Source organism: Urocampus carinirostris, chromosome 3 (genome assembly GCF_059441175.1).
Source record: "Urocampus carinirostris isolate Australia breed hairy pipefish chromosome 3, RoL_Ucar_1.0, whole genome shotgun sequence".
Lineage (NCBI taxonomy): Eukaryota > Metazoa > Chordata > Actinopteri > Syngnathiformes > Syngnathidae > Urocampus > Urocampus carinirostris.
In genome coordinates, this window is record NC_142351.1 from 52,439,924 (window position 1) to 52,725,363 (window position 285,440).

The 285,440-nt window shown below is 40.4% G+C and overlaps 11 protein-coding genes, 2 long non-coding RNA genes and 1 other non-coding gene across 27 annotated transcripts; 6 read left to right on the forward strand and 8 right to left on the reverse strand.

Moving 5' to 3' along the window:
* Nucleotides 1–12,542: 12,542 nt before the first annotated feature.
* ttpal (tocopherol (alpha) transfer protein-like) lies at nt 12,543–19,415 on the reverse strand. Of its 5 annotated transcripts, XM_088332380.1 has the most exons (7): nt 19,284–19,348; nt 18,832–19,032; nt 17,446–17,689; nt 16,661–16,854; nt 16,389–16,499; nt 14,574–14,876; nt 12,543–14,474 (listed from the first exon to the last, which is right to left on the reverse strand). In XM_088332380.1, exons 1-6 carry the CDS (start codon nt 19,317–19,319, stop codon nt 14,598–14,600), a joined length of 1,065 nt encoding a protein of 354 aa, XP_088188506.1. In that variant the 5' UTR covers nt 19,320–19,348; the 3' UTR covers nt 12,543–14,474; nt 14,574–14,597. The 5 variants fall into 5 exon arrangements, with proteins under 5 accessions (XP_088188506.1, XP_088188510.1, XP_088188507.1 ...); XM_088332384.1 differs by having other exon boundaries at nt 12,543–14,876; nt 18,832–18,977; nt 19,284–19,379; XM_088332381.1 differs by having other exon boundaries at nt 12,543–14,876; nt 18,832–19,022; nt 19,284–19,370.
* Nucleotides 19,416–25,396: 5,981 nt separating this feature from the next.
* Nucleotides 25,397–31,240, forward strand: LOC148370064 (uncharacterized). Of its 2 annotated transcripts, XR_015850082.1 has the most exons (4): nt 25,397–25,714; nt 25,937–26,012; nt 29,877–29,967; nt 30,979–31,240. It is a non-coding gene; the product is annotated as an uncharacterized LOC148370064 (long non-coding RNA). The 2 variants fall into 2 exon arrangements; XR_015850081.1 differs by lacking the exon at nt 30,979–31,240 and having other exon boundaries at nt 29,877–30,383.
* On the reverse strand, nt 26,068–54,202 carry hnf4a (hepatocyte nuclear factor 4, alpha). 2 transcript variants are annotated; one of them, XM_088332386.1, is made up of 10 exons: nt 53,926–54,202; nt 34,926–35,100; nt 34,773–34,867; nt 33,251–33,357; nt 33,019–33,174; nt 31,963–32,050; nt 31,680–31,832; nt 31,001–31,237; nt 29,892–30,014; nt 26,068–26,849 (listed from the first exon to the last, which is right to left on the reverse strand). In XM_088332386.1, exons 1-10 carry the CDS (start codon nt 53,963–53,965, stop codon nt 26,707–26,709), a joined length of 1,317 nt encoding a protein of 438 aa, XP_088188512.1. In that variant the 5' UTR covers nt 53,966–54,202; the 3' UTR covers nt 26,068–26,706. The 2 variants fall into 2 exon arrangements, with proteins under 2 accessions (XP_088188512.1, XP_088188511.1); XM_088332385.1 differs by lacking the exon at nt 53,926–54,202 and adding an exon at nt 36,375–36,562.
* ormdl2 (ORMDL sphingolipid biosynthesis regulator 2) lies at nt 43,729–76,115 on the forward strand. Of its 7 annotated transcripts, XM_088332389.1 has the most exons (5): nt 43,729–44,002; nt 71,121–71,294; nt 74,327–74,478; nt 75,599–75,756; nt 75,864–76,115. In XM_088332389.1, exons 1-4 carry the CDS (start codon nt 43,883–43,885, stop codon nt 75,732–75,734), a joined length of 582 nt encoding a protein of 193 aa, XP_088188515.1. In that variant the 5' UTR covers nt 43,729–43,882; the 3' UTR covers nt 75,735–75,756; nt 75,864–76,115. The 7 variants fall into 7 exon arrangements, with proteins under 7 accessions (XP_088188515.1, XP_088188519.1, XP_088188514.1 ...); XM_088332393.1 differs by having other exon boundaries at nt 43,729–44,006; nt 75,599–76,115; XM_088332388.1 differs by having other exon boundaries at nt 75,599–76,115.
* Nucleotides 76,116–78,518: 2,403 nt separating this feature from the next.
* On the reverse strand, nt 78,519–84,959 carry nemp1 (nuclear envelope integral membrane protein 1). Its single transcript, XM_088332387.1, has 9 exons — nt 84,781–84,959; nt 83,814–83,935; nt 82,635–82,851; nt 82,473–82,545; nt 82,305–82,398; nt 82,113–82,227; nt 80,742–80,967; nt 79,090–79,266; nt 78,519–78,969 (listed from the first exon to the last, which is right to left on the reverse strand). Exons 1-9 carry the CDS (start codon nt 84,887–84,889, stop codon nt 78,765–78,767), a joined length of 1,338 nt encoding a protein of 445 aa, XP_088188513.1. The 5' UTR covers nt 84,890–84,959; the 3' UTR covers nt 78,519–78,764.
* A 3,812-nt stretch (nt 84,960–88,771) lies between these two features.
* Nucleotides 88,772–108,725, forward strand: cd63 (CD63 molecule). The gene is made up of 8 exons (XM_088332397.1): nt 88,772–88,910; nt 91,717–91,806; nt 99,073–99,261; nt 99,340–99,414; nt 102,660–102,758; nt 102,828–102,971; nt 107,015–107,098; nt 108,408–108,725. The coding sequence occupies exons 2-8, from the start codon at nt 91,741–91,743 to the stop codon at nt 108,471–108,473; spliced, it is 723 nt and encodes a 240-aa protein (XP_088188523.1). The 5' UTR covers nt 88,772–88,910; nt 91,717–91,740; the 3' UTR covers nt 108,474–108,725.
* Nucleotides 108,726–108,808: 83 nt separating this feature from the next.
* On the reverse strand, nt 108,809–116,880 carry letmd1 (LETM1 domain containing 1). Its single transcript, XM_088332396.1, has 9 exons — nt 116,629–116,880; nt 116,257–116,396; nt 115,561–115,676; nt 115,340–115,422; nt 115,064–115,250; nt 113,917–114,018; nt 112,052–112,204; nt 111,883–111,979; nt 108,809–109,346 (listed from the first exon to the last, which is right to left on the reverse strand). Exons 1-9 carry the CDS (start codon nt 116,742–116,744, stop codon nt 109,270–109,272), a joined length of 1,071 nt encoding a protein of 356 aa, XP_088188522.1. The 5' UTR covers nt 116,745–116,880; the 3' UTR covers nt 108,809–109,269.
* Nucleotides 116,881–117,027: 147 nt separating this feature from the next.
* LOC148370070 (uncharacterized) lies at nt 117,028–121,526 on the forward strand. The gene is made up of 2 exons (XM_088330044.1): nt 117,028–117,383; nt 119,794–121,526. The coding sequence occupies exons 1-2, from the start codon at nt 117,250–117,252 to the stop codon at nt 120,077–120,079; spliced, it is 420 nt and encodes a 139-aa protein (XP_088186170.1). The 5' UTR covers nt 117,028–117,249; the 3' UTR covers nt 120,080–121,526.
* Nucleotides 121,527–123,727: 2,201 nt separating this feature from the next.
* Nucleotides 123,728–172,956, reverse strand: LOC148370071 (DNA (cytosine-5)-methyltransferase 3C-like). The gene is made up of 25 exons (XM_088329836.1): nt 172,845–172,956; nt 168,733–168,860; nt 168,492–168,637; nt 168,164–168,335; nt 168,011–168,078; nt 165,672–165,777; nt 165,473–165,535; nt 165,290–165,342; nt 154,848–154,907; nt 154,620–154,769; nt 154,429–154,536; nt 148,307–148,436; nt 148,091–148,213; nt 138,424–138,468; nt 138,267–138,346; nt 136,489–136,601; nt 134,760–134,943; nt 133,234–133,318; nt 132,932–133,077; nt 132,764–132,854; nt 131,217–131,365; nt 131,049–131,134; nt 129,883–129,952; nt 128,588–128,703; nt 123,728–126,881 (listed from the first exon to the last, which is right to left on the reverse strand). Exons 2-25 carry the CDS (start codon nt 168,854–168,856, stop codon nt 126,722–126,724), a joined length of 2,628 nt encoding a protein of 875 aa, XP_088185962.1. The 5' UTR covers nt 168,857–168,860; nt 172,845–172,956; the 3' UTR covers nt 123,728–126,721.
* A 20,419-nt stretch (nt 172,957–193,375) lies between these two features.
* On the forward strand, nt 193,376–245,390 carry nol4la (nucleolar protein 4-like a). Its single transcript, XM_088332398.1, has 11 exons — nt 193,376–193,732; nt 220,433–220,588; nt 223,814–223,925; nt 226,746–226,855; nt 229,973–230,105; nt 233,499–233,788; nt 235,183–235,368; nt 237,434–237,622; nt 239,345–239,461; nt 240,778–240,970; nt 243,377–245,390. Exons 1-11 carry the CDS (start codon nt 193,376–193,378, stop codon nt 243,592–243,594), a joined length of 2,061 nt encoding a protein of 686 aa, XP_088188524.1. The 3' UTR covers nt 243,595–245,390.
* On the reverse strand, nt 231,735–249,139 carry LOC148370073 (uncharacterized). Its single transcript, XR_015850083.1, has 6 exons — nt 248,908–249,139; nt 239,366–239,451; nt 237,584–238,083; nt 235,503–235,620; nt 235,164–235,361; nt 231,735–231,875 (listed from the first exon to the last, which is right to left on the reverse strand). It is a non-coding gene; the product is annotated as an uncharacterized LOC148370073 (long non-coding RNA).
* Nucleotides 249,140–267,225: 18,086 nt separating this feature from the next.
* ppdpfa (pancreatic progenitor cell differentiation and proliferation factor a) lies at nt 267,226–271,300 on the reverse strand. Its single transcript, XM_088332400.1, has 5 exons — nt 271,133–271,300; nt 269,678–269,773; nt 268,537–268,614; nt 268,406–268,478; nt 267,226–267,592 (listed from the first exon to the last, which is right to left on the reverse strand). The coding sequence occupies exons 2-5, from the start codon at nt 269,730–269,732 to the stop codon at nt 267,448–267,450; spliced, it is 351 nt and encodes a 116-aa protein (XP_088188526.1). The 5' UTR covers nt 269,733–269,773; nt 271,133–271,300; the 3' UTR covers nt 267,226–267,447.
* Nucleotides 271,301–271,534: 234 nt separating this feature from the next.
* Nucleotides 271,535–271,606, forward strand: trnae-cuc (transfer RNA glutamic acid (anticodon CUC)). The gene has a single exon. It is a non-coding gene; the product is annotated as a tRNA-Glu (tRNA).
* A 976-nt stretch (nt 271,607–272,582) lies between these two features.
* Nucleotides 272,583–282,142, reverse strand: LOC148370076 (tumor protein D54-like). 2 transcript variants are annotated; one of them, XM_088332401.1, is made up of 9 exons: nt 282,068–282,142; nt 280,303–280,415; nt 279,995–280,143; nt 279,826–279,873; nt 279,454–279,555; nt 274,601–274,627; nt 274,446–274,472; nt 274,314–274,362; nt 272,583–273,512 (listed from the first exon to the last, which is right to left on the reverse strand). In XM_088332401.1, exons 1-9 carry the CDS (start codon nt 282,078–282,080, stop codon nt 273,501–273,503), a joined length of 540 nt encoding a protein of 179 aa, XP_088188527.1. In that variant the 5' UTR covers nt 282,081–282,142; the 3' UTR covers nt 272,583–273,500. The 2 variants fall into 2 exon arrangements, with proteins under 2 accessions (XP_088188527.1, XP_088188528.1); XM_088332402.1 differs by having other exon boundaries at nt 280,303–280,391; nt 282,068–282,132.
* Between the last annotated feature and the right edge of the window lie 3,298 nt (nt 282,143–285,440).

A 285,440-nucleotide genomic window follows, 5' to 3' on the forward strand; every position in this document is an offset into this window, starting at 1 on the left:
ACATTTTCTGATTACTGATTAATGAGATAACCAAAAACCTGTCTTTTTTCATTTTCTCATTTTATACTTTTTTTTTACCTTTTTTTGTTAACTTCTTTGTACAACAATAATGATTCGTAATATGATGCATCAAAGCAAGTGAGCCGTTTGAGAGACGGCTCTGTTTAATGAGTTGAGCCGTAAAAGCCGGTTCTCTAAAAAGAGACGGACTTCCTTTCACTACACAACTACCACGGAATGATGCATGATGGGAAATCCTCAAGGGGCAGACGCTTGCGCACAGTAGCATCAAACCGCTCGCTTCGTTTGCAACGAAAAAAACGATACTGAGATAGAGGTTACTGCAGCGAACTCATTTGACTTGCCGTTTCGTGATAATCGGTGTATACCGGACGATACCCATAATTGACAAATTTGCGTTTTTTCCGTACATATTTTCTTGTACGTCGTACACGTCTTAAAATACAAAATAAATGTACTTTGTACGGCAAAAATGTACAGGTTGAGAGGTATGTTTCCAAAATAAAGGCAGTGATTGAAATGATGTTCTGGTAATGATTAATACTCCTTGAGTTGATTTATTGTGGATTCACATGAGTAATTTGATTTACAGTTCAGCCTGTTGTAATAATGAAATATGTAACTGCATATACAGTATTACCTCGGTTGTCGCGGTTGATGGGGGGCGGAATATCTGTGAAACAAGAAAATTAGAAATAGCGGTGCCCCTTCATAACAGACCATAAGCGTCAAACTTACCCCGAGATGACTACCTTAGCGACTGAGAGAGAGCGAGAGCGAGAGAGAGAGCAAATAGAAAATGGTTAGATGTCAAAGGTAAACTTATATTTTCTTTTTAATAAAGGGCCCACATTGGAGAGAGGAAAAGGGAGACATTTATGTTATAACAAAATTTAAAAAGGACGTAACCAGCATCTAACAATGAGTTCCTCTTTCTTCTTGATATAACTAACATTAGATTAAGTAAGTCCATATTTTCTAACAACAGTCGCATAGCTGTTTCCCGCTTTCAACATGACCAATAAAGTCACCTTTTTCATTAGTTGTTCGAATTTTTCACTTTTTCTCCAGTTTGGCGGTTGCACTAAAGGATGGAGAGCGTTTAGGTGGTATGACAAAGAGGTTTACAAACTTATGAACTCGAAACCCACCGCGAGACACAAGCTCTTCTTACCGAGATTTATACACAGACTGTTTGAAGATGCTTGGGTGATATGAACTATTGCGGGGAGCATCCATTGGATATTTTAGGTCAAGTCATGTTTATTTTTATAATTCTTTACCACAATGAGTCTCAAAGGGCTGCACAGATCACAGTTAATTACAAACTACACCATCCCTTGATCTAAAACCCACATGAGGGCAAGGAAACTCAAAACCTCAACATGAGGAAAATGAAGAAAGCTTGCGAAGGGACCGCACATGAGGTAATCCCCCTTCCAGTATGACTAGGCTGCAACGGATGTTTCAATAACAAATAATACAAAGATATTGTCAACATGAAATATAAGTCATTCATAAGCTATGGAATAGAAGTGTGTTTTAAACTTGATTTAACAGTTCCACTGAGGTTGTAGATCGAATCTCAGCGGGCAGAGCATTTCACAGCACCATGGCTCGAATGGAGAACGCTCTTGCGGATCTCTTCTTGGTTCTTGGGATCACCAGTAGACCAGCATTTTCACAGCGAAGGCTCTAAACCGGAGTTAAGGGGGAAATTAATCAAAGTGAGCGGAGTAAGTCCTCTTCGCCTCACTCCTAGTCGCTGTGTGTTTCATCTTCTCCGTCATGGCATACTTCTATATGTTCATGGATCCCGGACTGCAGTGCAAACTTTTAAATATTTTTCAATACATTTTTAATTTTAATGTAACATTTTTTGAATCACGAGGCAGTGAACCAGCGATAACCGAAGCGTGAAGTTACAGTCTGTCTCTGTGTAGTCATGATTTTATAAGCTTTCTATGTTTTTATTTCCATGATTTGAACTCATCACAATTATATTTTAATCAAGTTAGTTATTTAGTGGTATTAAATGCACTTTAAGATACCCATAAACTTGAATGTACTTATTTACTTCTTATATTTTTCTTTATTCGTCACAATATATCCGTTTATCTAGTCATTATACAGTCTCCACCTTGTTTTAAATCACAGGTGTCAAGCAGGCGGCCCGCGGGCCAGATCGGGCCCGCTAAGGGATTGAGTCCGGCCCGCGAGAAATATGTCAACTTGATGTTGCCAAAGCCAGGTGCCTCTCACAAAGACACTGTACTTGTATTTATTTCTCTCTCTCTCTCTTTCTCTCTCTCTCTTTTCCACTCCTTTTCTCCCACTCTGTCTCTGTCGCTTTCACTCTCTGTGCCTTTCTTTTTCTCTTCCTTTGTTGCTCTGTGTCTCTTTCTCTCTCTCTGTGTCTTTAAACCTCTTTTGCTGTAACTTCCTTTTTTCCTTTTCTCTCTTTTCTCTTTCTCTCTTCATACCCTTCGCGTTTTCTTTTCTCTTTTCTCTCCTTCTGTCTTTCTATTTCTCATTGGATTTCTTTCTTCCTCTCCCTTTCTTTTCCCCCTCTCTCATGACTTTTTATCTTTTTTTCTCACACTCTCTCCCTCTCTCTTTTTCTTTCTTTGTCCCGCCCTCTCTCCTTTTCCCTCCCTCTTTCTTTTATTTCTTTATCTCTTTTTCTTTCTCTTTAATCTTCTAGTTCGGCCCCCGACAGAATGTTTGTTCTATCGTGTGGCCCCCGAGTTAAAATGAGTTTGACACCCCTGTTTTAAATAGTGTTCTGGTTTACTGTTGGGAGAGAGGAGTTGGGTCTTATCAATTCACCTGCAGGATTCAGTATGGATTAAAGTCTGGTGTGAAACTTGTGCCTTCAGAATTTTCCACTAATGTTTGTGTCCCAAATCCGACCCTTTTGTACGCGAATGATTGTCAGCCATTTTGAAAGCGCACAGTGAAACCATTATAGCCTACTCACAAACACATATTATTCTGTTTTTTTCTCTCCTTTTTTGTAAGAAAAAACCATAATGGAATTGCTCAACTCCAACACTTGTTTTTACTTGTCTCGTCTGCCAAACTGGATGTTCATTCAAATAATAAATGGGTCCTCCTTCAGCACCCAATCAAATCTGATACTCAAGAAGTATAACAATGGATTATCACTTTTAAAGACCCACACACAATGTGTTTTTCTAGTCAGAAAACTGAATTCGTCTCTTCTTTTGAACACTGTTAATCCCAACTGGAGCCATTGGTAAAGATGGAAATGCATGTTGAACAACCCAAAATTCACAATTTGCTTATACTTCCACATCCAAAATCTCAGATATTCCGGCAGAAACATGCTGATAAAATTCAAAGATAACATTTGCATGGACTCAATTCGGAAATATCTGTGAGTTCAGATCAATAGAAGACCTTCCTTTTGCCATTTTCTTTTATCTGTCGTGGAAAGTTGTTGGTAATAATCACACAGCGAACTATTGTAGTTGTGTGAAAGACCAAAAAGTTAAATTTCTATAAAATCCACTTTAAGTAGAGGTAAGCAAATGGCAGGAAAGATGGCACTCATCTCCTCCGCTTTTAAATGCTTTTGCCTCTTCCGAGTGCAAACAACATGCTCTTTTTCAGAAGTCAAGCTATTACTACAAGGTGACATCATCTTTTAATCTTTGTGGCCATTTTGAAAGGAGCAGAGACAACTGGTGACTGGACGCAAGCACTTGGAATCATCAAACGCCGACATCAAATGCAGCCGAAACCCTACAAGCGAAACGAGAGGCCCCGGAAAAGGAGCATGAAAGAAGCAAGTCCCGTATGAATGTTTCTGTGGCAACCAGCCAAGAGACCTGAGGGCTCACACGCTCGCCTGATTTTCATCCATACGTTGCTGACCAAAACGTTTTTCTCCATTCAAAATGCAATCGCTGTTCTTTCGTCCTTTCTTTTTTGTGAATGTTTGATATTGATTGATACAGGTTCAATAAATCAATCAGTTAGTTTATTTCCAGCGCAGAGTGCTAGCAAGCGTGACAACAATGAGAAAAGGTTGGACCTCAGGGCAATCTTCTCTGTGAAAGAAAAAACTGCCTGTCCTAGTTCATCTCCTGAAACAATTTCTTCTTCTTTCAGACTTGTAAGTGAAATAATAGTGAGGGACAGGCTAACTCAGGGGTTTAGGAACCTTTTTGACCCATAAAAGAGCCATAAAAGAAATATTTACGGCGGCGCAGTGGTTAGCGCGTGTGCGGTACAGTTCTGAGGTCGTGGAAACCTCCTGCGTGGTTTCAAATCCAGCTCCCGGCCTAACAAGTGCTTGTGTCCGGTCACCAGTTGTCTCTGCTCCTTTCAAAATGGCCACAAAGATTAAAATGGCCACAAAGATGATGTCACCTTGTAGTAATAGCTTTACTTGACTTAGCAGTTTGTATGTTCTCCCCGTGCTTGCGTGGGTTTACTCCGGGCACTCCGGTTTCCTCCCACATTCCAAAGACATGCATTTCAGGTGAATTGGCCGGTCCAAATTGTCCCTAGGTGTGAATGAGCGAGTGAGTTGTCTGTCCCCGTGTGCCCTGCGATTGGCTGGCAACCAGTTCAGGGTGTCCCCTGCCCACTGCCCGATGATTGCTGGTTTGGGCTCCAGCCCCCCCGCGACCCTACTGAGGATAAGCGGTGCAGCTAATGAGATGAGATGATATATATATATATATATATATATATCATGATTACTGATGTGTCTCGGCCGTGCCCGCTCATTTGGTGCCAACTGCCACGGGTTCTGATTGGCTCCTGGTCAGTATTTGAACTCGGTCCTGTCTGTCCCCTTTTGTCAGTCCGTCTGCGAACCTCTGTGAATACTAGGCAAGCCTTTTTCGACCCTGACTCCGACGTGTCCCGTTTTTGCTCCCATCTGTCTCCGGCTACGATCTGTTTTGCTCCTGACCACGTCTGTTCTCCCTTCCCGGCTTACGATCTCTTTTTGTCCCCCGACTACGTCTATTCTCCCATTCTGGGTTACTACTCGCTTCTGACCCCGACCACGCCTTGCTCTCCCAGTCCCGGCTACCGTTTATTTTTCAGTCCCTGAAACCGCCATCGCTCGCTACGGAAGATCCACTTCCGCGTTTGGAGCACAATCAGAGTACGAGAGCGACTTGTTGCCCACGTCCAGCGAACACCGGATCGTGGGCAAAGCCCTTTTCTCTTTCCTCCAATAAAGCTTGTGAAAAACGTAACGCAATTGGGTCCTGTTTCCGTTCTGGTCCTGACATTATATAGATATATATATATATATATATATATATATATATATATATATATATAGATATAGATATAGATATAGATATAGATAGATATATATATATATATATATATATATATATATATATATATGGGCAGCACGGCGGCGCAGTGGTTAGCGCATGTGCGGCACAGTTCATGACTTGGGAACCTCCTGCGTGGGTTCAAATCCAGCTCCGGAAATCCTGTGCGGAGCTCTGACAGAGTGACCATCGGGTTCTTGGTCACCTCCCTGACTAAGGCCCTTCTTCCCGATCGCTCAGTTTAGAAGGCCGCCCAGCTCTAGGAAGAGTCCTGTTGGTTCCAAATGTCTTCCATTTACGAATAATGGAGGCCACTGCACTCATTGGGACCTTCAAAGCAGCTTTTTTTGAGAGAGAGAGCCACAAAACTGCCATACACGCTCGCGAGACAAATGCTAATTCTTCAGTGTATTTTATGATGTTTGATAGTTTCATAAGTCTCTAAAATAATAATAATTCCAGATCTCGTGGCTATCTATATAAATATGAAATCTAACAATCGACTTCCTCCTGCAGTTACCCAAGAGTGTTGAGACTCATTTTGTCAGTCAAACATACAGGAGTGCAGGAAAAGCTCAACGGGAACTTATATGCCAGCCCAAGGACATGGTTGGCATCTGTGAGGAAGTTAAATTGTGAGTGGAGCTGCTTTTTTAAATTTCTTTTTCACTCCTTTGCTTCATTTTTCTTCTTCTTTTTCCTAGCATTTTTCCTGTTTTACTCCTTTTCCCCCTGTTTTTCCTCCCTTTTTCGCATTTTTCTTGTATTTTTTTGAGTCTTCTACCATTTTACTTATTTTTTCTTTCTTTGTAATTGTTTCTTTTTGCCTTTATTTTATTATTTCTCCTGTTGTTTTTTCATTGTTGTATTTTTTAGGTTAGGCATAATGCTATATGATAATTTTTAATATATGGATAGAAGAGGCAGCACGGCGGCACAGTGGTTACCGTGTGTGCAGCACAGTTCTGAAGTCGTGAGATGTAACCTCCTGTGTGGAGTTTGCATGTTTCAGATTCAGATTCAGATCTACTTTATTGTCATTCTAGTACACGTGTATACAGAACGAAATGTCGATACATTTGACCCGCACAGTTTCCTTGAATGTACAGATATAAATAAAATGTTGTATTGAGTTGGAGTATTGAGTACTAATAATATACTAAATAATTATGGCTATGTATAGTATTTTACAGTAGCGCAAATAGTGCAAGAGGAGCAGCTAACCAGATGTCCAAAAAGGGCAGTCAGGTAAACAAGTCAGGTAAACAGTATCAATAACACTGTAACAATAACGCTGTAAGTACAATAGTGCAGAGAAACAGATGTGCAAGGAGTGGCTAGCTATAAAGAACTGTCAGTAGTGCAAAAAGTCAAACAAAACCAACAGATGTACAGATTAGCAGCAGTTTAGATTTACTATGTGTTTGATTGACCATTTAACAGTCTAATGGCCAGGGGGACAAGACTATTGTGGAGCCTGGTGGTCCTGCACCGCACACTGCAGTACCTCTTCCCAGAGGCTAGCAGAGTGAACAGTCCATGATGGGGGTGAGAGGGGTCCCTGATAATGTTCTTAGCTTGGGATAGGCAGCGCTTCTGGCCAATGTCCTGAATGGAGGGGAGAGAAGTCCCGATGATTTTCTCTGCTGTCCTCGTCACCCTCGTCACCCTCCTCACACTACCCCAGTCGGAAGCGCTGCAGCCTCCACACCACACAGAGATACAGCTGGTCAGGATACTCTCTATGGTGCCCCTGTAGAATGTGATGAGGGAGGGTGGGGGCAGGTGGGCTCTCCTCATCCTCCGCAGGAAGTACAGGCGCTGCTGTGCCCTCTTAACCAGTGATGCAGTGTTCACGGACCAGGTGAGTTTGTTTGTGATGTGCACCCCTAGGAACTTGATGCTGCTGACAACCTCCACAGACTTGTTGTTGATGAAAAGTGGGGCATGGTTGGGCTGGTTTTTCCTGAAGTCGACAATGATCTCTTTAGTTTTGTCAACATTCAGGACCAGGCTGTTGTCCCTGCACCAGCCCACCAACTGCTGCACCTCCTCTCTGTAGGCCAGGTCGTTGTCGTCCCTGATGAGGCCCACCACTGTTGTGTCGTCCGCAAACTTCACGATGTGGTTTGTGGCGGACCTAGGGACGCAGTCGTGTGTCATCAGGGTGAACAGCAAGGGGCTCAGGACACAGCCTTGGGGGGAGCCCGTGCTGAGGGTGATGACATCAGAGATGTTCTGACCAATCCGCACTGACTGGGGTCTGTCAGTGAAGAAGTCCAGCAGCCAGTTCCGCAGGGGGGTGTTGAAACCCAGGAGTCTCATTTTGTCTACCAGGTGTTGTGGGATGATGGTGTTGAATGCTGAACTGAAGTCCAGGAACAGCATCCGCACATGGGTGTTCTTCTCCTCAAGGTGTGTCAGGCTCAGGTGAAGCGCAAAGGAGATGGCATCCCCGGTGGAGCGGTTTGTCCGGTAGGCAAACTGAAAGGGGTCGAGTGAGGAGGGGAGACTGGAGGTGATGTGCTCTTTAACCAGTCTCTCAAAGCACTTCATTATGATGGGAGTTAGTGCAACGGGCCGGTAATCGTTGAATGATAAGATCTGAGGTTTCTTAGGCACTGGGATGATGGTGGCAATCTTGAAGCATGATGGTACTGTGGCTTGGTCTAGCGAGGTGTTGAAAATGTCTGTTAGTACACAAGCCAGCTGATTGGCGCACTCCCTAAGGACCCGCCCTGGAATGTTGTCCGGGCCTGGAGCCTTCCGTGTGTTGACCCTTCTCAGGGTCTTCCTCACGTCAGTTGAGTCCAGGAGGAGTGCTCTTTCGTCCTGATTTGGAACCGCTTTCGCTGCAGGGGTGCCATTTTGGGCCTCGAACCTCCCAAAGAAGTTGTTGAGGTCATTCAGAAAGTCCATGCTAGTGTCCTGCACTGGGGCAGTGGTTGGCTTGTATCTGGTGATGGCCTGAATGCCTTTCCACATATCCCTGGTGTTGGTTGTGCTGAGGAAACGGTCTTGGATTTTTTGACTGTGCGATCGCTTTGCTAGTCTGATAGCACGGTTCAGGTTAGCCCTCGCTGATCTCAGCGCCTCCTCGTCACCAGATTTAAAGGCAAGGTTCCGTACCTTTAGCAGTTTGCGTATCTCAGCAGTCATCCAGGGTTTCTGATTGGCACGGTGCAGATGGTTTTGGTATTGCTGACGTCTTCTGCGCATTTACTGATGTAGGCTGACACAGACATGGCGTACTCATCTATATTTATTTTGTTGTTGTAAGTGGCAGCCGATTTAAACATGTCCCAATCCGTGCATTCAAAGCAGTCCTGTAGTGCCTCCATTGCCCCCTCAGTCCACACCCTCACCTGCTTCACTGTAGGTTTTTCTCTGGTCAGCAGGGGCTTGTATGCAGGAATTAGCATGACAGAAAGGTGATCTGATGAGCCAAGGTGGGGGCGGGGGGCTGCTCTGTATGCTCCTCTGATATTTGTGTAGGCCAAGTCTAATGTATTCCTACCTCTTGTAGCAAAGTTGACATGCTGGTGGAAATGCGGGAGAACTGTTTTCATGTTGGCCTGGTTAAAGTCCCCCGCCGCAATAAAAATGCACTCGGTGTAAGCATGCTGCAGTTCACTCACAGTTCGGTAGAGAACGTCCATTGCCTCCTTAGTATTAGCGCTAGGGGGCACGTACACGGCAGTAATGATGGTAGCACTAAACTCCCTTGGTAGGTAGAAGGGTCTGCAGATCACCGTCAAAAGTTCAATGTCTCGTGAGCAGTGATTCGAGATTATCTTAGCATTTCTACACCAGTTGTTGTTGGTATAAATGCATAGTCCGCCACCCCTGCTCTTACCTGTGAGCTCGCCGCTTCTATCAGCGCGGAAAGCAGTTAGCCCCACAATGCTAACAGCGTCATCCGGGATAGATGAGTTTAGCCATGTCTCCGTCAGAATTAAAGCGCAACAGTTCGTCATCTCGCGGTTCGATGTAAGTTCCACTTGTAAATGTTCTCTCAGTGCTTGCGTGGGTTTCCTCCGGGCACTCCAGTTTCCTCCCACATTCCAAAAACATGTCAGGTTAATTGGCCGGTTCAAATTGTCTCTAGGTGTGAATGAGCGAGCGAATTGTCTGTCACTGTGTGCCCTGCGATTGGCTGGCAACCAGTTCAGAGTGTCGCCTGCCCACTGCACGAAGATAGCTGGGATGGGCTCCAGCGCCCCAGCGACCATACTGAGGATAAGCGGTGCAGATAATGGATGAATGGATATGGATAGAAGCAATCATAGGATCAAATCCACCTACTAGCCTCCCTGTGCAGAGTTTGCATGTTCTCCTCGTGCTTGCGAGGCTTTCCTCCGGGCACTCCGGTTTCCTCCCACATTCTAAAAAATGTATGTATTGTAATTGACGGGTTAAAATTGTCCCTAGATGTGAATAAGCGGGTGAATTGTCTTTTCTCTATGTGCCCTACGACTGGCTGGCAACCAGTTCAGGGTGTCCCTGCCGACTGCACAAAGACAGCTGGGATGGGCTCCAGCACACCCGCGACCCTACTGAGGATAAGATGTACGGATGATGGATGGATATGAAATTTGACTGTTTTGAATTTTTGGGGGGAATTCTCACAAAATCTGTGTTTTTGTTGTATTGCTGTTAAAATTCCGGTTGCTCATTCAATTGTTAAGTCATGGGCGTCTGCGACTGTCTTTTTCGTTTGGCACTTTGTGGGCTTCAGCGCTTGCCGTAGCTTCAGCTAAATAGCATCGCGCTCAAGATGATTGCAGTCGTGAACAGATGCCCTGACTTTTGTACTGTTTTGTTTACTGAATGCAGGCAATAAACAGAGTGACTGTGAACCCTTGTGTCGCGCAAGATTGATGGTCGTTACAGATAGAAGCAACAAAAATGCTCTGATGAGGCTTTTGGTAGCCAAAAGAGCTTCTTTTTAGTGTGCCGAGCCAAAGGTGCTACTTCTAAAAAAAAAAAAAAAAAAAAAAAAAAAAAAAAAAAAAAAAAAAAAAAAGAGAGATTTCCAATCACTACGAGCTTATTTGAGCTACCTTGTAACGAACAGTGAAGTGCTAAATTCTGCAAACACGTAGCATAACACACATATGAGAGGCAAAAAGTGCAAGATGAGTAAAATGAATATTAACAGTTCTTCCTTTAACACTTTTCTTTTAATTTTCCTGACGTTTTTGTCTCCACCTAGCACCAGCACCAGACTCATATTATTCGCGAGGTTTTAATTTTACTGCGACAAAAAAGAAAGGCGGTGGTCGGCCAAATCAACTTCAAGTTTGGGAGGGGGGGATTTTTTAAGGGTTATTGTTCTATCTTCTTTATTCATTATCCATTATCGGTCGGTTCATAATATGCTACAAAGCCTAGGAGCCGGGACTCTTACACTCAGCCAAAGGGCCAAGCTAAGGTCCTAGCCCTAAAGCCTTGCTGCGATCATTGCGAATGCACCGTTCCCGGAGGTACTGCAATACCGGGCCGATGCGTGGAGTGGACAGAGCAAGCTATTATTCCATCTCCGGACCGTACGCAGTTCATACCAGAACATCCTGATGTATACAAATTCAGAACATCCTTATGTATACAAATTCAGAACCATAGGAGAGAATTTCCCCAGATGGTAAACTCACCTCATCTGTTGCACTGATTGTAGCCGACTTGAGAAGTAATGCATGAGTAAGGTAATTAAGTGCAAGTGACACATACAAGTTCAAATGATTTTTCTCCACTTTGACCTGAGCCCGCCCTTTGGGATATCTCCCTCTCTTCCCTATTAGCCACTCAGGTCATTACATACAACCATTTAATATATAGTGTATATTTCCACGGCGACAGGTGAGGCACAGCCTTACCTGCCTCACCTGATTGTATTTCAGTGAGGGGTGTGGCTTGGGGTGTATAGTCGAGCGATATCAAACAACAAATATACCAACACGTTTAGGCAATTTTAGGAGAGCAAAAACTCAATTTACTGCCTAGTTGAATCAGCTCTTCCATATCGTCCATTTTTTGTATCACACTGCCCTCGTGCGGCCAATCAAATGGGGTGAGTTTAAATGTTTACTTTCGTTGTAAACACCGTTCACTGTTTTGTTATCAATGACAAGGACTTTTTTAGTTAATGACATAACTGTAGGTGTTATTTATTCTGCTTTGCATGAAAAGTTGCTGCTTTTTTGGAGGTGCGCTGGAATGAATGGCACTTATGTTCGTTTATCTCATCTCATCTCAAACCCACGCAAGCACGGGGGAGAACATACAAACTCCACACAGGAAGTCCGGTAGCTGGATTTGAACCCACACAGGAGGTTCCCAAGACCTTAGAACTGTGCCGCACACGCGCTAACCACTGTATATAACGAAGCCATATCCGCCTAGAGACAGGCATGTTCAAAGTCCAGCTCCGGTGTTGTGCCCAAATCCGACTCCTGTGCAGATTCCTCCCCCCCTCGCGTGAACGTGCATTCTGCTGCGCTTCCAACAAAAGCGATCGTATTCTATATAAAACGCTTATTAAAACAATAAAGCGAGCTAATTATAACAATTGGGAGATCCTAGTCTATATAACGCGTTTATTTAAACAATAAAGTGCGATCGTATTCTACAAAATGCGTTTGTTAACGCGGATAAAAAATTCACCAACGTCAATGTACGCTATGATTTCCGCAATCACAACTAATTGTACACAAATAATATTTATTTGATTTACTATAATATCAGTATGTTATGTCTTTTTTATTGTGAATGAAACCCTGGTTGCATTGGATCCCGCGGTGTAAACAAATAGTTTTTTTTTCCATTTAAAATCGGACTTCCCTGCCTATACTGTTTGCAAAATAAGACACGCTTTAAACCTTATTATGCTCTTTGGTTTTGGGATCCAACTACAGAGGAATACCTCCACTTTGCGATGTGTTACTGAATAGGTGTTCGACCAATCTAGTTCGTTTTTATTACTACTATTAATAATAATATTTGTACTATTATGAGAAACGTCTGAAAGTTTTCAAATTCACTGTGCTGACATATTGATGCCACAGAAGTTTACTCTACAAGTTACAAGTCTGTATCTCCAACAGAATCTGTTTTAGCAGGGGGGGAGGATTTGGGCAGGCTGTTTGACCCAGATCCTTAGCACACACTTACACACGAATATAAAACACAAATGGATCCTTCGTCATTTGAATTTGGCTTTACTGTTAAATTCTGCAAACCAGAACCGACAGCAAGAAACATGTACCAAAGGAAAAGGCAGATCTCTTGCTCAAGTAAACAAAAAGAAGCAGATGAAACACAATGGCAACATCATATTTGGCAAACTTGAAACTCAATATTCGTTTGCTGTCCATTTGAACTGGAACATCACAGAAGGAGATAAACAAAAGTCCAATACAGTGTACATACACAATGACATATCATTCGATGTCCTTCTCGCTATGTCACCGGTGAGTAAAAGGTCAGGGTTCCTATGTATGAAACCAATCTCCAGGAGAATCGTGACACTGGTTAGTTTTACCCTACTGATGATAGAACAGTTTCATGTGCCCTCTTCATATTTCCTAATAATCGCATGCTTCATTTCCGTGGTTCTCATGTTTTGCTTCTTCCTTTAGCATCACAACAAGCCTTGGGGCCCATTGCAAGTAAACAAAGGGCAAGAAATGCAGTTTTGTATCACACTAACACACATGTTCTTTATGAAGATAGTGGTTCTGCTTAATGGCATTTTAGGAGTGCTTTGGTGAGATGTTTTGGTGAGAGCCAAATGCCCCCAAACCAACACACAATATTACAAGACCTATATTCAGGTTTTCGAAATAAAAAAATACTGCGAGAATTCCTGCACATTAAAAGATTGTGAGGTAATTAAAATGATAAAATTTAAAATCAATTTTTTTTTAAATTGCAATAATTTATGGTTCAGTTACCAGATCTACTCGGCTGGCTTTTTGGTTCAGGGTCCTTTGTTGGTTGTTTTATTCAAGTAATTTACAACTTATGAAAAAGCATCATGCTTAAAAGGAGCTGTAGGGAATTTTAAACTTTTTTTTACCCGCTGCTGCGGTTTGCTGGCTTGTGTCATCATTGCAGCCTCAGTCAGCTCTAAATGTTGGGGTGCAAGGATGTGCATTTCCCAGACACACTCGTATAACCTTTTCCTTTTTCATCTTTCTTGAGGTTTTGGTTGACGTTTGCACTGTACTTAAAACAGGCCTTTTCTTACTTTCAGATTTCCTTGCTGCATTAACATATAGAAACAAAAAAAAAAAACAGACGAGCATGAAATCACTCTCCACCCATTTCTACCTAACTTGTTCTGCCCCCGAACAGCTTTGCCAAAAGTAAGATAAAATCAGATAGAAGCAGTGGGGGAAAAAAAAGCTCGTTTCCGCTAGCTTAATAGAGAACATATTTAACTTTCAACTTTTTAAGGACACCTCAAACGACACACCCCTCCTTAGGGAAAAAAAAAGACAGTCTGTACTAGCGTATGAATTAAGATCATGAAAACGGTACGTCTATATGCAGCAAGGAATCTATCTGCCAAGGAAAAGCAGAATTAACAGCACATTTACATGTACTGTATGTTTGAAGGAAGCACAACGCTGCGTAACGTTCTCCAAGTGTTTGTTTAACGGTAAATCGTCAAGAACATAAAATGTTTCTGTCAAAACGTCAGCAGCAGGCGCAAGTCCTTTTGAACCGATCAGAACACACGCATTGGATAGATGTCCGCAATGGAAAGTCACTGATAAGTTTATTCTGTTTTTAATACTGGACACCTGCAAAAGAGATTTCTTAGAATGCCTGTAAGCTATTTTGAGTGTTGTACATTGTTTTGACTATGACAGTCATCATTGGCCAATCAAGTTGCTGAATTCTGATTTCCACAACCTTTAGAGCGGATCTACTTTCATAAACTAGGAGACTTAGTAAAAGGCTCAGGTGAGGGCCTAAAGGACAGGATGGCCTTTCTCAGTCTACTGTGCCAGTTCAAAATCCAAAGATGTTTTCACTCCTTATTTCGATTGTCCATCAATGTTTAAACTTATCAGTAAACGATGCAATTTTTGTCACACTCGCGTCACATGCTGCCGGCAGCTGTTGATGGAGCAAAAACAAAACTGTATAAGACTCAAAATTCAAAAATTGCCAAACTACAGTTTTGGCTGAAAGAAAAATGGCAAATAGGTAACTAACCCCTCGAAAAGGGTCCGCTATTTGTTAGTAGCACGAATACATTTGCGAACGCAGACCTCTGAAAGCATCGTCCTCCTGCCTGCCAGCATTGTGATTTTGAAACAGTAAGGACTCTGACTGCACGGCGCTCTCTGGTGGCTCAGGCTGGCAGAACTCTACGATGAAGTCCTCCTCTGAGTCCAGAAGCAGTCTGGCCCAGGCTTGCGTGTCCAGAGTCGCGGCCGTCCCACCGTACTCTTTGGGCAGGACAGAGCGAGGGATGTTCCGGTGAAGGGAGCGCAGGTCGGAGCTGTGTAGCAGGTACTGCACAAGAGGAACAGAGAACGTCACTCGGTCATCTCAAAACAACGGGAGCGGATATGAAGAGTGCTCTTAGTCTTAAAACATTTTGTTGATACATTTCTAAAGAGAAGACCAATTATCATTAACAACAAACAGGAGGACCACTGTTGCACATACAGGCAATTGATGTTTCCCTTTTTTAATCATACAATTGCTAATACTTGTCATCTTATAAGTTTTCCAGGTAATTTATACATCCAACCATTATCTGCAACGCATATCCTCAGTAGGGTCGCGGGGGTGCTGGAGCCCATCCCAGCTATCTTCGGGCAGTGGGCAGGGGACACCCTGGACTGGTTGCCAGACAGTCACAGAGTATACAGGGACAGACAATTCGCTCGCTCATTCACACCTAGGGACAATTTGAACTGGCCAATTAACCTAACATGCATGTTTTTGGAATGTGGAAAGAAACCGGAGCTCTCGGAGAAAACCCACGCAAGCACAGGGAGAACATGCAAACTCACACAGGAAGGTTTGATCCCATGACCTAAGAACTGTGCCACACACGCGCTAACCGCCGCCGTGCTGTAATTTATACATTCTGTTTAATAACTTCAAATTGCAGATTGTCTACGCCGTATATCGAACTCAGAGAAGGACTTGAAACTCATTATTTGGATGGATAATTATTACTCATTTGTTTTATGTTGAAATGAAACGAAACCTACTTTTCGCCTTTAACAGGCAATGCTAGGATTGAATCCCCTACTTTCCAGATGAATTATCAGGTAGCAACACTTCCTATTTGTTTTTAACTCTTCTTGAGTGAGCGTGGATGTTATTGCTTACTCATCCAAAATATTGTTTGAAATATTTGAATGCATACCCGTCAACTTACAAGGGATGAAAATATCTTAAAGTTATTGTCACAAGATTTGTCCCTTCGGTCATTGGATGGTGAATAATTTAATTGCACTGGCTTTTATTAAAGGGACAGTGTGTATCATTAAGGGCCTCCCAATGGTAAAAATAAATAACATTTATTTACTGTAAATAATAAACAAGAATACATGACCTATGACATAAACGTGCATCATTGAAAATATTCGTTGGTCGAGAAATTAGCATCAATTTTACAGAACATGAGCCTCACCAAGAACACCTGACCTAATTGGGGTAACCAAAAAACAAAAACCTCGTTTAGGGCTGGGCAAAAAAAACAAGAAACATGTTATTTTTCAATTGAGCGACATCAAGCGGTCAAATAATACACACTGTCCCTTCAAACTTTGTTAAAATCATTATCTTAACAAAAATGAAGGACAATATTCGTCATTGGCTCAACAACATCCTATTAATTTGGAGATATTTGCTAATCTTTGGTGCATACATTTACAAATTCTTAATACCATGAAAAATGAACTGTTAAAAGTCAGGTATGACTGATGTATGCAACAAGAGCTTTCCTTCAATCCAATATTTTTTTTTATTCTCAGACACCTTGTGAGAACATACAAAGAGATGAATTACCCTCTCAGCCATCTTCTCCTTCAGGAATGGTTTAATGACTGCAAAGATGCCTTTGAAAATCCGTGGTTCGTTAATGATGTTGACGGCCTTGATCCGGATTGGAAAACTGTCCTGAATATTAAAAAAAAAACAGATGTGAACAATTCTGCTGAAGCAAAATAATTCAGCAAATTTATAAATCAAGCATAAGGAGATGCTTATTATTGAGAGTCGAGCAAATGAAAAATCATTCTGAAAGAAAACATTCATTTTACATCTTTAAGATACCTCACCTGAAGAATGCTCACCACCTTTTTGGCTAGGAAGGGACCTGGATTGGAAGCCTGCGACATTCCCACCCCGGTGTAATCAGCCAAGATAACAATCCCGTTGACTTGGGTTTCCTCTGGCTGGATTAACCTCTCCAGCGTCATGTACAAGGCCCTCACATTGTCAACAAATGGGTAAGCATTTGCTTTCCATTTTCCTTAAAGAACAGACCAACAATAAATGTAGGTGATAAGTTTAAACTTTAGTAAACACTTAAAAAAGGAAAGAGGCCGTCAATGGATACTTGCAAAGAGGACAGGGAGAGAAGCCTGTTATAAGAAATTCCAACCTGTTTTAAGGCCCTCCCCAGAGTCATTTTTGTTAAATCTTAAAGGTTACAAAATCAACCCTAAGGGCGTGTAGCAATCATAGAACAGCAACATAATTGGGCGATGGTGACAATGATGTAATAGTCAAGACAACAAACAGCAGTGCGCAATAATTGTCAAAATAATAAACTGGCATCCTATGAAATCTACTTTGCAGGTGTCCTACATTTAAAAAAGAATAAACTCATCACTTTCCCCCTTTTTATTTACAGTTTTTCCCAAGAGGCTGGATCAAATGATGGATGATCTTTTTATTCAAAGGCCAAATCTACCCTGGTGTTGAGGCCGCATATTGTTCAAGATGATTACATCCCAATTCTCACTTCAACCATGGACCAAAACATGAACATATTCATGCAAATGCTCCTGTTTATTGTGTCAAACTGGATTAAGCGTATTTTCCAAACAAGGATACCAACCTGGCCGGAGGCAGAGGATGTACCTTCCATGGGGGTCTGGTTGAGGCAAGACAGTCAGAAAGCCCAAGTCCAGAACATGCTTGACGGTAGACGGCTTCAGGTTATGGAATACTTCAGGCCAAGCCTTCCGTCCTGCATGGTAATTGAGCAAGAGCTGCAGTGCTCGGTCGTAGTCGAACTTCCTGGCCCGCAGGAAGCGCAGAAGGAATGAGTCGTCAAGCCTTGTTCTCAGATCAGGCTGTTCCTGCACAACAAAGGCATGGGTCAAGTCAGATTTATTTGTATAGGCCTATATCACAAAAGGTCTCCGACTAACCGAAATTATGCTAAAACTCCAAATGACCACAACTATGATCGTCCAGCCTCAAAATACCGACTGATGCAGCAGGTTCTAGATAAGGTATCAGGAAACTTTTTGACTCAAAAGGCCATGAGAGCAAAATATTATGATTCCCCCCACCCTCCTCCCCTTATAAGCCACACTATATTGTGTACTTTAAGACCAAATGAAAGTAATTAATTCTTAAGTGAATTTATTATCAAATCTAAAAAATAACAAGAGCCCGTTTTCCTACATTGCTAAAATGTTGTCTCCCTTCCGCAGTTACTTAAGATTCTGTGGCTCATTTAGACTGCCATTTTTGTTGTAAATAACGGTATAAAAACTAGGTGCAAACAGAGTTATTTTGTAAAAATTTCACAAAATACTGCAAACGAGAAGGATAGGGCTGTATTTACCTTTAACTATGATATGTGGTTACTGTTGCAAGCTTGATAATTCAGTGGCCATCATTCATTTTCCATCCGTTAAATAGATGCAAATCTTTGACATCTTTGAAATCTACAAACATTCTTCCTCAAGTCCTCAAGAGTGTGGTTATTCATTAGTCATTTTTTTCCTTAATTGAACAAACTACGCTTGAAAAGAAATTATGGGAAATGCTCAAAGGCAGACGTCAGACTCACATATGCGTTCTGATACATTTCATTGTCTAATACACAAGGAAAAAAATACTAATTATATTTCTTGTTACCAGCCTTAAAGATAGAGAGGCGCTACAACGTTCCTGTCGCTAGTGGTAGAATCACAATGTTGCTCTCCGGCATAAATGCGTTAAAGAATTTTAACTTCACGCCATGTGTACTCATGTGACGAGCCATATCTGGCGCAGAAGGCGAGAGAGGAGTGCGCTCTGTATGCAGAGATGCACCCACTCGAATTGGCTGTTGTTTCGGGTCTTTACAGCTTGTTCTGTGGGTTTTCATCATAAAGTCTCTCAACATTGAACATTCATTATTAAATGAGATCCATATACAGGGTTCCGGCCAAAACCGTACAGTACTTCAGGCAGCAACCTCTCGGGATACACAGACACGAAAATATACCTTTAGTATCATATCTCGTAGAGCTTGAACGTCCCGCAAACGCCATTCTGGTTTCTCCTGAAGCTCCTCCCGTGCTTTAGCCACTAGCTCGGGGCCCAGGGTGCAAGTGTAAATGGGGGGTGGGGGTCCAGGGAACCAGCGATGTTCTGAATCGGACCGGACAGCGCCAGAATCATCCATTGACTGACTACCTGTTTGTTGCTTTTTAAATCAAAATTAACGTGCGATCACACAGCACTCCTAAAACTAATGATAATAATAAAAACACATACTAGAACCACGTCCCCCCTCACACTTCAAAATAAGATATCGCAAACTGACAGCATTAGATTTTGCCCACTATTCTTCAGTGCAGGTTCATAACATGATCAGAGATCTAATGGTTGATTTTAGTTGCAGTATGACAAATTATGTTGCAGTTGGAACTTATTCAAAGTATATCATATACTCGCCTTAAACATCCGTCGAGAATATCGTATCAGGGTCATAAATCACTGAGCTCCCGGCTACACTTGATCATTTCCAGGTCGAAAAACACCATTCTCCCATTGGCTCATATCCACCACGTGATACTCCACGGAAGCGACACGTTTTTACGCATTTGACGTAGACTTCTTCTAAATTGACCGCCATGGCTTGGCCTGTCGGGTAAAAGTGGGCGTGGAAAATGAAAACGTTATTTTTTTAATATCAATTTTTGCAGTGTTTTAGTTAAACATGATGTCGGTTTTGTTTTTGCTGCTGTTGGTGTCGGTGGATTTTTTCAGACCAAGGACAATCAACTTTGGCCTGGACGGATCTATTGACACTAACAATGATGTTATATAATGAAATTGTGAATATGCTTGATTGCTTTTGAGTTTTTCGAGAAAGGTTGTTCAAACCTCACATTGTGTTTGTTGTTAAAATCGTCATATTGGAATATAATATTGTGAATATGCTTGATTGCTGTTGTGTTGGTCATAATTGTTTTCTGTTGTTGGTGATCTATTGACACTAACAAAGATGTCATATAATGAAATTGTGAATATGTTTGATTGCTAATAGGATTTTCGAGAAGGGTTGTTCAAATCCTCACTATGTGTTTGCTGGTAATAACATCATATTGGAACATAATATTATGAATGTGCTTGATTGCTGTTGTGATTGTCATGATTGTTTTATTTTAATATTAGTGTCAATAAATTTGTTCAAACCAAAAAAAATATTTTAATACCCTATGAACGTTTTCCTCGTCATGATTAGCAATTTTTGTCTGCCCGCCAATTGAATTGTCCTCACTGTATTGTCATTATAATCAACGTTGTGAAACATTGTATGCAACGAGATTAGACATCGCAAACGAGGGTAAACATGTAATACACTTCAAATAGAAAAATAAGATAAAAGACTGTCGGAATAAATGGGCAGAATTTTGTACAAAGTAGAGCTTAGAGATTGCTTTAAGGTATAATAAAAGTGGGTTAGGGTTAGGGAAATGTCGAGTCATAAAATAAGATAATCCTTTATTCGGGGAAATTTACTTTATTACAGCAGTAATACAAAGAATAATGAATAACAGCTAAAATAACAGCTGTAGCCCTTTATCAAAAGAAGTCTCAAAGCGCTGCGTAGACCACAGACTATAACAGATTACAGATTATTATTGCCGCATCCCCTTATCTAAAACCTAGATGAGGGCAAGGAAAAACGCAAAACCTGTGGTAATCCTCTCTTCCGTCTAACTTGTGTTCTGCCCCTTATTTTTCAACCATTTTGAAAGCAGCCTTGTGAAATCTGATATGGCCAATATAGATACATATCCTGTAGGTCAGACCTGGGCACTCCGGTCCTGGAGGGCCGTATGTTCTGCATGATTTTTGAGGTTTCTCTGATCCAATACAGGTGATTCCAATCACCAGTATCGTTAACGAGCACTTGCTAGCTTGCTAACGAGGTAATAATTTGTATCACCTGAGTTAAAGAAGAGCAAACTTCAAAATCTGGCAGGACGTGTGGCCCCCCAGGACTGGAGTGCCCAGGTCTGCTGTAGGTGTAGGATAAATCAATTCCTACCACAACCTTGATGTGAAGTTCTATGAAGAACCAGATCTTTGTTAGGTTCCTGGTCTGGGTATCTAGCCATTCGGATCACCGAGAAGGAATTTTCTCAAGTGGGAAAAGAACCTCTTAAAACTACTAAAAGAAATGGAAACAAAACTCATCTAGATCGGGATTTTTGTCCTTTGTGAATAACACTGTCTCTGGGTGAAGATAAAATGAAGAAAAGGAGAGATTTAGTTTTCCAATATCAAGCAATATTTTTTTCAAGGATCGCTATGATAACCGCCTCTTCATCTCGGAAGTCCAAAGAATTACAGCCAGCTGCGGTAAACTCACCAAGTTAGCATCGTACGTTGACCTTGCGGGTCTTGATCTCCTTGGGGCTTAAAATCAACATACCGTCCTTGAAACGGACCACCTGACCTGACGGTGCCGAGGACGAGCTGGACGTATATATATATTTTATTTATATATATGAGCAAGACACCTTTTTTTCGATTGAAAAACATCAAAACTGTTTGAAATTTAATTCTGGTTGTCAATTTTAGATTATTGTTTTTTAAAACCTTAATTTGTCATGTTGCGTAAATTGACGGTAAAATGTATTCTCATCATTCGTGGTCATTATGGCTCAGGAGATGAATGCAGGTTATTCATTTCAATTATTTTATGATGTGCGTTTTTAAAGCTTTACGATATTTCGTCATGTTTTTCCAGATAATAGATAATGAACAAATGAATCTATCAGTGGAACAAAAAACTACCTACCTACCTACCTACTTACCTACCGACCTACCGACCGACCGACCGACCGACCTACCGACCTAGCAACCTACCGACCTACCTACTGACCGACCGACCTACCTACCTACCTACCTACCTACCTACCTACCTACCTACCTACCTACCTACCTACCTTGGTCATATCCCTTGAGAGGGGTGACCGACAGCAAGACAAACACATATGCAAAAAATAAGGAAAGGAAAAGGAAAAAAATAGCAAAAAAAAACCACCAACAAGAGCTCTAGCTTCCACTTCATTGAGACCTCTTTCCTGCAGTGCACTCATAACACCATCCATCCATGTCACTCGCTGCCTTCCTCTTGGTCTCCTTCCATTTACTTCTGCTCTGTAGATCCTCTTCAACATTTGCTCCTCATCCATCCTCTCCGTGTGTCCAAACCAACCGAGTACTCTCTTATCCACACGCTTGCCCAGTTCCACTATTACTCTAGTTCTGTCTCTCGCAATTTCATTTCTCAATCTATCTAATATTGTCACTCCTAACATACCGTACTCCTTAAACACTTCATCTCAAAAACACAAAAAAAGCAATAAAATATATTTCCCTGCAATACATCTCGAGCAGATAAAAATATAAATGATAAAAAAAAAGTTACCAGCTACCACAAACTGATATGCTGCAGTTACTCGGCTGATCACGAGAAGCAAGCAAAAATACAATGGCATGCTTTTTTTGCACAGATCAAATGATATGAAAGCTACAAGTCATGCAATGTGTATTGTAAAATGCGATACTCAAATGTTTTTCCCCAGTGATTTAAGAACTAGAATTAGTGTCACATGTCACTGCCCATCGATGCGGAGGCTCATCTCTGAAAAGTAGGATGACACTTTACACCGAAAAACAATGGCGACCAGATGATGAAGGTGCTATATCTGAGACAGATCGGTAAGTTTACCAGTACTATCTGTTAAATTTGGGGGAGCAAACCCCTATCCAAAAAAACGACCTGGAGATGCTGTACTTGCCCAGGACACACCACCGGAAGTGGTGCCCCACGACCCAGGTGGTTATGGCATCTGTGAATTGTGAAACTCTGGTGGCACACTAGACAAGGTCGTACGGCACACAAGTGTGTCCCAGCACACTAGTTGGAAAACAGTGCACCAAAGTACACGTAATCACTCCTGGGTTTTATCAGTCTAAGATCACTCGAAACGGCTCACATTGTGTTTCACACTTTTTATTTTGCCTATATAAGAACTGTGCTCTTGAGGTTATTTTTCAGCAACTAGGATATAACAGTAGAGGGCAGAATTTGCCTGACTTCCTGATGTTCGCACAATGTAATGGCCTAAAACTTTCAACTTGAAGGTGGAAGATACAACGTTGTACGTCCCAACCCCTGCAAAGACAGTACACACCATCTGAAGAATGTAATGGCTAAATGCGCCGGTTCGGTTAAAAACATTTTTAGAAAAAATTAAAAGGCTTCTTAACAGTACTATTTGTGTGGTCATTATTGAATATTTACATACAAATAAACAATAAATTTGTTGCTAGCTGCATGTCCTGAAAACATAACAGTGGATCATATTTTTGGCCATCTTTTGTATGTACAGATAGAGGAAACAATATGGCAGACCCAAACACGCATCAATATTTGAGAGACATCTGAAGAACAAGTGGAACATTAATTGTCATTCAGTGGAAATGTCAATATTTCTTTAAAATGATTATTATTTCATTAACCTAGCAGTAAATAAAGAAAAGTCCCCATGATGGATGGAAGAAAGTCATACTTTAACAGTCATCATTGCAGACAGCATTTGAAAACAAGTTTAGGTAAAAATATTGAAAGTCTTACATTTTCAATCACTGAAAAAAACAAATACATTCTTTTAATAAGTAGAAGATATTTTCAATTGAGGTCATGCACTCTTCCAGGTGTAAAAAACAAATACTTTTAATTAACCATACCATGGCATTTTGCACGGGCACAGAACCAATATAATTGAGCCAATTTATTTACAAGTATGTTATTTATTAATTGTCTAGTAGCACTTGACATGCATGCCTGACAAGCTGTGAAGTACGCATCATTATCAAAAACTTGGCTTGGTGACGATGAGTTTTTGCAAGTGCATGACCGAGTGGAAACATATGTTGGCCTGGAGAGGGATGGGCGCCACCAGGCTGTACTTGCCCAGGACACAACACTGGAAATGGTGCCCGTATGACCCTTGCGGCTGAGGGATCCAATAAATCAATCAATCAATCAATCAATCAATCAATCAATCAATCAATCAATCAATCAATCAATCATGTTCTTTTTACGTAACAGGTGACCTGAGGCGTGTTCAGGAGAGTAATCAGACATGTAGTCGCTTGTTAATCGCTTGCCGCGCACTGCTGAACGTTTTGTAATCGCTCACTGTGATTGCCTTACTGATCCAAAATGGCCGACGACAGTACAATGGATTTCGTTCTACAGCTTGCTTTGAGCGAGTTGGCTTATATGAGCGACAGTTCGCATATTGACACAGTTAAGGTTATCCTAAACGCAGTGGAAGGGTCATACCTGTCTTGCATTGTTCACAAACATTATCAGGCAATGTAAGACGATATATTACATCGCCAACAGCACTCGTCAGGGTGAGATCCTCCATCTTCTGCACTGTCGACGCCATGTTGGAAATCAAAGTAAGCGGTCTTTCTCCCGTGATTACTCGGGCACGCGAGCGCTCAATAATCATTGGCCGTTCAGAAGCTAGCGATAGCTAGCGATAGCAATCGCTCACTCTCCTGAACACGCCTCTGAGGCGTGTTCAGGAGAGTAATCAGACATGTAGTCGCTTGTTAATCGCTTGCCGCGCACTGCTGAACGTTTTGTAATCGCTCACTGTGATTGCCTTACTGATCCAAAATGGCAGACGACAGTACAATGGATTTCGTTCTACAGCTTGCTTTGAGCGAGTTGGCTTATATGAGCGACAGTTCGCATATTGACACAGTTAAGGTTATCCTAAACGCAGTGGAAGGGTCATACCTGTCTTGCATTGTTCACAAACATTACCAGGCAATGTAAGACGATATATTACATCGCCAACAGCACTCGTCAGGGTGAGATCCTCCATCTTCTGCACTGTCGACGCCATGTTGGAAATCAAAGTAAGCGGTCTTTCTCCCGTGATTACTCGGGCACGCGAGCGCTCAATAATCATTGGCCGTTCAGAAGCTAGCGATAGCTAGCGATAGCAATCGCTCACTCTCCTGAACACGCCTCTGAGGCGTGTTCAGGAGAGTAATCAGACATGTAGTCGCTTGTTAATCGCTTGCCGCGCACTGCTGAACGTTTTGTAATCGCTCACTGTGATTGCCTTACTGATCAAAAATGGCCGACGACAGTACAATGGATTTCGTTCTACAGCTTGCTTTGAGCGAGTTGGCTTATATGAGCGACAGTTCGCATATTGACACAGTTAAGGTTATCCTAAACGCAGTGGAAGGGTCATACCTGTCTTGCATTGTTCACAAACATTACCAGGCAATGTAAGACGATATATTACATCGCCAACAGCACTCGTCAGGGTGAGATCCTCCATCTTCTGCACTGTCGACGCCATGTTGGAAATCAAAGTAAGCGGTCTTTCTCCCGTGATTACTCGGGCACGCGAGCGCTCAATAATCATTGGCCGTTCAGAAGCTAGCGATAGCTAGCGATAGCAATCGCTCACTCTCCTGAACACGCCTCTGGAGTTTGTTTTTGCCAGCTGTTGCTTTGGGTGTTTTTGGGTCAAGGGCAGCATTGGGTTAAAACATTTGGCCAAGGGTGTCACAAACCAGGAACGGAGACAGGACCCAATAGCGCTCGTTTTCTCAGTTTTTATTGATAAAAGAGGGAGAGAAAGGCTTGCTTCCACGATCCGTGGGTCGACGAACACGGGTAGCAGGTGGCGGGAACGCGAAGTGGCACTTCCGTGTCTGGCGAGGAGGATCGGAGACAGGCAGGGAATAGCGAGTCGTTGGCCAGGGCTGGAGATCAAAGGCGGTGCCGAGTTCGTAAGCGAGGTCGGCAACAGGGGCAAAATTAGGTAGGTAGGTAGGTAGGTAGGTAGATTGCAATGTGTGTCATATGAGAAATCATATTCAAATCATTTACATATTTGTGTAATTTGTTCACTTTTTCAATATAATTTGTATTAGTGCTGTAGTTATGTCAAAACATATTCAATGTGCCAATTAGATCATGATACGCCCCCTCCCTAATTTATATGCTTTTATATTTTTGCAATTGGTTTATTCCTGTTTGTCAGTCCAAAGAAACCTCAGTGTTATCAGACACCACACCACTGCCACGAGGATTGCCCCCCACCCCCAGAAAAGAATATTGTGAGTACCCCTATTTTCCAATACAACTTGTAAAGCACACTTTGAGGCATACAAATGAAGTGTAAAAATAACCCTTGATTTATTAGTTACTCTTCACATTGCCCTATTCAAAGGCACATCATTTTACAAGGCACAGTTCAAACACGACATAGAAATATGAAACGCTCAAAAACACATTTAGAATAAAACCAGAGAGCCTACCAAGTATGCAATCTTTTGAAAAGTAGTTTTGAACACATGTCATCTTTCTAAAAATCAAGGAAATGTTTTGGTCCAGTCAGCAAGATAAGGAATCCATACATGCAATCTTTTGTTTTTTAAATATACAGCTTGCAGGAAATTGCTCGGCTCCAAAGTATTTTTTTTAATGGCAAGAGAACAAAACATACTGAAACTGAAACAAAAGACAAAGGATAATGCAAACCCCTGTAACATTCATAAAATACTCACATGGTCAAGTTTCAATATCAAACATCTTGCACAGACATTTTGCAAAAGAAAGGCTCGTTGGCCATCCTTGAAACTATTTACACACAAAAATAAACAGTTTACCAAATGCCATTTTATAAAAAAACTCCAGGTTTCAAACCGCTTATAGACTCAATCAGGTCATCTTTTTCAAGGCACTTATCTACTTTACGTTTAAGTCAGCTTGAAGCATTTTATTTGGAAACGCTCGGTAAAACGATGCTCATTAAATAGCCTCTTGTTTTGTGATGGTTGGCTGAGGAATGGAGGTTGGCTGCTTGGGGACAGTGGCGATGACTCCTTGAGCTATTTTGTAATGTTCTGAGCTAGAAGCTGTAGGTGGAGATGGGATCGGGGTTTCCGGAGTGGCTGGAAGAACAGAACACAAAGAACCAGCCGCCAGTTAGGAAAGGAGAAACCGAGAGAGGACTTGCAGCATTAAGTGCTCTCTATTGGTCGAACATATCTCAGGACATAAATAACTATTTTCGGATAAGGAACAAGAACAAGCAGTTTTGTGAAATTTCTCAGGGAATTAAACATGTTAAGAAAGAATAACAGAAGTTTTCTTTGACAAAGTAAGCCAGATTAGTTTGCATGAAGAATTTAAAGGATTATTCTGCCAAGCCTTTTCAGCTACAAACATGGTGACCGAGTTGCGCCAAGCGTCGGGAGGTAAAAATCTCAAACACATTTAATGCAGCTCTGAAAAGTCTGTTAATAAACTAATGTAGTTGATTTACTATTTGGGTACATGGGTGTCAAAGTCAAACGGGTGGAAGGGCCAAATAAAAAAATAAGGTACAAGCCAACGGCCGACTGATTCATTTCCTGACATTTTTTCAAACGACGCACATAGTCCAGTGCTGAGACCGGCCCGTTGGTTGATCCATTCCAGCCCTCTATACATTTCTGAGTATGTCAAAAAATGAAGCAAGTTTCTAGGTCATTTCTATCAAACGTTATGATTTTTTTGTTCATAATAATGTGCAGCCAATGTCCTCTTATATCAGTGAGGGTAGTAAATCCAGGAGAATAACATATTTACAAATACAGAATAGAAAAAAATGCTTTCTCTATGCCGTGAGCCACGTGCTATACACTTTCATCTTTTTCAGCCAATTGCAGGCTTTGTTTCGCCGTTTAAGCCAATGCCAGCCTGTAAATGCTAAAAAGGATCCGCCCCTTGACCTCCGAATAACTTTAGCCAATAGTGATCGATTCAACTGATGATTGACACATCTTTTTCGGCCAATTGCAGGCTTTGTTTTGCCGTTTAAGCCAATGCCAGCCTGTAAATGATAAAAAGGATCCGCCCCTTGACCTCCGAATAACTTTAGCCAATAGTGATCGATTCAAATGATGATTGACACATTGGTTAGCGAATGAAACGCCGGTAAATAAATCCCAGCATACACCGCGTACTACTTGGCGTTCGGGGGAAAATCTAGTCGGCGGCTGCAAGTTAGTTGGAAAACTTTGCAATTTTAAAATTGATCCATAAATAAGGCGCACTGTATTATAAGGCGCATGGTCAGCTTTTGAAAAAAATAAAGGCTTTTAGGTGCGCCTTATAGTGCGGAAAATACGGTATTTGTTATTGCAACATCCATTGCAGCCTGGTCATCCCGAAAGGGGAATTTCTTCATGTGCGCTCCCTTCTCAACGTTTCTTCATTTTCCTCATGTTGACGTTTTTTGAGTTTTTCCTTGCCGTCATGTAGGTTTTAGATCAGGGGATGGTGTAATAATGGTCTGTGTTTTGCAATAATCTGTGGTCTGTGCAGCCCTTTGAGACTCCTAGTGATTAAGGCAATAGAAATAAACAGAACTTGACTTTTATATTTTAACAAAATTCGACTGAAATAACCTCAAAGAAATGAAATAACAATTTTCAATCGTTCACTAAACTACAATGAAATAAAGGACAAGAACAGTGAAAACAAATACAAAACGTTTCCTGCTATATGATATTATAATGAATCAAGATCATCTCAGGGGCCGAAGAAAACCTTGTTGGGAGATAGGAGTGGCCCTTAGGCCTTGACTTTGACACATGTGTACTATGGTTAGCAATGTGACAGGTGACTGTCACTCTTGTGGAATTTCCCATTCCTCCAAAAAATCCATGTTGCCTAGAAGTAAAGAACATGATGACACTTTCTTTTATTGATCTGAATTATTCAGTCCTTATAATTGGTAATTTTAGTCGAGCTATGAGAGCAAGTACGGTAATAAAGTTTTAAAGGATTCGGCCAGTTGAATGGTTTGATTTCTGAAATCCCTCAAACTTTCAACCCAAAATAACTTATTGGTGGATCTAAAAGGTGTCAACAATCAGGGAAGGTGATGGGATTACCAACGATCAAACACAACTGAAGGATCAAGAGAGGAGGATGATGAATAATCAAATTGGAATGTTTTTGTAGACATTTTTCAGGTCGGATTCCCTACTTCACCTGATTACCTGATTTGCTAAATTCTTACTGCCGTGTACTGAGTTTGAAGCAAAAGTTTAAACCATAGTTACTTTTTACTTTTGACATTTTGACACTCTGTAATTTTCCAGGAAAATTGACAAGAAATACGAAATGATAGTTTAACTCATTGTACTTAAAAAGGAGCTGTACGGAATTTGGAACTTTCTTTCCTTATGCCGCCATCTGCTGGCTCAAAATCATGATCATAGCCTCAATCAGCTCATTTATGATGCGTGTCCAAGTGTGTGCTTTTTTTAGACATGCTCAAATAAACTCTTCTTTTTTGGGGTTCCTACACTACTGGTAGCAGGCCGTTTCTTACTTTCACCATTTTCATACTACACACTTAAAAATAAAATAAAAGTAAAAAACTTGCAGGGACAAGCACGACTCTCCAACACAACATTCCTGAAACGTAATGTGTTCCGCCTTGAACATTGCTGATAAAAGTAAGATAAAAGCAGATAGACGCAGTGTAAAATAAATCATAAGGGCTCTTTGACCTCAGTTGAAGATTGTTAAAAAATACCTAAGGTGCTGTCCTGAATTTGAAATTTTGCTACTCTTAGCCACCATCTCCTAGCTTAAAGTCATGATCTCAGCCTCAGTCAGCTCATTTCACAAGTACTAATAAACTCTTGTTTTTCATCATTTTGGGGTTTGGGTTAGTGTTTGGACTGTATCTGAAACATAAAGGCTCTTTGGACTCAGTTGGATGTTTACACAAAATTAATAGAGAAAATATTCTCCTTTTAACTGTTTAAGGTCACCTTAGACGAAGAGTTAAATTTAACTGGACAGTTAAGAAACTATCCAGATCCGCAGGTGCAAGTGTTACCAGAGTCCAATCAGACTCTGCATTTGGCAATGTCATATTGAGACTTATACCATGTTTTTTTTTAATTTTATTTTTGCAGGAGTTCAATACGTACATATTTGTCCATTATGGATGGGCGTCGTCATATTGCTGGCCACAATGACATTGGTGTTGAGGTGCTCCTGAACAAGGTGAGGGTGAAGAGAATGCGGTGCATGTGGCGCTTCATTGGCAGAGCCTGGGGAAACAAGACATTTTTGACACTGGTTATCTGCAACAACAACTAAGATAATCCATCAATGATTTTGAGGCGTGAACAACAAACCGTTTGTTATTGACATACACATTGTAGGTGAATTAAAGGGGGAATGTGGGAACTTTTTTACATATGCAGTAAAGAAAAAAATAGTAAGTAGTCAATAAATGTTACTGTTCACATAGGAACAAATTTGTCTTGGCCATTGACTAACATACGAGTTCTACGGTCATATGCCCACTAAACAAGCCAATCTTCATGAAACAATCAAGAATTTGTCTTCTTTCAAAGCGAAGCAGTAGTATATTGGCGGTGGCTTTTTTGATTATCACCTCGAGCAAAGTAAGAGTGGTGATAATGTTTTAGTCAGGAAGTATGTATATCTGTTTGTTTGTCTGTTTGTCACATTAAATGTGACTTGACTTGACCTGATTTGAGTCTGTTTGTGTGTCTGTCCACCCAAGAAATGGGGAAAAGAGTTAAGATATTACCACTATATTTTACAGACAGTTAGGTAGGTTACCCTAGATGTCAAAAATGCAACAACAAAAAGCTGATTCAGCAGTTTTGGTTTTGTTGATTTTGCATTTTTCTCCAGAAAGACATTTTAGGCCTGGACGATATTCACTATGAACACCATCTTTTACAGGCAGTCAGGTACGTTACCGCATATGTAAAAACTGCCCCCCCAAAATGACTTTGGTTTGATTTTTGTCTTGCTTACTCAGCAGCTTTTCCAGAAAAAACATTCTACTCTCCTAGGCCAGTAAAAGTTTGGACTCAGTTTTACTCTTTAGGTTTTTCATTCTTGTGTCATTATCCTGCCAAAATGAGAAATGCCACCCAAAAATGTCTGTGCGCCTCAATGCAGGTGATGCTCTATTGGTGCACAGCCATTGATATTTTCTGTCTAAACTGTACTTTGGTGAAAGCTATCTATTTGAAGGTCTGCAATTTAAAGGACTCACCTCCAAGAAGCATTTCCTGTAGAAGATTGTCAATCTTGGCCATGCCAAAAAGTTTGACGAACTGGATTTGTTCAATCATCTGCCAAGTGATGCTCTGCAGGGTCGGCAGCAGGAGGAGCAACTCCCCGAAACGTCCGCGGGAGTCGTATTGCCGGTCGTTGATGTAGTCCTCCAGGCTGACCTGGACTTGGTATCGCATACGTTTTATCTTTCCAGGGTCACTAAGACCTTTTGCATCTGTGGGCAAACGCAAGTCGGAAAATTCCTTACTATACTGTCTTCTTATTGGCTCAGCGGTAGACCTTTTCACTATGTGGTTTGTGGCGAGGCTCAAGTGTGTCTTTGGTTTTCTCAAGGCATGCCCTCAGAAATCAGAAATATACCTCCAAAATAGGGTATAAAAGAGCACAATTTTCAAGTGCAGCACATTTTCAACAATTCACTTCAAACATCTATCAATAAGTAATTGTCTGGATTTCTTTGAAAAGGAATGACCATTGAGAGACTGGCTGAATTGATACTGTTTTTTTTTCTCGACCTAGTACTCGTTCAATACTAGAAGGGATGTTTATTTTGGATCTTGCTGTTGGTTACACTCTGTTGGATTTCTGCTACCAAAAATGGCCAGGTCACGGCCCTTTATTTTCCATCACAAATGACTTAGAAGTGTCTGTAGTACCTGGATCAAAAAAAACAATGGCCTTCAAGCAAGCATATTCGTTGTCATCTATTTGAAGGTCCTGGAAGGGAACCACAAGCTCATCCAGTATCCTCACAGCCACTCGGCCAACCTCCAACTCTGGGCAGTTTTTGGGGATGATGTGATCGTTTCCTGCATCACAAATAAGTCTTACTAGGAACACAGGACTGCAAGACTCATGTAATACCTTTTGTTTTTTTTATCTAGATTTTATTTATAAAAAAATAATTGTGGCAGATCAAATTTGATATACTGTTTTTACCTAACAAAAGGATATCTTTGTAGAGCATGGACCTTTTTGCAGCGCCAAGCAACAGATGTTCTCCAGCATGAGCTCGTAGCAAAGCCACCTGCAATAGTGATGCTATATTTTAATTTTGGAAAACAAAGCAAACATTATAGATGTGTGTGAGAGGAATAAGAACATTGAATTCCAACTATAAAATAAAATGGACACAAAATGTTCATTTATGTCTATGAAATAGAGTTACAATTTAATCTTACTAAATGCGTATTTACTGGTTAAGCTTTGGAAAGGCACTGAACAACCTGTACAAATTGCCTGTAGCGCTGTTTAATCCTGACTAACTTGATGAAAGGATATTACATTAATATCATAAGCAACAGATGTGAATTTGAATAAATCTCCATATATGACAGGATATGTTGACCTGGCAATACTTGATAAGGAAGCATTGTCAGTGAAGCTGTCAGACCCAACTAAAACATAGAGAAATACCTGTTTTGACTTGCAGTCTGATCCAAGCATTACCCTGCATTCCAGGAACGACTAAAGCATTTTGTGTCCACATTATTTCCATGTTTTGGCCACAAAAGAAAGCACTTTTGAAATGTTATGTATTTGAGGCTTTTGCTAAAATTAAAGAAAAACAACCCCCTTGTCAACGTTGAGGCTCCGTACTTTAAGAAATATCTTTCTATCATAACATCAGCAAATGAGTTACCACAAGCTGGTGATCACACAGTTAATGATTTAGCACATTTTCTCCAAGAAGGGATCTAACTTTAAAAGCTGCTCATCATATTGTAACCAAGAATTCAAATATATTAACCATACTGCACAGAGCACGTATGCTTGTTTGTGATGACCAAAAGTTCCTTCTCCTCCGCCAACTACAAACTTTCCTTTTCCTCACTGCAGATTTAAGCGATTAAGCTGAATTTGTGTCCCGCTGTGTTGGGAAAGAACCTATTTGGATGGACTTGTGTCTTGTGGATGGATGTTGTCTCGGCACTTGGCTGGTTGATGAGTGACCAGAATGTCTATACAAGTATGTACACGGTGTCTGACTCTTACCTGGTCATCCAGGGGCAGGTCACAGAAGGCCGGGATGTACTTGGCCCACTCCACTAGCACCAGAAGCTGCTGCTTCATGGACTCACATACGTCCGTGATGGTGGCCATCTTCTTTGTTCGGATGTCGCCATTCAGAATAGGCGCTGGGGAGCTGATCTAATCAGAGTGGAATTGGAGAAGTACATGACTTTGTCCTTTACTCTTAGGGTTGTATCTATCTCAATTACTCTACCTGTCTCGACAGCACGTCTGCATGGATGAGTGCATTAATGGAGGGTAAACTGCTGTCTTCGTAGCTGGATCTTCTGGTGCTGATTCGGTCTCTTTCGTTTTGCACGGCTGCATGAATTTGCATGTGTTATAAGTAAAATTCCAACTTGTAAGGATTTATTTTCTTGCACTGTATGAGTCACAGAAACGTTCTTTTTTTAACTGTTCCCATTTCAAATTCGCCTTACATTTTCATGTCGCTTTACTGATTGGTAAGACACACAGAGAAGTTAGACAAGACAGATGTCAATTGCTGAGGATGGGATTCTGAAACTCCTGTTTTGTTCAGGATTCTAAACATGCCTTTATAGGGAATGCATTTTGAAAGAACGATCTAAGACAGCACAGCGGCGCAGTGGTTAGCGCTTGTGCGGCACAGCTCATGTCATGGGAACCTGTCGTGGGTTCAAATCCAGCTCCGGACTACCTGTGTGGAGTTTGTATGTTTCTCCCACGTTCCAAAAACATGCATTCAGGTGAATTGGCCGGTCCAAATTGTCCCTAGGTGTGAATGAGCGAATGAGTTGTCTGTCCCTGTGTGCCCTGCGATTGGCTGGCAACCAGTTCAGGGTGTCCCCTGCCCACTGCCCGGAGATGGCTGGGATGGGCTCCAGCCCCCCCGCGACCCTAATGAGGATAAGCGGTACGGCTAATGAGATAAGATCTAAAACGGCATTGGCACGGGGGCAGCGGCTAATGGCTCTCCAGCTACTGCTCTCACCCCTACGACCACCTCTTGCTACAGTAGGTGCTACAGTTCTCTTAAAACAAGGTCAGAGACAGTTTCTTACCCAGAAAAAAGACTATATAATATATATCTTGCAATGCATAGAAAAATTGGTATTCATATCCTTATATTAAACTTATTTGGGTATTATTTTTTTTGCTGCTAAATGTTATTGCACAACTTTTCACTGACCTTTTTTTTACAACTTAGGCCATTCTCCAAGCACTAGCTTGTAAAAATGATGTAGTCATTTATACAGGCATTATTTTATTGTGTTTTTCTCTTTTAAGTCTTGATTATGTGTTTATCCTAGACTGATATTTCAAATCACATCGCAAACTACGTTGTTACCAATGACAATTCTAATTCCAAATGTTTTATTCATTGACGTAAGTGTACAGTTGTTAGCTTCTTTATTATCTTAATTGTATTGATGGTTTCTATGCCAGTGAGGAGCTTGTGTCCCCACATGCCCAGTCCCCAGTTACACCACTATGGCAGTAAAAGTAAAACTTTCTGTGCCTCAAAAAGAAGCCGCTGAGTCATTACCCCCCCCCCCCCCCCCCCCCCCCCCCAAAAAAAAAAAAAAACAAGACTCCTAAGGCTGTCATTTTTATCAGTATATGGCTCTTATTGCTGTGAGGTGTTTGCTCAGCATAAGCTGCTCACTGACTGGAGTGATGATTAACAAATAACTCCTCTTTAGGCGACACACCCGGGTTGAGGGCTGTCACTTGAAAGTGGAAAGCAGTCGTACCTTCTTTCTTCATTCCGGCCCTGAAGCATTTCTTTAATCTGCAGTAACGGCACTGATTTCTCTTGTCTTTGTCCACGATGCATTGCCTGTTGAATCTGAAAAGTGTTGTGAAGTTATTAAGTTGTCAAAAACACCTCTTACCTGGGCTCTTACCTGCACGAGTACATGTGGTTTTTGCGGACGCTGCGGCGAAAGAAGCCTTTGCAGCCGTCACAGCTGGAGGCGCCGTAATGTTTTCCAGTGGCTCTGTCCCCACAGATGGCGCACAAGCTGCCCGCCGTGAGGTGGGACGCCGCATTCATATTGGTGCTCTCAGCCGGCGAGGACTCTGTAGAAACGCGCCCAATATTTTAAGTTCATACTCCAGTTATACCACCAAGTGTCAAGATGCCAACCATGGCTTAGTCCAAAATCATAGTCTGGAAGTATCCAGATTAAATTCTGCAGGGCCATTTCAGTAATATTCCAAATTGGAAATGTTCGGACTTCAAGAGAAATTCCATAACAAACCGAGGATATTCATTTGAAGCATTAGTGTAGTTGGTCTTAAAAAATCTGAGCAAAACACCAAAACTGTACGTGCCGGCTCACAAAGGAATAACATGAGAATAATCTTGCATTACTCATTTTCTCAATAATTTTTTTTCAAATGCCTTTGTCCAACTATCTTAAACTTTCTTGAAGGTGTTTGGCCTTGAATTAGGTTATTGTTCTACTTAATTGTTATGACAAATCCAGAAGCCTCTGTAAATGACGGCAGCAAAGACATACTTAAATGGAAGGATTGGCCCAAAAAAAAGATGTTTTTGAAATTGGTCTCCCAATTAAGTAGAAGTACATATACTTGTTTGGTAAAAAACCAGTAAGGACCTAACATTTTACAACTACTAACTTTGATCAAAACACTCAAACTCTGCTTAAATAGAATAAAGAAACCTGGGCAAACATATCCTATAGAAGGCCAGATGTTGATAGTTATGAAAGCTACTGTATGTGTTGCTTTGACAAACAATGCACATGAAATCAAAAACTAACAGTTGGTAATCGTCAGGCTGATTTAGAATTTACCAGACGATTCCCTTCAAAAGACCATAACTAGTATATGTTCTTCTTCTTTCTTCTATTTTTTCGCCTTCTTGGCTTATAGGGCCCCAAATAATTGTCTTTTCTGCTTCACAGTAAGTAAATGATCACTTCTTTTTCATGTCATTTAAGAAATATTGACACAAGTAATGTATTTATAATTGATTACTCTTTGCTGTCTGTCTACACCTCATGATAATGGTAGTTAAGCATCGGTATGGTGAGTGGTGACAGTTTTCCAGCTAGTTCAATCAATTCAAACACAGCGTGACTCCATTGATTTGAAATAGACCAGAAGGCTTGCATGGAATAAAAAAACAAGTCCTAGGAAACCGTTTACAGCTTCTTAAAAGTCGGGACGGGACTCAGGCATAATGGGGGAGTGCGTCTTGGAATAAGGTGCAAGTATTTAAGGAGTAAAAGCTAAAAAAGAAGGAGCATTTAGGAGGAATGGGTATGCTGCTCAAAAACGCCTGTTCAAAGCTGTTACATCGAGGCTCTTGCAAGGGTTGACCTCACCTGTGCCCATGGCCAGCACGTGCATGTTCTCAAACTCCAGCGTAGTGTACGCCGGGTCCAGGGCCTCACTGTAGTCTGCCATGTCCATGTTGGCCTGAGCGATTGGTGAAGACCTGAAGGCCTGACGAGAAGACTCTTCCCAGAAACAAATGTTCCCCCCTCCCTGCTCCTTCTTCTTCTCAGCCCAGGAACCCCCTCCCTCTACAAGTACCCTGACTCCACCCAGACGTGGTCTAGCTCCCCAACTTGGCGGGACCTGACAGCAGACTGACATGAGCTGGCCTCCTTCGCTCTTGCCGCTCACTGGCCCAGAGGCGGGCTGCTTGTTGCTGGTTGATGGTTAACTAGCCTGTTCAATGGTGAATCACAGTTTTGGACGAGAGATAGTCCAACTTTGACATCCTCTCATTGTCAACAATAGTTTTTCAATTAGGCACAGATTGGTATTCTCGAAATTGACACATCTAGCACAAGACTTGCAAAATGTCGAACAGCATAGCGCTTATTTCTGCTGGGAAAAAGTCATAATGCCTCCTTTGAATAGGCGTTTAAGGCTTTTCGTTTGTGTTTTTGTTGCATGTGTCGCGGTTGTTATAATTTTACCGAGGTTGTTAGGGTTGGGGTTAGGGTTAGGGTTTAGGTTTAGGGTTAGGGTAAGTGTTGTTCCCGGTTGGCGCTCGTTGACTGTGGTGTTTGGCCAGCCACCTGGGTGTTGGGGCCGGTTTTGCTGTATCCTTTCGTGTATTTATTGCCGGCTTTGCGTTTATGGCCGTAGCCATTGCCCCTTTTTGTGGTTAGTTCCCTGGTTAGCCTAGCTGCTCACCAGGGGGGGTTTTGGTCGGCTAGCCTTGCTTTCTTCCGTTTAGCATTTGTGGATTGGTCCCAATTAGCCCCCTCTTTCACCTTTCTATATGTTTTTTTGCCATTAAGCCCCTTTTTGGCTGGTTGGCCTTTGTTGTACCATTACTATATCCGCCGGCAACACAACACCTAGACATTCTCCACAAAAACTTCCAAAACTTTGCTTAAACACCGCTAACCTCTTCAACTAATTACCACCTAAAACAATATGGCAAATGGCTTGCTTGGGTGCTGGTGTTCCTCCCATTAAATCCCAGCTCAGCAAGACAAAGACAAGACATGCTGTCTTTAAAACCATAATCTCAAAAAACAATGGGAATATCTCATCTCATCTCATCTCATCTCATTAGCCGTACCGCTTAACCTCATTAGGGTCGCAGGGGGGCTGGAGACCATCCCAGCCATCTCCGGGCAGTGGGCAGGGGACACCCTGAACCGGTTGCCAGCCAATCGCAGGGCACACAGGGACAGACAACTCACTCGCTCATTCACACCTAGGGACAATTTGGACCGGGCAATTCACCTGAAATGCATGTTTTTGGAACGTGGGAGGAAACCGGAGTGCCCGGAGGAAACCCACGCAAGCACGGGCAGAACATACAAACTCCGCACAGGAAGTCTGGAGCTGGATTAGAACCCACGCAGGAGGTTCCCATGACATGAACTGTGCCGCACATGCGCTAACCACTGCGCCGCCGTGCTGCCCCAATGGGAATATATGGACGTAAAATACTGTATATAGATTTTATGCAAGAACCATGTACTAATTCCTCACATTTTGCATGTTAAAGAATTTGGGACAAAATTTAACCCTTCGTCACACAAACATCAATTTTATAACACGGCTTATGCGCGTCTCACATGACGGCGTGCAAGCCGACTATCTACCTCAGAGGAGCCGAGCTAGCGTCGGTCCATTAGCGTCTGCAGCAATTCCGCTGCTCCGTCGCAGCTCATGCCTTCATCATTATTGGGCCCGATAATTCATTGTACAAAAACAAAACAAATAAAACAAAGCACAGCAGCTGAGTGAGTTTGTGGATGGATGGACCCAAGTCACATTGCACCTGTCTCAGTCAATCGAGTCAAGTAAACTCTTTTTTCTTTGCAAGTTTTCCCAATTGAAATAAACTCAAATGGGGCCATTTCTGATACCAGACCTTGAGTCACCCATTGATATCACTAGTACCAAACATTCTCCCATAAAACATGATAGATCATTATAGAATAGAATTGTCATTGATAAGAATGTAGTGAAACATTATATGAAAGGGGATTAGACATGGCACTCAAGGGTAAATATGTGATAAAGACTTTCAAGAGAAAATAAGACAAAAGACTCAGAATAAATGGACAAAAATATTTTGCAAAATATTTTTTGCAATAAAAAATAGTGCATGGAAGCCATAATCAAGTCAAGTTTACTTGAATATTCCTTAATCACAAAGAGTCTCAAAGGGCTGCAAAGACCACAGATTATTGCAAACCACAGACTATTATTACACCATCCCCTGATATAAAACCTACAAGAGGCCAAGGAAAAACTCATAGTGCAATTGAAAGTAGTGACCAAATAGATATATATTTTTACAGCTTTGCAGGCTTGTTTAGGGTGGGGATTGTGATGTTTATTAGGTAAGTTCTGTATTTTCCAAGACCTGTTGCTAAACATTATTCTCAAGAGGGCCATATCCAATGCAAGTAGGTGCAAAATTATTATTACACACAGATAAAAAACAGAGATCAGACTTCCAGTCGGGGGCTCAACCCCTTAGTTGGGGACCATTGTGACGGGTGTGTATCTTCCATTTGCACAATTAATGCAAGTTCCCATGATTATGTTCTCCATTTTCTATTCTTTGACTTTTTAGTTTTTTTTGTTTTTAAATGTCCTTAGGAGGAAGTTAAGGTCTTGGCCTGATGCCAATATCTGGTATCAATTCTTGCCCAACCCCTGATTTTCTAGGGTATCCAAAGCATTATTGTATAAAATGAGACATACTGATAAAATATCTTGATAATCATATATTGGTGACATTCTTTGGTAACATGTGCGCAAACATTCAACTTGTTACTCATCTTCTCCTAACTAAAGCATTTTTTTAGCAAGAAAACCGCTCCGTGACATCATGGTATATCAAATATCAAATTTTTTTTTGCATGTGAAATTCTCGCGTCCGAATGAAAGTTCATTTTATTCCTCTTTGTATTCTCCAACTTCATGTATTGTCAGTAAATCCCCAACTGTTTGATCATCATGCCTTTTTTCCCCTTTTTCTGCGCAGCGGCCTCGTGGCGCATGTGACCCAGCAAACAGTGGCGTTATATTTGAAGAGAAAGTGCCAGTACACAGCGGAAGGTCAACGATCTTAAGTTCACCCCCAGCCAGGCTCCAACCTGTTAAGCGCGCACTCAGCTACGCTGGGGCTTCGGAAAAGTATTTTCCTTAACTCTAAACAGAGAAACGTGCTCGTTGTGAGCTGAGGTGCTCCATGATTGGATTTGAACAAACTTGTATCACCTCTGCCCCACTAATCCTATCACAAAGTGATGATGAAAATCTACACAATGTCGCAAGGCTCGTGGCTACAATGAAGGTTTGAGTGATTAACTCATGAGAAAGGCGCTGGCGATTACTGATACGAAAAATGTAAATTACTACTGACCCATTATTTTTAGATGTCTGTCTCTCTTCTCTTCTTTCTTTTTTTATTTCTTTATTTCTTGCTTTCTTTCTTGCTTTCTTTCTTTCTTGCTTTCTATTTATATAACATGAATCTCCCTTCTACATTAATTGATAAGAAGGGAAATTAAAACACACGAAAAAAAAGTATACAAACAACAGGCAATCGTATAGGAAATTTATTGCAAATTCATTTAGACTAGCATAAAAATCAATGAAATTACTGTCATTTTTCAAATTCAGTGTATCCCAAACGTTTTTCAGCCAAGGCACACTTTTAATCATCCAAAAATGTCGAGGCACACCATCGGTCTAAAATATTTAGAAATTTCCTAAGTTATGTTATGTTTTTTTAGATTAAATCAGTGTGTCTAAATTAAGAAAATACCGTTTTTGAAGTCACCGTGGTTCAGAAAGTAATGTATCTTAATCATTTTACCGTCATTTGGGATTTTTCTACTTTTTTTAACCTCTTTTTCAGGTTTTACTACATTTTCATCATGTTTTTCTTCCGGAGGGAAATAACAAGATTAATACTTAAAATACGCACAAATTATTTGCAAGTGTAACAAAAAAAAGTTCATTATTTTTTGTCCTCTTAATAATAATTATAATAATTGAGATCCCAAAATTATATGCAAAAGTTTGTCTGTATATGATTTATTTTGTTGTTTTTTTGGTCATAGAATCTTAAACAGCGTCATCAAACAAATTAAGGTACTTAGTACAATCTTACAGTTACCCAGCTGATCAATGGAAGAAAGCAAAGATACTAAACAATGGCTTGTTTTTTGAAATAATACCATTGGACAAATTCCTACGGCACACTACACAAGGTCTCACTGCACTCTGGTTCAAAAACACTGCCCTAATTAACTGAAAATTTTGTCGGATTATGATTTACCTCTGTTTTGGCGTGTTGGCCTATTGGGTACAGTGGGGTAAATTGAATGGCCTGGCCACACTAATAAAAAATTTGTTTCACCATGGGCCGGTATAGAAGAACTCTCGCTCGCCAGATTTAAAGAGCAGGAAATTGGTGTGGGCGATTGAGGGTGAGTCAGACAGTCCCACTTCGGTATTCCCTCTCGCCGATTCATTCATTTTCCAAACCGCTCATCCTCACAAGGGGGTCACAGGGGTGCTGGGGATTATCCTAGTCAACATCACGTAAAGGGCAGGGGCCACCCTGGACTGGTCGCCAGCCAATCACAGGTCACACAGAAAAAGATACCCATTCAATTTTTCCTGTACACTTATTCCCAGAGACAATTTGGAGACACCAAACAACCTGCCATGTATGTTTTTGGAATATGGGAGGAAACTGGAGTGTCTGAAGGAAACCCAAAAAGGCACGGGAGAACATGCAAACTCCGCACAGGAAAGCTGGTAGCTGGAATCAAACCCAGTCTCCCACTTTGCCACCCTCTTACAGATGCATTTTGTTAAAAAAATAAAACACCAACTTGGGTTCTAACCTACCTCTGTATACATTTATAACTTGACCGCAACATACTCAGAATATTTTCCTTTTGTTTCATTTGTGAGCCATGAGAGCCCTTCTGTGAAGGTCTAAAAGGAATAATTTTTGGAGTAAATCCATGAATAAGTTTGTACTGACTGCAATCGCAAGAATTTAATGTTTCAAAATGATTGTCATGTTGAAAACTATGTCTTGGTCTTAATTCAGCAAAATTTTGAGCTGCCTTAAATGCTTCGTCCAATTTTTTGGGGTGTGTGTCTTAAAGTGTCTTTAAGAGATTTTAAGGATTTTACACATCCTTGCCATCAAGCGGTAGCCAAAAGTTGGGAAATTTAAACCTGAGTTCAGTCAAAAAATATTGTCCAGAGGCTTGCAGAAGGTGCCGTTTGAATCTCGATTTTTAGAACCTTACACCAAAGCCTATTTTTACAGTTATCAAAAGCTGATGATGACAAATTTTGTCCTTGCAAATATACATTTCTTTCAACATTTTGTTCGAACGGTGAGTTAAGTTGGAGACAGTGCACGTCGATAAAAACGGGGCCGAACTGTTTTGCGTGCGTGTACAGAGGTCATCTCCTCTTACAACATCTTCGATCGGCTTTTCTGCAACGCTTTTTTTATTTGCTTAAGAACTGTGCTGATTATTTCAAAGGGGAGGGGTGGACGAGCGGAGGGGGCAGCGATGTGGAGGCCGAATCAGCTCTACATGAGTCAACACCTGAGTAAATCTTATCTGGCCTGCCATTAAAAACATTTTATCACTGCTCCCATCTTATTTTTCTGTGAAGTCCTCAAAAAAGGGTCATATACTGTAAAGGACTATAAAATATAATCTGTTCTGTTATAGCTTTCTTAATCATGAACTGACAACCCGTTCTCTGGTTTCAGATAGGCACAACAAGACTGATATTGTCTCATGATGTTAACGTTGATGTCTAGTCCAGACCTTGTATAGAGCCCTGAACCAGTTCCAAGTTAGTTTTGCAAATTGCCCGAGCTTCAGGGAGATAAAAAGATCACGCGTTTTGTGGGTTTGGTTCCAGGCTGACATTTTGACCATGTCGAAGTATCCTCCAGCAAAACACTGAACAACAATTTTATTTCAGAATGTGGTGTCATCAGTTGGTAAATGAGGAGTTAAATGTAAGGCAATTTGAAGGCCACCTAAAGTAAAATGTAAAAATTGTGCCATTTCACTTTTACACTCATTTACCTCTCATGGGACCAATAACGCCAAAAACATACAAATCTCATCTCATCTCATTAGCTGCACCGCTTATCCTCAGTAGGGTCGCGGGGGTGCTGGAGCCCATCCAAGCAATTATCGGGCAGTGAGCAGGGGACACCCTGAACTGGTTGCCAGCCAATCGCAGGGCACACAGGGACAGACAACTCGCTCGCTCATTCACACCTAGGGACAATTTGGACCGGCCAATCCACCTGAAATGCATGTCTTTGGAATGTGGAAGGAAACCAGAGTGCCCGGAAGAAACCCACGCAAGCACGTGGAGAACATACAAACTCCGCACAGGAAGTCCGGTAGCTGGATTTGAACCCACACAGCAGGTTCCCCAAGACCCCTCAGAACTGTGCCGCACACGCACTAACCACTGTTCCGCCGTGCTGCCCTACATACAAATGCCAGAAAACATATTTTTGAAAATAGTTTTGTGTTTCGAATTTTTTTGTTTTTTTTTGAACTTGCAAAATATTATGATATGTAAATAATGTGTTTTTTTATCTTCTAAAAGTGCCTGTGCAAACAATTGGTAGCCAAAAACCTGATTTTAGTCTAAAACTGTGGCCCGAGGCTTTTATGGTGAGTACTTACAATTTTAGTTTTAGTTTTTTCAGTCATATTTGACTCTTTCCCTGCTTTTCCTGTTTTCTGACGTTGCCTGGCATGTTTTGGTAGCATTTTAGCACGTTGTTGGCTGACTACGCCGTAGTTACTACGGTAACCGCTCAGAGTACATATGCATCCCATCCCTCGTTTTATATCACCAGCAGAATTGATATTAGCACTAATTCTGAGTTTCACTGTTGCGGGTTTTACGTGATTATAAAGAAAACAAATTTGTCGGATCATCCTGCGGCAGGGCGTCATAACAGGGTAGGACGTTTCGGCAGAGAACGGCGGCACGCGTGGCGCACTTTTCCGCTGCGAATTAGCCATCTTATAATCAGTCACCCGAACAACTGCCCCGGGGGCCAAAAGTCAAAGGACTGTCGAGGCCTGATGTAACACATGCATGTGTGAGTCTCCCCTTTCAAACTTCAAACTCCAGTTTGTGAACAAAGTCCTGTCTATTTATTCCAAATAGGAATCTCCCACCACTGAGCACAAGCCAGTAGCGAGAATGCACAGCGGCTTCTCTGAACTCATGCCTGGCCAGGCTCGGGCCCGGACACCCCAGGCCGGGTAACCCCAATTGCGGGACATGAAGCAACGGCGGAGAACCCAGGACTTCTTTTCTTATGCCGGAGCGCGGCACGATTGGGAGTGTGAATAAACGGCGGAAAAGAAGACGGAAAAATTGCTGGCCTAGCAGAAAGAAGGCCTGCTGCAGCTCAACTCTACTAGAGATGCCAGATACTGTAGGTGAGTGTATGCAGTGTTGTGCGTGTCAACAGATAACTATCTGCAAATAACAACGCTTATGCAAGCCATGCTGGCTGGTCAGGGAGGGGGGAGAACAACAACAAAAAAATCATATTTTTAAACAGCAAACTATAGTGCAAATTTCAGCAAATCTCTTACACAATTTATGTGTGGGAATAATATCATCGTCTATATGAGTCGATTGGAAAAATACAAAATTTGGGAGAAAACATATAAGGACCGATAGAAGATCTTCCGATCCTGAAAATTAATATTGCAAATAACATTCTTTGGTCTATTTACTCAGTATTAAATCTTAAATAAATCTTTAAAGGGTCAATCTGCATTTGGTTGTTTTGTCATCCCTCAGCCTAAAAGAATTGCACTACCTATGACAATATTGTGTTTTTCCTTCCAATTGCAAGGAATACAATTCTATTATTTAAATTTCAACTTTCTACTTCCTGATCGTAAATCTTCCACAAGAAGACTCTTTAGCAGTACTTTCAGGTCAAACAACAAAGCAAAACAAAAATGTTATTGGGGCTGGGGCCACCCGTATTCCTCAGATGTTTATTTTCTTGAATTAGGTTGTCATTAAAAATGATGAAGAGCAAACGAAATGCTTATCTAAGACACAAAATGGCGATGGGCTGTTTTTAAATCCCGTGAAGCACTCTAATGAATTTTCAGGCTAAATGAAAACGAATCCAAATTGAATGCATGAAAAGAAAAAAATAGGAACAAGATTTGGAATGGGACACACTTTGTGGTACCCGGATTCCAGGAGCGATTTTAGGTTTATAGCTTTGAGGGTGCTGAGCAGCCAGAGTGTCTTACTGACTCTGCCGCTATGCCGCAAGTGACACTAACCCTGCGAATGAGGAGCGGGGAAGGGGGCCAGAGGGGTGCTAGGAATTAAATGTACGGAACCATTTCATGGCAGGAGAGTATTTCCGACCCTGAGTTGTTCAAATATCTATTTTGTTTTACGTTTTACATCTTTTAATCTGGCGTTTTTCATTATATTTAGGACTATCCTAAAAATGCTATAATTTCTGAGGGTGCTCGGGTTGAATCTGGGGGTGCTTGAGGACCCCCAAAAATGGCTGGTTACTTCAACGATCCCCCCAAAAATTTATAAAAGGTAATTATTTAAAAAGATTCAAATTAAAATTCCAAATGTCACTCTGTTGCCTATCATTTTAAACTTTTCCATTATCGGATTTACTATGGGACAAAAAATTGAACAATAAACCAGAAATTGAATCTGCATTCATTCATCGTTTGCAGTAATATTTTTAAAATCAATTGATAATAAGCCGAAAAATACTTGGACTCTTTTGACAAATTCAAATAATCGTTAGTTGCATTTTTGAGTGAAAGAAAAGCTACGACTTGCTCTCCAGAAGGACTTGACTTCTCATCACAGTCATCAACCTGCTGATAAACATTTAAGGCTTGTCACGAAATCAAACTCGAGAGCAGTGCAGGGATTGTTCGTGCTCGTGACATCTATTTGGTTTCAGGCTAATCATAAACCCCGAGGGCCAATTTAGCCGTCCGGTATCGCATCATACTACAAGCCGATAAAAAGTCTGATAAAAAAATGACGGTGGCTTCAACTTAAGCAAAGGTTATGCTGCGTGTCCCTCGCCTTGCCGCATTCTCAAGGCTCCTTATTCCTGACACTGGACCCACAGGGCGATGTTTTCCGAGGGCCTCGTCCGTGTCATCTCGCGTCAAAAAGTTCCCTCCGTGCAGAAAATAAGTCAACAATTGTGTCAATAAACACAGAGAGCCAAGCAAGACGTCAATCAATCACAGCAGGCGATAAGACCTCACAATCATTAACAGGTCTGCCGACGATTCGCGTCCATTTACAGGCCGGACACCAAATGGCCTAACTAAAAACAAGAGTCGGTAAGCCAACGCGGGTTTGCTGCCATCTGTTGGCTTAAACGTAGTGGCGGCCCGTGCATTTCATACCTAGGCCTTTGGTGAGGTGCCGTTGGGAAAGGAAGTGGCTCTCCACCAATCAAGGGCCGATTCCCTCCGAGACGCTTTTGATCAATATACATGGTTTTTTTAGGAGTTCTGTATTGTTGACTTAAAATTTGATGAATATAAAAAATGTTAGAATTGTTTTGTATTTTATCTTTTTTGTACGGATTTTATACATATATCTTAATTTATGTTTCCTTTATTTTTTAGCGATTACGTGTTTAACATAACAGATATACATTTTATTCTTGTATATCATAGTTTATTTGTTGTTTCACAAAAACATAATATTTTCATTTTGTTGAGTGTTTTTCAGAGATTCGGAGTTTTGTAGTATAAAAAAGTCCAAAGTTTAAATGAGTTTAAAGTTCACTGTCAAGTGAAAAGATAAATGCTATTTTAACTTAGTAGAATAATGGATTTTACACGTTGGTACATTACAGCCCCCTAGCAGACATTTCCTTAGGCCTGCTTGAAGGCAGTGGTGTCACCATCTAAAAATCTCAACCAACAGCATTATCAACACCCATGATATGCTACAAGGGCCTTCAGAATTGTTATTGAAACCCTGCGGGTAGATATCTGAGCCAGGCAACGAGTAATGGCTGAATGTGAATGGTCAAATGCTTAAATATGAAAGCACACATCTGGAAGCAGCGCAACCAGGGGGGAAATAAATGAAAGGAAGCTGTTCGGGAATGAATTAATTAGTATTCATGGACAAAATATAATTACATCACATGATTCAGATATTTTTAGGTCAACAGAGAAGGCTTTACAGTCCCCAACGCCCCACTATTGCTCAAATGTCTTCTGCAAACATTCAAGTGCCCGACATCCTTCTGATGAATGTTTGAGGCCTCCACAGTTTGGCCCACCCTCTGCATGCCACTCCCTTAAGTACACAGAATAAACACTTGGCGGAAATTTGATGTATTGTTCCTTTTAATTTTACATTTGATTCACATCAGTGTTTTTTCAACCATTGTTCCGGAGTACACTAGCGTGCTGTGAGACCTGGTCTAGTGTGCCACTGGAAATTGCCTTATATTGCTTTTTTTCTTTTTATGTACTAATTATGTGTTCATGGGGAAGTGCTACAGGAAAAATGTGGTTAATAACTTAATTTGTTTGATCCTTTTATCATTCCACTGCAAAAAGATTAACATATAAAAAAAATGGAAAAAACCTTGCACACAATTTTGCTGATTTGGTTATTTTCTTATTTTAAATAAAAATAAAAATATATTTTTTTCATGGATAGAAAAAAAATCATTTAACATAACACACAATTGTGTTTTTGTTTTTCTCCCTGTTGCAAAGAAAAAAATAGATAATAAAAACTTAATATTCCATAAAGAAGCATCCCCCCCAAACAATAAAACCTGTGAAATACCAAAACAGAAGGCAAAAGAAAAATATTTATAATAGATCCGTAAATACCCAAATAGAAAAGGGAAAAAAATTGCGACGAAACTAAACCAAACATTAAACCATTACTGCACGCGTCCTGTTCAGCAAGTAAAACTAAATGTTTCAGTTGCCCAGCCCTGGACAGATATAAGAAGGTGAAGGGTAGTGCGAGGGGGTAAAAATAATAATATTAATACAGTAACAGGGTTACATTGTAATAAGAAATATTTCCTCTACTGGCACTTTGAGAGAACTATTTATTTATTTTTCTAGAAAAACAAGATACAAATGCAGTAAAACTTGAAAAACAGGTTAAAATACTCTAAACCCCAAAATTACAGCGAAATCCTAACAAGTTGTAATTCCTTGTGACCATCTCATTTAAAACAACTAAATTAAAATAAAATAAACGCGACCTAAAGAGCTGAATTTTACTTTGGCCTATCTAAAGGACTTACAATCTGTACTTGGATTTTTGTTTTTTAAATCATTTGTACTTCATCCTAAAGAATCGTTAGTGCAATCTAGCGGTGAACTAACTCAATGCAACTACTTTGAATCATGCATATTATGATACCCCGCCAATACGGCTGGGTGGTTACCGTGCACAGTGCGGAGGTCCAGGGTTCAATTCCAGCTGCCTGCGTGGCACTTAAGTTTCTTCCCACATTTTAAAGGCATGCATGTCAGGTTAATTGGTCGGTCCAAATTGTCCCAAGGTGTGAGTGGGCGAGTGAGTTGTCTGTCACTGTGTGCCCTGCGACTGGCTGACAACCAATTCAGGGTGTCCCCTGCCCACTGCCCGAAGAACGCTAGGATGGGCTCCGGCAGACCCGTGACCCCACTGAGTATAAGCGGCGCAGACAATGAATGAATGTTCAAAACCCTTACGGTTTATAAGATCCATGTCTCACAATTGTGGTTTGTTTGTGGCTTTTTATTTAGGCACAGAACACAAACATGCACACAAATACAAAAAAAAAATCAACCATTAATCAACAAAAGCAATACAATGATACAGTACATACTGAAACATGTATCCGAAGGGAATAGGAATAGAAACTGAATCTTCTTAGTGACTACCCCTTTTCAATATTTTCCCTTGCGGTAAAGGCATATTCATAATCAAAACAAGAAAGCATAATTTTACCCCACAAAGGAAAATTTAAAAAACAAAGAAATTAAATTTCAAACTCATAATATTATTTCCAGTGATTTGTAAAAGATATAATACCCAAAGAAACTCTAGTATATTTATCCAAATAATGTCAAGTATGTGATTTTTTTTTTCAAAATGATGTAAATAAGGGGCATTTTTTGTCATGATTACTGATGCAAGGCACCTGAGTCTGCTTCTTTGGCGCCAACTGCCTCGGACGCTGATTGGCTGATTGTCTCTTTTCAAACCCCAGTCTTCCTGTCACCCTTGGTCAGACCGTCTGCGAACCTCAGCTCACGCTAGGCAAGCCTTTCGACCCTGACTCTCTCCTGTCCTGATTCCTGTTTGATTCCCGGCTCCGACCCCTTTTCTGAACTTGACTACGTTTTTGCTCCCCCCGTCCCGGCCATCAATCTGTTTTTCCCCGCTCTCGACACTTCCATGACTGAGTAACCTGCTCCCCACGATCAATGTTCTACGGATCGTGTATACTACCCTTTCCCTTCTTCCTAATAAAACTAGGAGAAACGCACGCCAGTGGGTCCTGTCTTCGTTCTGGTCCTGACATTTTTAAGGTTGTCATCTAAAACGTTCATAAATAAATGGATTTTAGTTAGGAGCAACACTGGCAACAAGAATTTGATGGAGTGCTTCACACAGGCAGGTGGGAATGTTATGTGCTGAGACCCAAGTAGTCTTACTATATAGAGTCTATATTTAATAATGCACATTTATTTGTGTAGCTCTTAATCACAAAAAGTCTCAAAGGGCTGCACAGACCACCATTAAAATTAGTGAGTGGGGGCTGACAAAGGGGGATTTCACTGGGACGAAAAGAAAAAAACGGGGAAAAAAAAAAAAAAAGTTCAGCAACAACAACAAAAAAAACATTGTCAAATAATAATCCCTCCAGGTAATATGCTCTTGATCCACTCGTAGATAGTTTTGTTTTTGTTATGCACTGTTTTCTATAATTCACGGCTCACAGATCCCTTAACAGCCCGAGTTGTAGGGGCACCACTTCCTGTGGGGTGTTTTGGGCAATTACAGCCTGGTGGCGCCCAGCCCTCCCCGGGCCATTTTTAGGGGGGTTTGCTCCCCCATATGAAACAGATAGTGCTGGTTTCCATTTTTACCAATAGCAGGTGAAGCCTACAGGGTATCATTTTGATTTTATTTTTAATTTCATATTATACTTATTATTATACTAATTATTTTATATTTTACTTTTATTTTTATTGTTTGGTCTTCTTGGAAGGGGGATTATCTCATGTGTGGTCCCTTCTCAAGGTTTCTTCATTTTCCTAATATTGAAGTTTTTGAGTTTCCTTACCCCAATGTAGGGTTTAGATCAGGGGATGGGTGTGATAATAGTCGGTAGTTTGCAAATAGGCTGTGCAACCCTTTGAGACTCCTTATGATTAAGGGCGTCACAAATAAAAATGACTTGACTTAAAACGTCCCCAGATCTGAAACCTACAGAAGAGGGCAATGACCAATCGGGAAGAACGGCTGGCTTAATGAGAAAAATAATTTCAACATATCACTTGCACTATCTAAACTTATCATTCTTTAATCAGCTATTTGGCCACATTCAGCGCAACAGATGAGGTAAGTTTACTATCTGGGGGAATTCTATCCTCCCAAATTTCAAGTGGGTTTGGCCTATCAACACTTTTTTGTCGCAGTAATATACACACAGAACAGCGAATGATATGAGTCAGGTCGATGGAGGGCAGAAAGGTCTGATAGGTGGAGACACAAAAGCCAGTAAAAGGAAAAGAACTGCATTAAAAGAAGGACTGTTATCAATCATTCCCTTTTTCCTGTCATCTCTGTGTCCCCTGTGTGTGTTGTGCTTTGTGTTAGCAGAATTAGGCAGTTAATTGCCTTTACTGGGTGGCTCCTCACGCTCGAATAGCTTGTAGTGATGGGAATTCCATCTCTTTTTCGAGAAGCGGCTATTTCGGCTCAGCGCACTGAAAACAGCCAGCTAATTCAGCTCCCAAAAGCCTCTTCAGATTGTTTTTGTTCCTTCTATCCATATATTTTTAAAAAATGTATGTAACCTTGTGCACAAAATTACTTATGGGGGAAAAATAAAGCAAAAAAAAAAAGAAACAGGACAACAATGGAAAAAGAATCAACGGAAGAAAAAAAAGTAAAGGCAAAAAAGAGAGAAAAAAGGAAGAAACAATAATGAAGGGAAAAATAATTAAAGGCTGAAAGAATCAAAAGAATACAAGATAAATGAGAAAAAGGAATAAAAAGTAGGAAAAAGAGGAAAAAATTTAGGGTAAAAAAAGAAAAAAAAAGAAAACAAGAAATATAAAAGAATAAAAAGTAGGTTATCTCACAAAATAACCTCACAGGATGTCTGCCATGTCATTGAGCTCGCATATAAGTTTCTGTTGACCTTTTCCTGTACTCGGGTTGCACGTGAACGGAGTTTCTCTGCTTTAAAATGTGTGAAAACTAGGCCAAGAAGCTCACTGTCACCATGCTGATGTAACCTGAAAAGGAAATTCTCATGTTTAAAGACAATGACCTTGTCATCAACAAAGTTGGAGAGACAAGTGCTTTGCTTAGGAGGATTTTTTGGGATGTTTTAGTAGCCGAATTAAAATGTGTGTAGTGAAGCTACTTTATAGGAGTTTTAGGAGTTTAGTGTAAAGCCTGACAATCTGCTGGGAAGGTAAATACAATTTTCAATTCCTTAACATAAGTAAATAGGTTTTCATCTATATCAAAATCTTTGTATAACTATCCTTTGAATTGAAATGGTAAAGTGTTTTCTGTTAACTTATTACCATATACCGGTACCCATATATATTTTTTACCAACAGAAAAACATCGGAAGAGCTCGCTGCCGTTCCATTAATTCAAATTCCTCCACCATAGCTAATGTAATAATAATAATAATAATAATTTCCTTGTATTGTCATTCTGTGTAACAATGTACACAGAACGAAATGTCGATTGCACCTGACCCGTTGTAGCGAGCCGATGCAGCCGCAGCCAAGAGAGGGCGCCGCCGACCACTTTTTAAGTCTTAGGAATGACTCGGCCGGGGCGCGAACCACCGACCTCCCAGTCTCAAAGCGGGCGCCTTACCATCTAGGCTACTGAGCTGGTGTATTACAATATAATTTTGTAGTTTCCCTTTTGTAAAGTCGATGGAAAGGAATTTCCCCAAGGAAATTAAAATCTATAATCTAAAAAAAAACACGAGGACAATTATGAAACCTTGAGAATGGGTTGCACATGAGGTTATCCATGGAAAATGGAAAAGTTATTCCAGAGAGGAAACAGGTAAACTGATATTTCGTTTGTTGTTTTTTGTCTGTGTGTATCTCCTCTTTTTAGCCAGGTACAATGGAGCTTTTGTACTCAAAGTGAAAGTGTGAGCACTTATGTCGCCTCTGAGCATTCCATAGGCAACTGACAAGAGGCACCATCGGTGAAGACTGTGCTGCCATCTTGTGGTTAAAAAAATACACAACTCATAGACGAGTCACATGCCATCTTTTGAACATTATCTCATCTCATCTCATTAGCCATACCGCTTATCCTCATTAGGGTCGCGGGGGAGCTGGAGCCCATCCCAGCCATCTCCGGGCAGTGGGCAGGGGATACCCTGAACTGGTTGCCAGCCAATCGCAGGGCACACAGGGACAGACAACTCATTCGTTCATTCACACCTAGGGACAATTTGGACCGGCCAATTCACCTGAAATGCATGTTTTTGGAACGTGGGAGGAAACCGGAGTGCCCGGAGGAAACCCACGCAAGCACGGGGAGAACATACAAACTCTGGAGCTGGATTTGAACCCACGACAGGTTCCCATGACATGAACTGTGCCGCACAAGCGCTAACCACTGCGCCGCCGTGCTGCCCCTTTTGAACATTAAATCATGTTTATTTGTATAGCCCTTAATCACAAAGAGTCTCACAGTGCTACATTGGCAAAACATTACTTTATAGAAAATTAAATATTGATAAAATTGTACGTTTTTATTTTATCAACAGTTATGTATACGTTTGTATTTTTTGAAGAAATACCGTAAATTGGGATTGGGCAATAGGCAGGAAATAAGTTATGATAACAACATTATCATGTTTCCCCCGATCACGCACTCTGTGCGTGCAAAACACAACCCGTCACCAAAATATTAAAAAAAAAACATCACATGCTTGTTTAAAACCAGAGGTGGCAAACATTTACAAAAACGGAAATCTAATTTGACTGTTGGAGCGGTTTAGTCGTGCTCAATTACTTAGCCTTGTTACAAAATAAAGCAGCTGCAGAATACATTTCTAGGCTTGAGTAAAGATTTTGCTGTTGTTCTTAAAATTTGAACGAGATGTGGGCGTTTTAAAGGAGCTGTACATAATTTAAAACTTTGTTATTCTCTGTCGCCATCTCCTGGCTTAAAGTCGTTATTGCAGCCTTAGTCAGCACGTTCATGATGTGCCTGCAAGTACGTGCATTTCCTAGAAGCACTTGAGTTATTGTCATCTTTCTTGGGGATTCTGTTGGTGTTGGGACTTTACTAGAAGCAGACCTTTTCTTACTTTCACCATTTTTATGGTACACTGAAAAAAAAAATCTGCAGGGACAAGAATGAAGTCACTCTCCAGTCCCCTGCCAGCCCACTTTCCTCAACCCTAATGCGTTTTACTCTGAACAGCTCTGATAACATTAAGATTAAAAAGCAATAGAATTTAATGAATACGTTTCTTTTGAACTCACTTCAACATTTTAAACACCTACTTAACGGTGCTGTCCAGAATTTGAAATCCTGTGACTCCCTGCCGCTATCTCCTTGCTTAAAGTCATCATTGCAGCCTCAGTGACTGCAAGTACGTGCATTTCTTAGACACACTCGAGTAAACTATTCATTTAATCTTTTTAGGGGTTCGGGTCAGAGTTTGGACTTTACTTGAAACAGGCCTTTTTTGCATTTATCATTCTCATGCTTCACTAACAAAAAAAACAGCAATGACGAGCATAAAGTCACTCTCCCACTTTCACTCCTGCCCACCTTTCCTTCCATCTTATCTGTTGCGCGTTCCAGAGCAGCTTTGCTAAAAATAAGATAAAACCAGATAGGCGTGGTGGAAAAAAATTATAAAATCTCTTTGAACTCAGTTGGGCATTGTTAATACATACTTAATAGAGAAAATACTCTAACTTAGACTTTTTAAGCACTCCTCACAGGACACGACCCACTTTTAAGGGGCGAAAACTGGTAGTATAATGCGGAAAGCGATAGTGTAGGTGGGTAAGGCCCTGTTGGGCACGGAGGCCCCGACGGAAAGCCGAGCCCTCAGTGCTTTACCTGAGGTGGAGAAACGCGACGTCCTGCGCTGGCCCAACATGCCTAGCCGGCCCAAAAGGGCCAAAGCACTGAGATCGGACGCAGGTCTGGTACCGGAAGCCACGGCTTGCCTGAGCCACGAGGCGTTCTAATCCTCTCACAACCGCCGCTGTTGCATCCCATTGGAAAATGGGCTGGACGGTGTCCGGTCGAGCAGCGCAGGGCCCGTCGAAGAGCCTCGCTTGCTAGCGGGTCGGCATGAGACGCGATCTGGAGAGAAGTTGAGAACCCGGACGCCGTTTGTGCAAAATGCGAGATGAGATCCGCAAGCCTCGTAATCCGCTTTGCCGCAACCCCACAAAAGCTTGCGCAGTTTGCTTACGCGCGCATGGCTCATTGTTGCTGCTTTGCGGCTTCACTTAGGGAGGGCGCTCGTTGGCTTTCCAAAAATCTGCACTAATTAAGTTCTTGGACTTTTGTACGTCATTTGCTAGAACTGCCAGGAAAGGTCAAGCAAGGACGCCCTACAAATAGCAATAAAAAAAATGCCAAATAATAGTCAAGTGGTACCTCTTCATAAGAGCACCACTAGACAAGAATTTCAGTGTACACATTTTACTGGCAACAAAACTCTCTGTACAAGGGGTCGGCAACCTATGACACGCGTGCCAGCAGTTGCACGCAAGGGGTTAACCAGTGGCAAGCGAGCGCACGGCAAAATAATGATGATTATTTTTTTGAAATGCACATTTTTACCTGAAATGTAGACATTTTCAGTTGCGCACCCTGTTTACAGTAGCGCCCCTCTTTCTCTGCTTTGTGTGTCAGTGTGTGTTTGCACGGCGCCTCTCAGAGGAGAGATCTGTGTTTTAAAACCAGCCAACGAAACACACGCGCGCGATAAATGAACGAATCATGACGGCTCCTCTAGCAAAAACATCTCGTTCTTTCCAGCCAGCGTGGACAGACGAATGGGCCTTTGTGCAAAAAATGACCGTGCTGTTTGTGCACTATGCCTTGTACCTCGCACAGCAAGTGTTAAACGTCGTTACGAGACGAAACTTGAACATGAATTCAAGGATGAGTCTGACAAGACGGAGAGATTAAAACGCGCTGTGTCCAGGTATGGCCAACAAACACAGACCCTGAAAACCTTTATCACCGCTAAAAACACCACCACCGAAGCAAGTTATCACATTGCTCATTGCATAGCAAAGAACAGAAAACCATTTACTGATGGCAAATATTTTTCAGAAGTGTGCGTGTATGTGCGCGTGTGTGTGCGTGGGTGTGTGTGTGTGTGCCTTCTGCTTTGTTGCTGTTATTTCAGGTTTTGATATTTTCTGCAAAAAGATATTATTGATGAATGGTGTGGTAGCCGTCCATAGTCTTGTTTTTTTGATTGTAGTTCATTGTTAATGAAGAATGGTTGATTCTGCACTCCACGGCCCTCGATGGCTCCGGCCGACGGACAGACGGCCGCGGGGGAAAGGGGTAGCTGGGGGGACCTGTGGGGTTAGGGGGGGGCGGTGAAGCGAAAGCCGCACCAAAACCGCGCGCCGGGAAACGAGAACGGCGCGCCGTGCTAGGGTCGTCGGCCAAGGGGGATTCCCGCAAAAAGTGAAAATCGCAAAGTAGCGACGCCCCTTCAAAAAAAAAAAAAAAACAACTTATTATTATTTTTTTTTTTTACCATTACAGACCGCGAAGCTCTGAATCCGCGAACGTCGAACCGCGAAGTAGCGAGGTCCCACTGTACTTATACGCTGAATGCCTTAGTAATTGTTAGTAGTATATGTTTTGGAGAAATGCTAAATACTAACAATGCCGACTATAGATTGTAAGTTTGCTACTACTGTACTGGTGCTAGCTAGAAGTTCTTATCTTAATAATAATAATAATAACGATAATATTAATAATGAATCATCCTAACAATAACAATAATATATAATATATAATATATAATATATAATATATAATATTTGTCGTAGTAGTAGTGGTAATACATACTAATATATATTTAATAATAATACATTATTATATTTCTAGTCATTATTAATATTGATTACTTGTCATTATCATTATTATTATCCCACTAACACAAACAATGTATTTAAGGCGAGTGCAAGCCAATGAAAGTAAAAATGTAACTAATGTGTGAACTATCCTTCTATCCATCCATTATCTGCACCGCTTGTCCTCAGTAGGATCGCAGGGGTGCTGGAGCCCATCCAAGCTCTCTTTGGACAGTGGCAAGGGACACCCTGATCTGGTTGCCAGCCAGTCACAGGGCACACAGAGTCAGACCGTCGTGTGAACTAAGCCACTCTAGATATCAACTGCTCATCTGAACTACTTTCTTTTCCGTTTATTTAACATGCTGGGATAAAAAAAGTATTTGACTCATTCCTTGCCCGATTTGGACCCGCATTGTTAATGAGGTGAAAAAGTCACACACAAAACTCTGCAAAGTAGCTCGCTGATTCTTTTTGTTTTTGTTTACTTTGATCACTAAAATACAATCGCTGTCTTGCTGCTTGCACATACTTTGTGCTTATTTGAGATACTATCGATGATCCACAATCTTTTTCTGTCAACCGGTTGCGATAAACTGTCATGTAATCCACATTTCCGCCTTAACAATCCGCACGGAGCTAGGCTTCGTCACATTTGTTTGCAAACACAGAAAGGGGTTTATAGAGTTGTGATCTAATTAAGATGCAAATTGGGCTTCCTGTCAGCTTTCTTGTGTGTAGAGTTTTTTGCGGGCGTCAGGTAGTTGTGGCATACTTATTAAGTTTCAGCATTTTGAAATCGGGAGATTTTTCCCCGAGCTGCCACACCCCCTCCGCGGTGCCACAGCTATGAAAGAAGCAAACATCAGCTCTGCCGTCATCACTTGTGTGGAGATGTCATCCTTTGAACTTGTTATAAAAGAGGTAATTCTGCGATTTCTAGATTGTTTGTCATGGTTGCCATGGTGCCCAATTGATCCCCGCCGTGTGGCGCCAGATTCTGTCATGGTTGCCACGGCGCCCAATTGGCCCCACCCACTGACACCAGCTGAAACGCATTGACAGATTGCTGCCGGACTACTTAAACGCGGTCTTGCGAGTTGCCTTGTGTCAGAGCGTCTGCGAAACTTCTGCTAGACTCTGTGTGAGATGCCAAGTCCTGTGAATTTGCCTGTGTTTGATCCTGTTTTATTTCTGTCCCGATCTGTTTGATTTCAACCAACTTCCGCGACCATCGATCCCCGGATCGAATTTGCGCGCATTCTTCTTCTCCCCAATAAATTGTGAGTAACGTTACGCGATTGGGTTCTCAATCCTGTTTCCTGTCCTGGTTCGTGGCATTGTTAAGTATGCTGAGAAGTGTTCACATGTTTTTTTCACACCGTTTATTCCTCTGTGTGTGATCTTTTATCACTGTTACGAAAAAAAGGAAAGTCTTTTTGCCATCTAGCCTGATATTTGCGATCATATTTCCGTTTTTTAGCTTGGTTTGCTTCTGCCATTTTGCTTTCAAAATTACATGTGCAGCAATGAATGACCTCACGGCTTGAACGTCGCAGTTGAGTTTGGGCAAGCTAGCCTGTATCACCGAACCGCTAACTCGGTGTATGCATAAACAAACGGAAGATTGAGTCCTCAAAGTGCGATCATTTCTTTTTTCGGGAGGCCATCTGGAAATCGGGAGAAATTAATTTGGTGGCGGGAGACTGGAATTAAGCATTTAAATCGGGAGACTTGATAAGTATGTTGTGGCCATGTTGACATTGTGGCGGTTTGAAAATGTTGAACCACAAAGTGCACGTGGGAAGCGGCTTGGCCTGCATACCGGCCTCGCTTTCACTCGCCTCGATGACTCACAATCACACCCAAACCCTGTCAACAAAGTCAAACCAAGCCCAAGTGCGTTCAAGCACATGCATTATTTTCACATCTTTCTGTCAACATGTTTAAATACGTCATTCCCAGAAAATTCGTTTTGGGGTGTTGCTCTCATTTTCTTTCTAAGCAAGTCTGCAGGCAGCTTCTGTCTGTAATTGAAGATTTTTTTCTGGCTACCGTGCATTGAAGAGCGAAGGACAGGAACCAGACTTGAACGGAGACAAGTTTCAAAAGTCCACTCTTAGTTCCTTCTGGCAACAAAGTTGAGGTCATTCCAGTTGTCTATGAACACACCCTCAGTCTCCGTTTAAGTCTTAAAAAAACCTGTTTTGAAGCCGTTATTTATCTCTGACATCTCAAGTCAAGTATAATTGCTGGCAGTGGTGGGTTGGCAGGGCCTGCAAGGCGTTCTCTACTGGCCTAAAAGATATCCAAATAATGTGATGTTAATTACATTTTGTTTATTAATACTTTTTCGATCATTCCAAATTGTCTGTCTGATTGCTTCATTTCTTTTCTCCTGGTTTTGTTGCTTCCAGATATCTCATCTCATCTCATTAGCTGTACCGCTTATCCTTTTAGGGTCGCGGGGGGGCTGGAGCCCATCCCAGCCATCTCCGGGCAGTGGGCAGTGGACACCCTGAACTGGTTGCCAGCCAATCGCAGGGCACACGGGGACAGACAACTCACTCGCTCAGTCACACCTAGGGACAATTTGGACCGGCCAATTCATCTGAAATGCATGTCTTTGGAATGTGGGAGGAAACCGGAGTGCCCGGGGGAAACCCACGCAAGCACGGGGAGAACATACAAACTCCGCACAGTATGGCCGGTAGCTGGATTTGAACCCACGCAGGAGGTTCCCACGACCTCAGAACTGTGCCGCACACGCGCTAACCACTGCGCCGCCATGTGCTTTCATATTCAAGCATATCAAAATCCAGCCATTATTGCCAGGATCAGAAATGTATCAGGTGGTGATCCCAATCAGTTCTACAGGCCATTAAACATAAAATAATTGATGTTAAAACTGTTGGTTTAGATAACCAGATTTCGAGTTGGTGGAGCCAGTACCATCTGGAAGGCCTAAGGCAGGGGTTGGTAACCCAAAATGTTAAAAGAGCCGCATTGGACGGAAAATTAAAATAAAATTAAAGAAAAATCGTCAGGAGCCGCAAAAAATAAAGGACTCATATGAGCCTTATAATGTACGCAACACATGCTGGCTGTATGTATCTATATCAGCTATATGGGCCTACTATCAAAATTACTAAGTTAGCTGCAGCATGTCCTGTGATAAATGAGGTGACTTCTCTTTTGTGGTAGACCATCTCAAGTTTAACTTCCTAACGTAGATGAATGATTTACTCTTGTTTATTAGATTGTTTATTTTGTTCCAGGAACTTGATATTGTTTTTTTTTTTTCTATAGGGTCTCTGAACTTTTTCTAGCGGGCTTTTATATATCTTTTTATTGTTAGAGTCAGATTCTTCTGTCTGATTTTGGACACAAGTAAGCAAGAAAATAAATAGACATAAAACCTTGAAAGTGATATATATATATATATATATATATATATATATATATATATATATATATATATATATCTCATCTCATCTCATCAGCCGTACCGCTTATCCTCATTAGGGTCGCGGGGGGGCTGGAGCCCATCCCAGCAATCATCGGGCAGTGGGCGGGGGACACCCTGAACTGGTTGCCAGCCAATCGCAGGGCACACAGGCACAGACAACTCATTCGCTCATTCACACCTAGGGACAATTTGGACCGGCCAATTCACCTGATATGCATGTTTTTGGAGCGTGGGAGGAAACCGGAGTGCCCGGAGGAAACCCACGCAAGCACGGGGAGAACATACAAACTCCGCACAGGAAGTCTGGAGCTGGATTTGAACCCACGACAGGTTCCCATGACATGAACTGTGCCGCACAAGCGCTAACCACTGCGCCGGATATATATATATATAATACAGAAAAAAATCAAAAAATGCCCGAAGAATAACTAAAGCAGGGGTCACCAACCTTTTTTTAACCTATGAGCTACGTTTTTGTGACTAATTAGCCTGAATTGCATTTGTAAAATAGCAACTTGTGCTATTACTATGTTGTTACAACATTATTATGTTATAACCAGTTTGGAATTATTAGAAGGTTAAAATAAATACTGTCAACCACTAAAGCATTGTTTTTAAAAACAATGATCATGTCAATACATTTTTCATGCCAGTTAGAAATCAAATTTCCTTTAAAATCACTATGTTTTGTCACTGTTGAGCTATTTTCAGGACAGGTCTGCGTGCTGCCTGGTTCCCCTCGGGCACCATTTCGGACTAAAGCGTCTTGATAATATACTGTATTTAGAGTTTGTACAAGAACAGCGCTTTTGCACTTGTCCTGTCTGGAATAAGTATCTGTTTTGTACAAAGAAGCATATTCTGATCCAATCCAGGTCATAAAGAAGCTTACTGCTGCTAAAGAATGCAATAGGAACATAAATGTCCCAAGTTCCCACAAATGTTTTCAAAAAGCAGCCACAGACCAAACCGCGGACAACGAAAGCTTCGGATGTACATAAAAACTAAAAAAGAGAAGGTCAAATTCATGTCAGTTCAGTTACTGCAAGCAGTATTCCCTCTAAAAATGAACAAATAGTTTGGGTGTGCCTGCGTCTGTGTGTTAGAAAACATGACACTAAATTCACTCAATACCATTTGCCACTTTCCTATTAAATGTATGCATAAACTGAAGTTTAGCTCCCTAAGATCATTTAATAGAATGACGTTTGAGATTTGTGTCCTCGGTCACCTCTAACTTGTGTTATTTAGTGCCTCCTAGTGGTTAAAAAAACAGTCATTAAAAAAAGTAATAAGCAAAAATATATGAATCATATAAACATGCAATTTATAAAATACTCATGGGTTGAGAAAAGTGCATTTATTTTACATAGCATGAGTCTCATAAGAAGGGAGCTGTCAACATTGTCGTCTTGCTGGTACAGTTAGCCTCACAAAAGGCTTGGCGAATAAATGAGAAGGAAAATGGTGTGTTTCATGAACTTTTTCTTTGATCGTTTGCTTTCCAAAAATCAGCACTAATTGAACTCTTGGACTTTTGCATGTCATTTGCATGGAGCTGCCAGTAAAAGTCAGGTAAGGACAGCTTACAAATAGCAAAAAATAAACTGAAATGACAGTACTAAAATACTAGCATTCAAAAATAAATTAAAATTTAAATAAAGATTTTCAATAAGCAGGCTGATAAGTGTTGTTTTAAGGTGAAGGTTACTGAACAGTTGTGTACATTCACAAAGTTTAAGGGAACAGTGTGAATCATTTAGCGTCTCCTAGTGATTATAAGTTTGTTCATAGGAAAAAAAAAAACAATTTATATATCTATCCATCCATCCATCCATTATCTGCACCGCTTATCCTCAGCAGGGTCGCGGGGGTGCTGGAGCCCATCCCAGCCTTCTTCGGGCAGTGGGCAGGGGACACCCTGAACTGGTTGCCAGACAGCCGCAGGGCACACAGAGACAGACAACTCACTCACCTATTCACACCTAGGACCAGTTTGGACTGGCAGATTAGTCTGACATGCATGTTTCTGGGATGTGGGAGGAAACCGGACGGGGAGAACATGCAAACTCCACACAGGAAGGTTCGACCTCGCGACCTCAGAACTGTGCCGCACACGCGCTAACCACTGCGCCAGAGTGCTGCCCTCATATATTTATATTTATATTTATATTTATATTTATATTTATATTTATATTTATATTTATATGCATTAGGAGGGAGTCATCTTTTTTCCAAGGGTACTACCAAAATAACAATAAAAATCTTTGATAAAGGCTGGGACCAAAATGTTGCGCTTAAGTCACTTTGAGTTTACATAGTTTGTATTGTCCCATGTGCTTTTTAGCACTAGTTTTTGGTTGCACTACACAATTCAGTAACATCTAGTGGTCAACTATTACACAGTATCCCTTTAAAGTATTAACATCACTTTTGTTTTCAATAATAGAAACGTACTTTTAGAAATGTATAATTTTGTATTAGTCATGAAAAAAATTGTTTGGATCCAATTGTATCTTTATCTTTGGTTAAAGTGGCTCGACATGATATTGTTTTGGACTGAGCCTCCAGACTTTTTCATTGCGTTGCACCTATTTAGGCCTCTGCTCGTCATTTCTAAATAACCTTAGAATCAGATTGACAACCTACATCTTACTCATAATTTGATTGACAGAGGAAGAAAGCAATATACAGTATAAACCTCTATGAACACCTGAAAATTCTGTAGATTTTTGATAGAAGCTCACCAGTGATGGGTCATTGCGATTTTCTTGTAAATTGGATTTCTAACTGACACAATCTTTTAGTAGTCGTGGTAACTTTGAGTAATTACAACCTGGTAATAACATAGTAACAACAAAATGTTGTTATTTTAGAAATGGTGCCCCTCGGTGCCAAACAGTAACAAAAAGTAGCTCTCAGCTTCAAAAAGATTAATGACCCCTGACAAACATATTTTGGAAAAAAAAAGTTTTCTTGTTTTACATTAACTTACAAATGAGCTCCTTTTTAATACAAACATCATGGATAGGTAAACCTTCAAGGTAAATGAAAAAGAACTTGAACACTCAATAAATACAACCCATAAAATATATATTTATTTGTGTTTTTCCCGGGTGACAGGCGAGGCCCTGCCTCACCTACCTATCCTGACTGTACGTCACTAGGACATTTATCTTTGTGTTATTATACAATCACGTTTATGAAACAAACAAAATGGCTCAGCGTTGCCGGGCAGGTGGGTCAGGCTGCTGAGCATGTGGTCAGTGGCCGGGACCTGCAGTACCGAATTTTACCACTAGAGAATGTTAGAGACCCCACGAGACCAGACCACAAGAAAGCAGACGTTGATTATTTTGGGGGTATTTATTGGGGGTGCCATGATATGAAACCTAGCTGAAAATTCAAGTCATGTGTAATTGTATAGACCTCAATCACACTCGCAGAGGCCTAAAGTACAACTGTGTAATATTTCCTGAAAATTGGTTCAGCCGTTTTGGGGCCTATAAGTCACATACATACGCACACACACAAATAAGGATTTATAAAGTAGTTTAGATTATGTAGATTAGATAGATAGATTATGTTTACATTCCAGAAAGAAGAGAATTGACTGCACACGCCCGTTGATAATCACACTCATCATCTGAAAGGCCGGCCTAAGTAGGTAGGCCTCGTCAGCGAGTGGCGACTGTATTTGGGCCACGCCTCCCCGATAAGCGCCGTGTGAAAAAGCCAGGCCTACTCTGCTCGAAGGAGCAGCAAGAAACGCAAAAATAAAAAGCCGTGGAGGAAGCCGGCACTCACCAAACGACGATTCCGAGCTTGAGCTGGTTTGCACGTTGACCATGTTGTCCTCGAGGAAGACTCGTGCTCGGTCCCGATTTGGTCGCCTCTCTGCAGCAAATGTGAGGGTTTGGCGACGGGCGTGTGAGCCAGCGAACAAGCGGGGTGTTGCTGGAAGGTTAGGCCGGTGCGGCCGCTCTTATCTTATTGATTTTCCTAATCTGGGCAAATGTGGGTGGGGAGGTTAAACAGTAACCAGCCTCGTATGGACAGCCATCTATATAGCGGCTGTTACCATGGAGACCTGATGATAGAAACTCAAACAGACATCAAATTATAATGTCCTCGCCGTTTTTTCTCATCACCACGCCACATCACAAATCGCTAGCTCGTTAAGTTGCTTTCCATTTTCGCTCACAGAAATCGTTCAAAAATGCGTGAATCAGGGAAACAGGTCTATTTTGTTTTTACAGTAATTTCTTGCCGTATCGCGGCTAACTTTTCATGATTCTGCTACTACACACATTTATCGTGCATTGTGTTCTGTATTCTGATTGGATAAGCAGTTGCTTCGCCCCTTTTCAGCCTGTGTCTGCCTGTGCGTCAATAACGGTCTAGATCTGACTTTAGGAACAACCATCCCACACTAATTAGAACCCCTCAAAAAAAGTATGGAATCACCACAAAAATTAAACAATTGTAAGGTCATTCCAAAGTGCAACAATTTGGCATTCAGAAATACTAAAATGAATTAAGAAATAATGTTGCAATGGTCAGTAAATGTTACTTTTATACAACAAGTGCAGGGAAATAAATGTAGAATCACTCAATTCTGAGAAAAAAAACATGGAATCGTTGCATTTTAAGTAGAAATTAAGGACACACCCAGTCAATTTCCCTTACTTATTTGTGGACCTGGCTTAGATGGAGTTTGCTCGTTGGTCAGCAGTTAAAAACACTGTATTTATTCACACCTTGGAGGGCTCTGGAACTAAGTAGATTGGCCAGAATCATTGCTCCAACAAGAGAGGCGCCTCTTGAGACCAAAGACAGGATAGTCAAACTTCTTGAAGAAGGTAACTCTACTTGTATGGTTGCCAAAGATGTGGGCTGTTTTCAGTCGGGTGTATGCAAGATTTGGACCAAGAACAAAAAGAATGGGAATGTTGTTGATGTCAAGCGAACTGGTAGGCCAAGGAAGACATGTAGGCGTTATAGACAAACAACTAATGGCCATATGTCTTGAAAACAGAAAATGCACAACAAGACAAATGAAGAGAAAATGGGAGGACGTTGGAGTCAATGTATGTGACAGAACTGTTAAAATCGCCTAAAGGAAATGGGATTTTCATATAGGAAAGCTAAAAGGAAACCATCGTTGACGCTTAAACACAAAAAATAAGACTGCAATGGGTTAAGGAGAGGCAATCATGGACTGTGGATGACTGGATGAAGGTTAGTCAGGAATCTGCATTGAACAAGGTAATGATGCTGGAAGTTTTGTTTGGTGCCGTTCCGGTGAGATTTTCAAAGAAAACATCCAAATTCCCACAGTCCTTAGTGGTATGTGACTGCATGTCAGGCATAGTCACTGGGGAGATGGCTTTGGTCAAATTACAATAAATGCACAAGTTTACTTTGAAATTTTGGACAGCTTTTTTATCCCTTCAATCGAAAAAATGTTTCCGGATGATGAATTCATTTTCCCTAATGACAATGTATCATGCCACAGAGCAAAAACTCTGAAAGCATTTCTTGGAGAAAGATGCAACCAGTCAACGCCAGGCCTGCAAATAGCCCAGATCTGTACCCAATCGAAAACATGTAGTGGAAATTGAAAATAATTGTCCACAGCAAGGCTCCGACATGCAAATGATGACCTGACAACTGCAATCAAAGAGAGTTGGCACCAGATTGATGAAGAATACTGTTTGCCACTCATCAAGTCTATGCCTCAGAGACTGCAAGTTGTCATAAAAGCCGAAGCTGGTGCAACTAAATCATAGTGATATGTTTTGATTGTTATTTGTCTGTTTTTCACGATTCCAGAATGGAGTGATTCCATATTTTTTTACCAGCACTTGCTCCATAAAAGTAACAATTACCGACCATTGCAATGTTTCTTCTTAATTTCTTTTAGTGTTTCTGAATCCCAATATATTGCACTTTGGAATGACCTTACGACCGTTTCACGTTTGTGATCTGAGTTTTTTTTCTACAGAATATGATGTCGGAGTGAGTACTTGTCCAAGACTGATGATTCCATAGTTTTTGCTAGGGGTTGTATGAGCAGCGACCTAAATATAGAAAAAAGGCCACCTCTCATTGAGTTAAAGGAATGTGCTGTTTAAACCAGGGATTAGAGGTAAAATCGGGCCCTTAAAATCCAGCCCGACCAGGCCAGACCTGTGGGTCTGAAAGCCCGAGGCCGCCCAAGCCCAACCCTGAAGCAAACCCATAATTTTGTATTTTATCCACCCGGAATCAGCAGTCTGGGCACTCAGGTTGCATTGCGAAAAAGGGGGATGAAATACATCGCACGAGCAGATCCTCCACGGAGAAAATTAGTCTAAGAACGGGGCGGCAGTAGCTCAGGAGGTAGAGCGCTCGTCTTGGGATCAAGGGATCCCAGTTCGAATCCCGACTCGTCCGTGTTACATGTCGAAGTGTCCTTGGGTAAGACACTGAACCCCTAATACTCCCAATAAGCAGGTTAGCGCCTTACATGGCAGCAAAGCTGCTATTGGAAAAATGTGGAGCACATTGTAAAGCGCTTTGGGAAGTCATTGACTTGAAAAGCGCTATATAAATGCAGATCATTTCATTTCATTTCATTTTAACAATGACAGGATAAAGACATGGATGATATCTTGATCTTCTAGAAAAATGAAAAATAAAAAACTTAAAATAAGAAACTAATGAATAAAATCATCAAAATGATGTGCTCTTACTACCATTTGATTTATTTCATTGTTTTTTTTCAGTTCAATCTTAATTTGATTTTCCTGCAGCACACCAGGCATGGTCTCGCTGCACACTAGAAGGCCCTTGTTTTGTTACATAAATCGTACGCAATTCGCAATCTCAAATTGTCTGACACATACAAAAGTTTGCTACTCCGTTAAAACAACCTTTTTTCCAGTACTTGTAAGGGTTTGAGGGGCAACGCCAGGACCAACACTTTACTCTGCCGTCAAAACAAATGCGGGATCCCATTGTACAAAAGATTGAACTATACTTTGACATACATACTGCATGTTGTGTCAGCAGCAAAACAAAAACGGCATATTTTTGTGTGCGCACAGCATATATGAGAGACCGCCAATTGCCTCATCGAGCATTTTCGGCCATAAAAAACGCATCAGGCCCCAGTTTTATGGCGCAGATATGTGTCGGATACTTGAACAGGAAAGTGCATTGAGCTGGTACAAACAGTGATCGACCACCAAATATACAACTGAACAAGTCGCAATATCTTGCTGTGTCCTTCTCTGTATTAGAATTAGAATTGTCTCTATTGTCATTGATAAAAATGTGGTTAAAATTGTTAACGAGACTAGACAAGGCAATCCAGGATGAACAGATAAATAAGCAAAAATGTTTGCAAACAGTTTTCGGACTAAAACGTTAGAAAGAAACTCGCTCTTAAAAGGCAATTACTTTTCAAGGCAACGAGTACTGTAAAGCTTTATTCCCTAATTTTTGGAACTTAACTGTCGTTACGACATGGTGCGTTACTCCGCTACATATCAAAAGCTTATCACGGAATACAATATCTTCTATTTGCTGACTGTTCTTCCTTCACTCACGATGTCGCCCTCTGTCTACCAGCAACATTTCTGGAAGGGTGTGCATGTTTATATTTACCTACAAAGTACAACTGAATAGTTATGGTGGCAGCGTCTTCAAACGTCACTGCTTATGTCATCAACACGCACCTTGACTCGCAGTTTATGAACCACTCATATAAAATACTATTTTTGGTAAGGGATTTTCTACCCCACATGAAATATAGGAGTCAAGTCAAGTCAAGTTTATTTGTATAGCCCTTAATCACAAAGAGTCTCAAAGGGCTGCACAAATCAAAGGCTATTGCAAAATATTATTACAGACTATTATGACACCATCCCCTCATCTAAAACCTACGCGAGGGCAAATTATACACATGTTATCAACATAAAGCTTAGATTTAAACAGTTCCACTGAGGTTGCAGATCAAATCTCAGGGGGAAGAGCATTCCACAGCACCGGAGCCCGGATGGAGAACGCTCTCAAACCTGCGGATCTCTTCTTGCCTCTTGGGATCACTAGTAGACCAGCCTTTTCTGAGCGAAGGCTCCGGACTGGAACATAGGGGGAAATTAAATCTGAAAGATATGAGGGAGCAAGTCCATGCATGATTTTGTATAATACCAAGAGAACCTTAAAATCACATCTTAAGCTAACAGGTAGCCAATGCAGGTTAGCTAAAATCGGGGTAATGTGTACAAACTTTCTTGTCTTAGTTAAAAGCCTCGCTGCAGCATTTTGTATCAGCTGAAGGCTCTTGATTTTGCGCTTGGGGAGACAGGAGAGTAGTGCATTACTGTGATCGAGACGGGAAGTAACAAACGCGTGAATTATAATCCCCGCATCTGACTGAGACAGCATAGGACGAATTTTGGCAATGTTGTGAAGATGGAAGAAAGCTGTTCTAGTAATATTGTTCACATGAGTTTGAAAGGACAGATCGGGGTCAAATATGACACCTAAATTTTTAACTGAGTTACTCTGGGTGATCTTACATTTGTCAATGTTCAGAGCAGTTTTTGAGAACAAGTCACGGCATTTAGATGGACCAATAACTAACATTTTGGTCTTTTCAGAGTTAAGGCGCAAGAGGTTTCCATGGTTATGACTCAGGTACAGCGCCTTCATCATCTTGTCACCCTTGTTTTTCGGTGTAAAGAGTCATCACCCTCTTCAAAGATGAGCCGGATTTTGGCATTGGTGGGCAGCAACATGTAACAATTTTTTGGTTTGAACAAATTTATTGACACTAATAACAGCAAACAAACAATGTGTGGTTTTAACAACCCTTCTCGACAATCTTAACAGAAATCAAGCATATTCACAATTTTGTTTTGTTTTGGTTTGAACAAATTTATTGACACTAATAATACTGAGACCAGATTCTAAATCACTGGGAAAAAAATATTTTGTTCCAAAATGTTGAGTATCACGTTGTACAATTCACATTGCATCATATGGAGCTTTCAGATTATTGTTGAAAAACAACCTTTGTGACAATGACGTTGCATCCTTTGCTTTTGTGACATATCGAAGAATCAAAGGTACTTTGTCCAATAAAGGACTTCGTTTCGTATATGTCTTATATTCAAATGATTTATGTATTTAAATGAATAATTAACTAGATGGATACAAAATATAATGGTTACTTCAAAAATAAAAAATCACTGATTTAAAATAAGTTACACAAATAAGTCAATAAATTGGTTCCATTCAAAATTAAAAATGCATAAATAATCCAATAAAATGGTTCCATTTGAAATACATAAAAACCTAAATAAATAGATGTCAAATGAAGACAGACTCACCAGGCGGCTGTCCAGAGTATAAAGAAGTGTGATTAATAAAAATATGTTTTGACCTTTTGTGTGAGCAACTCATGGCTCACGTACATGTAAATACGATAAGGAAGAATTTTGTTCTCATCTCGTTGAGAAAAAAGATCGTTAGCATAAATTATGCATAATTATAATATTCATGAGAAAAACTGCCTTACACATATGGTACTGTCCTAAATTTATAAAGGGCCCCCAAAACTCGACTGATATTCAATTTGGCTCTACCTGGTGGTCAGCAGGAGGAATTGTTAACAGTGCCGTCATTCCCAAATTGAGCAAACGACAGGACTCAAATATCTCTCTTGAAACGATGATGATGATGATGATGATAGGTGTTTTTTTGGGAATTGCAGGGAAATAATTTTAAACAGTGGGGATTTAATATACACTTTAGTATTGTTTGCGTGAGAATGCGGCGTTTGACAGAGAATAAGGGACAGCCCAAGTGGGCGGGGTCGGAACGAAACGAGCTATTTCCTGGTCAGCAACTACAACACGCCAAGGTAAAGTTGGGGAAAACTCATTTACAAGAGTAAGCCAAATTGATTGCGTTCCACAGACCTTTGATACTGTTTTCCACCGTATTCATTATACTATAAACTCTAACTTACACATTGGAGTTAAACTTTAGCCTGCTAGCATGCAGTCCGCAGGTCGACTAACGGCGCGTTCAGAACCTGCTTTTTTTGTTGTGGTTGTTTTATAACGTGATTGGTCCTCCTCTTAAACGCCGTAAGAGCAGATTACAATCGACGTTTTTTTTTCTTGTGAAAGTTTTGAGAGCACACTAACTGGGGAATTCGCCGACGGAGTGCTTGTTTTGGTCAGTGCAAGAGCTCGGACGGGCGGAGTCATTTTCCTGTCGCTTGAAGTGACTCCTTTGTGGTCCCTCGGACTTTTTACGTCACTTAAATCTTTTTTTTAAGCTAACACAACCAGAAGTGAATTTTTGATAGTAAACGTATGTTATTCAATGGGCTCTGGAGCCTCATGAGGCTCTTTCTTGCCACTACAGTGGCTCTCTGCGGCGTTTTCAAACATATTTGTAAACAGTAAAAGAAGAAGCGTGGGGGCAATATGTTTTTAAATCTGGTTCCTTTAGGAGGGCAATAACTAAATAAACACGTTTAAATGAGCTGTAAAAAGTTGTAGCTTTTATACTCACTGCGCCCATCTTCTGGCTTGTGTAATCATTGCAGCCTCTGTTATGCTCCTTATGTTGCGCGTGAATTTCGTAGACGCACTCCAATAAACTCTTCTTTTGGTAAACGTAAGATGAAAACAGATGGCTGTGGTTGAAAAAGTTATAAGGGCTCTTTGAACTCAGTTGGGCATTGTTACAGATACGTAATAGTGTTCTTTTTAGTAACAACTCAAACGACGCACCCTACCTTCAATTTTTTGTCATTGCTGTAAAAATGTTTAAAATAAACACATTGCTAGCAAATACCCTGAATCTTCCGTTGTTCACTACTCCCGGTTAATAGCAAATAGCGAAATATGATTTTTTTGGGGGGGTCTTTTGGCAAACTATCAAAAATCGTAATAAATCAAGCAATGCTCATTTTTGGATTGATAATGTTGAATGTTGCTTGGGTATCTATAGTGCATTAGTGTCATCTTCTGGAGACTTGCAGTAATGGCAGGTGTGGTGTGGTTTCTATTTGTCCAAGATCCAATTTGGACTTAAACAAGGTGTTCTTAAATGTGACTATGAAGAAAAATCTGAAAAGTCTATCCATTCTGAAATATTATTTTCAATATTTGGCAGCTTTACGTATGATTCACTTTATTTCTTCAAAAATTCTTATGTAAGGCTGTTTTTTTATTTATTTATTTTTGCTGCTCTGTACAGTTTTGTTTTATAGTCTATAATGGCTATTGGAAAATTTTTGATTGCTGGCCTGTGGACTACGGCAGTGCGGAAGTGAAGTGGTTAGTGCGTGTGTGGCACAGTTCTAAGGTCATGAGATCGAACCTTCCTGTGTGGAGTTTGCATGTTCTCCAGGTCCCTTTGTGGGTTTCCGCCGGGCACTCCGGTTTCTTCCCACATTCCCAAAACATGCATGTTAGGTTAATTGGCCAGTCCAAATTGTCTCTAGGTGCGAATGAGCGAGTGAGATGTCTCTGTGTGCCCTGCGACTGGCTGGCAACTGGTTCAGGGTGTCCTCTGCCCACTGCCTGAAGATAGCTGGGATGGGCTCCAGCACCTACGCGACCCTACTGAGGATAAGCGATGAAGATAATGGATGGATAATGGGCTCGTGGACTATGTTTTAACCAAGAATATATTTTGTTTTGAAACACTTGTTTTCATAGATGAACGTGGGCGTTGCTCACAGCGAGGTGAACCCCAACACGCAGGTGATGAACAGTCGTGGCATCTGGTTGGCTTACCTGCTGCTTACCGTCGCGTTGCACGTGGTCCTGCTCAGCATTCCTTTTTTCAGCGTGCCGCTTGTCTGGACACTCACCAACATCATCCACAACATGGTCAGCTACTCGCAATGCAAATGCATGCGTTTGTGAAAAAGACTACCGTAAATTCCGGACTATAGACCGCACCTGATTATAAGCAGCACCCACCACATTTTAAGAGGATAACCGCTTTTGTACTTACACAAGCCGCACCTGTGTATAAGCCGCGTGCGCCCACATTAAAACCTGCAACACGAACACAAAATTAACCGAAACACTACTTTGAGTCCCGCGATGTTAACTGGGCATAATATATTCAGTTCAACAACCACAGCCGGCAAAATGAACAGAAAATGATACCGGTACTTAACATATGATGCGGACCTGCAGAGTCCAGGTCCCGTTAAAAGTAATCCAAGGAAGAAAAGTGTATATTTCCAAAGGTAAGGGTGGGAAAAATATATATCCACTTTTGTCTGTCGTGTCCACAAACAGTCACCTTTACCGGTCCCCACTTCCCGTCATCCGCCGCGTCTGTTACGCTCCTTTGTTTTAATTGGTCAGTGCAAGACTTATCAGAATAAGTGTCCAAAATAAATACAAATAAATACATTACAAAAATATACAGTTGCAAATACATATTATACATGGTTACACATATTTACAAAGAAAGACGGTACACAGAGAGAGTTTTCAAAGCTTTAATAATAATATAACTTTCATCCCAAACCGTTTCTGTGAAGGGTAGCAAAACCCTACTAACAACACGCTCGCAATACACTTAACGGGTCTGTTAAAAAAAACATACCGTACATGTAAAAATCCTGGTAACCGTTCTCATCTTCCTCCCTATAACTGTCGTCATCAAAGTTGTCCTCCTTTAGAATGGGAAAAAGACTGCCATATAGACGTCGTCCCACGCTCCCTTATTATTATCTTTCAAAAAACTCGCAAGGCAAAGTGCGTGCAGTAGCTCTGTTTCCTTCTTTATTGGACTGCTCGATTGCGTTAAGCTTGTAAGCTGCGTTATGTGCCCTGAACTTGAGCGCCGCTGGCGGCTGTTAGAAAAATTACATAAATTGGCCACATCACTGAATAAGCCGCAGGGTTGAACGTTTGGGAAAAAAGTAGCGGCTTATAGTCTGGAATTTACGGTACTGTAATACCTCTTTATCGCGGTCATTGGGGACCAAAATATGCAATATGCAAAAATTGAAATTATAGCCCTGCTTCCCTTTTTAAAACATGTGCTCTGCTGGCCACTGCTTGCAGTAATATTGATAGGAAAACGTATCGCGGCAAAAATGGTGCGGTCCATTTTTGGCAGGCTAGGATGGCACGATTTAGCAGCCAGAATGGCACACCGCCTGACAAAAGTGCCTTGTGCCCGTTCCCGGCAAAATGGTATTGGGGATAATGCAATGGGGCCATTGGAGTAATTAATTTAAGCCGGAAATGCACTAATGACAACAACAAAGAGACAAGGGGCCTGTCAAAAGTGTGAACAGAAATAGGCGACTGGGGATAATGGTTCGCAACCACACAAGTGCAGTTCTCTTTTAGCGGACAGAATGTCAGAAAACAGTCGTCAGGCCTGGCAAAAAAATGTGCTCAGCTGGCCCTTGCTCGCAGCAATATGTGATCCAAGGATAATTGATTGCAGAATTGTTTTAAACCTACACAGAGGCAAATATGAAGCGCAAAGTAGACCACAGTAATGTACTTCAAAATCATGATTATACACCTAAACTACTACCCTGCCTTCCTTGTAGAACAGCTTTAAAAGAATTAAGTGTTGACAGGTTTTGCAATCTTACCAAATCTTTGTGTTGGAACAGGGCCGCACTGTTCTTGAGCCACTAGGGAGTTTTTGTCGTTTCACGAGTCGACATGTAAACAATGTTTGACATTTTTTAGGCAAATGTTAGCTTTTGTAACCTTTTTCTGAAAGACTCAACTGAGGATGAAATAGTTAACTTGTCAGCTTGAAATGATTTTGTAATAATTTATATTTGTAATTGATTTTTTTTGTATTGATTATATCTGCTTTTTCATTATGACCTTTATATTCCAGATCATTGCATTTAAGCCCTGTGCAGACGAGTTGCCACTAGTGAAAACCCCATTGGCGGTCAACGCCTTTGCTATCGCCTACAGTACACACAATAAGTCATATTTATTTATATAGCCCTTAATCACAAAATGTCACAAAGGAGGGCACAGGCCACAGTTACACCACCCCCTGATCTAAAACAGGCATGCAGGTGAGGAAAAACTAAAAAAAACCTCAGAAGAGTAAAATAAGAAACCTTGAGAGGGAGCCATTCAAGAGGTAATCCCCTTTCCAGCATTACCAGGCTGCATTGAGGAATAGTCCACAAAAGGTAGTCCTCAATCAAGTGACCATTCAAATAGAAAAATCGGTGATGTACCATATATTTGTCACCCTTCTGCGTTAACCAAAGTTTTCTGTGGGAACATCAGTTTGGTACTGGTAAGGCCAATGTACATGAGAAGAACCGCATGGTAGAAAAGGACAGCATGCCGATCTAAAACTATGTGTAAAGTACATTCTCAATCACAACACCATCTGCGGTCAATGTTTTTGACGGTTGTCACGGTGACTGACTTCTTCTCATCAATTTCTGCTCGTCTTCATATTTAAGGGACCAGGTGACATCTCAAGGTAGATGCAACCTGGGCAATTATTGACAAATTTATTCTCCCGAAGGGTGTCTGAAAATTTTCAGATGTCACCACAATGTTTTGCATAAAAGTGCATGTGTCGTGAAAAAGATGAGCTCGCCGTTTTCTCCTGTACGCTGCCCTAGTAGAACTTGCCGACTGAGTGCCTTTGGCGCCTCGCCGCTTTCCTCTCAAAATTACTGTTTCGATTGTAAATGACCCCAGTTGTGTGCAAGGTTTTAGTGGGATTTAGAGCCCTCTTGTGGCCCTTGAGAAAGTGCACCCACCCCCAAAAAATTATCCCTAGACGTACACTGGATGACCACCCCGATAGACTGGAGGGCAAAAAAGGTATCAATGTCAAGCCACTGTTTTTTGTAATTTTGGTATTGATTTGGTGCATGTTTTGGGAGCGTGTGCAGGCCATGTACCTGTTCCTGCATACAGTGAAAGGCACGCCCTTCGAGACGCCCGACCAGGGTAAAGCGCGCCTGCTCACACACTGGGAACAGATGGACTATGGCATCCAGTTCACCGCCTCACGCAAGTTTCTCACCATCTCGCCCATAATTCTGTAAGTTGCGACCAAATATATCACCAGAGATCATTTGGATTGACATTGGTGGTCTAATAATGATCTTGAAGCTGTCGACCATAGGGAGGAGGTCAAATGTAAAAAGATTTTGAAACTAAAGTAAAACGTTCCATTTTATATCACGAGTATTTAATTGTGAAAAGGACGTCTCAAAAACTGCATATTTTTTGTCAGAAAAATGTAACGCCAAGAATGTTTTCTAACATTGCTACAAGTTTAAATATTTTTGAGTAGACACTGATACCAGGTATCAGTATGACTACTTATGATACATATTAAATTAGCAAACTACCAAAAACATAGCAATAACAGATTACAATATTGCATCTTTTCTGATACGTATTTTTGTAATTTATCTTTCCTCAGGTTGGCAAGAACTTGATTCGCTAACCCTGTGTTTTATAGTTATCTTTGCAAGAATGCATGCCGTTGCTCCATATTGTTGCTTACTTCCAGCAATATGCCGAGCTAATATTCATATCAGTAGGTGGCAACAGAAAATCTTTTTTCCTTTTTACATCCCAATTATCTGCTCATGACATAGTGCGGCACATTTAATAACTTTGTTTTGATGAAGCCTGTTTTTAGATCGCACTTGCCCAAAAAATTGAAATTTTCGCACATTTTGCTGATATGAACTATTTTTACAAATAAATAAGTTAGAAAATCGTAAAATAATTGTTCCACTGGCAGATAATTTCTCATTTTAAGTATAATCGTGATTTCTTTCTAAAATGTACATTTTCTTTTTAAAATTTTAAAAACAGGTTTAAAATATATGCAATTCCAAAGTTATTGCAAAATGACTAACACATATTACCTTCTGAGCCAGTGACCCCAAATAAAGGGAAAAACTTAAAATGAATAAACATTTTCTGTAGAAGGTCTGCCTTGGCTCCTCAAAGGTTGGGAAACACTACCTTGAAAGTAATCAGCCCGATATCTGCTTAGCCACTCCAAACATATTGAATACTAAGATTAAATGACTTGTGATACACGATAAACATACTGAAGTTGAACCCAGATAATGTGAAATGTTTGTGGTTGCCATTGATGCCAATGCAAGAAGCTGATCGGACGTGGTTCACTTTTCCTGCAGCTACATTCTGGCCAGCTTTTACACAAAGTACGATCCCGCGCATTTCCTGGTCAACACCTGCTCCCTCCTCAGCGTCCTTTTACCCAAGTTGCCACAATTCCACGGAGTACGAGTATTTGGAATCAACAAATATTGACGAGTGCACACTGGAATATCAAGCAAGTGCAAACACTGGACTTTAACTTTTTGTTGTTGGTGTGTTTCCTAATGTGGTGAAACTTGTTACCTTTTGTACATTGGAAATATCTCTTGCTCTTTTCTTCAGCGACAGCATTTGGCATTGCTGCTGATGACGGGGACACTTTGAACCTTCGGCATTTTGCATGCTTCAGGAAAATCCCCTTTACCTTCTTTGGGATTGTTTTGATTAATGGGACAACTTCCGTCTCATTGGTAAATAAAGACCCTAAGATGTCTGTCAACTTGTGAATTTGGTGCCAGCATTCCAACTTTTAATGAGCAGGTTTTCAGAAACGGTTGTCATTTCACACAATAAAAACCTTTTGTCTTAAATGTTGATTATTGAACCTTTGGTTTTGATTGGGAAATTATAACTTGTTATAACTTGTCTTGCAGATTAAATCAACACAACATACAAATTCTCAACATTTTATGAGAAATGTACTTTAATTTGGAGCATCAAGTCAGCAACTGAAAAAACATTGGCTGCATCATATCACAGCAGGGGTTTTTTCTGTGCCCTAGGTGTGCTCAAACACTACTTCTGTGAAACTACATTTGCAATTTTAAAACACGCTAAGTGCCTTAATAAATCCAACCCGCGCTGGCCTGCGGGTATATAACCCAAACCACAACTTGGTTTGAGGGAATTAGCCCTAAAGTAAACCTGGTGCTTTACTTAGGCACCAAAGTGTGTGCTTTGGCTGAAGTACGCAGCTTTGGGTTTACTTGGGCCGGAGTCCCTCAAATCAAGTGTGCGCATTTTAGTGGCGAAGTACAGCGAAATAAAACTCAATGAAATGGCAAAGAAAAAGAAAATACCTTTCTGCAGATTACAAGATGTAAATAGTCAAATATTTGGCCGGAAAGCAGAAAGTTTGTAAGGCTTGTAAGCTATTGGCGAGAAGCGGAAATGATATCTGACGTAAGCGACTTAGAGGTAGAAAAAGGAAGCGGTGCATCTTCTCCCGTGACACAGAGGATGACATTTTCTTTGAATTTACTGATAAGGAGTTAAACTGATAGTTGGTAAGCATGTTCTTTATGATAAATTTACCTGAATAATTAGCTTCAGTGCCTAAGTGCACATTTCGGAGCCAAAATTTAGCGCTAAAGTGTGTTACTCAAGTAAAAATACTGTTACTTCAGAAAAAATACGACTCAACTAAAAAGCAGTCATTTAAATAATTACTTGAGTAAAAGTGCATGCTGTGCAGATCCCCCACGAAGGAATAAATGTGTGAGAGAAGCCTGGCTCAACTTAATGATTGACATTTTATGCCCACACTGTCCATATTTCAAGTTGTTTTGCTTGTTATTCAAATCTACTTTTACCACCAGGAGGCCAAAATGATACCAAATGTCCGTTTAACAAACTCCAACAGGTATTTGTTTATATTCAGAGCTGTGACCAAGAGACAAATGTTGACTTATTCTCTCTATGTTTTTATTCAGAGCATGCATCACTTTGACTTGCTGTTTTTTTGACAATAAATGACATTCCAAAGAGAATCAAAATTTTGTCATTCACTGATCCCTTCACCGTCTTGGTCGTCGGAGCACCTCTGAGGACACAACTGTTCTTGGCCTGTGTCTAGGTTCTGGAAAAGTTGACAACAGTCCCTTATTTGTTATCGCCCAAGTTCTTTTTCGGTATTCCTCTCCTGCCTCCTTATACTTTGCCCTGGAGAATAATCTTGGCCAGCCCTGAAGATCCTATGACGTGACTATTCCGCTGCAGTTTTTGTCTGTGCACACTCAAGTTCTTTGTATGGTCCAATGTGCCTCAATCCCAGCAGTTGGACAATCTCAGCGGACAACTTTGATGCCGCCATCTGGAGGTGGGAATTAAAGCTTCAATAAGACGTCCCCTGTGGTCATTGTCCTTCTTTGGTGGTTCAGCTTGGTGTCATATTGACACTACAGTGACAAGGCATTGATTCTTATTGGAAGCCAACAAGTCAGGGAAAGTGTGAACATTCCTGACAGCTTCATTACTGACCAGCACTACCCATGCTCAAGCCAAAGCAGAGGCCGCAAATATGAGCACCTTATTTGCAAGTATGGAAGCATGGCTAAATGTAGAAAAAAAGGGACCGATGCAGAGCTTTAAGTGCTAATGCTACAGAGATGCAGAAGATGCAATACCTGAAGCATCAGTATCAGATAGGGTAAAAACAGAATGCAGGAATATGTAGTTTCAATTCAGACTTTCTGAACCTCAAGGCACCCCATCTCTGCCCCCTACCAATGCCAACAATGGCCACTCAGTTGAACATTAGAGATGTGAAATGGATCACAAAAGTTTCAGATAAAAGCCTCTGCCGAAAAGCAGTAAGCTGAATATTGAAGACAATCACACACATTTCATTATTTCCTAGGGAAGATGAAACTTCAAAGTTTGAAACAAATAATGTTCTAAATCCATTCTCACCTCCATTCATGTCTCACTAAGATGCACCAGCAGGCATGTTACATTCTGCTTTTATACAAACATAAAAAACTAATGTCTCACACAAAGTGCAGTGCAAAAGTCATGCACTTCGTTTTGTGCTACTTTTTTTTACAGTAGTCAATATGACTTGCAAGACATCAACTTATGACACTCAGCTTACTTGGGTGATGACAAATTCACCAATTTCATTTGTATAAGTCAGAATGTGGAAAAGGTTGTGTAACTTTTTTCAGCGCCATATTGATTAGCATCTGTCCAAGATACTCCACTGAAAACTCTCTCACCTGGGATGCTAACCAACCGAAATGCCAATTTCCATTATCACATTTATTAGGAATTCTTCGGCGCTCTTTGAATCAGCATTCTGGTTTTCCTTTTGAGAATAAAATTGTTCTGAGACCCCCCACAGTCTTGTACAGAGAATTTCAAAACCAAAATGTCCTTGGCTTCAAGTTGTGGCACTCCCTCGAAGATTGATGTCTCTAGTATGGCCAATGCTTCCGACACACTATGTGCCCAGTCTTTTACGTGTTACCGGTGGAGCAGTTGAGAGCCATCAGAATCGGCAGCAGTATGATCATTTTCCGAAGGCGTCTGCGCCAGCCCGTTGTGGCACAGGCTAAATGAATCTTCTTCTTCGTCCGTGTCAAAAAAGTCTTTCCAGCCGTATTCCTGCGCGTGCATTGACACCTCGTTGGCCATCAGGTGGGAGGAGCCTTCGATGAAATCGGCAAATCTGCGCAATGGACAAATTGCATCTGGTTTGCAAACGCTCAAAAGGGAACAACACCTTTGACAATCAATTGTAAAAGCCCTAATAGTTTTTTTTTGGTTGAGATAAAAACCAAGCTGACACCTCTTGGGGGACTGAAGCCTGCTGACTGCTTTCCACGGGCTGCAGTCGCGACTGTTGCAGTACTTGCGTAGGTCGTCTAGTGCGCGCAGAGTCTCCTCCTCCCCTTGCTTGCGATACTCTTCCTCGGTCAACAGACGCCGCTTCTCCGGCATCCAGTCAATGTACCAGCGCATTTTCCTGCATAACAGCAAAATCCGTTAACACAACTGGTTACAGTTGTGACAATTGGACTCAAGGGGGTAGAGCATGCGAAGTACACCATGGGTCCACTCCTGGACTGCTGCTATTTGACAGCTGCCACTCCAGCTCAGTTCATTTTAAGGTAGGGTGCTTTGTTTGAGGTGTCCTAAAACATGGGAAAGTTAAATACTTTCTCTATTAAGTGTGCGTTAATGCCCAACTGAGTTGAATAAGCACTTTTTCCGTCACCGCGTCTATCTGACTTTATTTTACATTTTGCAAAGCTGTTTGGTGCAGATCCCATCAGTTAGAAGAAATGGAGTTACATCATGCTCGTATGTTTTTTCTGTTGCTATTTGTTAGCGTAGGGCGGATGATTCATCATTTTCACTACATTTGCTTAAAATGTAAGGTATTTCAGAGCACTTCCTAAAAGAAAATAACTAAACGGACAACATCACAATGTTAGCTGTTAAGGTCAATTGTGAACAGTTTGCTCGGTACTATCAAGTCATTGTTTAAACAGTAGAAAATCTTTTCGATGAAATTAATACTGTTTTACGAAATTGTTAACTGCTGTCAGCACAACCCAAAAAAAAAACACGTATTCTAGCACTGAAGTGACATGTGCATGATTACTTTTGGTGCATGCACCAACAGCACCGAGCAAAAATAATGCAAAAAATACAGTTATTTGTTGAAAAGAATAGAAAGTACCTTTTTTTGTGAAGCTATCCAATAAATGCCTATGCTTAATTTCAACTGGCCTTGTAATTCAGTATCAATCCTTTTAATTGCCCGAGTATCCACAATTATCCCATATTTCGTTAGGTAGAGATGGGTGAAAAAATTGTCAATTAACAAGATCAATGTACAATTGGTTGGATAATACATTCTCCGTATTGTATTAATTTGGCATCATTTTTGTGCTCTTGCTTCCGTGTCTAACATTTTCGTTTTGTTTTGATTTTTTATTGGGCTGAATCTGTCAACATGCACGCAATTGCACGTGCATCATGAATGGCAATGCAATGATGACTAACACCAGAGATGGCGGCCATGAGTTAAAAAGTTCTAAATTTCGTACAGCTCCTTTAGTATTGCAACCTTTTTTGTTGATCAAACCCCAGCTTTTGAAAAAAAGTTCTTCTCAATTTTATTAATGAAGGCAAGGCAAGTGCCTATTTTTTTCATGTGCTGCAGTTCGCAGTGGGCATACAGAAACAAACAAAACAGAAAAACAATCGCAATTGTTTCTTCTTTTTTAAAACTTATTGGGCAATTACCACGCATCATTAAAAGTGCATAGACATCGCTAAATTAGATAAATACACGAAAACCAACTACGCTTTGAGAAAAGATGCAAACCTTTTTTTTAATGTGCAGCGCGGGCAGAAAGGGTGAGGCGCGCAAACCGCAAAGTGTACATACCACATAGGTTATTATAAAATTGCAGGCGACGCGACACTCACCTGGCGGCAATGAAGGTCAATGTGACGGGGTACTCCAGATTCTTGGCCAGCACAGCGGCTACGATGACAGCTAAGGAGACGTGCTGGATTTGAATTCCCAAATAAATGAGCAGCAGCCCGAGCAGCTGCAGCGTCCAAGAAAGGATGTTGATGCTCCTGTCGTCTACCAAGGGGCCGTAGCGGTAACACACAGCAAAACTAACAAAGCCAACCACACCCACATAACCTGCAAGCGAGAAAGTCAAGTTGCCATTATTGAAATATCAGACGTACTTGGGAAATGTATTTTTGCGAAATCATCATTAAAATCTCTTGGATATCTAATGTTTGAGTATTTGCAAAAAGAGGAACATTTCCAGCACTGTAACCTGAATTAGAAAAAACCCTCATTTTCTTTTTCCAGATACCACGTTTACTAGGGCTATACGCCAGCATTTACATCAGTAAGACTCGTGCAGATAATATTTAAATGGTCGTACACTACCAGATTTTGTCACACTTCTGTTATTGGGGTAGTAAACCATGACTATGATTTTTTTTTTATCTGCACGCACAGCAATTCAAAGCATATTTGCAATAAAATTGGTAACAAATTTTGCAATTTGCGTGTGATGGCAGCTAACATTTGCAGGGTACGTGGTGTTCAAAATAGGGCTGCAGCCAACGATTATCTTAACAATCAATTAATCTGACGATTATTTTTTTTAGATTAATCGATGAATTCGGATTCGGATTGGCAGGCTAGGATGGCACGATGAATTCGGATTTTCCTCTGTATTTAAACATTGAAATTTTGTGGACAAATAGGAAAATAGTGCGCAAAACAGAATATTCTACAATATTAAACCAAAAAAAAAAATCAATGTCAAATAAACAAAATAAGTTTTTTATAAAGTGCAAAAAAAGGCATTGTTGTTAATAAAGGGAGTTTTTGGAACAAGAAATCGTTGCAAATCTGAAAACCCAGTGACACGTATAAACATTAAAATTCCAAGTGTTCGTCAAATAACTTAACATTAAACAATAATACGTACAAATCAATGGTATGCATCAGCAAATGTATAATTCTTTTAAAAAGTGCAAAGATTTGTGTTGAATTTGAGCTTCCATAGTTTGTATTCTTCCAGTGTTTTTTTAACACTCCTTATCGGTTGCAATATACAATACAGTGACACATAGAGGTCAAATTGAGTTTGCATGCCATGGACACTGCTAGGCGATGAATTTACCCATTTACACATCTTCAAGTGATTCATGAGTGTCATCTCCAAATGCAAAAACAAACAAACCAGATTTCCAAGTTTTCGGTTGCCTGACACAATTTGGTTCCTGTAATAAAACACCTTTGTTGTGTTTTGCATTGGCACCTACCCAAAGCCACAGGCCAATGTTCTCTGAGGATCACGTTGAGGTTCCTGCAGACTAGCTGTATGGCATACAAAGAGAAGGACCAGCCGCCGACAATAAGGACATAAAACGGGCTTTTCTGTGGGGCGACAGAAAAACTGGAGCCGTTACAGAGTCCTAGATGAGCGTCCCCTTTCAGAAGGTTGCAAGCGTTACTTTTGGTAAAAGACGAGCCAGGATAAAAAACAGAATGATGAGGGACGCCATCATTCCTGTGCCCATGCCAGCTGAGTAGAAGAAAACTGGACTCCTATTGTCAAAAACAACAGGTTAGGAGTAAGATGCACCTGTTGCCAAACCTGTCAGGATGGGGGATGCAGTCACCTGCTAAGGGGGCCAGCAAAGACAAAAAGCAACGCTCCCACCAGGAAAACCAAAAACAGAGAGAAGTCGAACTCTGGGGGGAAAAAAGGATAAACATGAGTGTGGGTAAGCCCAAAGCAGACTCTATTGAAGGCAGAGAAAGCAAACGCGGTAGCAACATACTGCGCAGTGACTTGACCGTGTACTTGGTGGTATCGCTGGGCTGGATTTTGAAGCACGTCTTGTTGCTGAACAAGGGAATGTTGATGGTGGTCTCATTGTGGCCTTGACGCAGCAAACTCTGAAACCAACCCCACATGCTGAAGCCTTCCTTGTGTTGCAGCTCCTCCTCGCCTTCCACCGTCTCAGCTCTAAACACGTTAGAACTCCAAATCCGGACCTTTCTCCACAAACATTCATGAAAAACACGGGGGAGGAACCATGGATGCACAAAAAGTTTTTAAATATATTTTATAAAATGTGGGGTTTCAAGAATAAATTTTAACTGTTTATGGTTTAGTCTTTATTTTTTGGTAACTCAAAATTTCTCGTAATGAAAGGCGGGTTGGGTTGTCCTTAAAAAGTTGAAAGTAGAATCTTGTCTTTGTTACAAAGGTGTTAACAATGCGCAACCGAGTTCAAAGAGCCCTTATCATTTTTCCAAACACACTTTTCTACTTTTATCTTACTCTTAGCAAAGCTGTTCGCATGGAACATGTAGCAATAGCGGTAGGAACCAATAGGTGGAACTAAAGTGCCCGTGTTGGGAGCCGACTGGGAACACTAAAAGTAACGCTATGTTTTGAGATGTCAATGAGTTTAGATGTATGGTTAAAGCAGCATGAAAAGATACACTCGTATAGTGAGTATTAGTCATACAGATAATGTACAGTATACAAGATCCTCGTCACAGAACATATTGGGAAGGTGGAGTAGTAACCTCAAGCTTCACCCTGTTTTATATTTTGTTTCTATTTGTTAGTGTAGCTTGAAAATTGTGAAAGTAAGAAAAGGCCTACTTGAAGTACATTCCAAACACGAACCCCAGGAAAGAAGAAAAAAACAAGTTTGAGTGATTCTAAGAAATACACATACTTGCATGCACCACATAGAAAGCTTGACAAAGGCTGCAATTATGATTAAAGTCACGAGATGGTGGCAGCAAGTAAAAAAAGTTTTGTACACCTCCTCTATAAAAGACACCGAGGAACAGAGTATCACAAACACTTGCAATGTTTTTTTTCTGTTGTATTTGCATTCAGGACATTGAATCTATTTTGGTGGGTTGAAATTGGTCATAATTTGTGTCATATTTTTTAAAAATCATTTCTCCTCTACGGTGAATTGTCCGTCGCACCTTACCTGAATTCTTATCCAGGTTTGCCTCCAGTTTGGTACGATGGTGTTTGTGTAGCAGAACAGGTTGGTGCCTGATAGTTCATGCGTCGCACCATCTTTGAGATTGATAATTGAAGCCTTGTTACCTGGATTATAAAAGCACAAACACATACCAGTCAATTTATGTTTGCCCCATGTCTTATGTCTTTTTAACATTTCCATTTGTTTTCAAAATTCTTGTGCAGATTTTTTTATAGGCTGCTACATATAATAAACAAATCTGAATTTACTGCAAGTGGGGAAAGAAATAAGAAATGTGCTGAAACAGTTGTTTGTATCGTTTATTCGTTAAAAATATATATGTTTACACAGACTACCTTTGATTTTTTTATTCTAAACAGTATGTCTTGCTGTAAGGTGTAAATAGGTGCCGTGTTATTTTTGTATGGTTTATTATTGTTCCATAAAAGGATCTGAATTCATTAATAAGGGGAGCAGTTGGCTGAGGTTGATAGCTATGCAAACATCAATAGGCTATTATCGCAGCATTGGCATATCTACAACTGGGTGACTGTTTGCAGAAGCCACTTGGTGAAATTCACGCTTCATTATGCAACATGAATAAAACCAAATATAATTTGCACTAACTTTTTAATTCCACGGGTTTTCCCAGTTTAGCCACAGCTTTGAAATTTATTTTGTATCACTCGAGTAGCCCAAATTACAGTCAACCAACTTCTATCAAATACTTTGAAAAAAGACAGACATTTAATAATGTAATTTGAATTTAAATAATTCGAAAATCGGTGTTTAGTGGTGTGTGGTTTTGCTAAAGCAGCTGCAGTGCATCATGCGTTTGATCAACATGTTGCAGTGCCACTTAGGATTCGCGCAAGCTAACTTTGAACTCGTTCTGAGGCTAAACAATCACAAGCTCTTTCTCGTCACACGACTCCGTGTGCAGTATGTAAATTGTTAAAACATATATTACCTGTGGTCCGCGACAAAAGAAGCAAGAACAACAACATGAGCACCCTTAAGATTGAGAAATGATTCCCTGGCGTGATCATTCGGTTTAGTTCTTTCATGCATCCCGCCATGATTGTAGCATTTGGATTACTGTCGTTAGCTCCGCCCACTCGCCGTGTGGTTTATCGTCACAAAAATAACAGCCAATCAGAACATTGGACTGTCAGATTTTTGGGGGGTATTTCTTGAGAAACCTTTATTGATATTTATTGCCTGGTGACGGTGTTTAGAGCGTTGCTGTTCGAAAGGGATATTTAAAGGGGCCGTATGTGTTATTTGGCACCTCCCTGTGATAAAAACTCCATTCATTTAAAAAACACTGTTGATTAAAAATATCTGCATTTTTCAAAATACTCGTAGGTTGATAAATGTTCATGTACTTTACCTTACATGGGTCTCACCTAGAGGGAGCTGACATAATTGTCCGCCATTTTCCTGCTAGAGGAAGCACAGCACAAATCTCACAAAAGGGTTAGGCAAAAGAAAGTAAGAAAAAACATTTTTGTTACTTTACCATAGTTTATATTCTGCTTTGTGCTTTTTAGCACTCGTTTTTGGTTGCACTACACCACTGGTCTTCGACATTGTGCCCGCATGCACCAAGTAGCCGCCTATGAGCACTTGAGGATCCCTTGTTCTAAAAATAGCTCATCAGTGATGGGTATTAGTGAATTTCTAGGAAATTTGATTCCTAACTTGTAATGAGAAATCAATGACAAGATCATTGTCTTTAAAAACAATGCTGTTATTGTTGACTGTTCTTATTTGTAACCTACTTCTAATAATTACAACTTTCTATTAACATATTAATAACATTGTAACAACATAGTAATAACATAGTTTGCAGTTTTAGAAATGCATTCATAACTGGTAGCCCTTTGCCCTAATCAGTAACAAAAAAGTAGCTCTCGGGTTGAAAACAGTTGGCAACTCCAGCATTACATTATACAGCAACATGTGGTTAAATAATACACACTCTCCCTTTAAGACAGGAGTGAGCAAACTACAGCCCACGGGCCATGTGCGGCCCATCAGGACAGTTAATCCGTCCCACTAAACAAAATGGTCAAAATATGATGACAGTATACTGTATGTACATTTATTCATAAATGAAAAAATGAGCTACTTTTCCACAATTGGCCCCTTGGCCAAACTTTATACCCCAATGCGGCCTGCGACTCCAAATAATTATGCACTCCTGCTTTAAGACATGAGCATTTGACTGGTATATTAAGAGCTAGTGCAGCACGGCAGTGCAGTGGTTTGTGTTTGTGCGTCACAGTTCTGAGGTCATGAGATCGAACCTTACTGTGTGGAGTTTGCATGTTCTCCCTGTGCTTGCGTGGGTTTCCTCCGGGCACTCAGGTTTCCTCCCACATTTTAAAAACATGCATGTCAGGTTAATTGGCCGGTCCAAATTGTCCCTAGGCGTTAATGAGCGAATGAGTTGTCCTGGCTGGCAACCAGTTCAGGGTGCCCACTGCCCAAAGATGGCTGGGATGGGCTCCAGCACCTCCGCGACCCTACTGATGATAAGCGGTGCAAATAATGGATGGATGGATGGATTAAGAGGTAGTAATAAATTATAGTGTACTAATTTATTACATAAGAACAAAAACAATATTAAAGGTGTCTTAGAAATATTAAATGCTGTGATAGAAGGTAATAAAGTAAGTACCTGTAATGCATATCCTAACTATTTCATTGACAAGAGCAGTGAAAATTTATATTTAAATCAAATTTTGGAGAATTGTAATAATTTCCCTGAGTGCAGTAGCAATCAATTTGAGTCGCTGATAAGAATGCAAAACCATGTTTTTGTGTGGGGTAATGGAGGCAGAGATAATAGACGTGGTAAGCAATTGTAGAAATTAAATGTTTACTGATTGTTTTAAAATAGATATGGCATTGATTAGGCAAATTATACATAGCATTGTGAAACCATTAACCTACATCTGTAATTTATCTTTTCTAACAGGGAAATTTTCAAATAGGATGAAAAGAGCAAAAGTGATACCAATATAGAAAAATGGAAGCTAACACATCCTTACAAATTAGACGGTAACAGAAGTCTCGACTTTGCGCTGAAAATGGATGGTATTGCCATAGATATTGAATCAGGTATCTTTGCTTCCTCAGTTCTCCAAAATATTAGAGAAACTTTATGGTAATAGACTAGAGAAAATCACAGATAAGCACAAAATAATTATTGAAAGTCAATTTTGTTTTAGGGCTAACAAAACAACACCAATGGCAGTTATTTATGTGGTAGAAGAAATCTCCGATACCATGGAAAAGGTGAGATACTCAGCTGGGATATTTATTGATTTAAAAAGAGCATTTAATAGCATTAATCATAATTTACAATTTAAAAAAAATGTACGATGTGGCATCAGGGGAGTGGCTTTGGGGTGGATTCAAAGCTATTTGACTGGGAGGCACCACTATGTGAAAATGGGAGAGTTGACATCTGGATACTTGGACATCTGTTGTCGAGTACCGCAAGGTTCCGTCCTGGGGCCAAAGCTTTTCAGTTTATATATTAAGGATATATTTAATGTTTCCAAACTATTAAAATTAGTTATAATTGCAGATGACACTAACATTTTCTATTCCAATATTATTTTAATCTAGTGACAAATATTAATAATAAATTAATTAACCGAAAACATGGTAAGATATGAATGAATTATCCTTACATTTAAATAAAACTAAAGTGATACGCTTTGGTAATCACAAGGCAAATCTAGACTTGGTGGTGAAAACGGATGGTATTGCCATAGATATTGCAACAGAAGTCTCGACTTTGCGCTGAAAATGGATGGTATTGCCATAGATATTGAATCAGAAATAAGAAAAATCAGGAATTACAACAGAAAGTAAATTAGATTGGAACACACATCAGACTCATACAAACTAAGGTATCTAAAAATATTTCAATTATTAATAAAGCCAACTTATTTTTTAAACTATAATACACTGTAATGTATTTATATATTGTTCTTTAGTTTTGTCATACTTAACGTACCAAGCAGGAGTTTGGGGCAATAATTGCAAAAGTTCAATCCATCGCCTTTTTGTACTCCAAAACATGCAATAAGAATTTTACACAAGGCAGGAGATACTGTGATCAAACCATTATTCTATTTCTGCAGTCCAAATTATTAAAACTGTCTAATCTTGTGGAGTTTTCCACTTCCCAGCTACTATACAAAGTGAAAAAAAGATATACTGCCAGAGCATATACAAAAACTATTCACATAAAACGAAGGAGGCTATAACTTGAGGGAATGTAGTAACTTTAAGATCTAACTGGTGAGAACCACGAGGAAAAGTATGCGTGTGTCTGTATGTGGAGGTAAACTTTGAAACAAATTAAAGGATGAGCTAAAACAATGTCCAGATACTCAACTGTTCAAATCCAGATACAAAAAACAATATTGGCAAGGAAGAAAATGACGTCTGAATGATATAGCGAATGGAAGATGCAAGCAAATCAACATTGTTATTTGTATTATCATTATTTTTGTCTTAATATTATAATCGTGTTGTGCTGTACCGTCAAATAATAATAATCAGGGAGTCTGTCAAAATGGAGAACACAATGCAAAATGCAAACCCAGAAGGTAACAAAAGTGAAAAGTGAACCGCTTTACAGCGAGGGAATACTCCGTATTTGCGATATAATCAGTAAAACTAGTAGGACTTCGTGTCTACACCAGAGAACGGAAAAATGTCGTGTAAAATGGATAAATTCTTTGCCTGTTAAAAAAGAACACATCGTACACTATTGGAGTGATTTTTTTGCGACTATTCTTTTGTATTTGAACTCAGTAATTTACTTTTGAAATGACACTTGTACAATTTTGTCTCTACATAGCTTTGTCCGCGAGTTCGATGAAGCATCGATGATTGATTTAACGAGGTGGCCATGAAGGTGTCACGTGAGTGCAGGTCAAGCGAAGGGGGGGCAACCATCATCTTCGTCATCTGGGGCGGGGCTATCTGGGAAAGCAGCAAGAAGGGACGCAACTTATCCAAAACTTCGACACTTTTCTCTGCCCGTACGCGGAATATTCCCATTTCTCTAAGGTAGGTCTCCAAAAACACTTTTAAGGTGAGCCCCGGACGAGAAACTTGCCCCCACACTCACTTGTTCTTTTTACCGTCACGCGACTTGTTATGCTCCCATTGTTTCCATTCAATTGCTACGAAACTTGCTCGGCTCAGACGTCGTTGAATAATTGACACGACAAACTCTAAACAAATTGAATAAGGGGACTCTAAGTGTCTTGATTCGGTGCCATTTGGCGGAGAACAAAGCACGCTTTGTCGTGATGGCTGCTGCCGCTGCTCGTCAACTTCATAACGGTCTGAGGCGGCTGAGCTCGATCTTGTTCGCGTGACTCCACTTCAAGGTCAGGCCTGGAATTATAAATGCGTTGCTTTTATCTGATCCGTCTTGTAAAATCTTTAGGAAACACTTCATATGATGAATAAAACCAAACTACCCGTGACAATTTTTACATAAGGTCAACAAAAACATAGGGCCAGAAAACCTCCGTAAATTATTCATTCGGAAAGAGGGAAATTATAATTTAAGAGGCTGTAGCGAATTCATAATCCCAAAGGTGAGAACCACCAGGAAAAGTATGTGTGTGTCTGTGTGTGGAGTCAAGCTTTGGAACGGATTGCAAGACGAGATCAAACGGTGTCCAACTATTCACTTGTTCAGAGTAACATTTCTGGCGGAATACAGAGATGAGGAGGGTGGGGTATGAGTGGTGCGGGAGATTGGGAATAGTGTGTCGAGTTAACTTTGTTATTGTTGCTATTCTTATATCAAAACTGTTATTATTAATATCATTTCAATTGTTGTGATATCATTGGTATATTTGGTGGGGAAGATGAAGGGGTAGTTAGTATAAGCATTTTGCTTCTTACTACCGCTTTTCGAACATTTTATTTAACATTATTTTGTTGTTGAATTATTGTTTTTGTTCTATTTTTATCTTGATGTTCGAATAAAGTTTTCATTAAATAAAAAAAAAAAACGTAACTTGTTGCAGTATCATTTTTCATACCAACTTCCCTGTACTGTATTTCGTACAGTTTTTGTTTTTTTCAAAATGTGTACGTCGATAACAAGATTAGTGTGTACGTATGTATACATCGCTAGAGCAGAGAACACACTCACATTCATGCATTCTCGCCTCTTTCTGGGAGATTGATACAGAGGAGGGGATTCCTCGTCCACTCGCTCAAACCAACCGATGTGTGTCACCTGTCGTTGGGAGTCTTAAGGTGTTGATTTTTGTAAGAAAAAAACAGACCTCGTTTTTCTTTTAGACCAATTTCGTATTGCCTATTTGGACTCTAATCTGAATCCTCTCGGTCTGTCTCACCAGCGCCCTCTGCCATGAGACAAAAGAACTGTGTCCCTCGGTCACAGACAGATAGCACAGTAATATGTTACATACTAATTGTACGAATAACATTCATAATGTAAAAATTCAGTGATTTTTTTTTTTTTTAAATAAAATCCCCAAACCGTGAAATGAAATGAGAAAGAACTATAACACTAAATGAAATTAATATAATAATTTAATATATATTTGCCGTATTTTCCGCACTATAGGGCGCACCGGGTTATAGGGCGCACCCCCAAAAAACAGTTTTTGGTCCTTTATCTTCCATACATAAGGCGCACCGGATTATAAGGCACAACAATGGGAACGTCGACAAAACAGTCAGATGATTCAGTCAAACTGATTACCCCATTAACATTCCCAAAGCTTGCAAAGAAGTAAATACGTGTCGTAGACACGTGCGGATGCGGTGTCCGTACGATGTCACTTAATTGCGTCATTTCAAATATCATTCGGAAGGTTAAAGTCTTGGAATTCAAGAAATGGCAACCATTCCTTAGTTTCTATTTTCTTTTTCGCTCGCAACTTTACTGTGCATATGACAATAAACACTTGGAATTGAGTTTAATTCACTCAACTCATCACAGCAACATCAAGATCGTTCTAAAACAAGATACCGGGAAAATATAAAGCCGCATAACTCACCTAAGTTCTCACGTTCAATAATGATACGTAATCATGGTCTTCTTACAACCGTGAGTGTAGTAAATCCAGGAGAGTAATATTTAAATATATATATATATATATATATAAATATTTACAAATACAGACTAATGAAACATGTTTCTTTATGGCGTTGTTTAGCAAGCTTGCTATTCAGTCATCTTTTTCGGCCAATTGCAGGGTTTGTTTTGGCCCTCTAGCGTATCCGAGGCTCCGAATAACTTCAGCCAATAGCGATCGATTTATCGGATGATTGACACATCTTTTTTGGCCAATTGCAGGGTTTGTTTTGGCCCTCTAGCGTATCCAAGGCTCCAAATAACTTCAGCCAATAGCAATCGATTTAACGGATGATTGACACATCTTTTTCGGCCAATTGCAGGGTTTGTTTTGGCCCTCTAGCCAATCCGAGGCTCTGAATAACTTTAGCCAATAGCGATCGATTCAAATGATGATTGACACATTGGTTAGCCAATGAAACGCCGGTATATAAATCCCAGCATACACCGCGGACTACTCCACGTTCGGGGGGAAATCGAGTCGGCGGCTGTTGCGTAAGTTGCGAGACCTTGCGGATTTAATATTGAGCCATATATAAGGCGCACTGTATTATAAGGCGCATGGTCAGCTTTTGAAAAAAATTAAGACTTTTAGGTGCGCCTTATAGTGTGGAAAATACGGTACTTTTTTATTTCCATGATGATATGTTAGGCTGTGCCTCATCCTCCCCAGACTGTACGTCATTGGAAGCAGCTTCTGCTAACACTTGCTCTGAGTGAATGTTTCTCTTTTTTTTCCCCTCCCAGGAAAGTGACTGATCTTCTTCCATCATGAGTCTCGAAGGAGGAATGAAATGTGTGAAGTTTTTGCTCTTTTTCTTCAATTTCATCTTCTGGGTGAGTCCTGGTGGTTTTACAGTGACTACAACTCAGTAGTGATTCTGGTGCTCAGTCATGTGAAAAGTATGTGATTAAAAAAAAAAAAGCTGCAGTGACTGAACCTACGTACTCTGCCATAACTAGCAAGATAACGTGTCTCAACATGTTTGTAAGACGTAGGAGTTGCCATATTTAATAGTAATCAGTGAAAAATCTAAAGAATTCGCTGTAATTTAAAGTACAGTTCATACCAGGACATTATTGGTGTCATAAACGTAAAACTAATCCTTCAAACAACCAGCTTGTTAAACAGACCCTTTTTTGTTGTTGAAGATTTGTGTACTGTCCACATAACTGTGAGCCTGTAGCAATAGCATCCAAAAGCTCACCCAGAGACACGATCAATCCAAAACAGGTTCATGTTCTTTAACACAAATTGAAGAATTGAATGGCAGAAAGCTAACACATCTTTTTATTGATTTGAATGAGCTCAAAGTGATTTTACACATTTTATCTAATGCAAAAGTTGGTATATAGTATAGATGTTTTTAGCCGCTTTGCCGCACGAGGCCCCCATTGCTGATTTTTACTAATGTTTTAAAAAAATCAGGTTGTAATAAAAAAACAAATTAAGGTTCGACATTTAGATGAATGCAGCTGCGGCTGTGTTGTGCTCAAAAGTTTTAAAAAGGCAGACCATTGCTGGACCTTTTTCTTGCTAAAATAGCATCAATCTTAATCATTGTTTGTTTTAATAGTGCAGTAAAGGTTCAAGCAAGCCTGAGTCAATAGGATGTTCCGGTACCCAAAACAAATAACTTTTCTGTCTACCATTTTGGAGTACAAATCCCCTATGATGGATAAGTATTTTTTCTATTCCCTATGAATTAAATAACAATATCCCTCGAGAAACTCATTACAAATGCATTATAGGAGAAATATTCTGTGAATAAACCATTGGCATTAAATGTTAAAAAAAATACCTTTTTAGACAAGCGCGATGCCTTTTCTTATAAAAGAAAAGTATTTATGGTGGAGATGTTTCCCAACAAGAAGTATGACGTCTTGTTCACAAAAATCACGCTTCTTCCAAGAAAAGCACCCTCTGGCATTTTGAAAGACCAAACACAAAATCAGAACTTTAAGAATTAAAAGAAAGGCTGTGGGGTCTGAATGTTTTTTTCCAGTTATGTTTACGATTTTTAGCGTCTACGCTTTTCAAATGAGCTTCACTTGATAAACACAGGTTATCCCTAATAATAGAGAACAAACTCCTGGTCAGGGCTCCTGACAATTGTACATACCAAGAGGGGTGGGGGCACTAGTTGGAGCGAAAAATCAGGCTTAAACTCTAGAAACTGGGTGATTGAAGCAAAAAACTGCACTGGTTAGGTTTTTATTGAGGAATCGGCATTTTGAAATGGCCAAAATCTCCCCAATTGTGACCCTGAATCGTTGCAATCGGTATAGACCTTTATCAGATTACTGTGCACATTTAAATACAGAAAAACTGAAGTGATGTTCACTTAATTGTGAATCAAATATGATAATGCTTTTCACAATATTGAAACTCACATCGTTTAGTGACTTCATTTTGTTCTAGACTACGATTGCATGCAGGAAATAATCCGATTAGAACCGAAATATTGGATTTTTGAGCAACCTGAATGAGGGTTACATACCTGTAGACAAACAAATAACCCCATATACAGCGCTTAAAATTGTTGACATGTTTTCAGCAACTCCGCTTAACAATGATGCAGACACTACTCTCTGGTGGCTTGCCTTTGCCATTGTATTTCTTCTTCCCTTGTAATTAACGGCAGCTGACGTTTGTACGGCATTGGGCTAGGTTGTGTCAACAGCCCCTACGGGTCGCCCCAAAGAAGACAGGTGCATGCTACAGCTAAACAGGGCACTTTGAAATGTGTATTAGTGCAAAGATTACATATCAATTATGCACATTTGTTATGGGCTTTTCCAAAAATTAAGGAAGCGTTTCTCAGTGGTAAATTCTAAAGGGAAGAACTTCCTGTAACTGAAAATGTAGGCTTCATATTACTGTCCTTTTTATCCAACACCTATATACGGAGAGATTTGTCTAAAAAAAATAATATATTTGCGATTTACTCAAATTTTAAAGATATGTCTTGATAAACACATGTGCAAAATTAAAAATGGCATATGTAAATCACATATTTTTGTGGCTCTGTATCATACATGATTCACACCACATTACATTACATTTTAATGATACTAAAGAAATTGGAAAATTGGCTTAAATGTCCTTTAAAAGTGTTGGAAATTCTCCATGAAAAGGTTGTGCGAACCTTGTAAAAGTCCCACGGTATTTTGGGTGTGAAATATATCCCATATAAGGCAAACATTACTCCAATGAGTATAAAGCATGAGTAAATTGTAAAATAAAAGCACTAAACCAACAATTGCAGACATAATACTTTCATCAGGTTAGGGCTGCACGACATTTAAAAAAAGAAAGAAAAAAAAAGTGATTTTTCATACCTGTATTGGAATTTTCGATGTGATTTTCGATTTTTTTAAAGAAAAGTGCATTTTAAGTTAGTGCAAATGATATTTGGTTTCAATCGACGCCGCCTCAGTCAACTTCTGGACGCGGTAAAAACCCAGGCAACATCCGCTGGTGATCAGCTTTTCTTTGCGCTCTTCTGATTTTGCTCAGAGTCCGAATTAATTGATCAATTCATTTTCAATGTGACGAGCTGCTAAACCTTCAGGCTGTCGTGTTCGTTTTGGTGAGCTGTTGGATGCACGGCTGTTTAACTGAGAGCTTACACCAGCCTATCAAAGCCGTACACACGTCTTGCAAAGTTTGCAAACTTTGCCTTCCTTTTATTGATCGGTGTCATTCAAACCTGCTGCTGATTGGCCGACGCTGTTGAACCCCAAAATGTGATAATTCTTGTAGGCCAAACATTCCATCACTCAAATAACAAACTCGAACTATAAATCTTTAAAAAAAACGCAGTGTTTTGTGGTTACACTATCGCACTGCGTCACATCGCAATATCGATTAGATTTCGGTTAATCATGAGGCCCTACTTCAGATTTTTCTACATTTTTACATGGCTTTACATAATGGTAATTCTGGCAAACTTCCGTGTTCAATTAGAAAATCCTAAGTGTTATTGACGATATAAAATGTTAAACGATGAAGTACAGAAAGATGGCAGCATTATATCAGCTCTACAATATCAGTCTGAAAATAAATTATAAAAAAAATAATAATATTACAGCTGAAGTGTCTTATATTTGCATTGCATTTTATGCTACACTAATTTTATTATTTTTCATATTTGCCCTTTTTAAACATGTCTGCCGATAAAAGTAATGTGAAAAAATACATTTGAGTCAATTTGATATTTTTCTTTGGTGGCAGTTGCCAGAGTATTAGATTGGAAGTTCCATATCAGTATATGGGGGGTTTTTAAGGGTTATTGATCTATCTTCGTTATTCATTATCCATTATCCGTTATCGGTCAGTTCATAATACGCTACAAAGCCTAGGAGCCGGGACACTTACTCCATATCAGTATATATAAATCATCTCAATATGACTCCCAATGTTGAATGTAGAAGAAAATCAGCAATATATTTTTGAAGATAACAGCTGACAATATTACTTGGACTTACGGAATAGTGATTTAAAAAAAATATATATATACTGACTAAAGTGTATTCTACCCCATCGTCACTTGTTTTTTCAGTATGTTGTCTGTTATCTAAAGGAAACAGAAAGCTTCCCAATTGCACTTGATCATTGTGGTGACTGCAGAAGAGAGAAGGATATTGAATGCAGTCACATAAGTATTGACAAGACAAAATGTCTATGAACAGAATACATAATATAGAGGCAAGTTTCATTCGTGTTACTAAAAGAAATCAGCCCTTTCACTCTACATAATTTTTTTCGCTCTTTGCGTATCAAATCACCATAAATACAGCCTGACCTCCTCCCCCCCAAAAAAATCTTTTGAGTGGAGTTTATCTGAAAATGTGTCTGAGTGTGAGCCACTTAACATTAAGTACTGATGATGGAATGTTGTAAGTCTTATGACCAGATGGTTAAGTGTGACACACAATCATTTGACTTTAAAAAAAAAAAAAAAAAACTTCCTATGTTGTAGTTTTACAGGAAAGAAGTAAATGATGAAGCATTTTTGTTTTTTACGTCTAACACTTTGTTTCCCTTTGTGAAATTTAAAAAAAAAATTAATAAGAACAAATTGCGTAACACGACTGTGTAGTGGTAATTGTCCAAAAAAAGGCTGTTCCGGTTGTAGTAAGTCTAAAACATAACAAGAACACCACTAAGATTTAGAGTCAAGTAATGTTTTTTTGTAAAAAAAATGATAAAACATTTTGGAGATTAAGAGGTTATAGTTCCCCCTCAAACTTTTATTGTCAAGCAAGCCGTTTTGTTAATTTAAATATTTTTTTATTAAATGGGATTTAGATTTAAAGAAATAGGACTTAGAAAGTGATAATGTTATGAAGACATTAAAGAAAAAACAACCTCTGTTAATATGTGAGAAATATTTCTTTCACCTTTTTAAAAAGCAAGTAAATAAATAAAGAAACATTGATTTATCCCCGGTCCAACTCCCAGTAATCATACTTTTGTATCATTGGTCATCCTTTTGCCATTTAAAATGAAGTCACACTTTTTGAGACCATTAGCTTTATTGTCTTATGACATCCTTTCCTTTACGGACAAGTTGGACATTTTTTGAGGAGAAATTAACACTTGCAGTATATTCATACTGTCCTGAAATGTATTCAATTTGTGGATAAGTCAAAAGTTTTAATCAAGAACATTTTTTTACAAAGAAGTTTATGTTGATCAAACTTCAACCCTGCATTATGTCGGTTTGATGTTACAAAAATGTAAACACAATCTGAAAAGATGTATGAATGGAAGTATAAAGAGGAAAAAGACTATACAAATGTTTTGCAGCATAGAACCTCTTTTCCAAACAATGTGAACATTGTCATGTTCGATAAAGTGCATGTGTTTGTTGCAATGACGTCATGGGCGAGTCAGAGAGGAAATGGTTTATGTCCGTATTGTATGACGGCTACTTGCGTTTTGCAAGTGTGATGTCCGGGAGGTTGCTTGCTTTGAGGGCGTCTGTTTTCCTCTAGCGCCCGAGCATTGCCTATTCGACTGCACTCAAATATTGACATTAAGAGCGAGCGACTCGACAAAAGGAACCAAACGAAGAGGGGCCGGCCGGGCAAGGCCTCTGAAACTTCACTGCTGAGATGTCCTGCTGCCTTGTTTGTTTTCTTACTAGCCAAGCTGCATGCTTCCAATATCTCATTTAAATTAAATTCTAGTCAATTTCTGTTGCTGTGTTTGACTGTTCAAAACTTTGTTTTCTACCTGAAATAAAAAGAAAATCCCTATTATGGTAGTTTACTTGTCAAATAGATACAAAGGAAAATGCTTCACCTGTAGGTTAGCTACCAATAAACATTAAATTATTTCTATATATATATACATAATTTTTTTTTTTTTTTTTTTTTCCGACCACTCAACCTTTAAGTCTGAATAAAGAAAGAGTGTGTCTTGTACATTTCAAAACACTCTATTTTACCTTAAAGTGGTCAACGGGTTTATTGCTTACATATCATTAATTATTATAAATAATTTACATTTACAATATTAACATTTTCCACAATCTACTTTTTACTCAGTGGAACTGCTATCGAGAACCCTCATATACTTTTCCAGGGAAATCCACCCGCCTTCATTTAAAATGGCTTGAAACAGGGTTCGTACAGGTGCTTAAAATCCTTCAAATTGCTTGAATTTTAATGTTGTGTTTTCAAGGACTAAATAGTGCTTAAACTCTGGGGGAAACGCATGTTATCATGTTTGACAACATGTCTGCTTTAAAATGACGTAGACACTGCTCTCTGGTGGCTTCGCTTTGCCATTGCATTCCTTCCTCCCTCAACATTAACGACAGCTGGCATTAGCTTGTATGGCATTTACATATGAAGTGTCATCACGCTCTACAGGTCACGCTCAAGAAGACAGGTGCATGTTTCACCTAAACAGGGCACTATAAAATGTGTAATAGTTTAAGGATTATGTATCAATTGTGGGCTTTGCAAAAAATTAAGGTAGTGTTTCCCAGTTTTAAATTGTAATAGAAAGGACAGCCTGCAACTAAAAATGTAAGCTATGTCATTTTTACCCATACGAAGAGGGATTTGTTTCAAAAATATTTACTGACATATTGTTCAGCTCCAAAATTTTATTTGCAATTTACTCGAGATCTAAAAGTTATATGTCTTGAAAGATGCAAACGCATTTGTCAGAACATTAAGAATCTATGTAAATCGCAGATAAATGTTTTTGGACCCGCAGAATACATGATTGACGCTGGATTTCTTCTTTGTACTGCAGAAATTGGCTTTGAAAGTCCTTAAAAGTACTTGAATTTGGCCATGAAAGTGGTGTATATACCCTGTTGAAAAGATACAAGTATGTAGGCATGTAAAGCACATTTGTTATTTGTGTCCTCTGAGTTCAGTTTTATTGTCCGGTAAAATCGATGATCACCACTTTTGCTAAAGACGTCATCTCTTGCAAACAAATGTCCGACAGTGACGCATTCTCTTAGAAAAATCAGCAACTGCAGAATTTTGAAACTTCCTTCCTGTGCTTGGCTGTCATTTAGCCTACTCATCATGTATAATCTGGCAAAGTACTCCCGTGTGGAACTTGAATCCAAACATGTTACTTACATTTGCTTGATCATATAAATGTCATGCTGAGAGGGGCAACAACTACTTATTTAAGTCATGTTTATTTTTATAGCCCTTAATCACAAGGATTCTCAAAGGGCTGCACAGACCACAGATTATTGCAAACCACTGACTATTATTACACCATTCCCTGATCTAAAACCTACACGAGGGCAGGGAAAAACTCAAAAACCTCAAAATGAGGAAAATGAAGAAACCTTGAGAAGGGACACATGAGGTAATCCCCTTTCCAAAATGACTAGGCTGCAATTGATGTTGCAATAACAACTAATACACAGATATTGTCAACATTAATTATAGTTCTTTCATAAGCAGTAGAATAGAAGTGTGTTTTAAGCTTAGATTTAAACCTTTCCACTGAGGTTGCAGATAGAATCTCAGGATGAAGAGCATTTTGTCCAACTGTTCTCTATCTATTTGGCCCTGATGACAAGAAGGTGTTGATGCTTGTCTTGGTTTTTGTAGCTGTGTGGCCTGGCACTGATAGTGGTGGGAGTCCTGGTCCAGGTGTCCCTGCACCAAACCCTGCAGATCAACGATGCCTCGGCCTCCGGCGCACCTATCGTCATCATCGCCGTGGGTGTGCTCATCTTCTTCATCTCCTTCTTCGGCTGCTGCGGCGCTTGGAAAGAGAACTACTGCATGGTCACCATGGTAACTGGCGGCACAGTATTTGGGATGCCGTCCAACTGGAAACCTTCTACCATGGCCTCACAAGCTTTTCTTTTCTAGTTTTCCATTCTCCTCATGCTGGTGATCCTAGTTCAGATTGCGGCAGCCATCGCCGGTTACATCTACAGAAACAAAGTGAGACATCAAAATCCAAATGTGAAAAGTGTTATATTGTTCCATGAGCTGATGAGAACACCTTGGAATGGTCACCATCCTCCAAATCATTTCCAGTTGCCTTTTTTTGTTGCTGTAATTTTGGGTCAGCGACCACTCCAGGGTGTCGCCCGGCTCGAAGTCTAGGGCTGAGACTAACAAGTAACCTAACAGTCCACAAGTCACCGACTATTGGAACATTTAGTGGAATAATCGGATAATTATCTTTTTTTTCTTGAAGTTAATTGGCATATGATAATAAACGGTGGCAAGGCATCTGAGTGGTTAGCGCGTCCGCTGCACAGTTTCTAGGTAATGGGTTCGAATTCAGCTACCAGCCTTCATGTGTGGAGTTTGCATGTTCTCCCCATGCTTACATGGGTTTCCTATGGGCGCTCGGGTTTCCTCCCACATTCCAAAAAACATGTCAGGTTATTTGGCCGGTCCAAAATGTCCCTTAGTGTGAATGAGCGAGTAAGTTGTCTGTCTCTGTGTACCCTGCCACTACCTGGCAACCAGTTCATTGTGTCCCCTTCCCACTGCGCGAAGATAGCTGGGATGGGCTCCAGCATCCCCGCGACCCAACTGAGGATAAGCGGTGCAGATAATGGATGGATGGATGATAAACACAAGAAAAATGAGTACAATGAAAAACAACCCTATTATTGAAAATACTTCGGATTCATACAAAAATTAATTTAAATATGTTAAAACCAATTGGGCCCTGTGCTCGGTCAGTAGAGACATTGATCCATAAATCAACCCCTGTCCATATTTTAGAGACCGGTAAGTAAATAAGTTATTACAATCAAATAAACATTTGGAAGAGTAGCAGTACAACAGTAAATGAACCAAATAATGTCCATTTTGTGAAGTACAGTGCATCCGGAAAGTATTCACAGCGCTTCACTTTTTCCACATTTTGTTATGTTACAGCATCATTTCAAATTGTATTAATTTAATCTCTTATCTCAAAATTCTACACAAAATACTCCATTATGACAATGTGAAAAAGTTTTTTGTTTTTTACTTTTTTTGAATTTATTAAAAATAAAAAAATAAGAAATCACATTCACATAAGTATTCACAGCCTTTAATAATAATAATAATAATAATTTCCTTTGTATTGTCATTCTTTGTAACAATGTACACAGAACGAAATGTCGATACACCTGACCTGTTGTAGCGGGTCGATGCAGCCGCAGCCATTGCCATGAAGCTCAAAATTGAGCTCAGGTGCATCTTTTTTCCACTGATCATCCTTGAGATCTTTCTACAGCTTAATTGGAGTCCACCTGCAGTAAATTCAGTTGATTGGACATGATTTGGAAAGGCACACACCTGTCTATATAAGGTCCCACAGTTGAGTGTGCATGTCAGAGCACAAACACCAAGCATGAAGTCAAAAGAACTGTGTAGACCTGCAAGACAGGATTGTCTTGAGGCACAAATCTGGGGAAGGATACAGAAAAATTTCTGCTGCTTTGAAGGTCCCAATGAGCACAGTGGCCTCCATTATTCGTAAATGGAAGACATTTGAAACCACCAGGACTCTTCCTAGAGCTGGCCGGCCTTCTAAACTGAGCGATCGGGGAAGAAGGGCCTTAGTCAGGGAGTTGACCAAGAACCCGATGGTCACTCTGTCAGAGCTCCAGCGTTCCTCTTTGGAGAGAGGAGAGCCTTCCAGAAGGACAACCATCTCTGCAGCAATCCACCAATTGGGCCTGTATGGTAGAGTGGCCAGACGAAAGCCATTCCTTAGTAAAAGGAACATGGAAGCCCGTCTGGAATTTGCCAAAAAGCACCTGAATGACTCTCAGACCATGAGAAACAAAATTCTCTGGTCTGATGAGACAAAGATTGAACTCTTGGGTGTGAATGCCAGGCACCATGTTTGGAGGAAACCAGGCACCGCTCATCACCAGGCCAATACCATCCCTACAGTGACGCATGGTGGTGGCAGCATCATGCTGTGGGGATGTTTTTCAACAGCAGGAACTGGCAGACTAGTCAGGATAGAAGGAAAAATGAATGCAGCAATATATAGAAATATCCTGGATAAAAACCTGCTCCAGAGCGCTCTTGACCTCAGGCTGGGGCGAAGGTTCATTTTTCAGCAGGACAACGACCCAAAGCACACAGCCAAGTTCTCAAAAGATTGGCTTCAGAACCACTCCGTGAATGTCCTGGAGTGGCCCAGCCAGAGTCCAGACTTGAATCCGATCGAACATCTCTGGAGAGATCTGAAAATGGCTGTGCACAAACGTCTCCCGTCCAACCTGATTGAGCTTGAGACTTATTGCAAAGAAGAATGGGCAAAACTGCCTAAAGATAGGTGTGCTAAACTTGTGGGATCAGATTCAAAAAGACTTGAGGCTGTATTTGCTGCCAAAGGTGGATCAACAAAGTATTAAGCAAAGGCTGTGAATACTTATGTAAATGTGATTTCTTAGTTTTCTATTTTTAATAAATTCAAAAAAAGTTAAAAAAAAAACTTTTTCACATTGTCATAATGGACTATTTTGTGTAGAATTTTGAGATGAGAGATTAAATTAATACAATTTGGAATGAGGCTGTAACATAACAAAATGTGGAAAAAGTGAAGCGCTGTGAATACTTTCCGGATGCACTGTACATTCAGTGGTCAACCGGTTTGAACTTTTGTCGTTTGTTATTGGGACTGCATGCATTTAATTTCAAATACAGTTGTCAGCCGCAGTCTGGAATAATGCTCAAACGCTGTTTTATAGCGAACCAAAACAGTATTGGCTTGAAAGTTATTTGAGTTTATTGAGGCGAGTCGTGTCATTTTCGTTTAAAAGTTCGACATGCTTTTTAAATATTCATGTGTCACCGATCTTCCGCCATGATACGCAAGGTCTGTTTTGCTAACTTTGCTCCCAAATTTTGAAGTTTTGGTACACATACTCAATGGTGATGCTGCCATTTAAATATGATTATTTTACCGCTCTAGACATAGACACTATTGGCTATTGCGCTTGTGCATGCTCAACTCTTAGAAGATATTATATTCATGCAGCGATGCCTCTTTCTGTCAGGAAAAAATGTGTCTGGCAACAATGGTCGACAATTACATTCATTGTCAACTTCTTTTGTTATTATTTTTTTTTTACTCAACGTTGACTAGTTGTTGCGGCCCTAGTTTGGTCTAATGGCAACGGGCAGCGGTCCTGGTAAACAAACACTTTGCTTTGTCTGCCACCAAGGTTTCGGGCGTGGTCCAGGACAGCTTGGCGGACATGATCAGCAGGTACAGCAACAGCTCTGCAGAATTCCAAGCCAGCGTGGACAGTCTGCAGAAGGATGTAAGTATTTTTATTGACCTCATCTGTTTGTACCGCACCCTGTCATATGTGCTTTTTTTTCGTTTGAAGTTGAAGTGCTGCGGCATTAACGGTTCCTCGGACTGGCGAAACTTCGGACCCGACGGGAACTCTGTGCCCGACTCCTGCTGCGTCAACTTGTCTGCCAATTGCGGCATTGGGGCCATGAGCGACTCTGCCAAAGTACATCAAGAGGTAAAAGTCATTATTTTTGTATGCGAGTTATCTGTCTGTTTTTCTTGCGTAAATGCAACTTCTTTTAGGCGACAACTTCTCACAGTTTCTCTCCTGTTTCCAAAATATAGTAGGAAAATACTGTATTTCCCGTGCTATATGGCGTACTGGATTATAAGGTGCATCCCCCAAAATCTTTTTTTGTCATTAATTTTATACATAAGGCGCACAAGTCAATAAGGTTCACTAATATTAGTCACTGACCAAAATACCAAAACATTTTTCTTAATGGGAATCAAACCCGAGTAGTTGCAGTTAGAACACCGACACACTAACGCCAGACCACCAGTGGTACAGATGACAAACAAAATGGTATTAGAGCTATGTTACTTGTCACACTATTTTTAATTACAGAGCCGAAACACTGATTTGCATAGTGCATTCAGATAGGTTGAGCAGTTCCTCGACTACTTCACCTGTGCATCTTGGTTCAATGTGTATGCGTTTTTAAAAGAGCCTGTATAGTATTTTGTTTTCTCCATTTTTTTAACAATTGTTGGGCAAGCAGTGGAGGGCCTGTTTAACCTATCAGAATGAACTATGCAAATCAGTATTCCTGGCACCGTGATACAGAGATAAGCTCCACTGCCTTATTGTATGTCATTTGTACCACTGGTAGTCTAGTGTTTTAGTGTTATAGCACTGTCACTGCCTCTACTGAAGCTCGATTCCCATTACACACAATTTTTTTGCAAGATAGGTCCCTGATAGTTTTGACTTGATCATTGCTCAAATATGGTAATGTACTGGACTATAAGTCGCTCTGGAGTATAAGTGGTATCAGCCAAAAAATGCCTAGTTAAGAAGGAAAAAAATGTATAAATTGTACTGGGGTAAATGTATTTGATGACATCCAACACCAAAAACATATACGTCATCTTGAAAGGTAATTTGAAATAAAAGAGAGCAACGGGTTGAATACGTTTCTAACGATATTTGAATGTTACATGGTTAACATGCCTGTTGATATCATTAAAGAGGTAATTGTGTAATTTTGTAACTGTAATCCTGTGCAGTCCTTTGAGACATTTTTGTGATTAAGGGCTATATAAATAAATTTGACTTGACTTGACTTGACTTGACTTAAAGATGTATTAAGACATACAGTATTTAGAGTTATTTGGAGAACTCTAGCATAAATATCATGGTTACTTAACTATGATTATCACTCCAAATGACTAAATCCAATAAAAATTGTATTCTCTGTCACAGTAAACAATCCGCTGCTGCAGTCTTCTGGTTGTACGTTGCTTATGTCAGACTCAAACATCTCTGCTTTGTGCTTTTCACTATTTTCAGCATGTAATCTGCAAAATATGCTTTTCTTTGCTGTACTATTTTGTTCAGTTGTTTTTATAAATTAGAAATCCATTTTGAGCAAGATGAAAATGTTGACTTTGGTGAAATGATGCCTTATCTTTTGAACATTAGTGTCCTGATTACCACTAGTAAGAAAAGGTGAAGTCATTTTGCCAAAGTTAATAATTTCAACTTGTTCAGAAGGAATTTCTATACAAGTTGCGCTTTACTGGTCTTTTACATTTGTCGGCACAACACGGCAAGGTTGAACTTATCATCACAGGCCTAGAGCGCTGTCTGGCGGTTTGGTGTGAAAGTAACATGGGAAATGGTATACCTGGTAATAATGTGTCAATAATTTCACAGATAAGTCCCACCCCAGGCCAAAGTATTCAGGAAGGAGAATGCAACTTATAGTGAGAAAAATACTGTACCGTAAAACCTTTTATGGTGACACGTTCCTATAATTACTGTATAATTTATAATCATTGTATACATTTCCAATCTTATCAGATTATCAGGTTTAGGTTGAGCTTGCTAAGGGCAAGCATGAAGGAGATGTGGAAAACTGTTTTGTTGAAGGGCCTCTAGAACCAGAGCAGATTTAAAATGATGCACTGGCACTGTCAGCAGTTGTAGTTATTCAAAAATGGTATAGAAGTATTCCTGTTTTTTCAAACCCTTAAATGCATGACGCCATCGTTCCAGCGGCTGCTTAGCTCGTGATGAAGTCGCTGGCATGACGCATGAAGTCGGTTTGCGAGTCCACTGAGACGAAAGGCTCGCTCATGATTTCTGTTGTTGTGGTGTTGGTTGGGTTCTGAGATGCGACTGTTTTTCTCAAATGAAAAATGTCTCCACTCGAAAAAGATTGATCACCCTGCAAAAATGAGATGTTTTCCTCCACTCACATGCTTTTTTGATTCATTTATTGTGAAGTTGCTTACAAAAATAATTGTGCTTCCTGTCATACAATATACATTTCGTATGCCTCGGAATCAGTTGTGATCTGTGTCTGATATGGCCGATTGACGAGTTTTTCCTTGTCAATTCTGTGCATGCTCGAATAAATGTTGTGCAATATATGATTATAGCAAAGTAAGTGCTTGTTAAGTCAGCTGGGTTTGTCTCGTGCCTAACTGAAATACCCGCAACGCCCTCAGCTGTCTTATGTTGCTCACGTGCAAACTACAATTCAACCTTTTCTTTAGATAAGTACGCTCGTCTAAAAATAAGAGTTCTTTAGAATATATGTATATATATATATATATATATATATATATATATATCTGGAATTTTATCTACAAAAAGTACCAGAGCAGTCTGTAATGTGCATCCAGTACCTGTGACAGCAAAATTTGACTACCCTAAATTCCAGACTAGAGAGCGCACCTGGTTAAAAGCCGCATGCTCAAATTCATGAATGAAACTCAATTTGGTCTTTTTACTAACCGCAATGGATTTTACGCTGTGTCCCTGCGCACATGAAGTAGTTTACAGCAAAGTCTTTACTTCACATGTTCCGCGACCACAGTGGACGTGTACCTAAAACTTCGATTTCCTTCTCTGGATAGTAAAGTCTGCAAAAGCACATCATTATACATTGAGACTATGCGCCAACAAGTTCCCGAAAATAAATTTAATACATTTTACATCTTTTTTCAAACGATTACAAGATGTAGTTATTTATACATCATATAAACACGTTTTGAACTTACAGCAATGCCTTGTTAATCATTCAACACGGATAGGGATGGACTAGACTTGCAGCCAATGTGTAAGACTATGATAAGATCGCAAAACAGGAAGTGACATGGAAAACCAGGAAGTACTATAATATCAAACAAACATGTATGTAAAATATAATTTCACTATATATTTGAACTTAAACACTATATTAACTTAGTTTACGTAGCCGTATAGAATACTTCGTCATGAATTTACATCAATTTTTAGCCTTGTAATACATTTTACACACAGTAAATTATTTATTAAAAACGCAACACATTAAATATTTTCTTTATTTTATATGTGTTAACAATGCCTAACTAAGTTCAAAGAACCCGTATGCTTTATTTTACACTTCACCTATTTGCTTTTATCTTTTAGCAAAGCTGTTAAGGGTGGAATACATTACATCGGAGGTACTGGCTTAGGGGGAGTCCTGGAGAGTGATGTCATGCTCATCCCTGCAGGTTTTCCTTGTATTTGTTAGTGTAGCGTTGAAAATGGTGAAAGTAAGATCGGAGGTACTGGCCTAGGGGGAGTCCTGGAGTGTGACGTCATGCTCGTCCCTGCAAGTTTTCCTTGTCTTTTTGTTTGTGTAGCGTTGAAAATGGTGAAAGTAAGAAAGGGCCTGCTTTAAGTAGTCCAAATACAAAACCCTAAGAAAGATTAATTCAAAAAAGCGTTTATTTGAGCGGTCTAAAATGTCTCAAAATGCATCTACTTTCGCATCATAAACAAGCTGAGGATGCAATGCCATAAGCCAGGAGATGGCAGCAGTGAGTCAAAAAGTTCCAAATTCTGTACAGCTCCTTTAAAGCCGCAGCGTCTTGTAGTCTGGAATTCACGTACTTTTTCTGTTATCAGTCTGCACAAAATTCTTGTTACACATTGTGTGTAAATGCAACCCATTTGGCTCGTTGAGGCTTTGTGAGAAATCATTGTGCTTAATGAAATGTTCCTCTGTGCTTTCCCTCAAGGGTTGCAGCAGCGCACTTGAAGAACTGCTGAGGAAAAACATCCTGTGGGTGATAGTGGCCGCGCTTGTTCTGGCCTTCATTGAGGTACGTTGCCGCCACCACATGACACCAGGGTTTTCTTCTGACCGCAACCCCCAAGCACTCAGTGACTCAAACGAACAATTCATCGTAATAGGATCGAGCGAGCGCTTATCCTGGCCTAACAGGAATTATAACTCAGCATTAAAGTGGGTCATTGGTTAAAAAGGTGAGAATGAAAAAAAAAAAAAAAAGTTTCGGTAAACCGTATAAGCACACTAAATATTGAGCAGTCGGCTGTTTTTCAGTGATTTGCAGAAGGCACCACACAAACCTTGGGGCTATTCCACAAAACCAAAATAAGGGATTAAGGTTAAATTTGTTTATTTTGCCTAAATTCACCCTCAAGTCGGTTGCATGAGAGTTTAGATTTAACCTGGCGCAGTTACCATGCTGTCAGCCTATCTTTTTTGATTGCAATGCCAATTAAGAATGCTTGCCAATTTTGTTATAGATTTTATTATTGCTGTTTGAGATTCTGAAAAGCGCTCAAAAACTTCTATGTTGCTATCATAGAACGCTTTGACAAAGGTATATACACATTTATATATAGATTGAACTCCCAGTCATTCGGTTCCCTCGTCAGGCAGAGGTGTTCTCTCTAGGAAGGATCGATGAAAATAGATTGTGTTTTTATTTTCTAATTAAGAGAATTACAATATTCCTTATTGTCATTTATTATAACGAAGTGAACGTTGTATGAAATGGAGTCTATTTGTGGCACACCAGTATAAACAAGTGATAAAAGCCTTAAAAGAGAAAAAAAACGATATTTGGTTAAATTGGCAAAATTTTGTCTTTATTTCATTAGCTGGAGATCAAATCCTGGTCCCACGCACAGCAAGCAAAAATTATACCATTGAACAACTAAAAGTAAATACAAATCGGACATAGTTGCGTTGGGCACTTGTTAGGTCAATGAATGTTAGCAAATAACACTTTGGGAGTGTCGCTTAGCTTCAGTGACATCCAATGGGCATATTTAAAATTGTGAGTAATTGCTTTCCCCTCAAAAAACGTTCTGCTCTTATCTACATGATTGTTGTATGTCCCCAACTTTCCCTTAAAATGTGATTTTAGCCAAATGGTGGGTATGAAATAGGAGTGGCTTCTAGTTCTGATGCCACAATCAGTTAAGCAAATAAGGTCACTCCGGTTTATAATCGGCTTAAGACCACATTGTTCTCATTTTGTTTGCAAGGACAAGTGCAAGATGCTCCTGCGCCTCAAATGCAAACGTGTCTTTGTCCACGTGAACCGCATCCTGTTGCCGGGCGATGTGGGAGTGGTTTAATGCAGTCTCTCCTTTTTGCAGGTGATGGGTGTGGTGTTTGCCTGCGTACTGATGCGAGGTATTCGCAGTGGCTACGAGGTCATGTGAGTCCCTACCGCTAGACTTCACACAGAAGATGCTGCTTTCCCCCCTAACCTTCGACAACCTTGCGGCCTTTTGGCACTCACAGCCGTTTGTGCTTGGATACAGTCGTATGAGTGCAAACATTGTATTCCTTTTGCACTGTCTGCCTTTACCATAGTGGTTTAGGCTCGTGAATGTCCTCGCATTACAATTTGTCAAGTTTTTAAACTTGTCAAACTGGTTAACTGTTTTTATTAAAGAACCTTTCCACCCGAATTGGATTGTGAAGCACGTTTCTTCATAAATTATTAATATCCATATTGCACAACTACTCATAAACACAAACCATTACAAAAACATGCCTTCAAACTGAAATGTAATATGCCAGTCATTGCAAAAGGCACAATTGTCAGTTTAACAGGAATAAACCTCTCTGTAAAGTGCCAATACAAAGATGGCTTCACTGCAGGCCAAACAGTCCAAATTTGAAAATACATGCAAGTAATCAGGTTTTGTTTTCCAGTCTGTTTTTGGATTTGATAGCTTTGTTTTAAACAAGTCGCTATGGTTCCCTTAAGCATTAATGTTTGAAAATAAACAAGAGTGCACAAGTTGAGGTAAAAGATGGTAAGAAAATGCAAACGGAATGATAATACGACTTAGCCCCCTCTTAAAGCTGATATCTTTCAACCCGTGGAACTTGTAAACTTCAATCTGCACAATTCCAGTCAACGTTGAACGTTGCAGAGGTTCAGCGTGAAAGTCAGCAAAGCATTTAAGTGACAGTTGTTTTGAAGACAGGATGTAGCGAGGGATCCCCCTAAGTGCGGCTCATAACGTTGGGGTAGTTGGCGGAGAGGAACACCAGGCAGTGCAGAAGGAGCGACACGTCAGAGTCTGTAGAGCACAAGAGAAAATCAAAAAGGCCTAAAAATATTGTAAGGTTTCCCATTCTACATATTCACATGTTGATAAAATACTTGCCCTTAGTTTGTATGTGGGAAAATATCCATTATTTTCATCAGTTAAGTTTCTAAAACCCTAAAAGACACCACAAGGTGGCGTTATGTAAGGAAAGGGACCTGAGGGAGACTTTATCCACACTGATAAGAATAGCAGCAGATGGCCTCTGGATTTTCATCCATTGAACCACCTCCTACAAGTGTGGTACCCCAGAATGAGGAAACACTGAAATAAAAAGATATAATTAACAAAGGCATAAAAATGTGAAATAAAACAGTAAAGTATGATACAGTAAAAGATTCGAAGGTAAATAGATTAAGACTGAATAAAATGATCAATTTCAAGCCATGTTAGAAAAGTATGTTTGAGCCTCCTTTCAAAACTATCAAGAGTCCCCACCCCCGATGTCCTCCGTCGTACTGTTCCATAGGTGAGGACCGAAGTGGCTGAATGCTGCTTCACCATAGGTTTTGGTCCTCACCCGAGAAAGTCAACAAACCGCTGCCAGAGGACCTCAGGGACCGCGAGGGCTGATATAATTAAAGCAAATAAGACCGATTGGATGGCCCAAGACCATGAAGAACTTTAAAAACTAGTAAGAGTGCCTTGAAATTAATCCTAAAACGCAAAGGTAACCAATGCAGCGATTTTAAAACTGGTGAAATGCGAGTTTTGTAATGGCTGTGAGCTGGCAATGCTCTTTTTGGGAAGACCGGAGAAAAGGGTGTTAGAATGATCTAAACGAGAATATTTAAAAGCATGTATCAGTACCTCTGTGTTTACCTGAGACAGACATCTGGCTATATTGTTGAGACAATGGAACCCATTTTTATTAATATTTTTGATATGTGGAAAAAATTAAGCTCAGCGTCGAAAATAGCGCCCACGTTTTTAATGAAATCTAACTGTCTGAAATCTTGTGGTTTGTGTGTCTCTCCGACTTTCAGGACCAATGACTAAGACCTCGGTTTTGTCCTGGTTTAGGAAGTTCTCTGCCATCTGAAATGCATGTTAACAGGTTATCGATAGGACTTGTGTGATCAGGGTTCCAATGTAGAGCTGGATGTCATCAGCATATTTATGGAAGCTGTGCCTCCTCATGAAATTCCTAAGGCAAAGCATATACAACTTAAAAAGTACTGGGCCTAGAATTAAACCTTGGGGAACCCCACATGTAACTTCATGGGTTCTGAAGGAACATGCATCCACAGCTACTAAGAAATGTCAGTCTGTGAGATGGAAACAAAACCAGTTTAAAACAGTACAAGAGATGCCCACTAGGTTTCGAAGTGTATTTCATAAAATCTAGTGGCCCCCTGTGTCACAGGCAGCACCGAGTAGCACCAGAATTGTAGGTTTATTAAATACCATACTAACTTGATATCATTTAAAATATTTAGAAGTGCAGTCTCTATCCTGTGGTTTATTCTTAAACCAGATTGAAATTGACCTAAAATGCTGTTTTCTTCTTAAAGTTTTCAGCTGAATAAAAACCATTTTTTCGAAAACTTTGTTCAACAATGGTACGTTGGACACTAGATGTTCATAATTAAAATGCTTGAGTCTAAATTACTCTTCTTCAGATGGGGCCTCACAACCGCCGTTTTTTTTTCTCCACCTTCTCTCATATCCTCTCATTTAGACTTTTGTAATGCCCTGCTCTCCAGTCTCCCCAAAACGAATGCTGCCAGCTGGCAGCTACTTTGAAATTCAGCATGTGTGTTTACAAGGTCTGGTGAATGCATCACAATCCAACTGTTTTAAAATCGCTGCATTGGCTCCACGTGCGTTTCAGGAACAATTGAATGGTGGATTTACTCATTTGAACAGTCTTGGGCCAATTTATGAGTCCGATCTGATTTGATTATATCAGACCTTGCGGTCCTCTGGCAGCAGAATGTCAACTGTTCCTAGTGTGAGAACCAAAACCTATTGAGTGTAGCATTCAGTCATTCTGGTCCTCGCTTATGGAACGGCCTGCCAGAGGACATCTGGTCTGCAGGGACCCTTGATATATTTAAGAGAAGGCTCAAAACCAACTTCTTTAATATGACTTTTACCGTAATTGATCATTTTTATTTAGTTTGATATGTTTTGCTTCTTACATTTATCCTGTAACATATTTTACTTTTTACACTTTTGTTCTGCATTTTTAAAATTGTATTATTTCAGTGTTTCTCCATGTGGCGTAGAGTGTTGTTCAATGGCTGAAAATTCTTTCCTGAAGCTATACCTTTTAGTGTGGACGAGCCCAAGGTCGCTTTCCTCACATGGTTAGTCCGTGCCTAACCACAAATACTAATTACATAATTTAATTTTCCTTATTATGTACTTTAATCAGTGTGTGTCTGTGTATTTGGTGTTCCAGGTTGTTGGGTTGGGAAAAAAGGAGTGGAAATTCATTAGCTGAAAGGTGCTATACAAATAAATATTACATTTTGAAAAATGGAGATTATGTTCTGCACTTGACCTTTAAGGGAAGAGGAGATGTGAAGCCACTGTCCCAACCATTCTCGGCACTGGTTAACAGCAAGAGTGTCTGAGTTAAGTCCCCTCAAATAGCAGGCCTGAAAAAAAAAAAAAAGGAAAAGAACTGAATGTGAGCTGCAGCTCTCCTGCAGAGGGCTCAAGTTTCGCACCTGTCTGACTTCAGAGTCTGAGAGTTGCCGAGGGCCGAGTTTATTCAGAGCTTGGTCAAGCTGGAGAAGCTCCAAGGCATGGCTGCTCAGTCGCCGACCAATCAGGAATCCGGGGAGGCGAGGCGTCAAGAACAGCAGCGAGCTTAACTTTCTCTAATGAAGTAAAAACAGGGTACGTACACCTTCTTCAAGCCCAAACTCAAGCAATTTTAAAAGAATTACAGAGGCAATTTCTCTAGTACCATTAAAAGAAGAAATCAGGTGTGAATCATCCATTTTGCAGACCCACAAGTATATGTGCCATTTATAAATACGTTTTTTAATCTTGCATGTGTCTTTATCAAGAAATGTGATTTTCAGATCCTAAGTCGCAAATATATTTGTTTTTTGGTCCAATTCCTTGTCACATTGGTGTTGGGTAAAACACAGCTTATACTTTCAGTTGCAGGAGGTTCTTATTAGAATTCACCAGAGAAAAATTACCTTATTTTTTGCATGGCCCATAATAAATGTATTAATTGTAATTAATAAGTAATATTTTCTAGAATACACATTTAATAGTGACCTGTTTAGCTTTAGCATGCACCTGTACTCTTGGGCACCACCTGTAGGGGGCGACAGCGCTTCATAGGACAATGCCATACAAACCGAAGGCGCTGCAGTTAATCACAAAACAAGAAAAAATGCAAAGCCCCCATAGAGCAATGTTGCTGTTTTTAATAAGCAGACCTGTTGAGAAACATGGCAACAATTTCAAACATTAAAAAACAATCGACCCAAATTTCAAGCACTTTTCAATTTTTGAAAACCAACATTCAAATTCAAGGATTTCAAACACTCGCACAAACCCTGTAACAAACACACACAGGGGAATACTCACATTTGGAAACTTGTGATGGTTGCCATTTTAAAACACAAATAAAATTGTCATCCAAGTTTCCATACAGTGAAGAAAATAAGTATTTGAACACCCTGCTATTTTGCATTTCCTCCCACTTAGAAATAGTGGAGGGGTCTGAAATTTTCATCGTAGATACACGTCCACTGTGAGAGAGATAAACTAACAAGAAAAATCCAGAAATCACAATGCTTGATTTTTTAACAATTTATCTGTGTGATATAGCTGCAAATAAGTATTTGAACACCTGTGTTTTATCGATAATTCTGACCCTGAAAGACCTGTTAGTCCGCCCATTAGAAGTCCACCTGCACTCCATGTATCATCCTGAAACAGATGCATAAAGACACCTGTCCACCCCATACAATGAGTAAGACTTTAACTTATAACATGGACCAAGACCAAAAAGCTGTTCAAAGACCCCAGAGACAAAATTGTACACCTCCACAAGGTTGTAAAAGGTCTACGAGGCAATTGCCAAGCAGCTTGGTGAAAAAAGGTCCACTGTTGGAGCAATCATTAGAAAATGGAAGAAGCTAAACATGACGGTCAATCTCAATCAGAGTGGAGCCCCAAGCAAGATATCACCTCGTGGGTTCTCAGTGATTCGAAAAAAGTGAGGAATCAGCTCGGAACTACACAACAGGAGTAAATCAATGACCTGAAAAAAGCTGGGACCTCCGTTTTCAAGGTTACTGTAGGTAATACACTAAGATGTCATGATTTGAAATCATGCATGGCATGGAAGCTTCCCCTGCTTAAACCACCACATGTCAAGGCCTGTCTTAGGCTTGCATATGACCATTTGGATGATACAGAGGAGTTATGGAAGAAAATTTTGTGGTTGGATCAGACCAAAACAGAACTTTTTGGTCACAATTCCACTAAGCGTGTTTGGGTGGCCAACTACAGATTCCTCAATATCCTGACAATATTTTGGGTCATAGGTGAGACAACTTTAACCTACCATTTGCGCCGTATTCAGCCTGCCCATGGCCAGTGGCGTCCCTGAAAACACACTCCGCACTGCAAGGATTTCTGACACTTTTGGTGTTGATCCGTTTTGCACCTGAAGTTGGAAAATAAACATACAAGCACGTTTGACTTGAGATCATCCAATAGGCATATTGTCAGTTACACGTTTTAATGCGTAAATAATACCATATTAAAAACACTGCAGTGAGTTGAGTTTGTCAAATACCAAGTAGTCAAGATGTGCCTTATGGATCAAAAGGCAAAAACTAAAGAAAAAGGCCAGGTTGTACTATGTTTGTGCAGTTAGAGCACCCTCTGGAGGTCTAATGAGTTTGTAGGTAGTGTTTTAGGTACCTTCAGTTGTTTTTAGGACCCGTATTAACCTTCAGATGGACTTTGTTGATGTGTATTTGTTTAAGCAGCTTTTTCCCAATTCCGGGTTGTTATTCAGTAATTGTGAGTCATATTTATTTTTCTTTTGACATTTTTTAATGTTAAATACTTAATGGTGGGGTGCGTCATTTGAGGTGCCCTTAAAAAGTTGAAAGTAGTATATGTACACTATTAAGTAAGTGTTAACAATGTCAAACAGAGTTCAAAGAGATCTTATGCTTTCGTTTCCCTTGCTGTCTATCTGCATTTATCTTACTTTTCGCAGAGCGGTTCGGGGCGTAACTCATTAAGTTGGAAAAATGGGGGGCGGGTGAGTGCTCGAGAGTGACGTCATGCTTGTCTCTGCCGTTTTTTTAAAGTTTCGTTTCTATTTTTGGTGAAACATTAAAACAGTGAAATCAAGAAGAGGCTAGCTGGTAGTCGAAAAGCCAACTCATACCCCAAGAAAGATGAAAAATAGAGTTTATTCAAGCGCTCTGGGAAATTCATGTTCTTGCACACGCATCATGAATGAGTAGACTGAGGCTACAATGATTACACAAGCCAGGAGATGGCGGCAAAGACTAACAAAGTTGGCCATTGTTCGTTTAGCTACTAGTCGTGTCTCACGCGGACAAGCTGTGGCAGTAAAACCTCATGAAAATGTTCTCAAAGATTTGATTACTCTTTGCAAGGCCTCTCGAGCATCGTCAAGTGATGAATAGCCGTCACTATGTAAACACAAAATAGGCAAAAAAAACAAATACCTGAGAGCACAAACTGTGAAGGCGAATGCGCAGTTGTGATTCTTTTAACTGCTTGCTAGCCTCCTGGAGACCTTGCAGAACCGGCCGGTGCTGTCGTGCCCTCAGCGAATGGTACAACTGTCGAAACTCCACCTGCTGCCTCGGAGTCCAGAAATGGCGGATCAGCACTTGGCGGGGGAAAAAGTACCTGCCCGGGTGGTGAAGAAACACGGATGGAAGCATTCATTAACTCATGGTGCAAAACTCTGAAAGGCTCTGCAGGCAGGAATCACTCACATCAAGAAGAAGACCAGGTAGTTGGCAAAAGGGGGAATAGAGATCAACACCAAGGGGACGCCTTTCAGCAAGTCACGGCGAAACTGCAAGACAAGACAAAGAGCACTGCTGATGGTGCTGTTGTTTGAACAGAAATGTTGTTAGTGATGGTAGAACTTGGTGAGCAATTTTTTAAATTTGTTTTTTGGAAGGTTGAGCTCCAAAAACGGGAATCAACTCACCTGCCTGAGCTTCTCCATTTCCCGATAAGACAAATCTTGGAACCGGACTCCATCGCTCGACATCCTACTTTTAATCCTAGTCACGTCCTTGGCATCTCGGAAAAAGAGCTTGAATCCTCCATTTTTTAGGAAAGAATCGGTCAATTACAACAAATTCCTTCGAAATGCATTGGAAGTACCGAAATGTATCAGCGAGCCACGCCAGCCTTCTTAAAGAGACATTGTGTTTTATTTAGCACCTCCTAGTGGTAAAAAGAACATTCAGTAAAAACAACAAAATGTATTTAAATAATAAGCACAAATTCATGAAGTATGTACGTGCTTTTGTTCAAATACTTTTAGAGAAATTTGTAGCTTTTTCACAAGAGGCTCACGTAGAGGAAACTGACATGATTTTCCACCATATTGCTGCCAAGGTTAAAGCACCTGTGAACCATGACCACAATAAACCAACATCTAGTGGCCAAATATTACTCAGTGTCCCAAAAGAAGGTTGGTGTTGTAATTTCCGCAAACCTAGCAAATGAAAGGATTGTTTTCAAATGGTGTTTGCCAAAAACGAGGCAACCACAATCATGCCACCTGACAATTGAGTCTTCATTTAGCCCCAAATTTGGATTGAAAGTTAGTGATTGCATGATTTTCATATTTACGTGAAGTCTTGATACAAAGTTCCTTACGTGTCGTTGAGCTCACCTTCCTTAAATGTATGGTAAAGCAAGTGAAAGCGTGGGAATCGTCTTTTGAGGAAGTTTTCATATTTGTTGTTGACCCACTGCAGTTTGGACGTCACATAGCGACCGAGCCCACGTCGAATTTCGGACGAGGAGTAATTTCTACACATAGGGAATAAAATGTCATCAGTTTTGGCTAAGAAAAAAAACGTGCACATCACGATAGGGAAAATTAAAAAAAACTTGTTCATTGCGTTATCGTTATCATGTGAGAATTGAAATAAAATTCACTAATGGATTGCTGCAAGCTTTAAATCAGGGCAGGACGGAAATGTCAACTGTGAAAGTCAGTAAGATTGCACATCTCTCATCTTAAGAACAATATCCAACCAACCTGAAGTGGTGACAGACACACGGAGCGTACAGTCCGTTTGCAATGTGCCCGCTTCCAACGCGCCATAATCGAATTCGGGACACATTGTTTGCGAGTGTCGAACAGGACAGCGCCATGTCTCACAAGGCCACTTCCGCCCAATTTACCGTAATGACAGAAAAGCACTATGACAACAACAACGAATCTACGACGTAATTTTGTCTATTTTAAACTTATTTATTGCTCATCTATTTTGTTACCACAAAACGTTCATTTTATATGATGCAATTGTACCGGTATTTTGCTTTGTTGGCTATAAATACAAATCGTGTTTTCAATGTTGACATTTTTACCCCAACATGACGTCAAACTGCGCATGCGTACTTTAAGCATAAATGTCAATCGCAACTACGTTTTGTCATTTTGGTTCACAATTTATCATCCATCCACTTTTTATCACGATGATGAAATAATGATGTGAAATAAACGCATTTTTTTGTAGAGTATTGTTTTATTGTGTAAAACTCTCGCTTGTAGTTTGTCCAAATGCTTTGCCGTACAACTTCCGCTGCTGATGCTTCTGCACTGTGCAAATTTTGTTTTTTCCACTTGAGTGAAAAACAAGAATGAATTGATCTCCCGATGGATTCCGTTTACTTGAGATTCGACTCATACAACTTTAAATCCGATGCACGGTTCCAGCAAGGCCTGCAGACGTTAGACGGCAGTGGGCGAGAGGCTGACCCACTTGACGCTAAACTCTTCTTTTACAACAGGTACAAACTAGTCTAGCTAGTAAGCTTGCTCGAATGGTTGCAAATAAAAAAGTTGCTGAACGCATTCACACTTTGTACACAAACTAGAAGGTTTCATATTGCAAACGTTTTTGTCTACCTCTCCGCAAGTAAACACCCATACCAGTTACTAAGAGTTGATGACTTAATATTTGGAACCGATTTTGACAATGACTAAAATTTGAATTCTATTGTCATCAAAAATACCACAACTCGCAATGCTACCAGTTGCATTTTGACTTTCTATTTAATCAATCTATCGGAGAAGTTTGTAAAAAAAAACAAAAACAAAAAAGAACGAATCAATAATGCAACCGTTCTTTGACTACATTGTGCAGGAGTTGAGCATATGTTTCATTTGTATTCATTTTAAATCTAAACAAGAGGGACGAAACATGAATTCCATCCTGCTCAGTGCAGTGGTGTCTGGTGAGGCACAGTTGAATTTACAAATAAATGAACCAAACATCTTGTGAATCAATCTATTTGCAGAACAAAAGAGAAATATATAAACTGTGTCTTATCATAACCTATAAACAAATTCTATGCACTGGTCATTTAATTAAAAGAATTAATGGATCGTCAAGTCAAGTCATTTTTATTTGTATAGCTCTGAATCACAAAGCGTCTCAAAGGGCTTCACCGAATACTACAACAAAAGTGCAAATACTACAAATATATAACTACAGTAATAGTAAATGTAAATGGTCTGCATTTTTATAGCACTTTTCAAGTCAATAAAGACCTTGCCAAAGCGCTTTACAATGTGCTTCACACTTACCCATTCAGACTCACAAACACTACAACTTTAACAAGGGAAAAGAAAGTGCTGCAAAATACAGAGAAAAAAAAATTACAATAATTTGATACTTAAATCAAAAGAGGGCAGCACGGCGGCGCTGTGCTTAGAGCGTGTGCGGCAGTTCTGAGGTCCTGTGTGGAGTTTGCATGTTCTCCCCATGCTTGCGTGGGTTTCCTCCGGGCACATGCATTTCAGGTTAATTGGCCGGCCCAAATTGTCCCTATGTGTGGATGAGCAACTGCATTGTATGTCCCTGTGTGCCCTCTGACTGACTGGCAACCAGTTCAGGGTGTCCCCTGCCCACTGCCCGAGGATGGCTGGGATGGGATAAACAGTGCAGATAATGGATGGATAGAAGTCGAGAGAATAATAATAATGATTACATTAATATCCCACAAGGGGGAACTTCTAAAGCAGGGGTGGCGAACAAGTTTTACACAAAGAGCCGAAATTTTTAACTGTGAGAGTCAAAGAGCCACACTACACGCTGACCTGCCATGACAGACAGACACACACAAACACACACAATTAAAACATATTATTTCCCATAACACACTCCTCTCCTTACAATACAAGTATTGTTCTTGTGTTGATTTCAAGGAAAGTGTCCACCCTCAATACACACAAAAAAAAAAAAAAAATAAACATGAAAAAAGGCAAAGAGCCACAGTATATAGAAAATATGATTAGGCAAAGAGCCGCATTCTTATTGGCCAAGAGCCGCATGCGGCTCTAGAGCCACGTGTTCGCCATCCCTGCTCTAAAGCCTATTGTGTATTATTTTCACATTGGGAATGTTGATTATGTACAAAAATAAAACCCCCAAAAACAAGGGGGTTTACATTTTTCATATTTTTTAGCAAATATAAATTACCGGTACTACAAAATCAATATCAAATTTAGTGCTAAAAAGAATCTGTATTATTTTGCTTTCATTCTGAAAAGAAAAAAAATGACTATAGAAACAGTACAAATGTGATACCAAATATTAAAAAAATGCTGCTACTGAAATACTAGACATTTACAGTAAAATTAAAAAAATAATACAGATACACTACTACAGTAATACAGACATAGTACCACAGAAATACTGGCCCAGAGATCATATAAAATTTATGTTATTGTCCATAACCGAAAAAAAATGTCCATGCAACGAGAAAACAAATACTGGATCCCTTGTCTCACTATTGCCTTCTGACACGAGGCAAGATAATTGTGTGCCTAACTCTGAATTTGCAGACACCTAGCACAGAAGTACGTGACATACTATTTGTATTAATATTCACGAGATCACGTGAAAATTCAGCGACTTTGAAAAAGAATTCGAAAAATTGTGAAGTATAATGAGAAAGAACTTTTCCAGCGAATATATATATATATATATATATATATATATATATATATATATAAAACCATTTTGTTGATTTTTAATTTTATATTTCCATGATGATAGGTAAGGCTGTGCCTCACCGGCCTCTCCTGACTACACGACACTGAGTGTAATTGTGCACCACTACAAAAAGAGTCGAGATCCCAATATTAGTCTTCTTTGTTCAAAGAACTGAAACAATCTTCTGTCTTGTGTCTCAGGTTTGTGGAGCCACTGGACTGCCTTGGCTACAAAGCGTGGTCCGGGTCAGCTTCAAAGATCCTGCCTCCATCTTGGGGTGATGCCGGAAGACAAACGGACAAAACGTCTAAAGAGTCCGAGTCGGACAAGTCGCTTTCCTTTGCTGAGGTGATGCAGCTTGTCCAAGAGGGCAAAGAAGTGCCAGGAGTGACCAAAATAGACATACAGGCAAGCAACTCCAGTGCCACTCCATCACAAATGTCACGGATACGCAAACCCTGGGAGGCGGCGGCAGAGCCCAAGTGACAATTCACTCCGTAATTTCCTCGCACACCAAGCGATTCCTCAGATTTTTATCGTCAAATTGGACAAAGCTTCTTCTTGACAAGATCAGCGGGAACAAAATGTTGGGATTGACTTTTTGTCTCTCAAAGAAAAACATTTTTTGAGAGGCTTGGCAATTTGAATCGTACAGATTTTCAACCAATTTGTGGATCGTTGTTATTTAAAATGCTCAAAAACGTGGCCTCAGCGTAGAAATAGTGAACAGCTGAACAAAAATAAGCATTCCTGCTGCTCTGCGGGAAAAGAAACTTTGCACGTGAAACTTTTCACATTTACAATGTTAGAAGGTTCATGTTTAAACGTTTCCGTTTTCTTTCTGGAATTCACGTGTCTCCGACATCGAGGTTAACATGGGGTGAGAATCGAAATATTTTGGAGGGTGTTTTGAAAGGCTGAAATGTATACTGGTGGTACTACATATAACATTTCTGGTTTAAAATGACACTGTGTACTATGTAGTGCCTCCTAGTGGTACCAAAAAAATCACTCATGAAAAATAATATTGATTTGAATAATAGTCATGATACATGAACTATCATATAATCGTGCATTTTTTTTTTTCAAATACTGGTAGGTTGAGACATTTTTATTTATTTTAAATGAGAGTCACCAAGAGGGAGCTGACAAGATTGTCACTGTCTGACATTTTGCTGTTACGGGTACTCCCCAAAAAACAAAACAAAAAGAAAAACCTCAAAAGGCTGTGGAAAAGATAGACCCCCCGAAGCTCCTGGGTTTTAAAGCAATTTACTTGTCCAAAACCATGCTTAAATTAATCATTTAAGTAACATCTTTAGAAGATTTAAATAACAAAATAATTTGCCCACATACCCGATTTTTTTGTAAATAAGGCAGGGTCAGTTCAAATGCAGTTCGGACCCTGCAGCTTGTGCAACGATGCGGCCAATTTATGCAATTTTTCTAACGGCCGCCAGGGTGCGCCAGAGCAATAAAGGTAAGAGTGAGACAGTCGGATTTTTAATTTGTTTGCTAAGTGAAAAAGTAAAAGTGAAAAAGTCGGAATTCCGACTATAGTCGGAAAAATCACATCCCTGTTTTCTGTATTATTGCCTCAGTTGTATAATCAAAATGTGATTATTTTTCCTCTTGGTAGGTTCATACTTTTTGTATTTTGTCTACAGTAACTTTCTTTAGTTTGATCAGAATAAGGGCTCTGATACAATACCAAATAAGGACATAACAGTTCTCCTATAAACAGGATTTTCTAAGGAAGGGTCTATATCAGTGCTTCTCATTTTTTTGTGAGGTGAGGCACAATTTTTTTCCATACATTTTTCTCATAATTTGTCTGAAATGTGGCTCAGTGTGTAATATGATAAATGCTGCTTTAAAAAAGAAAGTGTATTTAATTCAGTCATGTAAATTAAAATTGATGGGATTGATTTTTCTTGGTCGTTCAAATTTCTGCCGCGATTTCATTATGTTTATGAGAACACCACTGAAGAAACTCTTTGACGCAATGAAAATATATCCTCAGGTATGGTGAGACAAAGATTAATTGATTTGGCTCAGACGGTGCAAAGCATGTGTGGTGGCCACCAGGTAAGGAGTACAAACATGTTTGTGTCGTGTCTAGTCAAGCATACAGGGAGTGCAGAATTATTAGGCAAGTTGTATTTTTGAGGATTAATTTTATTATTGAACAACAACCATGTTCTTAATGAACCCAAAAGTCTCATTAATATCAAAGCTGAATATTTTGGAAGTTGGAGTGGGGCTTTTTTAGTTTTAGCTATTTTAGGAGGATATCTGTGTGTGCAGGTGACTATTACTGTGCATAATTATTAGGCAACTTAACAAAAAACAAATGTATACCCATTTCAATTATTTATTTTCATCAGGGAAACCAATATAACAGCTCAACATTCACAAATATACATTTCTGACATTCAAAAACAAAACAAAAACAAATCAGTGACCAATATAGCCACCTTTCTTTGCAAGGACACTCAAAAGCCTGCCATCCATGGATTCTGTCAGTGCTTTGATCTGTTCACGATCAACATTGCGTGCAGCAGCAACCACAGCCTCTCAGACACTGTTCAGAGAGGTGTACTGTTTTCCCTCCTTGTAAATCTCACATTTGATGAGGGACCACAGGTTCTCTATGGGGTTCAGATCAGGTGAACAAGGAGGCCATGTCATTAGTTTTTCTTCTTTTAGACCCTTTCTTGCCAGCCACGCTGTGGAGTACTTGGATGCGTGTGATGGAGCGTTGTCCTGCATGAAAATCATGTTTTTCTTGAAGGATGCGGACTTCTTCCTGCACCACTGCTTGAAGAAGGTGTCTTCCAGAAACTGGCAGTAGGACTGGGAGTTGAGCTTGAGTCCATCCTCAACCCGAAAAGGCCCCACAAGCTCATCTTTGATGATACCAGCCCATACAGGTACCCCACCTCCACCTTGCTGGCGTCTGAGGCGGACTGGAGCTCTCTGCCCTTTACCGATCCAGCCACGGGCCCATCCATCTGGCCCATCAAGACTCACTCTCTTTTCATCAGTCCATAAAACCTTGGAAAAATCCGTCTTGAGATTTTTCTTGGCCCAGTCTTGACGTTTCAGCTTGTGTGTCTTGTTCAGTGGTGGTCGTTTTTCAGCCTTTCTTACCTTGGCCATGTCTCTGAGTATTGCACACCTTGTGCTTTTGGGCACTCCAGTGATGTTGCAGCTCTGAAATATGGCAAAACTGGTGGCAAGTGGCATCTTGGCAGCTGTACGCTTGACTTTTCTCAGTTCACGGGCAGTTATTTTGCACCTTGGTTTTTCTACACGCTTCTTGCGACTCTGTTGACTATTTTGAATGTAACGCTTGATTGTTCGATGATCACGCTTCAGAAGCTTGGCAATTTTAAGAGTGCTGCATCCCTCTGCAAGATATCTCACTATTTTTGACTTTTCAGAGCCTGTCAAGTCCCTCTTCTGACCCATTTTGCCAAAGGAAAGGAAATTGCCTAATAATTATGCACACCTGATATAGGGTGTTGATGTCATTAGACCACACCCCTTCTCATTACAGAGATGCACATCACCTGATATGCTTAATTGGTAGTAGGCTTTCGAGCCTATACAGCTTGGAGTAAGACAACATGCATAAAGAGGATGATGTGGTCAAAATACTCATTTGCCTAATAATTCTGCACTCCCTGTAGTGTTGGGAACGTCATGGTTTGGGGTTGCATAAGTGCAAATAGACTTGGGGAGTAGCTTTTCATTGAGGAAAACTCAAGCCCGTACAAGCACGTACTGTGAAATGATCCCCTCAACTTTAGGGTGTGCTCACTTTTGTTACAAGGGGTTTAAGTAATAATGGCTATATTTTGAATTTTTTTTGGGTGGGGGATATACATTTACACTGATATATAAGCTCTATACTGACTATCTCTTATTATGTCAAAGTGATGTTTCTTCAGTGTTTTTCAATTAAACATAAGGATGAAATCTCTGCAGAAATGGGAAAGGGTACTCACTTACGTGACATAAGGCACACTGCCATGACTAAAGGGAGACGTGAATACATTTAAAACAGATTTTTATTTCTTTTCTATATCTGGTCGCAGCAACTAATACAAATTACATCTCCGCATTCAAAACAAACACTTTCTGACATGTCAAAGGAATAACGTGGAGTTGGAAGAATTCAAATTTGCTTGTAAAAACAATATTTATTCATCACAGTGTTTACTTTTTGGATTGTAAATAGTTTGCACGCATGTCTGGAAAACTCCATGATATAAAAAAGCAAATTCATTAGCAGCAAATGTAACTCTGGTCCTTGGAAACAGATCTACATTTCAAACAGATTAACAAATTAAATTCAAAAGGTTAGCACATTTGATCAAAACGACTACAGCATAAGCTTTCATCTCAGGTTCTATAATCCTCGTATCATTTCATGGCAGGACAATCAATGTCACAGTAGTTTCATCTTTATTAAGGCGCCAAAAGTTTGTCATTCTACTCACAATGGAGTTTTTTAGAGTAACCATGGGTAAGGTCAATTCATTTCATTTCATAAGGTCACATAGACAAGAGAAAAGCTTCTTAAAACACATGAATGGTATACAAATTAAAATCAAGAAAATATCACAAACAGCAAAATTTTAAGAAAAGAGTGAAAATGTGGATTAGCACCTTTAAAAATTCTAGCACCGATAAATTGCATTTTCACCATCACACCCTAAATAAAAGAGTTACATCCATCATGGTTCAATGCACTTAGCTAAAAACACAATTAAAAAAAAAAACGACAATTCCGCTATATATAAATAGTTAGACCCTATCAAAATAAAAGAATAATGATACATTGAGGTAGAAAATAGCAGCCTTCATCAGGAGGTTAGTTGTTTTTGACCAAAACGAACACAAAACGTTTATAGGAATTGGTTTGGTTTGCTTTCAACAAAAGCGTTTACTGTCTGTCAAGCTGCGTTCAAGCAGTTTCTACAAAAAAAGTCAAAGAGAATCGTTTTTTCACTGGCTAAGTGTGGTCAATGAAGTCGCTCAGCTTGTCTGCCAAATTGAGGTGAGTGCATTTCTCTAACGGCGAAAGCGGTGGTTCTCGATTGGTGTGTCGGGACCCAGAAGGGCAAAATAATACTAAGAAAAGAAAAAAATAACTGAGGGTCAAGCAACAATTCCGTGATTTCTTGGTCGATTTTTTTGCATTACTTTTGTTGTATTCCTGTAGTTGTATTTTTGAAGTCGTATTTAGTACTACAATAGTATGTTTGTAGTAATAAATATCGTTTTTTAGTCACACAAAAGTACTTTTAAAATCCCTAGCGCAAAACTTGTGCTTTTAGTGACTTTAGAGAGTAGATTGTTGCACCACTTTCATTGCTAGCTAGCAATTTCACACACAGACACACACACTGATTAAGTCGTATCCAAATGATCATTTCTTTTTACGTGCATTTTTTCCCAAGAGGATTATTACACTCGGCTCTAAAATCCTGATCTTTTTCTAAACAGGAGGATTTTCGTATAGTGGGCCTGACACGAGGCCTTGCCATTTGAACTGAGGTGAGATTTGAGATTAGCACAAATTACTTTTCTCCCAAGGACCCCACAAAAGGCATTTTCGGTGTCCCGCATCGTTATATATAGCACTTGTAAGTAGGGGCAAGTTGTGTCTTGGTTACCGGTAATTTTTCTTTTTTTTTCTATGGAGGGCCAATCCTGCCATAAGTAGAAAAAAAAGTATGAATAAACACCGACAAATATATGCCATGTAAATAAATGCACACGAAAATCCATCCATCCATTATTTGCACTGCTTATCCTCAGTAGGGTCACGGGGGTGCTGGAGCCTATCCCAGCTATCTTGGGGCAGTGGGCAGGGGACACCCTCAACTGGTTGCCAGCCAGTCGCAGGGCACAGAGACAGACAACTCACTCGCTCATTTACACCTAGGGACAATTTGGACCGGCCAGTTAACCTGCATGTTTTTGGAATGTGGGAGGAAACCGGAGTAACCGGGGGAAACCCACGCAAGCACGGGGAGAACATGCAAACTCCACACAGGAGGTTCGATCTCATGAGCTCAGAACTGTGCCCCACACGCGCTAACCACTGCGCCGCCGTGCTGCCTGCACACGAAAATAAATCACATAATACCTAAATATATGAAATAAATTGCAATATATTCATTTGTTTGGGCAATTTGTAATTTTTTGTCATTGGAATATTTCAGTATTTATTAAAAAAACAACAGAAAGTTGTCCTGAAAGATATAAACAAACGCAAAAAGCACGACTAGGAAACCACTGAATATGACCTTGTTTTTATTTATATCTTTCAGGATGACTCTCTGTTTTCTCCATTCGTCTCTGGTACCATGAGTACAAATAGTCAGAGAATGAGATCAAATTGAATGCCTTTTCACATGTCATTCACTGGTCGGCTAGTGGTTAGGTTTTGGCAATCTCACCATCACGACTCATACAATGCATAAAATATTTTTACGATTATGGTCAGCGATGTATATTGATTGAGTAATCATTGCACAAAATACGGTACTATGCCGAAAACCTTGTGTAGATAAACGAATAAATACTGTATGCATTTCCGATTTTATTTAGCAGTATATACGGGGCACCGGGTACTTACAAATTACTCGACAGTTTGGGGTTCTTAGTTGCACCTTATAGTCCCTGAAAATACAGTATATAGAAATATATTTGTAGGCATTGATTTATTTCTATATATGGCGTGATTTGGTTTTCGCTAATTTTCCTCAGCAGCATTTTTTTACTTAACTTTTAAGAAAATACCGCCTATTTGTTGTGCAAACAGGTGCTTCAAACACAGTTTATAAAACAATATGACACTTTTCTTCTTATTTTTGAAATGACACATTCCCCTTTGGAACAATAAAAGCTTTTCCAGCGTTTAAAAAAATCATAACAGTAAAATCATCTTTTAAAATTGCTCTTGTGCACAGATTTCATATGTGCTTTAGAGTTACAACAACAACAAGAAAAAAGGAAAATCATAAAAATAGAAAAATCTCCCACTTGCTTTGGGTGTGTACAAGCACACGCCGCTTGTGCAGATGAGCAAATTTGCACCGGCCAGAGGACTTACGGGCACGTCTGCTGCGATTCGCATTCAAAATAATCTTTGAGCGGCGCCAGAAGATGGCGGATGACTGGCACGCTCCAGGAACGCCCAAGCACCCTTTGCCGTTGGGTGCGGCCCATGTTGTTCACGTCAGTGTAGTGTTTGGGGAAGCCGAAAATCCTACACACGAAAACACATGACAAGAAAATCATTTAATGTTTATTCGAAACAAGCAGGATGGCCCGGCGTTGTCAGGCATTCTTCTTGGGCGAGGTTGTTTGGGTTGTTAGTGAGCCAAACCCGGTAATTCCCATCACTAACCGCTCGTTATTATAACGTCTCCAAATTCACTCGAGGATAATTATCTGGGAAGCGATGTAATATTGAAATGTGTCACTGCCTTTACTCTATTTAGTTATGGTTGTAGGATTTTTGCATTTAGAACCTCTTCATTATTCAAGTAATTGATAACTTTGTCATTCATTTAGTCGAAATCATGTAACTTCTTCATATATCCAATTGTGATTATTCAGGTTCTCTATTATTTCAGGAGTGTTATAATTTGTAGCCAGACGTTACCTTGAGCGCCATGAAAGCCCGCTAGAACTGGTTTAGACAAAGGCTCGTTTCCTAAAGTTTCATTTTCTTTCCAACTCAAAGAGCGGCCTTTTAGTATAAAAATGATAGTAAGCCATTTTGGTTTTGGCAGTCATGTTTTGTCAACAGCCATTGTCTTCCAGTCATCTGTGCCCAAAATATTCTGTGAATAAAACTTTTGAGGGAGCTGCTCATAGCCCCAGCCTTTATTCTGATAACCTACCTTCTCGGTACTCTGAATCAAATGAAAATAGTCATTTTACAACAGAAAAATACACAATTTATTTTTAAAAATAACATGGAAGTTTTGTGTTAGTCACACATATTCATTTTTGTTTTGTTGTATTTCCTTGTTTTAAGTTTCTTGATTTCAAAAAGAACATATAGGGTGGTTTTAAAAAAACAGACTTCAGTTTGATTGTAACTGTGTTTCTATTAGGCGTTGACCATTTCTTTTAATGAAATTCTTAGAAGACAAAGCACCGTTTCTTTTTTGGGGGTGCAGTAGTAAGGCTAAAACTTTGATACATGTAGCGCCAAGCTCTTCAGACCTCAACAAAAATAATGAGCAAGACTGTATATGTAAGGGAAATTATGGTGTAAATGTGCCTTTTATACTATATTCTATCCAATACATACGTTTACGTTTATATTTCTATAGCGCTCAATAAATGTGTGGCAGACGCCTTCAGGGTCAGGAGAGTAGGTTTCCAAGCCAAAGGAACTTTGTCTCTACAGCCTGGACGCCACTGGTGGACTCCCTATCTGTTATCAAAGTCCTTTCGACTAACCCATACAACCCAAGGACAAGGGCATAAGCTTCCCAAGCCAAAGGAACTTTGTCTCTACAATTTGGAGGCCACTGGTAACGGTCTCAAGACTCCTATTTATTTTCAAACAATAAATTGCTGTGATGTATCATTTATCATACTCGCACGGCATCTATCAACCAACATTATACACTGCATTGAAATATGTGATTCCTAACTAAACCCATCAGATTCATTTCCTGTGTTTATATAAACCGATCAGAAGTGTAGTTTCCTTCTTGTGTTTTACAATAAATGAGCTTCCCTGACCTGGCTCTGGAAGCAGACACCACCAATAGAAGGGGCTATTAAAAACCAAGTTTCTGACTCACAGTGTATTCTTTTCTTCTTTCTACTACAATCTCCAGTTTTAACCTTGACAGTATATGTGCCAATAATTTTTAGCACTTAGTCATTTCCTTTTTTAAATTTCTGATTTTTTTTTGACATGCAGACAAAACAAGACATGCAAAGGCTTACTGTTCCATTTCAGTACACCACAGGTGGTCTTCTTTGCCGTTCATGACAACAGGGAGTCCCACCTTTCCCTGAACGATGGAGTTCGACTTGGTGGTGATTGTTCGCACTTTGTCCAGCTGCACAAACACATCAGGAATGTAAATGTAATTGTCCAATCCCTTCAGCTTTACTTTAGCGTTTGTTATACAGTTATCTCTTGGTAAAACACTTTTACTTTTTAAGGTTTCGGTACTTCATAGATATCCATGGTGCATTGTGTTTTGCATTCGGATAGACTAAACGGTCATTTTGCCTCGTCTTTACCTGTTTATCAATAACGTTGCAGTTCACTATATAAACATACTTCAAACAGCCTGCTGAATTTACATTACGTCCGTGCAAATTATTTTGCAATTCCGAGTTTCTCTAAATGCAGCGCAAGATGCTATCCATGGTAGATCAAGTTAAACTTCTGGACATGCTAAGGGAAGGTAAGTTAAAAGCTATGCTATGTAGAGCGGCATTAACAAATCAATGAATCTTCCTTTCGTTTCAAAACCACACCGACTTCAGAAGAAGAAAACGCTACAGGGTACAGTTGGGATGCAGTGGCTCATTCAGAAAAGCAATGAAATAAAGCGTGGTCACTATTTGTCCGACTGTTCTTTTTTTCATAATAGTTTTTAATTTTCTCCCGTGCAAGCCAATTACTCAGATCCCGATAGGTGGTGCCAATCTCAGCAATTTGAAGGTATTAGTTCATATTGATGATTAAAATAATTGTTTGACGGTGCAGATGTTATTTTTTTAAATAACACTTATAAAGTACTTTTATTTGTAAAACAAATGCTTGGACCTGTAAAATGGTTTGTTTCTTTTTATGTACAATAGTATTTAAATGTAAAATTGTAAAAACAGAAAATTGCTACTTCACAAATTGTGCTTATATCAGGTTCATTTTGACACTACCTGTGTGAAAAACAAGGGTTTACTGTACTTCCTGCTCTGTCAAACATGATGTCCTTTCACATAACCAATATACTGTTTGATTTGTTTACAATGTGAACAGTATCATTCTTATATTTCTTCCATTTCTCTTTGGCGTAACTACATTGTGACAACACCTGAAATTTAGAGATAAATGTATTGGGAAAAATCCTGCTAACAGATGCAACAATATCAAGCAGAAGTTGAAGTTTTTAAATGCCTATATTTCTGTCTTTGCGATTTAAAATTTCCTCCACTGGCCGGCCATGTGTTTTTGAGTTATATGCTTGTTCAGCCCGGGCGCCACGGCAGCGTAAAGGCGCTCTTACCTTTGCCAATCGCCCGACTTCCAAGCAATCCTGAAGACTGACTTTTTGATCCGGAGACGTCGCCAATGGCCTAAACACAAAATACATTTGTCATCACAAGCATTTAAAAAGCACTTGCAGCACAAACATGTAGTGGCACTTTAGATACAGTATGCCCTCGCATACATGCCGAATTTAGAACCATAAAATGCAATACTAAAAATCAGGGGGTCGGTTTATGTGCACATGAACCAAAACAAACACAGGGAGGCGTTAGACAGGCAGACCCAACCAAGTCCGGATAACAGTTTTGCTCCACCGAGCTCAATCCTGGTAAATAAAACTACCTTGCCAACTCGGGTGCTTTGCCTTTTGCAGCCTCCATTTGTGTCCACAATGGCTCATGGCCGTGCTCTCTTCCCATGTTCCCCCCTCTTGATCTGTTTGATTCAATTGTTGCCTTTTTTTGCCCATACTAATGGGTCCCAAGTATGTTGGTGATAAGGGAAAGGAAAAGTGGAAAACAGTGACAACAACAATCTGTCACGATTACCCATTGCCATCATCTGTGCGTGCTCGTTTGGCGCCAGCGGTTGCTCGTTGCCTGATTGGTTCCCCTCCTATTTAAACTCAACGCTTCCATTCACTCCTTGTCAGACTGTCAGCGAACCTCCGCAGACGCAAGGCAAGCACTATTTGACTCTGGCTCCCGTCTGTCTCGTCCTTAACTGTATCCTGCTCGTCTGCCCCGGGTTTCCCGATCGTCTCCCTGACTTTTTCCTCCCTCCGACCATGCCCCGATCTCCCACTCCGGCTACTCGACCCGTGTTTGCCCACCGACCACGCTCTGATCTCCTGTCCCGGCTACTCGACTTGTTTCTGCCCATCGACCACGCTCCGATCCCGTGAGCTCCCTGCTCCTCCTGCCCACCGAACGCCGGATTGCTGGCGCTTGCTTTCCCATACCTAACTTCTCAGCTTCCACAACAAAGTTTGTTGTGAAACGTTACACGTTTGGGTCTACCATCTGTTCTGGTTCTGACACAATCAAGCTGAAGGAAACTATTGCAAAATGCTAAAATGGTCAATAAACGTTCGGATTAAAGGTACAGTAAATGGTTTCAAACAGTTTTATTCCTATCTTTACCTTCATGCACAGTGCATAAAAATAAGTCAACTTAGCATACCTGTTCATGCCCGGGAGGTTTCCCCAAAAGTAGCGAGCGCGATGCGCCGGGCTAACGCTCACTGCGTCTATGATAATGGGATTGCACTGTGTAACAACAACAGGGAAATACGGTAGTTAGCATGGTCTTCGCACACTTCAGCGGCACTCACCGACGGCAGACGATTACCTCGAGGAAGCGGCAGATGTCCGCCTTATCTCTGGTGGCCATGAAGACCACGTTTTCAAAGAGCCAGAAGAAGGGTCGATCGTCGTCCTCCTTAGGCTTCAGCAGCGTCAAAATGCGATAGAATTCGAAGAACAGCCTTCCAGTGCCCTCTTCAAAATTCACAGGCAAACATTGTCAGTTTAAAGACAATCAGTTTATAAGCTCCTAAGAACCTGATCCATTCCTTGGCTGATTTCAGTTTTTAACATCTGTCAAATTTAGCCGTATTTTCATTGTGTTCAAAAGTCAGAGGTGCCAAAACGTTTTGCTCTAAAGGTCAGAGCGCATGCAAAAGAAAATTAAGGACACTAAGGCCAAATTTTTAAACTATTTTGGGAAAACTTTACTGTATTTTTGAGGGGCAGGGGTGAGCGGGTAGTGTTTTGTACATAAACCTTGATTCTTGCTTTTTTAAAGTTAGTTGAAAATTTTAATGAAAAAGAAGTTAGCGTGCTGCAGGAAATTGACAATAAAGCATGCCATTGTTTTGTATATTTGCTCCCTTCCAATAATCAGACGAGTTACTGTAACTTTAATCTATATCACTAGGTGGCAGCAGAGTACCTTTAGCTCAGGAGGTAGAGCGCTCGTCTTGGGATCAAGAGATCGCAGGTTCCTCCGTGTTATATGTCGAAGTATCCTTGGGCAAGACACTGAATCCCTAATGCCCCCAATAAGCAGGTCGGCGCCTTGCATGGCTGCATGGCCGCTATTGGTGTGAGTGTGTGTGTGAATTGGTAAGTGTGAAACATATTGTAAAGCACTTTGGGAGGTCTTCATTGACTTGAAACTGGGCTATATAAATGCAGACCATTTACCATTTCTTCTTTATATACTTATTATCTGCTCATTGGGTAGTACAGTAAAATGTATGTAATAACTTATTTGTTTGTTGGAGCTGTTTAAGATAGCACAGCAAAAAAACAACAACTTTAGAATAAATTAAAGTACTAGTATTTCACATCATTTTGCTGATTTTACTTTTAATTTATTATTTTACAAAAACTTAAAGAGTTAGTTTGTTTGAAAGTTAAAAGCTATTTTTCCCCACTGTCAGATCATTTTCTCTCATTTTAAGTATACTTTTTGTTATTTTTGTAGAAAAACAAGATGGAAATATGGTCAAACTTGAAAAACCGGTGAAAAATATAGTAAAACCCAAAATAACAGCAACATTTAAATCTAAAATGAACAACCTGACTATAGTTGATTAGAAAAACATTATACTGTATATTGAGACAAGATGAAATTCAAGCTTAGAAAATTAAAAACAGGAAACCGGTGCTGGGAATTCATTTTAAATTCTACCAACGGACGGTGTCTCAAATGTTTTAATGAAAAGCCTCCCATGTCTCAAAAATGGTTGAAAAACACTTGTTTAGTCATCCTTTTGTTAATGGGCCCTTCCTCCAGCCCAAATTTTTAAATGAACACCACGAGTTGTATCCAAAGCTGTCGTAAATAAGAAAGGATGGTGTGAAAAAAGTAAGAGTTTATGGCGTTCTTACCAAACAATCCTTTTCGTAAAGGATTCACACAGGAGAGGTCGTTGCAGGGACTCCCTCCAATCAGCAGGTCGAATGGGCCCCACTCGGCCAGCTACCACGCAAAACAGAGAATTGCTTTCGAGATTGTAAGACAGTTGGCCACACTCCAATGGATGAGTTTTCACGCACGTGTTTCCTGGTGATGGTGCGTACGTCGTTTACGTATTCGATCTTGCCGGCATGCTTGATCATCCCCACGGCGATGGAGTCCTCGCAGATCTCAGATGCGATGTAGCGTTCTATTTTGAAGCCGAGGTCCTTCAGGACCAAGTAGCCTGTGTTCGCAAAATACAAACATTTGTAGCGTCTTATATCTTACTCAGCCCATCTTCATTTTTTAAAGTCTGCCTTGGCCTACGATTGCATCATAACTCAATGAGCTGCAGAAATTTGTTAGGGATGGTTGTTGACTCAGTTTGACCTAAACTGACCTGTTGCAATGCCATCAAAGAGTGATAGAACCTTCAGTGGCTTGCGTCTCTCAGCTGCAATGGCTGGGTAAAATCTGTGAGGCTCCTAGAAAACAAGTGCAAATTGTGTAATTCAACAGGGTTCGTAAATATTTTTCACAGCCGAATTCAAGCGCTTCTTAAGGACTTTCAAAGTCAATTCTCCAAATTCTCCAGTACTGTCAAAAGATGAAATCCGGTATGAATGATGTGGTAATGTTTTTGCAGATCCAGAAATAGATTCTCGATTTACACATGTGATTTTCAAGTCCTCAAATATGTCAGGAAACTTCACATAAGATTTCAGGTACACAAATGTATCTGTGATTTATATACGCATTTATCTTCTTCTTATCTTGCTTGTGCATTTATAAAGACATAAGATTTTTAGATCTTGAGAAAAATTGCAAATATATTTATGAATCTGAACAATACGAGTGTAAATAGTTTTGGGACAAATCTCTCCCCATGTAGGTTTATGGTAAAATGTCGGTAATATGTAGCATTTTCAGTGGCAGGGGGTACTTCTCATTACAATTTACCACTGGGAAATGCTACTTTTGGGTAAACTGACAGTAATATTAGCTTACCTTTTCAGTTGCAGGGAATACCTCCCATGACAAACTCTACCGTAACTTTTTGTATGGCCCACAAAAAAAATCCCTAATTAATACGCTATCCTTACACAAATACACATTTTGTCATTTCATAGTTAATCTGTTTAGGTGTACCAAGTAGCGAACGGTTAGCAAAAAAGACTAAAAGAATCATAGTTAAGCTAGTCCTTTCTTTCAATTACCTTACACATGACTGGAGAGAGCTGACTTTCCTATTGTGAAAAGATTTGGATCCCTCTCTCTCTCTCTCTCTCTCTCTCTCTCTGAAACTTCACATGACAACGACATACAAGCTAATATCAGCTGCCGTTAATCATGAGTGAATAGGAAATGCCATGGCAAAACGAAGCCACCAGAGCAGGCGTTTTGGCCTACTTTTTGAGCAGACGTGCTTTATTTTTCTTTATTCATTGCGTGGTCGATTTAGTCAGACTGCAGAGAAACCTGGCAACAATTTTAAGCATTTACAAGAACTTTACCCAAATTCCTGCACTTTTCAAACCTCGAAAACACAATGAAATCCAAATGTTTTCAAGGACTTCAAGCACCCGTACGAACGAAAAATAAGTGTCACTGCTCCAATGAATGCTTGAAGACACATTCAAATGTATACTTCTGAAAAACACAATTTGCATGTTTAAAAAAATTGACTGCATTTGTGTTGTTGGTTATTTACATAATTTAGGCTTTTAGGGGTGGGGTGTTGAGCAGGGCGTGAGAATATCTATTTGTGAGCTGTGGTTAAAATTTAGGGCTGCAACAACGAATCGATGAAAAAGATTAATAATATGTCGGATCAGATATAAACATGTGTAAGACTTATAGTACTGATGAGTACAGACAAAAATAAAGTTTTCTTCTAATAAGATCAAGCAATTGGGGTCCACTCACAAACTCCATGGCGCTGTTGTTGGCAAAGAAGTCTTGGACCTTCATGCTCCAGTCTGGCCTCAGCTTGAGGTTGCCCTTACACTGTGTCGGCTGACAAATGTAGCAGCTCCACGGGTTCACGTCCTTCAGATCGTTGAAGGTACCTTCGCCCACCAGAATATCCAGGCAGTCCTTACAGAAACACCTGGCATGCATGCCACACCGAACGTTTAGATAACTACCGGAACTTTGACTCAATTGCTGTTTTTGAAACGAGGAGGGCCATTACTAGTTAAACAAAACTGACTCTTGCTCTCGTTGGTTTTTCACTAAATGACAAAGCATTTTAAAAATGAAGTGTTCTGAATCTGCAATACCGAAAAAAAGGAATACATATTTGTCACTCTCTGTGTGTGTGTGTGTGTGTGTGTGTGTTTGTTGGATTATTTTGCCATTTTCAAAATCAACAATTTAAAAATTATCTAAATTGTGAAATGGAGTTTAGTAAGTTGTCACTGTTGCCATGGCGCCCAATTGGCCCCGCCCGTGTGGCGCCAGCTGCAGCTTGTTGACAGATTGGCTTCCCCACTACTTAAACCATGTCACGCCAGTCCCTGGTTGTCGGTCCGTCTGCGAATCTCTGTTTTTACACTGCAAGCCCTTTTTGCCTGTCCCGTTTTTTGCTCCTGTCTGTCCCCCACTACGATCTGTTTTGCTCTCGACCACGTCTGCTCTCCCGTACCGAATTACGACCTGTTTTGATCTTGACCATGTCTACTCTCCTCTCAAGGCTTTCGTCTTGTTTCCGATCCTGACCACGTTTTTGCTCTTTGTTGATTCTTGCTTTTTTAAAGTTAAAATAATCTCTTTGTTAACGCATTCCATGCCAAACTGACCCGTTTTTTCCGTTCCCGAAACCGCCATCGCTCGCCACGGAAGTCCCACTTCCGCGTTCAGAGCGACTTGTCCCCCGCGACCAGCGATCACTGGATCGTGTGTGCTATCCTTTCCCTTCTTCCTAATAAAACTGTGAAAAACGTTACGCAAGTGGGTCCTGTCTCCGTTCTGGTCCTGACAAAGTTGTTTGATTCACTTAGAGCTGCTGCACATTATTAAACCCTTTAACAATAAAACATTTACAATGGATATTATCAAATTGAGTTTGGGAACAAGCTGTGAATAGTTGTTTTACTTCTAAGATTTTAATTTTATGTTAAAAGTGTTTTAAAATCAGTACCAAATATTTCTCCATTTTACACAGGAATCTTTAGAGATTTATTTAAATCACAGTAGGGTTAGGTTCATTGGAAGGGTCTCAAACTCGTTAACCCCAATTTGCCCACGGACCGGATAATTATGTCAGCTTTCTCTAGGGGAGCCTTAATGTTATGTAAAATAAATACACATTTTTTGACCTATAAATAGTTTTTTTTAAATGATTTCGATATGATTGTTAATTTACTTCTGCGTGTTATTTAAATCAATAATGTTTTATTCAACAAAAAAGGATTTTTACCACTAGGAGGGGCTAAATAATACACAATGTCCCTTTAAAAAAATTTACCCATAAAAACCTGTTGATATTTCAAATGTCCAGCAGCTGTACTAATGCACCATAGATAACCAAGGAACAATCATCATTGTCACTAAAAAAATAGCCTCGCTTTTTAAATTCTTATTTAAGTAATTGACTATGAACTGTTATACCACAAATTTGGTACCACTGATAAAAAAATAAGTGTATTTTCACCTGCAGCAGCTGGCGTTGTCGCAAAGAATGACCTGCAATCCCCCGCAGCACACAGTGCAGTAGGACTGGTAGCCGTCTTCATCGTAGCGGTACAGGGTCTCTGTGAAGTTTTCCTGCGGGCAGCAACGTGATTATTATAGTTTATCACAGTGCTTCGAACAAATTGTCCTAGATGGCCAAATGGACCTAGAGCAGGCATGTCAAATGTACTGCCGGTGGGATTATTCAATACGGCCCACTGTAAACTTCTGAGTATGACAATAAAAAGAAGAGATTCTCCAGCCCATTTCAATAAAAAGTTAATCTTTTTTTTTAAAATACAAAGAAATTGCTCCAACAATGCAGCGCTCAAGGTTAACGAAGAAACGCTTGACATTGTTAACTCATCCAATGCCAGACGTTTCTCTCAAATGCGAAGAGCCAGTGCCAGCCAATTTTTGCCATTTTTTTTTACTAATTTTGGAAGGCCTACAGAAGATTTAGTGCTGTAGCTATATAGGCGTAAGACATATAGTCAAGTCGAGTAATCTTTATTTGTCTAGCCCTTAATCACAAAGAGTCTCAAAGGGCTACGAAGACCACCGAGTATTGCAAACTATAGACTATTATTACATCATCCCCTGATCAAAGAAGAAAGTATGTTTCTAGCTTTTACCATTGTTTAGTAAACAACAAAATACTAATTTCCAAGGAAACCTCTGTGAAACACAGCTTAATGTAAAAGGAAGCCTTTCAAGTAAAACTTTTAATTTGATGGGGTTTTTTGCATTTGTGATACCTCCAATATCCTAACAATGCTTTCATTAAACACAAGGGCACTTAGCTTGCAAAAAACATTTTACTGCAAAAACACTAAACTTAGGAATGAACGATGCAAGAACTTTTCAGCTCCTGATGTTTCCTGGGTCGTGATCACACGATTTCAGTCACCATGGCGACTTACTCGCAATATGGGTCCGCCTACAGACTTCAATTGCTGAGTACAGGAAGCATCGATAGGAAGTGGGGGGGAGGGGGTCCCTTGACAAAGCCACTCCTGCCATCTACTGGTGATTTATCATACTGAAAACATTCCTAGATACTTACTGATGAGGTGTGTCAAACCCTTGATAAAAAACAACATACTTTTATATTTTGTCATTGAATGAGTTAAATGTGCTGCAACTCGGGGTTTGACACCTGCAAAGGTAAAAATATGCCAATTTTCTGCAGCAGCAAGTACACTACAGGTGTGCAACAAGAGAGAGGGGAATAAGGTGTGATGGCACAACATTTGTTTGCACAGATCACTTTCTCAGCTTGAAAGGCACAGCCTGGGAGTTGTATCTGATGTTATTGCCAGTTCACTGCTAAAAGAGCTTATTTTTTTTGTATTTTCTTTTTTATTTCAAAGCAGTATACAGTTGAGGCAAGTGTATTCTTATTCGTAGCTCCCATTTGAGTTTGTTCAGTGCGGTGAGTTGGTTCAGATGTAAACCCACATTTATTGAACTTTCAAAATAATCTCTTTGTTAATGCATTCAATGCCAAATGTGAAAATTATTTTTTCCATTGTTTGTGAATAAAGGTGTTATGCTTGGAAAAGATCCCCTTTCGTTCATGACTATAATTTACAGGGTAGACTACAAATGTAGGCTGAATGATAAAAAAACGAAGAAAAGTATTTGACGTTGACATATTTTTTTACTGATCTGGCCCACCTGAAAACAAAGTCTGGATCCAGCCCCCGAGCCAAATTGAGTTTGACATGCCTAGAGGAACACCCCACGTTGCTATACCTTGCATTTGAAACAAAGGCCGCCTTCAAACAAAGGATGAGCTACCACGACATCGGGCGAGCCGCAAGCCACACAACAATCTGAAAAGGAAAAAAAGATTTGTTTTGATTTAAAAAAATAGACATATACATTGAGGATGCAGTGGAGCTGAACTGACCTTGGATTTTTGTTCCTTTGTCTTTCAGCCTCTCAATTAAAATGTCTGGAGAAGAAACAGCAAAGCTAATCAAACTGCAGTCATATTATGTAAGGACATTTGGTAAAAAGGTAAGGTGGATTTCCATTTGTGAAGTCGATCTATGTATTTTTTTTAATCACTAATTTTTTGGACACCTCCATTTAAGAATGATCCAATTAAAATATGGTGTTAAGATCATAATTTCTTTGTAAACACTGTGGCTTGTGAAACTATTTGTCCCCCTTGAACTTTGTGACCTTTTGCCACATTTCAGACTTGAAACATCAAGATATAAAACTGTAATTTCTTGTGAAGCATCAACAATAAGTGGGACACAATCATGAAGTGGAACACACTTTATTGGATATTTTAAACCTTTAACAAATAAAAAAAAGTGTTTGTGCAAAATCATTCAGCCCCATTGAGTTAATACCTTGTAGCGCCACATTTTGCTGCGATTACAGCTGCAAGTCGCTTGGGGTATGTCTCTATCAGTTTTGCACATCGAGAGACATTATATATTTTTGCCCATTCCTCCTTGCAAAACAGCTCGAGCTCAGTGAGGTTGGATGGAAAGCGTTTGTGAAAAGCAGTTTTCAGTTCTTTCCATAGATTCTCAATTGGATTGAGGTCTGGACTTTGACTTGGCCATTACTGGTATAACACATTGATGTATTTTGGTGAACCATGGCATTGTAGCGTTTCCTTTATGTTTTGGATCATTGTCTTGTTGGAACACAAATCTCCGTCCCAGTCTCAGGTATTTTGCGGACTCCATCAGGTTTTCTTCCAGAGTGGTCCTGTATTTGGCTCCACTCATTATCCCATCAATTTTAACCATCTTCCCTGTCCCTGCTGAAGAAACGCAGGCCTAAACCATGATGCTGAGGGTGATGAGCTGTGCTGCTTTTAAGCCAAACATAAAGTCTTGCATTGTTGCTAAAAAGTTCGATTATGGTCTCATCTGACCAGAGCACCTTTTTCCAGATTGAGGTCTGGACTTGGACTTGATATGTTTTTGGTGAACCATTATATTGTAGCTTTTGTTTTATGTTTTGGATCATTGTCTTGTTAAAAGACAAATCTCCGTCCCCGACTCCATCAGGTTTTCTTCCAGAGTGGTCCTGTATTTGGCTCCATTCATCTTCCCATTAATTTTAATCATCTTCCCTGTCCCTGCTGAAGAAAAGCAGGCCCAAACCATGATGCTGCCACCACTATTTTTGACTGTGGGGATGGTGTGTTGAGAGTGATGAGCTGTGCTGCTTTTATGCCAAACAACGTCTTGCATTGTTGCCAAAAAGTTCGATTTTGGTCTCATCTGACCAGAGCACCTTCTTTCAGATGTTTGGTGTGTCTCCCAGGTGGCTTGTGGCAAACTTTAAACGACACTTTTTATGGATATCTTTAAGAAATGGCTTCCTTCTTGCCACTCTTCCATAAAGGCCAGATTTGTGCAGTATACGACTGATTGCTGTCCTATGGACAGATTCTCCCACCTCAGCTGTAGACCTCTGCAGTTCATCCAGAGTGATCATGGGCCTTTTGGCTCCATCTCTGATCTGTTTTCTCCTTGTATGAGCTGAAAGTTTAGGGGGACGGCCCGATCTTGGTAGATTTGCAGTTGTCGGATACTCCTTCCATTTCAATAGTATGGCTTGCACAATGCTCCTTGTGATGTTTAAAGCTTGGCGAATCTTTTTGTATCCAAAACCAGCTTTAAACCTCTCCACAAAAGTATCTCGGACCTGCCTGGTGTGTTCCTCGTTCTCCATGATGCTATCTGCGCTTTAAACAGACCTCTGAGACTATCACAGTGCAGGTGGATTTATACAGAGACATGATTACACAGGTTGTAATAATAGTCTGTAATAATAGTCTGTGGTTTGCAATAACCTGTGCAGCCCTTTGAGACTCTTTGTGGTTAAGGGCTATACAAATAAAAATGACTTGACTTGACATTCATCATCGTTAGTCATTTCGATCAACATTGAATCATTCAGAGATCCTCACTGACCTTCTGGACACAGTTTGTTGCACTGAAAGTAAAGGGGCTGAATAATTTTGAACACCCACTTTTTTGTATTTTATTTGTTAAAAAAATTTAAAATATCCAATAAAGTGTGTTCCACTTCATTGTTGTGTCCCACTTATTGTTGATGCTTCACAATAAATTACAGTTCTATATCTTGATGTTTGAAGTCTGAAATGTGGCAAAAGGTCACAAAGTTCAAGGGGGACAAATAGTTTCACAAGCCACTGTACAGTATATGTATATGTATTGCTTTACCAATAGATATACCCTCCAGAACTACCAAACATTGAACATCATTTTTTAGAATGAATAAAGAGAATGTTCAGATTATTAAAATGTTTTCATCATCGCATTTAATAGCATCCTTTTTACATTAAAAGTGTGTTTTTTTTAGACAATGTCACTTAAGCCTCTTGTTATTTTACCTTTGAGACTCTTTGTGATTAAGGGCTATACAAATAAACATGACTTGACTTGATCACAATGACCTGCTGCTGTTTTGTCAAAAACTAGGGGAAAAAAAATCCCCCTAAATAACATTTAATTTATCTTTAAAGCTCCAGTGTGTAGTATTTCACCATTAGATGGCACCGCATTGCGCAATGCAAACAAAAACCAGAGCACAGCGTAACAGCAAGTTACAAATTTCTCCTCAACCTTACATTTTTAATAAAAATAACATTGGAATGATAGTTCAGGTATTTTACAAATCAATGTTTTCTTTTTAACTGAATGAAATATTTTGTACTACTTAGAGGCACTAAATGTTACACCCTGTCCTTTTAAATGTTATGACTTTTCCTAGATTAGAAAAATGAGGGGGAAAAGTGTTTTTATTCAAATGTTTATGCAAACTGTATAAAAATGTACGATGGTCCTTAAAACGAAGACAACACAATGATTAAAAAGAAACCACACATAAAAACCTGCAGATGTCCAGCTGATGGCGCCAATGGACCATACATAAGCAAGGAACGGTCAACATACTCAAAACAAAAATGATCTCATCTCATCTCATTAGCTGCACCGCTTATCCATTGGCTTGAATTCATTTTTTTCTTCGTTTTCGTGGTATTCATAGATATGCATTTTTCGTAATTTGCTATAAACTGGCGTAGTAAAACTACAGAAAATTTGTACTATTTGGTCGCACTGCCACCATAAATAAATATTTTGACTTTTTTTCTGCGTACAAGAACTACAAAATCTGTTACATTACAATGTAAAGAACACAGTATACATGTTCTGCAATTACTAATATGCTAAGTAAGTTATTTTGATATGACCCATCAGGTCACAAAACCTGTTAACAGTCACCTTGAGATGTTTATGTTAATAATGGTTGAATATTGTTTTAGTTAAGAGTGGGAACAGTGATTCACATACCATATAAACAGGGTTTCGTATCATTGAAAAAATATGATGTTTTAAATATAATTCAGCTCAAAGATAATCAAAATAACTATAATATATCTCGTTTTTAAAAAGTGAAGGGAAAGCTATTGTGCGCTCATTGTACCCTTCCCACATGCTTTTAGTTAATTTGTTGATTGGTTAATGAGCTTGTTTATATTTCAGTCGCTGTCGCCACTCAAGTATTGCTTGACTATAAAGTTGCTTAGTATAAAAAAGTTTCATTAACTGTTGAATGAAAAGATAAAGGCTCGCATATTATAGTACATTTTTTCATTATTATTGGTAGTATATCGGTTAAAGCAACAACAAAAAATCTTAAGAGTCGTTTGGGAGCTGAGCTGAAAGAGCCAGAATTCCCATTACTGATAGGTTGAGCCTTACAATTACATACCTTTCAACATAAACATTTTCCTTATATTTTGTAATAGTTTGATCATTTTAAATTGTGTACACCGTATAACAATGTTTGCACGTGAAAATATTTGGAAAATAACTTGTTTTTTTGTTCTACATAGTCTGTCTTGCCGCGTTGTGTTGGTAAGGTTTATAATAAATTAATACGGCAATTGCAATCGTTATTAAGGGGAGAAATTGGCTGAGGTTGACAGGTATAAAAGAACCTCCTGTAAACCTTCCAAGAGGAACTGGCATCCTGTCATAGCAGCAATCGCAAAAGCAGCGGTACGATGTCTGATGTCTGATTTTTAAATCACCAATACGAATATTAAATGTAATTAAATTTAAAATTCATATTGGTCTGTTTACTCGCCGATACGACATCTTAAGATAGAACAGCATCGGACCAACACTATAGTTATTTATAATGTAATTAGAGGACGAGTAGATCATTTCTTTCTTACATTGAACTTTTGTCTTGTTACCATGCTTTGTGGGTGTGACATCTCTTTTGAGGACATTTGATAGATTCTTCGAGGAACAAATTTTAAATATTGTCAACTGCTTTCTCCAGATGGGCGGTTTCCCTGCTGCCTTTAAAACGGCAGTGGTGAGGCCCGTCTGAAGAAGAGCAATTTAGACTTAAGCATTTTAATAATTACTGTCCAGTGTCCAACCTACCATTTTTAAGCAAAGTTTTAGGCAAATTGTTTTTTATTGAGGTGAATTTTTTTGGGGAAGATAAATTTCAGTTTTGTTTTAGGAGCAACCACAGTACAGCGACTGCCCTTAAAAAAAAGATATCAAGTATAATATGGATTTTAATAAAAACACAGTTCTGGTGCTACTGGATCTCCATGCTTGGGGGTTGTCCATCGATTCGATGATGACCATCTTCTTTTAATTGTGAGTCTGCTGATGTTTGAAGAGTCCGATCCTGGATCCACAGATGCGGCCACAGACAGAGCATGTGAAGGGGGTGATGGGGGGAGCAGGGGCGGCCCGGCAAGCATGTCTCCTTGCACGCTTTGTTGCACGGTGTTGCATGCGCTGTTCCTCCATGTAATCCACTCCCTGTGAGCAGTGGGAGTGCCAGAGGTCTCGGCAGGAAGCAAGTTCCTCCAGTGAGGAAGGGTTTATCCGACATCTCTTCAGGATGTTCTTCATTTGGTCTTTGAACCGCTTCTTCTGCCCACCAGCACTACGTTGGCCTAGATGTAACTGACCATAGAGGATACGGCGTGGCAGTCTGTGGCTGGGCATTCGAACAACATGCCCCAGCCACCTAAGTTGGCGTTGGGCCATAATGGATTCCATGCTGCAGCTGCCTGCCCTCTCCAACACCTCTGTGTGCGGCACTCTATCCCTCCATGTGATGCCAGGGATCTTCTGAAGACATCTTACATGGAAGGTCTCGAGGCTCTTCAGATGGCGGCTGTAGATAGTCCATGCCTCACATCCATACAGTAATGTAGTGATGCATACAGCTCTGTAGACCAGCATTTTGGTGTGGAGTCTAAGGTTGTTGTTTTGAAAGACCCTTCTCCTTAGTCGACCGAAAGATGCTGATGCTTGCTTGAGACGGCTCTGGATCTCATCATCCAATGAGCAGGTGTCAGACACTATGCTCCCCAGATATTTGAAGGTGGGCACCATGAGCAGGTGTTGCCCTGCTGCAGTGAGGATTATTGGATTTGGTAAGAGGTCAGCACTGGACTGACAGAGTACCTCTGTCTTCTGGGTGTTGATCGTCAGTCCCATTCTGGTGTATGCAGTTACAGCTGCCGAGAGAATGTTTTGTAGAGCCTCCGGTGTATGGGCAACCAGGGCACAGTCATCAGCATACTGTAGCTCAATGATGGTCTCTGAAGTCAGTTTGGTAGTTGCCTGTAGCCTCCTGATGTTAAACAGGTTACCATCAAACCTGAAGTTGATGGTAACTCCAGCCTGCTTCTCCATCCTTCTACGTAGCAGTGTTGTAACACAGACGAGGAAGATGTTGAAGAGAACTGGAGCCAGCACACAGCCTTGCCTCACTCCAGTTTTGACGCCAAAGGGCTCTGAGCTGTGTCTTCCAACTACCACTCTGGCTGTCATCCCTGAATGGAACTGTGCAAGAATGGTGAGAAACTTGGGTGGACACCCAAATCTCTTCAGGACTTGCCACAGTAGGTCCCTGTTCACTGTGTCAAATGCCTTTGAGAGATCGACAAAGGCGATGAACAAGTCCTTGTGCTGCTCCCGGCATTTCTCTTGGAGCTGACGTGTCACAAAGATCATGTCGACTGTTCCCCTGTCCTTTCGAAAACCACACTGTGACTCTGGGATGACGCATTCCGATATTTTGGAGATGAGTCTGCGGAGCATGACCTTGGCAAGGACCTTTCCAGCAGTGGCCAACAAAGAGATACCCCTACTGTTGGAGCAGATGGATTTATCTCCTTTATTCTTGAAGATGGTCACAATGTTCGCATCTTTCCACAGTTGCGGGACACACTCTCGTCTCCAAACCTCTGAAATGTATTGAAACAGTGTCCGTGTACAGAGGTAGCCTCCTACCTTGAGAAGTTCAGCTGGGATGTTGTCAGGTCCAGGGGATTTATTGTTTTTCAGGGTTTTGACTGGATGCAGGATTTCATTGAAAGTTGGCGGGAGGTCGAGGTCTGGCAATGTAGGATGTTCAGGGAGCTCTGAAAGGACAGTTGGGTCCACTGGGGTGGGCTGGTTGAGCAGGGTGTTGAAATGCTCAGTCCACCGCTCCACTATCATAGCCTGATCCTTGATTAGAGATGTTCCATCAGCAGATCTAACAGGTGCCAGGGAGCAGTTTCTAGGGCCGTAGATGGTTTTTACTGCATCATAGAAACTGTGCATATCGCTTCTATCAGCGTGAGACTGGATTTCATTGGCTTTTGAGATCCACCACTCATCTTGCAGTTTTCTGAGAGTTCTCTGGGCCTCGGAACGAAGGGCTTGCCATAGCTTTTTATGGAATTGAGATTGTGGGTTGTTCAGGGTGGCTCTGTGCGCCTTGTGCATTCTGTCCAGGAGGGTTGAGATCTCTCCGGCATTCTGGTCAAACCAGTCCTGGTGTTTTTTAGTTTTAAAACCAACGGTTTGGGCTGCAGTGTCAAAGAGGGTGGTAGATATATAGGTCCACTTCTCATCCATCCCAGCCTCTGACATGACCAGCTGCTCAATGTTTGCCAGCCTCTCAGCTAGAGAGCAACAGAAGTTGTCAAGGGTGTCGCTACTGGAGAGTTTGGCACAGTTGAGTGTCTTAATCTTTGAACCACCCTGACGTGCTAGGGGCCGGACATGCATTCTGACCTTTGTCAGAATCATGCGGTGGTCGGTCCAACAGTCTGCCCCACGCATAGCTCTTGTAATGAGCACGTCCTTCAGGTCAGCCCTCCTCACGATCGCGTAGTCGATCAGGTGCCAGTGTTTGGACCTGGGATGCATCCAGGATGCCTTATATTTATTCTTTTGTTGGAAGATGGTGTTTGTGATGGTAAGGTTATGTTCCGCGCACAGACTAAGAAGTCTCATGCCATTGGAATTAACTTTTCCAATGCCATGGGCACCAATCACACCATTCCAGTTTTGCAAGTTCTTTCCGACTCTTGCATTGAAATCACCAAGCAGCATGATTTTGTCATTCCTCGGGATGTGACTGAGGATGTCATGGAGTGCCTGGTAGAAGCGATCCTTCTCTTCATCATTCGATGGCAGTGTTGGTGCATAGGCACTAACTAATGTAACATGTCTGCATTTTGCAAGTGGGATGCGAAGAGTCATTAGTCTTTCACTGACACCCACTGGTGACTCTGTGAGCTTCAGCAGTAGGGTGTTCTTAATTGCAAAACCAACTCCGTGAAGATGGTGTCCGCCCATGGGGTATCCCTTCCAAAAGAATGTATAACCCTCCTCCTCTTCATTGAGTGAGCCTTCCTCAAGGAGTCTGGTCTCGCTGAGCGCTGCCACATCCACATTATATCGCTTCAGCTCATTGGCAATGAGTGCTGTTGTGCGCTGTGGTCTGTCCAAACTGGTGTCCAGGAGTGTCCTTATGTTCCATGCTGCAATTCTAAATGCTATTGTTTTTCGACCGCATAGTGGAATGTCCCGACAGGCACGGTTTCCTGTCCGGGTACTGTGCTGAGTGGGCAATCTTTAGGCCACCATTTCTAGGCCTTTCCCCAATTGGGGTGAGCAGTGCGGCCACTAAATAGTGCTGCTCAGACGCACAGGGGTCTGCCGGAAACAGCTGCCACTCAATCCCAGCTGCTAACGACCCTTGCCCTGTGCCGCTGACGTGCAGAGTTCCAACTAAGAGCTTCCAGCTCATTCAAACCTGCTCCCGTCACTGGATACTCCATCGCCGCCAGACTTTTGTGGTCGGAGACTCAGGTAAAAGAGGATACCTGCGCAATGATGGTTTTTAAAGTGGCGTAAGGGGTGCGCTTTCCCCAACGCCACTATCTTGATTGTAAAGAAGATGGTTCCAGTGGCAAGGGAGACCCTAGACGACCGGCATCTTCCTACAACTGCAGGCGGCTGCCGGAATCCAGGTCTGTGGGAAACCGCCTCAAAGCGTGCCGCCACCAGCTTTTGGGATCACTCTTTGTCTGGACTCTACCCTTCGACCTGTTCGGCTTGGGTAACCCTGCCAGGAGTACGAGACTCCCGCCGACATAGCTCTAGGGGTCATGGAGACGCACAAAGTGCCCCACCACGATAAGGTGGTGATCCGTCGGGACACTGGATCTCCATACTGCCTTTGACACAGAAGGTCATCACGTTTTATTAAACAGACTTAGAAACCTGGTGAGCATCTCTGGTGCTGTCTTAATCTGGTTTTGTTTCTATCTCACAGACCAAAATTTCTTTGTAAGTATGGGTCCAAAATACATGAAATTACATGTGGGGTTCCCCAAGGTTCAATTTTAGGCCCAGTACTTTTTAATCTGTATATGCTTCCCCTTAGGGAGGTCAACACAGAGGCAACTTCCATAGTTACGCTGATGACACCCAGTTTTACATTACTGTGTCCCCTGAAGACACAAGTACAATAGATACCCTTTCAAATTGCATTTCAGATATCGAGTCATGGATGGCAGAAAACTTCCTACAGCTCAACGAGGACAAAACACAGGTTTAGTGTTGATTTAACTGTCATGTTGTATGCAAAATGTATTTGTACGGCTCTTAGAGTGGAATTTTTTTTGCCTGAAAAGTGTTTTACAAATAATTTTGATTTCATTCGCTGTGTCACCAGCTTTCATGAGTAGTATATACGCACGCTTTTGGGCATGCCTTCAGACACGCCACGTGCACGGCCAGTGGACTGTCCACACACTGGGGTCCCACATAATTCTATGGTCAACACTGGGCCATCCACTACATCATAGTGACTACACTAACGAAGATATGTAGCTTTTTCTCATTCACTCCCTGAACTGCTTTTTTTCACACCTGCGGCACACTTATTAGCACATTCTCTGACACATTCTGTTCGGCTTTGAGGTGCCTTGGCACATAAGTCTGTCAACATGGCATTTCTCTCAAACTAACTAGTTACTGTTAAAGCCTCATTTTCAACTCGGAATCTGCGCTGATCTTAAACCTGAGCTTTGCCTTGTTGAAAGTCCACGCGGTTGCCTCTACAGACGGGTTTGCATGGCTATTGAAGGATGACCAGTGGATGACCACTCCAGTCCCACCCTGATTGTGGCCCACAAGTCTTTGAAAGGGCTGCAACTTAAGAGCCGACAGTGACATAAAATGAGCCCATACCTCTTGTGAAGGTGTAGGTGGAGCTGCTGGCCCGACTTTTAAAAGCTTGCTTCTTCTTCACGGGTGGTTGATAGTCAGATTGTGCAGAGTCAGAATTGGACAAATGGGCACCGTCTTGCAAAGCTAAAGAAGTAAACAGACGCAGAGCGCTTTATTGGCCCATCCCCTGTCATACAGAGGGACAAAATACAGTGAAGTGGCAGCAAACGCGCTCACAAGTAGGCGCAAATCCTTGCGGTCCTGTTGGCAGAAATCCTTTGACGGCCCAGTCCAGCATCATGTTCAGCTCTTGTTCTTTATCTCCATCGGCGTCTTTGAAGGACTTGTCACAACGCTGGCTTGCAAGCTGTGGGTTGAATTTAAAGATTAGAATGCACTTAACAGCATTACGAAGCATTTTGTACTTGAAGAAAATAACGCTCCTGTGTGTGTGTGTGTGTGTTTATCCGTGAGCATGGTCAGCAATCTAAAAATGTTGAAGACCTGCACTTCTCATGGAAAACAAAAACAAATATGTTGTATGTGGACAAATATATATTTTTAAGGGATGCTGTGTTATATTTCACGACTACAAGTCACTGTATTGTGTAGTGCAACTGAAAATGAGTGCTCCAAGCAAAAGAGAATTTAGTCAACTTAGAGTCAAAGTGACCCATTCGGACAATTTTACTTCTCATTTCTTGCCCAGCCATTCACAAGATTTTAGTTTTTTTGAGGGGTTCCATTGGCAGTAAGTTGCCAGAAAATCATGTCAGCTCTCTTTAGGTGAGACTAATGTAAAAAAAATGATTTCTTGACCTACAAATACTTGATAAACGTATAGTTATATAAACTCCCATGTGTTTTTTTCTTATTATTCAAATAATTATTGTTTTTTTGGTACAGGCTATGTATGTTTTATTACTAGGTGATAACAATCCACAATATCCTTTTAAGCAGGGGTCGGGAACCCAAAGAGCCATGATACCAATATATATATATATATATATATATATATATATATATATATATCAATATATATATATATATATATATATATATATATATATATATATATATATATCAATATATATATATATATATATATATATATATATATATATATATATTTAAAAAATAAAAAATTCACACACTATATGTTTTAAGACAAATTTCAGCAAAACCGCCAACCCCGCTCCAGACAACATCAAATTTTTCAGCCCATTTACTTCGCTGTCTGACATTAGATGATTTGATAACATTTATGAAATAAAAATAATGCACAAGTCTGTGTCCTATAACAACTAATATACCACTTTAAACTTGTCTCTCTCACACAATTACATAAGATCGTTGAGGCTCATTTCAACCTTCATCTTTTTAACAAATAAGGATTTTAAAACAAGGTGCAAGCGAAGTTATTTTGTAAAAATGTCATCAAATACTGCAAACGGGGAAACTGACGTATTTACCTTTGGCGCAGAGAGAACTGCGCTGTGTGCCTAGCTCACACACTGAAATTGCTCTGTCTGCTTGGCTGGGGTTTAGGGTATTTACTGTTTCTTCTGTGGGTTTTCATCATGAAATGAGCCATGTCCGCTTTAAAGTTTGCTTTGAGACTTTTCTTTTCTGGCTTTAGACCAGGGTACACCAACCTTTTTGAAGCTGCGAGCTACATTTTGTTATCTATTTGTGTGAACGGCTATCAATTTGATCTCCATTTCTAAAATATGAACTTTCTGTTTTAACCGGGTTGTGATTTTTAGAAATAAAGATAAAATAGGGTTAATTAACCACTAAACATCATGCCAGTTAGAAATGAAATTCACTAGAAAATTACAATGAGGGATCACTGGTGAGCTATTTTCATAACCTTTCTGCAGGATACTTAGGTGTTCTCAGGGGGCTATCTGGTGCCCACAGTCACCAAATTAGAGACCCTTGCTTGAGACACTATGTCCCTATTATGATAAATACTCCATCGTTTAGAGAACAACAAAGAAGTGAGTATTAAAAGAGCTTGAAAGATTGAAAGATGACTTAAATGCAAAGAGGAAACGTTGATATAACCAAAGGTGTGAAGGGACACGTGAAAGATGTTAATGGCATCTCAGAGTAGGGAGAGCACACCGAAAGCTCAAAAGGTGGGCACAGGAAGACTCAACAATCATGGTCTTCCCAGCAAAGGTGCAGCTTCAGTCACCTGGTTGATGGGAGAACCGCTCGATCCGGACTTTGTCCTGATGTGCCGCTGCACGGAGTCCCGCCTGCATGGCCTGCACGGCGACTCCTCGGCTTGCTTTTCGCGCATGGATAGACTTTTGGCATAATCTTTGGGGTGTATCTTCCTCAAGTGGTTGAACAAATTTGTGGTATTGCCCCTGCACGTTTTCACATTCTCCCCGCACAGTCTGCACAGCACCAGGGCCTGCATGTCATCGTCTGGCTCGAACCCAAACCATTTCCAAATCACAGAGTATGAATTTCTTTTGGGCACCAAACTGGCATTGCAGGACATGTTCGGACTTGACAGATATTCAGAAGGGAAATCCTGCTTGTTTTTTTCCAACTACAAATTTACTGCAGAATAGTTTACCTTTGGTGTGTCTCATTTATATTCCATCGACCAACATTTTTATTTTTTAGAGATTTAACATATAGAAAAGGTTTTACAGGTACTGGAGTTTTTCAGTCAGTGTGGGGATTATCCAATATCATTTCCCCACAAAAAAATCCCATGTGTAATTTATTTATTTACTTATTCGTAAATCAATTAATGTATTGCTAACAATTGCATCACTTGTGAAGTCTATTTGTCCAACTTGCGCTGAAACTATCAGGACTTAGTGAAGTTCAGGAAACTCGGGAAATTTCATATTCGTCATGCTCAAACTCAAGCGGAGCGTCGAAAGTCAAATCAAGGCCAGATTTATACGCAATATGGTTTGTCTTCACCCAGAAGACTTGGGAAGGAGACTTGACCGCTTTTCGGCTTTCAAATAATCTCCACTTGTCAACCGATAAATAAACGAGTGCCCGAGTTCCCTTCTACAATTAGCAAGGACGTGTCTATGCAAATAAGACTTTCGATGGGTTTAAAAAAGAAAAGATCAACGAGCGGTAGCTTTGTCGATCAACGAGCGGTAGCTTTGTCCCCCTACTTTGTTGTCCTCGATCGATAGCGCAGCGCTGACGAGAAACTTCGTTCTAACGATGCGCGAGACAAGAGAACGCAATCATCCAATACAAGCTGCAGATGTTCCGATCGCAATTTTTAGACCAGGATTCAAATTTTGCCCACTAATGTTGTTTTTTCTTTCTTTGTTGTGGTCGTCGGAAGCAAAGAAAACGTGCCCCCGGCAGGCTGCCTTAAGAGTGGGGGGAGGTTGGGTTGGAAAAGGAGGGGGGAATGGGGTGTTCGGGGTTGCATGAGTTCGAACGGGGTCGCCAAAAACTGGATAGGCTGCATTCTTCCTCTTTGGCTTTGTGGCCGACGCCTGGCCACCTCCATCGTATTTGCAATCATTCATGGAGATGCACTCAAATTAACGATTTAAGAGTCAGCAAAGTCCAGCTCGAGTTCCAAAGGTCAGATCCAATCCAACGGGTAATTTGTTTGATCTACTATAGTACAGCAAGTCCGTTTAACTAAAAATATGTTTTACTAAATTTGCTATTTACACAGATTCCGCATAATACATATTCTACCGTTCAAATGTTTGGGGTTCGTAGAAATTTCATTATTTTTAAAGGAAAGCACTCTTTTCCCCCCAATTAAAATAAAATTAAACTTATCAGGAATACAATCTATACATTCTCAATGTGGTAAATAAATGAATTAGCAGCAAATGTCTTTTTTTAATGCAATATCTAAAAATGTCTATAGAGGCCCATTTCCAGCAAACAGCATTCCAGTGTTCTAAATAAAACATTGTGTTTGCTAATTGTATAAGAAGGCTAATGGGTGACTAGGAAACCCTTGTGCAATGATGTTAGCACAGCTGGAAAGAGTTTAGCTGGTTAGAGAAAGCTGTAAAAATGAAGGTACTTTTAGCTAGTCAAGTATCTGGATCATCTCTTTGTGCATGTGATATAATTTTCAAAAAGGACAGTGACAAGTTTTTTTAAAAAAGGAAGAAAACTTTCGTGAGAAACTCGACAGTCTATTCTTATTCTGAGAAATGAAGTATATTGCATGCGACAAATTGCTAAGAAACTGAAGATCTACTTCTACAATGTGTACTATTCCTTCAAAGAACAGCAAGATAGAAAGAGAAGTGGAAAACTGCTGCACAACCAAGCAAGACACGTACATTAGAGCCTTTAGTTTTGCTTCGTTAAATAGAACCCTCCAAAACACCAGTGTCAACATTTACAGAGAAGAGGCAACTCAGATGCTGGCCTTCAAGGCAGAAGTGCAAAGAAAAACCTTACCTGAGACTGGCCAATAAAAGAAAAAGACGTGGACAACATAATCCAGACATTGGACAACTCATTTAAAAAATAAAAGTGAGACTTTTTCAAGGAAAACACAAAATTGTCTAAAGGATCCCCAAATTTTGAAGCATAGTGCACATATTTTAAACTAAACGTAAAACAAACAATTACTGTATATTTGATAATTTGGTTGTCAGGTATAGGGGGTTGTTTAAAGTATAAATGCAGAATAATTTGCTAAAATTATGTATGAACAATCAAATCCAGGCCCCTTTGGTTACAGTATAATAAACGAATCATTTGAGATCCTTGCATTTGTAAACTCAGCATAAACGATATGTCGCGTTATCAAGGAGAACAAATAGAGTCAAATTAACCACATTTTAGTTGATAATAAGAAAGAATGGCACGCACACATAGATCAGCATACTTACTAACCAGGAGTTTTCGTTTGTGAATAAATAAGATATTGGAAAAAAAGGCCCGCTGATTCTTCCTGGTGCGAACAATTGTATGTAATATAATGGTTCATGCACCAGGCAACACACTTTTTGTGTGTGGTTTACATGTCATACTTCTTGCCTTAGTACCTTTGTGTCCACTGTCTTCCGTTTCCCTCGATATACTCCAAAAAATGCAAAGTCGGTTGACTGACGAGTCTACATTTTACATGGGGTAAGAATGTGAAAGTTGAAGACGGTCGGTCTCGGTGTGCTGTTATTGGTTGACCAGTTCACAATGTCACCCGCCAGCGCAGATTGCTTAAAGACTGCCGCTCTGCGTCTTCTTGCTCATTTATTTGTGCTCACAAGTATCCTCTGCTGCTGGCTTTTGCATAACATGTACATCCTTGTTTTAAGAAAACCAGTGATGAAAAAAGATTGAAATCGTTTGAAATGGAAATTGTGGTCTTTGCAGAATTCTGCTATCATTAAAAAACACACATCTTGGTGAAACATTGAATGTGACTGCCATTTTTTTCTTTCTTTGCATAACAGGGGGGATCACAAATGATGGCAGCATATGTAAACCTAAAAGCACAACTTTTGGTGCCTTTTTTTCTCTCAGTGTTTTCAGGCACATCACAAGATGCCACTCCGGCCTGGTCAAACAAGGAAAGTACTTTAACCCCTTGTTTTTCACAGTTAATGAAAACCGGAACCACCCGCGATATGCAAAAGCCACAAAATAGCAAACCCCCCACCTCCCACCGCTAGCACCAACAGTCAACCAAGGGTAATGGATCACGGCCGCTTGTGTGCTATTCATTTTAGGTGGAAAGAACAAGAAAAAAAACACCACGCATGACACAAATTTCCTCTCTGTCCCCGCTCTCAACAATAGTTGAAAGAGGATAACGGATTGCGAGCAAAACAGTGCAGTTCCTTTTAGGTGGGCCACAATGGGAAGCCTCCGCGGCCCCAACTGTGGAAAAAAAGTGCCCTGGCGACCCCTGTTCTCAGCATTTTATTTCAGGCGGGCCAAATCCGCATGTCTTACGACAAAAGATCCTTTGCTGGTCCCCACATGCAGAAAAATGGGATTAAGATAACGGATCGTGCCTGCGCAAGTGAAGTTCATTTTAGGCGGAAATAATGGGAAAAAAGGAGCCGCCAGACCAGACAAAAGTGCATGCTTACAGCAGTATGCGTTTAGGGATAAAGAAATCGCGGCCATACAAGGTATATTTGTTTTTTTTGTTGTTGGAAAGTACGAAAAAAAAAAGAGCTGCCAGGCCCGACAAAAATACGCTCTGCCTGCCAATGCACTCAATAATATGAGATTGGGGATAATAGCTTCCAGAATAATTTTGAAACAGCGATGAACTGAGGCCAGGAAGCACGAAATAGAACAATAGTGAGATGTGGGTGGAATTTCTGGAATTACATTGGTGCTTCAACTATAATTTTGCTTTGCCTTACCTCTAAGACCTGGAAAATAGCCGTCTTGTAGGTGGGCAGGCTGGCAAACGAATTTTTGCAGAAACATTCAGTGAAGTCGCGAAACGGCGTCAAGATTTGCGTGTCGATCTGCGACACAAAGTGGGACCATGTGGACCACAAACGTGCATGTGCTCAACGTCTGTCTGATTTAGTGAAGTCGGCATTCAAACCTTGGAGAAGGTTCCGTCACCGAACCATTCCACCCTGCGCAAACCTTGGGGGGAAAATTTGGTCTTCCATGGAATCACCAGGCCGGGCCACAGCATGAAGCCCTCCACCCGCCCCCACACCAGCTCGCCCGTCCTAAAGCCTTTCCCGTCCTACAAAAAGTACATGTAAACTGTTTAAGCTTGACAAGACCACTTTGAGGGATCTGCGTTTTTTGCTTTGATATTGACCTGGTAGTTGGCTTTCTTCCGTCCTTTGTGCTCTTTAAGGCCATCCAAAGTCTTTTGCACCTGAAAATTGAAAGAAAATCTAGAAATTGGTCGTGTTCTGTATGTAATGCCTCTTTTCTACAATATCGGTTCTGCTGCTCGACGACCATTACAGAAGCCAAAGGTTTCTCTTTCTTTTCCTGCTTTGTGGCCAAAGAGGTCCAATGATACCACATATTAAGATAATCTCCAACGTGGTTTTAAAGCAGCTGTTGTCTGGCAGCAAGCGGAGCTGTCTTGTGATTGGCTGATAAATGGGTTCTATGTTTAGCTATGCAGACTCTGTGCAATTTTGAGTTAGTTTTTCCTTACTAGTGTTTGATAATGAGTTTTTTTTAAAAACTTCTTAACAAGTTTGACTTACAAGTGTGGACGGGCTGCGGCCATGAGATTGATAGATGCTGCGTGCTCGCGGCGTTCCACGTAAGCTGCACTGCCAGTCAAGACCCCCCCTTGCGCTTCCCTGAGAGATAATCAAAGAATCACATTTTAAGTTGATGGACACCAATCAAATGGGCAGGCACAAATGCAGTAATGCTGCATAACCTGTTAAATAGAGAAACCATTTGAAAATTTAGTTAGCGTGGTTATCCTCACTTTACAAGCTTGACCAGATTCTGCACACACTGGTCAAAGGCAATCCCAGATGAAATTATTTCAAATGTGTTCTCTTCCCCACACTGACCCTCAGACTTAGCAAACATGCCAAACAAGACAACTAAACATGTTTGGCTCACCGGCTTGTAGTGGCAACAAGGCCAGTGCTTCAGACTGATTCAAAAAAATACAGCAACAACAACAACATAGCTTTACCTGTTTGATTTGTACCATTTAGCACTACCTCAAGCTTTTAGGATTTGTGCTGCCCTATGTGGCCATTTCGATGTTAGGTTAAGAAGCCATCACGGTTTGGATTCATTTGTGTTGATGGCAACCTGTGGTTACACAGGACTCTATCAATCCATAAAGCATGTCAATGTTTGACCTGCCAGTATATGTGACTAGCATTGACAGGACCCAAAAAAACAACCAAATAGTAAGACAGAGGCACACACGGGTAAAGTGGCTAAGGGCTCCCCAGCTGTTTTTTTTTTTGTGGACATTCAACTTTGGCCAGTCTCCAAGCATTACCTATCTTTGCCTATTTTACCCAGCATTTCTTTGAAAATCAATTTTTTGCGTTCCTTGCGTTTTTGCGTTCTTTTTTTTTTCAAATTTTAACATACAAACAAAAAACAGCATTCAAAAGAAGAAAAAGAAAACAGAGTTCTATTTTTTATTTTTTCAAATGTAGTTAATCAGATGGGAGCAATAACAAACAGTACAATAAGCATCTGGAATAAGATAATTAGGAAATACGACTTTGAAAAGGAGGCAAGATTCTTGAGTTGGTTTGTCTTTGATGACAGGTTTATTCCCAGAGAAAACGAAAAAGGTTTCCGACAAGGGCATGCAAAGGTGTTACAGCAATATGCAATATCATTGAAATGACAAGCTGCAGAGTTTTGTGGAATTGAAAAGGAAATTGGGTCGGAGGGAAGTGACTATTTTTGTTAACTTCAATTGAAAGACTACCTTCACAAAGACAAAAAATCGGGAACTGGTCATTAGGTCATCAACATTTTTGAAAGAGCCTATCAAGGTCAAACTTTTAAATCAGCTTCTAAGATGTTTATATAAATATAAATATAAATATATATATATATATATATATATATATATATACGGGGCAGCACGGCGGCGCAGTGGTTAGCGCATGTGCGGCACAGTTCTGAGGTCTGCGTGGGTTCAAATCCAGCTCCCAGCCTTACTGTGTGGAGTTTGTATGTTCTCCCCGTGCTTTCGTGAGTTTCCTCCGGGCACTCCGGTTTCCTCCCACATTCCAAAGACATGCATTTCAGGTGAATTGGCCGGTCCAAATTGTCCCTAGGTGTGACTGGGTGAGTGAGTTGTCTGTCCCCGTGTGCCCTGCGATTGGCTGGCAACCAGTTCAGGGTGTCCCCTGCCCACTGCCCGATGACTGCTGGGATGGGCTCCAGCACCCCCGCGACCCTACTGAGGATAAGCGGTGCAGCAGATGAGATGAGATGAGATGAGATATATATATACCGTAAATTCCGGACTATAGAGCCGCTACTTTTCCCCTAAACTTTCAACCCTGCGGCTTATTCAGTGATGAATTTATGTAATTCTTCTAACGGCTGCCAGCGGCGCTTGAGTACAAAAGGTAAGATTTGGACCGATGGAATATCTGCGGCGAGGAAGACTGCAACTTCTTGGCTTGACTAGCGGCGAGAAATCTTCACTAAAACAGGCCGCACGCGAAAGGCAACTTTTTCGCAAGTCTGCCAGTGGATCCTGACAGCGTGGGGCAGCATCAAAAACCCACCATCACCAACGGGTTCCGAAAAGCCGGTTTGCTGCGTTACGGAGAGGAGGGCACAGAATCAGGAGTGGATGGGAGCGTGGGACGACGTCTATATGACAAAGTTTCTTTCCGACACTGAGGAAGACGACTTTGATGGCTTCAGTTCTAAGGAGGAAGATGAGGACGGTTTACCGTAATTTTTCGAGTACGGTATGTTTTTTTAACAGACCCGTTTACTGTGTTGCGAGAGTGTTGCTAGCATGTTGCTACCATTAAATGCCCGTATGAAAGTTATATTATTATAATAATAATAATAATAATAATAATTTCCTCGTATTGTCATTCTGTGTAACAATGTACACAGAACGAAATGTCGATTGCACCTGACCCGTTGTAGTGATTAAAGCTTTGAAAACTCTCTCGGTGTACCGTCTTTCTTTGTGAATTTGTGTAACCATGTATAATATGTATTTGCAACTGAATATTTTTGTAATGTATTTATTTGTATTTATTTTGGACGTTTATTTTGATATGCTTTGGACGGGCGAATTAAAAAGAAGGGGCGTAACAAACGCGGGCTGACGGGAAGTGGGGACCGGGAAATGTGAGTGTTTGTGGACACGGAGGATAGTGGATATATATTTTTCCCACCCTTACCTTTGGAAAATATACACTTTATTTCTTTGGATTACTTTCAACGGAACCAGGACTCTGCAGGTCTGCATAAAACCTTAAGTACCGGTATTATTTTCCGTTCATTTTGCCGGCTGTGATTTTTGGACTGTGTACTTTAATGATGGAGACTCGGTTACAATCGCGGGACTTAAAGTCGGGTCTGGGTTAATTTTATGATTTTGTTATATATTTTTAATGTGGGCGCATGCGGCTTATATACAGGTGCGGCTTGTGTAAGTACAAAATCGGTTTTCCTCTTAAAATGTGGTGGGTGCGGCTTATAATCAGGTGCGCTCTACAGTCCGGAATTTACGGATCTATATATATATATATATATCATCTCATTAACTGCACCGCTTATCCTCAATAGGGTCGCGGGGGTGCTGGAGCCCATCCCAGCAATCATCGGGCAGGGGACACCCTGAACTGGCTGCCAGCCAATCGCAGGGCACACAGGGACAGACAACTCGCTCGCTCATTCACACCTAGGGACAATTTGGACCGGCCAATCCACCTGAAATGCATGTCCTTGGAATATGGGAGGAAACCGGAGTGCCCGGAGGAAACCCACACAAACACGGGTAGAACATACAAACTCCGCACAGGAAGTCCGGTAGCTGGATTTGAACCCACACAGGAGGTTCCCAAGACCTTAGAACTGTGCCGCACACGCGCTAACCACAGCGCCGCCGTTCTGTTTAATATATATATATATATATATATATATATATATATATATATATATATATGTATATATATATATATATATATATATATATGTATATATATATATATATATATATATATATATATGTATATATATATATATATATATATATATATATGTATATACAGTGCATCCGGAAAGTATTCACATGTCGTGATTACCTAACTGGAGCCACCTGAGGTAATCAGCTGGCGTGCTGGAACGCGCTTTCCTGATTGGTGGAAGCTTTCTACTTAAGCTGTCAGCGTCCAGAGATGGACGTTCGAGTGTACTCCTCGTTTCCATGAGTGAGCCTCCAACATTCAAGGTACCCATGTTCCCTTTGTGTATTCCAAGTCTGCTTCTCGTTGCCTGACCCTTTTCTGTTAAAAGTTTACGACCTACTCTCCCGCCCCGGCCACCGACTTACCTGCTACGTTAATCGTCACGCGTTTCACCACGGAGCTGCCATTTCGCCCAAAGAGACTTTCTGCCACCAAGAGACGACGCCCCAAGCCTGCTCCACCGACCCTTGTCCAAATAAATTATAAGACTGACGCGATTGGATCCGAGTGCTTGTTCTGGTCTCTGACAGAACACTCGAACCAAAAAATGGATCCAGCGACGGTTATTTCCACCTCCGAGGAATGCGGAAACGCCGAGCAGCAATGCGCGCTACAGCGCTTACTGCACACCGAAGGCGCGGTACAACAGATGGCCCATGACGTGTCCACACTGGTCCGGCAAGTACAACGTCACCAACAATTGTTCGAGCAACAGTGCGATACTTCCCTGGCAGCCCGACCACAAGACCCGGCTCCGCCTCTTTTTGATCAGGCCGGCACCGGCAGTGTTGAACCACGAGTAGGCTCGCCAGAGAAATTCAGTGGAGAGCCCGCCCAGATCCGCCCCTTCCTCATAAATTGCCGACTAATTTTTGATCTACAGCCGCGCACCTTTGTAAACGAAAAGACGAAGGTGGCTTATGTAATAAATCATTTGACTGGAAGAGCCCGCCTTTGGGGAACGGCAGAATACGAACGAGGGGCGACAGCATGCACCTCTTTTAGTTTGCTAAGCCAGGAAATGATTAAAGTATTTGATTCTGGTTCCTCATCGGTCGATGCTGCCCGTTCAATCTTGAACATCCGCCAGGGGAGACGCTCCATTGCCGACTATGCCATTGACTTCCGCACACTAGCAGCCCAGAGTCACTGGAACGAAGAGGCGCTGGTCGACGCCTACCTCCATAGCTTGTCCGGTTATCTCAAGGATGAATTGGTATCCCACGCTCCTCCGGTAACACTTGACGACGCTATCGAATTGACCGCCCGGATCGACCGTAGGGTCCAGGCAAGACGCCGAGAGAGAGAAGATCCCAGCCAATTCATCACCAGGCAAAGTCAAGACGTGAGTAAGGTACCGAACCCCCCAACCACTTCTACCACACCTCATGAGATGATGGAGGTGGACCGCACCTCCCTCTCCGTCGAAGAGCGCCAGCGAAGGCGTTCCGAACGGCTATGTTTTTACTGCGGCGGCCAGGGACATAGGGTGGTCAATTGCCCGTTAAAAGCCAACGCTCGTCGGACATAGGGGACGTCCGATTGAGCTCGGCTTTAGTTTCGTTCCCCAAGACTGATAGACCTGTTCTCCGAGCAAATCTCATTCTTTCCGGTTCATCTCAGCCCTTACATGCCCTGATCGATTCTGGCGCCGAAGCCAATATCCTGGATCTGTCACTCGCACACGAGATGGGGATACCCGTTAAAACCCTTCCTAATCCGGTATCAGCTCGGGCTTTGGATGGTCACCTGTTAGGCACCGTATCCCAAATAACTGAACCCATAGAACTACAGTTGTCTGGAAATCACAGAGAGAAGATCAGATTCCATTTACTTCACTCCCCTAGCCAACCCCTTGTTCTGGGTCATCCTTGGTTGGTGCAACACAACCCCCATTTCGACTGGCGCACTGGGTCGATACTAGAATGGGGCATGGACTGTCACCAAACCTGCCTGCGAGCCGCTCCTTACCCGGATCACCCTGCTTCCACGAGGGCCCCACCTAATCTGTCCAAGGTCCCAGCCTGTTACCACCACCTACGGGAGGTCTTCAGTAAAGCTAAGGCCTCTTCCCTGCCCCCTCATAGACCTTACGACTGCGCGATTGATCTTCTGCCAGGGTCCGTTCCTCCTCGGGGCCGTCTCTACTCCCTGTCTGAGGTCAAGAGCGCTCTGGAGCAGGTTTTCATCCAGGATATCTCTATATATTGCTGCATTCATTTTTCCTTCTATCCTGACTAGTCTGCCAGTTCCTGCTGTTGAAAAACATCCCCATAGCATGATGCTGCCACCACCATGCTTCACTGTAGGGATGGTATTGGCCTTGTGATGAGCGGTGCCTGGTTTCCTCCAAACATGGCGCCTGGCATTCACACAAAAGAGTTCAATCTTTGTCTCATCAGACCAGAGAATTTTTTTTCTCATGGTCTGAGAGTCATTCAGGTGCTTTTTGGCAAATTCCAGACGGGCTTCCATGTTCCTTTTACTAAGGAGTGGCTTTCGTCTGGCCACTCTACCATACAGGCCATATTGGTGGATTGCTGCAGAGATGGTTGTCCTTCTGGAAGACTCTCCTCTCTTCACAGAGGAACGCTGGAGCTCTGACAGAGTGACCATCGGGTTCTTGGTCACCTCCCTGACTAAGGCCCTTCTTCCCCGATCGCTCAGTTTAGAAGGCCGGCCAGCTCTAGGAAGAGTCCTGGTGGTTCCAAATGTCTTCCATTTACGAATAATGGAGGCCACTGTGCTCATTGGGTCCTTCAAAGCAGCAGAAATTTTTCTGTATCCTTCCCCAGATTTGCGCCTCAAGACAATCCTGTCTCGCAGGTCTACAGACAGTTCTTTTGACTTCATGCTTGGTGTTTGTGCTCTGACCTGCACACTCAACTGTGGGACCTTATATAGACAGGTGTGTGCCTTTCCAAATCATGTCCAATCAACTGAATTTACTGCAGGTGGACTCCAATTAAGCGGTAGAAAGATCTCAAGGATGATCAGTGGAAAAAAGATGCACCTGAGCTCAATTTTGAGCTTCATGGCAAATGCTGTGAATACTTATGTACCACCCGCGATAGGTGAAAATCCGCGAAGTAGCGACGACCCTTCAAAAAGAAAAAAATAAATATATATTTTTTTTATTATTATTTTTTAGACCCGGTTAATGGGGACCAAAACCACCAGCAAAAAGTGAAAATCTGCAAAGTAGCGACGACCCTTCAAAAAGAAAAAAATAAATATATATATATATTTTTAATTATTATTTTTTAGACCGGTTAATGGGGAACAAAACCACCCGTAAAAAGTGAAAATCTGCGAAGAAGCGACGACCCTTCAAAAAGAAAAAAAAAAGAAAAGAAAAAAAAACAATTAAAAAAAAAATGTTTAATTATTATTTTTTAGACCCGGTTAATGGCACCAAAACCACCCGCTAAAAGTGAAAATCTGAGAAGTAGCGATGCCCCTTCAAAAAAGAAAAAAAAATCTCATCTCATCTCATTATCTGCACCGCTTATCCTTATTAGGGTGACTTCACGTCCGCCGAACTCGCTCCGTCGCACGGCCCGGGAGTGACCTCCGCCGACCTCCCCCCCTCCCTCGTTCCATCCAGCCGGCTGCCTTATCCCGCGTCCGCTGAGGTTCGGCCGAAAAAATAAACAAAAATGTTTTTTAAATTTTTTTAACCATTAAAGACAGCGAAGCTCTGAAGCCGCGAACGTCGAACCGCGAAGTAGCGAGGTCCCACTGTATATATGTATATATATATATTATATGTATACCGGACCCATATCCCCCTAATGGGAGGTGGCTAGAGTCGAGCACATTCACATGTCCACATGTCTGTCTCTTTCTGGGAGATTGATACAGAGGAGGGGATTTCCAGCCCCCTTGCCCAACCCAACTGATGTGTTGGGAGTCATTAGGTGTCCAAACCCCCCAATTCCAACCCTTAATGCTGAGCGCTAAGCAGGGAGGCAATGAGTACCAATGTTGTAAATCTTAGGTATGACACGGCCGAGCTTGAACCAGCAACCTCTACCCCAAGGCCACCGAGCTGGAATAAGATAATTGTGTTGTGTTGTTGGCAAGGAAATAGATTTAAAAAATAACGACGACGAGTGGTGGAATATCTGGACAACACAGTGCACATCCACTAGATCCCGGATTTTGAGGGAATTTAACTGGACGAACCTGGTCAGATTTTTTATTAACCCCAAAATTAAGTTTTCTGGAGATTCAACAACCATGCTAGAGACCATGTGGAGAGGAATACGTCGACCACATGCATATATTTTGGCTGTGTCCAAAAAGACAAGATTACTGGCAGTATCTGAAACTCATGACAAAAAGTTACCGGACACAGGGCAGACAACTCTGAAAAGTTGCCTACCCAGCCATGAAGTTACCTGCCCCATTTTTCAAAACTCTAAACACATTAAGACAACTAATCGCAAAAAAAAAAAACATTGTTGCAAAGCATTAAGGATTGATAATCAGAATATATAACAGAACAACACTTTAAAATCAAGTTAATTATAAATTTACTTATAACATTCATTGCATGTATATGACATCGCTGTTTTCCATTTGCCATCAGTATGTACCTGTATTCACTCATCTTCTTTCATGCAATGTTTGCGTTGCATCGTCTGCTGAGCTCCAAGCCATTTGAACTCCTCTTTCCACGATGCTTGTAATTTACGTTTACATTTTGTAGCGTCATAAATTTTGTTAGCTTCTTTTGAATTTTTCTTCTGGGGCTGAGGTTTTGGCTTGATTTCTAACCACTTATCCATTTGTTCTTGTGTTCTCTATGCGTCTACTTTGGAAAATGATATGCAAATGCACGACCTTATAACGGTCGGGGTAGTCTGGAAGCACAAAGTTATTCGATGCAGGCTTCTGATTGGCTACCGAGTATGCAAATTGCCAAACAAACTGAAATTCCAAAATATCCAAACCTAACGAAGATTTTGAAATCAGAATAAAGCGGACCCTGTTACTAGGACAAATATTGTGGGATACGGGATACCCAAAACATTCAAAGTGCTCCATTTAGGGTACCGAACAAAAAAATATGTTACAGAATTATTTTTTCTAACAGCTAGCAAAAAAAGGAATAACAAGATTATGGTAGAAACAAGAGTCCCCTACCGTGGAGCAGTAGGTGCGCACTGTAGAGGAATCATTTGTAACAGAGAGGATCACATTTCAAATAAGAATAGAGGAGACCCAATTTATGGACAAATGGGGAAAATTGATCACAGAAGAAATAAAGATACCACCAATGAACAATGAAGACTGGCCTTTGAATAGTGCCTCGAGCATGGAAGACACTACCCAACACTGCAATGTTCATCTCATCTCATCAGCCGTACCGCTTATCCTCATTAGGGTCGCGGGGGGGCTGGAGCCCATCCCAGCCATCTCCGGGCAGTGGGCAGGGGACACCCTGAATTGGTTGCCAGCCAATCGCAGGGCACACAGGGACAGACAACTAATTCGCTCATTCACACCTAGGGACAATCTGGACCGGCCAATTCACCTGAAATGCATGTTTTTGGAACGTGGGAGGAAACCGGAGTGCCCGGAGGAAACCCACGCAAGCACGGGGAGAACATACAAACTCCGCACAGGAAGTCTGGAGCTGGATTTGAACCCACGACAGGTTCCCATGACATGAACTGTGCCGCACAAGCGCTAACCACTGCGCCGCCGTGCTGCCCACTGCAATGTTGTCTTGTTTTATTTATCTATTTCATCATCCTAACATTTTAAAGTCTTTTATATCTAATCCTATATTTCATGTTTATCCTCGAGTGCCACGCCTCGTTGTAAACAACGTTCACTACATTGTTATGAATGACAATAAAGACAATTCTAACTGTCATCCTTAAATTCATTATCCTGAAATGAAATTTGGTCGACTGTGATGTCCCACATCACCTTGATAGTTTGACAACGAGAGTAGCTCTAAATCAAGGAACAATTAAAAAAAAAACTCTCAAAACTGATGCATACCTTTTAGAGGTAAGATATTGGACCCAGCCCAAATTTCAGGCCAGGTTAGGGTATAAAATGTCAATCATTAAGTCGGACCGGGCCGGGCTTTACCCTCACGTTTTTTAAAATTTGATTCCTTTTTTGTTCTCCTTCATGGAGGATCTGCACAGCTACTTTTTACTTCTACTTGAGTAATAATATTCTGAAGTACCAGTAGTTTTACCTGAGTAACACACTTTGGTGCGTAGTTTTGCAGCCGGAATGCGCACTTCGGCGCTGCACTCAAGCTGCCGAACAACACACTTGATTTGGGAGACCGAGCCCAAAGTAAACCCAAAGCTGAACTTCCGTGCTGCACTTCAGCACCGGAATACGTACGGCGCCGAAGTGCAGCTTCGGGGTTGCCTCGGCCCTCGTCCGTCAAATCAAGTTAATCGGTCAGGCTCGGGCTGGTGTTATACTCGCGGGCCGGGTCGAGCTGGGACATTTAGGCCCGATCTTAAATATAATACCTTATAGTCACCAAGTGAAGTTCCAAGAACAGCCACAAGGTTGTGTAACACATAAAGCAAATGAAAAGGAAACATACCCTTCTGCCATAATCGCCATTTTCTACAAATTGGCCATCATGGATGTTGAGGTCTGAAGAAGTAAAAAAAAAAACAAATGATTTAATTTATCTAATTTTCTATTGTTTGACGTCACGAAACCAACATTTGACTTTGAAGTCCAATATGTATGGTTGTTGGAATGGACAGAGTTAATTTCTTACCTCTTAACTTTGTAAGGGCTACGTGGCATGGCTTGATGTAGCTCATATAGCGCTCAGCCAATTCTGAAAATAGAATGCAACAGATCCAATATCATTCGAAAGCGAGAACAGGCACAACTTCAAGATCACTGCTCGCCCAAATTACAGTAATCAATAAAATATTTAAAAAACAATGACACTGTACCCATAATCGTTTTACCTTGCGGCGTTTTGGGATTCTCTGGGCTGTCTGACATTGGCTCACCATCGCTCTCTGATAAGCATTCGTTGACAATTGGAGAGTCTTTATCTTCAATTTTTAAGGCCTTCAAATGCAGCAGCACATTGAGCACAGGAACGGTTCAAGATGGAGGACAAAAATGAAATTTACAAAAATGAGTCAAAACAGGAAAATTATCCTTATTTGTACTCATTTTAATTATATTAATGTCTCCAAAACCTTGTGCATTATCTATCACAGACAGGAGAACCTGAATCAGTCCCTAAAAGCTTAGCTTTGTGGTCCTAAATGCCAATATTCAGTAGAGACTAATGATATTCTGTTATTTCAGTCAACATTGGTTAGAAGTTGAATTTTAATTGACCAGTTAAAAGTTCTTGTTTTTAAAAGTTTTTTATCGCACTGAAGAGTTAAAATACATAGGGTTTATTTTTCAGGGATTCCGTGTTGCTTGACTTTTAAGTTACTTGGAAAAAAAATGTTTAAATTAGTTAAATGTTCACTGTAGAGTGAAAAAAATAAAGGCTAGTACAGGGGTGGTGAACAAGTTTGACACAAAGAGCCGAATTTTTTAAGTGTAAGAGTCAAAGAGCCACACCACGCACTGACCGGCATTAGACGTAACCCATGCAGATGATTGGCAGTTAGTTATGTGTCCGGAGCAGCATAAAAACAACAAATCTACCAAATTAATTTCAAAATATTATTTATCATTCTTTATTAACTCTGAAGGATTCAAGTGTGTTTAAAGAGGGGAAAAAACTAAACATGAAACGAGGCCAAGAGCCACAGTATATAGAAAATATGATGAGGCAAAGAGCCGCATTCTTATTGGCCAAGAGCCCAGGCGTTTCTACAGCCAAGTGTTCACCACCCCTGGGCTGGTATAATAATGCATTGTAATACATGTCTTTGTCATTGTTGCCATGGTGCCCAATTGGCCTCGCCCGTGTGTATCACAGTTGCCATGGTGCCCAATTGGCCCCGCCTGTGTGTGTCACGGTTGCCAGCTAAAAGAGTAAAAATCCAATAATGCAATAAAATAAATAGATAACATCTTAGCTAGATTGCAGGCACCAAAATGTAAAAGGCTAGCTGGATAGCTTGCTTAATAGCTAAAAATATAGGAATCTAGGTAGGCAGAGAGCTAAAAAACTAGCCAAATAACTAGCCCAAAAATGAACTGGACATTTTTTAGTTATTTGCTTTATAAAACCCATAAATTGTAATTTAGTTCGTTGTAGTTCCTGTAATATAAAAAGTTAAAACATGAACAAATCGGCTCGCTACAACGGGTCAGGTGTATCGACATTTCGTTCTGTGTACATTGTTACAAAGAATGACAATACAAAGGAAATTATTATTATTATTATTAAATACATTTGCTTTAACATGAACAGATTTTCATTCTGTTATCTTAATTTATTGGTAATAAATAATGATCACCACCTGAATAGATTTATTTTTGTCCATGAAGCCGATGAACTGTGATTCATGTATTTGAATTTCTGAAATAACAATTTATCATGTTATTACCATGTTATTACGGGGTTGATTATTAAAAATAGGGTTAAATATACTCAGACAACCCCCAAAAATAGTTTTTTACTAGAAAATCACAAAGAGGCAGCACTGGTGAGCTATTTTCAGAAGAAGTTCGCGGGCAAAACTTTTTCAGGGAAGCACCCTGGTGCCTGCACCACGTTGGAGAAGCCTGGGTTAAAGCAACACAAAAATCTGTATTTTGGGAGCTGAGCTGAAATAGCCGGTTCTTAAAAAAGAACCAGAATTCCCATAACTAATAGGTTGCAATTTACAATAACATACCTGTCAGTTTTCCCCATATTTTATACATTCTTTGGTCTACAGTGTTCTACATAGTGTGTCTTGCTGTAAATAAATAAGTGCCGCGTGGTGTTGGTAAGGTTGATTATCACTTAATAAGGCAATCATTAATAAGGGGAACAATTGGCTGAGGTTGGCAGGTATAAAATAACCATCAAAGAGAAACCAGCATCATGTCATAGCAGCAATCACAAAAAAATCGGTACTCATATTAAATATTGCAATTTACTACACCACCGATATGACTATTACATTTAATTAAATTGAAATTTCATATTAGTAATTATATCTATTAAAGTCGCCAATACGGGAATGCAGGGGGCACGCCCCTGGACACCCCCAATACTGTCCACCCACTGGGGTCTCACAACATTCTATGGGAAACACTGACTGTACATGTGTGGGTTGAAATTGTGACGATTTTGGGAAAAAATAGATTTCAGAACCTATTTTTGAATAAATTTGAGGCCTACCTTGCCATTGGGCAATGGTTTAGCACCAAGAAGTTTGCAGTCCTCCGGGAAAGAGTTGAGTTTTGTGCCTTGTATGGAATTAAAAAAAGGTAATTGTAAACATCTCCACATAATTTATTTTTCACAAAATGATATGAAAGGGTATGGAATTACTTTTTGATGCATGTTGGGGTGGCAGGTACAAGCTGATGTCGTGGTTGTTCCGAGCTTTGACTGCATCGTATTCATAATCTGTCACGTTAGCCAGGTAGAAGCCTTTTAACCATAACAGGAACTCCAAGTTGATTTGAAAGTTCCCTTTTATCAGTTCCTCTGATGGAATGGTCTGAAGTAAACATAGATAACGTGACATGAATGACCAGTGCTTAAAACCGCCGATATCAAATACCACAATCGCTCGTCTTGTCAAACAGGAGAATGCGAACAGGGTCAGGCAAACAATACACAAACTGTCAAATCTGAAAGGAAAGGAAGCGCGAACTCTGGTGATGTGGTTCTTGGTAAAGGCCTCTTGGAGGAGACGGTAGTTGTGCCTGCAGTCGAGCTCATCTTGCACATCAAACTTGACCAGGCTCATGTCGATTGAACCAGGAATGACGCAATCCATTATTTGGCAATGGCACGCACCTGCAAGAGACAGAATAACACACATAAATAAACAGGCGATGGGAGGTAAGGACAGTTTTGGAAAACAGTCTCCAGGTACTGTAAAGATGACGAACCAGAAGAAGTATGATGAACGTCCTGGAATTTGGTTTTCAGGAGGCTGTTGAGCCACGTCAGTGAATTGAGGCCGTCTGTCTCATCAGGGATGCAGTCCGGGTTTACGATTACTCGATTGTTCATTTTTCTAAATGCCAGGAAAAGACAAGGCAAAATGTAAATCAACAACACTTTTTTTCAGACTAGTTAATTAATTAAAAATGCTTTTGCTCATGTTGGAATGTTTTTTTGAGACTCAAGTGCATTACAGGACTTGATTCGGTGCCTCATTTTTGAGTGACATTTTAAAATAAGCATCTTTGCTTCCACTTTGATGTAAAAAGTTGTTTTTGGGTCCAACTCTGGGTAATCTAAAAATGGCAAAAGTACAAAACGGACCAGACTGCACAAGCCTACCATCAAACACTTTAAGATACAAGTCCTGGGCCCACCAAGCAGGAGCTAGCACAGGCGTATATAAATACCAACAAGCAGAAAGAACTAGCTGAAGAATATATCAATAGTAACCAACAAAAACTAACCAAAGTTAGTAAGAGTAACGGGCAATATTTTGCTAAAACATATTGCAAGAATTAGCTAAAAGTGACTAGCAACAATTACTGTAAGGGCTAAATGGAGTGGCTAGCAAGAATTACTAAGATTGATAACAAGAGTGGCTAACAAACACTAGTTATATGATTGCTAGCGAGTGGCAAGCTAGACCTATCAGGGAGGCTGGCAGCATAGCGAGGGGAAAAAAGGCAAAGATTTCTAAAAAGAGTGGCTAGCAAGCACTACTGTGCTTTGAGCGGATAAAAAACGACCAGCCAGAAAAACTGCAGTGGCTAACCGGAGTGGCTAGCATGAATAGCTTTTTGTATACTGTGGGTTCAGGCAACCTGTTGAGATTATTCTGTGATTTAACAGTGTACAAATAAATATAACTTCACTTAAGAAAAAGTAACTAAAGCCTATTACAACAGTGGCAAGCAAAAACTAGCTGGAGCTAAAGGCAAAAACTCAGATGCGCGAGAAAAGCGATCACAAGCAAAGCAGACTGCAAGAAGCAGTGAGAGACAAAATCAGCATTGACCCCCATAGGGCCCCCAGCCCTGAAAGACAAGTGGCAGCTGATCCAATAGAACGGACACAAGATGCAAACACAACCCCTAGTCAAATGTGAGCTTTCCGGTAAACTATGGAAGCTACAGGTAAAAATCTGATTATTAGAAAAAAAAAATCATACATTGCTTTGACCCGTTTACAGCCATACCACCCTGAAAACGCCTGATCTTGAGAAGCTAAGTAGGCTTAGCACTGGTTAGTAGTCGGATTGAAGACTGCCTCGGACCACCAGATGCAGGAAATAGGTCTTTTTGCGCACGCTCCACCACGACAGCACTGACTCGAACTCATGCATAAACTTTCTTCCTGCTTCCCGTTTGTTGTTTCCAGCTGCAAATTTCACAACTGGCATTTTGTAATCTACGTTACGTTTTCTTTCGGATTTCATTTGCTTTTGCACACTCTCAATCATATTAACAGTAAACCGATTTCAGTGTTAAAACGGGTTAGCAATTCTTTGCATAGGTCAAAATTGAAAAATATGCTAGATTCACGGCACACGGCGGCGCAGTGGTTAGCGCATGTGCGGCACAGTTCTTAGATCGTGGGAACCTCCTGCGTGGGTTCCAATCCAGCTACCGGCCTTACCGTGCGGAGTTTGTATGTTCTCCCCATGCTTGCGTGGGTTTCCTCCGGGCACTCCGGTTTCCTCCCACATTCCAAAGACATGCATATCAGGTGAATTGGCCGGTCCAAATTGTCCCTAGGTGTGACTGAGCGAGTGAGTTGTCTGTCCCCGTGTGCCCTGCGATTGGCTGGCAACCAGTTCAGGGTGTCCCCTGCCCGGAGATGGCTGGGATGGGCTCCAGCCCCTCCCGCGACCCTAATAAGGATAAGCGGTACAGCTAATGAGATGAGATGCTAGATTCAAATAGGGATGGTGGACACCACTCTTTAGTCACCGATTCCAAGTATTTTTCTCTCTGATGCAAATTAAATTGAAAGTCCCGTCCTTGTTGCTTCTTTTCTGAATAGTCCAATTTAACCAAATTACAATCCTCCAAAAAATGGTATTCATCATTCCGTCTACTCACTCCTTCATTTATTTCAGAAGTGGGCAAGAGCGTGAGATGGCTTGCCTTATAGTCCCAAATTCTCTTGTTTCCTGTATGATAATGAGACAGACAATATTTTTCTTAGTCTTGACAGCTTTTTGTGGACCTAATCACTCGCAATACATGTTGTAAAGCCCCAGAGATGAGTATTTGTGTTATCTAAAGATACATTATACAACACTCAATTTTTGCATGACCCCTTTAAAATATTGGGTACCATATCCTGTGGTGTGTCTTGGGCAATTAACTTATCTGATGCCTAACCCACAATCTCCATTTGTTTTTTGGGCTATTTTTTCTTGTCTGTTATTTCTGCAAAGAACTTTGATCTTGTATTACACATATAAATTCTACATGCTAATTTTTGACTGAACAAGCTCACGCAAACTGGTTGAGTTTTCCACAAAATTTTACATTTATTTTCTGTCACTCAGGCAAAAATGCCATCACTACATATGCAGCTGCCAAAGATAAAAATTGGATAAAGGAAATTTTCAGATTTAGAATATTTGTTAATATTACCATTTATTAGTACATTTTAAGTTGAAAGTGGCTCCTAGACACTGTTAGCGTCTATTTAAAAAGGGGGAAGAATAAAAAAAGATTTTGAAAAAAGGGAAAGACTATGGAGACCCAAGTGACCAAACGGCACCATTTTTCTCCGTAATTTCCCTCCAGTCTTTTATGAGGTTTGGGGTACCTATAGAAGCAAGATGGCAAAAAAAATCATGTAAGCTCCATCCGGGTGAATAACATAGTAACAACATAGTAATCACATGACAAGTTGTTATTTTTAAAATGAATAAAGTTAAAAAAATATATTTAAAAAATTCTTCACCACTAAGATGGGCTAAATCGTGTCTTCAACCAGGGTGCCCCCTAAAGACAACTAAGGAGACGGACCTGTTCTCAAAATAGATTAACACTGCTTGGTCATTGTGATTTTCTAGTTTAAAAAAATATTAGTTGGTCGAGTTTATTTAGCCCTACGCCTAATAATTAACATGGTAACAACATAGTAATCACATGACAAGTTGTTATTTTTAGAAATGCAAATCAAACTGGGTTCCCTCTGCGCTAATTTATAAATAAAAAGTAGCTCCCGGTTTAAAAAAGGTTAGGGACCCCTGCGCTAAAGGATACAAAATCTCCCTTAATTAAGTTGAGTCAGCTGTGAAGCATTGGCCACATCTAAGATGGCGGAGACGTCGACGTAGCAGAGACCGAACCAATTGCTGGCCTAGCAGCTAGGACAATAAACGCATATCACCGATTTGATTGGCTGCTGCAACTCGCTAAATCTATCGTCTCCAAGGCGCGAAAGACAAGTTGGATTTGCAGAACTTTCAGTAGCGACATTAACATAAATGAACTTCAAGTAAAATAAATAGACTTTAAATGGAGTCTTAACAAAAACTGAACGCAACTTGATTGTTTTGATTTAGTAGAAATGTGATGTGAGCAAAGATTGAAAAAGAGTACCTCGCGCGAACCTGCAATGAATACAAGTGGGGGGGTCTAATAACACTTACACAATACAGTGATAGTAAGAATAGAAACCTAGAGTCAAATCGATTCGAAGTCATGTCGAAGTTAAAACGTGTTTTGGGCAGCGAGCACGCGCTGTTTGTCTTGATCGAGAGACAAAAGTCGGCTCCTTGTCCCCGAACTAGCCGAGCGAGCTGCCGCTACTACACGTGTATGAGCAGCTTAAATCGGATCGTGCTTATTCTCCAAACCCATCTATACAAACCCCCACTTATAAACATGGCTTACAACAAAACCCAAAGGTGCTGTTTCTCTATGGGTTATCGAATGGGCCTTATCATCGGGACAAGCAGTTTCACGCAGAACCCCGAAACCGAAACAATGAAGCCAATTGAGGCGCCATCAGCTCTCGGTCGCATGGAGTGTTATTTCGCTCAAAAATGTGGTTTGGAATTTCATCCTACCGTGGGCTTTGCTTCTGACCCTGGAAAGTGGACAGCGTGTGGACCCGAACTGTAACCCTTTCCGATGTGGGGCGGCCTGGTTATTGTGACGTACAGGCGGAGGCGAGAGCTGGGTTGGGGGTTACTAGGGGCTTATTGTTGAATTTGGGTGTGTATGTGTATATGTGTTTGGGAGATTTGATCATTGGGAAACAAAGAAATCCAGCAAGAGAAACGTCTGATCACATGAGCGTATCCAGTCCGTTTTGGGGAGTGCTCAAGCACCCCCAAATTCAACCCAAGTACCTCCCAAATTTATAGCATTTGAAAAACTATGTTTTCCTCAAAAAGAGCTGAATAGGCTTGTATGATGAAAAACGCCCCCCCCCCCAAAAAAGAAATCAAAGAAAGTACACAAAACAACTGAATGTGACCATTCTCAGCTGACTCGAGAATGAATACACGAGAAAGTTTAGATAGTGCAGGTAACCAAAACATGTTAAAATTGTATTTCTCATCCAGCCAGCCCAAACTCCACCCTGACATTAGCTGGCTCTTCGTTAAATCCTCCGTTCTTCCTGATTAGTCAGTCTGCAACTGAGTACAGTGAATTATAAGAAAAATGAGAGATCACATTTTGGGCATATTGGTCAAATTGGTAACATAGCTATTTGTACATTGAAAATATGAGTTTTAGTTTGACTCAGTGTAAAGTTAAATAAAACGAAGTTTACCCAATCCAAATCTTAAAAAAACATGTTTCTAATCCTTCTGGTTATGAGGTTCTGTCTACACCCTAGGTCCCAGGACATCGCATCCATAGACCATTTCTAATGTGCTACATCACTTTAACCAGTAGGGATCAGCAACAAGCTACCTTTGTGTACAAAACATGAAGACGCAATAGCAGCACAATTCCCAACACAAGTAAGGAACGTTCAGATTATCTGACTTTTCGCTTCGATTCATCCAGGTCATCCAGTCAATAAAACTGGATTGCTTGTGACAACGCTGTTCTTGACTCAAATATATTCCAGTACTAATATAATTGTAAGCAATAATAAGTTTAACAGCAGAAGTAACTACTTTTTCAAATTGTGGTTAATTGGTTTTGTTTATTGATCTATTGAATTCATATATTGTGTATTTTCACAGTACTTAAGAGAAAATAAAATTAAGATAAAAGAAAGGATAATTAATTGTTCAACAATGGATTTACATTTACTTGTTTTAGTAAAAGTGCAAATATGAATAATACAGTGTATTTTAATGAAGTGCATTCATTATTTAAAAAAAAACGGAGTAAAAAAATATAAAAGTTGTTAATGCTCATAGCTTATTTTACTGTATATTTTGGGGGTTATTATGTTATATTTTTCTTTGAATACAGGCACACATTTTCAATTATTGCCATACGCATTCCATTCCATTTATGTGTTTCAGTTCCTGTCTTGGATGTTTCGAAGTGACTTACTTTCTTCTGCTCATGATTGCAACCCTCTCTGATCTTAAAAAAAACTCAGTAGGTGCTATTTTATGACTTAGACATTTTTTGCACTTTTGATTTAACTGAGTCTTAACAATTGAGATGAGAATGTTTGACTTTGTGCAATACTAGTTAGTAAGTCTGTCTCATAGTTAGAAAGGTTCCACTATCCATTCCAGCTACCACTCTTGGTGTGCGGGGTTCGCATGTTCTCTTCGTGCCTGAGTGGGTTTTTCTTTAGGCACTTCCTCACATATACCCAGAACATGCATGGCAGGTCAAATGGTTATACGAAATTATTCCCTCAGAATGAGTGTTTGGATGAATGGTTGATATCTCTGTGTGCCTCGCAATTAGCTGAGAACCAGTCGAGGGTGTCCCCTGCCCACTGCCGGATGTCAGCTGGAATGGGCTCAGAACACCAATAGTCTTAGTGAGGATACATGGTCTGGAAGACGGATTAATTAATGATTTTATCTTTTTTTTTAAAAAAGGGTTGGAATGTTCCTTATAAATACAATTATTGTTGCATGCATATGTATATACATTATATTTGTATACTAAACACAGTGGATTTCATTTAAATGTATTTCCTCCTATCTCCACTAATGTCAGTATGGCAATAGTAATGAATCATACAGTGTATTGTGTGACTTTTTACTTAGGGGGTGTCTTGTTTGACGTAGTACATCTAAGGTTTTTGATATTTTTCTTTTGAGAATTTCTTTATGTCAAGTCAAGTCAAGTCATCTTTATTTGTATAGCCCTAAATAACGAAGAGTCTCAAAGGGCTTCACAGATTATTACACTATATTACACAGACTATTTTTCAGCCGACGCGAAGAGTAGGTTATTCATATGCTATCGAGTAGACGTGAGTTTTAAGTTTAGATTTAAACATTTCCACTGAGGTTGCAGATCGGATCTCAGGGGGAAGAGCATTCCACAGCACCGGTGCCCGGATGGGGAACGCTCTCGAACCAGCAGAACACTTGTTTGCTCTCGGGATCACCAGAAGACCGTCACTCTCAGATCGTAGGCTTTGGACCGGGACATAGGGGCAAATCAGATCTGAAAGATAAGAGGGAGCAAGTCCATGTATGATTTTGTACAATACTAAGAGAACCTTGAAGTCACATCTAAGGCCAACTGGGAGCCAATGCAGGTTAGCCAAAATCGGTGTTATGTGATCGTACTTTTTTGTCCTAGTTAAAAGTTATCAAATTTTGCATTGCTTACAACCCCAAGAAATGTTTTTAAATGTCAATGGTGCATGGTGCGTCCAAGGAAAATGTATCTACGTCAAACCAATTTTTTCACTTTGTTTAATTTGACTTCTCAAAATTCTCAGTTAATAGAACTTGTGTGCATTATACAAAGTGCTACACAAACCTGTTGCCTCTTTTTCTGTAGTAGTGCCTCAGTTGTGTACTTTAAATGTCACTATAATTTAGGAATTTACTGTATATCAATCTTTGATGTATTTTAAACTTGTATTTCTAAAAAAAACAAAAAGAAGAATGCATGCTTCACTACCTTCTAACTTTTTCTTCAGTAAAATAAGAAATAATGAAAGTCAGCAAAATTATTTGCAAGGCTTACTTCATTTGATATATACTCCGGTTTATTTACATTCTAATCTAAAGCTGCTTCATCATAAAAAACAAGTTATCAAATCCATCTCCCTGTACGACGTAAAGGAGCAGATAATATGTGTGTAAAAGATCGTAATCTGCTCACATCTACCGTTATGGATAAATGTTGAAGTTACTCAGATGATCACTTTAATAAAGCAAAGATGCAAAATAACGGCAGTCTTTTTTTCCAAAGTAAACTTGGGCAGTTTTCTGCAGCGCACCAGAAAAAATCTCATTGCACAATAATGTGCACCGGGGCATAGGTTGAAAAACAATGGTCTTTACCTTCAAATATCCTGTATTTTTTCAAATTATCTGAAACTATTGGCAATATTATGCAGGTTTTTTTAATAGGTCGGGATTATAAAATGTCTTCAAGTTGATAGTAAATACCACTACTGAACTGAGTATTGATGGTAATAAAATTTAAAAAAGGGTGATGACATTCTTGAAGACAACATTTTGATCGGATGAAAATCTCATGTTTACAGAGAGTTCATGTATCAAATTAAAGTAGGAAAGTTGGGTGTACATCACTACCAACTGATTGGTCCTGCATCACAAAAACGCAGGCTGTGTTGCTAGCTCTTATGCGCTGACACAAAGACGTTGATTTAGGCACACGTGCGGAGCCACCAAATTCAACCGCTTAAATCTGGAAGCTGCCCGCCACAATGTGTTCCAATTGCTTATCTTTGGCGCTTCCACCAACCCGCCCTGCCCCCAACCTCCCCAACATCTTGATGAACCGACTTAATCATCACCCACCGTGCTCTCTTGTTTCTTGTTACTTGGTTACCAGTCTCCTGGATTTGCCGGGCCGTTTGTGTTTCCATAGCAACCGTGCCCATTCTCTCCACTCGCGACAGCCTGCAGGCATCTCGACCGGCCGGTCGACCGGCCGGCCGGTCCTCGACCTGAGCCTGCCAGTCCCACCGGGCTGTTAGTTAGCATGGCCTTGGCTGAAGTTTTATTCCGGTCCTCACAGCTTTGTTTGTCTGAGCCAGAAACATTAAACATGATTGCTTTCAAGGGTCTTTTCCCATAAACAGTCAATCAAAAAGCATATTGACTACTACGTTGGCCATCAATCGATTGTTAACTTAAGCAGTTGTCAAAGTTTTTCCAAAAGAGGTGTAACCTGGTAAAAGGGTGCTCCCTCTTTACATTCGACCCAATGGGCAAATAGAGGACAATGTCATAATTTCTGACTGTTTGTTTCAACTTGTCCGTCAGATAGGGGAGAAAACAGTTGGAGGAGGGGCTATATGTCAAGTGCCCTGCCTGCTAGTCAATAGTCTATTTTTCAACAAAAATCAAATGCAGTTGTCCAATGGTTTTATGATTAGATTTGAAAGAAGTTATTATGCTATTGTTATTATTATTATTACCGTATCAACACGACAAAAAATTGTCAAAAACCTGCACTTATGTTCCTTGGCTTCAAGACAGCAGTCAATTTTCAATCCAATACAGTAGACCAGGGGTCAGGAACCTTTTTGAAAACCATGAAAGTAAAATATTCTGATTACTCTTTTTGATAGCCGGACCACATATTATAAGACAAAATTTAACAAAACCATCAAACCTTCAACACATTTTTTTTCCTCGTGTGAGGTTTGATTGTCTGATCTCATCTCATCTCATCTCATTAGCTGCACCGCTTATCCTCAGTAGGGTCGCGGGGGTGCTGGAGCCCATCCCAGCAATCATCGGGCAGTGGGCAGGGGACACCCTGAACTGGTTGCCAGCCAATCGCAGGGCACACGGGGACAGACGACTCACTCGCTCATTCACACCTAGGGACAATTTGGACCGACCAATTCACCTGAAATGCATGTTTTTGGAATGTGGGCGGAAACCGGAGTGCCCGGAAACCCACGCAAGCACGGGGAGAACATACAAACTCTGCACAGGAAGTCTGGAGCTGGATTTGAACCCACGCAGGAGGTTCCCATGACATGAATTGTGCCGCACATGCGCTAACCACTGCGCCGCCGTGCTGCCCATTGTCTGATCTAATCTATACAAATAAGAATTATGCCAGAGCAAGTGTCCTATATCAACAAATATACCATATGAACATTTTCTTTCCCGGAGTTATTTAAGACCATTGTGGATCATTTTGACCATAATTTTTGTCATAAATGATGGTTTCAAAACAAAGTATGAGCAGAGTTCTTTTGTAAAAATGTCACAGAATCCTGCAAGACAAGAAGGATACAGGTGCATTTAGGGGAGTAGGCTACGTGCGCAAAGATCTGTCCACCTCCTACTGTTAACCCAATCAAATTGTTCTGGGTTCTCTGCTGGGGTTTTCGAGTGTTTCCATTTTGTTTCGTGGGTGTTTTTTATTAGCTGTCTCAACAATGAACATAGATTGTTTACCATGAAGACTGTTCTGACGTTTGCATCCTTCCTTACATTGTAGAAATTTACATTAGTGGTAAAATTGGGAAACGTGGTGTTGTCCGCCAGGTGCTTGTAGAAACTCAGAATGTTGTTGGACAGGTACAGATACCGTAAGCGGCTAACGTTGGGATAGAACGTAATAAACAGCAGTTTGTTATCAGACAGATCGAGTGTCTCTATTTGGAAAGTGATGTTGATTTCCTGCATGGAGATGAACCATTTGAGGAAGTTGTGGCTGACGTTCCGGACCAGTAACTTGGTCATATGAAAGTGAGTCAGGCAAGGGAGATAATTTAAGGCCAGGTTGTGCCTTTGTAGTCTGGGGGTACTGTTGAAATCGTTGTCAATCTCAAACATGAGATTTCTCTGCAGGTCTAGCTCTGTCACAAGCTGGAGATCCCGAAACGTGGTCTTATCAAGGCGGCGTAAAAGATTTCCTGAAAGATTTATGTATCTCAGGGATGATAGAGTTTGAAGAAGCGCACTAGTCATTTCTGCATCCAGCATATTTTCTGATAAATCTAAAAATCTAAGCCTGGACAGGGTCTTTAGGGCTTGACTGGTTTCTAGGTAGCCAACATAAAGATTGTTTCTGGCCAAATTAAAACTTTTCACCAATTTGGAGTGCTGGAAAGCGTTTGGATGTAACATCTCCACATGGTTGCAAGATAAACTGAGGGTCATGAGTGAAGGATACGGAAGAGAGTCATCCAATAGTGTCTTGATCCGGTTATGTTTGAGCTGAAGCTCCTCCGTGCTGCCTTATAGTGCTTCAGGTACCGATGTGAGGTTGCTGTTTTTGCAGATAGCTGTTCTTTGTGTATGCACACAAGGAAGATGACACAAAAATTGATTTGTAGGGGTTTAATTTCTACAATCTGTTTTTTTCTGGCCTTAGTTCATCAAAATGGAAAGTAACACAGGTTTTTCCCACCAAAATGTGCCCCATATTAGTAAATCGGAGTTTAGCATATATAAATCAAAGTTTTTAGTCCTAGAGAATGGATGGATTTAATTTTTTGCCTACATGTTAGTAACAACCATAAGAGCTAATGTCCTTATATTTGCAAAACTACATTTACTAAAAAATACCATCTTTGTTGCATTTTTTAACTCATTTGCCACAGTTTCAGTTATCAAGTTACAGTTACAATAATACACAACTCAATTTACGCGTCATAATTTATTCAGACTAGCTAGCTTAAATTTTCAAATTTTTCCAATGAGTAATGAAATGAAATTATTTGCATTTATATAGCGCTTTTCAAGTCAATGACTTCCCAAAGCACTTTACAATGTGCTCCATATTACCCAGCCTTGCAGCCATGTAAGGCGCTAACCTGCTTATTGGGGGCGTTAGGGGTTCAGTGTCTTACCCAAGGACACTTCGACATGTAACACGGACGAGCCGGGATTTGAACTGGGATCACTTGATCCCAAGACGAGCGTCTTTGTGTACAAGTTGATAGTCAAGTCAAGTCAAGTCATGTTTATTTGTATAGCCCTTAATCACAAAGAGTCTTAAAGGGCTGCACAGACCACAGATTAATGCAAACCACAGACTATTATGAGACCATCACCTGATCTAAAACCTACATGAGGGAAAATAATACACAGATATTGCCAACATAAACTATAGTTTATTCATATACTATAGAATAGTAGTGTGTTTTAAGCTTAGATTGAAACATTTCTACTGAGGTTGCAGATCGAATCTCAGGGGGAAAGAGCATTCCAAAGCACCGGGGCCTGAATGGAGAACGCTCTCGAACCTGCGGATCTCTTCTTGGCTCTTGGGATCACTAGTAGACCAGCATTCTCAGAGCGAAGGCTCCGGATCGAAACATAGGGGGAAATTAAATCTGAAAGATATGAGGGAGCAAGTCCTTGCATGATTTATACTACCAACAGAACCTTAAAATCACATCTTTAGCTAACAGAGAGTCAATGCAGGTTAGCTAAAATCGGTGCAATGTGATACTTTTTGGGAAAAAAAAAAATGAAAAAAAAAAATGAAAAAAAAAAAGATTAAGGCAGGTTTTCAAAACTGAACTTACACGTGTAATGTTCACATATTGAAATCAGTTTTAGGCTTGGCGACTAACAATGCACAAAAATCAGTATCAGTAAACCCATGCTTTTTAAGTTTGACTAATACCAGTCCTAGCTACCATGAATTAAATAAGTGACCAGTAATGTAATGTAATTAAAGGGTAATTATCATACTTGGTTTAAACATATTACTAAAATATTAGGCATTTTCATAGAGGTCAGTTGAACATCAGTATCAGTAACGGTCTGGAAAAAAATGTGTCATTAAACATTCAAAGGTTTTACCATATCAACTGACATTTTTTGTGGAGTATGTCAAAATACAATTCTGTAGGCTTGCAGTATAATACATTATTTGAGTGGTTTGTCAGTTATTATCTCTATCTTTAGATTATTGTGAACATATGAGGGAATATCTGGCACTCCAAATACAATTATTGTACCGATATATAATTTTGCTCCAGTGAGTATTTTGGGGGGGTTACTTTAAGAGGAAAATCAGGTTTTTTTTCTTCAGGGTCCACATGTAATATATTGTGAAAATAATATTCACTAACTTTTTAGGAATGTTTATCTCTCTTACTATATTTAAAATGAAAACAATAACACTTAAATAATTAGTACAAACTGACATGATTACTCGATGCACTCACCTGTGCCAGCTCGTTTGGCGCCAGCTGCTGCAAGTTGCCTGATTGACTCCCCTCCTATTTATACCCAGTACTCCAGTCACTCCTTGTCAGTCGGTCAGCGAACCTCTGCATACGCAAGGCAAGCACTTTTACTCTGGCTTCTGTCGGTCCTGTCTTGATCCGTATCTTACTCGTCTGTTCCTGATTTCCCGTTTGTCCCCGGCTATTGACCCGTTTTTGACCATCGACCACGTTCTGATCTCCTGCTCCGGCTATCGACCCGTTTAGCCCATTTGACCACACTCTGTTCTCACGCCCCGGCAAATCCACTTCCGCATTCCGATCACGCTCCGATCCTGCAAGCTGCTTGCCCCCCCTGTCCAACGAGCACAGGATCGCTGGCGTTTGTTACCTCGATATCCCAATAAACTTTTGTGTGAAACGTTACGCGATCGGGTCTACCATTTGTTCTGGTTCTGACACAAACAAGAAAGAAAAATCTAATATGGCCGATACAGCAAATGTTACGAACACTGTTTCACTTAATTTACTTTAAAATGATTCTTAAAATACATTTTACATACATTGACACTAAACCCCTAATGCCCATGATAACCAGGTGGGCACCTGGCATGGCTGTCGCAACTATCGAGAGTGTAGACGATCTGTCACTTTAATTAGGAATAAAAAGTTGTCCAACACACAAACGGACCAAAAACAAAACAAATCAGGTTCAAAGGCAATCAAAATTACAAACTAGGCACTACTCTGATCAAACAGGCATGAACTGGTCTTCAACAAGGTAAAGCACTGATCTGGCAGCGGGCAGTTCGAAAAGGAGCGCTTAAGTACTCCAAAAGCAATCAGTCCAATGCGTCTCAGCCGGTGTCAAGGGGCGGGGCCAGCTGGGCGCCATGACAACCGTGCAGGACATGACAGAACCCCCCCTTCAAGGGACAGCTCCTGAGGTCCCAAAAGGAAACAAATACCTCGCCCCCCAGAACAGGTCGCCCCTCCCGATGAGGGCAACCCCACTCCCTCTTCCGAAAACGCAGGAACGGGGAGAGGCAGGAGCGGAAGGCGGACGAATCAGAGCGGAGAGCTGACGAGTCGGACTGGCGGTCGGCGGCGTCGGACTGACGGTCGACGGCGTCGGACTGACGGTCGTCGGCGTCGGACTGACGGTCGTCGGCGTCGGACTGGCGATCGACGGAGTCGGACTGGCGATCGGCGGAGTCGGACTGGCGATCGGCGGAGTCGGACTGGCGATCGGCGGAGTCGGACAGGCGAGCAGGGGAGTCGGACAGGCAAGCAGGGGAGTCGGACAGGCAAGCAGGCGAGTCGGACAGGCAAGCCGGGGAGTCAGACAGGCAAGCAGGAGAGTCAGACCGACAGACGGGAATGGAAGGTCGGCCGACAGGCGCGGCGATGAGGCCGACAGGAACCTCAGACAGCTCGGCGCCAAATCTTCCCGGGAACCCCATTCGAGGCACAGCAATGGCCACGACAGGCGGGGCCGTGGTTCGAATGGGCAGGCGAGGTGACGTCTCGGCCAGAGAAGGAGCTGCGGAAGGCGGGGCCGTTGCCGATAGGAGCTCATTCAGAAGACGAGACAGGGACTCAGTCCGCTTAGCTAATTGCTCCATTTGGCGTTGCATGCGTTGAGCTTGCTCGGCCTGCAGCTAAAGGGCGGCGACCTCACTGGGCGATCGCCAAACGGCGTCCTCCAGCTTTCCCCAAATTGTGTTGGGATTGCTCGCTGAGTTTACATCGTATGGCGAGATCATTCTGTCAAGAAACGGACCGGGAAGCAGGAAGTCGGAACTCATATGCGTAGACGATCTGTCACTTTAATTGGGAAAGAAAAGTTGTCCAACACACAAACGGACCAAAAACAAAACAAAACAGGTTCAAAGGCAATCAAAATTACAAACTAGGCACTACTCTGATCAAACAGGCACGAACTGGCCTTCAACAAGGTAAAGCAATGATCTGGCAGCGGGCAGTTCCAAAAGGAGCGCTTAAGTACTCCAAAAGCAATCAGTCCAATGCGTCTCAGCCGGTGTCAAGGGGCGGGGCCAGCTGGGCGCCCTGACAACCGTGCAGGACATGAAAAAAGCACAATATAAATGCAGTCCATTTACCATTTGACAAGGCTCCGTACGTAGGATTCCTTAGAAACGTACAGTCAAAACGGGGTTAATTGGTGTGATACTGTGAGTGTAAACTGTCGTAGAAACTCTGCTCTCTATATATTTTGGACCGAAATAGCAACTCATAAGTGTTGCTTCGGCTTCGCAAACCCTAAAATTGGAACTTTTCAAGCGAAGATTACGATGGCCTTATCTCGGAGCCAAATGTACTCATGAAAAGAGCCATATCTGCCTTGTGAGCCATACGTTTGGAACTAGAGAATAATGTCAACATTTTGAATTGCCTTTTTTCAATTTCTCCATCAGAGAGGGTAAAAAGAGGAGAGCAAAAACGTGGTCGGGATAAAAAACGGGTCATAAGCCGGGACGGGTGAACAGACGTGGTTGGGATCAAAAACAGGTCGTAAGCCAGGACAGGAGAGCAGACATGGTCGGGATCAAAAACAGGTCGTAGCTGGAGACAAACGGAGAGCTCAGGAGAGGACACGTGGAAAACCGGGTGCAAAAACGGGACAGGTGGGAGTCAGGGTCAAAAAGGCTTGAATTGTAACAACAGAGGTTTGCTGTCAGACTGACAACCGGAGAGTGACAGGACTGGACTTAAAAAAGGACAGGGAGCCAATCAGGTAGCCCACAGTGGCTGGCGGGCACAGGTGATCCAAATCGGCAATCATGACAACTATTGTACTCTATATAAAGCCTACTTGTGTACAACGAAGCATGATTGTGAATATTACAGCTATATCAACATTGAGGACAGCTTCCTGCTTCAGCGGCTCCGCCCCCGTTCGCTTATCCAATCAGAAGGCGCTGGGGGGTTAGCGTCAGAGACAGAAAGCATAAGAGGGAGAGAAAGGCTCGGCTGTTCTTCGGTGATGTGCTTTATAATCGGCCTGTCGGATAAATAAACACGCCGATACCAATATCCATCAAATTCCCATATATCAGTGGCAATAATCCTCTCACCTGATAATCGGCCTACCGCTACTCTTTTCTCTATGGCATTTTAATGGTATGTTGTGTCACCATAAAATATGCTTTTATATTTCTCAGACACAGTTGGACCAATAAGCTGGGGAAAAAACACTTGCATTTTGAGAATCTTCATATATGTGTTGTTCAAGGATTTTTCTACATCTTGTTTTCATAACTACTCATACTTCCCCTTTTGCTTGCTCTTGTTACTAGAACAAAATAACAACAACAACAACAATTCTGACCGCTTTTTTAAACCAAGCCAAGCGTCTTTCATTAATGGTCTTCCATATTTCACTGATACGTCTTTAAAGCGTTTGAGTCCACTATGGTATGAAACGCTTGCTTCCCCTTGACTTTGGAGGTGAATGTAACACCACTGCATGCTTGCTTGACTTGAAAATGTAGTGAGACAATCTCTGCATGAGGCTTTATTTGTGTGCTTACACTCAAATGTTTGACTTGTTTGTGTGCAATGTTGTTCAGAGCAAAACTGTATTCATGATGTATTCTTAGCAATGGCGTTCATCAGAAAAAAAAACAAGAAAACCCAAACAAAGAAAAAAGGTCACCTCACTCCCCTGCTGCTCAACCCCACAGAGTGCAGCCATGGACCTGTATCGGGCCGTTTGTAGCTTGGTACTGGGCCGCACAGAAAGTGAAATAAGTTCCACTATTTTCAACCTATTGTTTTGTATCGTATGTTTTACTGACACAACTTGAACCGGGGCTTTTAGGTGGTACGTTCAATATTAAAATCAGTATGGTTCGGTAGTTGCCTGTTGGGTGATGCAACTGTTTCGTCGGAAACACAAATTCCCACCCACTGAAAACACAGTGAAGGATGGATCGCACCAACTTTTGTGTTCAAAGCAAATCATTGTGGAGAACGATCAACTATGTCATGCTAGAACGATTGTAAACACACTTGCCCGCGATAGAGAAACTTATGGCAGAGAGTTGGAAGATGCATGGGTTGAGAACACGACACAGTGAGCACAATAACACAAACAGGCTTTTCACAGGGCTGGTCTATTTGGTGAGTTTGTATTTTGAATTACTTGGCATGCGGATCGATGTGACATTTTGCGTTGAATGTTACAACAGTGACCAGAGTGTGTTGCTAGTAGTATGTATACCTCACAGTTCAGGGATCCCGGGTTCAATTCCAGCAATTGGCCTCCTAGTGTCTAATTTGCATGTTCTCCTTGTTCACTCTAGCACTCATTTTTCGCTCCACATTCCAAAAACATGGCTGGGATGGGCCCAGCACCCCAGTGACCCTCGTTAAGATAAGCAGTTAGAAAATAAATTAATGTGATTTTAGTGTGTTGTTGGGAGGACATGCAAATGTTCCACAATACCCAACTTGCGGAGTGACAGAATATATGCAAAGGCTAATTAGGACACCAAAAATAAATAAAAATTCCGGACTATAGAGCGCACCTGATTATAAGCCGCACCCACAACATTCTATGAGGATAACCGCTTTTGTACTTACACAAGCCGCACCTGTATATAAGCCTACATGCGCCCACATTAAAACATGTAACACAATCATAAAATTAACCCAAACCCGACTTTGAGTCCCGCGATTGCACCTGAATTTAAAGTACACAGTCCATAAACCACAGCCGGCAAAGTGAACGGAAAATGATACCGGTAGTTAAAGTTTGATGCAGACCTGCAGAGTCCGGGTCCCGTTGAAAATAATCCAAGGAAGAAAAAAAAAGTATATTTCCAAATGTAAGGGTGGGAAAAATATACATCCACTATTGTCCGCTGCGTCCACAAACACATCTCACCTTTACTCCACTTCCCGTCAGCCCCCGTTGTATTCGCCCCTTCTTTTTGATTCGCCCGTGGAAAACATATCAGAATAAGTCTCTAAAATAAATACATTACAAAAATATACAGTTGCAAATACATATTATACATGGTTATACATATTTACAAAGAAAGACGGTACACCAAGAGAGTTTTCAAAGCTTTAATAATAATATTATAACTTTCATCCCAAACCGTGCCTGTGAAGGGTAGCAAAATGTTACTAACAACACGCTCGCAACACAGTAAACGGGTCTGTTAAGGAAAACATACCGTACATGTAGAAACCACGGTAAACCGTTCTCATCTTCCTCCTTAAAACTGACGTCATTAAAGTTGTCTTCCTTCAGTATGGGAAAGAGACTTCGTCATATAAACATCGTTTGACGCTCCCTTATTCACGCTAGCAACACACTCGCAAAGTAAGGTTTACGTGCAGTAGCTCTATTTCCTTCTTTATCGGACTGCTCGATTGCGCCTAGCTTGAAAGCTGCGTCTTATTCCTTTCCTTCTGAAATTTGCATGATGAGGATATGTCAACGCTAATTTAATTTGTGCACAAGCTAAGATGTTGCAGTCTTCCTCGGCGCATATATTCCACCGGTCTAAATCTTACCTTTTGTACTCGAGCGCCGCTGGCGGCTGTTAGAAAAATTACATAACTTGGTCGCATCACTGAATAAGCCGCAGAGTTGAACGTTTGGGAAAAAAGTAGCGGCTTATAGTCCGGAATTTACGGTATTTAGTACACATAAGGATTAATTCGCAGGATTACAATTTTATTTAAAAGTAGAATTATGTTGCACACTTTAGGGGATGAATGAATGAAGTCCAGCGTATATTGGTCTTTAACTCTATTAATTCATTTCCTCATTCGCATGTCTATTTGCGCCACTAACTCTACTCTGTACTTCATACCACACACACACACACACAGACACACACACGCACTGGTGTGCTCATTTTCAGGTCCCCTTGGACATGCCCCAGGTGCCTGAGTATAAACTTGACTTTATGACCAAAACTTCGCAAACCGTCAGAATGGTGCCAAATAATTCTCGGGCGACAAATTAGACAACATCAACTCTCTCACATTTACATATACATCCAAGCTGATGGATACATTTTGTCTACCATAATTTCAATCAATGACTCTAGATAGAGATAATAAGACATTCTAGGGTTTGTTAGAAACTTAGAAAGTGAACACTTGGTGTGTTTAAAAAAATTATTGGGTTCTTAATGTCCTTATATTGTGAACTAAAACAGATCATAACTCGTCTGCCATGTGAAAGAGAAAGTTTTATTTTTGCTCAATCCACTACACAACGTGCTTAAAATTTAATCAATCAATTTGTTGGACTACAAGCAACTAACCGATCATCCTTTATTTTTTTAAGGTTGAATTGTTCATTTATCTGAAACAAAATGTTATAATTGTATTTATCCTTCCATCCATTATCTGCACTGCTCATCCTAAGTCGGGCCGCGGGGATGCTGGAGCCCATCCCAGCTGTCTTTGGGCAGTGGGCAGGGGACACCCTGAACTGGTTGTAATTTTATTTATATTTAGTTTACCTATTTAGTTCTCCTTCAAACCCACATTGGAAAGCATTCTGGCATACGGCATCACAGTGTGGAATGGTTATAGAAGGGCAGCGGACAGGAAAAACACAGAGCGTAATCAACACAGTACCAAAGATCAGCGGCTGCTCTCTGCCTAGTCTAGAGGACATTGCCGGCTTGCGATACAGTATCAGAGCCATCAACATTGTAATAGACAATCCCACCCCGGCCACCACTTCTTCCACCTGTTTCCCTCTGGTAGGCGCTACAGGTCTTTCAAAACAAGGAGACAAACAGGCTCGGAGATGGCTTCTTTCCCAAGGCCATCACCACCCTAAATGAGTGCACAAAATAGTGGGAACATATCTTGAGACATATCTTGGGTTGGAACTGTAAAAATATATACTGTTGCAAAAATATGAGAAAATATGTAACTTGTGACTAATTTTGGGTTTCATTTTTGCTGCTGCTACATGAAACTGTAAACATATAGACTATTGCACAAAAGAATTATATACCGTCTGACTAATTTGTTTTTTTTTGTTGCTGACAATGTTATTGAACTTCTTTTCATAGCACTATTTTTATGAAACACTATTCTTTTTCATTCACACATTTTGCGCTATTTTTATAACTTAGGCCAACTCCAAGCACTACGTTTGTAAATATGTGTTCTGCCTTTTATCCTGATAGTCTTTTATCTTTAAAATCGTTATTACTGTCAAGAACCAGAACAGGATCAGGACCCAAACACGTGACGTTCTCACACAAGCCTTTTATTTTACGGGAAATGGGGAGTCATGCACGTTAGGCAGCGGTCCGGCGTGTAAAGACAGGAAGCCAGAGACCGACGAGATCGATTCCAATTGCCCGAGTTGATATCGTACAGATGGGGTCGATACCGGACAGGACGGGACAGACAGGATAGAAAATGAATCAGGATATCGAAAATAAACAGGACAAACTAAACGGGAATGAAAACTGGAGAAAACAAAAACTGGGACAAAAATAGACGGAAACATAATTGGAGACCGAAATCAAACAGGACAAAATAAACGGGAACAATACCGGACAAGAAATACCAACGGGAACAGGACCGAGTCGAACCCACGTCTTGCGGGGCAGAAGTTCGTTGGCGGGCTGACAAAGAAAGCATGACAGCGCTGAGCTTAAAATAGACAGAAAGCCAATCTGTGAACGAGCCACAGCTGGCGCCACGCGGGCGGGGCCAATTGGGCGCCATTGCAACCAGGACAATTACATGTTTAACCTGGAGTGCCATGTCCAATCTCATTGCATACCATGGTTTCACAACATTGATATCAATGTCAGTAGAGACAATTCAAGTCATTTCAATTCAATTCAATTCAATTCAATTCATCCATCTATCCATCCATTATCTGCACAGCTTATCCTCAGTATGGTCGCGGCGGTGCTGGAGCCCATCCCAGACATCTTCGGGCAGCGGGCCGGGGACACCCTGAACTGGTTGCCAGCCAGTCGCAGGGCACAGAGGGACAGACAATTCGCTCGCTCATTCGCACCTAGGGACAATTTGGACCGGCCAATCAACCTGATAATGCATGTTTTTTTGGAATGTGGGAGGAAACCGGAGTGCCCGGAGGAAACCAACGCAAGCACGGGGAGAACATGCAAACTCTACACAGGAAGGCTGGTAGCTGGACTTGAACACATGAAACATTAAACATTAAACCACACCACCTTCATTGCATATTACCGAATTTTATTGCAATCTTTTTTGGAGCTTCATAGAATTCGATTTGATTTAATTTTTCTGTTCAAAGTACTGCATGGAATGATCGATGTGCCTTTTGATCAATTTTTTGAGTTCTGTCGTGTTGATGGTTTACGTGGTCACAGATATAAGTTACGGGTGCCTAGACCTACCAGCAACTTGCATGGAAACTTTATTTCTTTCAGGATACCAAAAATTTGGAATTTTTTGCCTGACCGGGTTATTAGTGCAAATACGGTGCAAACCTTTAAGCAAAGGTTGGCAGAAACAGATCTGTCAAATTTCCTTAGGGGAGGGGGCGTAAGGTGACCATATTTGGCCATGCTCACTCTCAGCATTAGTTTTTTTGTGTCATGTTTTGATTAATGTATCCAACAATACCTTCAATAAACATTTCATCATTTCATCATATGTGTTCTGTCTATCTATCTATCTATCTATCTATCTATCTATCTATCTATCTATCTATCTATCTATCTATCTATCTATCTATCTATCTATCTATCTATCTACATGACCTCAGAACTGTGCTGCACACGCGCTAACCACTGTGTCGCCGTGCTGCCAATTAAATTAAATTCAGTTCAATTCAATTCAATTCAATTCAATTTGATTCACTTGTGTCTTATTAGCATATTTGTTATTGGGGTAATCAAAAAAGCAATTGAAAATACATTACAGGCAATATTAAGGTACAGGGATTAAGTTACTGATTACATTTTTAGACAGGTAACTAGTAACTGTATTGAATGAACATTTTAAAGTAACCCTCCCAACACTGCAACTGACTACACGTTGGATTTACGCTCATTGGTACTGTTATTGTTGTTACTATAATAAATGTTCTAATTGTCATTATCATTTTAGGAAAAACGGTGTTTCGTGCCGCTCTTAGGCCGAGCTGTGAAAATATTGTAGAACAATGAACCGGCCCCCGATACAGAGAAGGTTGCCGCTCAACGACACAGCGCCGCCTGCTGGCGACGTGTATAATGATGGCCAGTTGTTGATCCAAATGAAGGCGTTGACCCACTCTTAATGAATGTTTCTTGCAAATCTGTCTGGAAGACAAACATGCAGACGCGACAAAGGCGGTCGACTCATTCAAATGACGCCAGGATTGTAAAAGACCACTCATTTTAATGTCTCGAGGAGTGTGCACCTTTGGACCAAGCGAGTTAACTCTCGTAGACCGAATGATGAAACCAACTGAAATGGGCTGGCCGCGTCTCGTATGGGCCAGCCCCCACACACGCGCGTACACCCGGCTCGGAAACACCAGGGCTGTGCTTGCTGAGCAGCTGTTTGGCCGTCCTAGGTGGGGCTTTTTTGTCCGGCTTTCGTTTTGCCTCACAGATTCAAAACGGGCCATCTTTGCAGGCGACCGGAGACGGTGCTGAGCTGCTGTCATGGCAACAGCAGCCGTCACCGCCGCCAGCCAGCTCGGGCCTGGGATGCTCAGGCCAGGGGAACAAACAAGACCCCCGCCCCCTCACAAGAAAAAAAAAAAAAAAAACAGACTACATGTGCTGCTTCCTTTTCTCATGAAGATGAATATGGGTCATCGTCATCCTAGAGAACAAAGTGACTCTTGTCATTTTTGTCTTATTTACCCTTCTGTTTAGAAATGCTGCCTTTGTTTACAAACCTTCTTTATGACGTTCCTTTTTTTTAAGTTTAGATTTTAATTTCGAGGTGGTAATATATCCTATGGCTAATTCAAGGATCAACACATTAGTGTGATGGAAGCACATGAGATAATCATCTCTATATGTCGTGGTGCTTGCTTTTATTTACAAGGCTTCAAATTTGGGCAATTGTTGGCAACCTGATTTTTTTGATGGCCACCTGCTTTTGATCATAGATTCTACAGATAATTCCCCTGTGGCATTGGCAAAACATTTTTGAATACCTTTACAGAGATTTTCTAAAGCACAGTCATTGTAAGGGCAGTTGAAGCAAGAGATTATAAAATCCCACTAAATAATTATTTGCCGAATATTTGTTTGAATACAGCAAATTTTGCCAAGTGTAAAAAATAAAACTCAACTTATGTACCATTTTGAATTTGAAGAATATCTACCAATTTACAAATACAAAATGCTAAATTTCTTTGGTAAACCTATATCAAAACCTATCAATAAGGTTTTTTGTTTATAAAGAGCCTGTACACAAGTCACATTGAAGGAGTGCAGCTGTTTGCTTTGCCAAAAATGGTTTATAACATACATTAACTTGAACTGATTAGCATATTTTATTTCTTGTTAGAAGGGCAGTGTGTAATATTGGACTACTAGATGTCACTATATTGTGTAGTGCAACCAAAACCGGGTACTAAAAAGCACAAGGAAGTACACAAACTACAGAGACTCAAAGTAACCTTCCTGCAACATTTTGCTTCTCAATTTTTCTGCCAAGCTTTATGCTAAGAAATATAAACGTAAAGAAAAAGGAAGGAAACGTAGAGAAGAAAACAAGGGAAATGTTGGGAAAAGGAAAAAGAAGGAAGAGAAAAGAAAAAACAAACGGGGAAACTGAAAAAGAAGACAAAAGGACCTAATCAATAAAATCGAAGAATAAATGAAATAGGGATGAAAAGAAAGCAAAAAAGGAAGAGAACAAATGGAGGGGGAGACTGGTTTATGTTTTTTTTTTTTTTGGGGGGGGGGGTTCTTTTGGTAAAATGGCGGACAAGTACGTCAGCTTCCTCTATGTGAGCCTCATATGATTTAAAATAAATACAAATTCCTCCAACCACGAGTATTTAAACAAATCCACTCTTATAAGATAGTTCATATGTTTTTGCTTATTAGCAATAATTATAAATCAACATTGTTTTCTTTTAATGACATAAGTTTTTTTTTACCACTGGGAGGCGCTAAATAATGTTAACGGTCCTATTGACGAACGACTTCAAATGAAATAAAAAAAAATGACTTTAGTGAAAAGAAAACAGCTATCAAAAGACATGTTTAAAGCCTGAAGTCAAAATGACTTTTCGGGAATCATTTTTTTACTTTGTTTGCATCACAGATGTTGCAATCTTGTGAACTTTGTTTTGTTGTTTTGTGAATGTCCATTTTAAGCATTTTTTTATCACAACGTAGCAAATATATATCGGCAGAGCATATGCTTATTGCATGATGATTTAAAAAAGTGGATGTCTCTCTCTCTTTCATCAGACATAGTGTTGTCCTCGCGCTGTGTTCTGAAGATGGCGGGCCGGGACGACAAGGCCCCAATAAGTGCAGACTGGAACAGGAAATCCAAGAAGCGTGAGCGGAGTTCGTGGAAGCTTTTCTTTCACTTCTTCTTCCTCTTATATCTGCAGGGAGTGCAAGCGAATAAAAAGACCCCTCCCATGCGTTATTTCATAACGGGACGGTTCATTTCATGAACCAGCATTGCATCATTGCTATAGCTTGACGAACGACCGGACGTTTTTTTTTTGCGCACTTTTCGCGCACGTTCGCGACAACGCACAGATGCCATTCAAACAGGTGTGACAAAAAGAGAAGAGTTGAGACCCCCCTCTCTCGTCTCCCCCTTCATCAACCCCAGTGGAAAGTAGGTCGATACAAAGTGAAAGCGACGTCGTTTCTTTTGTCTCGTCCGACTTCAAGAAACGTTTTGCCTTTGCACACAGGTGGGAGATGGCCGCCCTGTTGCAGGACGTCCCCCTTCCCCTCTGTCCTCCCCCAACAAGCCACATCCCTCCCCTCTCCCTCCCTCGGTGTTCCTCTGCACATGATTTGAGGAAGTGACATTTTCTTACCGCTGCACAGCGGTTGGGACAGCAAACAGGTGTGCCGTTGTTTGCGTGTAACTGTCCCGGTCCACCCAAAGGTGCCTATTCTTGCGTCCTGAAAACCCAATTGAGCCTTGTGGGACGTGGTGGGGCGGGCTGTTGGGGGGTAGGGGGCGGATGAGGAACTCGCTCAAGTGTGCTCTTTATTAGCCGGCCTGTTGGATCCAGACGTGGAAGGAGCGAGAGAGAGAGCGAGAGAGAGGGGGGAGAACAGGAGCGAGGAGACCGGGGGGTGCCGAGGGCGAGCAATGGCAACCAAGAAGGCGGCGTGCGCGGATGTACCCAAAAGGAGCCGCAGCCGCTCGCGGAGTCCGCTTGCGTCCGAGGCGGAGATGTTCAGCGAATTTCAGGACTGGTGCCTGCGCACTTACGGAGACTCTGGCAAGACAAAGACCGTCACGCGGCGGAAATACAACAAAATCATGCAGACCTTGTTGCAAAATGATGAATCGGACGGGGTGTACGTGGACAACAGCCACATCAATGCCAAATTCAAATTTTGGGTCAAGTCCAAAGGATTTCAAGTGGGGACCAACGTCTTGGGAGAGCACAATAAGAAAGGAGCTCCTGGAAAGCCCGTGCTCTACGTCCCGGTCAAGTCGACGGTAAAGTGAGGGCGCCTGCGCCCGCGCGTGCATTAATGTCCGGTCACTTTCACCCCGCATGCAACTTGTTAACCTTTTTTTCCGGCTGCACGACAGCAAAAAGCGAACGGCAACATTTTGGCACTGTCCCACCTCCACTTTGTCCGCGCATCCCAATCCGAAAGACTCCCCCCCTCCCTCCTTGCACTCTCATCCCTGCTGCCATGGCAACGCCGCTGCCTGCCGGCAGTGGCGATGCTCAAAGGCTGTGCGGCGATGCTAACAATGACATGTGCCTTAAGACCAGACTCTACACCTAAGTTCAGGGTTGGGTGGGTTACTGAAAAAAAGTATAGTTACAATTAGTAATTAATTCATTTAAAAAGTAGTTGCTTTAGCAAGTGAAACAGGAGCGCGTTAATCTGAAAGTAACTATTTACAAATTACCGTATTGTAGCCAACCCCTTAAAACTGCTTAGAAATAGCTACATAATAGAACAAGAAATAGAAGAACATGTGTACACAAACCAGTGGAAGATGTGAACTCGTAATATATCTTTGCTTGTGCAATCTTGAAAGCTTGCAAACTAAAAAAGCAGAGACACTTCATATCCATTATGCCATCTTTCATGGACTCCAATATTTCCTTTTCGACTTCTGGGTGATGTCAATGAGGTTTTTGTTATTCTTTATAGGCATAGTGTTTTGCAAAAACATATTTTAGAAAAAATAAGATCAAAATTCAGCGGTAAACTCTCTGCTTATGTTTGCCCCATTGATTTTATTGTTCCTGTATAAGCCAAGCACCCCCTCCCCAAGCTCTGCCTACTATTTGCTACTGGTGACACACGACTAAATATGTGGATATAAACGGTTAAGTCAAGTCGTCACATTATTTGTATAGCCCTTAATCACAAAAGAATCGTGACACATAATGTCTCAACGGACTGTACAGCTAACAATTACACCATCCCCTGATCTTTATCCAACATGCGGGCAAGGAATAACTCTAAAAAACCTCAGCATGAGCAAATTAAGAAACCTTGAGAATGGGCCTCACAAGTGGTAGTCCCCCTTCCAGGTTAATCAGGGTTCAATAGGTTTATCATTAGGTAACAATACACAAAAAATAGCAGCATCAACAACTGAAGCCCTAATTTCAGTATTTTACTTTATAGTTTTGAATACAGCTTAGATGTGAGTATGTACGGTAGGGAGAATGTACGGATATCAGTAGTTAGAAATTACGTGTTCTCATTGTCTTGGCTTGTGACGGCACCACCGTAACTGTATTCTGTTGTATTTTGTAGGCACATATAAACACGTTCCCCTTTTTTCAATAGTTGTAATCAGTGTTGTGTTGTTGACGGATTGAGGGTTGTATATTACGGTACTTGCCGAGCAAAGGAGGAACCGTTAAAGTACAGAAGACATTAATATTCATGACCTGCTTTTAAAAGGTAGCAGATTAACGCACCATGTTGTAACTAGAACAAAGTAATGTTACAACATTTTATTAGTACGCGGCACAGTATTTGTTACTGATGAAAGGTAATTGCGTTCCAGGACCGAGTCCCTTTGTATAACGCGTTACTTCCAATACTGCCTCAGCTCTTCTTTGGAGTTTCCATTGTACCGTACTTGGCGTATGCATGTCTATGCGTGTGTGTATGTGTGTGTGTGTGCCCTTGCTGTCCCGTGTGCACTTTGGTGTTCCCACAGCGTCATAGATTTTTTTTTTGTGGGAAACGTGTATGCTCTGGTCCTGGCCGAGTGTGACTTTTCATGGTCCGGTCTCGGCTGGCGGGCCGTCCGGAAGTGCATCAACTTGCACGCGCAATTGCAGCCCCTCGTTCTCGTTGCTTTGGCAACACTCATGCGTTCCACCGGGTCGCTTTCCCTCTTCGAACGCAGACTGCAAAAAGAAGACCAGTCGCAAAGTGGGAGGAGGCACCTAGAGGGTTCGGCTGTAGGTGGAGGTGTAATTGGTGTCCACGAGCATGCGACACTCAGACAAAAGGGCCCAAGAGCTCCTTGCTAACTACGCACGCTCATCTGCTTGTAGCTGATGATGTCACGTGAGAAATAAAGATCAGGTCATCAATATCCCTCAAGAGATAATCAGTCATTTTGGTGGAACCCCACCCTACACCTTTTCAATGGGCCTTGTGGGAAAAATCAAACACATGCGTCGATTGTGTGTGAGCGGCTGAACCCTTAACAGGTGGCCACCTGTAGCCAATGCACAATTTCCATGCAGAGTATTATAAGACCCCTAATCCCGTTGTTGGGATCAATTATGTGCAACAGGTCATGAGGGGGAACGTGTGACCGTCTTTTGTGTGCAGTCAAGTTCTCGCAGCCTCGATGCATAGGGGAAACATCACCTGCTGTCACCTAACCTTTGCTAAGCCAATATTACACCAACAAAAATCCCTGAGTAAAATGCCCCAAAAGTAGAAACACATTATAAAACAAGGTCAATGAGGTCCAACTGGTGGCTCAACGCATCATTCTTTTGTGTACTGTCAAAAGCAGGTATTGATGCTGACTTTTATTAGCATGCCAGTTGGGTTGTTAATCACACTCACAATGAAAACTATCATGCTAGCATTATTTTGTAATATTTAACCACTACACGTCACTGTATTGTGTAGTGCAACCAAAAACGAGTGCTCCAAAGCACAAGGAAAAATACAAACTACGGAGACTCAAAGTGACCAAACCCCATCCTTCTTTCACTCATTTTTTTCCCAGATTTTTACAAGTTTTTGCATGATGATTTAAAAAATTGGGTGTATCCATAGCAGCAAGATAGCAAACAGTCATGTAAAAAAAATAATTTAAATTCATAGTGTTTATTGTCATATGCACAGTAAAGAACCACGATTCCCTGCGAAATGAAATTCTTACTCTGCTTTCCATACAGTTGCCGACGTAAGAGAACTAAGAAACTATATACACATATGCATGAAAGAATATTACTAATATTGAAAAAATACAAGATTAACTGAGTTAAAGATATAGAACACAAAAAATGCATGTATATATAAAAGTTCATGTAGTTTACTTATTATTCAAATGAATATTGTTTTGTTTAATGAATGACATTTTTACCACTAGGAAGCAACAAGAACACACAATGTCGCTTTAATGTTTACTCTGAGGCTTTTCTTTCCTTGCTTTAGTGTCACCACTAGTTCTTAACGCCTCTTTAAAATAACCTATTCAAAATTAAGTTACCTACTTTAACTGTTCACAGAAGAGAAGAGAAGATAAAAAACTTTGAAAATAAATTAATTCTAATTTGGTAAAGTGCAGCTAGTAAAATTACCAAGATTTAAATGTTACTCTGGCAAATGTTCTTAATTTACATATAATCTCAAGTAATAATAAAGGTGACAATACAAAATTTAAAATTTATCAATATGAGAAACAAAAAAGAATACACCACCATAGTATTATAAAAAAAAAAATCACTTTTCACTCAATGAACAGTTGATTTTCAGAAGTCATTCCATTCAATTAAATGACTAATGTTCCTTTTTTTTAAATCAATACCTCCGTTGGCCATCTTTGACTTAAATCTAAGAATAACTCTAAAAGGAGACACCTAATATAGTCATTTTTTAAAACCAAAACATTCTTGGAGGTCCCTACGCTTTGTCCAGATACTCACACATACCAGAAAAACAGATTCAAGCCAAGTCAAGTCATGTTTATTTGTATAGCCCTTGATCACAAAGAGTCTCAAAGGGCTGCACAGACCACAAATTATTGCAAACCACAGACTACAATGACACCATCCCCTGATCTAAAACCTACATGAGGGCAAATAATTCCTGCTTAAGTCTGTTAAATTCTTGGTCCACTTGTTGGTTTAGACTTAGAGTAACAAATGGCAAGTTAAAGATTTGCATATCAAATCGACGCTTCTGCGGTCAATGATGCACATCCCAATTGCATCAATTACTGCATTTACTGCTATCAAAGTACTACCACGAGACAAGAGGTTGATTGAGTTTGTAGTGTTTGGCCTTTGTCCACCGAGAGGAAAGAAATCTAAACAGTATTACTCAAGCCAGTAAATTTTTTGAACAGTCTTTTTGAAAGTTGAGTAGCAGTCAATAAGTCAGCTTTCAGTTGAGAGAGTGACTGTCTTTCTTCACTGTTTACCAAATGTAGTCCTGGTCTTCTCTGTCTCATGTTTTTTCGTCGGCTTATTGCCCCCAGGCTTGCTTCACACAACGCCATCGGATTGGCCGCTTTGTCCGAAGGCTTTCTCATTGATTTTCTTGCATCTTTGGCCTCTGTCGTTGAAACCACACCGACCAAGAAAAACATTATCAGGGTTCCTGGAACCTTTCTTGATTCAAAGAGTCATTACAGCAAAATATTTCCTCTTTTTTAATTAAGTGCATTGAGAGTAATTTAAAGACAAAATAATAAACAAAGCTTCCAAATCTGATCTCCAGACAAAAGCCAATTCCTCAGTGCATTTTATTTCACTGTATGACGTTTGATGATTTCATAAACTATTTTAAATAGCGCCCGAGTCTGTGTCTTATATCAACCAATATCCCACTTATGATGTGTCTTCCTCCCGCAGTTACTTGACCCTTGAGGTCCATTTTTGTTGGGAATAATGGTTTAAAAACGAGGGTAAGGACTGATTTTTGTCAAAAAATGTCACTAATCACTGCAAGCAAGAAGTATGTGGACGTATTCAACTATGTGACGTGGTTACAATTCTAACCTTGGGAATCGAGTCGTCATTATATTTCTTCCATTCCGTTTCACAGCTCTTCAACGTCTTAAAAATTGTGCATTGTTTATTATTCGTCATCTTTTTATTACTTGCCCACCCTTATCTAAACTTCTTTGTAAAGCCCGGCTTGTGTGTGTGTGTGAGTGGGTGTGTCTATGTGTTTGTACCTGACTTATCGCCCCTGAAATTGCTGATCTTATTTTCATGAACATTTACATACTGTTGTTGTACTTTGGTGTCTTTAGCTGGTTTTGTGTTCTTGCACCCTCAATGAATGCCAACAAAATCGACAAACTTCGGCTCTCGTGTGGTCTGCTTTTGTGGGGTCTCTTATGCCGTCTGGCGGCCAAATAGGGTATTGCAGCTCCCAACCACCAACAACTCTAAGCAACCAAATCCAATCTTATTAGGGGTGAGCGTTTTTGGTATAGATCCGCTTCGAGTGGGAAGACGGTAGTATTGATCGATACCGATCCTATACCAATATTTATTGCTTGGAAATATCATGAAAATTGAAAAATTGAACCTTTTCCCAATCGCAGTACTTTAAAAATATGATAAAACAGCCTTTAAAGTTGTCGATTTTTTAAAATTAAATAACTAGAATGCAAACTTTAACAGTTTGAAAAAATAAATATCAATTTTCCCCTACAACCGTTTCAGAATGAAAGTCATGAAAGACAACCTGAGAAAAACAGCAATGTAATATAAATACAAATGGAAAGTTCCATGGGCAGAATTAATTTCCCCTTATGTTGCTGTCCGGAGCACTTCACTCTGAAAATACTATCGTTATAGTGATCCCAAGAGCCAAGAAGAGATCCGCAGGTTCGAGCCTTAAGCCTGGTGCTGTGAATGCTCTGCCTTCTGAGATTTCATCTGCAACCTCAGTGGAACTGTTTAAATCTAGGCTCAAAACACACTTACATTCTATAATTTATGAACGACCTATATTTCATGTTGAGAATACCTGTGTATTGTTTGTTAATGCTACATCCATTGCAACCTGGTCCTACTTTTTATTTAATTAATATTTTTTTCTATCATACTTTAATTATTTATATTTTATTTCTAATTTTATTATTTTTTAATGTAACATCTTTCTTCTTTCTCCTCATGTTAAGGTTTTTGAGTTTTTCCTTGCCGTCATGTAGGATTTAGATCAGGGGATGGTGTAACAATAGTCTGAAGTTTGCAATAATCTGTGGTCTGTGCAACCTTTTGAGACTCCTTGGAATTAAGGGCTATACAAATAAACCTGATTTGACTTGCTGGTTTAAGATCAGGAAATTGTGCAATTGTGTAATTGTAATCCTGTGCAGTCCTTTGAGACATTTTTTTGATTAAGGGCTATATAAATAAATGTGACTTGACTTGACAAATTTAACAAAGTCAACATGACAACTATAATGCCTTTCATTGCACAATATTTTGAAAATGAAGGGAGAATATCTTATAATACAAACAATGCGATGTAAAAACCTTTGACAGTATGAAAAATAAAATACTTTAACGACCACAACTGTTTCAGAACAAAAGTCAAGAGAGTCAATCCCAAAAAGCAGCAATGTAACAAAAATTCAAATATTGTATAACAATGTAAACAAGACAACTAAAATACCAAATTTTCCAGACCCCAAATTTGCAGTGCGTCTTTGTAGAGCCGGAAATGCGGTTAAAAAAATCAGAAATTCATAATTACAATGAAATGCTTCTACATAAGGTAACCATTTGTGGATGAATGGATTCATTTTACATGTGAAATCACATTTGCGAATACCGTATTTATGTTCTATGAAACACTTATTTTTAACCGTCTTTTTTAATGTTGTGCGCTTAAAATATAATGCGCCTTATGTATGAAAAAATCTTTCACAAGGGGGTTATTTTAAAAGGTGCGTCTGAAAATCAGGTGCACTTTATAGTCGGTTAAAATACATTGCCTTTTATTGCATAACATTGTAAAAAAGGGATATTGTTAGATTGTTGTAGCATCAGCAATGCACTTAATCCCAAATGCATAGACAGGCAAGCCATTCCTCCTCACCTTCACAGTAGTCCCCCCGAAATGCCCGCGTCATTTTTCTCCCAACTAAGTTCTACCATGACCACGCCCCCCTCGTTATATTTGGCTGACATCTTTCCGCTTGCCTTGCTTCAGTGTTTTGCCTCGTTTGCGCTCTACCCCTACCCGAGCGAACCTCCTTGCACTTAAGATAAGTCATTCCTAGCCGTCTGGTGGGATGTAATCAAATGCCATGATTAAGAATGTTGTCATACTATATAAGTAAGCTGGCTGATGTTAACTCGAACCATATTTTACTAAGGCTATAGCGTGTTAACGCAGATGCGTATTTGCATTCACATTTATTGCTCATCATTCTTCCAACAGTAATGCCTATTCTATCTTCTATCATAAGTTAGCTGTCTGACATTAACTGTAAAGAAAATTTACAAATGCTATTGTGCAATCACATGATTACATCTATCGTCAGATGCCTATTCACATAGATGTAATCCTATCAATCCATCAATCCATTTTCTGCACCGCTTATCCTCAGTAGGGTCGCGGGGGTGCTGGAGCCCATCTCAACTATCTTCGGGCAGTGGGCCAGGGACATCCTGAACTGGTTGCCAGCCAGTCGCAGGGCACACAGGGACAGACAATTCGCTCGCTCATTCACACCTAAGGACAATTTGTACCGGCCAATTAACCTGACATGCATGTTTTTGGAATGTGGGAGGAAACCGGAGTGCCCAGAGGAAACCCATGCAAACACGGAGAACATCCAATATCCACACAGAAAGGTTCGATCTCATGACCTCAGAACTGTGTGTCACACCAAAGACCTGTCATTGATAGTTGTCGCGGTAATGGACCATATTTCATTTGCTTGTCATCGATCCTCCAGGATTAAAGGTAACTAGCTAACTCTGAGTACCACTGACCTTCCAAGTGTAAAAGCCTGAAATTATGGCTTTTAGTTTTGGTGAACCGCCCCAAGATTTAGAGTGGTCCCATCTGGAAACCCAAAAAGAAAATTTCTGGCGCCGCCAGTGATTTTACATCAATAGTGCATATACAGTGTAACCACAATAGGATCGAATTTGAAAGTTATAGTGTATGTATACAGTAATCTTGTTACCCACTATCAACATTATTATTGTGATAGTTAAAACTGGAAGATAGTATATGATCCAGAGGCAATATTATCGATCCAATCCAAGTACTGGCTCAGTATTGATAATATCCGTACTAGGATGGATAAGCCCACCCTTGTTTATTACTAATGTTCCAGGAGCCACAACTGCCAAAATTGCACTGCTGTTTTCATGGCCCGAGAGTCTCGGGGCCTATTTGCTTTAATTGGCAAATCGTTTGCGTTTGCTATTTCAATTATCCATTCATTCATTTATTTATTCATTCCGGGCACATGTGTACACATGTAAATATAACTTCAGTGAGTGAATGCCCGAAAGGGAGTTGGACAAGGAAAATTGATTAAATCCCACCTCTTATCTTATTCATACAAAACCAAAAGCAAATATCTTGCGATCCCCGTTGGACTGATATTCATAGCATGTGCAAGGCAAGCTGTACAGTTTAAAAACAACTCATAGACAACAAATAATACTTTTGTAACAAAGTAAACATTTACAGCTGTGTTACTACAGGTAACAGAGGGATAATATAAGAGTAACTGCTATATGTTTACATAAATATTTCAGTAGCAGCGGTAACGGAATTCAATACCAGTTTGATGTGGTGCATTTCACGTGCGGTTCATGGTCATGGCCTGGCCCGGGGGCCGCGGTGGGGGAGGGGCACCGGGCCCTGGGTTTGCGTCTCCGGACGCTCAGCCGCAGCTGCTCCCGGGCTGTGCCAAGGCCACGCATGGGGGGCGGTTGCACCAAAGACAGGGTACTGGGGGTGGGGGTGGCGCCTGCAGAGAAGGCCTCTTGTGTGCGTCTGCATGGCGCACAAGGCGGCTTCAGTGCGCAGAAGGCGCCTTCAGTGCGCTGCAGGACAAAGGTTGCCGGCCCGACAATCGCCGCACCGTCAACAGGCTTCTGTCCTATCCCGGCCGACCGCACACTCAATTTCACTTCTTTTTCTTCCTGTATGTCCGTGCATGTTGCACGCGGTTCCCTTGCCAGCATTGCCACCCCCCTCCCCTGTAGGTGGAAGCAACCTCGTTTATCTCCCATTATGCACTGATTAGGGGGGGAAAGAAGATGACCGAGCTTGAAGGGAGGCGCGGACCAAATTGCTTCCTGGCAGGACGCCGTAAACGCATCTGCTTATACGTGCACCGTAAAGGAAAAAAATATCCAAATGGAAAAAAAATGGCTTTAGGTTGCCATGCCAACTGAAAACTGCTGCAATTTAGCACACTTGTCACATTGAGCTTATCGCAAACTTACAAAAGACGAAGGACCATGACAAGCCCCCCCCCCCTTTTTTTTTTCATCATTGGGCTCCAAACCACGGCCCGCAGGCCAATACGGTCCAGCCCCCTGAACAATACCTGAGAGCATTTTGACGCACATTTTTTAACCTAAAACGAACTCTATGTCTGGGTACGCTTTTTTTTTGTTTGTAACAGGATTTGACCCCAAGTCAGTGCAGAGAGAGCACCGACATATAAATAAACTCTGGGAAAACATATGAAACATATCATTACCACACATCTTTAAACAGAGTAACAGAAAAAAATGTTAATTTATTTTTCCATTGCCCATTTTGAAATAACAATAAATTGGTCACTTAGCATGCTTAGAAAAAAATAGAATAATATACCGGTAATATAATTTATTGTTGTCGTAACATTTAAAACGCACAACAAATTGTCTATAGTATCGTGACTAAAAGTAGTCTGGTAATAAGATAAAATCTACTTCAAGTCGTCTATACCACTGGTGATCCAGTTTTCTAATAACTACGCTGACCTTAGACCTGTGAAGGTAGATAGATAGATAGATAGATAGATACTTTGTTCATCCCCGAAGGGAAATTCACATTTCCAGCAGCATCCCTGAGCTGAGAACAAACAATCGAGAACAATCGAAAATAACACGGGAGCTGCTGGAGTGGCTGCCATTCGTGACGGCGCCGGAAGAAACGATTCAATTTGAATCATGTACAAACAAACAAACAAAATATTTATGTTTCAATAAGTGGAAAATGGGGGGAAAATAATTTCTCATACTGAAATAACCAGGTAAAACTAATTTTAAGTTACCTGTCCAAATGAATGTTGTGCCATCTCACCTTTCCCACTCTCTCTCCTGCAGTTGACTTGCTTGCTAATACTTACCTCTTTGTGTACGGCACAGCAGAAAGTTAATTTTGGAACTGGAATTTTCTTCCATGAAGAACCCACAGATTGTTTTGTTTTTCCATTATTTCATAGTGTTATTACTTTCTGATTTGGTTAATACAGAATACAGAGAAGGTTATTTGGTTATTTATTTCACTAAGAGTGTTATTGTCACGACCGGAGCAAACGGTGGACCCAAATGCGTAACGTTTCACACAATGCTTTACTAAGGGGCCGGGGAAGTCAGGAGCAGCGGAAAAGACAGCGATCTGGTGCTTGCTGGACAGGTGGAACAGTAAGCCCCCGCGGCCAATGACAGATGGCGAGGCGGAGAGGCGTGGCCGGAGAACAAAGCGTGATCGTGGATCGGAACAAGTCGCGTAGCTGGGACGGGAGAACGAAGCGTGATCGTGTATTGAAACAAGTCTGGTAGCCGGGACGGGAGACAGAGTGTGGTGGGAGTTGGGACAAGTAGGGCAGCTGAGACGGGAGACGGAGCGTGGTCAGAGAGCAATACAGGAAACAGAATCAGGATATGGGTAGCCAGGACAGGAGCATGGAGCTTGGATTGGGGATCAATACAGGAAACAGAATCAGGATAAGGGTAGCTGGGACAGAAGAACAGACCTTGGTCCGAGGATCGATACAGGAAACAGGTCGGGATCAAAACGGGAGCCAGAGTCAAAAGTGCTTGCCTTGGATGCGTTGAGGTTTGCAGACGGACAGACTAGGAACGAACGAGAATGACGTGACTAAATAGGAGGAGGACTAGTTTAGGGAAGGAGTGGCAGCTGGGGCTGAATGAGTGAGCGCAGGTCAGGGCAATTGGCAAATCATGACAGTTATTATTTATTTTCTCACTTTTGTTCTGTGAAAAATCCACAAGGGTTTTTTCATGGTGACTTCTTGGAAAACAATACATTTTTGCATTTAAGCACTCTTGCAATTGTCTTACTTTTTCTGTTACGAACGGACCCCTTACCCTCATAAGAGAAAGGGAAACTTATTTGGCCTTCACAGGAAAAAGTTTGGAGATCCCTGAGCTACAGTATATTGAGGCACAAAAACTAACATCTTCGATAGTAAGTGATGATTCAGTTATTTTGGATGGAGCCTTTAGAATAGGGGTGTTGAACTCATTTTAGCTAAAAACCATTGTCACGGAGCCAGACTAGTAAATGAATGGCATACAAAGTGTGCCTTAGCTGGAGAGCTTAGGGGCATTTTCAGGGGCTCACAAGGAAATTATGATTTAGGGATGTCAGATTTGATTATGAAATGATCATTGAGGTTTACTCAATTTTTTTTCCCACTAAGATTTAATCTTTTGCAGTGTTTATCAGCTGTGCATCTGTAAAAAAGAGAAGCAACAATTGAGTCAGTTTCCACTACAGTTTATTTAACTTGGGAAAACTCATGCATACTGGAAAAGTGACAAAAATGGCATACAATTCCTAATTAATAAGATTGACAATTGATAATGATTTAAAAGTCTTTCTGCTTTTTAGTTGTATATATATATATATATATATATATATATATATATATATATATATATATATATATATATATATATATATATATATATATATATTTTTTTTTTTTTTTTTTTTTTATATGAAAATGTTTACCTGAATTTGGGAAATTTGCTGTACGATTTCATGCTATAGAAAGAAGCGAAAGTGTGTTCAAATTTCTGCAGACACTCTTCTGCTATTGTTTTTATACCATTATCTGCACTGCTTATTCCAGTAGGGTTTTAGGGGCTATTATTTTATATTTTGTATTTGTATTGCCTTCAACAGTGCCTCCATGGGCATCATTTTAAGTAAAAAAAAAACCCGCAGTGGGTTTCCTCAATAGTCTCCGGTTAATTAACAGTAGTCACCATATACAGCTACAGAGTGTGCCTTTCGAGAGCCGCCTGACTTGCAACATTCAGTGGACATATTTAAAACTGCAGGTCCTTGTTGGGCTGTTTTTTTCTTATGTTTTCTCATCATTGTCTCACGGGCCACAAAAATGATGTGACAAGCCACATTTGGCCAAAGGGCCACCAGTTTGACACATGTGCTTTAGAAACTTACCTCAATTAAAAAATAACCAGATCATTGACTGATCATTAAGGAGCGGAATAAAACCACAGTGTTTCATTTTAGCATGCATAAATCATGCAAATATCCTTCATTTTCCTTTTCATCAGATAATAATACTCATGACATAATTTAACATAGTTTTTACAGTTAAAATAAATCCATTTATAGATCAAATAATTTTTTTCGCCAATACAAAATGTCGCACGAATCTCTCATGTGTATTGCAACAAGGTAATCAGGTAAACTAAAGGAGAGGAAAATATTCCAATCAATTGATTTTCAAAACAACTACTTTTTTCCATTTTGACATTGGCTTCTTTTTTTGTGTTTGCTACCAAAGTAAACAAAGTATTTGGCAAAATGTAGACACTCTTTTATTTGACCATCAAAGTGATTTTCATTCTTCTTTAGTTTATTATTAGATGATCAAACAGGAGGTCATGTAAGAGGCTGATGCCGTGTCTTCAGGTTGTTGCCTCCCTCGATTTACAAAATAAAAGACTTGACGGGGACGTCTGGAGCGTTTTCTTCCCGAAATTTAGGGTATTGAAAAGGTGACGGGAGAGGTTTGCACCTCGCTTTCCACCGAGAAGGGGAGCGTCGTCATTACGATGGGATTAATTAGGCCCAGGGTCCCTTGAGAAGCAGTCTTTACCGGGAAGGGACACCCAGTCAAAAGAATAGAGGCTCTATTATTCCGCCTCATTTGCATGAATACCTTTTGTGTTGTTTGGTGTTTTAGTCTCCTGTACTTTTGTCCTTACTTTTTGTTAGCAGTCTTTGCAGCAGCACGACAGCCCGTGATCGAAGTTGTTTTTGCTCGCCATGAAAGGCAATCACAAAATTGGTCAATCGGTAGTCGCTCATCTCTATTTTTCAGATTTGAAATGTGACAAAACCTGCTCAACAAATGCCTGACCCACATATTTTTTAAAAGTTACATAGATATACTTTAAAAATAATGCTAATGACTTTACTGGCAACATAAAATTTAGCTCTCTATTGACATGCTAATGTTAGCCTGAGTAGTTTTAATTTTAAAAACACCTTGAGCAAGCGATATTTGAGCATTAGTACTCATAGGTCCATAATAAGATCCTTTGTTTATCCCGGTTATTGGAGACCAGAACCCCCCTGCGAGATGACAAAATCCAAGAAACCCCCCCTGAATCCCGGACCGGGGCTAATTCATCGCGGCCGCACAGGTGCAGGTAATTTTAGGCGGAAAAAAAAGGAAAAAAGAAAGATCGGCCACACGTGACACAAATTTTCTTTCCCCGCCCCTGCTTTCTGCAATAGTCGACCGTGGATAATGGATCGTGGCCACAAACGTGCATTTCATTTTAGGCCGACCAGAAAGGCAGCAATATTGGATTGGGGATAACGAAATGCGACTGCACAAATGCACTTAATTTCATGCGGATATAAGGGCAAAAAAAAGAATGCCAGGCCTGACAAAAGTGTGCTCTGCTTGTCCCTGCTCAGAGCAATATGCGGTCAGGGATAATTGATCAGGGCCGCACGAGTTAAGTACACTTCTTGGTGAACAAAGAAACAAAAAAGAGCCACCAGGACCAACCAAAATGTGCTCTGACGCCCCCCAGCTCGCAGCAATATGCAATCAGGGAACAAAGTGTTCGCAGAATATGTTTTACCCGGGAAGTACGAAACGTGAAGTAGCGAGGGATAACAGAGTACTTTATCCTCTATGAAAGTTTAGTCACTCATGTTTGAGTAGTGGATTACCATTTTTTTCAGAAACGAAAGTTCCATATTTTCAGCACTGTAAGGCGCACCGGATTGTAAGGCGCAGACCCGAAAAAGTAGTCTTTCTTGACACATAATTCATATCTAAGGCGCACTGGAGGGGCATGTAGGGGGCATGGAATTAAAACTACAATAAGAGCTAGGGATACATAAAAAAGTAAATATATTTAAATCCAAACAATTTCTTTCATAGAACATAAATTAACATTATGATTTCCGGTTTTACCACTAAAATTAATTTCATCAACAAACAATAACATGTGAACCACTAAAAGGCATTAAATGACCATTCTATATGTTTATTTAGGGCAGAATAGTTACCGTTTGCAGTATCCTTTAATTGTAATGATGAATTTCCAATCTTATCCACTTTGACACTTCTGGCAAATTTGCAATTTTTAGGTTGACCTTATAGTCTGGAAAATATGCTAAATAAACGTCCCAAATAAGTGCATGTGGAAAAAATATCATTATGATAATATAGATGGGGGGTCACGGCAGCGCAGTGGTTAGCGCGTGTACAACGCAGTTCTGAGGTCATGAGATCGAACCTTCCTGTGTGGAGTTTGCATGTACTCCCCGTGCTTGCGGGGTTTTCCCCCACATTCCAAAAACATGCATCTCAGGTTATTTGTCCTGGCCAAATTGTCCCTAGGGGTGAATGAGCAGTTTCTGTGTGCCTTGCAACTAGCTTGCAACCAGTTCAGGGTGTCCCCTGCCCACTGCCCGAAGATAGCTGGGATGGGCTCCAGCACCCCCGGATGGATGGATGGATGGATGGATGGATAATTTAGATTATTCTGCGATAACTCTGATGAAGTTGGTTAAACGAAAATGATTTTGATGTTTTTACAAAAAAATGTGACTCGGTGATTGCATGTTTGCATCGCTGAGATGTGATCTTCTTTGTTTATGTCCCTATGACTCTTTTGAGCAATGCTGCCTCCTGGTGGCCAAGGCAGGCACACCAGAAGGAGCAGAAGCAGTACAAACTGATCTGCAGCATTAGATGATGACACGCATGCTGTAAAACGATTGATGCATCACTCCAATGAGGCTTGTTGCATATTTTGTTTACGAACTAAATCAGCGTGCGAGTGTCTTCGCTTTTGTGAGAGCTCTTGATTGGCCATTTGAGCCAATGTGCAGACGACGCACGTGTGTTTGTGGCGACTTTGTGTTCAAATGCAAGCCGGTACAAGGGGGAGGGGTCGCTGATGGGCCGCTTGGCGCTTCCTCCCTTCAGCAGCCTTTCTGTTGCCATGGAGAGACCACTCTTTGCTCTCCCATAGGAGGAGAAATTAACACCATTTTTAACTGGCCCGGGGGGCTCAACCCCCCTATCCGTGTGGAAACATCAGAGTTCTACTCTTAACACACTCAAGGCCTCAAACCCGTAATCCCCCATCCCCATGCACACCTCAGCTGTCTTTTGAATTATTTTCCCAGGACCTAATTTGACAAAGTCACATCTTTGTGGATGATGCGTTATAGCTCATTTGCATATGAGAGCAGACGGGTCCGGTCCTGGCACTCCTCTCGCCTGATCCCGTCCGCCGTTCGCAATTTAATGCTCACAGGCCGATAAGTTCCATCATACTGTATTTCAGAGCTGCAACATCACTGGAGTGCCCAAAAGCACAAGGTGTGCAATACTCAGAGACATGGCCAAGGTAAGAAAGGCTGAAAAACGACCACCACTGAACAAGACACACAAGCTGAAACGTCAAGACTGGGCCAAGAAAAATCTCAAGACGGATTTTTCTAAGGTTTTATGGACTGATGAAATGAGAGTGAGTCTTGATGGGCCAGATGGATGGGCCCGTGGCTGGATCGGTAAAGGGCAGAGAGCTCCAGTCCGCCTCAGACGCCAGCAAGGTGGAGGTGGGGTACTGGTATGGGCTGGTATCATCAAAGATGAGCTTGTGGGGCCTTTTCGGGTTGAGGATGGACTCAAGCTCAACTCCTAGTCCTACTGCCAGTTTCTGGAAGACACCTTCTTCAAGCAGTGGTACAGGAAGAAGTCCGCATCCTTCAAGAAAAACATGATTTTCATGCAGGACAACGCTCCATCACACGCATCCAAGTACTCCACAGCGTGGCTGGCAAGAAAGGGTCTAAAAGAAGAAAAACTAATGACATGGCCTCCTTGTTCACCTGATCTGAACCCCATAGAGAACCTGTGGTCCCTCATCAAATGTGAGATTTACAAGGAGGGAAAACAGTACACCTCTCTGAACAGTGTCTGGGAGGCTGTGGTTGCTGCTGCACGCAATGTTGATCGTAAACAGATCAAAGCACTGACAGAATCCATGGATGGCAGGCTTTTGAGTGTCCTTGCAAAGAAAGGTGGCTATATTGGTCACTGATTTGTTTTTGTTTTGTTTTTGAATGTCAGAAATGTATATTTGTGAATGTTGAGCTGTTATATTGGTTTCCCTGATGAAAATAAATAATTGAAATGGGTATACATTTGTTTTTTGTTAAGTTGCCTAATAATTATGCACAGTAATAGTCACCTGCACACACAGATATCCTCCTAAAATAGCTAAAACTAAAAAAGCCCCACTCCAACTTCCAAAATATTCAGCTTTGATATTAATGAGACTTTTGGGTTCATTAAGAACATGGTTGTTGTTAAATAATAAAATTAATCCTCAAAAATACAACTTGCCTAATAATTCTGCACTCCCTGTATATGCATTTAAATTGACCCCTGATTTCAGTATTTTTTTGTACTTGTAAATAAGGCTTAGATGTAAATATATACTGTCTAGAGAATATCCGAATATCAGTAGGGATCAATTTCGCAGTCCCCTACCCCTGTGTTTGAGGCGGCGCCCACCCTTCTTGATTGTTTAATTCAGCATTGGGTTGTTAGTACATTGAGTGATTGGTATCACTTCGAGAGATAAGGAGGAAACGACAAATAACTGAACCGATTAATGCATTTTATTAATAAAGCGTCACAGTTTTCTTTACTGAGAAAAGTAATATTGCTTTCCAGGAATGTGTTTCTTTGTAACACATTACTCCCAACTAGTTGTAAGATCTTGGGCCTGGGCCAGAACCCGACTCAAACCCGCTTTATCCTTCCACATACCTCACGTCAGACGTCATTTACGCCTCTTGCCACTAGCTAACAAGCTTTACAAACTTTCCTTCTGCTTTTTGACCAATCTGCAGAAAATGATTTTCTTTTCGGTGCCATTTTGTTCAGTTTCACCTTCACTTTAGTTCGCTGCACTTCGCCAAAATGCGCACTTCAGCGCCAAACAGTTTATTTTGGCGCTGCACTTGCAGTCCAGACTTGATTTCAGGGACCCGGTCCCAAGTAAACCCCAAGCTGTGTAGTTCAGCCGAAATGCACTGCGCTGAAGTACAGTACGCATGGCAGAAGTAAAGCTTCGTCTTTACTTTGGCGGCAAATTAAAGCTTTGGTTTATTTCGGGCTCCGTTATCAAATTAGGTTAATCCGGCGGGTTCGGGTTTATGTACCCACGACTCGGGTCGGGTCGGGCTGAATTTTAAACCCTGATCTTACCTTCAATCCCAACACCGTTTATCAATTACAATAAAGACCATTCTAATGTCCCCCAGAAAGTGATTTTTTTGGGGGGTGTTTCCTGGCCTGTGCTGCTTTGCCCTGTTCCTTAGGTCTGATGCGCAACATTCAGATTCTCTGACAGGCCTTCTGCCTGACCGCCCGTCCGCCATTGTGACCCAGCCGCTTCCCGTGCAGTTGCCCAACCTCCTCTTCTTCCTGACCTGCCTCAGGATGGTTCCTCTCTCACCAACAGCGACTTGTGTGCTAGTCGTGTGCACGTGCACAACTGCCAGCGGGGGTTGGGGGCGGCCGACTCAAAGCCTCCAGTCTCCTAGCAACAGAACGGTTTGTTGCGGGACAGGGAGCCCAGCCGAGGATGGCGAGGATTGCGAGGATGGGGGCTGGTCGTGCGGCGGCTGGGGATGAGAGCAACGTCCTACGGGATTACAAAGAAAAATCCGACGGGATAAGGATCGTTGCGGCTCCTTCAAGATGTCTCGTCGCCATTTAGGAACGCTGACACGTAATCTTTGCACTTGAAAAGGGCCCACCACCAAACGATAGCTGCCGTTGCTCCGCTCGGCATTTGCTGGTTTCTCAAGCGCACAAAGAAGCACACTCTAAAGTGCAATGCGTTCAAGGCTCAACAGTTCACTCATGTTTGTTCCACCTTTTCTTTTCGTCTCTATGAGAACAGAGAAAGAAACCAGCTCCGTGACCAGACGTGCCACAAAGAGCAAAATCCGATTTGGAAGGCAGTGATCAAATATGTCGAGAATACTTTATTCCATTTATTAACAACGCTAGTTTTGATGATGCGTGTTTGGGCCAAATTACTGTTACTACTCTTTCCACAGGTGGTTGGAATAGACAACTTTTGGATTTTCAATTGTACGCCAATCTCAACTGTTACTGTGGCTGAACACTGCAGTGGCAAATATTTCGCTGACAAACAATGAACAATGAATGAATGGATTTGATCGAATCCACTATTTTTATTCTAATTATATTCATCACCAAGAAGCCACTGCCTTTTACCACAGGCTAGAAAATCAATAAAATTGTTGATCCCACTTTCCTAATGTTTTCTAATACAACACAATAGCCTTCTCTCGGGAAATACTGCAGAGATTGACTGAAAATTCAGTTCATTTTAAAAGGGACAGCAAGTATTATTTAGCGTCTCCTAGTTGTAAAATTTGAATGATAGCAAAAATGTATGAACTATCATATAAACAAGCATTTTTTGAAGTACTTGAAGTCTGTAAAACTCGTATTTATTTTACACAACATAAAGCTCACCTGGAGGTACCCCAAAAAACAAACATCTCTTGAAAAGCTGGGCAAAAATTAAAAAGCATAATGTTGCGGTTTGGTCACTTTTGAGTCTCCATTATTTGTATTTTTTCTTCTGTTTTGTAGCAATAGTTTCATTTGGCACGACAAAACATTGAATGATTTTGATGATCTATTACCTGTTGATGATTCAATTGATTGTTGTACCTCTTTATTGAATTATTAAGGGAGCTTCTCATATGATTGTTGAAAAGGTTGCGCTTTCAAATTAGATTCTTGAGCTTTTAAGGTAAAACTTAAAAGGTTTTACTTTTGACAGCACTAAAGAACATTTGTGACACAACTCATTTATTGTCTGACAATGAAAAGTTGATACTATTAATCAGTGATATGTAAAAAAAACAAAGCAAAAAAAACAATGAAAATTTTTGATGGATATATTGCACCGCAGAATTGACAGTTCGATCAGTGTCGGGCACGTTACTGAAAACAGGTCATTAGTTACAGTTACTAGTTATTTCATTTAAAATGTCAATACGTTACCCCCCAGATTACTAACACCAAAAATAAGAGTGTTTGAATGGTAAAAGGATTGCATTTATATAGCGCTTCAACCACTCACTGAGCGCTTTACAATTCACTTTACCCATTCAAACACATACTCACAGCAGAGTCAGCTATGCAAGGCACCTAGCTTTACATCAGGGGCATTAGGGGTTCAGTCTCTTGTCCCCTACAACAATTAACTTGGAGGAGCTGAGAATCGAACCGGTGACCTCCTTGGTCCAAAGACAAACACACTATCTTCTGAGCTACTGATGCCCAGCAAAGGTAACTACCTAGTTACAAATTACCGTATATATTCACGTTGAAGCTGAAACCCTTAAACTGCTTTAAAATAGCCACAATATAAAAACAATAGAAGAAAACATGTACACCAAACTGTAGTAGCAGTAAAGCCTTCATATTTCTTGGTTTGTGCTATCTTGAAAGCTTACAAACGAACACTTAGCTGAGACAATCCATGTTTATTCTGGGCTTCAAACCACTTGAAGATCTCCTTCTCCATTACTGGGTACCATCTAAGAAGTTATTTTTATCCTCCAGGTATGTTATATTGTAAAACTGATTTTACAAGTAAAAAGTTAATTTCTGTGCTCACGTCATTGATTTCTTGTTAGTTTGTTTGTTCTGTACAAGCCACGCCCTCCCCTTCCCATGCGACGCCTACCATTCGCCATTGGAGACACAAAACCAAATATACAAATATAAGCTGACACCCTGATTTCAGTATTATATTTATACTTGTAAATTAAGCTTAGATGTGAGTATATAATGTAGGGAGACTATCTACATGAGGAGAAATGTAGTCCCTTGTACCTCGTGCTTGAGACAGCTCCACCGTAACTGTACTCAGTTGTATTTCGTAGAGAAGCACCCTACGGGAATTAAGGGGTGGGAGATGTATGTGACAACAACAACAAGAAATAGATTACATTATGATTAAAGGTGCTGTACGAAACTTGGAACTTTTTTACCCGTTGACCCCATCTTTTGGTTTGTGTCATCATTGCAGCCTGTGTCAAGCTCTTTTTGTGGCGCGCACAAGTACGTTCAATTTTTTTAGACACGCTCAAATGAACTCGTATTTTTTCATCTTTCTGGGTGTTTGGGTTGGCGTTTGAACTGTGCGTGAAACAGGTAATTTCTCACTTTCACCATTTTCATGCTACACTCCCAAAAACTGCAATGATGAGTAAGTTACTCTCCAAACCCCTTCACCCCAGATTCTGCATGACGAACAGCTTTGCTAAACGTAAAATAAAAACATCTAAGCACAGTGATTTTTTTATAAGGGCTCTTTGAACTCAGTTGGGCATTGTTAAGTCAAGTCAAGTCAAGTCATTTTTATTTGTATAGCCCTAAATCACGAAGAGTCTCAAAGGGCTTCACAGATTGTTACACTATATTACACAAACTATTTTCAACCGACAAGAGGAGTAGGTTATTCATATGCAATGGAGTAGAAGTGAGTTTTAAGTTTAGATTTAAACATTTCCACTGAGGTTGCAGATCGAATCTCAGGGGGAAGAGCATTCCACAGCACCGGTGCCCGGATGGAGAACGCTCTCGAACCAGCAGAAGACTTTTTTGCTCTCGGGATCATCAGAAGACCAGCACTCTCAGATCGTAGGCTTCGGACCGGGACATAGTGGCAGATCAGATCTGAAAGATAAGAGGGAGCAAGTCCATGTATGATTTTGTACAATACTAAGAGAACTTTGAAGTCACATCTTTGGCTAACTGGGAGCCAATGCAGGTTAGCCAAAATCGGTGTTATGTGATCGCACTTTTTTGTCCTGGTTAAGAGCCTCGCTGCGGCATTTTGTACTAGCTGAAGAGACTTGATTCTGGACTTCGGGAGACCGGAGAGTAGTGCATTGCAGTAATAACACATATCTTGTATAGAGAATACTCAAATTTTAAGGACACCTTAAAAAACCCACCCCACCTTTAATGATCTGCATTTACAAATTCGCGGAGTAACGCACAAAGGTAAATTTACCAAATTAGTAACACGCAGCAGCACTTTTCACCGAGGAAAGTAAAAGTTCCTTTGTAACGCGTTAGTTCCAAATGTAGTTCCAATGTAACACTCATACTTTCAAATGATGATGTGATTATAAAGCAACTGTCACTGAAAAGTATAAATCTGGATTAGAAAAAAAGTGTTACCAATAGCTATGAAAAGAACAGCGCAGAGGCCAATATGCGAATTTGGGAGGAATTTAGTAGAGATGCGGCAGTACTGTGGGTGCAATGCACACCCCACACTAGGATGAGATTATCTAAATCCGGCGTGAATGGACCTGACACCATTGTCCCAAGTAGCGGCAGCACCGGCAATGATGTCACTTGGAGCGGGATATCCACTGAGGTGGCTGGGGGTGTTAGCGCGACGATTCCTTGCTAGATTACAACTGTGATGATACGCTGCGGTATTGTCATAATTTCATTTATTAGCCTTTCGTTTAGCCCATGCTGACAACGAAGGGTGGCTGGGGAGAGGCGGGGCAGGGTGGGCCGGATTAAAACAAACCCGCTCTGTGAGCTGGTTTTAGTTGGCATGGCAACCATCATCGCCTTGCACTTGGGGGAGCCGGCGCACGGAGAGAGAAAGCAGGGGGTCTTGTGCGAGGGGACTTGGTGGTTCGGGGGCAAAGGAAAACTGCGAAACGGTCCGTCCGGTTGTTACGAAGAAATGATGCCAGCAAAGAACAGAGCACAAATGTCAGGCGGGTGATGAAGGACGTGTTTGTTTGTGCGTGTCTGTGTGGATTTTGTTCTCCATTCAGAGCCTCGCCACAACTTTGCGCTCCTTCTTCCAAGTAATTCATGACCTCCTCAGTTTACACTCATAATTCTTCCATTTATCATCCATGAATTGCGGTTAGCAGCATCCCATGATGCCTAACCCTCCCCTTGCATTAGTTTCAGGTAACATGTCCCAAGTTAGCAGGTTGGTGACAACTCGTGTCTTAAGTCAGCTGTGAAATACAGTAAAAACAATAATATTTCATGATTTTTTTATGTCTCATCTGTTGGTTTCCTTTTTAGGCTTTCTTATCCATGAAAATATTGTCTTTTTTAAGTTTTTGAAGTTTTTTTGATGGTCTCTTCCAGTACACTCCATCAATTTCAATTTAAAGAAACGTAAATCGACCCTACAAAGAGTTATATAAATAAATAAAAGGATGTTTTATTACCAATGACTTAGGAGTATTATAACACATCTGCTGAAAATATTTTGATATTATCAACTATAATAACATATGTAGTGTTTGAGTTGGTTTCTACTCACATATATTTACTTCAAGAACAAGGCTAAAAATCGGGGGCCCTTCAACAGAGGGACTAACCGACAGATCAACGAATGGTGGCCAAACTAGCCAGCCGAACAACCCACGGTGGGTTGCCAACGAGCACCAACCGGGAGCAAACAAAACAGGAAAGCTCCTGGCATCCCGAACACTAACAAGGAGCTAGCCAGACAATAATAAACCAATCTCGACATTTGTGGCAAAAACCTAGACAAAAAGCCACAATCGGCTACCTAAAAACAGAAATGAGGAATATGCAATCGCTGGTTACTCGCTCTTTCGAAGCTGCCTCACATGTTGTAGTAATAAGGTTCTCCATTTTGAAAATGTTAATGACCTCACAGCTCTAGAGAAAACAAGCCAGATAGGTCATCTTTGAGATGAAATTTCTCAAGTCCCCTAGCGGGTAGAATATCTTAAAACATATTTGCCTATTTGTGGGGAGAAACGCTACACCTTCTGTGCCTAATTGAAACAATTCTGTTAGGGATTACCTTGAAGAATTTGGGAATACCTTTAAATTTGACTTGTGTGTGTGTGTGTGTGTGTGTGTGTATTGGGGAAGCAACTAGCAACCGACGGAAGGCGGTTGTCCTGGCGATCCCGTTCGTAGGGTTTCATCACATGACCCTTTGCCCATTGCACCTGCCCTCCCGCTTGCTCGCTCGAGAGAAATCAGTGGCAGTTTCTATGGCGACAGGGTCAGCGGTGCAGGAGGCAGGACAGTTGCCAGAGGTTGTGCTCGGTGGGAGGGACTGTTGCTCTTCAGCGGGTTATTTTTAAACGGTGTGCCGCGCAGCTGAGATGTTTTCCCCCCTCAAAGGCAAACATGCCGCATGCCTTTACCCCTCCGACCATTAATTGGGCCTGCTGACCGGTCGGCCCAACTTTTGCCCTGCCCAAAATCAGCATCAGTCAATCTGCTGTGCCGGTGGGCAATAACACAATCATCTAAAAAACAAACAGGAATATCAAGTCAAGTCATATTTAATTGTATAGCCATAACCATAGAAACTCTTAAAGGGCTGCATCGAGCAGCACCATTAAAGCACCCCAATATCTCGAACCTACATTTAGGCGAGGAAAAACTCAAAAACCTCACCATGAGGAATATTAGGAACCTTGAGAAGGTTTTACACACTTCCTACCAGGATGGCCTGGCTGCATTGGATGTTGCAAAGGCATCAACAGACAATACACAGTCATCGTCAACATTGAATATAGGCTGTAACAGAATGTTTCATGTGATATTGTCACGAAGCGGACCGGGAAGCAGGAAGTCGGAACTCATATGCGTAGACGATCTGTCACTTTAATTAGGAAAGAAAAGTTGTCCAACACACAAACGGACCGAAAACAAAACAAAACAGGTTCAAAGGCAATCAAAATTACAAACTAGGCACTACTCTGATCAAACAGGCATGAACTGGTCTTCAACAAGGTAAGGCAATGGTCTGCCAACAGGCAGTCCCAAAAGGAGCGTTTAAGTACTCCAAAAGCAATCAGTCCAATGCGTCTCAGCCGGTGTCAAGGGGCGGGGCCAGCTGGGCGCCATGACAACCGTGCAGGACATGACAGATATTTTTATCTATGTGGTTCCTCTCCAATAACTTGTGGGGAATTAATCAATGCAACGGGAACCTTAGTGAGTAATCTTCAAGTATATTTGAGCTGGAGTTTCTTTACTTGGGCCAAAAAGATTGTTTTCACTGGGGCTTAATGGAGAGCGGCCCCTGGACTTGAGACTTCTGAAAAACTTGACCTGGGTTTGTCATGAAGCCTGTGACTTGTTATGTTAAGGCCCTTTGGATTGTGACGTTTTGACTGTGTTGCGCCTGCTGTCAGTCCGGTGGCAGCATAACAACACGAGAACAACTGGAAGAGACGATCTTGTTAGGCTAAGGGACACAGGTCAACTTATAATTTTTTTACCCATTTTACACAGATACTTTTTTTAAAACCAGTATTTTAGTTAGACCGATCTCATATTGTCTATTTCGGCTCTAATCTTGATCTTCTTGGCCACTGGTAGCAGACAACAATGTCATCATAGATTGCTCATATTGTCCCGGTACGCTAGCAAATAATATTCTCAATCAACTATTTATTTTTCGCACGTATTGCGGCTTTGTCGATACATATGCTTAATATGCGCATGTCACTTTAATTATTTTTCTATATATTTTGATGTCCGGCGTTTGTGTTATAATAGAAAAATCTGCAATTTATAATCATGAAAAACCTACAAATAAGAAAGAAAATCTCAAGGATCAGGTCAACACAAGAAATAACTCTCCAATGCCTCTTTAAGACAAATACTGTAGGCTGTATGGATGAAATCATCAACAAAAGGTTCTCATTTGTCGCTCTGCTTTTCGTGTAAAAGGGATATGAAAGTTGCTGCTAGTTGACTGCTGTGTATGATAAGCAACACTAATTCACTGCAAGTGGGAAAAGAACTAAGAATGATTTGTGTTGTTCACTTGATAAATTATATTGTATACACAAATGATCTTTCTGTGGGTAAATAAGTACAGAGTTGTGTTTGTAAGGTTTATGATTGTTTAATAAGCGGTATTGCAATCATTAATAAGTTGGTTGAGGTTGACAGGTATGCTAACAGTGTGAGCTGTGCTGTTAAGTTAGCATGTTTAACAGTTTGCCCACATTTTCAGATAACCAAACTTGCAATGCATTTGATTGAGAAGACACATTAAACATCTTGAAGTTTCAAATTTTGAACCACTACTACATGAAGTGTCGACAATTTTTGAAGGAGTTGTTCTAGTTGCAGAATTCCGGTTATCCCATTTATCCATTTGTGTGCATGGTATTGATTGAGAACACAAAGGCTGTAATACACACAGTATAGCTCAGGGATGGGCCAACTACGGTCCACGGGCCGGATGTGGAACGTCAGGCTTAATCCAGATTGCAAAACCAGGAACGGAGACGGGACCCAATAGTGTTCGTTTGACTCAGTTTTAATTATGAAAGAGCACAGTGCTTGCATCCACTATCCGATGATCGTCTGTCACGGGTAGCAGATAGCAGGAACGCGAAAGTGGCACTTCCGTGTCGAGCCAGGGTAGTCATTGGCAGCGAGAAAAACAGGTTGATGGCCGGGGCAAAGGAGCAAAAGACAAACAGGTCCGGAAAAGAGCAACAGCTATCAGGCAGGAAACAGGGCAGGATAATGTCGGAGAGTACAAAAGCTTGCCTAGCTGAGAGCATAGGTTCGCAGACGGTCTGACAGGTCCTTTTTGGAAGAAGGGAGTTTAAAAAGAGTACAACAGCCAATCAGGTCCCGTGGATGTTGGCGCCAACGGGGCAGCCGCAGGTGCCCCGAATCAGTAATCATGACAGTATATTATGGTAACAAAGTACCACTGATAATTTTTGTTGTTGTTTTACTGACACTTTTGTCCCCAGTTTCCCTTTGTGTGTCTCTGACTCCGTAAAAAATATATTATTTACAAATCAATAATATATGCTGTGTCCAAGACTAACATTCAAATAGTTGGTTACATTTTCCGGTTTTTGCTATTTTTAAAAATATACAAATAAAGTGTATTCGTCGGGATATTTATCAAATGCAAAGAAATAACCTTTCTGAGCCTAAATTCTTCTATGCACATGATCAAATTTAGTGCTTAATTAAGAGAAATAATGTATTACTTTGATTTATTTCTGAGTGTTACAATACAAATTTGATAAAATATTCTATTTAAAAACTAATATAAAACGATATATAACTTATACTTGCATGTATATTTATTCATAAATTCACATGAAAAAAATGGAATAGGCCTTCAATATCTTTTTTTCTCATTTATTGCTGAGGTATAATTTTCTTTTTTTCTCCTCCTGCCCCAGCCCGTCCGCCAAATTATTGAAACCAATGCGGCCAACAACTAAAAGTTGCCCACCTCTATAATAGATGCGGGAGCAAATGTTATGCAAAAGCCAGAAGACCGACTATGAAATGTTTTTTTCTTTTCCACGGCACGCGGCGACTCATTTGGAGATTGTTTGTTTGTTTCAGTGTACGGACGGCAATTCGGCTCAGGACAACTCTTCACTGAAGCGTGTGGCGGTGGTGGAGGACTTCTTTGACATCATCTACGCCATGCATGTGGAGATCGGTGCTGATCCAGGCCGGGCCCCCAAACACGCCGGACAAAAAAAGACTTACAAGGCGGTGAGTGCGAGACCATTTGACTTGAAAAATCAGGCAAAAACAAAGTGAGCAAGGCTTGCTGTCTTTTAAATGACTGCTTAAAGAAAGGCCCTGCTCGCTTACAAATTTCTAGTGTTATCCGAATACTGTTTTAACATTTGCTAATCCGATATGAACGGAAGCTGTTAAGCAGTACAAAATCGGACAAAAAGGAGTGTTCACAAGAACGCATGGTAACTTTTGGGAAGAATCCCCATCCTGCCAGAATGTCAACTTTAGAAAGAATATAACAATTAGTTTGTTTTGAGTTTTCACTCACTGCCTTGTTGCAATTGTCTTAGGCCTTACGTTTGATTCACAGAATGAATTCAACTTGTATCTCGAGGCACCATTCAGCTATTTTTTTTTAGTACCCATTTCTGAAGTTTAATGCTTTTTGGTCATTATCACCCACGAGCAATGCGAGGGTAGGGATCATATCTAAACTCTTTCCACCCATGAAAAGTGGGAAAGAGTTTAGATATGATCCCCATCTTTCACAGGTAGTCAGGTAGGTTACCCTAGATGTGAAATATGCCAAAAAAAAGCTTTCTCAGCACTTTTTTTTACCCCAGAAAAACATACCACTCTCCCAGGCCGGGACAACATCGAATACCTACTCTACATTTCGTGTCTCAACACAGGTGATGGTTCAATGACACACAGCCATCTACATCCCAGATTATTGCACAAGAGTTACCGAGATTGTGATTCCATAGATTCTGACAGATTTAAGATTAATGTTGGATACAAGTCTTTCAAACAAAGGCATCTTTAGGGTAAAATTTTGATTTTGGAATCAAATGAAAAACGAATTGTCGAATTTTCAGCACTTCTGTGATTTGCTCCAATTAGTGAGCACATACAGATGCAAAAGTCTGTGCATAGCGACCAAGTGGACGTTAACTACTGGTTTTCCCTTTCATTTGATTCTTTTTTTATCAGTTACATCACATCTATTTTTCAGCTTTAGTTGTTTCCAAGGCAATAAAAGCAACCTTGTGTCACAAGACAGCACACCGGGAACAATAAACGCGACAAACGCTGCCGTGTGGCATTTGATGCGCGTGATGGGATGGGTTTTGAAACAAACATTTCCTTGCTGTTATTGTGCCCGTGTCGGACAGTTTTCCAGGACTTTGTTTACCATCCATTCCTGCCCCACCCCGTCCTGTCCCCCCGAGGGGGCAAAAAGCCATTTCTACTTGTGCCCCTGCCCTGTAGAGAGCTCCTGTCAGGTCCGATCTCGTGCCCCCTTTTGAGGAGGCAGCACGAGTGGGGCAGGGCATAATATGGTGCTGTCACTTGGGCCTTCTGGGAGGGCCGCGCTCCTCTGGGTGGCCTTTCCCTCTCACCAGCCTCAAGGGGCTGGCTGGGCTTGCTGCGTCTGTCTCGTGTTTGTGTGTTTGGGGGTGAGCGTTAAGGGGATGAGATGCAGTGGCAGCATTGGCGGGCCCAGTGGGGGTGGGCACCCCTGCTGTCTCTAGTGGTCTTGTGAAGGTCGCGTATTCCAGGGAAACGCCGCAGGGGAAGGGGCCACCGGAGACGAGAGGGGGCCGGTGGGTTCTAGGGAGGCAAGTCAAGCATGATACTAATACCAAGGTGGAGATATACAGTATGACTAACATCTTCTAAATTCCATCTCCAGATTTTCAAATCTTTGTCATCGGAACAATGTTGACTAGTGCATGAGCCTGCCTCAGCCTGAAAAATGGCTTAATCTGTTTGGAGGATTTCACTACCAATGATGGGCTTTTTTTCTCGGTGGCTGAAAGCAGAGGTAGGACCGGGCCTAAAAAAATCAAGCCCGACCCGACTCAGGCCCGCGGGTATTAAATCTCGACCCAGCCCAATCCCGACGAATTAACTTGATTTGCGGGACCATGTCCAAAGCAAACCTGAGGTTTCATATTCTATTCTTGAGGACATGGGAAGAGGAAATGTGACTTATGTTAACAAATTAAAGGTGCTATACCGAATTTGTTACTCTCTGCTGCCCTTTCCTGGCATAGAGTCATGATCACAGCCTCAGCCAGCCTATTCATGATGCAAGTGCAAGTGTGAGCATTTTTTAGACACGCTCGAAGACGTTGGCCATGAGTGCGCAATCTACATGAAAATGACATGAACAAAAAGGGGGTCTCGAAAATAATTTGTGACTTGTAGTAAATGTGTGGACTAGAACTTTGGGCTAAGGTGACTAGTTCGGAGTGCGTTGTAGTCCGCAAATCTTATGCGTATGTCAAGAAAAAAAGGTGGAAGAGCGAAATCGAGGAAAATAGAAGCTTGGCGTGCTATCTGGCATATTTGCGATGTGAACCCTGCTAGCTCGCCATCTCCATGTTATATCTACATGTCTTGTTTGGTGCAGCCTCTTTGAATGCCTCGGTGTCAGCTATGTAAGTGAAGAGCGAGATGTTGTCTTTCTTGACAGCATCTGAGTCTTGTCACGGGGTTCTGGTGTGGTTAAGGCCGCAATTACAGAAAATACCCAAGTGGGCTCCAAGCAGAACATGTGCAGCAGTGCACTTACTGTACCTTTCATAAGTGTCCGCATGAAAAAGGTGACACACCATGTAGTGTCTCCTTTGTCTGTCAGCTGAAATGGAATTTGATAGACAGCTGGTGAGGTGTTTAGTGTTTTGTGAAAATCCAGCGGACAGTGTAACTTTGTCATGATTTTCAATCCATATTTTTTCGAAGTGCCATTTTTACACATTCAATTTACCATTTACTTAACATTGTGGTAATTGTTAAGACACGGGTCTCAAACTTAATTTACCCCAGGGCCACTAGAGCTTGGGTCTGGTTAAAGTTGGACAAAATCATGTTTTCCAAAAGGAAATCTCTGATTAAAGATCTTACCACTCTTCTCAATTACAGTATATATATATATATATATATATATATTTTTTTTTTTTATTTGCTACACAAAATAATTTCATTAAAACAAGAATTACTATGCAAATAAATCAATTTATCAAGAATAAATTAATTTGCTGCTTTTAAAAAGTAGCGGAGTAATGAACCATGTTGTAAAGACAGTTGAGTTACTACCTTTTATTAAGAACGCTTTACAGTACATCGTGTACCATGAAAAGTTTTCCCGTTCCAGAAACTAAGTCCTTTTAAATGCGTTTTACTCCCAAAACTGCCCAAAATGAAATTGAAACTAACTTACCTTAGCTTGTGTGTGGCCCTCCACAGATTGCAGAAACATACGCCTTCCTGCCACGAGAGGCAGTGACTCGCTTCCTAATGAGCTGTGGCGAGTGTCAGAAGAGGATGCACATCAACCCCAGCACGGCTGAGTTCAAAGGTAACGCTGCCTTGCTCATCACTCACGTCATAAACGACCTAACTGCACACCGACCGTTTTCAGACTCCAACAGCCCGATGGTTGGATGCTGCTACTCAAATGGTTGACATTAAAAATTGAGTTTTTTTTCTTGCTCTTTTTATCAGTATAGGGCAGGGGTCAGGACATTTTTGACTTAAAGAGCCATGAATGCAAAATATTTTAACACCATATATTTTGAGACAAAATCAAACAAAGCGCCTTAACCAGACACAAGCTAATTCTTCAGTGCATCTATTTCACTGTGTGACGTTGAATGATTTCATAAAATGTATGAAATAATAATGATAATGACTGAGCCTGTGTCTCAAATCAACAAATATTCTACCCAAAATTAATCTTTCGCCCTCAGTTATTCATGATTGTTGAAGTTAATTTTTGTCATAAATAATAGATTCAAAACAAGGTGTGAGCAGAGATAGGGCAATGATTATTAAAACAAACTGTTCAAATCGATTAAACATAGATTTGTTGTCCTTACAAGGGTAATCCATCTGAACTATTCTCTACGAATCAATTTTAGTTGAATAAAGAAATAAAAGCCAGAGTATCAGTCTGCAAATTTTGGATTTTTAATAATTCCATGTTCATAGTACTTCAGCTTCCTCGAAAATAATCTGTCTTTGCCTTTAGTTGATATTGGATGTGAATGACTTCTTTCCTGGGATTGGCCAGTGACCAAAGTCAGCTGGGGTGAGGCAAACTCGCCGACGCCTCACCCCAATGAAAGGAGAAGCTCTGCAAATGGATCATGGACGAGGCTAACCTGTTCCTGCAGCATTTCTGATGTTCACAATTTATCTCGTATCAAGCATACACATTATTCAGCCACTCTTAAAAGCATGAAATGCCCCAAAATATAAAAATGCGAGAGCAGTAAATGGATGTTTAGACTCTGCAACAAAATTTGTTCTTGCACAATGAGCCCTGGTTTCTTTTTCGAAAGACAAACCACAAACAACTAGAAATTCTTGCTTTCATGTGGTTGGCGGTGAGAATATCCTCCATGTTCATGACTGGACACATGTTTGGTATACATGCAAACAAGAACGTAAGTCTGATTTTGCCATTGGTGGGGACATAGCGCATTTTTCAAGTGATCATAAAATATTGGTGGGGACAAAACAAGAACTGCTCGATATTGTTGGGGACATAGCATATTTTTTGAGTAGTCACATAATATTGCTGTGGACAAAACAATGATTCATTGATATTGGTGGCGAAACCTTTGAAAACTATTGATGAAAATGTTCCGAATTTCCAAGCACATGTTATTGGTGCATTCCAAGATCATATAGTGAATTCCCCTGAGGGAAGTAGAATATTAAACTTCCTATTACCAGCTCTAGAATGCAACATGATCAACCAGGAAGATTGGCGGCCCATTCGCTTCTAAAAGGGGATGAAATACGCCACCGAGTGGATAATGCCTGTACTGCAGAAGCATTTTCTACTCCAGGCAGCTAAAAACGTATTACAGAACGGATTGAGACAATTTTCAGATTCCATACCTGTCAACCTCCACGGCTCCATGCCCTTACAGAATGTTGTATTTTCCCTTACAAAATACAAAATAATCTTACACCATATTTTTTTCCAAACGTGTTTATTTATGTAGTTTAACATGTTATATTGTATATGTTTTTCGTTACATCATATATATCGTTAATTAACATTTTGTTGTGAGATACTGAGTTGCTCGACATGAATAAGGTTTATTATAAAAAAAAGGTCAAAAATTAAGTAGCTTGGATGTTCACTGTGGAAGGAAAAAATACTTGCAAATATAATTAAGTAGAATCATACATTTTCTTATTCAAATTATTAATTCATTTTCTGCATTAAATTATTGTTGGTAATATACTGATTAAAGAGATAACCACAAACCTATCTTTTTTTCATTTTCTCCTTTTATACTTCCTTTTTTTCTTAACTTCTTTATACAGCAATAATGATTCGTAATATAATGCATCAAAGCAAGTGAGACGTTTGAGAGCCAGCTCACTTTAATGAGTTGAGCCGAAAAAGCAGATTCTCTAAAAAGAGACGGACTTCCTTTCACTAAATAAGTACCACATGAAATCCGAGGCGGCAGATGCATGCGCACAGTAGCATCAAATCGCTCGCTTCGTTTGCAACGGGGAGAAAAAAAAAAACGATACAGAAATAGAGGCTACCGCGGCGAACTCGCTTGACTTGATTGATTTGCCATTTCGTCATAGTCGGTGTATACCGGATGGTACCCATAATTGAGAAATTTGCGTTTTTCCGTACAGATTTTCTTGTATGTCGTACACGTCTCAAAATGCATAATAAACGTACTTTGTACGGCAAAAACGTACAGGTTGACAGGTACGAGATTCTGACATTTGAGCTTTATATATAAGTTGAAATACACAACAAAGTAGCACTCATTAACAACTTTCAATGACAAAATTTGGTAGCATATATAACTGTTTAATATTTGAAACTTTTAAAACAAAAATGAACATTGTTTTTTTAATAGAAAATACAAGTTTGGTAGTTTGTTATAAACTGGTGTAGGAAACTACAGAAGATTCTTAGTATTTGGTAGCTCTGCTGGATGACCAAACGTTACTGCTACTGTCAAAAAGTATAAGAAACCAAACAAAAGAAGGTCACACCTCTTATAATTTAGCTTTCTATTTGTCCCCAAATAGCAAACAGAATTAAGAAAACATAATAAAATGGATAATAATTAGGAAATGAAGGAATTAAAGAAAGGAAAATAATTATTTGCTATTGTTCTTGGTTCACCAGAGAATGACCGTCCAAGCTCGCTGGTCCCTGACCTGATTGACTACAACATGCCCCTGACTGCTACCTATCTGAAGCAAATGAAGCTGCAGTGCATGACAGCCACCGATAGGGTAAGCCTTCTCGTTGTGTGTGTTTTTAGCAGGGGTCACCACAGTGCACCTGAGGGTACCACATACCTTGTCAACCTGTATGTTTTTGCCGTACAAAGTACGTGTATTATGCATTTTAAGACGAGTACGACGTACAAGGAAATCTGTACGGAAAAACGCACATTTGTCAATTATGGGTACCATCCGGTATACAGCGACAATCACGAAACGGCAAATCAATCAAGTTCTCCGCGGTGGCCTTTATCTTTGTATCGTTTTTTTCGTTGCAAATGAAGCGACATCGGATTTCATGTGGTAGTTGTGTAATGAAAGGAAGTCCGTCTCTTTTTGGAGAACCGGCTTTTTCGGGTCAGGTCAATAAAGAAAGCCGGCTCTCAAGCGGCTCACTTGCTTTGAGTCATTATATTACGAATTATTATGTTGCATAAAGAAGTTAAGAAAAAAAGAAATATAAAAGGAGAAAATGAAAAAAGACATGTTTGTGGTTATCTCTTTAATCAGTATACAACCAACAATAATTTAATGCAGATAATTAATTAATAATTTGAATAAGAAAATGTATTATTCTACTTAATGATATTTGCATGTATTTTGTAAGGGAAAATACGTTAGTCTGTAAGGGCATGGAGACGTGGAGGTTGACAGGTATGGGTACCAGGTAGGCTCCATTTTGGACATAGACCCAGACCACGCACATACTAAGACTTATAACATTGGTAAAATGGCGGCGCCCTCTGTTGGCTGCGGCTGCATCGGCTCGCTACAACGGGTCAGGTGTATCGACATTTCGTTCTGTGTACATTGTTACAAAGAATGACAATACAAAGGAAATTATTATTATTATTATTATTATACACCAATCACGTATGTCTCCAAGAGAAAATAAACTCTCGAAGGGAGCTGGCTCCTGATATGGGAAAAGCCTGATCCCGTCGTTCGCTTCAAAGAGCCGGCTCTTAAAGCTGTTACGTTCGGGTACGACGCATCACTCGCACTCGCAAGGTGCCCCCCTCCCCCTACCATGAACCAGGATTAAAGTGTGGGGGTGTGACGTCACACAAGGCCCCTCCTACAAAAGGGAGACTGTGACAGAAAAAAAGAACCCCCACCCACTACGCCTTCCCCCTCTTGACATGCAATTGCAAGGAGCTGCACTCGCGCATGATGCGCCTTTTTGGGCATTCAGGAGCCAGGCTGCATGACGCCGGTGAGTACAAAACAAACCTGCAAAATGCCCAAAACTGAGAAAAGCCCGTTGCAGTGGCCTACTTTAATCCTGACCATCATGTTAAGAATTCTATCGTTGCAGACCTACTAGGCCGGTTGATGTCGATTTGAAGCTTCTTTGAAGCTTCTGCTGGTTTGCAGAAGGCTTCGGGTGCACTCACTTTATGTCACGTCAGCTTGCCAGCATCACTAGCACGGCCCAAGATTGACCACATACTCTTGGTACAAGACTCGGTGGTCAGCAACCACTGAGTCGCAGATCAGTTCTGGGCCCTGTTTTTTTTTGGCACCGGGCCGCACAGAGAGATATAAAAGTTGCCTTATTTCAGAAAGTTGAAAAGTTGAATTCTATTTGCCTATGCTGTAACTAATGCATAAGGTTTTACGGTAGTTGAAAAATATAGCTGACTACATTGGCACAACTGGTGATGGCAGTGAGAGCGCTAAATCTTAACCACTGAGGATGTAGACTACATAGGAAAAGGCACAATATTTTATCTTATCATCACGCTAATTTTACTCGGTAATACAATGTTGAAAATGTGGAGCGATGATTAAAATAATTTGTTGCGTGCTCTCAAAGTTAAGAGATGAAGCCCTAATAAGCGGGGGGTGGAATCACCATACCACTCAGATTAGATTTGCGATATTTAATATAATCGTTTACAAATTGAGCTTTGGAAGCAAGCCATCTATTATTCAAAAGTCTTATTTATTCATTTATGGCTTTTTGTGATTAAGGGCCCTACAAGTAAATATGACTTGACTTATTGACAATGAACACAATACCAAAATGAAATTTTGTCAGAACCAGAACAGATACAGGACCCAATCGCGTGACGTTCTCACATTTTTATGGGAAAATGGGGAGTCATGCACATTAGGAAGCCGGTCTGCCGTGGAAGGACAGGACTCCAGAGACCGGCGAGATAGATAACGAAAATAAACAAGAGAAACTAGACGGGAACAAAAACTGGAGAAACTCAAAAACAGGACAAAAACAGACGGAAACAAAACTGGAACCCGAAATTAAACAGGACACCGATAAACAGAAACCATACCGGACTTGAAATACCAACAGGAAAAGAGTCAGAAGACAGAACCCACGTCTTGTGGGGCAGAAGTTCGTTTGACGGGCTGACCCTCAAGCAAGAGAGCGCCGAGCTTTATATACAAAGAAAGTCAATGTCTCAACAAGCCGCAGCTGCGCCACACGGGCGGGGCCAAATGGACACCATGGCAACCATGACAAATTTAAAATGTATTTATTTAATAACCAGTACGTTTTGGGACATTTTGTACTTCTTGAAGTATTTTCAAATCACTCTACTTTTTACTTATACTTGAGTAGATTTGTGTAGAAAAAAATTCTAGTCTTACTCTGTTTCTTTACTTTTCTTGAGTAATTATTTGGATGTCTACATTTTACTTCTACTTGAGTAATATTATTCTGAAGTAACAGCACTTTCACTTGAGTAAAATTTGTGACTACTCTACCCACCTCTGAGAGTAGTAATGCATGCTTTCTTAGATGCTCTCGAATACACTCATTTTTTCATTTTTTGGGGGGTTTATTCCGCCTTGAAAAGGCCTGATAAAAGTAAGATAAAAGCAGATATGTATAATGGGAAAAAGTATAAGGGCTCTTTGAACTCAGTTGGGCATTGTTGCTATTAATAGAGAAAAAATGGATCGTTCAACTTTTTAAGGACACCTCCAACTAAGCAGCCCATCTTTAAGGATAAATGATATCTTGTAATACAAAGGTATTTCTTTCAAAAATCTAGAAATGTATTTCAAACATGAAATGGAGCCTTTTGGAAAAAAAAAGATGTCTGGTACATACATCTGTGTCATGGCCCAGGGTGAAGGTGTTTTCTGTTTGTGCAGGACGATTCATCGGTGAGCAGCGAGGACATGAACGGCGCCGAGCCCGCGTGGGCTCCTCCCGAGCCCGGACAGCCAAACGGAGCCAGGCTCAGCAACCCCGTTGCCATTGCCGCCATGGTCAAAGAGGACGAGGGTGAGCTCACCCTCATGTTAATTCGTACCTTGACTTCGCCAAGCGTTTACATCTCAAATCATTTTTGAATACGGCCATAATCAATAAATGTTTTCAAGTTTTTTGTCGAAAAGAAGTTACCGCCTTAAAATTGTGTGCTTGATAAAATCGGAACGAGAGTGGGTGGAATAAATTCTGCACGTTAATGAATATAATTGACACATTTTTGGTGCCCGCTACTTGGTCTTCTGGTGGCAGTATACATTTGCTAAGGTTACTGTCCAAAAAACGTCACACGCCAGTCAAAACCCACAAATGTATTTATGAAATTATTTAATTATTAATTTATTGCGCGAGAAAACCCCCCAATGTACAGGCTCAAGTATTTGTTAAACAAATAATAGTACAGTATTGAACTTAATACACACTTTTTTATTTTTACAAATAACTTCTTGACTGTCAAAATATACTTTTCAAAATAATCTTGCCGCTTTATTGCACAAATGTATGGATTAAGGCATGAAGTGTCCGAAATCTGGCCCAGGGACCAATTACATTTCTTGATCAAAATTTTTGTAACCTGCAGACTCTGTCATAAAATTAATGATATGAAATGTTGACCACAGTATATAAAAAAAAATCACCTTTTCACCAGATGATGGCAGTAGCTCTTTGGCTACCTTCCCCTTGGCTTTCCGTGAGAATAGTAGCCCATCCCATTTCTGACATGGCAAATATAAATTAAAAAAAACTAAAGTTCACCATGAGGGCCACCGCTTTCAGGACAAGGGGAAATTGGAGTATTTTTTCCACTAAAAGCTTAAACAACTGGGTCTGCGGTCTATTGTTGATGTTGACTTCATTTTGTGTAATATTACCCAATTCAACATCTATTGCCACTTGGCCATCTTGAAAAGGCGATTACCTCTTGAGGGGCCGCTTCTTAAGGTTTCTTTTTTTCCCAATGCTGAGGCTTCAAGTTTTTCCTAGCCTGCATTTCAGTTTTAGATCAGGGAATAGTGTATTTGTGGCCTGTACAGTCCTTTGAGACGTTTTGTGAGTAAGGGCTGTAAAAATAAATGTGACTTGACTTGAGTACTGAAACCATATATTTCTCATTATCAAACATTTTTTGAAAAGTGCCAGGGAGCCACTAGGGAGCAACAAACACCCGGATGTGACTCCAGAGTAAGTTTAGCGGATCAGGAAGTCCAACTTTGTAGGCGAAAGAAAGCATTGTCTATTCTTATTACTCAGATTAATAGTGTTGTTTTTTAACGAGTGTGAAGTTTTTTGACAAATAGATTACTGCCCCTTTAGGAGCAGCTCACATGGATGATGGATTCATTTATTACTGATTGATTTTCATATTCATTTTAAAGTTTTTTTTTCATTTTTTTATCTTATATTGTATAAGACTTTTTAAAAGATATTTAATAACAGTGGTTTTTTTCATCGCTTTTTGTAAAATACCCTGTTTGGCCCAACAGCACTTGGACCCTATATCAAGCAGCCTCCAAGAAAATTGAGTTCAAGACCCCTGCTTTAAAACATCAGCACTGTTTTGATTACAAACAACATTGTTTACTGATCAAAAACACCTTTTTAATGATAAAAAAAATCTTAATATTAATAGATACATGAAATACTTAAAAGGCTTGCCTGCTGCCACCATCTCAAATAGTAGTACACAGCTTGGCATGTTCTTAGTGGACTAATCCCAATGGTAAATCCACTCTTGCCGCGGCCGCAACTGGGCCCCATGTCCCGTGGCCCAATCCAATCGGGATCCTGGATTAGGAAACAAGGACAAAGGGGGAAGTTGCAAATATGTATTTTTGTTGGATGTTTATTCATGAAATAGTACTTGGAGACCTGTCTCTGCACCTAGTTGCATTATAGAACAGGTTATTATCATTAGTGTTTCTATTGTTTTTTATTATGTTCTTGGTTATTTTCAATTTATTCTATATAAATCTCAGCTCTGAAAATTGTTCCACCACTGCCACCAGTAATTCAGTGAGCAGCTCTTGGTGTTATAGCTAGTAAGTGTTATAGCTAGTAATATAGCTATTGGGAATATTGGTATTGATCTGATTCAAGTAAATACAGGGTGGAATAAAACGATGACATTCTGATTCCGGTATTTTGCTTGGAAATGTCATGATCATTGAATAATTGAACCATCCCTCCTTGAGTTAGTTTGTAATTAAGATAAACACATACCAAAGGTTTTCGGCACCAACATGTTTCATTTCCAATTAAATACCTACATCGCAAACTTTAATAGTATACAAATATTACAACCATTCCATTACAACGGTTTCAGAACAAGTTAGTACAGTCAAACAAAAAAATGCAAATACTGCACAAAAAACATTGCACAATGTTTTACAAAACAAATCAGTAATGCAAATATATTTTCATAGGCTCTGTTGCTATGGTGACAACGGATTTACAGGTTTTTGTTCAGAAACTGTAACACGTACATTTTTGGTTGCATCTTGTTGCTCTTTGCATGGTGAGCTTTTTCATGTGTTTATGTAAATTTGTGTTACCATGGAAGTAAACCATTTTACCATATAATTTATACCTGGCATTGTCCTTTTCTGAATGGAAAAAAAGAGTCCACAACACGCTCTTGTTTGACTGTCATTTTTAGCTTCTGCTAGGGGTGGTTGCCATGATGCGCTCTCTTCTGCTTGGCAAGCAGAATGTAAAAGCAGGCCCGGTAGGGAGAGGCGCTAATAGTGTGCCTGTCAGTCACACACTCAGGCATAAACTTAGAGAGTCCAAGGGTGCGTTGTGAGAGAGAGAAGGGCTGCACAATCTACATAAAGAGGCGACACTTTGAGGATAAGGAGTGAAGTAGATCCAAGGGCAAGAGTAAAGTACTTTATTTTCTGCACGGGAAGGAATATAAGTATATAAGTATATATATAAGTATATCGGATTATAAGTAGTTATGTTTGACCGCCTCAAGAAACCTTGTAATTTTCTCAAAATTGTGTGATAATGCGATCAGCTTGCCGCCACCCCCTTACACACAATGTACTGCGATTCGGACCAGCAACACATATCGATTGATCAATCATTGCTCAAATATGAAAGTATACCGTAAAACTTTGTGTAGTAACGCATACTGTACATTCAAATACTGTATGCATTCACAATCTTTTATAAGGTGCACTGGGTTATAAGGTGCACTCTCAGATATACAGAAAATTGTTTTTTTAAGTCTGCCTCGGGGATCTGAAAATACGGTACTTGCTTGATATCAATAATATTGATATTTTGAGCAGTCTGCCCATCCCTAATTTCCAGGCAATTTGGACACTGAGATCCCAAAAATGTGAACGAATGGCCCACACCGACATTTTTGTAATTCTACCCTTCCTGCTCTCACTCTGGCAGGAGATGACGCTTCGTCTGAGAGAAGCGGAGGCGGAGAAGGCAATGGGCTACCGGCCGTGGCCTCGCCCCAAGTAGGTCCGGCCGACGGGACCCCTCCAGAGGCCGACGCCTCGTACGGAAAGGCAATCTTAAACGGCTCCTGCGCCCCGCTGGACTTCAGCACCGCTTTGTCCGCGTCCCCCTTGGACGAGCGGCAGCCGGTCAATTTGAGTGAGCGGTCGCTGCCTGCTGCCGGGGGCTTGCCGCCGAACCCCTTTGTGCCGGACTCTAGCACAAAGTACCCCAGCAAGGTACTACATCATGCTCACTGCAAACACTTTTGAATTTTTCTTGCGTAATCCTTATCAAACGGGATGTCGAGGTAAACATGAACGTAGGTACATCCTCTTTTTTAACTGGAGGTGTGGGTTAGGTCAACCATGTACTGTATGTCAGGCAGTAACGTATGGTGATGTTTCTGGCAGATGAGGCATATATATATATATATATATATATATATATATATATATATATATATATATATATATATATATATATATATATATATATATATATAGTTTTATTGTCGAACTTTAACTTATACATCAAGTATATGCACTTTTGAATGACTGCATCTATAGATGAGTAATCTTGAACTATGAAACAAAGTCCATGCAATTAGAAAAATAAAGACTAGACGGCTCAATTTGCTTTTAGCTTGCTAAAGCCCCAGTGCACACCTGACGCATGGGAAATTTGGCATCGACACACTTGGCTGCAGAACACCAACGGCGCCGTGCCACACTTGAGACTTTTCACTTGTTTTCAGATCATGTGACCATTCAAGACAGTGATTACAAAGCACATATTTACTACTGCACTAAAATAAAACACAAATGAGGGCTGCGTGGTCTAATATGTGAGGCCTATATTTGTAAACGAGAGGGCCAGTGCAACCATACTGAGAATAGTGCCAGATTGCAACACAGGCACCGTCTTTTTGTGTTCTTGTCATTGGCGGTTGCCGCTGTAAAAGAACTAATTGCTTTCCCGTGACATCACTCCTCGAGTATTAAAGGAAAATTTAACGACCTGACAATGACGTCAACGATACGGAAAGAGAGCTGAAGCGTTTTTGATAGATTACTTCCCCTGCAGGTCGATTTCGATGTATAAATTAATGTTTTGATTTGTGGATGAAAAAGTTTCAATATTGTGAGTACTTTGTACATATTGTATAAAGTACTTTCAAACCTCCAGGATTGCTCCCGTCATGTATTATATGAATAATGTAAAAAACACCGACTAATCTCTGCTCTGTCCCAAATGATTCCAGAATGTCACTGTGGTGTTTTGTATTTAGAGCGCATGTGTTGTGGATAAGAACATATTCTTGTTTTCCTTGGTGCTTTGCACTTTTCATTTAATCATATTAATAACATTCAGAATATAATGTAACAATCCTCCAATTTAAAAAAAAGAAAATCCCCAAATTGTATCGTTAAATGAGAATAAACTTTATCAAGGAATAAATATAACAATCTAATACAATTTCAATGTGATATTTCCTTAATGACATTTAAGGCTGTGTCTCACCTACTTTCCTGACTGCAAGTCACTGATTTTAGGCCGAGGTGATTGTGGCAGTTGCGCCAATGCAAAAGTCAAAATCCTACTTCATCTTACTTGACATGTGTGTTGTCAGTCTCCGCCATACAGCTCAGGAAGTTACGATTCCATCAAGACGGAAGCGAGTGCCTGCGCTGAGGACCTGACACCCGGCCGGGTGCACATCATGGACGACGACGACGACGATCACGATGACCACGACGACAGCGATAAAATCACAGATGCAGAGGGAATGGACCCCGAAAGACTGAAAGCCTTCAACGTAAGAAGCAGAAATCAGGCTTAGCTTTCCATTTGCAAAGTCCAGTCAGGTTAAGACGAACAAGTAAGCTCTTGTTTTAGCAGTGGTCATTAGGAACCCTGAATTTTTAGGGCGGAGCGCATAGCAATACTCACAGGCATACTGTCTTTACCTTCCGCGTAGAGTGGCTAATGCTGCAGTAAAGTTGTTTAGACTTTCTTTTGGAGACATACCCAATTCTTTGAGAAAGCGTTGTTATAAGTTTAGCAGACACTAAAAAAAACAGAGAGGAGAGAAGACGTTAATGGATTTTGAACTTGCAAAGAAGAGCCTCAACCTATCTTAAAGGCCCTTCCCTGAGCCCTTTCCTTTAATTACATCTCTTCGGTTGCAAAAGCAGATCCGCTGTAAAGGGTGTGGAAATGAAAAAACAGCAACATGATTGGCTATAGTGACAATAGTGCAACAGTCAAAAACACAAACCATAGTGTGCAATAATAGTCAAAAATTTAAGGAGCTTCCTATGAAATTTCATTTGCAGGTGTCCAACAATTAATAACAGATTTATCACTCAGCATTGTTTAATGTTGTAAATGTAAGTGAACCAATTACCAATTAATTTAATTTTAGTAATACAATAAATTTAATAGGCTATTACAAAGAGATGCTAATAATATAAAAAAATAAGAATATATTTTTATCCCACTTCTTTTTTGACCCATTCTGTCATTTTATTTATTTACATTCATTTTATTAACGACACACTTTGCAGTAGCTCAGGAGGTAGAGCGCTCGTCTTGGGGATCAAGGGATCCCAGTTCGAATCCCGGCTCGTCCGTGTTACATGTCGAAGAGTCCTTGGGTAAGACACTGAACCCCTAATACCCCCAATAAGCAGGTTAGCGCCGTACATGGCTGCAAGGCCGCGATTGGGAAATGTGGAGCACATTGTAAAGCGCTTTGGGAAGTCATTGACTTGAAAAGTGCTATATAAATGCAGATCATTTCATTTCATAATCAGAATATATAACAGAACAACACTTTGAAATTAAATTTATTATAAATCTACTTATCACATTCATTGCATAGGTGTTTTCCATCTGCCATCAGTATGTACCTGTCTATACTCATCTTCATTCATGCAATGCTTGCGTTGCGTTGTCGGCTAAAAGCCACGAGAACTCCCCTTTCCATGATGCTTTCAATGTATGTTTACGTTTTGTAGCGTCATAAATTTTGTTAGCTTCTTTCGAATCTTTCTTCTGGGCCTGAGATTTTAGCTTGATTCCTAACCACTTATCCATTTTTCCTGTGTTTTCTGTCCGTCTACTTTGGAAAATGATTAGCAAATGCTCGACCTTATAATGCTCGGGAAAGTCCGGAAGCACAAAGTTATTCGATGCAGGCTTCTGATTGGCTGCCGAGTATGCAAATTTCCTAACGAGTCGAAATTTCCAAACCGAACGAAGATTTCGAAAATGGAACAAAGCAAACATTTCATTTGAAAAGAACAAAAAAATAGAAAAATAAAAATTAAAGATTTTTGTTAAAAGTTGTCGGCCACCCAGGCAGAGACGTTTTGTAAGTTGTACGCCCGATGTAAAAGATGCACGCCCCGGGCGTCCGGGCAAACATTATTTCAGACACTGTTTTTAGCATACGTTTTTGCTTGTACTTCACAATGCAGTGACATCCAGTGGTCAAATCAGACATGCTGTCTCTTGAAGCACATAGATTCTTCTGAAATATTTACACGATTGAATGTGACTTTCGAAAAAATGGATTTTGAAATATCACATACCCTGTGAAGTAGGAATGCGCGGAACGCCATTTGAGAACCACTGCTGTAGTCGATCTTACTGAAAAGTTTGTCTCACATTTTAGCTTCTATGTCTGACCTTGATTATAAAAAGGCTCGGATTTTCATCTTATGTGTGATGAACATGCAAAATATCCACCTCATTTTGATCATGGCCTGTGATACTCTCTGCCCTCCACCCTCCACCTCTCCTCCCTTTTGGTATTGAGTGTGCGCTACGGCTATTTTTTCTGCTCTAAATCCTCTGCCCTCCCCTCCCCCTCTCAGATGTTTGTGCGTTTGTTCGTGGATGAGAATCTGGACCGTATGGTGCCTATCTCCAAGCAGCCCAAAGAGAAGATCCAGGCCATCATGGAGTCATGCGGCCGCCAGTTCCCCGAGTTCCAGGAGCGTTCCCGCAAGCGCATTCGCACCTACCTCAAATCTTGTCGCCGCATGAAGAAAAGCGGTTTTGAGGTACTGTCCCACCTATCGGCCCTCACGTTGACCAGGCTTCCAGTGTGACAAATGCTGAGGCACTCTTGTTCCAAAACAATCATCCGGCCTCCTACAAGAGGGCCTTTTCATCTTTCAACTTTTATGAACTGGGACAGTTAACAATGAGACCTACAAAAAGTCTGGTTGGGGAAGTATATTATATACAGTAAAAAAATAGCAAAATCGTTAACCACTACTCCTTGTCATTTTGCTCAATCTAAATATTTTTTTCTCCATTTTAAAATTTGTTTTAGGAATTATTTCTAAATGAAGAAAATACATTTTTAAGAGCAAAATTATTTTCCTTCTGCCATATCAGATCATATGGCTTATGTCCAATGGCCTGCTGTTGCCAGGCTGAATGAAGATTGGGCTACTTGGAGTGGTCAGTGGGCGGGAGCTGAAGTACCCAATTCGGCCACCAGAGGGCAGTAGAGACCCTACAAAAACAGAGCACATGAAAGCAGATATTATCAATTTTGTTGGTATTTATTTTTGGGGTGCCTTGACACAAAACCTAGCTAAAGACACTCGCTGAAGCCTAAAGTACAACTACGTACATTTTTAGAAAATGGGTTTCAAAGCCTATAAGTCGCATAAAAACATACACACGTTTATAAAAAAAATTCGATACTTTTTTCCTTTCTTTCACAAAAACAAACATTTAAAATTCTGTAAAATTAAATCAACATTACTTAAATAAGTGCCCTGCGACTGGATGGCAACCGGTTCAGGGTGTCCCCTGCCCACTGCCCAAAGATTGCTGGGATGGGCTCCAGCACCCCCGCAACCCTAATGAGGATAAGCGGTGCACTTAATGCATAGATGGATGGATGGATACTTAAATAGGAAATAATATCTGCCAGAAGAACATAAATAGTATCTTATTATTCTTATTATTATTATTATTATGTCAATGTAGATGTAAATGGTCTGCATTTACATAGCGCTTTTCAAATCAATGAAGACCTGAGAGCATAGGTTCGCAGAACGGTCCGACGAGTGTTGTCAGGAAGGCGAGGGTTTAAAAAAGAGAAAGCAGCCAATCATCGTCCACGGCTGTTGGCGCCAACAAAGCAGACTCAGGTGCCCCGCATCAGTAATCATGTCAAAAATAGCCCCCTAAGAACACCTTTGTAGCCCGCAGACAGGTTCTGAGAGTGGCTTGCCAGTAATGGGTCATTGAGATTTTCTAGTTGATTGGATTTCTAACTGATATGAAGTTTTAGTGGTTGAGTTAACGTCTAAAATTACAACCGGGTAACAACATAGTAAGAACATCTTTATCACATAAGTTCTCTCAAAAATGTATCAGAAAATGGTAGCCCTTTGTGCTAAGTATTAACTAAAAGTTGCCTTGCATGGCTAACGCTGCTATCGGTGTATGAAAGTGTGTGTGAATGGGTAAGTGTGAAGCTAATTGTAAAGCGCTTTGAGAGGTCTTCAGTGACCTGAAAAGCACTATATAATTGCCGACCATTTGCATTTACATTCAAAAGTAGCTATTAGCTTCAAAATGGTTGGAGACCCCTACTCTAGCACCACAACACATTGTTTTGTGGGGCATTCTTTTGTTGTGTTCGCCATTTACCTAGCCTAGAAGCAGCTTGGCACTTACTCTTCCAAAGACCGTAAAATGTTCGTCTCAAAGTTGAGTCCCAAATTCTACATAGCTTCAAAATGCACAATTTTTTTCCACAGATACGACCGACACCTCCTCACCTCACCTCCGCCTTGGCAGAGAACATCCTCGCGGCCGCCTGTGAGAGCGAAACACGGAACGCCGCCAAGAGGATGCGGCTCGATACCTACCCGGCGGTAAATGAAAAAATACAGAAATTAACATATGTCATGAACTTACACTAATATGAAAGTTTAGATACAGGATTTGTAGCGATAATAGGTCTTTAAAAAGTGAATCAGTGGCACACACCATTTATAATCAGTGTTGTGTACAGTTAATTCATTCAACATTAATTCCGTTACCCTTCAGATTACTGACACAAAGTTGCACTTTACTCTGAAAGTAACGTTATAGTTATAAAATACTGTATATACTTGCGTTGAAGCAGATGCCTAAAACTGCTTTAAAATGGCCTCATAATAAAATAAACAGTGGAAAATGTGTAGGCCCACCTGTGGAAGCAGTGAATCCTTCATATTTCTTGACAATAATGAGACCTTGCAAACTAACACTTGGCCGAGACACTCCAGATCCATTTTGTATCTTGGCTTCAAGCCACACAAATATTTCCTTTTCCATTTCTGGGCGCTGTCCAAGATCTTTTCCTTTTTCTCCAGGCATGGTGTATTGTAAAACAAATTTTAGAAATGAAAAGACCAAAATTTTCTCACATTTACCTCAATGATTTTGTGGGTTCCTGCATAAGCCACGAAATAATTCTGCTGCGCTTCCTTCCTTACGCTACCCGTGACCCACAATGAATTATGCGCACATGAACTGGCCCCCTGTTTTCGGTAGTTTATTTTATAGTCGTATGTTTTGGATGCGAATATATATGGGAGGGATAATATCCCCATGAGCTGAAATTCATTGCCTTCTTACTCTGTGCCTAAAACAGCGCTACTGTAACTGTATTCAGTTGTATTTTGTAGGTAAATATAAACACACCCATCTACTTTAGTGATACTGGCGGATTGGGGGTCGCATGTTACATCGTGAGAGAAGGAGGAACAGTTGGTGATCACAAGATTTTGTTATTCTTTCTGCTTTTAATAAGTAGTAGAGCAATGCACCATGTTGTAACGACAGTTGAGTTACAACATTAATGATATTGTGTTACAGTGATTTTTACAGAGAAAAGTAATTTTGTTCCTTTGTAACTCGTAATGTCTGACACCGTTAATAAGACAGTAAAACTTAATTGTGATTCTGAAGAATGGTCAGTTGGCCACAAATAGCCCAGAGACTGTAGTTTATACACCCAAACATTAGAAGCTTTGTTATGGAAAGTAATATTCTTATCTTCCATTCCAGTACTTGTTTAAGTACACAAACAGCACAACTGATGCACACTAAATTATTTGAAATATTATTATTATTTTTAACATTGCAGCATAGTTATAATTTCAGGACAATTGCTTTAGAGTGTCATGCATTTGTGTTCTACCAGGACGAGCCCACCACAGCGGAAAAGCCGGTGGGCAGAGAGCCGGCTCCGGCAGCCCCTTCAGGCTTCGTCATCTCCGGTTCGGCTTTCGCCCAAGACCAGATCTACACCAATGGAGGCCTCAACTACAACAACCTGCGCAGTTACAATGCCACTGCCGCCAACCAACAGAATGCTACAGTGGCCCAAACCAACGGCAAGTACCCCAAATTCTGGACTAAAAGCTGCTATATTTTAAACACTGCATTCATATCACACATAACAGGAGCAAAGCGGAGGTTTTGATGGAACTTTATTCAGTACTGACTAAGTACACACAATATTTTAACTTTTCCAACCACAAATCAAGTCAAGTCAAGTCACGTTTATTTGTATAGCCCTTAATCACAAAGTTTCTCAAAGGGCTGCACAGACCACAGATTATTGCAAACCACAGACTATTGTGACACCATCACCCGATCTAAAATCTACATGAGGGCAAGGAAAAACTCAAAAACCTCAACAAGAGGAAAATTAAGAAACCTTGAGGTAATCCCCCTTCCAGGATGACAAGGCTGCAATGGATGTTGCAATTATAAATAATTCACTGATGTTGTCAACATAAAATTTAGGTTATTCATATGCTATATAATAGAAGTCCTAAAGGTAAACATCCGTATAGAACAGCAATAGAAATGATCTGTCAAAAACACTGTTCGCTTTGTGTTTCATCAGAGGTACTGTGAGTTAGCTTAAGTTACCTGTAATCCTGGAGGAACGATGACAAGCAAACGTAATTTGGTCCATTATTGCGCCAACCATCAATGACAGGCCTTTGGTGTGATGGACCCTGGTAGGGGAAACAGGAACTGAGGCAAGGGTGCTCAAAAAGAGGGGTTAAATTTTATAACGAAAGGAGGTCCAAAGTGACAAACAAACAAAAGTTCACAGAAACAACATGTCCAAACAAGACAAAACCGGACAATGTCCAAATTAGACACAAAGAACGAAACTGGAAATGGAAAGTGCGAGCAGCAACGCAACTAAGGGCCCGGTCACACAGCCGTTTGCGTCTGTATCACGGCTGAATCACGACCAGAAATTTCTGCCCGCGTTGAGATCGCGATACAGACGAGATACAGCCGTGCTTTACACGCGGCAAAAAATTCACACGCGGTTGGCCGCGCGAAAAAGTTTTGCGCTGCTCAAAACTTTAGACCACGGGTAACCGCGGGCGGCACACGTGACGCGGTACAGACGCGGAACGACGTGCTACGGCCGCGGCCAGGGCGCGGTTACACGCGGGTAGGACGCGGAATTTTAGCGGGTAATCGCGGGTGGAGCATGGTCATAGCACGTTTGTTCTGCGTCTGTATCGCGGCTGAATCACGTGAATTAGCGTGTGTAACGCGTGTGACGGTCAAACGCCTTTCTCCGCGTATATTCAGCGCGATTTGCCGAGCACACGTCAGTTGTGCTCGAGACGTCAAGGGGTGAACATGGATCCCCGTCACCGTAGTGACCTTGTCTTAATCCATTTTTATTTCTTGACATTTCTTTTCATTTCATAACAAGATAATAAAATAAAAATGAAAAACTATTACAATAATAACATATTGGCTTCTTCTTCGGTGCCATAGCTTGAAATCTTGATCTTCACGGGACTGTGTCCTGAGCGGTTATGATTTCTACAGCCCGGCTCGGCAGCTTTTATACCCGTGGTCCACACGCGGAAAGGACGTGGAACTGACGCGATGAGGAAGCGGAACAGCCGCCGGCGTCTGTTTCGCGGGCATACCACGGATGAACAGCGTCTGCTTCACGGGCAGAAATTTCTGGCCGTGATTCAGCCGCGGTACAGACGCAAACGGCTGTGTGACCGGGCCCTAAGAAACAGGAAACAAACAAACCTGGCGCGGTAGTGGAAATAAAAATTACAATGACTCAAAAATGTGTGCTGTTCAACATGTCCTTATAAAGGAGTAAGGATAATTAGGGACAGGAGTGTGGATATTGGACACAGCTGTGCCCAGTTCCAAACACACTGGGCTGTCCCTGTTAGAAGGAGGCACACCAGACACAAACATCAACAGCACAAAAACCACGTCTGTGTTGAAAACTGGAACTGCTCTCCAAAGTTTGGTTGCCCTCATACAGAAATACAGAGCTTAAATTTGATGTGACGCAGCCCTCATTCTTGTTTTCTATCAACGTTGTAGTAAACATCTACTCGTTTGCGAAATTGCACCAGTAGTCACCGTTTTGAAAGGTCACATGATCCAACAACACGTGATGTAAACAACTTGCAGTAGAGCTGAAAACTGCCATTGGCGTCATTCAGCCAAAGGCATCGATGCCTTATACCCCATGTGGTTCGTGCCAGATGTGCACTGGCCTTAAGCCTGCGCCTTAAAATCTTGTGTGGCTCGTATAAAATCGAGTTTTGTTCCTTAATTTGAGCATGTAGCTTTTAATCAGGTAGCCTTTCAAAACGCAGCGCTCTGTGACCAGCTCGTCTATTTTGTCTGTGTAACCCAAGTACGGTGGAGCAGAACATGTTGACAGACAGAGAAGGAACGTTTTGGCGGGATAAGTTGACACGAGGGTACTTTTGCATCCGCAGGTCCGACAGATCTGAGCATGAAGTCGGTGGCCCCGAGCGCCTCTTCACCTACTTCTAATAGTCAAGGGCAGGGCGGCGGGGGAGGCGGGGCTTCGGCTCAACTCAGCCCCACAGAAGTGACAGCGGTCAGGCAGCTCATCGCTGGCTACCGAGAATCGGCCGCCTTTCTGCTGCGCTCAGCGGATGAACTGGAGAGCCTGATCTTGCAGCAGAACTGAGGCGCCACCCTGCTGGGCTCGGCCCTCCGTCCGTCCGATTTCGTGTGTTACATGTGCAACGTCGTGCAAGTCTTGGTGATGAGGCACAAGTGAGGGTGAAGACCGCTTCTGCAAAGAATTGCGGCGGATCACCCGGCAAGGTACCTTCCTCATCCCACTTGACTTTGGATGCGCTTTGACCTCAGCGCTCGGTCTTGTTCGGTCTCCTCCTTCCTTTTTCCCTCAGCACCTCCAACTTCATTCGTCTCAGGAAGTCTAAGCAAAAATGTTCAGTTTTCCCCCAGATTCTATTGGTACAAAAGCAAAAGCTAAAAAAAAAGAAAGATCTCTCCAGGTTGCACTTGCCACAAAGAGTATACCAATTAATCACCGTCTCATTTTAATTAGATCTCCAAGGAGCTCTCAAAATTAAAGCTATCATCCCATCTAGTGGCATTGCAATTACAGTTGGAAGAAAAAGTCAACACACCCCTGTTACAATAGCTCCCATTATTAAGGATTGCAATTACCCTCGTTAACAAATCTTAAACCTTACAAACACATCGTGGCACCTACTTACTCACAGCAAGACAGACTATGTAGAATAAAAACAAAGGTAATTTGTGGGAACAAGTTTATTTTCATGACCAAATTTAAAGAAAAACATTTTTTCAGCATCTTTCTTAGTTCTTTCCCAAATGATACTAAGACGATCTGGATAAGAGCTGAGATAGGCAAGACAAGATAAGTGCAACAAAAAACAAAAAATTAAATTAAAAAAAATATATTGTACAAAAACTGATATTCAGCAACTTTAAATGATAAAGACACGTGTACAATATGGGAAAAACGTATTAGTTGACAGGTATGCTGTTCAAACGTTTGGTGATGCTAAAGTAAATAATAGCTCAAAACTTCTAATTTGTATCTCTTAGTGTACATTTGCCATCAAAATAAAATATTTTAAACATTCTTGAGAAAGGGTAGAAAAAACAACAACTATGAACAAGGATGCATAAATGTGCACACTTTTGAGCCCGAAGCTGCTTTCGAAATAGACATTTTAAAGGGATATTGTTTAGCGCTTCCTAGTGGTCAAAAGCTGAATTTGTCAAAAAAATAAACCAATTTTGATTTGAATGACAATGACACTCCATAATGAAAATACATGAACTATCACATAAATGTGCTTTTGTAGTTCAAGAAATATGTATTTATTTTACGTAACATAAGGTTCACCTAGAGGGAAGTGACATGACTGTCCGGTAGCCCCAAAAACCTGAAAAGCTCAGCAAAAAAAAAAAAAAAAAAAAGAAATATGGTGGGGTTTGGTCTCTTTGATTCTCCGTAGTTTGTTTTCTTCTTTGTACTTTGTAACACTCATTTTCAATGCACTACATGATACAGCGACATTTAGTAGTCAAATATTACACAGTGTCCCTTTAAAAGTATAAAATATTCAATTAGTTTTCCCTAATAGAAGTGCCATACTGTGTTAGTAAACTCTAATATCTACATGTCACAAAAAAAACTTTCATATCTAAAGAGGTGTGCAGATTTTTCCCACTTTAACTGCTTGGATCAAAACAGTATTTGCAGTGAGCAAATACTTTTGGGACCAAATGAAACATTTTCGTATACCCAGGGGATCGGTTATCTTCAAATCGCTGATTGTTGCCAGCACAGGGCGAGTTCAATTATGCTTTCATTTGCATCTTTCTGCCAAATTCTTCAAATGAGCACAAATGAATTATCAGAAAACCAACAGGGCAGTCCCAAAATCGACTTTTGAAACTTTGAGATAATGTGATCGCAGAGCCGGTGTTATGCTGAGAAATGCATCCCTGCCGAGATTTGCATCCCCTCGCTACTATAACCACTTTTACCTCGTTTTATCTCACTTTTATATCACTTTTCGGGAATGTAATGGCAAACATATAACAAAAACCATTCCGTCTTTGTATTTGTTGTGAATGTAATCGAACGGCAATGCACACCGTATACAAATCACTTTTGAGCAGGTAACATGTTTATTTTGCTTTTTTCTATTCAAATCGCTCGGATTGAAACTGTTATGCACTTTACCATAAAGCTTATTTCAGCATAATAAGCTTTACGGTAGAGTGCATAACAGGTCTCAAAAGTAATTTATATACGGTGTGCATTACCAGTCCCTTACATTCACAACAAATACAAAGACGGAATGGTTTAAGTTGTATTACATTCCCAACAAATGCAAGACGAAGTGGTTTTTGTTATATGTTTGCCATTACATTCCCAAAAAGTTATATAAAAGTGAGATAAAACGAGGTAAAAGTGGTTATAGTAGCGAGGGATCTCGGCAGGGATGCATTTCTCGGCATAACACCAGCCCAAGGCATAAACGAGCTAAGCGGCAGCTTCGGGCCCTGCAACCAGTAGGGGACCCCCAAGAGTGGTTTACTTTTTTAGAACCAACATTGTCATTTTGTGTGTCCTCTCAAATATACTTCTACAGAAATACAACAAAAATACTACACAATAACTACTAAACTAAATATCACATATAGTGCTTAAAACAGGGACCTCATGTATTATTTTGCTTTCATTCTGAAAATTAAAAAAAAGTATAGAATTACTACAAAAATACTACAGTAATATTACTGTATATTACTACTACAGAACTATTTACCCCAGAAATACTACAAAAAGACAACTACAGTAATATTACTGTATATTACTACTACAGAACTATGTACCCCAGAAACACTACAAAAAGACAACTACAGTAATTTTATAAAAAATACTAAAGTAATATGACAAAAATACTACTTTGGAAATAGTACGTACAAAAAATCTACAAAAAGACTAATAAAATACATCAATTATACTTCTACTAAAATACTAAAAAAACACCAATCCATAATACTATAATCCCAAAAACTACTAGAGAAATATTACTGTAAAAATATTACGACAAGAGGTTTACAACAGAAATACTGCAAATTACACCTATAGCGATAATACAGAAGTTCTCCTATAGAAATATCACAAAAATACTACAAAAATGAAACTACGGTCACCTTGTACTACAAAAAATATTACAGAAATACTACAGATATACAACAGAGACAGTACAAAAAATACTAAAATAAGTGATACTACAGTAATACTATAATCATAAAACTAAATACTAAGAAAATACTTCAGATATAGTATACAGCAAAAAATCTACTTTCCAAATACAACAAAAGTACTACGGAAATACTAAAAAAATACTACTATGGAAATACTACAACAAAATTGCCCTAGAAATACTACAAAAATAGTAAAGAAAAAAATTACAGTAACACAACAAAAAATGCAGAACTTCAATAAAAATCCGACATCACAAATACTAAAACAAACAACTAAAAAAACATAAAGTAATACTTCAAAACTATATAACAAGTTAAGTGCTTAAAACAGGGACCTAATATACCATTTTGCTCTCATTGTGGTCGTTTCAAAACCAATTTTCTGAAACAAATCTATTTAAAAAGGAAGTATAACTTGTCACATGCGGCCCCCTGACTCCAAATAGTTGCCCAACCCTGGAATAGAACATGGAATGAGTTCTAGTCGGTATATAAATTATTAAGTAACAGGGGTCCCCAAATATAATTTTGCTCAGGGCTCCATGAAGGCTTGGGCCGGTCCTGTGTGATAGCAACGTGCTTGCGAAAACCTCAAAGCTCAATAGAGGAAAAAAACAGCAAACCTTTAGGTTCTTAAACAATGCCAAGACAATTGTTATTGAAGTGTGCTGTTCGAAAACAAAACAAAACAAAATATTTCTGTATAATCCCAGAGAATAAAATGTAACACTGCCCAAAGTCAATTCAGAAAAATATTTTAAAATACCGGTAACTCTAATAAATAAAGTTCCAACTGCAGATTATTTTTTCAATTTTTTAGGGTCATTTATCATTTTACTCTAATCATTCTTAAAATAAATAAGTAACACAAGGTTTTACTTGTTAGAGTGAAAAACGGGGATCTTTTTTTTTTCCATATTTTCTCAAAAAACGAACTGCATACCCACAGAAGGATAAACATGGTCTTTTCCCCCATCGGCCCTTTGAGATAAGGAGTTTCCGATCGGATTTGAGCATTGACATTTTCCAATTCTTTTCAAGCCAATTTATGTCTTAATCAAAAAAGCACTTTGAGCTTGTAGCTATTCTCATGCATGGGCGTTGATCCCGCGCTCAACGATTGCTCTCAACATTTGACTGGGCTGTCGCTGCCCCTTGCACTGAGACCACGACAGAGAAAAAACTCACAGGCTAGAAAAAGGCCTCGTTTGTGTACCCCGTTCCAAATTTGTTTTTGGGGTCAAAAGAGCGTGCGTGGAGAGGAAATGAAACGCAAACCACGTCAGGGAACAAAAAAGATAAGCGCAGTACTAAAAAGGTGCAATATTGATGATAATCAGTGAATTGGGGGGTGCTATTGAGACAATGCCCCCGCAGGGATGTGCTGGTGAGCTCGTGCAGCCTTGTAACCAATTTCCTTGTTTTGAGTCTCATTACCGAAAAAGTGATTTGTTACAGTTACGATTTACTTCATTTAAAATGTATCTCAGTCACCATCCAGATTACTAACAACGAAAAGTAGTGAAAGTAACTACCTGGTTACAAATTACACTATATACTCGCATAGAAAACGCCCCCGAAATCTGCTTTAAAATAGCCGAAAAAGAAGAAAATGTCTACACCACCCTGTGGAAGTGAGACACTCCATATTTCTTGCTACAATATTGAGAACTTGAAAGCTAACACTTAGCCGAGACGAGATGTTTGCTTTATTTTCTACAGGCATGGTTAATTGCAAAAATATTTTTACAGATTGAAAAAACGAATTCGGCACACTTTTACCATAATTTCTTTACTAGTCTTTGCTCCGTTAATTAAGTTGGTTTGTTGATCCCGCCTCACGCTCTACCAAATATGCGCATATAAACTGACCCTCAGATTAGAGTATTTTATGTTGTAGTAATAAATTTGGCTTGGATGCGAGTATATACTGTAGGGAGAATATCTGCGTGAGGAGAAATTGAGTGTTCTCGCACTCTATGCTTGAGACTGTGCCACCATACCTCTAGTGAGTTGTACTTTTCAGGTAGATTTAAACATGCCCATCCTTTGGTACTAACAGATTAAAGGGGGAATGTGACAATCTGACTGATGCGGAATTATTCTGCACTCAAATAACATCACAATTAATTATCCGTATTTAATGAGTAATGCAGTAACGCCCCATACAGTAAAGTCAGTTTAGTTACAAAATCTGATGAATAATACGTAACAATACCTTTTAGAGGGAAAAGTAATTGTGTTCCTTTGTTTCTTTATAACGCGTAAGTCCCAAAACTGGTCACCACTGACGCCAGCCACTGAGGTCATCTGCACGTTTCCAGGTTGAACGCGACTTGCACAAAAACCATTTTGTTTTTCATTTCCTCATCATGGCACTGGTAGTGTCGTTTTTTTGCGTTTTGTCACGCGTGACCCAGCGAGGAGGACGTGACTCTCTCACTCCGCTGTTAACCACAAGTGTGTCCGAAAACTGGCAGTAGATGCAAGAGACAATCTTTGACAAAGATGTTATGACGTCACAGTTTACGCTCCCTGCTGTGTGTTTGTTAGTGTGATCGTGTGTGTGTGTGTGTGTGTGTGTATGTAAGGTGTGCACGAGAGCGAGACGCTATACACTTGTGGCGAGCACAGTTTCACACTTTCCATGGTGAGTGACTTAGCACAAACATGCTTGTCGAGTGTACTTCTAGTTTTTCGGATTTTTTTTGCTAGGTTTTTACGTGACAGACGTGGTGTATATCGAACACGTATCGCGAAAAGTCATTCCGTCACTCAGCACATTCCAAACAAGGAAAGGTGGCGTTCTGAGCGGTTTGCAAAAAAAAAAATAGAGGATTCTGTTGAGCACATAGTAGCGCAATGTCGACGTTTTGGGCGTGTGCGTGCGCACAAACCTCGCTGGAAGCACTTTATTGCTCAGGATTACAAAATGTCGCACGCTCAAAAGCCCACCTGCGGGACTTTACGAGTTGTGCTCATAGGCAACTTTACAGCTACTCTGTCCGCCCCTACAGGCAGAAAAGCGCCTGTAACTCTCACACAAAACAATACGTAATTTCACCATATCTGGGGCTTGTTTTATACGAGAGCGCCCCTTATCAGTGACTTGAAAAGCACTATAAAAACGCAGTCCATTTATCGCCTAAACATTCCGCACCCAGAAGATTGGGTGGACTCAAATCAAAATTCGACGCTTGCGTGAGAGGTAAATATTATTTTTGGGACCGTCTGGTTCTAGACATGCCCCGTTGGCCGCATGTTAAAACCCGTTTTGTAACGTTGACACGTGCAGGTTCTCTTCTTTGATTCATATGGAGGACCGATCTTGCCATATTTTAGGGTTCGGCCTTAACTTCAGCCCTTTTTTTAAATCCCGCTACACAACAAATAAGAACCATATTCTGGCCATTATTGTTTAACTATTTACTGAACGCCAGAAAGAATGATTACGCAGCTGTCGAGCCTTTTTCGAATTTGCTGAACTTTTCACCCATAGCAGATTGTCACAAAACGGAACAGGAAGCAGGAAGTAGGAACTAATTTGCGTAGACGTCCTCACACTTTAATTGAGAAAGAAAAGTCCAAAACACATACGGACCAGACCGAAAAACAAAACGTGTCAAACACAGGCAAAACTACAAACTAGGCATTTCCAGAATCAAACAGAACTTGCAAGAATCTCTCAGAATGTTACACCGAAGTGCAACAAAGTCCAACAAGCACAACAAGTATAACCAAGCATAAACAAGTTTTCAACAACAATCTGGCAAAGCGCAGTTCAAAAGAGCAAGTTTAAGTACCCACAGAAGTACAGTAATCAGAAAATGCGAGTCAGCCGGTGTCAAGAGGCGGTGCCAGCTGGGCGGCATGGCAACCGTGCAGAACCTGACAAATTTTGTTCATCCCTAATCATGTGCTCAGGCAACTGTGCTGCCTCCTCATTTGAATATTTCGTTGTGAAAAATTACACAACAAAATACACGTCAAAATACATGAAAAACTATATCACAAACTGAATGACTGAAACATGACAAAAAACACTTTGCGACAAAATACATGACAAAATTAAAACAATGACATGATGAATAAGTAAATAAGCAAATTCCATTTGTCATATATTTAGGTATTGAATGATTTATTGAAGCGTTAATTTATTCAGATGATGTATACAGTGGTTGTGGGTATTTATTTATACATTTAGATACTCAGACTACCACATTTCTCCCTTTAAAACACCTACCAATTTATTTTAATAAAAATCTACTTTTTTTGGTATTCAAACAATAAAAAACCTGGACTAGATCCTAGTACTTTAGTCTTTTCCTAAGACTAAGTCTAACCAAACAATCGAGTTCAATTTTAATGTTTTATCATCATAAATTCTGGAGACAGATTGTCTTTCGCGCGTGAAAATCAAGTGTGCTATAACATGTACCGCTTTTTAATGCCAAAAGGTTAGCCTGTATGCATTCATGTCTACATATGGCAGGATCGGTCCTACGTAGTTTGTGTAATGAGCCACTGCAAGCGATTCGTCCTCCTAACCTCTAGATGTCGCTGCAACTGCCCCCGTAGCCCAAGGTGTTTGATTCTGCCTCTGTGTACTGTATAGCTGTACAAAGAGTGATACGAGCTGTTTTCAACTGTTATTTTTCTTCCCCTGTGGGTACGGCACCGTTTTAAAAAGAAGACAAAAAAAAACGTGGTTGAAGAAGCCCTTGCCTGTTTGATCTCATTTGGTGGTATTGTGTAATGCTGTTGTTATTTCTTCGAAGGGAACGTTGCCCCTGCCGCACATTTTCAGACTGTAGCCTTGTGCGTGGGGGCGGTGTCCTGAATCCCCATGTGAAGCTTTGTATACCCCCTTCCGGTTTTGGACTCAGTGAAAGTGTGATGTTTACATGTACAGTTTTTCCACGATGTTTTCTTTTCGCATCGATTTCCGATGCCCGCGATTTGCATCGACTCATCTCAAGCGTCTTCTTTTTACCGTCCCGAGCGCGACCCCGTTGCCGGGCAAACTCCCCGACTTCTCTGAGCGGGCCAGGAAAGAAACGTCCGCTCCAATCAGCTCTTTTTCTGTGGCCTGGAAGAGAAGAGCAGAAAAGTCAAGTGCTCAGAAAAGTGTGATCCGGCACCGCGGAGCCGGTTGCGGCCTCTGTATAAGCCATTCCCGTCTCCTGGCCTTTTACGGGGAACCCATAAACCTCAGGAAATACGTAACCTCCGCCTGGTGTTTGCATTCGCTGATTTCTAAAATCGCTAACAAACCCATTTAACATTTTCACGGAGATGTCGACTTTTGTTTTGTACATCCGTCATTGTGTTTGCAGATGTGGATGTTTTTCAAGTTGCTGTGACTAAATATTTGCATTGCGTTGGAGTGTTTATAGGTATGGATATTTATTATTATTATTATATGTGCAAATACAAAAGAGGAAAAAAAGAACAAGTTTCAACCTGCTTCATTTGTACGTTCGATGCAAAATTGTACGGGGGAGATTTTTTGCCCTGCCTTTTACATATCAGAAAGTTGTATGCGTTTGTGCCTGTTTGGAAAATGGCGCCTTTCCTGTGTGTCGCATCAGCGAAGCAGAAAAGAAGGAGAAAAAAAAAACCACACTCACATGAAAAGATTTCCTCTTTTATTTAGTTTTTATAATCTTTTGGGGGTCTTGGGTTGGCATTTGGGCTGTACAGTGGAACCTCGGTTCTCGAACATAATCCGTTCCAGAACCCTGTTCGAAAACTGATTTGTTCGATCACCGAAATCATTTTTCCCATTACAAATAATGTAAATCGATTTAATCCGTTCCAACACCCTGAATGTTTACCTTGAATGTTTAACATAAACTAAAGCTAACCCAGGCTAATCGTACGTTCGCGTTATCGTAATCTTCCGTACGAAAGATTACGTTAACATGAACGTGTAAAAATAAAAAAAATCAGAGGTCGTTTACAAGTCATTTAGCACCCGGGTCTCCACAACAAGTGGTGAGCGGTTCATTGGAAAGGGGGTTCCAACACCCTAAATGTTGGGCTCCGTTCCAACACCCTGAATGTTTACCTTGAATGTTCAAGCACGTCCGCACGCGATAACAGTTGGTCACTATAAGAGCGATCTACACCCGTACGCCGCTCAGCATCGCACCCTAGCGTACGGACTCACGCATTACCAGCGTTCGAACTCCGATTTTTTGACCGAACAGCAAAGCAAGAATTTCTCGAAATTTTTGGTCAGACTCCGATTTGTTCGAACTGACAGGCGTTTGAAAATTGAGGTTCCACTGTATTTGAAACAGTCATTTTCTTAATTTCACCATTTCACCCCAAAATAAAAGGTTACCATAACCATGCGCATTACGTCACACTCTCAAGGGCGTATGGCAGGGAAATAATTCCGACAGTTCCAACAGCCTGGTGCAAGAAGCTGTCCTTGAGCCTGCTGGTTCCGGCTCTGAAGCTCCACAGTCTGGTTGAAGAGGCTGTGAGAAGGGTGGGTGGCATCGTCTGAAATCTTGGTGGCTTTGCCTGTGAGGCGGGGGTTGTGGATGTCCATGAGGGGCATGAGGGTGACACTAATGAACTTTTCCCTTGTTTTCACAATTTTAAATCTAGATAAGATATGGGTCATTTCCTTGTAAATCTGATCGTGCCTCACCAAACACAAACCTCACCGCATGTCACTGTTGCATACGATTCACAGACTTGGCCTTTCAACCAAGTGAGTCAACAAAACTAAGCTTGGTCGAACATGGAACTGGCTACCTGCGTCCATGCATGCTTTGGAGGTTTCCCCCTCCACAAATGAAGATTAAAGGGACAGTGTGTATTTTTTAAGTGACACCTAGTGGTAAAAAATGAAATTGAAAAAACAATATCTATTAAAATGATAAACAAAACTACTTGAAGTCTCATGCAAACATGCATCTTTAAAAATACTCGTAGGTCGAGATAATAACATTAATTTTACATGACATGAGTCCAACCTGAAGGGAACTGACATAATTGTCCACCATCTTGCCTCTACGGGTACTCAAAAACCTCAAAAAGGCTGGGCAAAAAATAAAAAGTACATCTAGTGGTAAGATAATAAACCCTGCCCTCAGGATTGTAATTAGATACCTGAAGAGTTTCCTAAGCCATCAGGTTTGTCTGAGGGAGAGATGCCGCAGGACTGAATAAGGGATCAAATCAAATGGATCAGCAACCTGTTGCGAATGTTTTTATTTTTATTCAACTTTCCACGAATTGAATCAAAATCAGATTTGTGAAGTATAAGCTTGTTAACTCATTCACTGCCATAATGTATAAATACATTTTCAAAAGCATTGTCCCTCAGTGCCAAAACATGGAAATCATTTTTTTTAACTATTACAAAGTGCGTGTCGCAGCTCATCAGTAAGTATCATGCCTCTGGGAATTATTTCAGTATGATACATCACCCATAGATGGATTTGATGAGATCTTTGTCCACACACAGAGCCACCACTTCTTAGTCTTGCTTCCTGTACCCAGCTATTGAAGTGTGTTGGCGACCCTGTATGGCGAGTATAGGCTTAGTGAAGCAGTGTGGTTAGAGTAGCAAATATATGGATAAGTACAGTTAACGCTTTAATTTATTTACTTTCTAACGGAAAAAAAAACAAAGTTGGGGCAGAAAGGATGACGTTTTGTAAACATACTCAGGAACAGGATTGTTACTGTGACCAAAATTGTGTGGTCATGTCACCGGAAACATCGGGCACTAAAAAGCTCGTGCAAAGTTTCTTATGCATGAGGTTAGTGTTTTCTTGCAATGAAATATTATTTTGCAAGCAAAGTGCCCTTGTTTTTATGGAAAGAGTTTTTAGATACTGGAGGTATCACAAATGCAAAAACAAAACAAACAAAATAGAAGTGAAAATTCTACTTGAAATACATCCTTTCACAAAAAGTCAGGGTTTTCTTGGAAACAAGTATTTTCAAAAAACTTTGCAATGTTTATCCATCGTTTAATAAACAATGGTCAAAGCTTGACACATAATTTTTTGAAGTTAATGAAAGATGAGGGTTCAAGCTATTTTTATACGTGTGACTCCTATGCCTATATGGATGGTTGGCCACAAGGGTCTTGGTACACCATTTTCTTTGATGTGTCTTCGGCAAGTACAGCCTGGTGGCGCCCATCCCTCTCCAGGCCAACATACTTTATATATTGTATCAAAAAGGGCTACATTGTCTGTAGGCCTTCAATAATGTGTCAAAATGTAAAGAACTGGCTTTCCATTTGAGAGAAACATCTGAATGAGTGAGTTAACAGCCTCCACAATGTAATTTAATTGCATTGTAAACGGATAAATTCGACCAAAAAAAAAAACATTTTTATTCTCTTTAAAGGCGACACCATGACAATTGAGATTTTTGCCACTAGAGGGTGACAAAATTACAAAACTGACTAGAGTGTTGGTTCCATTTCAAAGACTCGGTCTATTCGGTGAAAGGTCAAGAACTAAATAACACAACAGCGAACTTCAGAATTGAACAAAATGAGTCATTTGAAGTACGTAAACACTGTATATAGAAAAAGAGGCATATAAGGTTGTGAAAATAATATATGTTTCCAAGTAGTGCAAACACCATCTAATTACTTATTAGTATCACAAGGCATTGCATTGCACTTTATTAAACATAAACAGGTTTTCAATTGTCGATATTTACCGAACACTTGAACGTAAAATTTAATTTTAACTTAAAATTTAATTTTCATGCCATCTTAATTGCATGACAGGTGGAGGCCTGAACCTACTTGCATTAAGAACTGAGAAGACTGCTGGGTGGAAAATCCCCTCCCCATCACGCAACAAACTAAAAAAATCTGATGATTCTAGAAAAAATACTGGGATGTTGCCGTAATCAATTCAAATGGAAAACACCTCATATGTGCTTTAAATGACAATAAAAGTAAAAACAACTGCAGTACAATATAACGTTAGGAAGAGCTTGAAAAAGAAATCATGCGAGGGTAACGATAAAGATAACTATGCCAGCTCCAAATATTCTGAAGAAAGAAGGTATTTTTCTTTCTGGGCGTGCTTATTTACATTCACTTTGTTAGACAGGTAAAACAAGTGCTTGAACTGAGACAAACAGTTTTTATCAAAGTGTTATTTTATTGATTTCATAGAATATTCCAAGGTACAAATGAGATACGGAACAGTAGTTTGTGTGATTCATGAATGTGCCATCCAAATGGCTGGTAATAACTTTTACACAGGGAGGGCGAGCCATGAAAGAAAATAATTCAGATGTAGTGGAAATGTTTAAATCTAAGCTTAAAACACACTTCTACTCTATAGCATATGAATAACCTATATTTTATGTTGATAATTTGTGTATTAGTTGCCCTCATGTAGGTTTGAATGAGGGGATGGTGTCATAATAGTCTGTTATAATAGTTTGCAATAGTATTTGATCTGAGCAGCCCTTTGATACTCTTTGTGATTAAGGGCTACACAAATAGACATGACTTGACTTCACATGTAATGGAAAATCCCTGATTCACACCAGCTACTGTACAGGTAAGATCGGACCCATAAAAATCCAGCCTAAGCCGAATCGGGGCACAGGCATTGAAGTGCGAACTAGCACGGTACCAACAAATTAGCTTGATTCGAGGCACCAAGTGTCTTTTCTTTCGGAGCTTTAGTATATACTGTATTCGTAATCACTATCTAACTATGTGGGAGTCGCTTTTTTGATTGTGACATTATACGAAAAGACGTGACATAGACAACTCTGAGGAGAGCAGAAAAACGCTTTATTCAACGTAACGCACTACTTTTTACCATCAGTAACAATAACAGGGTTGTTACGGTGCAAAAAAAAAAGTTAGATGGATAGATAAATACTTTATTCATCCCCGGAGGGAAATTCACACCCTGATTACCCTGTTACTGAAATAATAATGCAAATAATGTCTGAAATGATAAAAAGGTTACAAATGAAGGACTCAAACAATCATGTAAATATTTTTTCCTATTCATCCTAACAGTCTTTTCTTTTTTTTTCTCTTCATTTTAGTCTTTATTACATTTTTACCTCGGAGTGTCATGTCTAATTTTGTTGCATACAATGTTAAAGACAAATCAATTCAATTCAGGCAGTGATACATTTCAATATTCCAACAAATGACAGACAGAACCACTATGTGTCAGGTACCAGTTAAAATTCGAACACCAGAATTCCAATTATTTCTTAACTCTGTAAATTCAGTTGGGATTATTTTGCAACCCAAAATAACCAATTAGGGGTTATATATGTGTTTTATCTTAAGCATTACTTTATAGATTCACAACTTATCAGATGACTGGCAATGTAAAATTAAACTTGACTACACTTTTCAGCAACAATAAAATAACAGTTGCTACTTTTTGGCCTTGTATTTGTCGCAAGGAAGTCATGTGAAAAAGGTGCGCATTCTTCAATTTGTTGCAGTAGAATACTATATTGTATTGAACACAATCCATCAGACTCAGCAGAAGCAATAAAAACAGTGGCAATCAGTGTTTCTTCAGACTCACTCAAATCGGTTACTTTCAGGGAAAGAGGTCATAAAACACACCCTCCAATTAATATGCAATGCAATCTGTTAGCTCTGCAATTTAAAAGCAAGATAACTAGACAAAATTATTTATGTTTTTCTTCAAAGTAACAGTGCTAATGCTGTCCTAAGTGCAATAAAAGTTAGCCAACAATGTGCTAAAGGAAGTGGAGGTCATCGCAAACATCCGATTTAGCAATGGCGGTTACGTTTCCATTACAAGGAGGATATCTCATATTGTCATTAAAGGGCACCAAACCAGATTTGAAATCACAAGGCTCAAATGCACAGGGGTCTTTTTATGTTTGGAGCTTCCAGTCATTTGGCCTACTTTCCCTCACGTCAAATGTGATTGAGCAGCAAGGAGGTCAAGTTCTCTGAAAGGCCACAGCTGCCGTTGTTTCCTAACATGCAATGGCAAAGGGTAACTGCCAGTAAGGTTTTCTTTGGAGGTCTCTATACTTATCAGTAGCTATGACCTACATTCCACACATATAGAAACACTTATCTGTTCAGTCAATTGTGTGTGTTGCTTTGTTTTTGAATGGTTGATTCACTTAAGCCATAATTCAACTCTTTGAATGGAACGATACATATAAAACAGCTGTTGCAATGCCCCCGCTGAAATGTGGCTCTTCTATTTACAAAGATTCTCATTTTTTTTTCTGTGATTTTACTCTTTACATTTTTCAAAAAGAAGGTGGACTATGTCGCATACCAAGGGTGGGTACATCTTTTGAGTTGCGGGCTGCATTAGGTTAAATAATTGGCCAAAAGGGCTAGGAGGAAAATAATTATAGATTTAATTTTGTGTTTCTACTGATACCTATCTCTAATCCGATACTTTGGGAACACATTTGGGTGAAAGATAGTTGGCCTCTGTATAATTCTTGCTATTTTCTAAAATATTTTTGCAAATTCCGTTCCATCAAAAATTTTAAAAAAAATCTGACAAAAAATAAGAATATGAGTTTTCTTAGAATAGCAGCAACGATATGCATTTATGAATAAATAAACACAGAAACATTTACAAGCACGTGTTTTTATTTTTCTATTTATTGTCTATTAATAAAGCATTTACTCTAATTGATTTTGAAAATCTCAGAACTAAAGCAAAGTGGGCCTGCAACGAAAGATTATAACAATTGATAAATCAGTCGATTATTTTTGTTGAATAATTTATGAATACTATTGTCACAACTAGAACGAATCAGGACCCAAATGCGTAGCATTAACCACAAGTTTATTGAATAGAAAGAGGAAGGGCAGCGCCCGAAATCTGGTGCTCGCTGGATTGTGATCCGAATATGGAGGTGGATTTTCCGTAGCAGGAGATGGCGGTGTCAGGGACTGAAAAACAGGTCGGGACAGGAGAGCAAAAACGTGGTCGGGTTCAAAAAATGGGTCGTAAGCCGGGACAGGAGAGCAGACGTGGTCGGGATCAATAACAGGTCATACGCGAGACAAACGGGCTGATCAGGAACGGACAGGTGGAAAAACTGGTGCAAAAACGGGACAGGCGGGAGTCAGGGTCAAAAATGCTTGCCTTTTAACAACAGATGTTTGCTGACGGACTGAAGACCGGAGAGTGAAATGATTGGGCTTAAAAAGGGACAGGGAACCAATCAGATAGCCTCAGCGGCTGGCACCAAATAAGCGGGCGCAGGTGAAATCATGACAATTTCGTCCTATTTATTGGCATACATGTATTATAGTTTATTGTTAAGATATATGGCAAACACTTTTATTTTTCATTTTTTATACCATATAATATTTTGTGGTTTTGTGCACTATTTTGTATATGTCCAAAACTTACCCGCGGAAATATTTTGGACGCTTTTTTTTTAAAATAAAAACGCTCTCATAGCGCCTCCTGCTGGACTCATTTGCTACAACAAGTTCCATGCCGGATCAAGAGGATACTGAACAAAAACATTTGTTCTCGAGTCACCCGCTGCTGGATCAAAGCGGTAATACAAACATGTCCCCTTAATGTTAGAGGGAAATTCAATGCACTCTCATTCGCATATAAGTCGCACAACACAAGAAAAAGCCTGACGGGCCGCATCTGGCCCGTGCGCCCTAATTTACTCACTCTTGTCCCATGCAGTGGAACTCACGAGAAAAGCTCACGTTCTAAGACCCAAGATTTGTACCAGCAGTCCAATAATGTCCTTGCGTGTGGTTTTATACGTTGTATTGAAAAAAGTGAACTTTGACATGAGTATAAAATGCTTTTCCCACTTGTGCGGCTGGCGTGCCGGTATAGGAGTCACCTCAATGGCAACCTCCAGAGGGTATTGTTACGGCGGCAAGACGGCATTCATCCATGCAAAAGGTCATGGTGATTCTAATTTTAACCACAGGCCGTCAAATTGCTCCATGGCTGCCGGCGACCTTCAAACAGCTCTGCTGTATTGATACAGCCGACATGGTCGTTTATGTTGGAGTGCGTGCATGGACGAGACACAGTGTTGGGCACGTAACTGAAAAAACTAATTTGTTACGGATACTAGTTACTTCCTTTAAAAAGTTATTCAGTTCCCCCCAGATTACTCTTACCAAAAAGTACCGTGATACTCGGAAAGTTACTATTTAGTTACAAATGACGTATATATTTGCATAGAGGACGACCCCTTAAACTAATTGAATATGGCAACATTAGAAAATAAATAGACAAATGTGTACAGTAATCCCATGCTGTATAATGGTTTTCTTATCGTGGTTATGCTAGTTCGCGGGTTTTCATCATACATTGTGTTCTGCGTTAATGATAATCTAAAAAGAGTAAGATGCTTTCTATAGCCGACAAACTTGCCCTGAAGCCTCATATGGGTCTCTGGCCTTCCACAGTGGCTCTCTGGCACTTTTTGAAAAATTTTTAATAATGGAAAAGTGTATGGTTTCTGTAGGACAGACCGGATGGTTAATGCAGCTTTCCATAACGTACACATGTTGGCGGCAAAGTACAATGTAAAGTAAAGTAAATTGTTTCCATAATCCATTCAGTTGTTCAAATGAAAATGGATTTCTTTTTTAAAATTGTAATTCGACAGTACGCAAGTTATTTGTAGAAAAAAAAAATCCATTTACAAAGTACAGGACTTTTATTTGTTGTTGTTTTGAACCCTGGGAACTGGGTTTGTTCTTGCGTGATAGATAAATCATTAACTAATTAATGGTTTCTATTTTGCAATTTTTTAATATCACGGGACGATTTTGAAACACAACCCCCGCAGGAAAAAAAATAGTCATAATTGTACACCAACTTGTAAACGCAATTAACCCTTCATATCTCTTGAGAGCTTGCAAACGTACACTCGGCAGAGACACTCCATATCTGTTTTGTCTCTTCAAAACACTCGAAGGTCTCCTCCTCCATTTCTGGATACTGTCCAAGATGTTTTCTTTTTTTTTTTTGGCTTGGTTTGATGGAAAAATTATTGTACAGAGAAAAGAGCAAAACTCCACACACTTTTACCATAAATTCTGTGCTCAAATTTGCCTCACTGAGTTCCTATTAATTTGTTGTTTCTTTATGAGGTACACACCCCTCCGCACATGCTACTTATCATTCGCTACTGGTGACACACAGACGAATATAATATAAGCTGACTTCCTGATTTAAGTACTTTATGTTACGGTTGTGAATTCGGTTTAGATGCAAGCAGGGAGAATATATAGATGAGGAGAAATTCAGCGTTCTCATATTCTGTGCTTGAGACAGTGCCACCATAGCTGTATTTAGTTGTATTTTGTCGATGAATATAAACACCCCTCAGAGGTTTGCTACGACCGGATCGAGGGATGTCAGCGACAATGTAAGTGAAGCAAGAGTACTCAACTATCAGTGAACACTTTCATGAATGATTTGCATTTATAAGGTAATAGAAAGTAGTAGTAGTAGAAACGTAGTTACGAACCAAGAGGTGTAAACGGTAGTGCTGCAAAACTTTATCAATAACGCGTTATCATTACCGAGAAATGTATTAGAGTTCCAGTAACACGTTGGCCCCAACACTGCCGGGGAACATGTAGGCACCCACACCAGGTAAGGCAAAGAGCACGTTGTCATCTCATGGCGCTTGTCAAATAGACTGAGCTAAAAACACGATTGTCATGACGGGACAAACAAACATTGAGTCAAGAGTTGTTGAATGAGTGACTAGTTTGTGATAAGCAAGGAGAAAAGTTCCCAAGTCTTGTTGACTTGTTTTCTCGTGGCGGGCCTTGTCGCCTGAAATTTGCCTTTGGCTGATAGTGTTCTCCGGCCATTGCAAAGACGATGTGCCTCTTCAAGAGTTTCATTTTTATTTTTATATTTTTAATCCGATTGGGCAAAATAGATAAAGAACTTTTCATATCAAAGTAGGACAGGCAAAGAAAAGCAATTTAGAAAGAGAAACAAACGTACAGTTGACAAAGAACATCATTTCAGATGAAACCTAAGATAAAGAAATATTCTATTTTAGCAGTTTCCAAGTTACCTCAGTCTGCAGGAGGTTCTAGAGCTGAGATTATTTCGATTGATTATTGTGTCCTGCACCAAGAATAGTTGTGTGTTTATTTTTACTGTTCTCCCTCCTTGCACTTTGTTTCATTGTCGATTAGTGAATGATAGGAATATTATTTTCTTTAAATTAATTTTAGCCCACTTTTGCCAGTATCTAAAATATAGGCTACTGAGGGTACCTGAATAATACCGGCTTCTTTCATTCAATGTTCATGTAATGGGATTTTTATAACAAGGAACTTTGTCTTTTTGTGCCCGTTGAAATTATTTTTGACAGCCATAGGAAATTAATACTTTTTTTATCTGATTATACTCGAATATATGTGTTTGTGTCATTTTAACATGTTTTAGCATTCTGCTTAATTTTCTATTTGACCCCGAACATCCTTTTGACTTACCCCTTTTCTAGACTGATGCTGACATCACCCGGAAAAAAAAAACACTTTTTCAATATCTATCTGAGGCAGGAATCAATCGAAAATAAAGAAAACATATCTGCTAATCCAAATGTACTACATTTTAAACGTCAAATACATTGGAAGGAAAATGCAGCTATTCTTTACTGTAGGATTGCAGTAAATTCCGTATTCTGTGAGTAATTTTGAATTAGGTGACACGGTGCCATTTTTATAGTTTCAAGCATTCAGAATCTAATATTGGCCCAAACCCATGTAAGTCTTTGTCAAGACTTCTCCAGTGGTTAGCTCCTGGAATCTAACAGAAGGCAATGTATACCATTCAAGTCGCCTAAACAAAACACTTTGCAGGAATAAAACCATAGTGTTTTTTATAAGAATGTGTGCCTTTCAGTGTTTTTCATTTGCACAACTTGGGGAACAAAGGTTTTGTTTTTGTGTGTGTTTGTATTTTAATCTAAGTGTAAAAGCAATTTCACGAGTGCAGAAAAAGCCATAAAGTCCTGCCAGTCCCACACGCAAACGTTTTGTTTTTCCATGTGCTGTAGGCTTGTTGATGTCATATGCTGAACTTTCCCCTAGAAACTCAGTGAGAACCCTCCCTCTTCTTCCTTCCTAGCTCCGTCCTGACTCCTGAGACCGCCATTCGTCAGATTCCCGAAACCAAAATATCTGATCGTGGGTTACTTTTTTCTGCCTGCCCATCGTCGTCCAAGAATAGTCTGTTTCTAGGTGGGGGTACATGGCCTTGCGAACAATGAATTTGGTAGTGAGGTCGCTGCTATTTGCGAAGCGCTTCTCGCCAGTCTGACTGAAAGCAAACTTTGTCCGCGCTTTCTCAGCTTGCACACCTTTTTTCTCCGAAATGTTTGTCCCCGTTCTGTTGATGTGGATTCAAGTCGTAACTGTACGGATGATAAATTAAGAGATTAACAAACGCCGAAATGAGGAGTGAAAACATTTCTACATTTGAGTTTGCAAGTCGGGAAGGGCGATACTGGGAATTTTGGTATCGATCCGATCCAATTGAATACTTGGTAAGGTATGGCTAGTACCGATTGATACTGATCTGATACAGATACATTTTGCTTGGAGATGTCATGATCATTAAATAATTGAACCCTTCTCCCACTTTAAGACAGTTTATAATTATCAAGAACACAGCAGGGCTTTTTTAAAAACTAAAAATGTTTCATTTTTTTGGTCAAATATCTACATTTTAAACTTTAACAATATAAAAATATATACATATATTTCTGTTAATATATTTATTTCATAACAACCCTCCCCCAAAGAAGAATAAAATAAATGCAATTTAATGGAAATACAAATACAGTGGGACCTCGCTACTTCGCGGTTCCACGTTTTCGGGTTCAGAGCTTCGCAGGTCTAAAAAATATTAATAATAATAATGAAATAAAATATATAATTTTTTTATTTTTTTTAGCATTTTTGAAGGGGCGTCGCTACTTTGCGGTTCCACGTTCGCGGGTTCAGAGCTTCGCAGGTCTAAAAAATAATAATAAAATACTGTACAGTATGATAATGCCAACAACACAATTAAATAAATTGGACAATATTTTAAAAATAAAGTCAGTAATTCAAATAAAAGGGGCAATTGTCTCTCATTGGCTCTGTTGCCATAGGGACAACTGATTAACTCCTTTTTGTCTAGGAACAATATCATGTTAACACTTTTGGTTGCAGAACATTGCTCACATTCCCCACTTTTTATTTCACAAAGATGAAAAAATAAACCCTGCATTCATAAGCAGTCTTCTTTGCAAGCAGGACAAAAAAAAACATATGTACAAATCTTTGATAAACATTAAATTATTTAATTATCATTGGGTTTTGATTGTCTTAGTGTATTTTTAGAGAGCATTTGTAAATAGTAAAGGTCAAGTGAATATTTGCGAGCAGCATTTGGCAATAGCATCCTTAGTCCTACACGTTGCCAGTAGCTCAGGAGGTAAAGCACTCGTCTTGGGATCAAGAGGTCGCAAGTTCGATTTCCGGCTCCTCCGTGTCACATGTCGAAGTGTCCTTGGGTAAGACATTGTACCCCTAATACCCCCAATAAGCAGGTTAGCGCCTTACATGGCCGCACGGCCGCTATTGGGAAATGTGAAGCACACTGTAAAGCGCTTTGGGAAGTCTTGACTTGAAAAGCGCTATATAAATGCAGATCATCTCATTTTCATTTCATATGTCAAAATTGGGCAAGACACTGAATCCCTAATGCCCCTGATAAGCAGGTAGTTTGTCGGTGTGTGAGTGGGGAAGTGTGAAGCACATTGTAAAGCGCTTTGGGAGTTCTTCATTGATTAAATAAATGCAGAGCATTTCCATTCACTGACGACCCAATTTTATATAAGTCATGAGTTGTAAAGAAAATGTGTTTTTGTTTTTTTGTTTTTTTTTCAAAAATACATAATATGTGCATTCTATCTGTTTAAAATGTGTGCTTCGGAATGTTTTTTTTTCTTAAAATTCTCGGCCACAGTCCAGTTTAAAAGAAAAGTAGCAATTGGAGCCAGAGAAATATGTTAAAGTTATATATTTTGACACTCAAAATGTTTCTATGTCAAGAAAGAAACTAGTCTACCCTGGGTTATTAGTGGATGACAATCTTGTAATGAGTCTTTACTGTCTATCACATTTCTATAAATACACATTTTATGTAATGCATTGATTGAAAGCTGTCCGCCTGCAACAGAAGTGAGGACCAGGGCGTGCAGACCTTTTCAAGGGCATTTTAGTGTTTTGAAGTTACTCAATATAATTTATTTAATCTGTATATCTTTCTAACCTTGGCTCCCATACAGGAATAGTTAGCTGATGATTGGATTGCTCAATATGCTGGCAGTAATAGGATTGGACAGGCGACGTCTAGCTGGCACCAACCAATTGATTGTGTTTTGTTGTTATCGGCCATCACTAGCAGGCGTAGAACGTCTTATCTCTTAAATGATTAACGATTTCAACAGCTGAGGTGAGGTGATAGCGTCATTCAAAATAACCTCCTTTTGACTAGCCACCTGTTGACTTGAATTAGTCACATGCTGGCAGGGGGGACACGTGAGTCACATCATGGAAATGTAGAACTTGAAAATATATCAAATGGTAGTTCTTATTTAGTGTTACAGTCCTTTGTCATTTAACTACACATTTTTTTTGTATTTCAATTTCAAAATCGCTGAATGTTCTCATTACATTGTGAATAATAACGTACAACTGTGCTGAGGCACACAACTCTCTTGCTCTTGTCAGACGGCAATAGTGAAACCAAGGATTGTTATTTGGCACACACTTCAGCCCCAAACAATTCGATTAGTGGTCTTATTAGCAAGCTAACAGCAAGTCAAGCCATCCAGGAAGCATCTTCTCATCAAAATTACTTATTTTCATAAAGGAGGATTATTCTATATATTGATGCTTTTATTCAAAAGGAGACTTCATATCTAAGATAAGGTAAGACAATAAAAATGTGGTTTATGCGGCTTAGCGGGTGAGGTGGGAGTTGTAGATTTCCTGGAGGGTTGTGAGAGGTTTTCTGCTGTTCTCACAATTTTGAGGACCTAGATTTGGTTGGATGGATGGGGTGAAACGTGCCCTGGATGTAAGGTCGGTTCATTTAATAGATGCAAGTCTATGTGCTAGGGATGGATGTGAATGGCGAAGGATAGTTAAGAATGATATCGACGCAGCTCAAAGTGGGATCGAACCATATAATGCAAAGGGGGTAAACCAGTGTATTCTATTGGGGCTATCTGCTAATGAAGGGTTGCATGGCACAGCAACTCACCCCATGTTGTCCCGTGGGCTTAATGTTCGGTATCAGGTTAGGAAGACTGAAGTGGAATGGATGCTTGGTTAATGCGAGTGTGTTCTTGACTCTAGCCACCTCCCACCAGAGGGACATAGCTTCAGTAGATAGATGGATAGATAGATGTGGAGCATGTTATACTTGTCTGCACACTATACCCGAATAAATGCGGTATTTATTTTGCTTTCTTACTCTGCCAATAAAATTATGAATCAGATGTAGGTTTATTTAATTGTAGATCTGACTTTGCCTCAACACACAAACCTCACAGCATATATATGGTTAAAATACTTTCCTCATACTTTTGTTGGTATTGAAAATGATGACAAGGTAGTTCGTTTATGATTTTGGTCAGCAACAGGAGGTCTACTGTCTTGGCGACGACTTCACAGCCTAAAATTATGCAGTCTCTCAACAAGAGATTAGGTGTCTCCGTCTGCTGAAGCCATGTTTGATTTTATTTACCAAACAAACACAAGCCATTCATTCCGCATCACTCTGCATCTTTCAGAGGTTTTGCAGTAAGTTGATGTTGCTTATATTATGTAGCAGATTGGAGATGTTTGAATCATTGAATTTACAATTTTGATCTGTTTCCATTTTCCAATGTGAAGAGTGAGGAACTGCCTTCAACAATGTGACCATGTCAAAACGATACCCAATTATTTTTACTGCACATAAGTTATCATTGCTACTCAAAGGGTCCACATCAAGCTATCAGCTGTGTCTTATTTTTACTGTAACTTACTACAGTTTAACCAAGTAATAAAACATTTACTATTAAACTTTTTGACAAATTTTAACATAAATCTCTCCTAAAAGATCTGAAACAGTGTGAAATGAATATCAGAAGATTCTGTTTAAGTGTAACAATTAAGTTTAGTTGGATTCAGTTAGATTGGGCACTTTTTGTCTCCAGCTTGTCTTGAAGTGCTTTAAGAACTGATTTGGCACTGTGGCGGCTGGAAGTCTTTTTGATCCACAAATGTTTTCCAGCTGCCTCAAGATCAGATTACTTTCCTGTCTGACCTACATATGTGTTGAGGTTGTGAGTTATGTAAGCGCACGGATGATGGCCAAGTCTTTAAGGGCCAAACCACAAGGCCTCTTGTGTTAAGAAACCTAGAATGAGTTTATGCAACCCAGGTCTTTAAAAAAAAAAAATTAAAAAAAAAAAAGCAAGACAGCATTACTCCACTTTTCTCTTTTTATTTTTTGTAATCAGTAATGGAAGTTCACAAAAAGAAATGGATGAAAAAGGTTTATTTTTGGTCGTCGTACAAATAACACTATACAGGCAAAAACAAAGTCTACGCGTTTACTGAAAAAGCGTGTGCCCTTCACTGACACCATCTCCATCTGGACCGTGACGGCAAGTTGGCAGTGAGGAACCCGTGGGAGGAAGATGAGAGCCTTTAGGATGAAGACGGGGCCGAAGGAGGCGGACTTGAGGCCTCAAACTTGCCAACGTCGATGCCGCTTTCACTGATCTGTCGCTTCAGAAGCATTTCCTTAGCGATGCAGGTCACCTGACCATTGCCCACAGTATAATTGCCGGGTCTGAGAGCAAAAACAGGCAACAGGTGAGTGCCCAGAAATAACATAAATAGAAATTTCAATCATGGAATCAGAAGCATTTTTGAGAGATTAAAACACAACATTGCTTCATACAAACGAATGCATAAATCATAAAATACAATAAATGAGTCAGCCAATGAATTAAGAGATGTATTTGTATTTAATCTGTTTTCGTAATGTATTTTCTATGAATATTATGAGCATCAAAGATCGGCTTAAAATCCAAGTAGGTATTGTACATTTATCTGTACAAAAATCACAACGCATTACAAAACAACAGATGCAACTGAAGATAAAACCAGGTCGCAGCAGCGAGAACACAGATCACATTATTTCTATTCATGGTACCCGAGACGAATGTTAAAAGAATGGAAAAAAAGAAAGTCGCTCTGAAAGATATAAACGCCAGTTTGAGTGGAGAAAAAGCAAAACAAAACGCACATACTGAGTCTTAATCCAAAATTTACAGATGAGCGTTATACACAAATAAATTACGGTAACTAAACTAAAAATGATCTAGTGATGATAGTAATTGGTGAAACTACATTTATAACAACCTATGCTGAGTGTGAAGTTTATTCTGTTTTTGATATTGGACATGTGTCAATTAAAGTGGTTAAACAGGATATTAGCAAATGCAAATTCATTTTTCCAGACACTTCACCAGTTTCAATCCTGGAGTGATGGTATTTGCATTCTGCTACTTCTCATTAGACAGCTTAAGAAAATTACTTTCCAAAAACATCAGTCATCTCATTGGTTAGATCAAGCACTTTTGTGCATGTTTAAACTTACTTTTGGCTTTCAGCTCCAGATTTTGCAAAGAAAAAGGAGGTCCACCAGTGGCCAGAGTCTTGTCTGGGAAGTCCTGCGGGCACACACAGTTAGTGGAAGCAGGGAAAAGAGTAAGGCGACTTGCCGCCTACCTGGGTGGTGCGGGATGACCTCCCCCGAAAACTCGGCGCTGCTGCACGAGCTGCTGCTGGACGTGGAACCTATTCGCCCTGCAAAGCACACGTGGTCACTTTTAATGGAAGATCACGTGCTTGTTTTTTTTCATAGATGCTGCCTTCAAATGATTGACACTCACTTTGACATGTCCTTTCAGGCAAAGTTTGTAAAGACGCAATTCAAATTTTGCTATGATTCCAATAGTTTCAGTTTAACATATTTGTTGTGTTTATAATACTTCTATGTGAATGAATTCGCAAGAAACGCTGATGTTTTGTGAGGTTTTTATACACTATGGCAGACCTGGGCACTCCGGTCCTGGAGATGCATACGTCCTGCCAGATTTTGAAGTTTGCTCTTCTTTAACTCAAGTGATACAAATTATAACCTCGTTAGCAAGCGCTCGTTAACGATACTGGTGATTGGAATCACCTGTATTGGATCAGAGAAACCTAAAAAATCATGCAGAACATACGGCCCTCCAGGACCGGAGTGCCCAGGTCTGCACTATGCGATGGTCGGGTAAAATAAATAGTTATTGATTTCTATCGTGCCCTGCGTTCGTATTGATGGTGGCAAAATAACATCTGAAATTAAAAAGTAGTGTCCTGAAATCATGTTCGCCCTTTAATGCAGAACAGCATAACAGAAAGAATAATTTGAGAGTACAGAAGTAAGGGATCACTGTATATAAAAAAAAAAAAGTTCCGTACCTTCCATTCCATAAGGCGCACTAGACTATAAGACGGATGCGATTATACTACAGTTTGTTTACGCGTTATCATGCATTCGTATCTGTATTCACCACATTTTGCAAACTATAAGCGCATTCAAAAAACTAATTCGAAGGTGCAACTTTTAGAGTGGAAAATACTGTAATCTGTGTCAATAAAGTTACGTAAAACACGTTTAGCATGGATTGTGAATCCAACCACACTACAAGTACATATTCTTTATTAACAAAAATGTCCTACAAGTACTTAACTGATATAAATGGGTTTTTATGATCACAGCTTTGACTTCATTAATTGACATTAACAAAGTCGATTTTTTTTGCAAGGTGTGATGGTTTGTGTGTATGTTGGAGCCCCGATATTCAGAGTATCTTCGACTTACTTCGGTAGTAATCATGTGTGGCGATGAGCGAGCCGCTTGATGGGATTGCTGCCATCTTCTCTGACTAGCTTAAACAACTTCAACGGTGGGGAAAAGCTGAGGACGGAACAGGAAAATTTTAGTCAGCACCTGAATAAAAAAAAAAAATTGTGTGAACACGTTGCTCAAATTTAAGTTCTGATCATACATTGTCAGTGCCCCCAGGAAAGACAAAGACACCCAATGACTTGAAGAAAGAAAAGTAGTCATTTTATGTTAACCATGTTAAGACCTTTCATAAATTACATTAGTACTCTATACAGTGGGACACAAGGCGAAAGTGCAGGCCCCTTTTGGATCAGTGACAACACTCAACTGGACTACAGTACCATGGCTTTGAAGGGTAATTTTTTTTTTTGCAAAAAAGAGCATTTTCTTTTCTGTTAAGTTCTGCGTTTTGTCTCGTAAGATTAAACAGGAGCCGCTGTTTGGATTTAGAGGCAGCTTGGATGCTTAAGGAGCAGCTGAAGGTGGTACAGCTTATGGAGAAGAAAAGCAGATGGCTTTGGGGATTTCAAAGAGCAGGCCAGTACACGCTGTACCGTCCTCCACACTGTCTCATAACAATCGTGCATTAGGAGAATATCAATTTCATTAAGACTGTGCGCAAAGGGCTCCTGCATTAGACGTAGCTTTAATGGGACGGTTGTTGCCTTGTGGTAACAATAACACCCACACAAAAACAACAAGGTGATGAGTATCTACACTTATTTTCTTGTTTGTATCATGCACATCTGGATTTTATACATTTTTTGGTCATTTCAAATTTTGTGCGGGGAAAAATAGCTTGTTTTTCTTCGATTATTTCTGTTTGACCGATTTTTTTCGACCATTTCGACTCTCATCTTATCTGCTACGGAACATAAACAACAATTTATTGCAAGAACTCGGAAAAATGCAGAATGGATGGTTTGTGTTGTTAGTTTGGTAAATAAAATAAACGTGTTAACAAAAATTATCTCTGTGCTACATGTTCCTTCTTGTTTGCTGTGAGTTTCTAAGGTTTGTTATCGCAATCATTATAAGGGGAGCAAATGGCTTCGGTTGACAGTTGTAAGTATTGAATTAGAATAATGAATTGGAAAGTAGTTTGTGCCAATTGAGTGAAAAAATCGAGTCCCTTCGTCCACAAACTATGCAGACGAATGTAAACTGAAAAAGAGGTTCGATTTGTTTTCAGACCAAATGGAGGTCGTGTGTTGTTTGTGGCAAATGGGCGCACCATTTTGTCAAGGCAGTCTCAACAACTGCGAACGAACAGACATCAAAACACAATCAATCTTTTTTTGTTTTTCGAACGTAGCACCGAGCTGAAGGTGAGAACTCGAGTTCTTCGTCGTACCCAGCGTGAGCTTTGTTAACAACAGTGGTCTTTGGGAAATAACAGTGCAGTTGTTTGCATGCCGAATGGCTTACCTAGGCTCGAAATCGGGGCTGTTGGAGGTTCAGATGGAGTTTTTCAATGTTCGTAATGGCCCATTGGTGGGAGGTGTGGACGACGACCTCGACGGTGGAGATGTTGATGTCGTAGATGTTCGCTTGGCGGCGGGCACTGACACAAGAGGGCGTCCAGACTGGTTTTAAGCGGCCTTGGTGGGCTGTCGGTGGGCGGAGCTTAAGGCGTGGCGTGTAACGTGACCAAAATGTGAACAAGATGATTACGTAATTGAAGCGAAAAGGCAAAAAAAATAAACTCTGAAAGACTGTTGTCGCTTCCAGGCAATACAATTGTCAGATACAGGAATGGAGTATAAGACAGCGTGACAGTGGTACAGACCGAGTAGATAAAAACTTTTATATCGCATTCAGAGACATGTGTCCCTGGTGGTCTAGTGGTTAGGATTCGGCGCTCTCACCGCCGCGGCCCGGGTTCGATTCCCGGTCAGGGAACTTCTTTTGCGCGATAGGGGTTCTCATTTATTTTAATTTTTCATTAGGGATTCGATTATGAGTGTCATACCAAAGTTTTGCCATTGCCCATATAAAGTGTCAATTACTCTTTTAATCAACCTTTCAAATTCAACATGGCACCCATCTACTCACAGCAAGACAGACTATGTAGAAGATAATTTTAATTTGCTAGTGTATCGCGACAATAATACCGATCTACGTTGTTGTCTGCTACCAGTGACTGAGACGATCCAGACTAGACCCGAAATGAGCAAGGCAAGATCAGTCCAACCACACGAAATGAAAAACAATCCTGGAGAACATTTTTATACAATGTACAAAATTGAGTTAATCAGTGTGATTTATTCGCTTGGGGGTTGGCTATAATTCCAAAAGGGGGAGGTTTGGGGCTAAGCAAAAAACACGTGACATAGCCACTTCGAAACATACTTTCCTTCCTTCAAAGTTTAAAAAGTGTAGACATGTTGTCTGACTTTAAAGTTGACAACAATACATCTGATTACCTAAAAGGAAACAGTACTTTGAAATCTAAAACAGTTGTTGGGGGACAGCCCGCAAAAAAGGTTGGTATTATTATCGGTATATATCACCAGGAAAGCTCGGGACTGGTCCGCAACTCTCTGAGAGGCGATCATTCGTTGACTTTTTCCATCATTTTACTTAATAATGGAGTCTCCTTCCAACCCATTCGAGCTGAGTCTACAAAGCCGAATTTCCTCTCCAGCCAACGTGTCTGATTTAAATCCTGAGGGAATTTGTCCAACATTTGCTGTGCCTCCCTTTACACTACAGTAGCAATGTGAACTTGTCTTACCCTTCTCTTGGAACTTTAACCTGCTTTCTAAAGTATAGTCACGATTGGTCATTATCTAAAGCCTGAGTAGCATCAACATCTAGCCTTGTCACCCTCTCTCAAATTGTGCGCCCAAAAGTGGAGGATAAAAAACAGTCAGAGTTTGCTTCTTAGTACATTTACTACAAAAAGACATCGTAATACAACAATATGTATAACAGTAAAAATACAGTAATATTGTTAAATAATTTTTGGGGTTAACTTCCACTTTACGTAAAATAAAAAATAAAAAAAATTAAACACATGTCAGTTAGACAGTCCAGTGAAGATCAGCCAGAGGGGAAAAACAGGACAATAAGAAACAAATATAATAATGTATTATAAGGAATTATGAAGGAACAACTGATTTAAATAGGAATAACCCCCCCAAAAGTAAATAAATAAATACATTTTCCAAATTATTTAAAAGATTGGACTAAAATCTAAAAACAATGAAGTACAAAAACACATAGAAATATTCTTTTAGGATAAGGTTGTAAACTATGTCAATGGGACCCCAATTTAGATTTTCTGTATTCAAATTTCAGAATGAATACAACATGGATTGAAGCATGGTGCAAGAAGCCTATCCACATGTCATAACCAAGGTCTAGTGCAGGGGTGGCGAACACGTGGCTCTTGGCCAATAAGAATGCGGCTCTTATATATACTGTGGCTCTTTGTCGTGTTTCATTTTTATTTTTTTTGTATGTATTGAGGGTGGACATTTTCCTTGAAATCAACACAAGAACAATACTTGTTGTATTGTAAGGAGAGGAGTGTGTTATGGGAAATTATATGCTTTTAATTGTGTGTGTTTGTGTCTGTCTGTCTGTCATGGCAGGTCAGTGTGTAGTGTGGCTCTTTGACTCTCACAGTTAAAAGTTTCAGCTCTTTGTGTCAAACTTGTTCGCCACCCCTGGTCTAGTGGTTTATGTTTCATGGACAAACAAAACAACTCGAAAACATTCTTGCATGCTGCAGTGGGAGATCTTCATCCAAAGTCAGATGGTTTCTCCATCACAAGGTCAGGAATGAAAGTCATCTTCTCCTCTGGAATACAAAAGCATGAAGGCCCTCATCATATAAAAACTGGAAGGTACCAAGTTCTCAAACCTTTGAGTAAAGAAAGCACTACTTCTTTCTTTGCTGTCCAAGTACCATACTCCAATATGACCCACATAGACATTTAGGAAGATATCAGTCATGATTGTTATCAGAAACCCAGAAGGGGTTTCCCTCTAAAAGTCAACGGAAATGTAAACAACTCTTTTAGTGGCGTGCAATCAAGGGAGGCAGGTGAGGCATTGCCTCACCTGTCATTATGGAAATATAAAATTTAAAATATATAAAATTATGATCCATATTTAGTGCTAAAGTTAAATCTCATTTAACTTCACAATGTTTTGATTTTCTTTTTCTAAATCTCTGAATGTTTGCATTGTACTATGAATTTTATTAATACATGAGACTATGTATTTTGAGTTGGCTCATACCTTTGCCCCCAAAAATAGAATTAGTGATAGTATCAGCAAGCTAAGAGCAGGACAAGCCGTCCAGTAATTTATTTTCTCGTTAAATTGACTTTTTAATGGAGGATTACCCATCTATTGAGGTATTTATTCAAAAGGGGCAGCACATAGACTTTATTTATAATTTAAAGTAAGACAATTCAACATTTTTTTCTATGGTATAGTTTGTATATTGCGTTCTTCCTCTGACAATCAAATGATGACTAAGAGGTAGGTTCATTTATTTGTAAATATGACTGTGCCTCACCAGACACAAACCTCACCACACGTTACTGAATTGTACTTAAATATTACTCTTTAGTTGAGATTGATTGCAACTTACTTTAACACTGCCAACCATCTCCTCAAAAGACTTGAACGTGGAAGAGTGCCTAAGAAGCAATAATACATGTGATTCGTGCATATTTGAATTTCTGACTGCAGCAAACAAGTGTATTTTCTTGCACTTACTTACCTCATGGTTGGCAAACTCATTGTGTGACTAAGAACATTTTTCATGATGAGAAGAGAGGGAGTGTGAGAGAGATAGAGAAAGACAGACAGAAGATTAATCTCATTAGAGAAAAAAATCTATATTAAACCAGGTCTCATATACAGATTCAAACTTACCGTGGTGGGCTTGGAAGGGGCAGAGCTCTGATGTGTCGGCATGTCAGCAAAAAACAAACAAAAACAACAACAAACAAATTAATTTTATGACCTAACCCTTATGTTGTGTTAGGGTCTCCAGTGACTCGTTTCAAGGTTATAAAATGTAATAGTGATGTGTCTCGGGGGCCATAAAATCAAATTATAATGGGAATGTATGATTATGGATGCATACAATGTTTATTAGGATAATGTGTTTATTAGAGTAAAGAAAATGAGTATTTGAACATTTAGCTATTTTGCCATTCCAACCACTTAGAAATCATGGAGGGATCTGAAATTTTCAACATAGGTGCATGCCCACTGTGAGAGAGATAAACTAAAAAAAATCCAGAAATCACAATTTGTGATTTTTGAACAATTGATTTGCATGATACGGCTGCAAATAAGTATTTAATTATTTTCTATCAAGAATTCTGACCCTGAAAGACCTGTGAGTCCGCCCATTAGAAGTCCACCTGCGCTCCATGTCATCCTGAATCAGGTGCACCTGTTTGTAGTCATTAGTTGCATAAAGACACCTGTCCACTTCATACAACCAGTAACACTTTAACTTGTAACATGGCGAAGACCAAAGAGCTGTTCAAAAGAGACAAAATTGTACACCTCCACAAGGCTGGAAAGGGCTACGGAGCAATTACCAGGTGAAAAAAGGTCCACTGTTGGAACAATCATTAGAAAATGGAAGAAGCTAAACATGACGGTCAATCTCAATCGGAGTGGAGCCCCAAGCAAGATATCACCTCGTGGGTTCTCAGTGATTCGAAAAAAGTGGGGAATCAGCTCGGAACTACACAACAGGAGTAAATCAATGACCTGAAAAGAGCTGGGACCATCTTTTTCAAGGTTACTGTAGGTGAAACACTAAAATGTCATGATTTGAAATCATGCATGGCACGAAAGGTTCCCCTGCTTAAACCAGCACATGTCAGTGCTCGGCTCAAGTTTGCATATTACCATTTGGATAATACAGACGAGTCATGGGAGAAAGTTTTGTGGTCAGATGAGACCAAAATAGAACTTTTTGGTCATAATTCCTCTAAGCACATTTGGAGGAAGAAGAATGAAGAGTACAATCCGAAGAACACCATCCCTACTGTGAGGAATGGGGGTGATTAGGGCAAGGCACGGACTAACCATGTGACAAAAGGGACCTGAGGGAGGTTTATCCACACTCATAGGGATGGCAACAGATAGCCTAGGTCATTAAACTTGAAAGAACCAACCACAATTTGTCAAGTGTTAGGACAATGAATCACCGAACTCAGTTTGCTTCTATGACCAGGACAAAGCGAGCTTAATTCATACAAAGCAGCTAACAATAACAATCATGGCGGCGCCCCTGTTCGGCTGCGGCTGCATCGGCTCGCAACAGTTTTTTACACGTCGGCCATAAGACCCAGTCTTCGACTCAGTTTTGATGGCGCACAAAGTCGGCTCGAACTTCAGATTAAGATACGATCGCAGTTTTTTTTTTTGCTGGATATGCGATCATCCAGACATCAAGCGCTCGGTGCTACGACCACTCGGGAGTGTTTATCAGCCACGGACTGCTATGTCAACAAGACCCATCGGCCTACAAAGCAGCGAAGCAGAGTGGCAAGACAGGGCGTGACCGCCGGACGAGGAAGCGAGGTTGTCGGGCCGTGCTAACAGCTAGGCTAAAGGCTAAACGCCTCTCCCATCCATTCTCCAACTTTCGCTCTCTGGACAATAAACTGGACCATTTAACAACTGGAAGTGGCATCGAACCGCGAGATGACGAACTGCTGCGCTAAAATTCTGACGAAGACATGGTTAATCTTATCTATCCCGGCTGACGTTCAAAGTAACTGTGCGGGTCAGATGTATCGACATTTCGTTCTGTATACACGTGTATACGAATGACAATAAAGTAAATCTGAAATCTGAAATCTGAATAGTGACTAGCAGGGTGCCATAGCCTACAGACAATCGGCTACCATGAATGTCTAGAGAAGAAAAAGTGGAAAAAAGTCAATGACACACGCCAGATGCCTGATTCACGGGATTTACAGACCATTATATCCAGGGCGCAGCTCTGGAATGTAACCGGTCATTAAGTGCAAAAAGTTCCACCCGAAGGAGCGACATTCAAGAAGATTGTCATTAAGGCTTCTGTTAAAACTCTATGGTGGCCAAACATGTCATCTTCTTCAATGGGACGTTTCAAGTTGTGTATCATAATAACAAATTTCTAAATTGTTGAGTCTTTATGATTAAAAAAATAATAATGTTTATCGAACAGCGCTTGGGTTTTTGCTTATTATTTGAAACAATAGTGTTTTATTTAAATGACTAAGGTACTTTTCCACCGCTAGCGTCACTATGTAATACACACTGGGGCTTTTCGCCCAGAGTAAGACTTAATTTGCAATTTGGTCGTCCATGACAGTTTTTTTTATGTCTGTTTTAGGTTGTTTTTCATGAAAAGAAGATCTGGCCACCAATTGTTTGCCATGACGAAAGTTTTGAGTAACATTTTATTTGTTTTCCAGTGCAGCAAACAAGGTGTGACAACAGTTGATTTGATTTTGATTTATCAATGACGTCGTACATATTGATTCGTTTTGGGTGGCAAAAGAACCACCCAGTCAACCAATGACACTCAGTGACATTCATGGCTTAGTACACAGTAAATGTCTGAGAGCAGTGAGAGACCAGGTGGGTTTTTACTTTCTACCTAATGTAGAAGCATATGGTTGTTCTCAGAGTTTTAGCTTGCATGGATAGTTTAACTTACTACCACAACTGTACTACTCGAAAATTTAAGCAAAGGGCATTTTTGATTAAATGTACTTCCACAGAGCAGCAGTAGAGTGGTCATGACAACCACAAAGGTTTCAGAAGAAATTATGAGGCACATCGGGAGTTTTGAGTATTCTTTTCACAATAAAAATGGAATAGATACTTTCAACCATTCCACTTTTATTCCTTTTATATTTGTATTGAATAAGGGGCATACCTGTCAACCTCCACGGCTCCATGCCCATACAAACTGTTGTATTTTCCTGTACAAAATAATCATACACCATATTTTTTTTCGGAATGATGCATGATGGGAAATTCCCATGCGGCAGACGCATTCGCACATTAGCATCAAACCGCTCGCTTCGTTTGCAACGAAAAAAAAACCCGATACCGAGATAGAGGCTTCCGCAGCGAACTCCTTTGACTTGATTGATTTGCTGTTTTGTGATAGTCGGTGTATACCGGATGATACCCATCATTGACACATTTGCGTTTTTTCGTACAGATTTCCTTGTACGTCGTACTCGTCTTAAAATGCATAAAAATGTACTTTGTACGGCAAAACCGTACAGGTTGACAGGTATGAAGTGGCATTTAGATACACTTGAAGGTAGTGAGTCAATACTTTAGGCAGTAAACTGAATACCAATGCAAATTGTACAAGTTAGGCAAGCTAAAACAAGGCAGGGGTGGACTTTTAGTGCATCTTGACTCAACCTGACTTAATTTTGGTAACCATAGTTTCGGTCTTACTTAAAATTTTATGTTTAGAGACTTGACCCTTGTGGCTTGCACATAAGGGACTTGGATTTGTTTTAACTCCTGCGGTAACGGCTCCTAAATTGAAGGATTAAAGGTTGGGTATCGCTGGGTGCTTTTCTTATATCTACTTAATGACGGAGCGTTTGGCAAATGTTCTGGTTTCTCAGTTCATTCTGTCAGTTTGATAACAGAATTTATTCCTGCACTGCCCCTTTCTGTTAGTTCAAGAGAGTATCTGGATTACATACCAACATTCCAGTCAATATTTACTGTAGCGTAGAACTGAAATCCCAGACCAGCCCAGGTTTGCGGTTGATAGACCAACACTGCCCCCACCTGTTACTGGATTACCAACAAAAAGTCACACACACTGGGTACTCCTTTCAAATTGTACTTTAAGGGACGTTACATTGTATCATATTTAAAACCGATTAGTGGTAAAAATAAAAATAAATCCACCCATTAAAATAAAAACAACGTTGATTTAAATAATAAGCAAAAATACATTTTTTATCATATAATCATGATTTTTTTATTCTCGTGAGTTTGTATTTATTTTACATAAAGTGAGGTTCACCTAGAGGGAGCTGACATCATTGTCCGCCATCTTACTGTTTTGAGTACCCCCAAAAGTAAAAAAAAAAACTTGTGAAACCATACCTGTCAACCTCCGCGGCTCCATGCCCGTACAAACTGTCGTATTTTCCCGTACAAAATAATAGTACACAATATTCTTTTTTTTTCTTTTTTCTTTTTTTCGGAAAGATGCATGACGGGAAATCCCCAGGCGGCAGACGCATGCGATTGACAAATTTGCGTTTTTCCGTACAGATTTCCTTGTACGTCGTACTCGTCTTAAAATGCATAAAAACGTACTTTGCATGGCAAAACTGTACAGGTTGACAGGTATGGGAAACGTTCAGAAAAAAATTGAGAAGAAAAATGGAGTAGTTTGTTAACTTTGAGTCTTTGTATTTGTATTCTTCCCTGTGCGTCTTAGCACTCGTTTCAGCTACCCTACAGAATACAGTGACATTTAGTAGTAACATATTACATAATGTCCTTAAGGTATTCCAAGTCCTTTGATCAGATGATTTAAAAGGTTTTGACTAAAATTGTGTTTTGGTTTCCAGTCCCTTTGTGTATGAAGCTAGAGGAAAAACATCATATTGTTTCCTTTAAGGCAGCGAACAGCGAATAACTTTCTCCAACTTTGATATACCCCCTGCACCATTTGGTAATTTACCGGTACATCCAATTTGAAGAGGTTTAGTGGAGATTACCTCATCTCTGTTAGCCTCCTGGTGATGACCACGCCCACGTTGGACAGTGCTGAAGAGGTCACGTGACCTGCATGTGCAAGACCTTCCTTGGTCCTAACGCATCTGCCAACCCCCCCAAAAGAACGGCAAATAAAAGTGTCAGCACGCAAATAGAACTGAAGGCCGGCGGCACACACGCTTCATGCTGGGCTTCGTTCTAATACCACTGCAGCTACTAATTTGGGCTATAAGGCTATTAAGGAAGTACCAATCCTATTGCGCTCAGAAAATCCCATCACTTGTTCCATGGAGGAAACATAAACATGTTTGCGCCTGACAACAAGCAGTGCTACAGATGCTTTCTTTATTGGAGAAGCAGAAGCAATTACTCACAAGCTGGAGTTGTTGATGTCATCTAGGACTGCAGACGCGCTGAGATATCTGCAAAGACACCAACATGTCCACCAGCATGATCCCAACACTGACTAGAAGCTAGCTGCCTCCTATTTAAGCACACGTGATTGGTGATCCAATTTTTACAACACGCAATGTGTGCACCCACGGTGAAGAGGTCTGCACCTCCTGCCAGCCTCGGGAAAAGTTCTCTTTCAGATTGCTGAGAGGGCCCAGGCCAAGCTGCCTCCTGATTTCTGCAGCCGACTTCTCTTTGGTCAACAGAACCTGCCTGATGGTCTGAATCTCCTCCTCCATCTGTACAGTTGGTATAATAGATCCATTGAGGGTGTGGAGCCTTTGTCGAAGCTTTTTATGGTTCTCCGTACCCTCTGTATGCAGAGGGTTGCTAAAACCAGCTCAAATGGACTTTCTGTGTCGAATAAAGACCAACATAGTCATATGGTCGAGTGTTACCTTAGCGAGTTCAAATCTCAGATTGTCCCTGTCCTCATCGCTCAACTCTGCAGCGGGGCATTCGTTTCCTGGCGTGCTGTTGGAGAAACCTGCAAATGACGTCCCGCCAAAACCTTGAGCAGAACCAAATATTTGTAATTGGAGGAAACTTTGTACGTCTGGAAATTTATCATCAACTATATACTATTTTGGTGCTCATCCCGAATTGTAATTAAACCTCTCGGCCCAGTTATTTTTTCGGACAATGTTCTCCCTTTCAGGGAGACATTCTCGTGGTCAGATGTTAAACTCAACTGTTTGAGGAAAACCAACAACCAACAAACCCACTTGATAACGTGAAAAAGTAGAATGGAATATGAAACTGATTTTTTTTCCCCACTTAAGCGTATCAACTGAAAGTGCCAAGAGCAAACTATTCAAGTCTAAAACTATAAGATAAATAACATATCATTTAAAAGAGTGTTTTTCAAGTGTTCCGGGACACACTAGTGTTCCATGACAGCTTGTCCAGTGTGCCACAGGAAATTGCCCAATATTATTTTTGCAAAAAAGCACGCCATTGTTCAGTATATTTGCTTTCTTTCAGTGATCTGCCCGGTAACTGTAACATTCATCAATATTAGGAGCAGATTACCTTTTTTTCTCCTTAACTACTTATCTGGTCATAAGGTAATGGTGGGAAATATATTTGACAGCTTATTTTGTTTCAAGAAGAAAAAGAAAATAGTAAAATAAATCAAATAAACCATAAATCATGTACACACTGATAATTTGATAACTAACTGAATTTCAATAAACTAAATAAAATCTTATTTTATTGAAGTAAGTTGATATGTCAGTAAATTTTATGAATGAAAAATTAGAAGGCCTCTGAGCCATTGTTGCCACAAAAGGTTCAGCTTTAAAAAAAACATACGAACATAAAACTGGATCTGGGATTATTTTTATTTTTTTTATTGTTATTTTTTTGATGGACAGTGTGCCTCAAAATTTTTGAATACTTTTTGAATACTTAATATATTTTTCCATACGAAATAAAATATTTAAATACTAACCCAGACATCATAGTTACTCTTTTTAATTATACTGTTTTTTTTTTCGAATTCAAACAAAAAACAATTTTTGACTCGAGACTAGTATATTAGTATTCCGCTGCATTATCTTGAAGCGAGACTAAGTATTTGTGCGTGAATAAACAGCTCTAACGATCAAATTGGATTTTTGTAAAAGTTTGCTACTTTCATTCCTAAACAAGCACATGCTGTTTTTCTTAATTTAATCCAGAGACAAAATGTGTTTCGCACGATAACATTTACAGATTTTAAAAATCAAAAGGTTAGCATGTATAGAACATGACCATCAGAACGAATTGCTTTAACGTAGTGACCTGTCAGAAATTATGTAATGTTTTAAAATACTTTTTTCTGCTTTTGAAAGACACACATGTGAAAAATGTTCGGGTTTTGTTAAAATAACTTTGCCATTTCTTTTTGAGGGGATAATGACACCTTTAATGTGCTCTCTAAGCGACCTTTTTATCCCCTAAATTTGGTTTTAGGAGACAACCACTCAGTGCGATAGTTTGAACTGTCCACAGTGCTGAAAGCGCTGCAAACTGCGGCTAGTTGGTATCGCTATACTGCTGCGTGAGCAGCGGCTATAATCAAAACTGCCTTAATCACAACAACAAACAACCAAAACAAGCACGTTCATCAAAATCTTCACAAAAGGGTATCGGGAAAACAAAAAAAACCCATCTTTTTACCTGCTCGGTTCATGGCGTCAGACGTGGCTCGTCTTTCGGGTGGACTCAACTCAAGTGCAACAGCACAGTGGGGACGCACGCATGCGCAATCGTACGACATCGCGAAGGGGATTCACGGAAATCCGTTATAACAGTTTTTTTGCAACTCGTTTTATTTGAGGACTTAGACCCAAACCAAAAAGGAAAAATATCAATTTCATTCACCCACACACAATTTATTGAATGAAAAGCTGATATTGTCAGCCATCTTGCTGCCACAGGTAGGTTTCTTTTTTTCCCACCGTTTTTCTTCTGTATTCTCATTTTCTTCCTTTCCTTCTTTTTACTTTGTATACTGCATATATATATATATATATATATATATATATATATATATATATATATATATATATATATATATATATATATATATATGTGTGTGTGTGTGTGTGTGTGTGTGTGAGAGAGAGTTGCATAAAAGGGTCAGAGAGTTTCAAAACCACCCCAACACGTTTTTAAAGCTATATACAAATGATCATTACTTTTGTCTAAAAAAATTAATACAGTACATTGTTTTTGTGGCTATGGAAGTACTGCACTGCCCACTAGTGCCTGAGGTAAGACCAGCACACGGAGCTGCAAATTGAAATGAAGGTCTGAAAATTGAGTTGAACGCAGGCCAGTGTGGTAAGGTGAGGTTAGTGTCTGGTGAGGCACAGTTGGACTAAAAATAATATACCTTATTCATGATCGTCTTGGGATCAAGGGATCCCAGTTCAAATCCCGGCTCGTCCGTGTTACATGTCGAAGTGTCCTTGGGTAAGACACTGAACCCCTAATACCCCCAATAAGCAGGTTAGCGCCTCACATGGCTGCAAGGCCGTTATTGGGAAATATGGGTTGCAAAGCGCTTAAGGAAGTCATTGACTGTCACGGGGATTACCAGAACAGAGCAGGAGACCCCAGAGCGTTCGTACAATACTTTTATTTGGGGAAGCACAAGGGTTAGCGGGAAACTTCGGACGACGTAGCCAATCGTAGCGTGGGACGGAAGCAGGTTGAGTTTACCGGGACTGAAGAGATGATCGTAGCTTGGGACGGAGCAGGTCGGATCGGAGGCAGGCAGAGAGAATCAGGTAAACAAGGCACAGGTAATCGGGAGCGTCATACGGGGTACAGATGTGAATCCTCCGACAAGGAGTTCTCCGCGTAACACGTTTAAAAAGGGGAGCATTGACCAATCAGGAAGCACATTCCAGCGCGCCACATGATTACCCCAGGTGACTCCACTTGGGTAATCATGACATTGACTTGAAAAGCGCTATATAAAATGCAGATCATTTCATTTCATAAACTGTAAAATAGAAAATATGTTTGATTGTCTTACCTCAATGGTGGAGTGTGTCGTTTGAAGTATACTTAAAAAAAGTGAAAAGTGAAATATTGTAACTGTGAGGTATGTGATTACAATGCAAAACTGACTTCCAACCATCCCACCATCTGCTTTTTCTCACTTGTAGCAAAGTTGTTCGGAGCTGAACACAGGAGGAAGGAGAAATGAGGGGAGGGCAGGAATGTTGGATAGTGACATCATGCTTGTTCCCACGTTTTTGTTGTTGTTTCTATTCGTTCGTGTAGCAAAAAAAAGGCAAAAGTAGGAAGAGGCCTTCTTCAAGTACAGTCCAAATGTGAACCCAAGTCCCACAAAAGATGAAAAAAGACTGTTTATTCCAGCGCATCTAAGAAATGCACCTACTTGCACGCAGATTGTAAGTAGCTTGACAGAGGCTCCAATGATGACACAAACCAGAGGAAGGCTGCGAGTAAAACAGTTCAACATTTTAGAAAACTTTATTAATTCAAAAAGAAAGTAAATGTGCTGCTCCTTTTGAATAAAATCATCATTACATCATAGTCATATTTCATGATTAAAAAAAAGTCCATGCATTGAGAAGAACAACAATTTCTGGCTTCACTTCCTGTAAGCTCTCCAATACTATCACTAATTCCTAGGGCTGAGGTGTGCTCCAAATCAGAATCTTACGTCTCACTCATGTCCTCTGCCATGAGGTAAGAGAACTGTGTACCTCACTCTGACGTTGCCAATTCTATGAATAATATTTGTAATATAATGTAAAAAAATGTGTATTTCAGAAAAAGAAGATCCAAATATTGTAAAGTTAAATGAGAAAGAACTTTAACACTGAATAAATGTAAACATCCATCCATCCATTGTCTTCCGCTTATCCGGGGTCAGGTCGCGGGGGCAGCAGCCTTAAAAGGGAAACGTAAAGGCACAATCCCCATATCCCGCCCAGCTGAAGATGTATTTGGACTCCGGAATAAAAACATTTTCTACACTGACAGAGGCAGCAACATTGCTAAAAGAAATGGGGATCGAAGTGGAAGAAGACAACACGGAGACATTTCAAAAGATGTTGTCAAAGAACATTTGGACCACAGTGACCGGTACGAGAGGAAGGCGAAGGAACACCCCCATCACAGAAGGTGACTTACAAGCTCTCATGGAGCAAAACAAAGCTAAATTCTGATATGGGGTGAAGGAGTAAGGACCATTTCTACCCTTTCTATTAAGAATTCATTAAGTTAGATGTAAGTACTGCATAAAGTATTTAACTATGCGCTAACAAAAGGAGATCCCCTCAAATCATGGTCAGAAGCCATCATAACAGTCTTGCACAAAGAAGGAAAAGACCCAATATTGTGTAAAGGTATAGACCAGTTAGTTTACTGTGTAACGATCTAAAAATTCTTACAAGCATACTGGTAAAAAGAATGCCGAAATTCATAGCGGAATTAATTAGAAATGATCAAACAGGGTTTATTCCGGGAAGGCAGGGTGCAAACAATATTAGGAGGATACTAAACATAATTACGAGCACAAAAACTAAGACCCAACCCTCGATGTTACTAACCTTGGATGCACAAAAAGCTTTCGATAGGGTAAAATGGAGCTTCTTACATCAAACACTTAAAGCTTTTGGCTTCCCTCAAAAATGTGTAGAATGGGTGAAAATAATCTATAAAAATCCTAAATCTCGTTTTAGAGTAAATGGTCACTGCTCAGATTTCTTCGATCTCAAAAGAGGAGTCCGGCAAGGGGACTGTTTAGGTCCACTCTTGTTTGCAATAAGCATATAACCACTCGCGGAATCAATAAGACAAAATGAGCAAATAAGGGGGATATTAGATGAAGGAGGAACAGAACATAAAATATCATTGTTTGCAGATGACGAGTTGGTAATGCTGAAAGAACCTTTGTTATCAATACCACCACTGTTGGAGAACCTTAAACTATATGGAGAAGTAGCTGGGTATTTAAATAATGAGAGCAAATCAGTAGCAATGATGATATCGGGAAAATGTCCAACAG

Bases quoted from the DNA above. Each gene is read 5' to 3' on its own strand.
- LOC148370070 (XM_088330044.1), top strand. From the start codon at position 117,250: ATGGATTCCGTTTACTTGAGATTCGACTCATACAACTTTAAATCCGAT. The intron at 117,384-119,793 runs GTACAAACTAGT...CTTGTGTCTCAG, and splicing joins AAACTCTTCTTTTACAACAG to GTTTGTGGAGCCACTGGACT.
- ppdpfa (XM_088332400.1), bottom strand. From the start codon at position 269,732: ATGGCAGCAATCCCATCAAGCGGCTCGCTCATCGCCACACATGATTAC. The intron at 268,615-269,677 runs GTAAGTCGAAGA...TGTGCTTTGCAG, and splicing joins CACACATGATTACTACCGAA to GGCGAATAGGTTCCACGTCC. The intron at 268,479-268,536 runs GTAGGCGGCAAG...GTGTGCCCGCAG, and splicing joins GGTCATCCCGCACCACCCAG to GACTTCCCAGACAAGACTCT.
- nol4la (XM_088332398.1), top strand. From the start codon at position 193,376: ATGGCAACCAAGAAGGCGGCGTGCGCGGATGTACCCAAAAGGAGCCGC. The intron at 193,733-220,432 runs GTAAAGTGAGGG...TGTTTGTTTCAG, and splicing joins ACGTCCCGGTCAAGTCGACG to TGTACGGACGGCAATTCGGC. The intron at 223,926-226,745 runs GTAACGCTGCCT...TTGGTTCACCAG, and splicing joins CAGCACGGCTGAGTTCAAAG to AGAATGACCGTCCAAGCTCG.
- letmd1 (XM_088332396.1), bottom strand. From the start codon at position 116,744: ATGGCGCTGTCCTGTTCGACACTCGCAAACAATGTGTCCCGAATTCGA. The intron at 115,423-115,560 runs GTGAGTTGATTC...CTTGTCTTGCAG, and splicing joins AAATGGAGAAGCTCAGGCAG to TTTCGCCGTGACTTGCTGAA. The intron at 112,205-113,916 runs GTAGGTTAAAGT...TTACTTCATTAG, and splicing joins GGCTGAATACGGCGCAAATG to AGAAAGTTAAGCTCGCTGCT.
- nemp1 (XM_088332387.1), bottom strand. From the start codon at position 84,889: ATGGCGGGATGCATGAAAGAACTAAACCGAATGATCACGCCAGGGAAT. The intron at 82,546-82,634 runs GTATGTTGCTAC...TTTTCCCCCCAG, and splicing joins CACGGTCAAGTCACTGCGCA to AGTTCGACTTCTCTCTGTTT. The intron at 80,968-82,112 runs GTAGGTGCCAAT...TCTCGCTTGCAG, and splicing joins ACATTGGCCTGTGGCTTTGG to GTTATGTGGGTGTGGTTGGC.
- ttpal (XM_088332380.1), bottom strand. From the start codon at position 19,319: ATGACCCTGATACGATATTCTCGACGGATGTTTAAG. The intron at 19,033-19,283 runs GCGAGTATATGA...TGATTTAAAAAG, and splicing joins ATTCTCGACGGATGTTTAAG to CAACAAACAGGTAGTCAGTC. The intron at 14,877-16,388 runs GTAATTCATCTC...CCTCTTGTGCAG, and splicing joins AGGAGAAGATGGCTGAGAGG to TACCTGCTACACAGCTCCGA.
- LOC148370071 (XM_088329836.1), bottom strand. From the start codon at position 168,856: ATGAACAATCGAGTAATCGTAAACCCGGACTGCATCCCTGATGAGACA. The intron at 165,536-165,671 runs GTAAAACGATTA...TTCTATTTTCAG, and splicing joins GAATCCCAAAACGCCGCAAG to AATTGGCTGAGCGCTATATG. The intron at 148,437-154,428 runs GTAAGGCAAAGC...TTCAACCCACAG, and splicing joins CTATTTTCCAGGTCTTAGAG to CTTGCAAGCCAGCGTTGTGA.
- ormdl2 (XM_088332388.1), top strand. From the start codon at position 43,883: ATGCCGGAGCGCGGCACGATTGGGAGTGTGAATAAACGGCGGAAAAGA. The intron at 44,003-71,120 runs GTAGGTGAGTGT...TTGTTTTCATAG, and splicing joins TACTAGAGATGCCAGATACT to ATGAACGTGGGCGTTGCTCA. The intron at 71,295-74,326 runs GTCAGCTACTCG...GAGCGTGTGCAG, and splicing joins CCAACATCATCCACAACATG to GCCATGTACCTGTTCCTGCA.
- hnf4a (XM_088332385.1), bottom strand. From the start codon at position 36,462: ATGGACATGGCAGACTACAGTGAGGCCCTGGACCCGGCGTACACTACG. The intron at 35,101-36,374 runs GTGAGGTCAACC...GCGTTTCTACAG, and splicing joins CGTGCTGGCCATGGGCACAG to AGTCCTCGCCGGCTGAGAGC. The intron at 26,850-29,891 runs GTACGTATTGAA...CTGTTCTTCCAG, and splicing joins CATCCATAATGGACAAATAT to CCACTCCGGAAACCCCGATC.
- LOC148370076 (XM_088332401.1), bottom strand. The intron at 280,144-280,302 runs GTAACACTCGAC...CCAACTGTACAG, and splicing joins TGAGATTTGAACTCGCTAAG to ATGGAGGAGGAGATTCAGAC. The intron at 274,628-279,453 runs GTAATCTCCACT...CCGACACATCAG, and splicing joins AGGAGGCTAACAGAGATGAG to AGCTCTGCCCCTTCCAAGCC.
- cd63 (XM_088332397.1), top strand. From the start codon at position 91,741: ATGAGTCTCGAAGGAGGAATGAAATGTGTGAAGTTTTTGCTCTTTTTC. The intron at 102,972-107,014 runs GTAAAAGTCATT...CTTTCCCTCAAG, and splicing joins CTGCCAAAGTACATCAAGAG to GGTTGCAGCAGCGCACTTGA. The intron at 107,099-108,407 runs GTACGTTGCCGC...TCCTTTTTGCAG, and splicing joins TTGTTCTGGCCTTCATTGAG to GTGATGGGTGTGGTGTTTGC.